This window comes from Rousettus aegyptiacus, unplaced genomic scaffold, assembly GCF_014176215.1.
Source record: "Rousettus aegyptiacus isolate mRouAeg1 unplaced genomic scaffold, mRouAeg1.p scaffold_m13_p_3, whole genome shotgun sequence".
Classification (NCBI taxonomy): domain Eukaryota; kingdom Metazoa; phylum Chordata; class Mammalia; order Chiroptera; family Pteropodidae; genus Rousettus; species Rousettus aegyptiacus.
Genome location: NW_023416306.1, coordinates 154,263,839 through 154,548,755, shown reverse-complemented (window position 1 = coordinate 154,548,755; position 284,917 = coordinate 154,263,839). Strand labels below are relative to the sequence as shown.

The 284,917-nt window shown below is 48.4% G+C and overlaps 4 protein-coding genes, 4 long non-coding RNA genes and 3 pseudogenes across 16 annotated transcripts; 5 read left to right on the top strand and 6 right to left on the bottom strand.

The window, feature by feature from the left end:
- Positions 1-4,737: 4,737 nt before the first annotated feature.
- On the bottom strand, positions 4,738-8,190 carry LOC118600381. 2 transcript variants are annotated; one of them, XR_004950003.1, is made up of 4 exons: positions 8,003-8,190; positions 6,164-6,340; positions 5,608-5,715; positions 4,738-5,442 (listed from the first exon to the last, which is right to left on the bottom strand). It is a non-coding gene; the product is annotated as an uncharacterized LOC118600381 (long non-coding RNA). The 2 variants fall into 2 exon arrangements; XR_004950002.1 differs by lacking the exon at positions 4,738-5,442 and having other exon boundaries at positions 5,506-5,715.
- A 12,683-nt stretch (positions 8,191-20,873) lies between these two features.
- On the top strand, positions 20,874-25,035 carry IRF2BPL (interferon regulatory factor 2 binding protein like). The gene has a single exon (XM_016156654.2). The coding sequence runs from the start codon at positions 21,853-21,855 to the stop codon at positions 24,208-24,210; it is 2,358 nt and encodes a 785-aa protein (XP_016012140.2). The 5' UTR covers positions 20,874-21,852; the 3' UTR covers positions 24,211-25,035.
- A 47,644-nt stretch (positions 25,036-72,679) lies between these two features.
- LOC118600594 lies at positions 72,680-72,798 on the bottom strand (annotated as a pseudogene).
- LOC107516686 lies at positions 72,787-94,610 on the top strand. 5 transcript variants are annotated; one of them, XR_001598355.2, is made up of 3 exons: positions 72,787-76,208; positions 88,770-88,927; positions 90,474-94,610. It is a non-coding gene; the product is annotated as an uncharacterized LOC107516686 (long non-coding RNA). The 5 variants fall into 5 exon arrangements; XR_004949992.1 differs by lacking the exon at positions 72,787-76,208 and adding an exon at positions 76,240-76,856; XR_001598356.2 differs by lacking the exon at positions 72,787-76,208 and adding an exon at positions 86,448-86,583.
- An 8,601-nt stretch (positions 94,611-103,211) lies between these two features.
- Positions 103,212-103,330, bottom strand: LOC118600745 (annotated as a pseudogene).
- A 10,211-nt stretch (positions 103,331-113,541) lies between these two features.
- LOC118600402 lies at positions 113,542-122,285 on the bottom strand. 2 transcript variants are annotated; one of them, XR_004950047.1, is made up of 3 exons: positions 121,780-122,264; positions 117,257-117,476; positions 113,542-116,432 (listed from the first exon to the last, which is right to left on the bottom strand). It is a non-coding gene; the product is annotated as an uncharacterized LOC118600402 (long non-coding RNA). The 2 variants fall into 2 exon arrangements; XR_004950046.1 differs by having other exon boundaries at positions 113,542-117,476; positions 121,780-122,285.
- Positions 122,286-125,530: 3,245 nt separating this feature from the next.
- On the bottom strand, positions 125,531-150,460 carry LRRC74A (leucine rich repeat containing 74A). Its single transcript, XM_016156655.2, is given in 13 exon segments — positions 125,531-126,106; positions 127,885-127,967; positions 128,131-128,238; positions 132,837-132,983; positions 135,418-135,513; positions 138,142-138,336; positions 138,826-138,911; positions 140,915-140,996; positions 141,381-141,430; positions 143,748-143,844; positions 144,839-144,946; positions 147,328-147,500; positions 150,229-150,460. Coding segments are annotated over 13 exon segments (1,473 nt in total). The 3' UTR covers positions 125,531-126,090.
- Positions 150,461-158,479: 8,019 nt separating this feature from the next.
- On the top strand, positions 158,480-177,565 carry ANGEL1 (angel homolog 1). 2 transcript variants are annotated; one of them, XM_016156633.2, is made up of 10 exons: positions 158,480-158,593; positions 161,238-161,813; positions 162,721-162,947; positions 163,413-163,482; positions 164,080-164,513; positions 166,759-166,885; positions 167,191-167,301; positions 173,944-174,013; positions 174,535-174,698; positions 175,460-177,565. In XM_016156633.2, exons 1-10 carry the CDS (start codon positions 158,530-158,532, stop codon positions 175,618-175,620), a joined length of 2,004 nt encoding a protein of 667 aa, XP_016012119.2. In that variant the 5' UTR covers positions 158,480-158,529; the 3' UTR covers positions 175,621-177,565. The 2 variants fall into 2 exon arrangements, with proteins under 2 accessions (XP_016012119.2, XP_036095063.1); XM_036239170.1 differs by lacking the exon at positions 158,480-158,593 and adding an exon at positions 158,715-158,972.
- A 3,425-nt stretch (positions 177,566-180,990) lies between these two features.
- On the bottom strand, positions 180,991-201,050 carry VASH1 (vasohibin 1). Its single transcript, XM_016156634.2, has 7 exons — positions 199,535-201,050; positions 193,769-193,857; positions 192,513-192,569; positions 190,857-190,931; positions 187,780-188,161; positions 186,052-186,164; positions 180,991-185,140 (listed from the first exon to the last, which is right to left on the bottom strand). The coding sequence occupies exons 1-7, from the start codon at positions 199,841-199,843 to the stop codon at positions 185,068-185,070; spliced, it is 1,098 nt and encodes a 365-aa protein (XP_016012120.1). The 5' UTR covers positions 199,844-201,050; the 3' UTR covers positions 180,991-185,067.
- On the top strand, positions 201,004-276,362 carry LOC107516679. Of its 2 annotated transcripts, XR_001598353.2 has the most exons (9): positions 201,043-201,404; positions 202,778-202,904; positions 204,347-204,448; positions 254,779-254,936; positions 260,329-260,487; positions 267,309-267,419; positions 273,551-273,650; positions 274,701-275,396; positions 275,950-276,362. It is a non-coding gene; the product is annotated as an uncharacterized LOC107516679 (long non-coding RNA). The 2 variants fall into 2 exon arrangements; XR_001598354.2 differs by lacking the exon at positions 267,309-267,419 and having other exon boundaries at positions 201,004-201,113; positions 273,500-273,650.
- LOC118601065 lies at positions 272,231-272,349 on the top strand (annotated as a pseudogene).
- Positions 276,363-284,917: the final 8,555 nt, after the last annotated feature.

Genomic DNA, 284,917 nt, shown 5'->3' with positions numbered 1-284,917 from the left:
TGCCTCAGGCCCTTTATATCTGCCGTTTCCTCTGCCTGGAACCCCTGCAAAAACACACATGTGCCACAGTCATCCTCGAAACATAAGCTGGGCCCAACTTGGGTTGTGTTTTGTGTGGGTGTTAAGGCCTTTCTCTAGCAGTGAGGGTTTCCAACCTTCCCCTTTGCTTTGTGTGTGTGTGTGTGTGTGTGTGTGTGTGCGCGCGCGTGTACATGTCTGTGTATGGACACATACATGTATGCAGTAAAGGCCACTAAGAATGGAAATTTGATTGTGGTAGTGGTGGTGGTGGATGTTAATAAAAATTCATTGAGAACATATTTCCCTATCTCCTTGAAGCTCTTAAAGCCATACCAAGTGACACCACCCAGTGGTCTGGCAGAGAACAGCGATCCAGGAAGGCAAATGGCCCCCAGCAGACTGACACTGTGATGCTAAGCAGTCCAATCAGTTCAAGGAGAACTAACCAGCTGTGGCCTGGGACATGCAGCGTGGGAACCTGCCACTGTGGACCGCCCCAGCACCGCCCGAAGAGCTCTTTCTGTTTGCACGATCCTCCCACGTCCACTCCGATGCTTTCTCATTAGAGGTTAGGACTCCATCGTTACCCTGGAGTAGAAGGGCCCAGGCCCAGGGTGGGTGGGAGAACCTGGGGACCCTGGCATGCCACTGGAGCATGACAGTATCCCTTCCAAATGAACCAAACAAATGACAGCTCAAGTGCCAAGGGATGAGGTTCCCCTTGAGAAGAATGACTGTCGATGGTGACTTTCAACTCACCCCAAGTGACAGAGTTCTTGAGATCTACATTCAGAGTCTCTATCTTCTGGTTTGGGGGGATGGAGTAGAGAACACCTCCCTGTTACAGATGAGGAAACTGAAGCTCAGAAGCATTACAGCTCCTGTCCAAGGTCACTCCACACACTGCAAATCCAAGACAAAGGAACTTTGCTCACTGCTGTGTCGGTCAGATGGTTTTGGGGGTGGTCTCTGGGCTTGAACCGATGCCTGGTTGACTCCAAAACTAATGTGCTCCAAAAACCTAGCTTCCATGTCACTCGTTTTTGCATCCCTTCCACAGTCTGGCACGTGGCCAGGTGAGTGACATCCGGTGGGCATCCTGTGATTACTGGGTCACTCTACCAGATAGCGGCAGGTTGTGCTAGCAAGGATCTCCCTGCGTCACCCCTGCCTCGCAAGCCCACAAGCTTGCTCTTTTGCTCCCAGCCAGCAGGGGGCGCGCACACATTGTTTCTGGTGGGCTTCTCACCAGCCTCCCCAGGCGCCTTTCACCATTCTCAGAATCCCCCTGCGGTTGAACCTGCGTTAGACAAACAGGGGCCCTACTTAAACCAGCCTGTTTAATGTCAGGAGCCTTCAAACTGTGCAGTCTTCCCCAGAAGGCAGCCCTCCGGCAAAGCACGCGGCCCAATGTTTACTAGGCGGTTCTCGCACCAGACACATGCTAGGCACTTCACATGCATTATCTCATTTCCTCATCTGAGGTACTAAAATGATCAATTTTACAACTGAGAGTACTGTTTTTGCCTCATTTTAAAAATGAAGATACAGAGGTTTCGGGCTAAGTGGCTTGTCACCCCTACCTTTAGGACTTCCCCAGTCTGCTCCCTGGTGGTGGGCATGGACAGGGGAGACTGGCTGAGGCCTGCGCCTCCGGAGAGAGCTAGATTGGAAAGAACCCTTCTTAGGAAAGGAATCGTTCCTGCCTGGCTTCTGCCCAGGCTCCTGCCTCCTCATGTTTTTCACTGTTCCCCAAAGCTCTGGGCAGGCGCCTGGAGCCTGCCAACTCTGTGCTCCTGTCCTGAGGCACGCAAGGCCACTTCCTCCTGGTGTGAATTCCAGCCACTTGGCGCACGCTGGGAAGTGTTCTGGATGTTGACGTTGGTGATGGTGGTAGGGAGGTGAGGGCCAGCTTCATGGGAGGAGAGAAGGCGTCACAGTATGTCACAGTAGAACCGGCTAGCACAACCTCTCTGTCATTTTACATGCGAGGAAACAAATGCAGACAGGGGAGGCCACTGGCCCAAGGTCACCTAGCTTGTATTGGCAGGGCCAGGGCTGGAATCCAGGACTCTGAGCTGCCAGTCTTTCTTCAGGCTTTAGCTGATCATGTTCTCCGGGGCCTGGGATTGTCTCCTTCCCATCACCCAATTCCCCACCACACCTCGGCCATATTCTATGTTGAATCTTGCCCATTCTGTTCTGGGCCCAGCCTCATGCCCCTCTCCCACCCTTTCTCTCCCCGAGTCCGAACCATTGGCTCTCTTTAACTAGTCGTGGCACACACATTCTATTCTGGGTTGATTTGCCTGAACTCTCCCAGCTGATCTGGGAAGCAAGTGCCAAGGGATAGTACTGTACAATGGATGGGGCCATGGACCACCTGTCTTTGAACCCGGCGGAGCCACTAACTTGCGGTGCGTCTCAGGGAGGGCACTTCACTTCTCCAGGCCTCAGTTTCCCCTCTGGTCTAGTCTGGTTTTTCAGACTCGGTCCATGGAGTCTGTCTCTCACCAGAGTGGATGAGGCCTGTCCCCTGTCCCCTGGATTCAACAGCAACAGTCTCATGTTTTTTCTTTCTTAAATATTTGGGATTTGGGGCATGGATGAAGGATAGGTTCTGAGGCTGAGAGAAATCTGAAAACCATTTTGAAGGCCTGTCCATTCTCATCTTGTTTTTTTGTTTTCTGGTTTTTTTTTTGTATCTCATCTCCCAGTTGCTAGCTGGAATAGGGCATCTTGCATATAAATATTTGGTGGACAGAATAGAATGTCGGTGCTGAATCTGGCTGGGCAGGGGAGGAGCACGCAGGAAGTAAACGGCCAGAAAGCAGGCACAAGGGAAAGGGGGCCTGAAACTGGCTTCTAAGATGAAGCGGGCCTTTGAAAAGGGGCTAGGCTGCCTTGAGTCTGCAGCTTCTGCTCCTCACCTCCTCCAGGGTCCCTCCTGGCTTGCCCTGGAAGTGAGACTGCCTCTCTCACAACCCTGCTGCGGGGGGACCACAATGTCCTTGTACAAACCCTGCCCCGTCCCCTGTTGCCAGGGCCGCCCACGCACTGGGCAGACAAGAGTCTGGCAGACACTGGTGTGGCTGAGCTCTCCTGGAACAAGTTTCAGAAGGGCTGTGGGGCTGGCAAGGAGGAAAACTCTGTGGCCTGGTCAGCTGGCCAAAAGCTAGGCAGTCCGCCAGGGCCCGGGGCCCCCCAATGCAAGCCTTTCTGAGCAGCAGATTTCTGCAGGGCTTGTCTGGGAGGGGACAGACTTTGTGCTTTTTTTGTCAGTTGCAGGCCCTGTTTTACGTTGTGTGGGTATGTTAGTTCTGCTTCCAAATCTTGGCTCCTCCTGGAGCTACAAATTACATTCTAGCCTTCATCCCTTAGCAAGGCTTCCATGCCCCAGGGTAATCAGGGACCACCCCGATTGTGGCTACCCACAATTAGAAAAGCCTGTGTCACGCAGTGTTTAACTCTGACCAGGGTAAGAAAAGCCCTGAGAACAAAGGAGAACCATTGTTACAGCCCCAAGAAGTTCCATCAGACACTTACTAACACAATGTTCGAATTTCATTGTCATCGTCATCTGCATTGTCATTCCGGCACCCGCCCACCTCTGAAGTGCTCTAAATTATACTTTATTACTATCTGCCACATTCTTTGGGTCACTCATTACAATCATTCATGCATTCATCTCACATTGTCTCAGCAGGAAAGTCTTTAATCTTTAAGAACCTCCTATGTGCCAGGTACAGTGTTGGGAAGTTTGCAAACTTCATTTTATTTAGTCATCACAACAACCTTGTGAAGTTAATCTGTTAGCAAGCTTTTGGCTGCATGTTACAGCAACCTCCGCTCTATTGGATTGAGCCAGTGGTCCCTCACTGAACAATGAAGGAATTGATGATCTCAGGAAATAGTTCAGAGCGGGGTGGCTTCAAGGCAGGATACCCCAGCTGCTGAATTATGCTACCAGGACCCAGGTTCTTGCCACATTTCCATTCTATACCTTTCACATGTGGGCTTGGTTCTCTGAGTAGTTGTCTTCATCACAGCAAAATGGCTGCCATGGCCCCAGCCATCACTCCAGACGTAATATCTGGCTGCAGGACAATTGTTTCTCTCATGTTTTAAGAGCAAGAGTATATTTCCTAGAACAACTCTCTGCACATGTGCCAAGAATATCCCTCCTTACATCTCATTGGCCAGAACTGGGTCATAGATCCATCCCAAAAGAACACTGACAAAGGAAAGGGAACATAGGATACCAAGATTAGTTTAGACTAATTAAGATTTCTCCCTTCCCTACTCCAGGCACATAAAGGAGGGAGTGGACTTCTGAGAAAAAATTCGGGGCACTAAGGAAGCAAGCAGTAGTGACTATTGGATGGCAATCAATAACGTCTGCCACATGGGTACTTATATTTCCATTTTACAAATGGGAAAACTGAGGCTAAGAGAGATGAAGTAATGATTTAAAGTCACAATCAGAGGCCAGGTTAGGATTCGAACCTAGAACTGTTTGACTCCAAAGCCCTGGTTCTTTCTACTATAGGATGTACCAAGCACTATTCTCTATCTGCTTATGATTTTTATGTCCACATCTACCTCAAATTCTTGCTGAAACAAAGGTGGATATAAATAATAGACACATATACTCTCACATACTGTTTTACTGCCAATAAAATTATGTTATAAGAATTTACATTCCAGTACGTTCATTTTACTAGCATTTATTTGGGGCCTTCTTGGTGACTTTGGGGATAGAAGGTAAGCCCTAACCTTGAACTTCAACAAGTTACCAGTGTGCACAGATAACTACAATTCTGTGATGTAAGCAGATTGCCAAAGGACTATAGAGCCAGAAATGTTGGAGACCAGTTTCATAGGAAAGGTAAAAATGAATTAGATTTTGAAAGGTGCACAGAGTTTGCTCAAAGAAGGAGAGGGAGAAAACCTTTTTAGGCAGAGGAAAGAGGTCTGCAAAGGTGCAGGCTTGAAAATTCATATGATGTTAGAGGAACAAAGAGAGATTTAATGTGGTCAGAAAGTAACTGACAGGCAGGAAGAGGCAGGAAGAGGGTTTGGAGGCAGTTTTCCAGAGGCCTTATATCCAAGCAAAGGAGTTCGTCTTGATTCAGTTAGGTGTCTGGAAGTTTTAAGCAGGACTGTAAAGTGATCAGATCTGAATGATTTTGAAAACTTAGAAGCTCAAATGAACCCAAGCAAACATGAGTGGGCAATGTAGAAGGGAGAAATCAATGGCTTGGACACAGATGTGTGCTCCAGATGTGTGGATTCCAGCACAAGTTAAGAGAAGTCACCAAGAAGGGATGAAAGGTGTTCTCCCCGGCATCAGCAGCATGGCGTCTTAATCACCTTCCCAACCTGTGGTGGGAGAGATGCTTTCTGGAGTCGGTGTGTCCCCTGGAAAGGAAACCATAATCAGTTCCAGTGTTACTGGTAAATAGTCTGCAAACTCACAAGGTGAGGAGAGCCGGGAACTGTGTCCTCTTGTTTCTGGCATTGTAGACCCCTGCTTGTTCCTTCCTCTCTTGAGGTCTTGGGTCCTCATGGCCATGGGGAATGTACCTGGTAGGGAGCAGCCTTCCCCATTGCAGAGCGGCTGGAGCAGCTCTGCTCTCGCTCAGGAATGTCTTTCTACAGAGCTGTTTCTGCTTCCTTCTCCCATGAACCAGCCTGAAAAAAATATATATATATATTTCCAGGAACCCCTGGCTGTTGAGAGCCTTGTCTATCAGTGAGGGGTCCTGCGAGTGTCTATTGCCCTCAGGGTTCATGTATGTGCTTTCTGTTTTTGTGTCCAGATGTTTCTGATACATGTGTGCATGCAGCTGTGTGTGTGTGTTTGTTTCTGAGCCCAAGCGGAGCCGTGCTGGCATGAGGTGGGGTTGGCATCACCCTTGGCAGCAACATCCCCAGGACACCTTAACATTCCATGCCTGGCGTGGGGCGGGGGCGGGCGCGGTGCCGCTAGGTGGGTATCGATTCTTTACACTTCTCCATCTAAATTTTGGAGTGTTCTTGAGGCAGAAATTACAAGTGCTGCTAACTTGAGAATAAAGTTAAAACCCTGGCCCCCAGCCGTTCTCAGCATTATCTCCTAGAGACGGGTCCTTTGACTCACAGGCTGACATCCAGGCAGCTGTACCAATAAAAAGCTGATAGAGGTCGAGAGCAGGCGGCCAGCTAAACCACACCTTCGTTTCAGTGCTTTTGGATGCGCACGGATCTTTCCAGCAGTCTGCCCTTTTGCTTGGCCGGACTCTTGCACAAGACCTGGCTGCCCTTAGCTCCAGTCTCTCTGAAAAACATGTTCAGCCCCCTCCAGAGAAACTCAAAACACAGACACTCCTCATGCATTTTCCTGGAAACATTCTATAGCTCCAGCCTGGGAAAGCTTCCAAAATTCGCCGAACCAAGAGAGGATGATAATAATAATAATAACAAATAAAAAAGATATGGGAAGGAGAGCAGCTTGGGCAAACGCTCCTGTTGGTTAACGTTCAAGGGAACAGACTTGGATTGTAAGGAAAGGAAAAAGGAAGGGCTTTCCAGGTCAATTTAAACATTTGTGCTGTTTGTTTTAAAGGCAATTTCAAAATAGTTGGCCTCCCCAAAGCGATTTTTTGGAATCAACCCAGAGGGCAAAAACTCACCCTTCCTTCCCCCATCTGGAAAGTTTTCACACTAGAGGCCCCTCTCATTCCTCAGCTCTGGCTTTAGAAAGAAGGACTTTCCCAACCTTCCAAGATTCCCTGCCTTCCCTCACCCTGCTGACCCATAAGGAGTTATTTTTGCTCCACCCTGAAGCAGCTGCCTTCCAGCTGTGGTGCTATTATGAAACATTTAGGAATCCTCTAGCTGGAAAGGTAAATGAGGAATGTGTCTTAATGACACCTGAATTCTGGCAAAAAAAAAAAAAAAAAAAAATCTGCAAACAGAAAAGCACAAGGAAGGAATTCTTGATTTAGGGTTCCCTTATAATTCTACTGTGCAGGAGAGCCAGCTGTTAGGTTACAGAAAAAGTTTTTAGTGGTCATCCAGGTAAAAGTGCTGACCAGCCTGACTCCCACCCCCCCCCCCACTGTGAAATGCAAGAAACGAAATTCAAAAATATCTGTGAAGAGTCAAAAATATTTTCACTTAACTCTGTGAGCTCTCACCTTTTTCATTAAGGTGCAGCAACTCGCTCAAAACAGGTCTTTGGAAAAAACAGGGTAAGCAGGACCTTAATTGTGGGATTTGCCAATTGATCTTGACTACTGTAACTGGATTATAGCAGCAGTTTAGAGGCAGACAAGGATTCAGGTGGAGAGAGGACCTCAGAGACCAACGAGGATCCTTTAAATACATAGAAGTTGGCCAGACAGGGGAGGCCGGAGCAAATGGCTTTTTAGGCAGCTGAAGCCCTCAGCAGCTGTCAGAACAACTGCCACCAAGTCTCCTGGTTGCAGGAGTGCTGCAGCATTAACTGCGGCCTTTCCCCTCAGTCTCTTCGCCATCACATTCTCTTCTGGGACTGCGTTGTAGACCTGAAGCTAATGAAAGCCCATCTCATTACCTGGTTTTAGAACGGCTGGCAGCAGCTGCCTAGCTACACACTATCTTATCCGAACTGCTTAATTCCCTGGCTCTTGAGATTCTGTACCTTTTCACCAGCATCATTGGCCACCCAGTCAGACAGGAACAATCAACGGCCCTAAGAATACTTGGAGAAGTCAGTATCTAGGGTGAAGAACTCCATGGAGTCCTCCATTAATTCCCAGCGCTGAAAGCGGATATGGAAATTTAGTGGGGAAAGCTGGTGGCCTGTGTCCCAGGGGCCTGCCCAGCTATTGTGAAAGCTTTCCTCTCTCCACTTCTTCCTGCCCCTGCTGTCCCACTTCAAACACTCCCTACCATTCACCTTTTAACACCTCCAATAGCCACCGCCCCCTCATTGGCCTAACAACCCGGTTCTCACCCAGGTCCTTGCAGAGTGAAGCCGGCATGGTTGTCATGGAGACCACCCCCAGGCCTCCACCTCCCACCCCCACTACCTTTTGGGGCTTTGAGACCCTAGAAGCAAAGCATCAGGAAAGCCCAAAGCATTCTCCCTCCTGGAAACAATGGCTTCCAGGGTCTGTGCCAGACACACTCACGGCACCCGAAATAGACCCATTGTCTTCTTGTGCAATATCCAGGAATTTGGTGAAACTCATCATTTTTCAGGTTACCGATAATGCAAGTTTGGAAACTGAAACAGGAAGGAACACAGGCTGAAAAAGCTTTTATCCAGCCCACAGCATTTCTCTCTCCAGATGCAAGATAGTTTTTTTTTTTTTTTTTCTGCAGTACTTTGGTGGGGTTAAAATTAGCTGGCAGCATTCTGGTCACATGCTAGACAGCAAAACAAAAGGGAGTTGTTCCGTGGCTGCTCCCAAGGCAGCCCTGACAGACCTTCCTAATCCATAGGCTTCTGAGAAGCTGGTTCTTCAAGGCCGAGTATAGAGGGGCCACATCACTGACACCCCTCTGTTGTCAGCCTGCTCTGACAGGGCAGAACGTGGGCATCTTTGGGGCTGTTTGGGATCTCGGGGCTTGCCTCTATCTAGGAAGGCACTCAAAGGCTCCAAAATGGCTTTTGCAAATCTTCCCATTTAGGAGAGGAAGGCTGAAAAAAGGAAGAACTTTTGAAGCCAGCAAATAAGCAAACACCACAGGACATGGAGAGAGAGAGGAAGGGTAGTGTCTGAAATGTGAATGTAGGCATCGCCTTTTGGGGAAATGGGCTCTTCTTGGCACAGTTAAAACGGAAAAATAATGCATCTGAACTATATGTAGCCAGCTCTGCAGATAGATTCTTTATCTCTGGATCCCGATAATAAGGGGCTCATCAAGATCTGCTTTGTTCTTCCAGCTTAAAACTGTCACCAGAAGCCCTGGATAAAAAATACAGCCTCTGATTCATACACGCAGTCAGGAAACATCCCTTGCTCAGTACAGAAACATGTCGGTGAACCTGGGAAAGGAATCACCACCACGAAATATGCTTTGGCTTGCCAAAGCTTAGCAGCTCCTAGAGCCAAAAACCCAGCTGCCTGGATTGTTTGAGGAAGGTGGGGGCTGGAGGCGGGGGCAGGGGAAGGGTGCTGAAGAAAGAGGGGCTTTTTGAATCACCTGATTTCTGCCCCCAATTCTGTTCTGTTTAATTCCAAGCCAAAACCCACCTTCAGAGGTCTCAAGGGCCAATTGATCCTAAAAATCGCACTGAACATTACCCCTTCCAGCGCTATGCCCGTTGGCAAGGTGAAGCAGATGGCTTTTATTGATAAATTTATTCGTTTGGAAGGGGCAACTCGAGTCTAGAAATTCCAGCAAGAAGAGTACATTGCCCAGGCCAGAATCGCCGTGACAATCATAAGCAGACACCCAGAAAGAGTCAGGTTAAAAGAAATTGCAGCTTAGCCCCAAGAACCTGGAGCATTTTCAGTCTTCCTCTGGTCGGGCTTCCATGTCAGCTGTGCACTTATGAAGAAATACCTCATTTGGTTCAACATTCTGTGGTATTCAAGGGTTTGTGTGAGCTATGTAGGGCCTGCTTTATCAAAAGGGCTTCATAAACCAAACAGGCCTCTAACTCGGATCTCATCCTGAAGCCCTCATTGTACAGACAGACCCAAACAGAAATTCTCACTGCCTTAATGCCCAGCACATAAAGTCCTCTTTAATAAACATACACCATTTTTCAGTGGAACAGCCTCAAGGCGTTAAAAGTACATAAAGGTCTGAAAGCTGAAACCCTAGGTAAACAGTGTGCAGAAATATATTTAGCAGAAAATATTGAAAACCACAGGAAAAATATGTTCTCTTCCAGGGATGTTAACAAAGGTTTAGGTTCAGGAAAGCTTCAGGAAATAGCGAGCTGGGTTGAGAAGGAATACTGCTCAATGTAAATAAATCACTAAACCTCTTTGGCCTCCATAGGCTTTGGCTGGAATGGAGTATTTCATTTTTTCCCCATTAAACAGGCCACCCTGAGAGTTGGCATTATAGACCTGAACATGTACCAAATCTGAATGTGCTATTTTGTTTCTGTACATTGATTCAGACTGTGTTTCAAACAGCAGCTTGTGCGAAATGGGGGGTCAGCCATCCAGACTGGTGCACCCTCACACTGAGCCTAAATGATATAGACCTGTTTCACCTTGGATCACCCAGTGTCTTGTCTCTGACAGACACACACCCTCTGTTGTTATTGCCCAGAGTGATGTCATGCTCATTCTAAAGCTCACAGTTCTAAGGGACTCAGTTGCCTCTACTGCAAGAAGATGCCTTCAGAAAGACCCAGATTTTCTGCGGTCTCAGGGTAGGAAGAGACAAGAAAAGGACAGGCAGTCACTCTCCCTAAGATGGATGCTGCATGATGTAAGTGGCTGGCTAAAATATCTGGCATCTTTGCAGTTCTAAGTTGCCAGCAAAATATTATTAAAAAGATAAAATACACGCAAACTGTGCAGAATGTAGGGCTGCTGTGTTTACATCCGGGTTTTGATGACTCAAAGACTTACACTTGGACTTGCTGAAAAGCTCTATTAAAAACACAGCTTTGTGAAAGCCCCCAGAGAGCAGGAAGCAGGGCTAGGGGGTGAGGGGGAAGGCGGGGTGTGATTGTTTGGGTGGTGGGTGGGGGTTTGGTGACCTGCCCAAGGATGGTGCTTAGTCCTGAGGTCCTGGCTGGCTCTTAAGACTCGGGAAATGCTTAGAGGTTAACCTCCTCTCGGCTTCAGAACCAGAGCGGGGAGGGTTAACCTTTTTCCAGAACATTTATTTCACCATCTCACTGACTAGAAGGAGGAGGGGAGGGAGGGAGAGCGAGAGCCTGCCGCGCTGAGAGGCTGCGGATCACAAGGCCATTCTGATAGCCTCCTGTCCCCATGGCAACTGCAACGGCATTTATCAGTTCCTTCTGCGCACAGGCACAGCAAATCTGCATTGCACATGGCAGGCTTCCAGCATTTCAAATGAAAGAGCACTTTGAACGGCTGCCAAGTTTGGAAGGAGCAGAACTGTCAGGGCTGCTTAAAGCTGGCAGTTTATACTGGGGAGGCTTTCGCTTCCCAGAATCCTCCGGGCCTGGCGAGCTGCCAAGTACTTAGCGGAAGCTAAAAAGTAACTCGCTCAGTTCCCTCCCTTCCCCTCCTCCCCTCCTCCCTTCCCCCGGCTCACGCAACTCCCCCCGCCCCGCGCCGCCCGCAACCACGCCATTCACCGCAGTGCTCTCAAAATTTTCCACATGTCCTGTGTCACCAGTGCAGACTGTACAATGAAAACCAGAACGCCGGCTGCCCACGAACGGGCTTTTATTAATAATGGGGTGGGGGGAGGGTACAGGTTGGGATCTGACAGTGACAGCTAGGGCACCGCGGGTCTCTGTACCTGCCATAACCACTGGGTGTGAACCTGTGGGGGGTGTGTGTGTGTGAGCGCGCGCGTGTGCCTTGCAGCCTTAAAAATACATTAATCAAAATAAAAATAAAAGGAGCTTCAGAACTGTAGACACTCGGCACTGGGGGCGGTTGGGGGGGCTGAGTTTCGGATGGGTGTTTTGGAACTTCATTTAGGGTGGAGAATGGAGGTCATGCAGACAGCGTGGTTCAGATCCAGGCTTTCCAAGAGCCCTGGGGAAGAGAGGGTTGTTATTGAGAACCGAGCCGGTTTCTGGAGCTTTTCTTGAATCGCTCGGGTGTCAGGGTGAAAGCTCTGAGGCCCCCGATGGGGGAGGGAGTCTGGAAATGGTTTTTAATGGAAAGTTTACCAGATAACTTCAGACCGTCACAAGGGCAAGCACAGCCTAGAGCACAGAGCTTCTACTGGCAGACTGGAAATTGGTATAGTTCACTGTGCTGAAATTTTTTTTAAAAAAAAATTATAATCTACACTGAGATCAAGGGCCTGGGCTTTATTTTCCAGCACAAATAGAACAAAATTGTCTGCCGCTTAGGCAGTTGGATAGAGTTCAGGAAAACTATGTCTGGCATTAATTCCAAAGTGGAGGTTTTGGTTCAAGCCAGGCCCATTAATTTCAGTAAACTGTTTTCACTAGTCCAGACCCTGCTGTGCAAGGACTATTTATTACTTTTTGCTAACCTGATGTCTGCAGAGTTGTAAAGCAAAGGAAAAAAAACCCAGGGTGAAGATATCTATATCTTGGATCAAATGGGTTTTGCACCTTTCCTTTGGGGGCCATGTTTTATGGGGCATTTTCTATCCCTGGTTCCTCTTTATCAGCCCCGTTTCTCTTTTTAATCCATCTTGCAGTGAATTGGGGTGGGGGGGGGGGATCTCGATGGAGAGGAATCTGGCTAGAGCAAATACCTATCTCCTGCCTCCTTCAGAAAGGTACCTCCCAGACACAGGGTTGTTTTGTGTGCCTGTCCCAGGCTTCCAGGCTGCAGGGCCAGTGCAAAGCCCTGACGTGATTCACCCTGACGATGGGGTCTAAAATACACCAAGACAGTCGGTTTTGGCACTTGTTCTCCCTAAGGAATTTTACTAGCCGCCTTAGAAAAGCACATAAATTGCCTCCCCCTCCCTCTCTTTTTTCCATGCCTCCTTCTCTTCATCCCACTCCCCCCTCCAGTCCATCTTGATGTCATTTCAAAGGAAAGGATGAAAAGGGGGGATTTGTCAGGCGGTCAGGTTTGTTAATGTGTCTTTCTAGCCCCCAACACACACACACACACACACACACGCATGCACGCACACATACACACGCACACACACCAGTTAAGAATGTTAATCAGAATTAAAAGCCAGTCAGTACTCTCAAAGCATCAAACATGAAGACAAGCGAGAGGAGAGGGAGTATGGGGGTGGGGTAGAGGCAGTGCGAATGAACTATAACTCAGTCCTACGCTTAACTTACTAAAATAAAGGAGGGGAAAGGTAACACCAATTTGGTCAGCTTGTCAAATGTCAAAATTATTGGTCTTTCCTTTTAACTACCCCTCCTTCCCCCCCCCTTCCGCCCCGCCCCAACACAGTCAAGTTTTGTGCCTTTCCCAAGTGTGATTAATCTCTGGCAGAGGCTAGAAACAGGAGTAGGTTTCTTGGCTGCCCGTTCTGATAAACAATCTGTTCTTGGGAAGAGTAGGTGAAGGGGGCGTTAGGGGGTGTGTGGTAATCTGCAGGCGTTATGGGGGTGGGGTGGGGTGCCTGAGACCAGCCCTGCGAACTCTAGCGGAGGCCCGCCCTCCGGGAAAATGCAAGTGCCCTTCCTTTGGAGCGCGTGGTTTGGGGTGGGTCAGGTTTCCTGCCCTTAAGAATGTGAGCAGACAGTGGATCCATTCTTGCTGCCAGTTCACAGTGTCCAGGAAACGTCAGAGGGACATCGAGAGCTTGGGGAGGGAGAGGAAAGGGGAGGGGAGAGGAGCCCGCGCGCTCCCACTGGCTTTGTACCTTTTTCGAACGCTATGGGCGTTGCAGGTCACCGGCTCCTATGCACCCAGACTGCTTGCCGGGGGAAACCGAGGCAGCCGCGGGAAAGGCTGGGCGGGGAGGCCCTGGTGGGAAGTATTGTCAAGCGGAACAGGGAAAGCCAGAAGATGTTCAAAACAAAAGAAGGGACTATTTTGCAGCGTCGGAGGTCGCTGATACCGAAACTCTGTCGGCAAGAAAGCTGGCTGCGAAGTGTGCAGAGGGTTTATTGTGTGGGCAGCCAGGCAGAAAGCGGCAATATGAAAAAGTGGGGAGGGGTAGAGTCTACGGTTGAGGGGAAATCAGTGCGGAGAAGGCTGCGCATGGCTGGGAAATGTCACCAAGGAGAGTGCAGCGGCACCAAATAAAAGATGAATAATCAGCTACCTTTTGGAAAAGAAATGTAAAGATATTAATAAAGGTGAGAACTCTCTTCTCAGCCTGAAAAGCAAATCCATTTCTCACCTGCTGCCTCTCCTTAACCCAACGCGCGCGTGTACACACACACACACACACACACACACACACACACACCCTTCTTTTCTACCTTGCATCCAAGAAGCCTAGGCCAGGCTCTCGCTTTCCCTTGGATTTAATTACATGAAAATGCTGAACAAAAACCTGTAATTACACCCTTAGTCCCTGCCACTCAGGCGCAGCACACTTCCTGCCTAGTTTTGTTTTTTAAGAAGAGGTCATTGCCTCTTTTCTTTCTAAATTGACCAAAACAAAAAAGTAAAAGCCCCAAATAAATCCAACTGCTCCAAGCTTTGGTACCACCAGGGATCAGGGGACAGGAAGTCCTTTCCCTCTAGAAGAGATGAGATGACACAGTAACCTCGCTATTGTCTCTCTAGCTCCTAGGTCTGGGGTAGTCACTGCTTCTTTGTTGCTCAGGCCAGAAGAACAGGGATGCTCCGCTACAACCCCAGGAGTAAAGTCACCAAGAGCATGATGAAGAGTGTGGACAGGCCTCAGCATCAGGCTTTGCTTTCCAGCTGTTTTACCTAGAAGGTTTTAGTGCTGGAAAAGAGATTTGTGACAATGGTTCGCCTTTCTAAAGCCCTAGGCATTAACATACAGAATTTCACAATGAGCCCCTGAAGTAAGGAGACTAGGTTTTAATATCAACACTGGACAGGTGAGGAAACTGAGGCCTAGAGAGAATAAGTAGATTGCTCTTGGTCATGTGGCTGGTGGAAGTGTTGAACAAGCACTGCCTCTAATGACTTCTGGGCCATTGCATCAGGAAACTAGGACACCTAGGAGGAAATGGAAACTTCCAGATTTAGGGCTGGAGCCAATCTAGCTTGGTTCATCATTAAATCCACAGGACTGAGAAAGAAATTGCTCTCTAAATAAACAGTTGAATGACTGAATGAATGGCAAATGGAAGGGCACAAGTTAAGGAGTAAATCCACCAGGCCATCTGGCAGCCAAGTTTCAGCTCTGAAACAAAATATAGGTGATGAGAAGAGTTTCACATCCACTAGGGACACATCAGACTTGGGTCCTTTGGGTCTGGCCAGTGAGGAAGATTCAGGTTAAAGCATAGTGGTTCTTTACATGGGTCAGGCTTGGGGGGCCACCTGCTCCCTTGATTTCTAGCCCCAATGATACCTAGACCAGATGTAACTCGGGGTTATAGGCCTCCCCTAGGCTAGCAATGCTTTGAGGGCAGCAGCCTGCCATAGTCATTAAGTGGCCTCCACCTCAAGCATAGGACAGTACACATTGGGTCAATGTGCACACAGTAGGGGTGACCTGAACTAGGTGAGAACAAAGGATTGTTAGTTGTGTGGTATGATCTGCTGGTTGAGAAGAGGCTCCTTCTACCATAAAATGTACCCTGTCCACTTTCTTCCTTCCATCATCTGGACTAGGGTCTTCCTTGGGTGTGGACATTTAAAATGCAGCCATCCGCAGTAAGAGCAACTCAGTAAAATTTCTAAATACTTCAGTGTGTTCTAGAGCTTCAGATTTCCCTCCATTACCTTTGTCTAGCGCCAGGGTACAGAAAACCCAGGAAGGGAGAGAGATCTCAGGGGATGCCAGGGAAGCATGACTACAGGATTTTGCCCAAAGCTGAATGGTGATTGATTTTAACCTCAAAATAACTGGTGCTAATTTGTGCGTAATCTTGCCTCTACTGGGATAGTACTGACATTCTTAACCTGAAAACTCCCATAGGGAGAGGCATTTGACTTTTGCCATTTCTTAGCGGCATCTGACCCCTGACTCTCCCTTACCCTCAGCCTCCCCCCACAAAAAGCTAGCAAATGGTGAGGGTAGAAAAAGGAATGTTGGGGTTAGAGCCAGATAACCTGGTTTTCAGTAATTGTGGACCAGCTCTGGACCCGCTTTCCTCACCTATACAGGAGGGTGATGAAAGTAACACCTACCTCACAAGGCTGCTGTAGAGATTGGTGAGATAATGTCTGGGAATGAACTTAGCAGCTCCAGACAAATGTTGGTCTTATATCATTCACCATCTCTTACATTTGATTAAGTACATTATAATACTGTATTTTTTACACAGACCAATGAGGCAGGCAAAGGAGGCAGTGCAATTATTCCCATTTTACAGACTAAGAAACCAAAGTTCAAGTGATTTGCTCAAGGTCACACACGCTATTTAGGGTCAGCCAAGTCCAACTCAAACAACGGATATACTCAGTCCTAAACGACCTGCCTTCCTCCTTGTCTCCTGAATTTTGGGAAGAACCACCCAGCTCCAGCAAGTTAAAATAGTTACAGATCCTGGCCCATTCACCCCAACCAGGGACAGCAGTGAGGCTGCCAGTCTGTACCAGACTTGACCCAGGGACAGCAAGGCGTGCAGGGAGCGCTTCCCACTCGGAGGTCCCTCTTCCCACTCGGAGGTCCCGCCTTCTGGCAGCCCCAGCAGGAAAGCGCCGGCGGCGATGGGTCTGTGAAGCTGGATCTTGGAAATCCCCAGCTCCAGTGCCGGGGCCAGTGGGAACCCACTGGCACTCCTGCTCCCTGCTGAGGCCGACAGGCATGAGGGGTGTGGTGGAGGGTTCAGGGAATATGCGCACCTGTAGCTTTGACGGCCCTTGCCGGGCTGTTGGCCCACTCTCGCCCTCCAAACCCTCCTTACCAGCTACCCCCTTCTTGGGGTATGGGTGTTCGTTTTAAACCCACCAGATCAGTGACTAGACCCTCGTCTGGCGCTTCCCCTTTTTTTTTCCCTCTAGGCCTGGTTCCTGGCAGGCACATTCCAGGGTTCCTTTATTTTTGGACCTAAAAAAACACACCAGCTTTTGGTGAGGACAGTGCTGGGCTCCCCCATGCCCTGGCAGGCTGGCAAGGAAAGGAAGCGGGGAGGAGGCAGGAACCAGACGCGACTCCCCGCCCTGCTCGCCTTTCTTCGCTTCCCTGCTCCCCGCCCCTTCAGGAAGAAAGCAGTCAGAGATCTGATCGCTCGCTCTGGGCTCTGGCCGCTGTGCCAGCGCCAACCACTCCGTCCGACTTTTCCTTCCACCCAATTTTGCACCGAGCGGCCGCCCGCTCGCGAGCCCCAGGCTGGGCAGGTCCTGGCTGGCAACGCAGTCTCCTCTCCCCCGGGGTTCTTAGCGAATCACGCTGTTCCTGGGATTTCACGCTCGAGTGGCTCTTGCGTAACCCTATGCCCTGGCCCAAACTAATACTTTTTTTTTTTTTTAGTACCAGAATTAATCCTTTAGGAAAAGGCAAATACTTCCGCCACGGAAGGGCCTGGGAGTAAATGTGTAAATTACCTGGCTGACTTGATTCCTCCACCCCCCACAGCCCTGGGGGGTTACTGACATGTGGGGGAAGGGGCTCTTGGAGAATCAGAGGAGCGCCCAACCCAGACGTTTGTTTTCATCTACTCAACAGGCGATGAGGCTCTAGCAGGCTGAAGAACCCGGTCTTGCTTACCGCGGGGCTGTTACCAAAAAAGGGCTTTCTCTTGCGCGAGTGCTTGGCCACTAGCGTTGCAGCGGGGTTATGTGAGGTTTAGCTTGGGCCTCCTCGAAGGTATCCCAGCTGGCTGCAGGGTTACCAGGCTGGAGTCCCCAGCCCGACCCATCACTGCCACGAAACTTAAGGGGCGGGAGGAGGGGGAGCAGGGGGTTGACTGCAGGGAGCTTCGAATTCCGTGGGCACTCTGCGACCGTCTTACCCCTAACATTGGGCTGTGGCCTCTGGAAAGGCCAAGTGGAGGGCTGACCTTGTGCTCCAGTTCAGGGCGGGGGTGTCTGAGGGTACCAGCTCAGGTGGCAAGCTGGGGTGAGACAACAACTGTAGAAAGGAACTTTAGGGAGGACTGCGGGCATCTCCCCATATGCCTGGTTGAGCCTGGGTCTGCTAGTCTGCAGACCTCACCACCAGAGTACTGCCGCGCTCTCCACCTGGTTTCGTAGATTGAGCCCCAACCACGCCTGTTCCTTTCCCCTGTGGACTCAGTACTGTCACATGGGATTCTCCTGCAAGGGAAAATCTGTCTCCAAAACATTTGTGTTCTTGCCTCTCACAGTACCAGAGACATCCCCAGACGACTATCTCAGACAAGCAGTTCAGATGAAATTTATCACCGTAAATGATGGTGATTTTTTGAGGGCAGGAAGAGTATCAAGAGAGCTATGCTTTTTAAATTAAAGGATTATGAGACTGTATGGAAGCTTGTTTAAATGCGTGTTTATTTCTAACTCAGTGTGGCTGAAGACACCCCACACTTGTCTTTATATATGTATATGTGTATGTGTATTTTATATATATATCTTCTTTTATCAGGGCAGAGACAGACAAGATGGAGACATATGTGTGCGTGCATACCAAACATAACACTATGACAGAATCCAACTTGCTTTCTCTAGCAGCCTGGCTAGAGGGTTGGGGCTAAGCTGCTAGTTCTCAGTATTTTTGGTTTAATAAAGGGATAAACTGAATAAATGTAAATGTAAAGAAGTGGGCAACTCAGCCTAGCCAAAGCTAATGAGCCCAAGCTTTGGGCTGATAGGGATGTCATTCCATTTCCCAGCCCTATGTTTTGACTCACTCCAGGGTAGCTGCGGTATGGGGAGAGCTGAAGTCTGGAAGGGTTAGGCAAGGCTCCTGGAGCAGCTCTTTACAGAGGAATCACTGCCCGGAGCCAGCCAGGCCAGGGAAAGTTTATTATTGTTGGGGAGTGCACAGTGAGCTCACTGTTTTGCAAAAACAGAAATATGGCTGCCTTGAGATGAAAGAGGGGCTCCCTAGGAGTCTTCCTTTCCCCTTTTCTTTTTATCCTTAAAAACTCCCCTTTCCTTTGCACTTAGGGGCCCACAATGAGTGGGAGATTGGGTGCTGGGGAATGCTGGAAGGGGGAACAGGCTCTGAAGGTCGTGTCAAAATAAAAATACATGTTTCTGGTTGCTTCAACTGAACTTTATTATACTTAGCAGTTAACAGTAGTAATAGTAAGATTACATTTAAAGCAATTTACAAAGTACATTCACGTGTTAACTTTGCAATAGTAGAAACCTTAATATCAATACTAATAATAACCAACACTTACTGACAGCTTCCTGTGAGCCTGACTCTGCTCTGCATCACATACGATGTATTTATGTTATAGTCTGTGGCAGGGGCAGATTCACAATTTCTGTATATGAAAGAACTCAGTAGCACAATCTGCTTGGAAGGGGAGGATGAGGGTTGGTTATGAAGGTGTATTTGGATTGGACTTTACAGGATATTGTATATAACGAAGAAGCAGTGGGCCAATGGAAATTTGGAGCACCCTAAACTACTTCGGAGAATCTAAGTTTGTTAAAGCCACATCTCAAATCAGATTTACTGGATTCAGATCCCAGCTCCATCTCAAATGGCTGTGTGACCTTGGGCAAGTTATTTAACATCTTTACATTCTGAACCCATAAAACAGAGTTAATAATAGAATTTACCTTGTAGATAATCTGAGGGTTTAATGGTGATGTAAGTAAACCACCCAGCAATGTCTGGCTCACAGCAAGTCTCAGTGATTTACGTCCTATTACGACACAAAATGAAATTTCAAACAGTTCTAATGATTTGAGAGCTATGATCCCATTTTGCAGATGGAAAAGAGATTATATAAGGGCAAGTAACTAGTTCAAGGTCACGAAGCCAGTACAGCAAGTCCTCTAATAATGGCATTTCTTTCAAGGTCATTTCATTACAATACAGATGTTGGTAGAATGCTGTAGGAACTTCTCATTTATATCAATTAGCCTATGGTAAAACTGGTTTCTGCTTAAGATCACAGAACCCATTGACCATGTTAAGTGAGGACTTACTATAACTGATGGGGAGGAAATTCCATTCTGACCTGCCAGACAGAACCTGAAATCCCAGTATATTGCCTCTCCTTCTCCAGCCTTACACAAGATTATCTCAATTTTCATGAGGGAAACAAAACAACAAAATTCCTAAACAGACCCAACACTTAGCAGAATTAGTTGAAATGCTCCCAACTAGAGCTATAACCAACATAACTATTCTGTAGCAAGCAATAATGATGAGCAATGATTTTGTAACAGAAATCATGGCCTTGCTCAGCCTTCTGGGTCACTATGGAATGAAATCACAGCACGTGAGAAAGAATTTTGTAAACTGCACCGTACTTTACAAAGAGATATCACTATCATTAAATGCTGCCCCTGCCTTCTTTTATCAAAGCCGGAAAAACCACTCACCTGTTTGGCCTCTCCAGCACCTCCCCTACCCGCAACTGCAGCTGTGCGCAGCTAGTTTTCCTTAAAGGCCTCAGGGTGCTCGTAGCTTCTTTAGACATTAAGCCAAAATTTTTAGACGGAGGCTGGGGGAAGGGGTAGCTCACCCCGAATTCATTTAGCTCCTTCATTGAAGCTCAGGTTCCTGGACCAGGACACAAAAACAAAAGGCAGTTTCTGGAAGACTGGAAAACAGCTAATTTTGCAGGTGCTTCAGCATTAGTGGTAGCAATGAATGCAACATCTATACCGGGGGTGGAGGGAAAGGTTTGATTGCAGACGAAAAGGGTAATGCCCTACATGAAATTCATAACAAAAATTTGAAACAGAACATTAAAATTCACTGCCGGGGTGGGGTGGGGAGCAGGATCGGAAACGACGCTTGTGGTTTTTAAATGCGTTTTTACTTGGGAAAGCCGGGCGGGGAAAGGAAAGGTCATCGTCTGTTTAATTTCCACCCCCAGCGCTGGACTTCCACCATTAGCTCGCCGGGCCTCAGCTGTTGTACACACACGGCGAAGGGGGAGGGGAGGGCGGAGGCGTGGAGGAGGGGCCGACAGGGAGGAATCTGGGCGTCCAGCCGCGCATGCGCCTTTCCCGAGCAACAAGTGGGCTCCACAGAGGAAGTGTAAGCGGGGGGAGAAGTGGTGCAGAGCATGGCGGTGACGTCAGCGCTCCGCCCGGGCGGCATCCCGCGCGGCCAAGCCGGGGACAGCGCGAGCTGCAGCGCGAGCGGGAGCGCCGAGACGCGCCTCCGGAACGTAGAGTAACAATCACAACCCCACATTCCGGGCGAGTGCGAGCGGGAAGGGATGCGACCCGGGCCCAGGCGCCGCGTGAGCGCCCTGCAGCCAACGTGAGAGCCGCCAGCCGCGGCGGCCGGGGCGCGGGCCAGGCCTGGGGGCGGCGGGAGCCTGCGTGCGTGCGCTCCTCTCCTGCTCTCGTGCGTCCTGGAAGCAGTGGCCGCAGCGGCTCCCTCCGGCCGTGCAAACCCAGCCGCCGCCAGCGGAACAGCCGACGCTGAGGAGGGGAGAAGCTCCTCTCTCGGCTCCCCCACCCTCCCCCGGCCCTCCGGGGAAGCAGCGACTTCAGCAAGATTGGACCCGGGCACCGGGTGACACTGAATCCTCTAGCCCTCGCCCCAGGGAGCCTGGCAGGTAGAGGACGAAGCTCGTAGGGGGACACCCCCCCTCAGGGGAGAGGAAGAGACAGCCCCTTTCGAGCTTTCACGCACCAGCCTCTCCGGGGAGGGGGCCAAGAGCCAACGGCGGCCAGCACCCGGCACCCTCGCCCCCTCCCCCCGGGCCTGAAGCTTCCAGCCAGGGTCCGCGGCACCAGGAAGAAGGCGCCTGAGCTCCCCTCCCGACGAGACAGCCGCAGTAGGAGGTGGGGGCGAGGAACGTGCTGAACTCCGCCGCTCGGCTGGTGGAGCCCCCGCGGAGAGGCGCTGCGCCGGCGGTGGAGACTCGCGCTCCCTCCAGCCCCTGGGGCAGAACTTTCTCGCCCCCCCCTTCTTCCCCCGCTGCCGGACTCCCTCCCCAGCCGGCCAGTCCTCTCGGAGGAGAAGGCGCCGCGGAGACAGCCCGGGCGGGGGCCTACCTTCTCCAGGGCTGGGATCATGTCGGCGGCGCAGGTGTCCTCGTCCCGGAGACAGTCCTGCTACCTGTGCGACCTGCCTCGTATGCCCTGGGCCATGATCTGGGACTTCTCGGAACCCGTATGCCGCGGTTGCGTCAACTACGAGGGTGCCGACCGCATCGAGTTCGTGATCGAGACCGCGCGCCAGCTGAAGCGGGCGCATGGCTGCTTCCAAGACGGCCGCTCCCCCGGGCCGCCGCCGCCCGTCGGGGTCAAGACGGTGGCCCTGTCGGCTAAGGAGGCGGCGGCGGCGGCGGCGGCAGCGGCGGCGGCGGCCGCCGCCGCGCAGCAGCAGCAACAGCAGCAGCCGCAGCCGCAGCCGCAGCCACAACAGCTTAACCACGTCGATGGTTCCAGCAAACCTGCGGTGCTGGCGGCCCCGTCCGGTCTGGAGCGCTACGGCCTGAGCGCAGCCGCCGCCGCCGCCGCCGCCGCCGCGGTGGAACAGCGTAGCCGCTTCGAGTACCCGCCACCGCCGGTGAGTCTGGGAGGCAGCAGTCACGCTGCGCGGCTGCCCAACGGCCTGGGGGGCCCCAACGGCTTCCCCAAGCCGGTACCAGAGGAGGGGCCCCCGGAGCTGAACCGCCAGAGCCCCAACTCGTCTTCGGCGGCGGCGTCGGTGGCGTCTCGGCGCGGGACGCACGGTGGGTTAGTGACGGGGCTGCCCAACCCGGGGGGTGGCGGAGGCCCCCAGCTCACCGTGCCCCCCAACTTGCTGCCGCAGACGCTGCTTAACGGTCCGGCCAGCGCCGCCGTACTGCCCCCACCGCCGCCCCATGGCCTGGGCAGCCGGGGGCCCCCGACGCCCGCGCCCCCAGGGGCCCCTGGGGGCCCCGCTTGTCTCGGGGGCGCGCCAGGCGTATCCGCCGCGTCTTCATCGGCGTCGTCTTCGACCTCGTCGTCTGTGGCCGACGTGGGCGTGGGTGCAGGTGGCAAAAGGCCCGGCTCAGTGTCGAGCACCGACCAGGAGCGCGAGCTGAAGGAGAAGCAGCGTAACGCCGAGGCCCTGGCCGAGCTTAGCGAGAGCCTGCGCAACCGCGCGGAGGAGTGGGCCAACAAGCCCAAGATGGTCCGCGACACGCTCCTCACGCTGGCTGGCTGCACGCCCTACGAGGTGCGTTTCAAGAAGGACCACTCGCTGCTGGGCCGCGTCTTCGCCTTCGACGCTGTCTCCAAGCCTGGCATGGACTACGAGTTGAAACTGTTCATTGAGTATCCCACGGGCTCGGGCAACGTGTACTCCAGCGCTTCTGGGGTGGCCAAGCAAATGTACCAGGACTGTATGAAGGACTTCGGCCGGGGTCTGTCCTCCGGCTTCAAGTATCTGGAGTACGAGAAGAAGCACGGCTCCGGAGACTGGCGCCTCCTTGGAGATTTGCTGCCCGAGGCCGTGCGCTTCTTCAAGGAGGGCGTGCCCGGCGCCGACATGCTGCCCCAGCCCTACCTGGACGCCAGCTGCCCCATGCTGCCCACGGCGCTGGTGAGTCTAAGTCGCGCCCCCAGCGCACCCCCGGGTACCGGAGCCCTGCCGCCCGCCGCCCCCTCGGGCCGAGGCGCAGCTGCAAGTCTGCGCAAGAGAAAGGCGTCCCCTGAGCCTCCGGACTCCGCCGAGGGCGCGCTGAAGCTGGGCGAGGAGCAGCAGAGGCAGCAGTGGATGGCGAACCAGAGCGAGGCACTAAAGCTCACCATGACTGCAGGGGGCTTTGCGGCGCCAGGGCATGCGGCCGGGGGCCCGCCCCCTCCGCCTCCAACCCTGGGACCCCATTCCAACCGGACCACTCCGCCTGAGTCGGCTCCTCAGAATGGCCCGTCCCCCATGGCGGCCCTCATGTCGGTGGCAGACACTCTCGGCACCGCGCACTCGCCCAAGGACGGCAGTTCCGTGCACTCCACCACTGCGTCCGCGCGGCGCAACAGCAGTAGCCCGGTGTCGCCGGCCTCTGTGCCTGGGCAGCGCCGCTTGGCTTCACGGAACGGGGACCTGAATTTGCAGGTGGCGCCCCCGCCGCCTAGCACTCACCCAGGCATGGACCAAGTGCACCCCCAAAACATTCCGGATTCCCCTATGGCCAATAGTGGGCCCCTGTGCTGTACCATTTGCCACGAACGTTTGGAGGACACGCATTTCGTTCAGTGCCCATCCGTTCCCAGCCACAAATTCTGCTTCCCTTGCTCTAGAGAGAGTATCAAGGCCCAGGGGGCCACCGGCGAGGTATACTGCCCCAGCGGAGAGAAATGCCCCTTAGTAGGGTCGAATGTACCTTGGGCCTTCATGCAGGGCGAAATTGCGACGATCTTAGCTGGGGATGTTAAAGTGAAAAAGGAGAGAGACCCTTGAACCACAAGACAGCCACCTTCTTTGCCCTAGACCATCTCCTCTCCAATCCAGAGGGCCCCTCCCCCCACCCACATCGACCCTCCCTTCCCTCACCCCCAAGATGTAGAATTGTGAATATAACAAACTGCAAAAAGTTAGTCTTATGTATAGACATTATTTTCGTCGTATGTTTCTATATTTTGAAACAAAGGTATGTAACTTCTTCATTTGAAGGATAAGCTGGTTTGTGTTAAGCAGTATAATATTGGTTGGGTCATTTGCATCATATTTGTTAGCATTTATTTGGTGGCAGAGTGTTTGCCTAGGTACAGAATTAATAGCCCTTAGCAACGACTGCTGCTGGTGTGTATTTTTGTAAATGTTATGCACTCTCTGAAAGGAAAAAAAAACACAAAAGAAAATGACTTTTTTTTTTTTGCCAAGGCCAGTGTTGCTGCCTAAAAAAACGATGCTATAAAATGGTGACAGCTTCTTTCTAAACAGCCCCAAGTGTTGAAGTCTTCACTTTATTTTTGTTCTGTTTTGTTTTGTTTTTGTTTCGTTGGCAAAATGGTAAGGGGGGTGTTGGGGGGGCGGGGTGTTTTTTGTTGCAAGTTTGTGAGGGAAAATGTTTGGGTTTGTTTCTACTGACCTGAATGTGTTGGATCTTCACGTGTTGTTTTGTTTTTGCTTTATCGATGCACGGATGCTTTTGAACAGTAGAGCGAAATGCTAGACATGGAGAATCTGCTCTGTTTGTCCTTTATACATTTCTGTAGTTAACAGAACACTGTAATGTGCCTTGGAGCTTAGTAACTTGTAATAAATTCAATTGATATTAATTCCGCCCTGAGTCAGCAAGTGTGTTTTTCTAAGGGTAAGACCACACAGCTCCAACACGGGGAAGCCCTACCTCCAACATAGAACATAAATGCTGGTGCCTTTGAAAGCCCCCAGAGATGGCATCTTGTAAGGCCCTGTGCTGGCTGACTACCCCTCCCCCTTGGTACCAGGCTATTTACATTCACCTCTGGGGCTGAGACAGTTGCTGACTAAGTGATTTCTATTTACTTTTCAGCATCTCTCTTTTCTTACAGATAGGCTGCCCCAGCTGCAAGTGGCATTGTCAGGAATGGATTTTGGTGCCTTGCCTTGTGGCCCTGAGTATATGCTAATACCCAGTGCAGCTGTCACTTCTGCAAGTGGGGGGAAAAAACTAGGGTGCTTCGCCTCTTAGATGTGGCAGAAATCACTGTGATTGCACATTTAAAGCAAAATGCCACAGAGTTAAGAGCTGTTAGTGGAGGCAGGAGGGGTGTGGGCAACTGGGAGACACGCATGTACTACACAGCCAGGAGAGTTCCCAGCAGCTTCTAGCTGATGCATTGGAAAAGCAGTTTCACCTCATTCATTACACGTTTTTTCTCTCCCTCCTTTTTGATATGCCTTTCTAAAGTCAGTACACTTAGAAGACAGTTATGAGGAATGGGGAAGAGAAAACAACCCGAACCCAGTTCCTGAGCAAAGGTCACTTATGACACCAAATAAAACCCATTCTCACTGGCGGCGAAATGCAATTATTCATCTAATCGACTTTTCTGGTGGCGTTTCTGCAGTACGGAAGGGTGGGGAAGGGGACTAGGGACAGGAATGTCCTATAATGCCCTGAGCCCCCTTGGTGGAGACCAGACTGGAGCCCTTCCAGAGCTCGGGGAAGGCAAACAACCCTGGTGTGAACCTTGTACTTTCCTGGGAGGCAAATGGAACAAGAGTAGAGAACAGGAGGGGAGAAGCAAAACAACTAGCGATCCAATCTATTTCTGGCCACTCCCCATTCCTGGTTGGGGCCAGCTGGGCCAGGACAGTCCTCACCAAGGCCAGAGGAATAAGCGAATAAGGGAAGAGACACGGTGTGCCCCCGTCAAAGAGGGAGGGGGAGGGTAGGGAGGTGGCATGGGTGCAGACATGTTTGGGGAAAAAACAAATCCCGGGTTAGCCTAGAACACCGGTGTGGAGGTTGGGTTAATGTTGGGACTTGCTGTTAATAACACCCTTTTAGTTTCTGTTCCTGCTTTGCCACCACCATCATCGAAGTAGTGGAAACCATGACAATGTATGTATGTGTGTTTGGGGGCGTGGATAAGTAGCAATTGATGGATCCGCTGCAGCCCCTTAATCCTGGTGCATGGAAGGTGCCCGTCTCACCTCTTTAAGAATCTCCCCACATATAAATAGATATTCGTGTCAGCTTCCTGCAAATGTGTCCTTGCATTTTCATCTGCTGCCAAGTGTTGGTGCTTATGAGTCATGAAACCTATTTTCATCCTCAGGGATAATTAACTTGGGGGTGACAATGCATAGCAGACTGTGGGAAGAGTTAATTCTAAAACCCATCCTCGCCTGGCTACCAGTCACACATTTCACTTAAAGGTCTGGGTTTGCTTTTCTATAAGCTCATTAATAAAAACCAAGCATGCTTCGCCTGGAAGATCCTCTCAGGTGTTCCCAACCCCCACTTCCAATACACACACTCTTAAAATGAGGAAAGCTCAGCAGCCCGAGAATACAGAGATAGAGTGTCACGGGTGTAATTTAACCACCATTGAATGAAGGAGTGGAGGGTGCAGCCACAGCATTGAACCGTGCATGTGAACTTAGATGTGTGGATAGCCTGTCCAGACTCATAAGCACCTGTGAGCGCTGTCCGGCGACTCCGAGTGGGATCAGCCCTCTTATCTGCCAATGCATGCATATCTGTTCCTGCCGGCCTGCCGCCGTCCCTTTATTGCTATGGTATTACGTTCCGGAACTTTTAGGATTACAAGACCCTTGATTTAGTGCATTGAGGTAGAAAAAGACCTGTCATTAGGTGCTGAGAACAGTGTAGTTTGCCCCACTTCTTGTTTCTGGGTGCATTATGAACAGGAAAGACAGCTGTAATAATGAGGCACCTAGCAAAGGCAGCCTGTGGGTTTCACTAAGGAAATCTGCCTCAATGAGACCTGGGGGAGAATAGGGTGGGAGCGGGAAGGAGAGAGTGGGTTGGGGTGGAACTCAGGCTGGAAGTGAATTATAATGGTGCAGTTAATTAAAGTTTACATAGCTAGGAGCCATTTGTTAAATGGCTTCACTCTCTTCTCCATTTTTGGAACTGAGTGACCTTTCTCTTTGCTCTGACCCATTCAGCGGCTAGTCTGGTTGCCTTAACCAGTCTAGCTTTGATCTCACAGCTAGATTCCTCCTTCCCTAAAGCCTTCCGCCCTGCAGACCTAGGAACCATTTTCCTCTCCAGCACCTGAGGATCTTTGTGGGTTTCAGAGACTGAGGCAGAGGTCTCTGGGTGAGCCTGAATTTCCTTCATCTCCAGTTCACCCTGATGTCCCTACCTCTTCCATTTCCCATCCTTCTCGCTCCCTTCCCTTTCAGAGCCAAAGTGGCCAACATTTAAAAATCCATATTGTATTTATTTATATGCATTGTTTGTACAGCTCACCCAAGCTGGTTGTTTCTGTAGGGCACTGGTGGGGGTGGGGAAGGGCAAGGAGGATTTCAAGGGAATAGGCTGATGGGAGTCATTATTTGACCTTTGTCTCTGAAGGCTGCACTATAGGAGATCCACCATGTCAAGTTCTGCATTCACATGTGAACCTGCTCAGCTCATGTGGGCATGCATGCCTATGTTATTAAATGTAAGATTTATGTACATCCAGCCTAAGCTGTTAATGTAATGAGTACTGGAATTCACTTTTGTTTTCTCTCATACTTTATCAAAACAAGGAAATTGGAGCTGGGAATGACTCTCGAGGTCATCTAGTGAAATACTTTCTAAACCTTTCTGAGTAAGAGACCCCTTAGAAAAATCTGATAAAAATTACAAATCCTTCCCCAGAAAGTACAGGTACACACATGGATTTGCATACATTTTCTTTCCTTTTCCTTTTCAAATAAATTTTATGTATTTATTTTTGAATAGATAATATAGTCTTCTGGTTCAAAATTCAAGAGATGCAAGGGGGAATACATATAATCATAAGGTCTCCTAAAATTGGCCCCTCTGCCACCCAGTTCCCTTCTGGGTTGCAACCAGTGTTAGCCAGTTTTTAAAGGGGTTCATGTTCATCTAAAGCCCATCCACGGGACTTGAGGTTAGAATTTAGGTCTCATCCATTCACCTCTTGGAGATGATAGCCCCAAGGCACAGAGAGGTACAGCAACTTGCTTAAGGTCACACAGTGGCAGAGTCTGGGCTAGATCCCTATTAGGAAACAGCTCTGATAGACATATTTTAAAAAATTAAGGACATTTGGCTTAATGAGCTGTATTTGAGAAAGAGTGATGATGAGGTGGGCGAAAGGAGAATGAGTACCTGGTGGGGTGGGGATCAGTATTTTTACTAACTGTTGGAGGACTGGGAACAAACATTTGTCTCCTGGTGTGTGGCAGCCAGACCTTTTGGGGGAAAGGAATGTTCAGGAGAAGTTTCCAGGTTTCTGACTGTAACTATCAGGTGGGCCTGAACTAGTGGAGTCTTTTTTCAACCTTTTAGCTGTGGACCTTCATACCACCTGCCTCTTTGCTGACTGAAAACTTCTGAAGGTTGAGAGACAGTCAGATAAGCAACCATCTGAGCATCGAAATAAGTAGGGAGAGAGAAAGAAAGATCAACCAGGACTCCTCTCACCTTCCCTTGAATTTGGGGCTTCTCTCCTCTCTCTCTGTTACCAACTTCTGCCTGGCCATCTCTCTCCACTGCTAAAGAGGGAACTGAAGGAGACAAGTGGCATGCCAGGTGCTATGTGACGTGCAGGGTAGACGCAGAGTACGCCAGCCAAGTATGAAGAGGGTGTGATCTCATCTATTTTACAGATATGCCATTTGAGCTCAAAGAGGTGAAATACCCAAGACCATCCTTGGTATTCAAGTCAAGCCCAAGGCAGCCTGGAGCCTGGACTCTCTCCAGGACTCCTATGTTGCTGCATGCAGAGGGCCTTAGACTTTTGACCTGCAGGACCCAGGAAACCCAGGCTCAGAGCTTGAACCCCATCCCTCAGCCTTCTCCTCGTCTCCCAGAGTCTCACAGTGAGCATGGCCAGTGCCAGAGAGTGAGGTTGTCCACAGGAGGGCCCATCAGGAAGCCCCTAGAAGGGGGCATTTCCTAGGCTCAGTGTTCTGGGGACACATGGTGTTGCTGACCAAGTGATTATGTCCAATCAGGGTTTCTAGAGCAAGGCTATTCTTCTGAAGTTGCCCTCAGCTGCCTGGTACCTCCAGCTTCGAGAGAACAGAGAGATAGGCAGAAAGCATATGGGGATTCTAATTCCTAAGGCATATTGTTCCCATGGGGAGCATCAGCCCTGTGAGCTCCTGTCTTCCCTGGTAGTCTTGCTTCTTTAAGAGAAAAAGAAGTGGCCGTTAACTCTTGGACCTAGCTTGGTTGTTCTGTCTCTTTTGGGGTAACTTAACTCTCTGTGGGTACCATATTATGGACCCACAAGTGATGGGTCCCTGGTTTAGGCTAGACTCGAGAAAAGTGTCCCAACCTCCCAACCTCCCAACTGTTCTGCTGGCTCCAGTCTCTGCCTACTCCAGACCATGATTCTGTAGCAGTCGAATCTTTCATACATCCTTGCTTAGAAACCTTCCTTGGCTCCTTGTTGCATGCAGGAGAACGTCCAAATATCTTAGCACAGCAAGCAAAGCCCTCCACCATTTCTCCATCCCAGGGGTAGAGTATTTTAATTTTTAAAAAGGTATTGCATATACACGATTAAAAAAAAAAGTCAAACAGCATGAAAATATACTCAGTGAAAAGTAAATCATTTTCCTTTCCATTCCAGGACTTCGGTTTCCCTCTGACGAGGAGAGTCGTGCTGGCAGTTATTTCGTGTACACTTTCAGCACTATTACATGCTCACAGAAGCTTTGATCTATTATATATATACCTCCTGGGGGTAGATCTTGGGACAAGCCAAAGACAGGAAGGGCAAGAAAATGGACTTGAGTAAGAGCCCCAATCTGGGTCTGCAGTACCCCCTATCCCATCAGTCAGGCATTAGCTATTATTCTTCATAGGCTCCTGGGCTAGGCGAGTGTGTGTGCGTGCGTGCGTGCGTGCGTGTGTGTGTGTGTGTGTCTCCTTGGCCCATACCCGGTGTGTTGGGCTCTGTAAGTGAGCCCCTGTGTGGCTTGGCGAGGTGTTCTTCGGAAGGAATGGAAGTGGGGAGAGGAGGGGTGGTGGCCAGGAAGGCCAGGCATCCCCTGCAGTGTCTAGTGCCTTTATCACCAAGAGCTGCAGTCCCCCCTCTCCCGCCACGCATGACAGGGTGGTGAAGCTGGCAGAACTGCTTTCTTAGGTAACAGACCTGGAAACTATGGCCAACAGAAAAGAGCAATGGAGAGTCATTAGCAAGTGTAACATTCCACCTGACAGTGGGCAAGGCATTGTCATATGCTAGTTCTCCTTTATTATGGCACTTTAATAATAAGGGCAACAAGTGACCTCCTTTATTTGAGGGCACTTGTTGCCCTTATTCTCTTTTGACAGGAAAATACCCATAGTAGGTACTATTATTACCCCCATCTCACAGACAAGGCAACCAAGGCACAAAGCAGGAAAGAACCTGTCCCTGCCTGGCCTCACTCCTTCTCTCACACCCTAGGGTCGTCCACAAGCTCCTCTAGCCCCACGCCCCCAACTCCACCAGCTCAAACCCTTCTGAGAGGCCTAGGTTTTTGTTGCAAGGAGGAATGAGCATTTAAAATCTGGAGCCACGGGTTAGTGACTCAGGAGCCGCACAGCTCCAGGAGGTCTGGCTGCCTCTGAGAACAGGTTTGGGTCGCTGGGGGCTGGCTGGGGGCGACCTAGCAGCCAGCACCCCCGGAGAGGCAGCTCTGGAATGCTGGGCCACGTGAACACGAAGGAATTAACTTTGTGCCCCTGGGTTTCGGCCCAGACGGTCATGTGACTACCTCCTACCAACTTCCCCCTCCACTCTTGTCTGCCTGGAGCAGTAGGCCTGCAAAGCTCTGTCCTGCTAGGGCCGGCAACTGATTCCTGACTCCAGGAGTGGCCAACATGCCCACTTAGGGGAGAGGAAGCCCTCTGGAATTAGGATCATTTTAGGGGACGGGGAGAGAAGGAAGTAGGAGATTCCCAGGGTAGGACACAAGGGGCCAGAGCAGGAGCAGCTGTGGGGTACTTCCCTTACCTGGGGTTAAACTACCTGGCAGGCCATTTGTCTGGAGGCAGCTTCTCAGGCTCCAGGCTGGTCCTGCCCCAGAAGGGCCTCCGTGCCACCTGGGTGAGTGGGGCAACCCACCTGGGGGTGGCAGGGGTGGCCCTAGAGCGTGGAACTGGCACCTGCAGCTCCTCTTCAGCCCCAGCCACAGCCCTTGCCTTGTAACTGACTCCTACCTGTCCTTAGCCTGTCCCTCCCCCAAGGAGGCAGACAGGGTCAGCAGGTGTCTGCCTTCCACACCCTGGGAACGGGGAGGGCCTCTGACAGCCTGTGCCTCTTTTTTTTAATCCCATATGGTCCAGGTCAAGGCCTTCTCCCTGGGAACCAGCTGAGTCAGAGCCTGGCCTCCTTATCCCTTCATCTCCTGCCCTACCTGCCAGTGGCTTCTTCCCAGGGTTCTCCCTCCTCCCCACTGAGGTCAAGTGCCTGCAGCAGGGTTTCTGCTGCCTCAGGATGGCAGAGGTGGCTGGAGGAGCCTAGAGCAGGCTGTTGCTTCTGTCTGCAATGTCGTTCCCCTGTCCTTCTATCCTCCCTTCACCCCTTCTTGTCCTTCGAATGATTGTCAAAGGTCCATCCTTCAGTGAAAACTTGGATTCGCCCAAGAAACATTGGCTGATTGATGTTTGGGTTCAAATCCTGGCTCTGCTGTTAGCGTCGGGCAAGTTGCTTGATCTCTCAGGGCTTCGCTGTCATATGAAATGGGAATACCCCTCCCGAGGTTGTTGGAAGAATTAAAACAGTGCGTATCAGAGTCAGCACCATTTTGGCTTGGTTCGTTGGCTCTCAATGAATGTTGGCTATTGTTGTCACCCTTATTCTTGCTTGGCCCTGGTGCCCCTTTCCTCCCCCCCTCCCCATACTCTCAGTGCTGGAAAGGGAAAGGGATAGGTAGGTGCTATGACCATGGGGCCACAGGAGCACAGATGGGGCATTGGGGAAAGACCCTTTCTAGAAGGTGGAGTCTGTAAAGGAAGGAGAGAGAGGAGAGAGGGGTGCTAAGAGGCAGGAGATCGAGATTCTGCCAGAGAAGGGCAGGGAGTTAGCTTGGTTTGGCTGGAATATAGGGAGAGGGGTGGCAGGACCAGCAAGCAAGACCTCCTGGGCTAAGCTGAGGGGCTAGGAATTAATCTTAAAGGGCCATTAAAAGATATGAGCAGAGAGACACCGTCTAATTTGCTACCTGAAAAGATCTTTCTGGCAGCAGTGCGAGGACCAGATTAGCGGAGAAAGGGAACCAAGTGTGAGAAACCAGCTAGTAGGTGATTGCAGTGATCCAGGCAGGGGGTGGTGAAGCCAAATTCAGAAGGGGCTGTGATTCAGGAAGGATCTGAGAGCTGTTGAAAGATGGCAGGCCCCGGTGCCCAGATGCATGAGGAAGAGGCTGAGAAAGGAGGGAGGCAGGGCTGGTCCTCATCCTGGGAGCCCAGGGAAGGCAGCACCAGAGCAGGTTTAGGGGAAGAGGTCTGTCTGGTTAGTTTTGGACACTGGCCTGAGGTGCTGTGGGCCAGCCGGTGGGTGGGGAGATGCCGGGTAAGCAGGTGGACATGCCAGTCTGGACTCTACAGACAGGTCTGAGCAGAAGCTGAGAGGCGTTGTCTTTTTGTGGGTAGCAGTGGGAAATACGGGTTTCGATGAGGTCCCGGAAGGAAAGGGGGCAGAATGAGAAGCCATGGAATGTTGGGAGAGGTTCGCCTTCCAGGATTGAAGGGATGAGCCCAGGGTGGAGAGAAGGAGAGATGGGAGGAAAGTCATAGGAAGTATTGTCCCGCCTTCCAAAGGAGATGCTACAGGATGGAGATAAAGCCTGGAAGGTGTCCCTTCATACTGGCAGCAGGGAGGTTCGCGGAGACTGGCCACAGCGGTACGTACAGGATGGAGATGGGCAGAAGCAAGGACGCAGGGTGGTGAGGTGACAGCTGGCAAAGTGTGAGGAGAGCAGAAGGCCCGGCTTGTCCCAGGGTCTTATATCTGAAGGGAAGGCAAGAACCTAGCAGCCAGGGGGAAGGTGGGGGTGATTTCTTTGATGCAAGTTGAGAGAGGCATAAGCATGTTTATTGGGGAAGACCTAGTTGGGAAGAAGTTAGGTATACCAGAAGGGGGACAGTAATTAATGAGTGACAACCTTGAAGAGGGGAGGAGACATCTAGGAGAGGCAGTACAGGGTGCCGAAAAGTCATATCAATAATGAGCAGTATTTATGTGGCACTTACTAGATTCCAGGCACTGTTCTAAGTGCTTTGCACATGCTAACCCGTCTAGTCCACACGACAACCCTACGAAACAGGTGCAGGTCACAGATGAAGGACCCAGACGTAGGAAGATTTAGTAGCTTGCCCAAGGGTACACAGCTAACATGCGGTGCTGTCGGTGTACTAGAATGTAAACCCAGGCAGATTGCCTCCAGAGGTTCCTCTGGAGGTACTGTTCAAACGCGTGGATTCTGGGGCTAGACAGCCCAAGTTACAATCCCACCTCTTCTGTTTATTTGCTTCGCTCCTCTGTCCCTTAGATTCTCCACCAGGAAAACGGGCATGAGAATTGTACCTATTTCATAGTGCTATTGGGTGGATTAAACGTGTAAATGCCCATAAAACACTCAGAGTAGAGCTTGGTACATAGAATGCACAGGTGGAGGGTCTTGTCTGGGACAGAACTGGGTGCCTCGTACACTGGGAACAGAGGAAGGAAGGAAGCCAGCACAGGGCTGACAGAAGGCCCTTTGTACGTCGTTTATCTATTTATGGGCCCTCTCCTGGGTCAGACTGGACTCTGCAGGCAGGTTTAGGAGCAGCTTGTGCTAGAATTGAAGAAACCTCTGGGACCAGATCCCCGACCCTTCACTAAAGTCAGTTGCTATGGGAGCTTCTGCGAGTTACTCTCAGAGTCTCAGCCCCATCCCAGGCCAAAAAGGGCATGATGTCCACCTGCTGGGCTGTGGGGAAGATTAAACAAAGTCACGTGTGTGAGTAGGCCTGCCCCGCACGATGTTGGGCACCCAGATGACGTTATGTAGACACTATCTCTCTCACTTCTGCAAACGTTATATAGACACTATCTCTCTCACTAGAGCAGGGGCTAGGCACTGCTCGAGAGTGAAATTATTCATGTTATTTTTGACTCATCAGCAGAGTCCCTCGATGTTCACTCAATGTTGGTCAGATGAGGAAAGAGCAAGGATTGAGGAATGGGTGAAAGGGGAGGTGCTAGGACCAGTTGGTCAAAAAGGAAGGCGGGGCTTGGCTCTATCACCTGTACCATCAGACATCCTCGGGGTCCATTCGTCTCACCTGGCTGAGACAGCACTCTTATGCATAGATTGGGATATAGATGGGCAGACCCTTCGTTACATGCAGACGTGACCTGGAGGATGAGAGTGCAGGGTCCTGAGCACCTGATGACGGTGGTGAGGCCTCTGGGCGAGGGGAGGATTTGCTTCCTAAGGCCCATACTCTTGGGGCCCTTGAAATCCAACCCACCTGCCTGGGCTATGTGATTTCCCAGGCAAGGAAGGAGATTGTTTTGGGGACGGTGTGGGTTCCCGGCAGGACTGGCATCATGGACGTGGACCCGTGCAGTCGCACTGGGACCCACATTCAAAAGGAAAGGTTTAATGCTGTGCTGTTGTCATCTTGAAATTCTTAATACTTTTGAACAAGGGAACCACATTTTCATTTTACCTCGGGCCTGCTAATTATATAGCCTGTCTTGTTCTGGGGCCTGGGGTGTTTGTTCGTCTCCTTGCCCATAACGCATATGAGAGGGCTCACATCTGGGCCTGGCCCCATAGAAGTTGAAAGGTACATGGTGGGGCCAGAGGAGGGTAAGGGAAGCAGCTCGTGGCTTTGTCTCTCAAGAAGCCTGGAGCAGGGGTGAGACCTGTGGTGCCAAGTCAAGCGTGCTGGACAGAATAGGACAACTGGGTTTGTGGGTTTATATCCTCACCCTGCCACGAGATAGCTGTGAGCTCTTCAGCAGGTGCCGGACATCTCTGAGCCTGTTTTCCCATTTGTAGGATGGGGATGGGGGAGCACAGGACAGGGCGGTCGAGGGTTCATGAGGTAATATACGGAAAGTGCCCGATTTGTAGAAGGTGCTTAGCAAATGTTTACTCTTGAGTCCTTGGTTGGGACAGAGAGGCAGTTGCCCCTACTCTAGAAGACCACAGGAGAAGGGGCAAGAGTCCCTGTGGTGCCCTGCAGGGGCCTCGGAGTGTCCGGTGCTATCCGTAGAGCTGTCATCCAGGAAACTGGCTGTCAGCTTCCCCTCCTAAGTGGCCACCATCTTTGGCCGCTTCTGGCCAAGAGCCTTGCCACTTTCAGAGTGAGCAGAGAGAGAAGAAATTCCAGCTCTGGTTCAGGGGTGGGAATTCCAGGCTGCTGGGCCTTATTCCAGGGCCCTGAGTGATCCCGCCCCCAACATTAGTCACACCTTAGTTTCCCAGGAGTCTCTCTACTCTAACACAGGCCTCACACCTTGCACACCTCACAGGGTGGCCGGGGTCAACTATATAATAGTGCAGTGCCCCCTTCTCTCCAGAAGGCCTCCCCCTCCTGGGCATAGAGCTTATGGCTGAGGTCACATGCTCCTTCCTCCTCACCAGCCCCCTGTCTCCACCCCCTTCTGATCCTTGACTTACACTGAGCTGGATTAAGACCTTTAGCAGCCCTGGGAACTGAGAGGCTAAGGCGCACCTCCCCCCACCCACTCACATAAAATTCAAAATAGAAGCCACCCTGAACCAGTGTGAAGAAGTCCCACAAAGTTCTGATTTTTTCCCAAAATGGCTCCTTCCCTGCTATTTTTGAAATACTAAGAACGAGACTTTTAAAAAACTCAAACCAAATCAAACATTTTGTTGATGTCCTTTTACTGCCAGTGCCCTAAGCACATGCTTAATCTGCCTGTTGGGTAACCTGGCCTCACTTGCCCTCTCTCCTGTGCCAGAGCGGGACAGAGGCCTGGCCTGCAATACAGGGCATTGGGCCACTTTGCCCAGACACTCCCCAGGGGAGAGGGAAGCCCTGGGCCAATCAGCCCTGGCCGGGGAGGTGACATCAGCAAAGCCCAGAAGGTTCCACTTCCTCTGCATGCCGTGGGCGCACCCTCTCTTCTCAAGCACACAACCAGGCACAGCCCAGGCGCCCTTCCAGCCCTCCAGATGGGTAGGGAAGGCTGGGCTGTGCCCGTCCCCAGGCCTGCTGCCCTTCGCTCCACACCTATGAGCAGGTCTCCCTGTCCCAAGTTACTCGCCCTCCCACTGTGGGGGAGGGAGGGAGCAAGCAAAAGCTGGAACTTCTTCTGCAGACTGGCTTTTCCAGATCCTGTTTGTAAACTCTGGTTAAAAATAAACCCTGCATGTCTGAGAACTAGAGGGTAGGAGGGTGCAGTGGTGGGAGACAAACAAGGCAGGCAGAAGAGCAGGAAGACCAGGCCCCCTTAGCACAATCAGGGACTATCCTGGAGAAAGAGGCTGATTTGGAGCTTCTAGAAAATTCCAAGTTGGAGGAATCTTTCAGAGCTCTTCATTTCGCACAAGGAAAACAGGCCTAGACAGGAAGTCACCCGCAAACAAGTGGCAGGTGGAACAGAGCCTTCTTGGCCTTGCCTCACTCCTCCCTTTTCCTGACTGAGTGAGCATGAGGACGAGCCTCCACCTCCTGAGCACTCCCCATACGGTCAGAGGCACCTCACACCCCCACCCATCCACCTCTGTGCGTGTCCCTCAGCTCAGCTTTTTCTCTCCTCCCCCAGTGCCCATGCAGCTTGTCCCCCTTTCACCTCTCCACGGGAACAGACATGTATTTAGTGTCTGGCGCAGTGCGTATGAAGCCATGTATTCCTCCTGATAATAAAGCAAAGTTGGAGGTTAGATGTTTTCCGAAGGAAATTTCACATTCCAGGGCTGCGGAGGAAAGGAATGAGTGGATTTGGAGCCCTTCACGAGTGCAAGGCATTTCCCCTACGTGACTTCCAAGCCTTAGGACAGCCCTGCTAAGTAAGCATTGTGAGTCCTTCCATCCTAGAGATGCGCCCAGGAGCTAGAGAGCTTTCAGGCACGGGCTCAAGGGCTCAGTGTAGCTGAACTGGGGCTGGAACCTGTCTCCTCACCTGCTCCCTCTCCCTGGCTCCTGCAGCACCTCAACGTCACAACCCAGCTCTAAGGATAGGTTCGGCCTGCAGGGAGACCTCTCTGTGCATGATCTCATTTCATCCTCACAGCACCCATGAGAGAGCTAGCTACTCCTTTCCTCCTTATTTGGGTGGGAATGGGGTGGGGGTGGTGGTTGAGGTGCAGGGATGGACTAGGACCCTCACCTAAGAAGTGGAGCTGAGATCTGAACCCGAGGCTTTCTGCTTCAGGCCTGTGTTCTCAACAGTGCATAACCTGAGCCCCTCACACACTTCCAGCCCCTCTCTCCTTCCTTAGCCTGCAGTCTGGGGCAGTGGGTCTCAGCCAACCTCCAGGAGCCTCCAGTGCGGGGGCTGGAGGTTCTCATTCAGAAGCTGATGTTGACCCATAGACACTCTGGTCAAAGGCTTGGGAAGGAGGAAGGTGAAAGGCTGAGACTGGAGTTTGAGATTTTTGTCTTTAATTCTCCAGTTGTTTTTGAGTTTTAGCTTTGCCCCCATTGCTTTGGGCGATTAGGGTTACATGTTTCTTTCCTCAGCAAGTGCTCCCCCAGAAAAGGCTGTAAAATCAGGGGTAGAGTGTTTGGAAAGAGTTCGCTTAGGCTCTGGGATTGGGCAGAAGTAGGTTCAAATTTCTTCTGTATTAGTGATCTCAGAGAAGTCACTCGGAGCTTTGGATTTTTTTTTTTTCTTTTTTCTGTCAAGCAGAAAGAATAGTGCCTCCTTCAGAGCATTGTTTGTGTTACCTGCCTTTGAGTCCATTCTGACTCCTGAGGACCCTATGAATGAGTGATGTCCACAATGTCCTGTACTCAACAGCCCTGCTCAGCATTATAAAGGAGATCAAATGAGACAATAGATTATTGTAAACTGTGAAGTCATCTATAGCTGTCAATTATGCTGCACTGATGCTATTATCTTCCTAAAGAAAAAAGCTGGTTTCAGAGTTAGTGAAGGCAGATGCGGGGGTGGACAAGCTGCAGGCAGGGAGGCTGTTGCCTCTAGAGCTCTAAGACCTCTGAGTTCTGGGAGAGGTGACAGATGGATCAGGTATTTGCTTCACCTGTGCCCTGCGGTTATCAAGAAACTGGCTATGCCTGGGCTGATGAGGGAGGAGCAGATGCTCACTTGGCCTCGGGGAGGAATGCACCCTTTAGCTCCTCTGGAGTCTAGGGCCTTGGGGCCTGTTTGTGGCAGGAGCATTGATGTTTCCTTCCCAGCTGATTCCACCCCACCAGGTCCCCCAAAGAGGAGGGGCTCCTAACCTGTCTGGAAAGCTGACCAGCTGCACCTGTCAGAGGTTCTCGTTTCTAATCAACCCAGTGCCTGTGGGGTGATAGAAGGCTGGGAGATGATATGAGGGACCTTCACCTAGATGGAGCCAGGGGTCCATGGCTATAGGAGGAAGAGGCCGCTACAGAATGACACAGACCCTCTGGATTATGTGATTGTGTCTCTCAGCTCCCTGCAGATTATGCACAAATGATAACTTGGAATAGATACCAATCTGGTGGAGGCAGGTTATCAAAACCTGGAACTGTCCCTGCCCAGCAGGAACCTCTTGTCCCCTTCGGCCGAGCAGACTCCTGGGTTATGTGATGAGGCTCTGAGTCAGGAAACATGGATTGTCCTTGCTTTGTTTGGTCATCTGGTCAATTATCATTTATTCAGCATTCTGAACGTGGTTATAAATAAGTCCGAAGTCCTTGTTGTTGATATGCTCACAGGCTAATGGGGAAAAGTTTCAGAAGCCCACAACTTGACTCATCCATAGATAGATGCACATAAATTCGACTGAGATCAAATTCATGCATGGCTCTGCATTCCCTGCTGTTTAAACAATAAAGGGCCGTGGCAAGCGAGAGTGGGACTTCGTCACCTATTTTAGGTCCTGCCTTCAGGAAGCTTACATTTCGGCGGCAGATCACAAACAAATACATATACCAAAACATGTCAGGTGGTGGTAAGTGCTGGAAAGGTAGATAAAGTAGGTGGAGGGAGAGCAACTGAGAGTGTTGTTATTTTACGCAAGTGGTTTTAGAAGGCCCTGCGGGTAAAGTGACGTCAGAAAAAAGTCCTGGTATGTACGCAAGGCAAGAGTGTTCCAGGCCTCTGTACAATATCATTGATATCATCATAATCACACTGTACTGCACTTACTTCTTTAAACTGTCTGCCTCTCCCGTTCCCTGTAGCTAGGCAGTAACTCTTTGAAAGAAGAAATGTCATTTACTCATTTTGGGGTCTTCGATTCTGATTATGGTCCAAATGTTGCTTCTGCCTCCCCCTCTACGAGGTCTTCCATGATGCCGAATGCCCAGTCTGGCAACAGTGCCTGGAACAGAGGGGAACCTTTATTGATTGACTACCTTGCAGACAGGATGCATGGTCAAGGCCTGCAGCTGGAGGTGGGGTACAGGCCAGGGACAGAAGCACATCCTAGAAGGGAGGCGGGATTGATCTCCAATGTCAGTCCCTGTGGTCGAATCTGTGACTTTGCGTTGGTTTTCTACAGAAAAATAAATATAAACATCTGTATTGTGCCAGCCGCTATTCTAACCACTTTATATACATGAATGCATTTAATCCTCATAAAAGCCCCATGTGATGGTGCTATTATTATGCTCATTTTACAGGCCAAGGTTCTGAAGCACAGAGAGGTTAAGTGATTTAGCTAAGGTCACACAGCTAATAATTGGTAAAGCCAGGATGTAAACCCAAGAGTTCTTGTTTTTATCCTCACCCCATAGATTCATACCCCATATCCTTACCCCATAGACCAGTTCCCCAGATCTTTCACTGGGGTGTTTGTACCCTCAGAGTTTCTGGGGTGAGCCAGGGAGTGTTTGAGACTCAGCTTCTAGGAAGGTCAATATTAAGAAAAGATTTCAGGAAAAAAATTGAATATTCGATTATAGGTAATTTAAGATATTTTTATACTGCGATGATGACAGATATGTTAAAGCAAATAACACTGAAGGCCAGATGAATTAAGATTAAAAAGAGAAGAGACTTTCAAGAAATGCTACCTGATGGTGGGTTGCAGGATTTCTGTCTCCAGGCCCCTTCTCTGGCCCCCGGATGAGAGTGAACTGTTATAATCCATTACTTCCCCGCATCCCAGCACATAGCCACACACACAGAGTCCCCAGTCACTGTGACTGGATGGAAGTGTCTTTGTCCATGTCGAGTTGGGCTTCAGTGGGCCTGGGCCTGGTGCAGAGTGGCTGAGGGGGACCAGCAAGGGAGAGGGCTGGGCCTTAGCTCTCCACGGGAGCTTGCACAGGGCTCCGAATTTCTGATTTGTGCCTGTGGGATGGTGTAACACAAGGCTGATTCTATGTATCTCCACTGAGACAGTAACGCAGGAGACAGGATGAGGAACCTCTTGTCTTCTGCACCATAAATACCCAGCCCAGCCTGGCATCTAATTTGCAGAGCATGTTCTTAGATGCTCCCTCTTGCAGGGAGAGAGAGACGTGTTCTGTGGCCTGTGTTTTCTGTGCGTCTGTGTATGTCAAGCCTGGGCACGCAGGTCTTCACCGCCATGTGCCATGCACTGGGTCTTTCTCGAGAGATAATGCCCACGGGAATTTTAAAGGCAGAGCAAGACAAATGTAAGCTGACAATTCCACCCACTATTGACAAGATGCTGACGGGCCTCGCAGAGGACAGGCCTGGTAATTAATCTGCCACCGTCTTCATTGACAGAGCAAAAAAGCAAACACACAAGTGAAGGGAGCGAGTCACACAGGGAGAGGGTGGTGGTGGAAGGAAAAGGGCAAGGATGTGTGGGGTGTGTCTGGAAGATAGGAAGGGCCTAGGCAGGGCGAGGTGAGAGGAAGAGAGAGGGAACAGAATCGTCCGTGCATCTGGGAAGAAACGAATGTGTGACAGAGAAAGAAAACGTGAGGGAATGTGTGTGGGAGAGAATGTAGGGTGAGGGGGAGTGTGTGTGTGTGTGTGTGTGTGTGTGTGTGTGACTGACAGAACGAGGGAGGGAGAGGGAGACAGGCAGGGGTGGAGGACTGCGGGCTTCTCTCTTCCCTCCTTCAGCCACAAGGGCTTCTGGAAAGCCTTGCAGATTGGAGTGAGGGACAAGCAGGAGAGGTGAGATTTCATTACCTTTTCCTTTGTGTGATGTTTCCGTGTTAGAAATGTAAGATTGGAGTTATAAATAATCCAGTCACAGCTGCAGCATCCTGGAGATTTATGGTGCAATGCCAGCCAGCTCCAGGCTGGGGGGGAGGTGGGGGTGGCGTCGTTTGCTTTAAAAAGCCAAGATGAAAGCTGATTCTTCTGTACTTTGTGCTCCCAGCCCCAGCCGGCCCAAGCCACCCAATCCCCCCGCCCTCCTGACCCACAGAGCCCAGGGGAGAGAGAAGCTCACAAATGCTTAGACCGCCCTCCCACTTTTGTCCTGGGCAGTCTGGAGCTGCTACAGGCTGCCGCAGCAGGAGCTGAGTTCCGAGTGAGCAGTTTGGGAAGGTTGGGGAGACCACTGGGGAAGGGGATCTGGGAGCAGGGGTGAATGCCCCGCCCTAGCGGTCCCACTTGGCTCAGCTGCCTCAGACCAGGGGCAGGCTGGTTGTGCATGGTAGGCCGACACGTGCGTGGACCAGACACAGGTGGGCTCAGGCCTGATGAAGGGGCTCCTCAAGCATGGGGCAGGGGCCTTCCTGTTCCTGTTCACTGCTGTGGGCTGGGGCCTTGTTCCACGCCTCCTTAGCAGAGATCGCCGTGCTGTATTTGGTGCAAGACTATGTGTGCGAGGGGGTTTCCTGGGAGAGGGTATACACCCAGTTACCCTGGGAAGGGGTCCTTTCTCATGAACTTGGGGGCTGCTGGCTGTGACACCTAGAGCAGAAGCAGCCAGTGTGTCCGGGGCATCGGTAGGGCAGGGAGGAGGTGTCCTAGGATCTGTCTCCCTGTTGTGAGAGCAGACGGACAAGGCATTTGGGAGCTCAGCCACAGGCTTGTCCTCAGGAGCCAGAGGAACTGGAGCAAAAGGAAGAGCTTTGGGGGTCCCAGAGAGATGAGCTGGCTCAAGGCATCCCTGCAACACGCCTGTGCCTTCCTGCAGTTTCCCACTAGAGCATGTATCCAGCTGTGTCCCTCACAAGCCCTAGGCCCTCTGCGGGCAGGGGATACACACACGTTCTCACTGCAGCCCAGTGACTACACGAGCCCTGGCCCCTAGTTGCTGTACATCAATATCGCAGAGGGTCAGACACTAGTGCTGATGTGTGCAAAGCCCCCTATGGCTGGAGCCCCTAGAGGGGGTGTGTGGAGAAGGAGGGGCAGACACACACCTCGGTTCCTTCCTATCTGTCCTCAGGTTGCCACTGGGCTGAGAGTCTCCAGGCCTCCTCGTCCTCTGCCCCTCCTGCCTGGGGCTGGTGTAGCCCAGTTACCTCAGGCACCAGCCTGTCACCTTGGTGGTTTCTGCTTTGCTTTTTTCCTAATTCCCTGAGCAAATATTGAACATCCAGAGAAACATCCAAATCCTGGGTCTTGGAGTGAGGATGGAGGTGCTAAAGCAGCTGGCTCTTCCTTAGGGCAGCTCAGGCAAGATAAACGCATGTCAGCTGCAGGCTTCTGGCAGAGGGAGGTTGCTCAGGAGGTGGGGGTGTCCACCCGGTGGATGTGGAGGGGCCCTTTGCTCAGAGGATTCCTCCAGGAGTGGCATCTGTTACGTGGCTGCGGACTTCCAGAGGAGCCAAACATGGACTGTGGCAGGGTCTTTTCTGGGGCTTCTTCAGTCTCCAAAAGCTAAACATGCCTGGGAGTAGGGCACGCACAGTAGGACTCACCTCCCTGGGGTGTCCCGGAGGCAGGTCAGTTGAAAACACAAACGACCTCAGAGCAAGCTTGCCTGACTTCATGGTTGGTGGAAACACGACATTCAGAAGGGGAACTGAGAAGGCTCCGAGGACCTCCCTGGTGTGCAGCTTATAGGCATCCTCCCCTGACACACTGCTGGTATACCTGTCAGGGGACCACCCACCACTATAGGCATCATCAATGTGTCCTGGGTGGTCGTGCCAGTCAGGATTCTTATTTCGAACAGCAGAATGGACTATGACATTCTTAAGTAGAGAAAAGATTTGTTGGAAGGATTTGGGGATGCTCATGGCATCAACGGGAAGTCTAAAGACCCAGCTTGGAAGTTGAGCAGGATCCAAAAGATGGTAGGCAGTCAGCATCATTGCCAAGGTCACGCCACAGGGCAGTCTTCTCAGGATGTCTTTGCTGTCACTACTCCTCTGCAATCCACAGTGTAATGATGGTTAATTTTACATGGCCTAACTTAACTGGGCTACAAGATGCCCAGATATTTAATCAAACATTATTCTGAGTGTGTCTGTGAAGGTGTTTTGAATAAGATTCATGTTTGAATCCACGGGCTGAGCAAAGCAGATCGACCTCCTCAATGTGGGTGGGCTTCATCTAATCAGTTGTGGGCCTAACTAGAACAAAAAGGTAGAGGAAGGGAGAATTTTCTCTCTCTGCCTGACTGCTGAGCAGGGACCTTGGTCTTCTTCTACCCTTGCACTAGGACTTACACTACTGGCTTTCCTGGTCCTCAGGCCCTTGGATTCAGACAGAAACTTACCCTGTTGGCCTGTATGTGCTCCTCTGGCAGGGTTGGGGGGGACTTCCGCCCTCAGGCCCAAATAGGAAAGGAGCATCTGGATGGCCTTCTTGGTTTGCTCCGCCATAGTTCCATCCTTCTAGTCTTTCCCTCCAACTCGGAAGTCCAGGAGGCTGACCTGTGTGGGCTGCATTAGCTGAACCCCATGCCTTCTGGCTTCCAGTTGGGATTCTCCTTAGGACACACTATGGAGGGGACTAGAGGTTGGGAGCAGAGAAATTGGAGGTATTTGTTCCTTTCGCTTCTTTCCTTCGCAGCTATGGCTCTTTCCAGCTTCCAGTCATCTCCTTCCCCCTCCTGCGCCCCCCGCCCCCACTCCATCCCATCAGATTTTTCACCTTTCCTTTTGGTTCCCCTTAGCACTGCCCACCCTCGGTAAACAATCCCTTTTTGAAAGGCTCCTCAATTGCCCATTGGCAATAACACTCATTTCCTTCAGGGACCGCAAATGAGGGAGTTTGGAGATTGGGAGGCAACAGAACCTCAACAAATGCCTACGACATGGTGATACAGATGCACGATGGAGGCAGGCAGCACGGTAAAGTGTGGACTTCGGAGACAATCTACTAGGGGCTGAATTCTCGGCCCAACTGTTATTTCCTGTATGAGCTTGGTCAAGTCCCCTAACCATGCTGACTCTTCTTTGCTCTTCATTGGGGAAATAAAAGTTATTTTTCTATCTCATGGATTTGTTATGAGAGCTGAATGAGAGATGAATCAAGCGCTTGGCACTTCGGGGAGAAGTGATGGCAAAAGGGATCCGCCTTACGTGCCAGCTCCAACTGATCAGTAACAACTCCTTCGAGCCTTGTGTTGAAAAGAATTATGATACCTCATCCGGGCCTGGAGGTGACAGGTGCACCCATTATTGATTAGTGATGTCTGTCACAGCGTGGACAGGGAAGTGGCAGTGGGATTGCTTGCCTTCTCTGTAATAGACACTCATTTAACAGTAACTATTGGTTTTCATATTTCTTTGTTCCTTAGGAAAGGAAGTAGGATGCCGCTGGGGTCAGAAAGGCTGGGATCCTGTTTGACCAGCGTCCGTTCCCAGCAGCACTGCTCAGGGTCCGAGTCGCTGAGCCACCTCTCCTGGCTCAGCACAGACACCTCGGCAGTGCAGATGCTCCAGCCAGCCCTTCCCTTTAATCAGCCAGCTGCTTTGTCTACCTAGGGTGCTCAAGGTCTTTCTCCTGGGACCTCCTCTTGCTCCTTTCAGTCCTCAGGTGTCCGACCTGCTCCTCTCTGCTGACAGATACAGTTCTCTCTCTCCCCCACGTTCACTACCTTCTCCCCATAGGAAGTCATGGGAGTTATATAGGTTAACTTGAATATCATCACGTCTGTCACCCAGTTTCCCGAATCTCCCCCATTATCTCCTGTCTCAACTCAGGGGCCCAACGTTATTCCAGCAACACACACCAGAGCTGGTCGAAGGTAGAAGAGGTAGAAGAGAAATCATGGCCACGGGTTCCTACAACACAAGCTGGAGACTTAGTGATCACCAAGTGGTGCCTGGGATAACAAAGAAGATAGAGGGAGGAACGAACCCTTTCCAAAAATAATCTCTTTCTAGTTTCAGTGGTACACAGGAGCAGCCTTCATTTACTCAAGAAATATTTATTGAGTACCTATTATGTCCCAGGCAGCAGTGCACAGAACAGATATGTTCTGTTCCCCGAAGGGGAGATGGACCAGGATAACCAACCCAGTGGGTGCTAGGCAGTGCAGTAAGTGCCAAGATGGAGATGAGCACAGGCGGGGCCTCTAAGTGGAGTGGTACAGTAGGACAATCAGGAGAGACTTCCCTGAGGAGGCAGCTCCGATGTGGAGTCTGGAAAGGTAAGGAAACTCTCCCAGCTGGCAGTGGAGGCAGCATATGTAAAAAGCTGAAGGTGTTTGTTTGAAGAGCTGCTAGTTGCTGGAAGGTCACTGTAGCTGGGGCTCAGAGCTGGAGGGGAGGAAGTGCGGAAGAGGAGCCAGCTGCGGGGGGGGGGGGGGGGGGGGGGGGGGGGGGGCGGGGGCAGGTCCTACAAGGCTTTGAAAAGGCCTTTCTGAGGCTTCCAGACTTACCCAAAGTATAAACTCATGCCCTGTGAGTCATTAGGAGTGTAGTGAGAGCCGATGAATGCGGGGGGTGGGGTGGGGGGGTGGGCAGATGGACAGCAGTGGCTGAGTGAGGAGGAACTACTGAGTGGGGGTGGGGGAGGCCCCAACCTGATGAATGAAGGCTTTAAAGCAGTCTCCTTAATAGCTGGCTGACCCAGCCATCAGGTGCAAATTAGAGTAAAGCAGGCATTTGTTTGGGCATTTTCTTTCTCCAGTGACTAAGTAGGTTTGCAATTACCAGCTCTTCTTATAAAGCCCCTGACACCTTTTTCCAGTCACCTCCCTTGCTCAGACATGCTTCTCTTTGGAAAATGGGAAATGATGTGTCCATGTAGCTGTGTAGAAATACGTGTAGCTGTGTGTGTGTGTGTGCATGAAAATATCTCATAATGTGTGAGGAAGTGTATAAACGGGAGTGTGTGCTTGCATGGGAATGAAAATATCTCTGCTGGTGCCATGTATGGGAGCATACATGCATGAGACTTGTATGCCTCTGTTCGTATTGTGGAATATGGATCCATGCATGTAAACCTGTGTTCAGGAGTGTTTAGAGGGTGGTTGAGAGGGTGGGGGGCTATGAGCTGTGTTTGCAGCATGCATGGGATTCTATGCAACTGGCCACCATGATTGTCTTTGCAGGAGAGAAGTTGTTGGGCTGGGATATTTATATTAACCAGAGCAATAAAATGCCAGACGGGTCTCCTTGCTTCCCCTTTTGCTCCCTTGTAATCCATTTTCCACCTAGCAGCCAGTGCAAGCTTTAAAAAATGCAAATCAAATCATGTTACTTCCAAGCTGAAAACCCTCCAGCGGCTTTCCACTGCATCTGGAATAAATCCAAGCTTCTGACTGTGGCCTACACGATGTGCCCCCATCCCAGTCTTTGAATCTTCGTGGCCTTATTTCCTTCAGCTCCGCTGGCACCCCTGCCTCAGCTACATGGGCGAGAGCCTTTGCACCCTATGTTCCTTTCCCTGGACCCCTTTGCTGCTAGTGCTGTCCTGGCTCCAGGTTTCAGCACAATGTGATGACATTATCAGTGGGGCCTCCTCTGACCTCCCAATTTAAATCATCATCCCCTATCTCTCTCTCTGTCCCATCGCTGACTTCTTTCCTCTCCAGCTCTAGGTCAATTGGGTCTGAAGCAGATACTGAAACAGAGTTACGTGTGCACAGGGATTAGCGGGGAACAGCCCCTGAGAAGAAATAGGAAGAATGACTATTGGGTGGGACCAGGTGGGGTTATCAGACCCCAGTGCAGATCTGATAAAGTCTCTGCCAGACGGCTGGGGTGTCCAGAGCAAAGACTGCCCCTCAGTGGAGTTCTGAACAGGGCGGAAATGGCTAGATCTTGGACGACAGCTGGCTCCAAGGGCTGGAACCATCAGTTCAAAAGCTGAGGTTCAAGAGAATGAGAAGACAAGTCACAAACTTGGGGAAAATATTTGCAAAAGGCACCTCTAATGAAAGACTATTGTCCAAAACAAACAAAGAGCTCTTAAACCTCAACAATAAGAAAACGGACAACCCAATTAAATAACGGGCGGAAGACCTGAACAGACACCTCACGAAAGAGGATATACAGGTAGAAAATAAGCATATGAAAAGATGCTTCACATCCTCTGTCACTAGGGAATCGCAAACTAAAATGACAACAAGATACTATAATACACCAATTCGAGAGGCTAAATTCCGAAGCACTGACAATAGCAAATGCTGGTGAGGATGTGTTGCAACAGGAACTCTCATTCGTTGCTGGTGGGAACGCAAAATGGTACAGCCAGTTTGGAAGACAGTTTGGCGGTTTCTTACAAAACTACATTCTTCCCATACAATCTAGCCACCACACTTCTCGTTGCTTACCTAAAGGGGTCGAAATTTATGTCCACATAAAAACCTGCACGCAGATGTTTATAACAGCTTTATTCACAATTCCCCAAACTTGAAAGCTACCAAGATGTCCTTCGGTAAGTGAATGGATCAACAAACCTTGGACAATGGAATGTCATTCAGCATTAAAAAAGAAATGAGCTATTAAACCATGGAAGGGCATGGAGGAATCTTAAAGATGAAAGAAGCCAATCTGAAAAGGCTACATACTGTATCTTTCTAACTATATGGTATTGTGAAAAAGGGAAAACTATGGAGACGGTAAAAAGATCAGTGGTTGCCCGGGCAGGTGAATAGTCAGAGCACAGAAGATTTTCAGGGCAGTGAAACTATTCTGTATGATATTATGATCATAGATATAGGTTGTTATACATTTGTTTAAATCCATAGAATGCGCAACATTAAAAGTGAACCCTAATGTAAACTAGGGACCTTGAGTAATAATGATGAGTCACGGCAGGTTCGTCAGTTGTAACGAACGTGCCACCCTAGTCTGGGGTTATTGGTGGGGGAGGCTGTGCATGTGTGTGTTTGGGGGGGGGCAAGGGTATATAGGAAATCTATGTACTTTCTGCTCAATTTTGCTGTGAACCTGAAAATGCTCTAAACAATGAAGTCTATTTAAAAAGGAAGAAAGGAAAGAAATCCTCAGACATTCTCGTTGGACTCCTTTCTCCTCTCTCCACATCCACATCCTTTCCATCTGCTGTCCAAGCATTTTCTTACTTCCTCACGGGGATGTGTTTGCTAGGAATGTCTGTCTGCCTGTCCTTTTCTTCTATGGTTTGGCTGGATCCTTTTTAAAAGATCTGTCAGCTTGGGGGCCGGCCTGGCTAGGAGCTTCTTTATCTCTGCAGCTCCTCTGCGGACCTCACAGGACCCCCACGCCCAGCCTCCTCCCAGCCCAATGACCTTCTACAAAGAATTTCACCAGCAAATGACAACTACAATCTATCTGCTCTGTAAGCCCTGTCCTGGTATAAATATGTACCCTGACACCCAGCCAAAAAGCAAGAAACTTAAGGTTGGAGAGAGAAGAAGAAAATTTTGGACAACTCATTGGTACCATATCCAACCAAGCTTAATCTCGCCTCCGTTGGTGTCAGACTGAATGAAACGAGAAGAAAACATCTTCCCTCTTTGTCCTCTAGGTATAGGCTGTTCGCCCCACTTCCATCTCCCAGGCCTTGATTAAGACTTCTAGAGGCACTAGCTCTGAAAAAAATGAGGCCATCTCCACCCTCATGAGCAGTACAAAATAAAATCAATACTAAGCCACAAAGTACTAAGTGCGAGGGAATCCTTTAACATTTTGAATTTTCCTATGATGACTACTTTGACGTTTTGTATTTTTTTGAAATATCAAATATGAAATTCTTAAACGTTTTTCCCCTTCTTCGGTGGTTGCCTGAGTGTGGGTTGGGTCTACATGTTGCTCTTATCTGTAATCAGTCTAGCTGACCTTCAGGTCCCCGCCCAGGCCTGCCACGTGCTAAGTCTACACAGCATGGTTCCAGGGCTGACCTGGAGGACCTCAGGGGTCCTTCCGTGAACACAGGCTCCTGTGAGGTAGCAAGGGCCACGCAGTCAGATTCTTGCTTCATATTGCCTGGGGCACGCCAGCGTGGGATTGGTGAGAGATTGCAGGGAACAGAGAGGGCAGAGTCCCAGACAGGCATTGGGAGGGAATGTTCTCCTTGGCTAAGGTAGCCGGGCTTAAACAATCAAACTGAATCAAATCAACAGATAGCTGCTGAGGTCCATATTGTAGGCAAAAAACTAGCTGGGTTGGAGTGGAAGGGCAGAATTAGGAGGCCAGGAGTGGAGTCTTATGCCTTGGGAAGTGGTCTTGGGCTCTTCTGTCCTGGGGGTGGCTTAGATGGTGTGACAAAATGGTCAAGTATCCACTGTGGTACTGTCCATCAGCTCAGGTACATTTCCTCCAGTAAGCGTTGGAGGATCTCCACATTACAAATGGGCAAAGTGAAGTCAAGGTCACATGTCTAGTGATAGAAGAGCCTGTATCTCTGAGTAAGTATTGAGAGTTTGCCTCACAGTGTCTCTTCAAGCCCAGAGCCTGGAGCTTCTCGTTTGTGGATTTTATCATTACCTGACTCCTTCTGAGCCTGGAGGGAACAGTGAACAGCCCACCAGCATTTATATCATAATTGCACAGTTAGCTTTACTATGTGCTGGGCATGCAGGTAAATGCTTCAAATATATTGTCTCATCCACATAGCATCTCTGCAAATGTGGGCATTATGGGCCCCATTCTGCAGATGAACTCAGAAAGGGAAAGGGACTTACCCACGGTGACACAGAAAGCGCAAGGCGGGGACTTCCGGCCCAGGGGACCGGCAGCTGCATGAGTGCAGAGCCTGCTGACTTTCAGCTACAACCCCAGGTCATAGCACTTAGCATTAGTGTATTATGGGCAAGCAATAAATATCTGGTAAAAGGATGAATAAATGAATGATCGATGAACTCTTTCTGGCCCCAGATCTGTGTTGCTTCCTGGTTCCACCTAGTGTGGGGATCTGGGAGCTGAAAGCAGAAGCCCTGGGTCTTCCTGGTAGCAAAGCCTCCCGGGCAGTTCTGGGGAGAGCACTCTGGGAGAGGAGCCACAGCAGGGCCAGAGCTGCCTGGCTCGGCACGCACGGGGAACTCTCGCCCTCACCCTTGCCCTGCACTCCCACTCCGGGTGGCCACATGCAGTTTCGGAGGAAGATGTTCACCATAGAATAAACATATGGGCTGTGTGTGCATCCAGTGATTCAGAAGATCATGCTGTGCTGGCCTCCCTCTCCCCAAAAGCCAAGCTGTTGCCATGACAACCAGCCTCACCAAACCAGAGCTTGCTGAGGGCATCCCAATTAACCCCTTCCTGGCATAGCAGGGCCCTCAGTTATGTTCAGCTCCTCTGACCGCATGGCCCGGCTGCTCATAATGCTGATGCCCACAGGCCACCAGAAGAGGCAGGGTGGTGTCGCAGGCAGAAATGTAGGCTTTAGGGGTCAGAGGGCCTGGGTTGAATCTTTGGGTCAGTTGTGTGAATTTGAACACTCCCATAGACCTTTCAGTGTGCTCTTCTGCAAAATGGACATAATGGTGTGTTCCGTCACAGGGTCGCTGTAAAGGACGGCTGAGGAATGCACATAATGCCCTAGAATACTTGGCACAGAGAGTGCTGTAGTGAATGCTCGTCACAGGAGGAGCTGCTTGGTGCACATAGCCAGTCCGCTGTTCTTACTGCAGGGCCCCAGGCATGACAGGGCGGGGGGTGGGGGGCAGGGAGGGTACACACAGTCACAGACAACAGAGCGGTGATTCATCTGGAAAAAAGGAAGCCCACAGCCACTCGAACTGTACCAAGCCTGGAGGTTGCCCTGAGAGATTCCCATCAAACAGCCCATTCATTCACCTTGAACTCAAACCTCTCCAGGCTTTGCTGAGCTCTGGGACTTCCAGAAGAGAAACCAATACAGACAGAAGGAAGTCGGTGGGTCTGTGTGCACAGAGAGCTGGGTTGAGAGGGAGAAGATGGGGTTGGGCTTGGAAGCCCTGGAGGTCAACCTGGCGGCCTGTGGGTACGGGGCCACCTGCTGTCAACTCCATTGAGCAAAAAGGTCCCTAGGGGAAGTGACAGCAGAGAGTCAGAGCAGACAAGGCATTATTAATGGCCACCGTTTATTGAGGGTCAGCCAAGGGCCAGAGTGATGAACACAAATAAGGCCACATTCCCTCCATCCACTGCTTAAAGCATTTTAACGGCTCCTCCCTGCTGTCATCACCAGGACCCAAACCCTCGACATGGCTTGGCCCCTGCCCACCTCTCAGTTCACTGCGCTCCGCTGCTTTGCCCCCAGGACTCAGGTTTTCTTTGGTTTCGGTTTTGGTTTTCAAATGAATATGCTTGTCGGGCATCAGGGCTTTGGCACTCATGAGTGTTTCTACCTGGAAGGCTCATTTACATCCTCCCCCAGTTCATTTACTGTATTTTTATCAATTTTAAGATATACACTTAAAAAAAAACAATTTTTTACTCTGAAATAATTTTAGACTACGTAAAAATTGCAAAAAAACAGTACAACTAATTCCCACGTTCTCTTGACTAAGGCTTCCCAAATGTTAGCTTTTTTACCATATTTACTTCTGACTGGTGTGCTGGATCCTAGAGCCATGCTCCGTCATCCTACTCAGAGTCCTTTACAGCAAATGAAGAACTTTTTCTGCTCAGTGTACTATGTAAGCATGTTGTTTCTTATCACCCACTCGTTGTGCATCTATTTATGATTCTCGCCTAAAACAATATTATGGTGATAAGCAAATGATTATTTTCCAGTTTCATCATTTTTCTACATTTGTTTCTTAGCATTCTTTGTTAAGGAAGAGTGTTTTTATCTTACCCAATCATTTGATTATTTGTGTATTTATTTATATCAGTTGGACTCATGGATTATTATTTTACTTTTGGGGTTGATAATCTATAGCTCTCATTATTTATTTTAGTACTCAAATTAGGCCAAATTTGTCCAGTAGAAACCTCTTTAAGCTGGCTCTCATTCTTACTGACAGGTCCCCATTATTTATTAACTTTTTTTTTAAGCACAATGTCACTCCCTGGCACAATAAGATGTTTCAGGGTCATCTTGTACTTTCCTGAGCCACCCCTGGAATTGGTTGTTTCCCCAAAGTGCCCTGGTTTCTTTTAGTGGAGAATGGCATTTAGAAACCAAAGTCTAGAAACTAGGGGTGCTCTGTGCTTCTGCGGAAGATGCATCTTTGACAACAGGGTGCATTTTACACACTACGGTAGTTAACATCCCCAGTCTGGCATTTGGCTCTTCCTTCTGGACACTTCCATTCACCCAAAATCTGAGCTCAGCAGTGAGCCCTCAGCCAGGACTCCTTCCCACCCTTCTTGCTCTTCTCTCTGCCTAATCCACATGGCCCTCTCGTCCTGTTTCCCCTTTTGTGGAACGAGAGCCTGGGAGCCCATCTGCTTCCAACTCAGGGGTTTAGTACCAGGCAAGCTTGCTGCAGGGCAAGGTGGATTTCTCTTGGATTTCACCCTATTCTGATTTCTGCCATTATAGACCCTTCTTTGTTTTAAATTAGGTGGGAGATAGAAAACTAAAGGAGTTTTAAGTCTAAAAGAGTTCTTTCAGTAAGGACAACATAAAACATTTCTAAGAGTTAGGAGGTGTGGTGTCATGGTTAATTGGCAGAGCTTTTCTTTCTCGGTATTATCTAAAATAATAGTGTGTTGACAATCAATAATGGTTTAGGTGCAATGAAGTATATCACACCTAGTTATCCTTCAAAACTGAGTTTACACAATTTCCTCATGAGCACTTTGCCTTCATAACACTCAACACAGTAGGTAACATAGATGTTGGGGTTACTATTGATTAATGTCTGTCTGAAGGCCTCACAAACACGCACCCCATCTGTCTCTCTTATATTCACAGCTGTGTCACCATTGCTTGGTGCATCATAGGTGCTCAGTAAAAGTTTGTTGAAAGCATGACTGAATTAATTTAATCTTCTCAAAAGCCTGCAAAACAGAGATGACTCTCTCTGCTTTACAGATGGGAAACTGAGGCTCTCAGAGCCAAGGTTTTTTTCTGTGTTGTTCCACCGGTAAGCAGTGCAATGGGGATTAAAACTTGGATTTGTTGGAATGCCATATCTGTGCAAAGTGTTTCGCTGGAGAAAATGGTTTTAGTGGAGAATCGCGTTTTTATTCCCATGAGAAATTTGGTCCCCAAAGGAGTGTCTAAATTCTTAGAAATTAGGGCAGCGCAAATATGATTCGGGATAAGGCACAGGATGAGGGATGGTGCTGTAAAACCAGCCTTCTACACAGCCACGGCCACTCAGCTCATCCTTTGCCATCCTCTCACTAGATAGGCCTGGGCTGCCCTTTCGCCTTATGGGAGGGCCAGGCAGAGGTAGGGGTCAGGAGCTTGATCCCAAGCATGGGCTCTGACCCCGAGCTCTGAGCTCCGGTCTGACTAGCCAGTGCCTTCTATTTCAGAGAGCACACTTGAGCTTTACCATCTCACCTTACAGTTAAGGACACCGAGGCCCAAGGAGGTTAAGCAACTTGCCCAAGGTCAAGATTGGGAATTTGAACTTCTTGAGCATACATTCATAACCACTGCACTTTACTATCTCGCACTATCTGAAATTCCACTCTGAGCTATCCTTCCTCTCTCTGGAATGCAAACACCGCAGAAGATAGCCTTGGGACAACCTCAGGTCAGTGTGAAGGTGAATGTGGCCAGCCAGGCTGCAGATTCACTTAGATGCTTTTAGGGATTTCAGGCCCCACCCAAACCTGCTGAGTCTGAATCTCTAGCAAAAGGTGGGGAGGGGTGAAGGAGCTGGATAGGTTTAAAAGGGTCATTCTCCTTAACAGGACTCCAACAGAGGGTGCCCAGGCAGGCCCTGTGTGGGACACTGGGACACAGTGGTGATCTGACAGGCAGGGACAGCCCCCTGTGGGAGGTGCCAGTGAGGTGGGTTGGGATAGGGGCTATTCAGAAATGAGGCAATGACCATGGCCCCTTGGAAATGGGCCTCGGCTCGGGCCCAGCTTTTCTTCTGAGGTGTATCTGGGGTCTATGATTTGAAGGCTACCCCTTAGGTAAGCAAAGATTGGAAGAATTAGCAGGAAAAGAACCTGCCCAGTAATGCCCTTCACCTGTCCTCACTCCTACATCTGCTCCTAGGAGAGCAAGTGTGGTGTCTCCTGGAAGTGGGGAGGGAGTTGTTCATGATGGGCAGAATTTGGCCCTGGGCAGGCAGAAGTTAACGCTAGCCTGCCTACTGGCCAACCGAAGGGCTCCAGGGACAGCCCTGGGCAGCCTTCAGCCTGCAACTCTCTGGCCTGTCCCCTCCCCTCCTCACCGCCCCAGGGCCAGACTTGAGCTCATCCACAGACCAGACACACACCCAGGCCTGCGACCAGATCTCACAGGTGAGTGGAGCTGCAGGGTGACTTTAAAGCACCTCCCAGTGCTCAGACAGTCCTGCGGTTCCAAGTAGGAAAAATGTCAAGGGCAGTGCCTCAGCCTGCAATTCCTGGAGGCCAAGGCCCTTGCTTCAGGTCTGGTGGGGAGTGGGCTCAAGTTCCCTATAATGAAGAGGCCAATGTACTCATTCAAAATGGCTTTAAAACGAACTCCTGGCCGAGGGCCTGGCACTCTGTGCTTCCTGCTTAGGACACACAAATACAGGTTAAAAAAGAGCTTGAATACATACTCACCTGTGACCTGGGGAATCTGTTTCCTGGCCTGCATCTGCAGGTACCACCTTCTCCGGAGGTTGTGTTGACCCCTGTGAGCACACCCAAGCCGTGTTCATATCTGCATTGGTATGCGCGCTTACACACATATAACTGGGCCCCCAGCTCACCTAGCATTCTAAATCAGGCATCCAGGGTGACAGAAGGAGCGTCATGTCCTTATCATGCAGTCATCTCTTATTTGGATGGAGACACCCAGGGAGGAGAAATAGCCCAGCGTTCCTCAAATGGAGAGTGATGCTTTCTTTTCCTCCCCACTTCCTTTCCACACATCCCTCACCCCATTCTGGAAGCCACTTGAATAGGGAGTGTGGCAGCTGGAGTTAGACTCCGGGAGCTCAGAGACCATGTCTGGGCCTTCCCTAGCCTGTCCCTTTTTCTCCGGACAGATCCAGCACCTTTCAGTCTGCTGGCAGCCTCCGCGTGCGCCTAGCAAACTCCTCTCTTCTCTGCTTGTTCATCTCCCACCTCACTCCGTCCTCCCCCTTTCTTCCCTCCTCCAACCTTCTGTTTTGGAAGGGCAGCTGTGGGCAGCCAACTGCACTTCCCTCCCTTCCATTCAGATTCCAAAATCCCAAGGAAGTGGAGGAAATGGAGTTGGTGGGAGGATGGGGCCACACAGCCTTCTCCCCTCTCTTTCCGAAGTTCTCTTGGCACCACCGTTTTAACCCCTGCTCTGTACAAGAAACCCGCAGACTGAGAAAATTGTGACAGTCCCGACAGAGGAAAAGTGTGGGCAAAGTTCATTCGGTCCTTTCATTCAACAGGTGTTTATTGAGTATCTGTTACGTGCCAGGCTCTAGGGAGACAGAGTGAACAAATGAGATAGTCTTTGCTCTCATGGAGGCACCTACTATGGAAAACAGGAGGCCCTGTTTGAGGGCCTTTGTGTCTTTCTACCTCTATTGATAGTGAACAGTTGTCCCTGGTTCCACTCCACGAGCCTGGGGAACAGAGGCAGGATTCATCGCTGATCAGTAAACATTCGTGTTCATTTTCTATAGAGCCCCTTCTCTGTTGGGCCTTGTCCTCCACCTGTCCCAGAGCCTCTGGGCTTTTTCCCTGGGCAGCTGTCACACCCTGCCCCCTCCCTCTGTCTTGTCTTCCTTCCTCTCTCCCCTACCTTTGGGCACTGGCCATGGCTCCCAGTCCTGGCTGGCCCTCCACAGCCCAGAAAGAACCTTCACGAAGCACAGACCCCACTCAGGAATGGTCAGATGCTATAGGTGCGGGGGTGCGGTCCCAGCCTCTGGCTATTTTTAAGCTATTCAGGCTTTCCTGAGGCAATTCCAGGTTGTGTCTTGCTTTGTTGGTGACCTCAGCGCACATATTGCTTTGTTTATTGGGAAATCCAGCTTTGCATGTTGTGTGTGTACGTAGGTTTCCACGCATGGGTTACATATGCACACAGCATGTGTACACACACAACATGACATGACATGACATAACATGACACGACATGACATGACATGACATTGACTAGTAGTTCTCAACCATGGCTGTACATTGGGAACAGGTGAGGAGTACCAAAATCTCGATGCTCAGGATGCTCCCCACCCCCGCCCGCCCAGTTAAAATTGAAAAGAATGTCCAAAGTAGGACCCAGTAGTCAGTAGCTTCGGATCTCCCTAGGTGATTCCAAGGTACCATCACAGCTGAGAACCACTGATAGCGATGGCGGCTTGCCTGATGGAATTTCTTTATTGCGTAGTTAACAAGAGTGAGTGTTCAGACTCTGACAGTTTTAAGGAAAGGCACTTGCAACGAGGCAGGTGGCAAAGGTTTGGCCTGGATGCAGTGTTCTCACCTGCACAGTGAGATCAGTGGACCACACTGTCTCTGGAGTCGCACCCGGCTCTTCGGAAACGCTCTGACTGCTGTGGACGTGTCCAGGAATATTGAAGTATACAGGAAGGAGAGGAGGAGATGTGCTCTCTGGGGAGCGGCCAGGCCCCCTCTGCTCGAGGCTGACACGTCCTGGAGTTCCAGGCATCCACAGGGCCACAGATGCTTCTTTTTTTATGATGGGTGTAAACCAAGGGGACTCCTGCCCACCTCCCACAGGAGCGGGCAGCTGCTGGTTTGAGCTGCTGGGGAGCCAGGATTAGGGATGGATTAGTGAACATGGTTCCAAGGGGCTCTGGAGTCTTACAACCAGCTCAGGGGCCTGAGGTCCAAAGATAGCAAACGGTAGAAGGAACAGACAAGACTGTGTGGAAGGCAGGGAGAGATGAGGGAGAGCGACAGTTGGCAAGCCGATGTTTGAGCCATGAAACATTCACTTATTAATTATTAATTTTTAAAAAGTTTAATTACAAACTATATCTTATGATTTAGACAATATCGAAGTATACAGATAAAAAAATGTAAAGTTTTTCCTCTCCTCCCATTTCCTTCCTAATTCTATCATCACTTGGGTAAATCATTGAACAATGTGGGGGTTAAGGAGGCCAACCCCAAGCCCATGCACTTGAAAATCTGCATATAACGTTCAACTTCCCCAAAACTTAACTACAGTCTCCTAACTGTTGTTTCCAGGATGCCCCACAGATACCAGAATGTAAGGATGCTCAAGTCCCTTACACAAAATGCTGTAGAACAATGCAAACAGTTGGCGCTGTGCATCTGCAGTTGGTTGAATTGGCCGATGTGAAACCCAGGCATGCAAGGCTTGGCTGTATATTTATTGAAAAAAAATCTCTGTATAAGTGGCACTATGCAGTTCAAACCATTTTGATCAAGGGCCAACAGTATATCCTTGCTGACTGACCATTTTCTATATACACATGTTTTCTATGTGCATTGTTTCTATTTATTTTTTAAAAACGCGGGTTATATTCCACACTTGTTTTTTCAAACAGTATACCACAGACATCCTCTGTGCCTGTTCGTAAGTCAGAGCTACTTTACTCCTTTTGACAGCTGCGTGGAATTCCATCACCTGTTAGAATTTATGGGAAAGCTGCGGTCAGCATGCTCGTTCACGTATTTCTGTGGGATACCATCTTAAAAGGGGAGTGGTTAGTTCTGAGAGTATGTGCATTCCTAAACAGGATGGCTTTTATCCAGTTGGCCCCTGAAAAGCATAGCACTGCATTCCCACCAGAGCACCCTCTTCCTCAGAACCTCATTCACACTCAGGATTATGAATCCTCTCTATATTCCCCCATGTAAGTGGGGCATGTAAATAGAGCTTAAACAGAGTGGAGTCCTGAGGGGCCCTATCAGCCTCCAGTTTCCTCTTTTCCAGGTAAGATAAAGTGTGGAGGAAAAAGGGAGTGGTTTCTGTCTTGCACATGCAAGGGAGAAACAGGCCGGGCTGCCCTGCCCGCCTTGAGATGGTGCTGGGAAAGGGGTCAGTGACAAGAGGGGCACAAAGGGGTTTTCTGCGCCAGCACATTGCCTGGGACCGAGCAGCCCCACCTAGGGAGTCAGAAAGGCAAGATAAGGTGGGTAAAAATGCAGCCTCCTCAGGCTAAATGCCTCAGTTCAAATCCCAGCTCTGTCACTCATTAACTGTTCCTTTCTGAGCAAGTTACACAACCCCTTTGGGTGTCCATTTCTCCATGCATTAAGTAAGGGTGATGGAGGTGACCTTCCTCAGCTCCTAGGGTAAGGACGAAATGAATCGATACTTGTAAAGTTTAGAAGAGTGTCTAAAATATAGTGTGAAATGACTTTTTAGTTGGTAAACCATTCCCTGCTGCCTACACACACACACACACACACACACACACACACACACACACACTCCAATTCCTCATCCTTGAGGTAAGGGCTATTAACAGTTTGGTGCCTATTATTCCAGACCTTTTGGAACATCTGAACACATGACATGTGCTTGCATGCGGGTGCATGTGACAGTTATAAATATTCCTGTGTGCATACACTATCATTTAGGACTCTTCATTTTAAATTAAAAAGGTTTTGTTAATTAATTTCATTTTTTTGAACAGGTGTTATATACACATGGTATAAAATTTAAAAAGTAAAAAAAGGGCATACAGTAAAAAATAAGCCTCCTTCTCGCCTCAGTTTCCTAGTGATTCAGGTCTCATTGTTACCAATTTCTTGAGTATCTTTCAAGAGATATTTTAAGCATGTTTAGAAACATGTACGTTATACATCTTATTTCCTTACACAAATGATAGCATACATTACACAGTCTTCTGCACTTCTTTTATTTTTCACTTATTGATATGTCTAGGATATATCTTTTCATGTCACCAGATAGAGTGTTTTTTGTTTTGTTTTGTTTTGTTTTGTTTTGTTTTTTGGCTGCTTAGTATATCGTGGTTAGAAGTACCATCACTTCTTTAATCCTTTAAAAAGGGAACTTGGATTTTCTAATATTTAACTTATTAACAAAGCTATGACAAATATCCTTATAATGAATCTTCTTTTTAAAGTGAAAGAAAACCTAGCAAAAATTGACTTAAACCAACAAACAAAATGGAATTTGAAGGCTCGGTAACTGTGGAGGTCCAGATACAATGCTGACTCAATGTCCCCACAGACCTGGTTCTCTGTCTCTTTTCTGTCTTTTGATGTGTGGTTTTTCTCTTTAGGCTCCATTTAGTGTTTGCTCCCCTTCCCCCTTCCTCAGCTCTAGGGCTCTTCCTCATGGAACAAAAAGGCTGCCACAGCTCTAGATCTCCATCCTCAAACCACACCATCCAAGGGAAGGGAGACAATGTCTCTGTAGCGTCTGCAGGAGAGGAAGTGACTTGTTCCCGGAAACCAAGCAAACCACAGTATCTTCTACACTGTCCTGCCACTTGTCTTTTTCATTTTAACATTTTACCAGGGACCTTGCTCCAGGTCAGGGTACATGCATCTATTTTATGTGCCTCACCAGCACCATGCATTAAGCTGGAGAGCCCAGGCCCACTGTTTTTAATCACTTGATTACATCTCTGTATCACTCAGGCCTCCAGAAGCTGTGTGTGCAGGAAGCTTGCCCTGTGCTATCACTGCATACTTGAAGCCTGGAACAAAAAGCCTTGGATAAATATTTGTTGACTGTCCTTGAATCGAGATCTAATTGGGTGTAGCCCACGGCTTCAGCAGTGACTTCCACCTTGAGAAAAGGCCTGGGCTCTGAGCTCCAGAGTAAGAAGCCGACAGAGAAGTGAGAGCGACTAGAAAGCGAAAGTAAAGTGAGAGGGGAGGAAAGAACCCCGAGGGTGCAGACTGGGGAGGAGGGGCTGGGCCAAGAGTTCATTCAAGCCAGTCTAGCGAGGGAGTCTAGTTCGGGGCTGGCCGCATCGGGATAGGCGGGGGCGCTGTGGGCGGGGCGGCAGCCCGAAAAGAGAGAAAATGTGTTTTGTAATTAGTCATTGCCCCCTGGAGTGATGCTGGGAGTTTTCGCCGGAGGTGGGTAGACCAGATTTGCAAAATGACAAACAGGGGCTAACCACCACCGGCTGGGGCCACAGAGGGGCTTCCGGCCCTGGTGGCACAAGTCGAGCTTTCTAGTTTTTTTCTCTGTTCCGCCCCAATGCAGTCAAGATTCTGCCAAATAGTGGAGATGGGAGGGGAGGGCCTCTGAGGATAGACTTCCCCAGGGGCCAAATCTGCCTTTCCTGGCATCCTTGGCTGGCCTCTGCCCTCTGCCTGTTTTTGGGATCGGAAATGGGGACACGGTGGTGCATGCCGCTTGGAAAAGGCTCAGATATGACTTTGTCTCCAAAAATCTTGACGGACTTGCTCTGAGGTTCTTGGGAAACACAAAAACATTCTGGGCGTGGAGAATCAGTAAAAGCCCCATCCCTCCCCTCCTGCTGAAGAAAGCCGCGAAGGGGTTGACGCACCTCCAGACCCAACAGGGGTGGCTCATTCCATGCTTAGGAAAGCTGAGGTTACTTGCTCCCCCACAGACACTCCTGGGGATGTTTGAATCGAATGTTAGGACAGAGACTCCTGCCCCTCACATGCGCACAGGGGCTTCTGGGCTTCACTTCTTTGTTTTCCAGAGCAAGAGGCTTTCAAACTTTTTAAAACCAGGACCCACAGTAAGAAGTGCATTTCACATCCCAACCTGTTACTCAGATGAGCCTTTACATACGCTGAAACAAAAGTTCTACCATCTGTAACTTATGCTTATGTTTTTCCATTCTATTCCTTTAAAAAAATATATACTGGGTGTAATCCACTAAATTGATTTCATAACCCACTAATGGGTCTCAGCCCACACCCAGAAAGAACATTCACTCTGCAGGGTCTTCAATCTCTAAATCCCAGTTTTCCTGATGAGCTCCTCCCTGTACGTTCTCCTTACTAGTACACCACAAACCAGACTTGTCCTTCATCAGGTTCCAATCAGACTTTCTCTGATCCCCTTGGACTCTCACGGTCCTCCAGGGTAGGTAGAGAGGCCTGTTCCTGGCAGGTTGTCTGAGATAAGATTAATCTCGCAGGAGGCCCACCAAGTTCATATCCGGTGGGCCACTTCGGGTTGCAAGAACCCTGCAAGAATAAAATATATAACTCAAGCAACTTAAACAATGAAGAGTTAATAAAATCACACACCAGAAAGCCCAGAGGAAGGTGGCTCCAGAGTTGGTCAATTCAGTGATCACATGGCCTTCTGTTTATTTCCCTGTTGTCATCCCGAACCTTTGGAAATGTCCTTCTCTACATCAGTCTCAGCGTGACAAGAATGCTATGTTAAGGGGCTTTTGTGGGTAGCAGAAGAAGGGAAGGGTGGAGCCTGGGTTTCAGCCGGCTGGGTGAGTGAGTGAGTCACTGAGTGGCTGGGCCCCTTCAGCCCCATGTAAGGACAGGCTGCAGCCGCCCACTGCCCGCCCGGACTATGTCTGGACAGAAATGGGCATGTCTGCTTTGCAACGGGCCTCACCTCGTGCTTGGATAACCCTGTGTATCAGGAAGGCGAAAGATGCTTATCACCCCTTTTCTCTCCACGAGTTACAGGCCCCCAAAACAGAAACGACTCCTGGCCTCACCTGTAGATCCAGGCCTAAGCTGAACAGAGAACCCAGTGTCCTGTTTCTGGCTTGGCGCTGGATTCCCTGGAGTAGGAAGGGCCAATCAGGAATGAAAGAAGCTCTCTGGTGCCTCTTTCTACTTTGGGCTTTTCTGAGTCTCATCTCCAGACCTCTCATTCTGTCCACATAACTGGTTGTCTGCTGGTTTTCCCAGGGAGAGCTGGGAGGTAGGGCTGGGATGGGTCCTGGTGGTGGCAGAGTCTCCCCTGGTGTCTTAGTCTTTGGTAGCATCTGATCGCATAGACCTAGACATGACTGAGGCCCAGAAGCATCTGGGACTGTGTGAGCTGGAAGGAACCCGAGAGCAATCTCCCTCATTTCATAGATGTGGACACACTCAGGCCCAGCGAAGGGTAGTGACTTGCCCAGGGCCACACAGCTGGCTACAGCAAAGTCATGAGCTAGGTCCATGGTTTGTCCTACAGCTGGCTCCACTCCCTACTCTCAGTCTAAAACTGAGACTAGGCAGCAACTCTGAAGTGCGGGACTGCTTGCCCCAGGCCCCCCTACCAGCAGGGGAAGGTCTTGTGTTCTTATCCCAAGCTGGTTTGCCTGACTCCTGCTAAACACAGCAAAAGGGTGGAGTAAGAAGTCATATTGTAGGACCCGAGATGATAGACGTTAACCCTTCTGAAGAAAGTCCTAACTTTAACAAAGGGGAGCAGGGCTTGGCAGAATCTGGGAAGAATTTGCTCCAAGAGATGGTGCTAGGGAGGGTGTGGTGCCAGTGTGCGTGGGACCCCTGCCTGTGGGCAGGGAGGGAGGGCCCACCAGAGTGCGTGCCGGTGCATATGTGTGTGTGCAGGCAGAGGGCAGGTGGTGTAGACGTGCGGGAAGTACTGGACAGGAAGTTGGAATGCCAGGGTTCTCTCTGCCACCTGACACCCCGTGACCTTGGAACTTAACCTTCTGGAGTCTCAGTTTTCCCAGCTGCAAAATGGGAATGCTAAGAATACCTTTCACAGGGTTGTTAAGAAGATCTAGACAGACGGATGGGAGTGGTCTCCCAGGGCAAAGCATGAGGGCTGTTCTGGGGGTGGTGCGTGTGAGCAGGAGTTGTGTTGCTCCCCTTGGGCCCTCGCTGGAGCTGGGGGTGTCAGGAAGCGCTTGGTCTGGGGAAGGGAATGACATGGAGAGCAGCTCCAACCCCTTGCCTGCAACTTCCTTCCTTGCTTCCTTGGCTGCTTAAGGCAGCACTAAATCAGGTCACCACTTGTCTGTACTTTGCAGTAGCTGTCATGCAAACAGCTTCTCTGCCCAGCTCCCAATCCAGGTCATCTCTCCCACACCCCTCCCTTCCCCAGCAGCCAAGGAGACTACAGCTCAGTGCTTTTGTTCTTGAGTGCTTGCTGTTCATTAGACCCTGGCTGTGTGCCTGACACTGGGCCTGTTGCTTTAAGGAGAAATAACAGGCACCCTTTGCACTACACCAGGCTCCATCACGAGATTATCTTTATTAGGGAGATATGATCACTTCTGTTTTATAAGTGAGGAAACTGAGGTTCAGAAAAGGTAAGTATCTCAATCAAGGCCACTCAGCTGGCAAGTGCAGAGCCAAGGCTGAAACCTAGATCTGCCTGATTCCCGAGCCTGTGCTTTTAATCCCCGAGGTCCTGTGTTTAGACTGGAGGCAGAAAGCATGGGCGAGAGCTGAGAGACCGGGGAGAGAAGGTGAGGGTCGCTCTGGGAGTAAGGTCTGCGGGGAGAATGTAAGATGGAGGGGACAGGCCTGCAATGCGGTGGGGAAACACACACTCTCTTACCTAGACACGCACATGCCACACACACACACACACACACACAAATGTGCCATAGACAGACATACAACATATGCAGATATACTACACACGCACGGATAGGCAGCACACAGATATACCACACACACAGGTACAGAAGCCAACACAGATACTGACTGACGTATACAGAGACCCACAGGACAGGCACACACATAAACACACACATAAAAGACGCACAGACCCAGAAATGCACACCATGTTGACACACATCAGAGGCACACACAGACCCAGTGACACTCAGACGCACATATGCATAGACACGCTCACATGACAGCACCCACACACTGACAGCCCCCGCACGCATCCCGGAGGGAAGGGAAGGAAGAGCCAGGGCCTCCTCCTTTCCCAGCCTCCCTCTCTAAGGCACAGGAAAATGCCTTCTCCACGAGTGCTGAGTCAGCAGCGGGTGACAAATGAGCCTCGGGGCGGGCGCTGGGCTCGGCACAAGCACTTAGCATTCAGAGCGGAGCGTTCGCCTTCGTGGTCTGTTGTGCCAGCGCCAGCCCCAGGCCCATGAGGAGGGGGCAGGGAGCAACGCCAGCTGCCGGCTCAGGGGGAGGCCCTGGGGAGGAAGTGACTCACTTTGACTTTGCAGCCCAAGGTCACGCAGGCGGCTTCGCCAGCCAGCCTTCTGCGGAGAGGCAGGGTGGGCTCTGGCTGGTGCTGGGCTAGCCAGCCTGGGAGGGGCTGGATACAGGTGGCCCTTCCTACTGACAAAAGAAACATGAGGAGAGGTCTCTGAGCTCTGAGGAACGTCCTCTCAGAAATGTCCAGGGCTGGCTCAGGAGCCTGAGTCTGGGGGTGGAAAGGGGTGGCCCTTGGGGTCCTTCACAAACGTTCCTCTCCACTCCTCATTGTCCCCACGGGAATCTAGTGCAAGGGGACATCCCAGAGCTCCTGGGTGGCTACAGTTGCCTGCCGGCCTGGCTCCTCTGCCCTCTTGCCCCCCTAATTTATTCTTTAGGAAACAGCCAGTGAGATCTTTGCAAGACAGCAGTCACATGATTTCTTCCAATGGCTTCCTGCCTTGGCGTCAGTAACATCTTCCGAACGGGCCACTCTTGGCCCGGAAGGGAGGAACTATTGAAAATGACACCAGGACAACACGTGCGGATAGGGGCTGTCCCCGGCACTCAGCCCTACGCTGGGCTTGTTCCCACCTCGGAGCCTTTGTGCCGCCCCCATCTTTGCACTGCTGACTCTGATCACAGCATAAATGTCACCTCCTCAGTGAGACTGTCCTACTGCCGGCCGCTCTCCACGTAGTCATTCTGCTTTATGTCCTTCGCAGCATTTACGGCTACCTGTGTTCATATATATATATATATATATATATATATATATATATATATATATAGTTGACTCTTTTTTGTCTGTCCACCCCCCTCCCTCCATAAAAGCTTGTTGACAGTGATGACTTTTTGTTTTGTATGATCCTGCTGTGTCCCCAGTACCTAGAATAAGGTCTAGGGCATCGTGGCACGTGGTAACATTTAGTATGTGACTGTACAAAGGAGGGCCAGGACTGGGAGGGAGCACGAGACTTCACAGGGCAGCCTTGGGGAGGCACAGCAAGGACAGACAGGGGCCAGCGCAGAGTGCGAGTGCTCGTGTGCAAGTCCGTGGACTTGCGATAGGGGAAGCCACGGCCCCCGCCACCAGCAGGAAGGCTTCGGAGTGATCCAGACCTGGCTGAGAAGTCCTGCTCTGTCCATTACTAGCTCTGTGTCTTTAGGCCAGTTATTTATCGAGAAAAAATGAGAAGGAGCACAACCTCTCTCCCAGGATGGCTCTGGGTCTCCTCCCAGATGTCACTCCCCCTCCATGCCAGCTCCTCAGACACACTTGGCTCTGTGGGAGAACCCAGAAAGAGAGAGTTCTTTTCCTTAAGGGTGTCTCGGAGGTGCCAGCCATATATCCGCGCCAGGTCCTGCCAGGCCCCGCGGCTGCTTCCTCCTAGGACAGAGATTGAGCAGGGCCACCCGGCTCAAAGGTGGGCCTCTGGAAACCGTGGGGGAAATCGGGCAAAATAGAAACACTTCAAAGTATTTGAATCCTGGCTCCATGGCTCTGGTCACCTCTGAGCTGGAGAGGTTTTAGTTTTCATTGAACTCCTGTCTTCTCCATGCCCTCTGTCCTAGAGTGAGGATCCAGTAAAATAACCAGGATGGGGCGTTGGTCCTTAGCTCTGCTGAGGGACTATGAAGAGGTATCATTAGTCGAAGGGTGGAGGGGAGCACAGAAAGCTGCTGAACCCCCTTTCTCCCCATGCCTAGAGCGTTCTCAGGCGCCGATCTTTCTGACACTGCCTCCCAACCCTCACCTCATTTCTGTGAGCTGATCCTGGAGCCCCTGGCCTGGTTGTTCCTGCTTCAGTGGAGGAAACAGAAAATGAAAGTGGCCCCGTGGAGGAGGTGGCCCGGAAGCGTGCAGTCTGCAGAGGGACCCCAGTAAGATAGGGCAGCACCTTGGCACCCAGGCCACCTGCCCTGAGCTGCCTGCATAGTGTCTGACCTTTGCCTGGGACTCCTTCCTGCCTCAGCCCTGGGCAGAGCAGCCTGACTGGGCAGTGAGAGGGTGACCTGAGGCCACTGTTCCCATGTTCTGTCCCGACTCGACCTCCCGCGTGGGTGAGAGGAGGGAAGGGATGGCCTGACAGCCAGGAATTGTCCCCGTGGGATGGGTCAGAAACTGGAGTGGCCGGCTCCCAGGTCAGGATGCTGCCTCAGCCGGGGCTTTCCTCTGTGGGCTCCCCACAGAGCTTCTCAAGGGCGTCCCTGGGAGGCCCAAGGTATGAGTGTGGGTGGAGGAAAGTGAAAGGAACAAGACAATAGCATCAGCCAACCTCAAGCGCTAACCGCGGGCCAGGCCCCATGCCAGGTGCTTTATCCACCTGGCAAAACACTGGGTGTCTCATAATCACACCCTGTGAAAGCTGCCTGTGCCATCGGCCTGTCCCCATTCATCCACTTATTCGACAAATATTTTTTGAGTGTCTTCTGCGTGACAGACACTGTTTTAGACACAAGGGACACAGCCATGGGAACAGAGTAAAAAAACGAAAACAAAAACAAAAACAAAACCCTGTCCTCACATTCTGGAGGGAAAATAGCCAACAACCAAAAGGAACTGGTGAACTGGTATATAAGATGCTGGTATGTGCTATGGAGGAAAAAATAAAGACGGGAAGGGGGCTGGGGGTGCGAGATAGGGGCTTGGGGTGCGAGGTGGGGGCTGGGGGTGCGAGGTGGGGACAGGTTTGTAATTTTAAGTAGAGAGGGCGGGTAAGGCCTTACGGAGAAGGTGGCACTGAATCTGATTCAGTAAGTCTCTTTAATTCGCAGAAAAGTCAAGGACATAGATATGATTATTATCATCCTGATGAAGGACAGGAAATCAAGCCCCAAGGATGAGTCCAAGGTCAAATGTCTGGGAAGTGGAAGAACTGAAATTTGAGCTCAGGCTCTGTTGCTCTGTCTGCGCTTGTAACCACCACATGATGTTGGGCAGAGAGAAAAGAGGATAGTACGGAAGGGAAAGGGGAAATAAAAGGCGTATGGGGGCTTCGCAGTGGTAGCCATCTGTTTTCCAAACTGAAAGCCAGGGCAAGATCTGAAAAGATTTTCCTGTTGCTCCTGATGAGAGTGGCCTTCTGGGAGAGGTGGTTTGGATGCTGGCCTGAAGGGTGGGATTTCGGAGACATTCCAGTGGCTTGTGGGGCCTGCAAGGCAGGCCTGAGGCAGGGCATCGCCATGGCAACCCCAGCCCTGCCTCAGGGCTAAGAGCCTGGTGTGGGGCCACATGGCAGGGAAGCTATGCTGAGCAAGGACAGAGACTCTGTGGGCCAAGGGGACAGCCAGGGCCCAGGAAACTGCATAAAAGGAAGAGAGGTATGGCCTGCAGCCCATGTTCTGGGCCAGTTGGGGGGGTGGGATGGCAGGAAGCCCCCTGGCAGGACTCTGAGAGTCAAGTGGGGCAAGAGCCCAGGTTTTCCTGTTAGACAAGTCTGGGTTTGAATCCTTTTGCTCTTTGGTTCTGGGCAAGTCAAACAACTTTGATAAGTTTGTTTCCCCATCTGTGAAATGGGGATAATAACTCACCTCACAGGATCTTTACAAAGATTATCACATTTTGAGATAAAGTATGAATTGTTCTCTGCGTACTGCAGACTCAGTAGTGATTACCGCTGTTTGCCTCCACCCAGCAGGTTGCTGGGGCCTTGCCAAGATGGCGAGCTGGGTGGAATGGGAAGAACTGCCGGGCTTGGGAAACGAATGACCCAGGCAACCCGGCCAGTTGTAGATTTCTAGCCAAGCTCTGCCCTTGGGCTGGGGCTTGGTCAGCAACAAAAGAACAATACCCTTCCTAAACAGCTAGGCCCACAGTGCAAGCCCTTCCCCCAGCTCCCAGGACTCTGCAGCCCCGGTCTACCCACACATCCCTGCTCTGGGATCCCCGGGGCGTCAGGATCCACAGCACCTTCTGCTCCGGTGGGCAGCGAGGTACCCTCATGTTGGAAAGGATGCACTCCCATTGTTCCTGCCAGGTGACGCCTTCCTCTCTGCTGGCTGCTTAAGCCTTCCAGTAAACTCATTGCTGCCCCCACTGCTGTGTCTGGAAAATTGTCATTCAAAAAGCAGAAGAAACTTCAAAGATTTTTGCATCCACCCGCACTTCCAAGGGCTGAGCTGGTCACTGCCCCACTGCAGAGTCAAGGACTGCTGGAATCCACCCCTCTTTAACCAATAGTTTACCATGTGACCTTGACCATCCTCTCTGGACCTCCTTTCCTTCCTTTGTAAAGTGAGAGTTTTAGGTTAGATCATCTCTAAAGTTTAGTGATGACATCTAAATGATTGCATTCATCAATTCTTTTATTTGTTTGTTCACTTATTCATAGTACTTAGCCCTTCCTGACATGGCATTGTTTCTGTTTTTTGTTTGTTTGTTTGTTTATCGTCTTTCTTACTCCAGGCCAGTTCCACGAGGGAGGGGTTTTTGTCTGCTATGTTCAGTACGATATCCCTGCCATCTATAAAAGGGCATGACATATAGTAGGAACTTGCATTTGTCCTTGAAGGGAACAGAAGATTGCATGCTTAAACAGGGCGATCGAGGGGAGTTCCACAAGAGCACTACTGTATTTTTGAAGTTGTAAACAAGCTAAGGAGAACTAACAATGAATAGTGAGGCATCCAGGGCTCACAACAGGATAGGGGGTGGGCCTAGCTGAGCTTTAGAAATGTAGGATGGGAACTGTGGCCTTTGGTAGAGCTGCTGCCAACCCGTGGTCCAGCAAGAAAGCGAGTGGTGAATACCCCACCTCATTCTCCTGCTGCCTCTAATTTCTTGCTGCAGCATCCCTTTGGCTGAATCCAGTCAGACGCCACAAAGCAAGTGAGCCCTGTGACACCATCCTTAGAGATCAGGCTCCAGGGCACAAGAGGGTGGCAAAGGGTGGACTGTGGATCTGGTGGGGGACGAGGTGAAGTATTCGGCACATGCACAGGAGCCCTTTGCTGAGCACCTGATCTGTGTCAGAGCTTGAACACTGGAGACAAACACGCGACATGAAGGTTTACAGAGTAAGGTCTCTGCCCTTCAGGCAGCACACGTGCCCTGGCTGGATCTGGAAGACGCCCTCTTCCCTCTGCCTGGCGGCGGGGCGGGGGGGGGGGGTGGGTGTGTGTTTGTCTCCCATCTATAACTTCTTTGGGGGCAGCAAGTAGATAAATTAGTCTGATTTGCAAAATTATACTGACAAATTAAATAAGGGAGGCTGAGAGGGGAGGGGAGGGACAGGGCAGGTGGAAGGTGTGGACGGTCTGGGTGATGGGAACTTGTTGTAGAGCTATGAACCAGCCCTCAAGAAGGTGACCTTGAACTTGTGGTTCAGGCTGAGTAGGAAGGGTTCATTTGCTGTGTGGTCTTGGGCTTGTTCCTTAAAACACCCGATTCTGTTTTAGCATCTATAAAAATTGGGGGATAAATAGGACATAAGAATTTCACGAAGATTTAACAGGAAGCTGTGCACAGGGCTTAGCACAGTGTCTGGGCACATGACAAACACTAGTATTATAATTAGAGACAAGGGCCACCCCCCAACACCATTCCGTTTCTCAGACAAGGGATCTCCACCCCCTCTCCAGCTCCATTTAGTTCTGAATGTTTTAGGTCATTCTATGCCTGGCGTACTGCCAAGGCTCTGACAAAGACAGGAGTTTCTGCTCATTCATCCTAATGCAAGTTCCTGCGTTTATGATAATAGGGAAAAAAATGCATGAAAGGGCTGGCTGCCTGTGGAGGGAAAATCTGCTTAGAATTGAAAATCCGAGTCCTTCCTTGGCCCAGCTTTCCCCTCCCAGCGCTTTGGCAAAGGCGGCAGAAGGGAGGGTGGCTGGAGGAAGAGGAGGGGAGGAAGGGGTAGCGAGGAAGAGCTCGCCAAAGAGGATAGAGGGCGGTGGGGGGGCAGGGGTGAGGCCCTGGCATGCCTGGGTGAATGGGTTTCAGGGTGGCTGAGGAAGTCTGCCAAAAAGGCAGAGTGAAAAGGCCAGGCCCGTGTGGCACTGCTCGCAGTTTCCATGACGACACCAGCTGCTGCCTGGCCCCTCCAATTGCCGGCTCCTTCTGCGGGGCCTCCACATGGTTACCCAGCTCTGTGAGGAGGAAAATTCTGACGGGTCTTCTTGGCCCGATGTGCCACCAGCTAGTGCCACTGTGTTCTAGACACCGTGCTGCACTCCACAGGGAAGACCGCGTCCAGGAAGGGGCTGTTGGAACCTCTGGAGGCACAGGCTTCATTCAGTCCAGAGTGGAGGGAGGGGCTACCAGGGGCCAGCCAGGCGGGACTGGGATGGGACAGGATCTCAGAGGTCTGTGGGCCTGTGGGAGGAAAGGGCGAGACCAGATGTGTTTGTTAAAGATGTCTGTGCCTACACAGGGCCTAGGGAGGGTAGAGGACGTGCTAGGATAGAGAGGCAAAGGGGAGCTACGCAGTAACCCGGGACAGGGACAGTGGCCTGGCCTAACACCTAGAGCTGTTTAAGAGGTAGAAGTGACTTCGCATTCGGTGCTTGGGCAGGAGAGGCTGCTAAAATGGAGGAGTCTAGATATCTCCTCCCAGGGCAGCAGGCAGGTGGGGCTGTGCTCCCCAAGACAGAAAATGGGGACTTGAGATATTTGAGAAGAGGACTCCCCTGTACCGTTCTTGTCTACTTTCTCCCCTACTCCAGAGACTACCGAGGACTTGGATCATGGTGGGGATGTCAAAGTTTGATGAATGAATGAGTAAATGAAAGGGAGAAAGGTAAGAAAGTATGTGAAACCGATGAGAGAGAGATGTGATCTACCGAAGTACACACCTGCCCCCGGATGCATACCGCCCCCGGGAGCATGAGGCTGCTGAGATGGGGCTGCCCTGGCCCCTCACATGCAGACACACATCGTGTTGAACTTTGTCGCCTAGATTTGTGATTGGTTTTGTTATTTTGGGTCATCTGAGCATCCAAATCAGGTATTGCACATTTACTGCAGTTTGATTTTCTTTTACTCACTGCAGAGTTGTGTCAGAGCGGAGCCCAGTTTCCTGCATCTACCCGTGAGGGTGGCGGCTTGCGGGTGCCCCCTCGTTTTAAGCAAGCAGATCCACTGGGTGGATATCTAACACAGAGGACCCAGCGGTGCTGACTTCATGCTCCAGAGAAGAAATTTCTGCAGCTGCCCTTTATGCAGCTGCCCGGCGCCGCTAAAGGGCTCAGTGGACACAGAGCTTCAAAGGGACACAGCTACCTGTGTCATTTTTAACGGGAACTAGCTGGCCAAGGGTATGCTTTATTGGATCCCTCTCACTCTTGCCTTCCTACCCATAACATCTTGATACTTGGTGATAAAATGGGCTGGGGCGAGGGGAGTTCAAGAATACCATGCCTTGGGCTCACAATCCGTGGCCCGCCCCTCTAATTGACTACCTCGCTCACACTCTGCTCCCAAGACCCAGTTTTAGTATTTGCCGCGCCCTTACTACCACCTGTAACTGTTTTGTTGTTTACTTGTTTATGACCAAATGTTCATTGTGTGAGTGTAAGGTCCTTGAAGCAAGGACTTCATCAATATTGTTCACCACTAAAATGTCAATCCCTAGGACAGTTTCTGGCTATCAGGAAGTGCTCGTTTTTGCAAAGGAGTTACTAAGTGGATGAATGGATGAATCATGAGAACTGGCCAGTTTTTCCTTTTTCCTTTCCTTTTCTTTTTTTTTTCTTTTTCTTTTTTCAGTTTAGGCAACCCTTCGTTGACCTCATAGATCGCAAGGAACTTGTCAATTTACAATCTCTTATTTTTTATTTTATTTTTTACACCTATATCACCCGGTCTTCCTAGGTGGTCTCCCATCCAAGTACTAACCAGGTCTGACCCTGCTTAGCTTCTGATCTCAGACCAGATCAGGCGTGTTCAGGGTGGCATGGCCATAGTAGTTTTCTTAAATGTATTTCTTCTCTGACAGAGTTCAGGACCCTTGGGTGGTTTTCATGTCCATCTGTTTCAGGGGAGGACTAGATTCCCAATACTGTAGACTGGATGAGGGCAAGGGTGTTATTTATATCCAAGTCTTCCCTGTGTGACTACAGGCGTCAGGCCCAATGTAAGATGAGTAAGAGTAGCAGTGGGCAAGAACAGGGTTCTTATTCTCATGGAGCATACATGGTAGTGTGGAAGACAGACAATAACAGAAATGAATGAGTGAGAAAATAACATTTTAAGTGGTATAGATGAAATGAAAAAAAGCTTATAACAGAGAATCTAATTTTGATAGGGCAGGCAGGGGAGATCTTCCTGAGAAGGTGACGCTCTGAGGCCTGAAGGTTCAGAAGGAGTTAGGCATGGGAAGAATTAATGGACTGAAGTTCTAGGGAAAAGGACCAGTAAGTGCAAAGGTCCTGAGGCAGGAAAAAGCTTGGCATGCTTCTTGAAGGCCAGCGGTCAGAGGTGGGGCAGAACCCAGTGTTGAGAGGCCTTATAGCCAATAGTAAGGAGTTTGTTTTTTGTTTGAAACGCATTGACAACCGTTGTAAGGTTAACGCAGGCGAATGGTGAATGACAGGATCTGACTTATGCTCTGACTTCCAGGTAAAGAATAAATAGGGGCTGGGGTGGAAAGCAGGACCTGGAAATGAGGATGACAAGCCCAGGGATATTAACTCAACACAACAAGAATCAGAAATCAGAGCTTTCTCACAGGGATGAGCCTCCCATCACTAGATATATTCAAGTAAAAGTTGTCAGGATGCACTTGGATGCACTTGGAACTAGTCAACCAGGAGACTGAATTCCTCCAGCTTCCCTGTACCTCAGGAGGACAGCAGCTGCCTCCCATGGCCTGCATGAAAACCCTTCTGCTGGCCAGCTGAGGACAGCAGCTAAGTCTCATTAAGCCTGCCCTGCTTGCTCTGGGTTTAACAATCTGTTTCCTCCCTGCCCATGGCTGGGAGAAGAGCAAACCCCAGCGTGGGCGGAGCAGTGGGGCCTGGCCGATGCTATCCAAGGCCTCCCAGCTTTTCAGGAAAGGGCATCTTTGTGTCTGTGAGATCTTGAAGCCAGTCATGGTTCCCTGAAACTCATCCACTCACAGTCTGGATTCCTGCAGGGACACTCCAAGGGCATCATGGGTGTGAGGAGGGGGTGCTCTTGATTAAGCCATCTGGGCAGCCCCAACTCCCTACCCCTGTTCCCAGCAGTACTCACCCGAAGAGCAGCAGTGCCCCTAGGTGGAGAGAACTCTACCCCTGGGAGTCGTCAGGGACCCGGGCCTGCCTGGCCAAGGCACAGGCTGCGGATGGGGAGTGGGCTACACTTCCACAAGGCTCTGAATTCTGGCAGGCGTGATTGCTTTGCCCCAGGCCTTGACCTCTCTAGCTGCTGGGGGTGGGGTGGGGGAGAATTGGCCTCTAGTGAGGGAGAACCAGCCCCGAGGGAGGCAGCCCCAGGGAACTGGGCCACCCCTCCTATCCGGGCTATCCCTGATGACTTTAGCTTTTTCTTTGCATCTCTGATCCTCTGTTTCCCTAACTGACAAATAGGGATATAAAAATACCTATTTTCTGTGAGAATAGAGTGAAATGATGGACAGGACAGCCTAGCACTATCCTGGCACAGGATAAGTGCTTAATAATGAGTTTTCTCCTGGAATTTTCTTTTATTCTCCACGCTCTTGCCCTCCCTTACCTCTGTAAGGCGAGAACTGCTCACCAATGGAGGGAGGGGTGTGCTCATAGGGAGAACAGATCCTTCCTGGTCTGTAGGAGCCCTGTCTCTGCTGATAGGGCTGCAAACTTGTATTTTGTCAAAAATACTAATCATAGAGAAGGCAGGAGGGAGGGGCAGCTGTTGAGGATGGGTCTGCTGCAGTGGCCATGGAGAGGGCGGGTTTTGCTGAGGTTCTCCCCCTACCCCTTGGCTGTGGCGCCCCAAGGGGTGGGGTCTGGGATGGACCCTGGGCCTGGAGACAGCAGATTAGCAACCAGACTTCTCTGATTGGATTGGAGGCTCAGTTCAGCACCGGGGGCCACCCTGCAGGGGTGGAGTGGGCGGGGACCAGGGGCCTCTAGCTCTTCCAGCCAGCTGACCCTGTTATTTTTAGCTCTGGAATGTTCCTTTCAAGCCCCCTTCAGTTCTGTTTATCTTGCTTTTGCTCCCTGTTCCTCTCCAGGAAATTCTGCAGCAGGAGTGGGATAAACCAAGACGGGAGGAGATTAGGGGTGGCAGAAACAATAGGAGGAATCCACTGGGGCTGGGCTGTGGGAAGAGTGGGTACTGCTCCCTTCCCTACCTTCAGGTGCAGAGGCCCCTGTTTCTTCCTTTCTGATTTCCTGGGTTTGGGGCTATGAGGTTATCCCCTCCTTCCTCTCCACCACAACTAATATGACCTCCATTGTGCTTGTCAGCCCAGGCTTGGGCAGCCCCACCCTTTTACCTTTCCTTCTGGAAACTCGGGTGAGGTCATACTTAGGGTGGGCTGGGCAGGAAGAGTCAGCCCTTGGCCCCCCGGGCCCTGGGTCCAGACACTCTGTGGACCCTTTGAAAGAACTCCTATGTGAAAACGAACAACAGAGCAGTGGGACTGGGGACAAAGGGTTGGTGTGAAGTCCAGAGGCTGATTCGGTCCCCTCTGCCTCCACGTTTTCCTTTATAAAATGAGAATGACAGTAGTTTCTGCAGGGACATTGCTGTTATGAGCACATGAAATGTGAATAGAAAGCACTATTGACACGGTGCCATCGTTAGTCCTGGACAGGTCGGTCACATACCCCAGAAGTGCTTATGGGGTACTGATGGGGCTTGAGTCTCCTGGAGTTTTTTTTTGGAAACAATTGGAGAAAGCCACACCTGTCCACAGAGCCGCCTGCAGGCCCTGCCAGGTGCTGAAGCTCTTGTTAAGGGGCGTGTCACTCACCTACTCCTCTCCCTCCTCCCCGCAACACAGGGGCTGGTCGGTCCTGATGCCGAAGGTAAGGGACACCTGGTGCAAGGGCAGCTTGAGGAGAGGGCTTCTAGATTACACGCCTCCTGCCAGCCCCAATCACAGACTCCAGAACTCGTGGCCAGCAGAGGAGAGCGGACAGTAGCTGGAGCGGGAAGGAGCGGGCAGGGGAGGGGAGTATAATTCTGAAGCTTACAGGATGATTTCCTGCCTGGGGTGGGCATGCTGTCTCTGGGTCCTTTCCTTTACGCCTCCTTATAGGAAAAGTCCATCAGTCCCCAGGAGGGCCTGGGATCACCCGGAGCTGGAACTCAGGCAGAGAGGCCTGGCTGGTCAGCAGTGAGCCTTGGTTGTCCTGGAGCTGAAGGAGCGAGCGGCAAGAGCATTCTGGCCACTGGCTGCAGTCGGTGAGTCAGTCAATAAACAGCTCAGCTCCAGGCTTGGGGCCATCTTGGAAAAGCGCGTGTAAAGGAGGAGGGGTTGGGCATGCCCAGGCCAATCTTGGGTGAAGGCAAGGGAGCGGGGGCGGCCATCTGGGGCAACCGCTTTCCCTGGGCATGGGACTAACACCACTTAGAGGTGGAGAAGAGGCAGCAGCTGCCACATCCCGGGAGGGCACTGACCTTTAGAATCAGAGACAGAAATAGCCTGGGAGAGGACGGAACTTGTGTGAGAGACGTCAGGGCTGGGCAGGGCAGGGCAGGCCCAAACAGGAGGAAGGGAGGAGCTCCATGACAACGCCAACAGCACCAGACACTGCTGGGCATTTCACGTGCTTTCTCTTACTTACATCCCTCCTCTAGCCTGTGGCGTGGGTATTATCATCTCCATTTCACAGAGGAGGAAATGGAGGCTCACAGAGGTGTGGCCAAGCTCGTGATGGGCAGAGCTGAGATTGAGCCAAGTCCAGCTGGTCTGACGGTTCACTTCCCACATTGCCCAGTTACCATTGCCATCATGGGGTGGAGCGGGGTTCTCACCAGAACCTGTCTTCATGGCTGGCCCGATGTGGGGGAAGAGGAAAACCCTTCACTGAGGCCTGGAGGCCTGGAGAGGTGAACCTCAATTACTCCTGTTTACTGAATGACTCCAGGGCCCCATACCTTGGCGGCCTGTGACCAACTTGCCTTCTTTTCCTTGCTCACAGAAAGAGGGAGGGTCAGTGTTCTCCCATTACTTCCCCCAAGTTGTGCTGGCTCAGGGCTAGGCTAAGTCCCAGGAGACCCCTCCCCTGAGGCAGTGGCAAGGACAAGCTTTCAGGAAAGGCCCTAGCTCAAGTTGAGGTTTGGGAAGGTGAGAATAACAGGCTCAAAATAACCGGCTGACTGGCTGGCTGGCTCCCCTTTCTTCCTCCCCACTGACAGCTTCCCAGCCTGCAGCTCCCAGCTGTTTCTGCTTATCTGAAGCCAGGGAGGCTGGTTGCCTGGTTACCAGTGCTTCTGATTAGCAGTTGGGTGCTTCTGGGGCAGGCAGAGCGTTGAATCCCCAGCAGGCTGAGCTGGGCGTGGCATGCCCAGGCCCTCCTGAACCAGCCCTTGGAAAGGTGGCACAGGAGGATTCGAAGGCGACATGGGCATGCTTACAAAAGGACTCTCACCTTGCCAGGAGTTGGCTCAAAAGGGTGCTTTGGAGCCAGAGAATCTGGGCGCTGCCTTGCTGGCTGTGTGGTCACATTAACTTCTGTGAGCCTGTTTCTTTATCTGTGAAGAAGAATAAGTACTTCCTGCTTCAAAGAGTAGTTTAAGAGTAAATGTGGTAATTAGATAAACGCTTGGAGCACAGTTACTCGATGAGTTTACCTCCCTGCCCCGACCACCACAGTTGGGCCCCTCTGGACCCTGCTGTGTGTGTGTGTGTGTCCTCCAGGGAAGCCGTGTGAGTCCCTGAGGCAGGCTGATGGGGGTCCTCAGAGGAGGTGACACACCTCCTTCCTCCTTGCTTCGGGAGGAGGCCCTGCCACGCCTTCTCGGTGTCCCTAGTGCTCAGCTGGGCCTGGGGAGGCAGCCTAGGGATGGCTAAGGGAAGACTGGACAACAGAGCAGCCACAGGGAGTGGGAGCAGCGCAAGGTGGCCTGTCACCAGCCCTGGGCCATGGGGGCAAAAACATGAAGAAGAGGACATGTTCTTCTGATTTCCTCAGGTCTAGTGGTCCCCAAAGGATCTCCTTCACTTGAAAGGCAGGCCCCAGGGCTGTGAGCCGGTCAGTCGGGAGAAACCTGAGTCCACTCTGCAGGAAGGGCTTCTCCCCGGCTCACCTCTCAGCTCTCCTGAAACCGGCGCAGAGCCCGGCCCAGGGAGCAGGCAGCAGGTCTGAAGGAGAAGCAGCAAATGGCAAAAGGGCCCCAGTGGCCCCGAGAGGCATGTGTGGTCATCACAGACCCTCTTCTTGACCCTTTTCACTTAAGAAAAGGGCAGAGGAGAAAAAGGAAGGTGGGAGGGGCAGGGAGGGGTCACCATTTCACCGGGGCCTTTACTTTTGTATTCTGGAGCATGGTCTCAGCCCGTGCCTGTCTGCAGCAGAGAGAGGGACCCATGAAAAATGCGGAAAGAAGCCCGGGCAGCTAGAAAATGCCTACTGTTTCATCACAGCCGGAGCGGGGCTTGAATACAAATGGGGAAGGTGAGAGCTCAGTGCTGCCCTTGGCGTCTGGGCTGAGGGACTCACTGTCTGTCTGCTGGGCCCAGGTCCTGACGCCAGCCTCTCATGACATCCACTGCAGACTGGGCCCAACTATTGGGCCTTGCCCCAGGCCTGGCCTTTCAGCTAGTTAATGCCCACCTGTCAGTAGCTTTCCAGAGGAGCTGGCCGGCAAGCAGGCGAAAGGCAGGCTTGGAGATGGACTTTCTTGGGGAAACTGAGAGAACTTCCAGAGTAGGGGGGATACACTTCCAGCAGCTTGAAATATGGGCCTTCTGAAGGAGGGGCTTAAGAATCAAAGAGGAGAGTCAATCCTGGGGTGGGAGGTCAGTTTAGAGTAGGTCTGGGTAGAAAATCACCCACCTCTCCACATAGGCAGAGACATCTTGCCTTAGGAGACCTCAAATTTACACCTCTGGACTTTTCCCCTGAGTTCAGTGGGAATCTATGGAGGATTTTAACAGCACAGACCCAAGTTCGGATCTGAGTGAGCAAATCTACTCGGGCTGCTAGGTGGAGACTGCAGGGTGGCCAGAAAATCTGGAAATGCGGATAGTATTGTATCACGTCTTGTCGTGGGAAATCAACACGCCATTTATCTTATACTTGGTTCTGTTTCCTGACTTGGTGGCTGTGTTGTGATTTGGGAAAGAGGGAATGCAAGAGTGAGTTAAGGGACCGGCAGAGCAGTCCAGTGTGAGGCCGGGGTGGCACAGGCCCGGGCAGCAGCTGCGGGTGGAAGGTAGAGGTAACTGCTCTGGGCAACCGACTCAGTGGGGGTGGGGGAGTGAGGCAGCAAAGGGGACCCCCCCTAATTTCTGGCTTGGGTGACTGGGTGCTGGGTGGATGGGGTTGGCTGTCATCCAGAAGAGCAGCACTGAGCCTTCGGAGCTGGGGGATGGAGGGAAGATCCTGTTTCTGAGATCCCCGTGAGACTACCAGTTGGCAGTTGAAAATCAGGTCAGGAGTTTGAGGATAGGCCCTGTGAATACAGATAAGCCTTTTTCGGGCTGCTTCCTGTTCTTGCCTCCCCCAGCCTATAAGAAGAAAGGGGCCAGGTGAGGCTCTCTTAAAGTACTTCCAGCTGGGCCTGGAGCTATGGGTAATTCTGTGACCTAGCACAGCCTCCCTGCCAGGAGGGGATTCACTGCCGCCTTTGCTCCTTTGACCTCTGAAGCCCAGGGCACCCGAGGCCTTTCTTCTCTGTGCCTGTAGCAGCCCCATAAGGTTCTCCTGTGGGCAAACCCCCAGGAGAAAGGCTTCCTCCTCCTCCTTCTCTGCCAGCAAAAAGCCCTGAGGGGCTCAAGTGCCCTGGCAAGCCCTGAGGGGTGCCCTGGGGGGTTGCCCCAGGTGATGGAGTTGAGCGCCTGTCCCTCAGGGTGAGTGTTTATGTTCTTTGTTGCCTCCCAGCCCCCAGGGGTTCCTGGGCCGCTCTCAGGCTGACACCCAGCTCCACACACCTGTACCACGGAACTGTTTCCCACAATTGTATCTCCAAACTGCATATGCATGAAAATAACCCAATTATAGGAGCAATTGCAGCCCAGAGAGAGGGAGAGCCCTGAGCAGCCCAAGGAGGGAAGGAAGGAAACAAGTTCAGCTGAGACTCGGGGGGAGGGAGAGAGCAGGCCGTCTGGAGAGGCCCAGAATGCAGGAAAAGGCCCAGAACAGTGCGGAGTCAGAGAGGCGGAGGCTCTGGGGCTGGCAGGCGGCAGTGTCCCAGGGACCTGGTGAAGACAGGTGCGTGTCAAGTCAAATGAGAAATAGAGGAATGTGGACCAAAGGAGTCTCTACAGGGTGCAGAAAATACAGTCTTGTTTATTCACACATGCTTTGTTTGTGTTCACACCTGTCGGGCTCCAGGGAATATTCTGCAGAGAAAGGACACAGCCCTGGTTCTAGAGCAGTTCACAGCTGTGAGGGGCAGAGAGAGGGCAGAATAGGAAGCCCTGCCCAGGTGAGAAAGTTGTAAGGGTTGGGGGTCAGTGTCCTGGAGGTGGAGGACCCAGATGAATCTATCTGGAGGGAGAAGTAGCAGATATCTGGGACAGGAGTGGTCGTGCAAAGGCTCAGAGGCAGGACCTGAGAGCCATGCTTAGGTCATAGTGTCGCGGCTTGAGACAGGTGCGTTTGTGTTTGTATGTGTATACACACGTGTGTGCATGGGCACCTGTGTGCACAGGAAGGCAAGAAATGAGATAAGGCTGTATAAATAGGTAAGAAGTCCCTGTGTTCTCCTCTGCAAACTGTTGGATCATAACTTGAATGCAGTGGGGCATGTTTGGACGGCATGGAGTGGCAATCTAAGATTTGTGTTTTGAGGACAGACTGGGATGCTGGTGACCAGAGTGGGAAAGCAGTTGGTCAGGAAGCCATTGCAGCAATCCATGCTTGAAAACGATAAAGGCCTGAAATGATGCTTCATACTTCTACTGCCTTGTCTGTGGCCGACATTGTTCTCTCTTTATAAAGAATATTTCACTTAGTCATCACAACGATCCTATAAAGTAGATACGACTGTTACCCCCACTTTGCAGACCAGGCAACTGAAGCCCAGGGGGGTAAAGTAACGTTCTCCAGTTCCCATGTTTAAGCAGGGAAACCAGGACTCAGTCTGGGCCCAGATTCTGCACCGAACAGAAAGACCTTGGCTGTCAGGATGGCGAAGACTGGCCAGATTGGCAGGATGTCAAGGAGAAGGAGTTAGGCTGACTTGAAAGCTTCCTGGGGGGTGTAGGGCTAAGGGAGAGGGAGAAATCACAGGTGAGGGTGAGGGAGTATCCCGGGTAGAAGAATGTCCCCCCAAAATTCATGCGCTCCAGGAACTTGTGAATGGGACCTTATTTGGAAACAGATGTGATCAGTTAAGATGAAGTCATACCAGAGTAGAATGGACTTTAAGTTCAAAGATCTGTATCCTTATAAGCAGAAGGAAATTTGGACACAGGCACAGAGAAACACACAAGGGGAAGCCATGCAACCATGGACACCGAGGTGGGAGGAACAGGTCTACAACGCCAAGGATTGCCGGCAAACATCAGAAGCTGAAGAGGAAGGGTCCTTCCCTAGAGCCTCCAGAGGCAGCTCGGCCCTGCTGACACCGTGCTCTCAGACTTCTAGGCTCCAGAACTGTGAAAGAATAAACGCCTGCTGTTTTAAGCCACCTGGTTTGTGGCAATTTGTTGGACAGCCTTAGGAAACTGATATACTCTCCCCACTTCAAAGAAACAGACACAGAGAGGAACATGGTAGCATTTCTGACTTGGTCAGGTGACATTCACAACACAGAGCGAAAAAGGCAGGCGTGATCCAATAGGGAAACCTTAAAAGAAGAATCTCGAAATGGTCTGGGAGCTCTTGAGAATGAAATTCTGATTGTGTAATCAGGAAAGGTCTTGATGAGGAGGAGGAGGGGAGGAGCCTGAGAGATGAAGTGCATCATCACAGAGCTGGCAGATGAGCTCAGGCTGGAGAAGGACACGGTCGAAGCTGGAGGAAGGGCGCAGGACCAAGGGCGAGAATAAAGGAGCCACAGAGAGGTTCCGCTGCACCTCACATGGGGCTGAGGCTCGCGGGAGCGGCCAAGAACAAAAGAATGTTCTGGAAGGTGGGAGAAGGAAAAATAGAGAGTTTTTGAAGTTTCGCTCAAATCAGGAAGATCTGTTTGGAGTGGGGGCTAAACTAGCTTTCATGGTTGACAGATAGCCTCAGATGCTGTTTGCCATTGATCTCTGTAAAGAAAATTGGGAAGCATGATTCTTTTTTCAAATTGAAAGCGGAGCACGAACATTGGCAAGAGGGCACTGAAACCCAGAATTGGGGAGGTTAGATAGCTGTAAGGGAGTAAGATCCCTGTCACAGGAAGCATTCAAGCAGAGGGTGAGGAACCTCTCATCAGGGGCGTTGTGGAGGTGATTCCTCCGAGACTTTATAGTGGACACAACCCACTGCTCGTTGTCTGCTGACCCTGGGTTCTCCTCCACCGCAGTGAAGAGGAGCCAGACAGGACCAGGGCGGCGCTCTTGCCTTGCTTAGGTGAGGAGGCCATAGGAGGACAGCATTGCTTCAGGGCCTCGGCTCAGGCTGGGTAAACAGGGCAAATCGAAGCCTTGTGATGTGGTGTTTTCTTGCTGTGAAGGTTTTGTGACCTTAAAAGAACAAAACTAATTTTTCAGCTTTTTAAAATTACCGAGCACTGAATGCAGCACCCCATCATCAAATCTCCCGACCCTCCCCCATTTCAGGCTCACCCACACATCTCTGGCCTCCCCCTTCCCCCTGACCTTTAGAGCCCCGCTGTCTGTTTACCTTGGCCTTACTGCAGAAGAGCTCAGGGGAGCAAAGCCCGCCCCTGGGTGGTGGTGGTGGCAGGAAGGGCAGTTTCCAGCTTTCTTCTCCTGTGACTTTACAGCTGGCAGGATTAGTTGGCTGGGGATGTGTGAGGGCGAGCCCTCACCTCCCCTGTCACCTGTCTGTCCATCAAATAGGGGGATAGTGGAAACGTTAGCCTGATCCCTCAGGCCTCTGCACCCCGCACAATCCAGTTGGCTTAGTGTCCCAGGTACCTGGATCCGCTCTCAGTGTGTTGACAGCAGGTGGAGGGAAAGAAACAGAGCAGCGTGCCCTTGACTGAGGACAAGACACTGCGTGACGTTTCCTTTGACCTTGAGCGTGCCTCCCGCCAGCCCTGCCTCTCAGGAGGGACAGGGAGCCGGAACTTGCCTCTTTGGCACTGTCGGCCCATAAGCAGCTTTCACACACTGTCTAGAACAATTAAGCCACATTCCCAGTCTGAATCCTGACAGACAGGGTCAGAGTTGGGGTGTGGGGAAAGGGACGCCAGCCCCCACCTGCGGGGGCATTGGGCTGAGGTACAAAGAGGGGAGAGGCCCTGTGCTGGTGTGTGTCCTTGGGCCTCTCAGCACCGTTGTCACTACGTCACTATCCAGCAGATGCCAGAGTCTCATTCTTGGCCTGCTTTACTTGCTTGGGCTGACAGCCTTTCCCTCCTGCTCTCACTTAAGATCCCTGGCACCTCTTTCATGCCACTCTTGAGAGTCACCTCAGCTCTCTGGGCCCCAGCATGTGACACGAGAGACCAGGTCAGACAGTCGCTCCGCCTGCTCCCAGTGTTGATGGAGAGGAGCTTCTGGCTTGCTCTGTTCTCTGCCCTCTTTTAAGTTTCTTTCCCTTTTTTTCCTCTAAGAGCAAACAAATAAACACAATGTTTATTCTCTTTATACATTTAATACATGTTTTCTGAAAAACAGAAGCAAAAAGGCTATAGTTAGGATCATCACCTAAGAAACAATCGCGATTATCACTTTGCTGTGTATTGTTTTTTCTCTCTCCCCCCAGACACTGAGGAGTCATCAGTGACACGTCAGGCAGGGTTCTGACCCTTTAGGTGCTTACATATCAGTGGGAAAAACTACGCATGATCTAAATAACATCTACTGACAAACAAAACAGAGCGATCTGTATGTTTCCTTTCTCTTCTGTCTCCATCTCTACTGCCATTGATTTCCTCCCCAAGAATCCTTCCTTTTCTTTTGCACATCCGCGCTGATCCATGCTGCAGCAGAAAAAGCCTTCCTATGTAATTCGAAGGAGCTGGGCACGTGTCTGGGGTGGGCTTTGTGCTGGGCGTTGGAGGGGTGGATGGAGAATTCGGTCTGCACCTGTCAGGGTCAGGGTTTGCTTAGGTCCTTGTGTAGAGTGCTCAAGGCTGCTTGTGCCCCATGCCTTGTATCAGAAAAGCCACATCCCAGTGTGTGGAAGGATGAGCGTCCTAGGCCAAGAGAAAGGTCTAGTCACAGGTGTTGGTCCACATAGCCGTGGCCTAGCCAGGGGCCAGGACTCAGTATGCTGTTGCCACGGTGCCCAAGGCCTCTCACTGGCCTTTCTTGCATCTCAAGTGAGGGGATGAAGAAGAAGGAGGGGGTAGTGAGATGGTGAGGAAGGAAGGAAAAGTGAGAGGGGAGGAGATCCAGCCTTGTTTCCATAGCAACCACACATGTGAGCCAGCTGCTGTTGCCATGGAAACAAGGGGAGGCTGCTCAGAGGCTGCACTGTCTCAGGGGAGACACAATTTTTTTTTTTTTTTTTTTTTTACAAAAAAAATACCCTTTGATAAAAATAAAGAAAAATAATGAAAGTCACCCTCTCTGGGACTCAAAGGCACTGCCATGTAAGGTGACAAAGGAGAGGAGGGGGCTGGGCTATGGGGAGGAGGCTGTGGGGCCAGCCACTTCTGCCTGCTGCAGAGAATTGCTGAGTCAGTGTTTTAGAGCCAAGGGACCTCGGAGATCACCCTGACTTGATGGATGAAAGAGGGAGGCCGCGGAGGGAGGCGGCTCACTCGGGGTTCCAGGGCATGTGGAAGCAGCTCAGGGAAACCCAAAGGCTCTTGGGAGAAGGGAAGGGACACACTGGTTCTATGGGGTGGTTGAGTGCAGCCTTTGGGGTCTTCATGAGCCAGTGCATGGGGATTGGGAGGGTAGTGAAAGAAAAATGGCCCAGTTCAAGCCCCTTTAACTGGAGCGGGGAGTGTGGCAGGCGCCTTGGCCTGTTTCTTCCTCTCTCTTTACCCCACGCCACTGCTGAGCTCGGCTTCCCAGGGGTTTGGCTCTTTCTCAGGGGACCAAGTCCAGATGAGCCCCCACCAACAGGGCTAGAGAAAACTTGTCAGCCAGTAACCATGAGAGAGCCTCCCAGTCTAAAGAAAGGAGAAGAGAAAGGGGTGGGAGACACCCAGAGGAAGCTATGCTGTCTTCTCTAGGGAAAGTCTCGCGGGCCTAATGCATCAGCATGGTGGGACAGAGAGGCACGTCCACGGCCATTATAGACTGATATTTGGCCCGAAGATGCTCTTGGTAGAGGTCAAGTCCAGGGGAGATCGATGAAGGCACAGTTCCCATAGAAAGATGAGGGCGTAAAGCAATCAGGGCTTTAATTATAGGGTTTCTGGACTGCAGGGTTCCATGCAGTATAGCTGGGGCCGTGGCCAGATGGGGAGGCCTCTGAGTGCCCTCCACTTTCACCAGGAGCATCTCTGCTTTTATCTCTTTCATGGGTTTATTCTTTCACAAAGTACTTTCCCAAATGGCGGCTCATTTGCTTTCCCATGGCAACACCGAGAAGCAGATGTGCCCATCCCCCGGTAAAGAGAGGACACAGTCTCAGAAAGGTTACACGGCTTGAAGCAGCAGAGCAAGAATTTGAACCCAGGCCCCAGAACCAGATGCCAACCCCACTGCACAGGGAGGAACGATGAGACACAGGAGAAGGTGTGGTCCTGCTCAGGATCTTCTCTGGCCTCTCCTTGAAGAGACCAGAGCACGACAAAATGCTGCCCCACGGGGCAGTAGCGCAGAATGACGCAGGTCAAGGATACATTTTGGGGAAGTGATCTTGCTGCCTTTGTCCCAGAGTCCCGTCTTTTCTTTCCTTGGGGACTTTGTGTGGCCTCCGCAGGGGACCCTGGAGGTGAGGGTGAAAGGCAGGAGGGACGACAGGGGACTGGGAGGGCGGGACTCTGGAGCGCCACGTACCTCCTGTCCGCTGCTCTCCTCCCTTCAGCCTCCAAGGCAGAGACCACGTGGGGGAGTTGCCATGGAAACTGCGGAGTTCTATTTGAAAGCAAGGCACGGTGTAAGATGAGCTGACTGGGGGAAGGGTGCTGGGGCTGGGACACAGAGGTGGGGCAACTACACCTGTTTGGCTCAGGTATGCCTAGCGCACCTCTTTCCTCCAGGGACCATCTATTTTAAGGCCTCGCCAGCCTTCTTTCCCGTAATTACCTGCCTCCCATGGTCCCAGGGTCACTGCCCTCTTCCCCCCCCCCCCCCGCACAGGTTCATTCCTAATTTCGGGCAACAGCCCCACAGGCCCCGCCCAGGTTCCCCAGGGAAGGAGAGATTATTCCTGGCATACAACGCAGGGCGGCAAAAAATCAAGAGAGATTATTTGTGCCATACAAGGGGCAGGACATGACCTCAGGGGTTATCAGGATTGCAGGGTGTGTTTAGGGGCAGGTATGGGGGTAGTGGTGGGGACATGGTGTTCCAGAGATGGAGCAGCAAGGATTCAGGCACGGCAGAGTGTTGACACAGGAACGGGAAGACTCCGAGTCGGGCTTGAAGGTGAGAGGTGGGTTTGCATTGACCTCAGTTAGATTCTCTATAGCTACGCCCAGGTCCTGGCCGTCACCTGCTCATGCCTGGTTTAGGCGGCGCTGTTCTTGATTTTGCCTGTGGTTACTCGTGCCCTGTTCCCCATTACCTTCTATCCCAAGTGATAGCAGAGGAGTTGAGAATGCTTCTCCACTTTGCTGTGCGACTTAGGGCAAATTGTCTAGCCTTGCTGAGCCTCTACTGCTTCCATGGAACAAGAATAATAAAACAACCGTCTCATAGGATTGGTGGGGGATTAAAAGAGACAATGCATTCAAAGTGCTTAGCACAGCGCTTGGTGTCAACAAAAACAAATTACTATTATTATCCATCCCCTCAAAACAAGCCCCGTCTCCTCTGCAAAAACTTCCTTTCTCTAAGGAGGGAGGAACTGGCGCTCAAGAGCATTCTCTCATTGCATTCTCGAAACAGCCTCGAGAGAGAGGTGCTGTTCTTATTACCCCCATTTACAGAGGTGGACACCGAGGTGCAGTGAGTGTCCTGCTCAAGGTCATTGGCTAATAAGCAGGGTCAAGATTCAAGCTCAGCCTGTCTGGTTTCAAAGGCTCGTGCCTTTTCTACCACAATGTGCACCTCGTGTATGTACAACCCTCCCCCCGCGCCGCCCCCCCCCCCCCCCCCGCCACTTTCGTTCCAGTTCAAAGCACGCTATTATTGCTCCTCGTTTCTTTCCTGCCTGTTCTCACTGGACTCCCTCTGCACCAGGGCAGAGAGTAAGGAGGTAAGCAGAACCAAGGAGGGTGGGGACTCAGACATTTCCAGTTCCACTGGGAGCTTTTATGCAGCAGGAAGCTGGAAGCCAGGCGGAGTGTTTGTAAGAAGCAGGTGACCTGACATAGAAATCCCCAGGTAGGGAGAGAGTTCCAGGTGCTGGGAGGGGTTCTCTGGGCACTGAGACCAAGTCTCCCCAGCCCACTTTGATTTTCTGCTCAGCTCTGACCTTGGTTTCCCAACCCCAACCTCCCAGACCCGGACTGGTGAAGGCTTCATGGATGACCTTGACTTGACTTTGTCTGTTAGAGGACTTGAAGTGTCTCCAGCAGGTGAAGAGGAGACAGAGAGAGAGAGAGAAGTCTGGGGAGAATGAGGGAGAGAAAGGAGAAACAGGAGGGAAGGAGGAGGAGGAGGGAGGAACTGGAGAGGGGGAGGGAAAGAGACTGCTGGAGGAGAGGGTGGAGGGAAGGACGAGGAGGAGGGAGGGCGGTGGGAGGGGAGGACTGCCAAGTGTGATTCTGAGCTCTGAGGAAGAAGAAAGGATGAGAAAGCAAGAAATCAGCTTCAAGGGAAGGATGAAAGGGGGGAGGAAACTGAGGTTGGTGGAAGAATGAGAGAAAGAGGAGGAGGGCGAGAAAGTGAATGAGGGAGAGAGTGAGCTGGGAGAAAGGAAATGAAAGCATGGGGAGAAGCCAGGAGAGAGACAGAGGAACAAAGAGAGATGGAGCAGCTGCGGTCCTCCCTCCTGCCAAGTGAAGGCCTCGGAGGGCCGCGCGCGGCTGAGTGAACTGGGAGCCAGCCATGACTCAGTCTCAGGTCGCTCCTGCCTGCCTTTCTGGCCAGTCGGTTCCACAGGGGAGGGGACTCATCGGCCACCATCTACCCCTTCTCTGAGCCCCCCAGGTCTTAGTGGCTGGTGCCTGTCCTCAGAGTTCTCCTAGGTGCACTGTCCTGGACAGCCCTTCTAGAACCTTCCAGAGAGGCAGAAACCAGTCATTGTGCTGAGGGAGGGCAGGCAGGCATGCGAGCCAAGGAATTCCCCCTCCTCTCACTGCCCAAGCCTGGCACCTTTCTGAGGAGGCAGTGCCCAGCAGCGGGCTCCACTTTAAGAACTAAAAGGCATTGAAAGCTTAGCAGGAGCTAAGAGGGTTATGTGTTTTATCTCATTCCATCCTCACAGCCACCCTAAGAGGTCCACACTATTATTGTTTCCATTTTCCAGAAGGGGAAGCAGAGCTGATTCTTTGCCCAGCTCACATAGCTAATATGAGAAGAGGCTGGCAATCTACCTGGTGTGGACAGAGGTCATGGCCCTCCTGGGGTTTAAACCCAGGGCAGAGACTGGGGCTGGAGGGCACAGGCAGGGGGTGGGCAGCTCTGAGGGGCCGTGGAGAGTTAATGGTCTATGATGGTTTGGGCAGGTCTCAGAATTCTGCGCCTCAATTTCTTCATCTGACATCACCGTTGCTGTGGAAATGTCCCAGGCGGGGAGCTGACCAGAGAAGCCGAGACACAAAGTCAGTGAGGCTTGCTTTGAGGCTGGAGGGAGGAAGAGCTGGGCACGTGGAAAGGGAGCCGGGTAAATAGTGTTCCCTTCCCGCCAGCCTCAGCAGCTTCTCCAGGGAAGGCCCGAGGGTCGGTAACACCGCCCTGCTCTCAGGGGCGTCTGTGAACCTTTCTCTAAATTGCTTCCCTATATGGGTGTAAACACATGTGTGCGCGCACACACACACGTACACACATGCACACACCGTTCTTATCTGCACAGCCACCTTCCATGGCACACAAAGTACTCCTGGCTTTATTTTAACACGGCAGGAGGGAGCCAAGGTCACACAGCTGGCAGCCGGGAGAGTGGATGTCACTTGGGTGCATGGGCAGTGAGATTAGGTTTCTGCCCTCGGACACCTTGTGGGCTCTCAGGGAAAGAACAGGCACTCAGCACCTACTCTGCACCCAGGCCCCAGCCCACCTCCCACACCCACGATACTCCGGGGGTCATCCCACAGACCCCATGGATGTCCTTGCTCCCTGGCAGCCTCTCCATATCCCGCTCCAGCCTGACTGAGGAGCCGGGCCTGCCCCCTGCCCGCTCCAGGGCCCTGGTGGGTTCCCTGTCACCTTTAATCGGAGTCCTTGTTAGAGCGGAGGTTTGGAAAGGGCTTCCCCTCCTCCCTCCAGCCCCCAGATGGCAGCTCTCCTTCCCAGGGGGCCCGGGATTCAGCAGCTCTGGTAGCCTGCGGTTGCCTTGACAACAGCTGTGCTTGGGTTTCCGAGGTGGGGGGGGGCATGTCAGGGAGGGAGGGTGTGTGTGTGTGTGTGTGTGTGTGTGTGTCCGTGTGTCCGTTTTCAGCCCCAGGTGACCAGGGCTCGGGGAGTGGGATCCCACCCTCCTCCCAGCTCAGTCCCAGCCAGCTCAGTGGCATGGTGGCATCACAGAGGCGGGAAAGATTGCCAGACAGACAGAGGGACATTGGGCTGAAGAACGAGGTCCCAGAAGGAAAACTGGAGGGGGAGGGTGGAGATGGGCGCCAGCGCTGCTGTCAAAGGAAGAAGGCCCGGATGTGGGGTGGGACCCGAGCAGGAAGGAGGGAGCCAGGACGCTGAGCTGGCACGCAGAGGATGCAGGGCTCAGAGCGGGAGACCGGGAAGGGGTGGGCCCCTGATTTCTGCCATCCCCCCCCAGGGGGTCTCCCGCTGCGCTTCCCCAGTAGAGAGAAGGCCCCTCTGCTCCTCCGACATGATCTGTAATTTCCGGCAGACATTTGAGGTCCCTGACATCTGCATAATGTGGGCTAGTCTCTTAGCAACGGGGAACAGCTGTCTGGCATTTCCAAGATTAAACTGTAACTATACACGGTCCTTGCCAGGGGGAGGGGGAGGGGGAAGGGGGGTAAACACTGCCTCCTGGCATTTTCAAACTCATTTAGCTTTTATTCATTTCCTGCCTCCAGTAAAGAGGCCAGGGATTCGGACTGGGCCAGGCTGTTACTGCCCCTGCCTCCACGGCTGCCGCTGCTGAGATTGCAGATGGCTCTTCACCCAGATCTGTTTGCTTGCTGGAGGGAGCGGGAGAGGGACAGCACTAGTCTTTTTTTGTTTTGATCGTATTTATTTTTTTGTAGGTGCAGTGATCCTGGCACGCACCGTGTAGCTGCAGCCCAGGAAGAAAGGCTGCGTGGTCCATTGGTTAAAGCCCCCAAGGTGGCTCCTGCTGGTTTAATTTCATGTAGTGACATTATTGATAGTTGTGTGACCTTGGGACAAATCCCTTTACCTGTCTACACCTCCATCTTCCCATCGGCAGAAGGAGATGATAACTCTTCCATAGGTTACTGTGAAGATGAAACACACACACACGAAGAGAGCAATAGAGCCGTGCCCCATCACTGACCCTCTCTGTTCCTCTGGCCACCCTCCTGCCCCATCCTCTGTGTTAGCGACCTCAGGTGCTGCTCTTGGGGCAGAGGCAGACACCCCCTTGACCTCCTATTCCCTGGAGCCCCAGGCAATGACACTTTTGTCCCATAGGACTTAAGCAGAGCTCAACAGTCCCTAGCAGGGGCCTCTCTACTGCCAGACAGGAGGTATCCTTGTCCCCTGGCCTGCTTGGGCCTGGGCAGCTCCTGTGTCCCAATCCCTCCGCTGCCAGCTCCTGCCATTTGGCTGTAGCTCCTGAACTCATGAATGCCGTGTTTTGGTTTTGCTGCGAGAAGGAAAAATAGAAGGGAGGGTGTGGGGAGGGACAGGGAGAGGGAGGAGGAGGGAAAAACCCTTTAGCTGCCTGTGCTGGCCAGTTCCAGGAATGTGTGCTGGGACATCGGTGCCAAAGCAGTGACCCGGGCGGCCGGGCCGGCCGGGAGAAGAGGGAGGCTGGCTCCAGGGCGAGAGCTTGCCTCCTCCCACAGCTGCCACTGCTGACTCATCGCGGCTCCAGCTGGCAGAAGCCCTTTCTGGGGATGGCTGTTGCTAAGATTCCTCAGAGATGACTGATTGCTTCTCCTTGAGCTTGCTGAAAACATGTTTGTAGACTGCACACAAACACACATACGCTTTTGCGGCTCACACGCCTCGCCCGATACCTGCACATGTGTGTTTGTGTGCGTGTGCACAGGGCACCAGCACAGGCTTCCTGTTCCTATCACCTTCATGACACTTAGGAACTAATACATGCACATATGTATGGACCAGCACCTCCCCCGACCCCCCAAAAGGAGCCAAGACGTGCTAGGTTGTCTGTCCTAGGCTGAGGAGCTCAGGCAGAGAGGAGCCGCCAGTGCCTGGGCCTGCCTCACTCCGGAGTTTTCAGGTTGCCTTGATGCATTCTTGGCCTGTGTCCCCCCCCCCCCCCCCCCCGTTTCCTTCATTCTGCCGTTGTGATCTAATCTTCCCTTCCCCCTTGGCCTGCCAGATTTTTGATGTCTGCTGTTCCAGGCACTCAGCTGGGAGCTAGAATCCTCTAGAGCTGGATTCTTGGCCTGGGCCTGATGCCCCCAGGGCACTCCCAGGGAGCCTCGGTGCCTCCGTTTTCCCTTGAGAGAAGGAACTGCTGTGAGGGCAGATGGAAAATGCTGGGCCATTCTCGGGCTTTGCTGCTGCTGCCAGGATTCAGGAAGTGTCTGTTTCTCCTCTGTGCCGGGCCTAGAGCCTTGGTTGGGGGTGAGCCTGCGTGCTCAGCGCTCAGCAGGCAGCCCTGGATGTCAGCCTCCATGGCCTGGTTGCCAGTGCCGTGTGCGACCTTGGTCACATTGGACTCTTGCTGCCTTGGTTTCCCCACCTGCTGGGCTGAAATTAGACTCCTTGCTGAGTCCGCCGGAGTTTTGATGCGACAGGGCTTGGCAGGCACTTGGGCACCAGGCAAGGTTGTTTGTCATGGGTTCTTAAAGAGGTGGAGGGGCAGGCGGGGCCGGTGCCAGCACGGGGCCCACACTACTCCTCTTACCAGCTCTGCTGGCTCAGGCTCGAGAGTGGCTGCTTCAGAGGGACCCACCTCGGAGGATCCCAGAAGGGCTCTCAGCTGTGATTCAATGACTGTTGCTAAGGAAGGCTTGGTACCTGGCCTCGAGGGATGAGCTGGATTCAGCAGGCTCGGCAAGGCTCACATCAGCTACAAGAAAAACATCTGTCTGTGCTCAGGGTCCTCAGTCCTAAAATAAAGACAAGCTCGGCTCCACGGTTCCTGCCGAAACGCAATGATGTGGGGCGGGGGTGGAAATTAAGAGAGCAAAGCAAATGAGAGAAATAAAAAAGGAGCTGCACAAAGAGAGAACGCTTTGTGTGGATGTCAACAGCCTCTTGTAAGCTCGGGATGGCAGGAGCTCGCTGCAGGATGTATATTTTGTATAGAATAAACAGTCCCAGGGCAGGAGAATACATAGCGCCCTGTTCTGAAGACACCAGCTTCCACGCTCGTGTCTGCTGCCCAGCGCTCCCAGCCCACCCTGTGCTCCAGCCCCAGCCATAGGACAAAGCTGGCACCAAGCAACTTGCCTGCTGTCCTTTTTTCCACCAGGAGGTGGCCAGAGCTTCTACGTGAGTTGCCTGCTGGTCAGGTTTGGGAATGATAAAGTAAACGAGAGAAAAAAGGGAAGCCTGTGAGCTGGAAGTCCAGGCGGGTGGGTTCTGGGCTCTTAGTAACGCTGTGTAGCTGAGGTGAGCAGGCTGGAACCCTGCTGGCCGGCACGCAGGCAGAGAATAATCGCAACGGCTCATCTCAAGTCAGCTTTACCTGCATGCCAGGCAGCTTTCTCAATTTGTCACATATATCCATTCATCTCATCTTCACATCAGCTAGGTTATCATCCTCGTTTTCCAGATAAGGAAACTGAGGCCTAGAGATGTTAAGAAACATCTAGTAAGTAAGTAGGGCCAGGATTCTAGCCAAAGAAGTTTGTCTCCAGGATCTAGGCCTAAACCACTTCCCTTCATTGTCTTCCGCGGTGCCAACGTGTGCTGACGTGCTCCAGGTTGGCGCGGCTGACACCAGGTGTCACCGCCTTCCTGCCTGTTGCCACAGGCAGAAGAAAGGACACATTTTCTGATATTCCGCTTCCACCTCCGCTTCTGCCTCCGAGCTCCCATATCAGCCGGGAAAGCCTCATGACCACTTTTGCTCACTTGTGCACGGCTCAGTGACCTGACGCACAGGATTCGATCCCGTGGACCTTTCTTCTCCCTTCTGTACAGCATGAGGCCTAAGGGACCCTCAGCTCCTTCGCTGCTCTGACGTGCAACGATTCTTACAAAGCGCTTTCTTCCAGGGCTCCCAAAACACAAACTTGCAGATGCTGCCGATGTGCCTGCTCATGTGCACACACGTGCGTGCACACACGCGTACGGGCACACATTTTTTTAATAGACTCACAGATGCCCTATGGAAATTGGGCAGAGCTTCCTGGAGCCTCGCAGGTTTGTTGTATTTTTTTTTTTATTTTTATTTTTTATGTTAGGAATGACCAAAGAGTAGCTACGAGCACACATTTAACAGTTGGGGCCTCACACATTTACACAGTTGTCAATGAGCTTTCACAGCCAGCATTATGTGCAATGCACACGCATGTGTGTTCTTGCTCACAGTCTTCTCTTCCCGCCTAGGCTAGACTGTCTGCCATACCTTTGAGAACAAGAGGCCTTCTGGTGGCTCTCCTATATCGCCTGGCGCAGCGCGGCCTGCAGTCAGTGATCTGTTCGTATCTGTGCGTTGATGGGTAGAGGACAGACACCGAGGGGATTTTTCGTTAGACGTATCTGCCGTCCTCGTGGTACCTTCGGTAGCCATCACCCAGACCAAATGCCACATGTCCTATCTAAGCCAGTTTCTCACTCCGTTGTCCCACTCTGACTCCCACTATCTGCGAAGGGTGCACCCCGCACCCCCTGCTTTTCCTGGGTCCCTGCCCATCCCCTACCTTCCTTTCCCACCTCACACACAGAGCGTTGAGAGAACTCACTCACCTACTGCCTCTCCCTCTCGCCCCCTTTGATTTTCCTTTCCAGTAAAGAGCTACAAGTGGCTTTGGAGAGGGAAGGGCTTGGAGCTGGAAGGGCTAGGCCCCAGGCCCAAGGGGCCCCGCCCCCAACTCACTTGCAACCCTGCTCTCCCGAGGTCCACCTGGGGCCCGAGAAGTGCCAGAACTGCAACTCAGCCTCTGGGGCCTCAGGTGGGATGGAGCCTGAGGAAAGGGAAACGTTCCCAGGCCTCCCACTGCCATGTCCGTGGTGTCCTGCTGGTGGAGCTTCGGGGTTCAGCAGCTGGAAGGGGTGAAGACAGAAAAGTGTGCTTCCTCCAGTCCCCCTCCTTGGGCCCAAGGAGAGTGGGAGGGAGGCCAGTGTTGGGGGCGTGGCCTGCTGGTTCCTGTGTGACAAGCCCTCAGGAGGTTTAAGCTAGAAATGACCAGTTAGAGCCTCCCAGCCCTGCCTGACTTTGAGGCAGCTTGGCTTGGGGGTAGGGGCTGGAGGCTCTGCTGTCTGGAGCTGACGAGAGGCAAACTGCCTCTCCAGTCACTACACTGGTGCAGTCTGCATGGCAGCTGACCCCTCTGTGGGGTGGGGACCGGGGATAGCTCCAGGCAGGGCCCTAGGAGGCTGAACAGAGCTCCTGGAGAGGACTGTGCTGAGGGTGGAGGGAGCCTCCAGTGCCACCCAGTGGCCTGCTGGGATGAGAAGGCAGGGCCTCGAACACCGGCTGAGAATCGTTCTTCCTCCTCACACTCATCTCATTTCAGGCCTTGGATGGAGACGTCTGTCCCCAGGCTAACGGACCATAACATGTGCCTAATCAAGGGTATTTCTGTTGGCCTCGAGGCTGGGGGACGGGGCCACCGCTCTGCTCCCCCTGGGGTCCTGCCTTTGCTTTCCAGTCCCCAGGGTCAGTGCCAGAGAAAAAGCTCCGCCATCACCCTTTATCCCACTGACAACATGGCGACACCTGGTGGGTCTCGGGTGCCATCACAGGGAGACCCCAGAAACCCTTGTGAGTGCCTCAGGGTATCTGGGCTGCTGGAGGGCCACAGGGACCAAAACCCACCATTTCCCCCCAACTTGAAGTCCCAGGCCCTGGAGACCATGGGAGACAAGATGAGCCTTGGAAAGGTTCAACGCCTTGTCACATAAGGACTTTTGGGGGCATAGCCAGGTTGGGGGCACTTGGCCACCTGGGTTGAACAAGGCTTCCAGAAAAGCCTGGGGAAGACTGAGCCTGGAATGAGCCCTCAGCTCCAGCACCCAGGGATGTTTGGGCAAAAAGCGGATTCTGCTGCCTTCCTTGGGGCCAAGTCAGAATCCATGCCAGGCCCTGAGGCAGGGTTACACACTTTGAGAGGGACACGTGGGGTGCACTGATCCCACACAGTTCCCCTGGCAGCACCGCCCACGCTGAGGGCCTGCGACTGCGTGTTTTTAGAACTACAGAATGAACGAGAAGGGTTTTGAGCAGGCTCGTCGTCCACCTCTTATTTTCATAGCACGACTTAGGCAAAGTCAAACAGACACTGAGTAGAAAACGTCCCCTAGGGGCACGTCCCCTGGAGGGCCACAGTGATAGGTCACTCTCCGTGGACTGCGTGGAGCCAGGGGACCCGAGTTCGTGCCACAGCACAGCGTTGCCTGGTGTCTCGATGCCAGGCTGGAAGGCTACAGCTTCCGCACCCACCGCTTCCCACGGGTGATCCTGGGCACACTTTTCCTTCTCTCTCAGCTTCTCAGAGTTGAGGAGTGCTGGATTTAGATCGCTGGGCTTGGAGTCCCGTTTTATAGTATTTCTTTTGACCTTGGCTCCTTAACCTCTCTGTGCTTCAGTTGCCTCGTCTGTATGATGGTTATAATGTTGCCTGCTTCACAGGGTTGTATTCAGATTCAGGGAACTAAGTCATGGAAAGGGCTTAGAACAGTGCCGGGCACATGGTAACAGCTGAAGACTCTTCGCTAGGAATTACTTCCCCACTCCCACAGAAGGGAGTATGTGGGGCCTTCCTGTGGGGGCAGAGGGGAGTGTGTTTGGGTTGGCTTGGGCTGTCATAACAAAATACCACAGGCTGAGTGGCTTAAACAACAGACATTTATTTTCTCGCAGTTCCGAAGGCTGCAAATCTGAGATCAGGGTGCCAGCATGGCGGGATTTTGGTGAGATTCCTCTTCCTGGTGTGCAGACAGCTGCCTTCTCACAGTGTGCTCACATAGTCTCTCCTCGGTGTCGTGTGCTCGGAGAAAGAGTTCTCTCTCTTTTCTTCTTCTTACAAGGACACAAAGGCTATTGGTTAGGGCCCCACACTTATGACCTCATTTAACCTTAAGTGCCTCCGGAAGGCCCTGTCTCCAAATACAGCCGCATTGGGAGTTAGGGATTTAACAAATGAATTTTGGGAGGACACAGTTCGGTCCACAGCAGGGTAGAACAGTGCTCTAAGAATCCAGATGCTGTGGGCACACCATCCAGGGACACAAAGACTCAGGTTCCTCTTAGCCCTGTGGCTGGGGCTGGTTTCCCAGTCAGCAGCTTGGGGCAGTGGGAAAGACAATTCCAACCTGCCAGGCATCGACCTGGCCTGGTGTGCCATTTTAAGTCCCAGATCTCTGCAATCCCAGTGTCAGGGAATGCGGACCTCCAACAAAGGGGGCAAGTATTGGGTGTAGAACCCATGCTCATGTGCACCGCACCCTGAGAAGCCCTGCTTCCCATCTCCAAGGAGAGCTTGCTGTAGGCTGCGCGTGACAGATCCCGCTTGCTTGTTTCCTGGGGTGTTATGTGGCTGGGGCCAAGAACATCCTTTTTCAAGGCTGCTATCAAATTTGAGCTTGGAAAATGTGCACAGTGGCACCGGGCCAGGGGTTAGGTTAGGAGAGAGCTCCCCCCCAACAGGCTGAAGCTGAAAGACGATCGAAGCACAGGGCAAGAGAAGAGCGCTGGGGTTAGAGGGTTTGCTGGCTCAGGCTGGAGGTGCACGCTGGCGTAGTCTACCCTTCCATGGGCTCAGTGCCCCCCTCACAGCCCTAGTGCTGAGGGATTGCATGAAGACTGTTTCCGTTGTAAGTTATAGGAACCCGAATCAAACAAGCTGAAACAAAAAGGGGATGTATTAATCTACAGCTAGGTATCACTTTCAGGCACTTTAATCCAGGGGTTTAAACAATGTCATCAGGGCTTTATCTCCCTCTTGGGCTCTCAACTTTGCCTCACTCTGTATATTGGCTTTATTCTGTAGAAGGGCTTTCATCCCGTGTCAGGAAGATGACAGCTGGTAGCCTTAGACTCACCTCTTTCCTGGCTAATAAGTCCTTGGCAACATCATTTTTATCTTTTCTATCTTAGGATCCTAGGGAAGAGTTTTACCTGGTGTGCTTGGGGAACATGTCCATTAATGAACCGCCCCGCATAGGGAGGGTCCTCTGACTGGGTGGCCTGGAACACTTGCCTACCCCTACTTTCTTGGAAGTGGGTGGGGCACCATGACTGACATTTGCATCAGAATCACCTGGAACTAAAAGACGCTCTGCTGGGAATCTAGAGGGAGGAGGAGGGGAAGTGAGTTGGTTGTGCAAAGCCATGGCTGCCACACTCTTCTCGGAGGAGCTTGCCCAGGAGGACTTTTATCTTCAAATCAGAATGCCAGCTCAGGAATGTTAAAACTTGTCAAGTCCACCTCAACTCACTTGACAAACGAGAGAGCTGAGGCCAAGGTAAGTGCCTCGCTCAAAGTCATCTTCTATTTTCCTGCAGAGGCATGACATCATTCCTGGCTCCATCTCTAATTATTCCAGTCAAGAGCCAAGTGCAGTGGCCAAGGGGCTGTCTGAGAATCCCCTCCTCCCCCAGAGAGGCTCAGTGGAGAGTCAGGAGGAAAGGAGGTGTCGCAGGGTCGCTTGCTGATCAGCCCAAGGCGCTGGTCTCCCCTGCTCCTCACCCTTCTCTGTGTTATAGGCCAGGAGACGCACTCCACCCCTCTCTGCCTGCTGAGGCCAAAGAGACTGAAAATGGCTGTCAGGACCTGAGAAAGTACAACTGGGAGACTGGCTAAGAATGAGGGGAGATTATAGAACAAGGAGGCAGACCTCACGTATGTCTGTGATTCCCCTGAGGGTCTGAAAGTCATCCTAGGGGGGTGAAATGGGCTTGGAACATCCTGGTAAATTCTGATCAATGTGGGATCCTCAACCAAAATCATTTTCAGGTGTCATCTTATTCAGGGGTCCTCACTCAGGGCAGGACGTGAAGTCAGGAGAGGAACTAGGAAGGAAGGCAGCTTCTCCCTCCTTCTTCCCATGTGATTTTAGCTTTTCTCTTTATCCCTGTGCACATGGCCACCCATACCCACTTTCACATGACCTCGTATGACCATGTACTTCCTACTGTACCCCTGTGGTTCATGTCCTTCTCCCTCAGAACACTGCCCATTGTATTTATTTATTTATTTATTTATTTTTAGTTCCAGAAACTACCCACATCTGAACCTGGTTCTGATCGTGCCTTCTCCAGAATTCTGCCTCGATTACTCTAACCCAGTGACTCTCAACTTCAGTTTTGCCCTCCAAGGGACATTTAATAGTGTCTGAGCCACTTTGGTTGTCACAAATGGAGGGGGTGCTGCTGGCATCTAATGGGTAGGGGTTATTAGCAGGGATACTGCTAACCATCCTACACTGCACAGGACAGCCCCCATAACAAAGAATTATCTCACCCAGAATATGAATAATGCTGAGGCTGAGACACAACACGGGTTAGGGTGCCTGGGACAGTGCTACTCAGCTCTGATCCAATTCCCTCAGCCTGAGCCTCCTCTCCAGCTTCCCTGCTTACTAGCTGTGTAACCTTGGACAAGTAACTCAACCTCTCTGGGCCTCTGTTTCTCATCTGTAAAATGGGGCTAATAAGAGTACCTACCTCATAGTGTTATAAAAATATATATATACACATGCATATAGATAGATGATTGATAGATAGATAGATAGATAGATAGATAGATAGATAGATAGAGTGTAGAAGGATCCCTGTCTCAGAGGAAGCACACATACAAGCCAGCTATTCTTCTAATCAATGGTTCTCAGGGTTACATCTCCCCTAGGAAGAGTTTTGGAAATTTCCATATGCTTTTGGTGATGGTGGGGGGTGGGTGTTGTCTAACTGCAGTCATGCTTGAGTGTTTACATGTTGGAATACATGTTGTTTTACTATACTCTAGTTTTTCCTTTATAATACAGTTAGGGCATCAGATTGTAGGTAGGTTGACAAATTTACTTTCGGGTTGTTGAATTGTTACAAAATGTTTTAAATAAGTCTGAAAAAGAGCATCGTTGGGTCTTATTGGAAGGAGAACCATAGTTCTAGATACCGAACTCATATCGCCATTCTTGTTATTTTTGAGTAAGGCACCCTGCCCCTAACCTGAAGACTCAGCACTAAGGCACACATTTAAGCAACTCTCCCCAGCTCTCTATACTCCTTCCTTGTGCACCCGGCATAAACCCAGTCCAACTCTGCCCTCTCCCCACTCTGCCTGTCCCTAGCTGGCCGGAGACCACAGCCATGAAAGTTTAGGCTCCAAAGAGTGGAACTCAATCGAGTGTGCACACACAGCTGGGCTGGAGGTAGGCACTCCACACTGGGCAGGCGCCCAGCCTTGCCCGCCTGCTGCCTGCTCCAGAAAGTCTGATCTGTTCCGAGGCAGGGAGCTGCTTCCCGCCCCATCCTCAGTTCTGTGCAGCCCCAGGATCCGGCACTGCAGTGTGGGTCTTGACTCCAGCTTCCTCCTCCAAAAGGAACACAGCCCGGGCTCTCTCTGTCGGGTTTGCCTTAGCTACAGAATGATCCTTGTGAGAAACAAATGGACGAAGTCACAGAAGAGAAGTCAAACCCACTCTTATTATCTGGGAATGATTGCTGCTTAATCTTTAGTTTTGTTGTTGTTTTCTTCCTTGGAAATCACATTTCTGTGTTTTATTTTATTTTTTTAGCAAGCCGTCTGCACATGCTGTTTTGTAACCTGCTTTTTTTCTCCCCACCCAAGTATGTATACTGAACATCTTTCCAGGTCATTAAATAGTCTTCTACCAAGAACTGTCAATGGCTGCCCAGTATTCCATAAATAAACCGTGACTTATTTAACCAGTCTATTGATTGCTAGACATTTTGTACCTCCTCCTTGACCTTGTTTGAATCTTGGCTCTCTGCTTAGTAGCTGTGTAATATCAGGAAAGTTGCCTCTTCTTTCTGAGCCATCTGTCCATTGAGTTGTCTAATGCCCCAGTGCCCTTGGGCATCGCTTCGAAGGTCCCAGAGTGGGGAGGGATGCGGCGCTTGGCACAGTGCCTGGGACCCATCCCCCAAAGTGTTTTCTCAATGTGACTCTTCGTCCCTTCTTCTGCGGCACCCTGTCCCGCCTGTCCAGGAGCTCCTGGTCCTCTCGGCCACCCTGAAAGTTCGCCCCCAGGGTCTTCCCATGACTGTCATTCTCAGTGTTCGAGTGTGCCTCCCCGCTGGCCATGCTCCCATCTGTCTCCCAGCTGCAGGAATGAGAACTTATCACGGACTCTGCACTGGAAATGAGCACCTAGTGGGGACTAGACGAAGGTGACCAGGCCAGCTGCTTCCATGGCTGAGTCTGGATCAGATCGGATCTCTTAGAGAAGAGCCTTTGGGAATCCCTGAAATATGAATTTCCCAGGCCAGCGGGAACGGCTGCCTCTCCCCTTCTCCTGAGGTGAGTGTAAGTCCCGCTCGGGTCCCTGGGCTCGTGACGGGCTATGTGTTGCCACCTTATGTCCAGAGATATGACCTTCCTGGTCAGTGGCCATGGTCCAGGAGCCTCACATACCTGCCATGGGCCATTCTTTCCAGGGCTGTCCCTGTGTGTGGGTCTGACCAGGCCCGTCCTGGACCGGACTGGGAAGCCTTGTTTCTCCAGCCAGGCCTTCCTATTGTCTAGCCACTGGCATCATGAATCCCAGCATCCATTTCCACTGCAGAATGGAATGCCCAGGCCCAAGGCCCTGGTTCTAAAAGAGGCCTCTCAGCCGAGGTATCTGCCCCCAGCAACCGAAATGCAGGCCCTAAATAACCCAAGGAGAAAACTCTCGTACAGGCCCTGTGTGCATGTGCATACCCACACTCACGTTTCCTCCCAGTCCTTCCACACTCACTCGCTCGCTCTCTCAAGCACGTCCACACTCACACATTCTCACACAAGTGTGCGTTTACACACAATCACCCTAGGCAGGTGCCAGACAGCAGTTAATCTAACTTGGCTTAGGTTTTTGGTCACAGCGATCTAGAGAGAGAGAGAGAGAGAGAGAGAGAGAGAGAGAGAGAGAGAGAGAGAGAGAGAGAGAGAGAGAGAGAAAGAACATGATTTGAGAGACCTCTGCTGCCAGTCTTTTCTAATTATGACTCTATGACTCTACAGGTCATCTCTCGATGTTTCGTGCCCCTTCAGGGCTGAGGGAGAGGCAGCCTGCCCTGCAAACAAGAAATGAGACAGTGGCCTGCCCACTGGGACCCTTGTTTGACTGCAGCATGTGCAGGGCTCTGAGTGGGATAGGACACTCTTACCTCCTCATGACCTATATGATGAGCGTCAGGGGTCACAGTGCTGGGAGAGGTGTGGAAGGGCCATGGGAGAGAGACCCCTGGAGGGGCGGCAGGCGTGGCCTCAGGAGGGAAGCAGGATGGCAGATGGGCCTTTGAGAGGATGTCATTAGACCAGGCAGGCATGAACATCTGTCCCCCAACAAGTCCTAAAACAGCACAGTGTGGAAACCTTTAAAATCACATTGCACCCAAGTTAGTGAGGGCCTACTGTGTGCTAGGCACTCTCAGAGGATGCTAAAGAGAGGGGGAAAAATCCCCCCCCACCATGTTCCATCCTCTCTGGAAGAGTGCTGTTACCCTTTGGGGGACATTTCCCCCTCCTTTCTGTCTGGGACAGGCCTTCTTATTGGGTGGCCAGCACCACTCTGCTGCCATGTGGGGTGTGTACAGGGGCGAGAGGGAAGCTCTGGGCCAGTGGCAAGCACAGTGTGACTGGGATTAGTGCTCTCTGCTACAAACAACTCACCCTCATGGGCCCGACAGATGTTGGGCTCTGTCCCTTACCTAAGTGGCCCAGGCTGTGGCCCTGCGAATATTTTTTAACTGTTTCTCACTCTCTTGTTGTAACACACTGGTTCTCCGTGGTTCTCCACCAAGGGTGAGTTTGTCTGCCAGGGACACGTGGCAATGTTTGCGACATTTTTGACCGACACGAATGGAGGGGGTGCCACTGGCACCTGGGGGTAGAGGTGCTAGTGAACACCCTGCAGTGTGCAGGCCAGCCCCCCACAACGAAGGACGAACTGGCCCTACTGTGCAGGGGTGGAGAGCTCCCGCTGTAGCGCATCGGCTCTGACTGCTGCTGTTGTGGTCCCTTTAACAGCACCGCTGCCCAGGTCTAACGTGGGGCTTCCAGTGCGGCGTGGGCCCGGAAACTGGTTCACCAAGTGTTCCAGGACTGATGCTTAGAGTGAGGAGGTGCGCATTCCAGCCCTTTGGGCTACGTATGAGTCAAGCGAATGACTGTGAGCCTGCCTGAGGCTGGACTGGGGCTCAGTGGCTCTAACAAAGGTGGGGAGGTGTCAGCCACAGAGTCCTGGGCCTTTGAGAGGGGCGTCCATACACAGGAAGAGATGGGCTCTGGACACTCCCGGCTGGACTCTGGCCTGCTTCTCTTCTTTTGTTTCTGCCTATTCCGTTTGGCCATTGGATCCTGGCATGCATATTTATTTATTCACTTATTTATTCATTCATTCATTCATTCATTTTCGAGGCAACCCTTGGTTGACCTCACAGATTACAAGGGCCTTGTCAGTTTACAAGCCCTTACTTTTTAAATTTTTTATGCCCACAGCACCTGGTCTTCCTAGGTAGTCTCCCATCCAAGTACTAAGCAGGCCCAACCCTGCTTAGCTTCTGAGGTCAGACAGGATTGGGCTTGTTCAGGGTAGCTTGGCCGTAGCCGGATCCTGGCATCTTTGGCTTCTGCTCCTCAGTATTACAATTCACAGCCACTCCTCTGTTTCACTCCTCTCCATTATTTGGCTCCTCCTGGCTCCCACTCTGCAGCCAGGCAGATGAAACAATAGGCCTCTTTCCTCCTCCCGAGTTTTCTACAGTGTTCTGAATTGGCAAGGGGGTCGTACTGGTGACCTCTGGGTCGCCAAGGCTTCACCATATATGGTTTGGGAATGCACTGTATATATGATGTGCCAACACTGTTTTTGGCTTGTACTTGCTCATTCCAAATTTTTCAGGACTTCTTTGGTTACAAGCGATGGAAATGAACTCTGGCTGAGCTAAGCAAAACAGGAAATCTATTTGTATTGGAAAGACCCCAGAGGTATCTTAAAAATTCCAGGACAGGCCTGCCACTGGACCTCAAGGATGCCCTGAAACCAGGGACAGGGTCTCCGTGGAGCGGAGTGTCCTTCCCTCTGCCCTCTGCTTCCTGCCTCTCCCTCCCCATCTGTATCCCTGCTTTCTTCGATGTAGAGAACTTGGGTAGAAAATATCCAATGAAAACAATAGCAGCTGATTTTACAAGTCCTCCATTTAAAGAAGCAACCAGCCTGGGCTGGAAGCTCTTGGTTTTGATTCAAAATTCCTGAGGAAGGACGTTGATTGTAGGTATGCAAATAAAACACTAGGTGTCCATGGTGACATTTATCTTGATGGCCAAGACAGCATACTGAAAGAGCTTGTCAAAGAGGCAGAGGGGGACTCCCATTCTGGGTGATGATCTGTGAACGCCTAGGCTGGGTTGAAGTGAAAAGCAGAGTCACTCAGTAGGGCAAGACTGGGACTGAGAGGGTCTGGCTAAATTCTCCTCAAAACATACATTTATGATAAATTACTATAGCTCCAATCCCCCAAGGGTTAGTTCCCCTTCTGATGAGGGAGTCAGGCAGACACACAGACAGAAAACTATAGTCTGAGTTGGGATGTCCGGAACTGTGGTATAGACAGAGTGGCCTGAGCTTGCCAGGGAGAGGGGTCAGCCAACCCTGCCAGGTCACGTGAGCTCAGTAAAAGCTATGTAATGGGATGATGTTGGAGTCGAGGTTTGAAGGGTGGAGGAAGCATCTGGTTGGCCAACCCAGGGAAGAAGGACATGCCTGAGTTTGGGGAAAGCCCTGGCCGTTCTGGGGGACCGCAAACGCAGCGTCCTTGAGAGAGTTTCTTCTTCCCCTTTCTCACAGTCCCCTCTCTTGCCAGTCTCTCTAGTAGTTTCCTATCGCTGCTGTAACAAATTACCACCAATTTAGTGCCTTAAAACAACACAGATTTATTCTCTTACTGCTCTGGGGGCCAGAAGTCTAAAATGGGTCTTATGCGGCTAAAATCAAGGGAGAGAATCCATTTGGCCGAAGGAGAGTCAGTTCCCCTGCCTCTTCCAGCTTCTGGGGGCCGCCTGCGTTCCGTGGCTCATGGCCCCTTCCGCCATCCTCAGGGCCAGCACTCCAGCCTCTGGTTCCATCATCACATCCCCTCTTCTGCCTTTGACCTTCTTGTCTCCCTCTCATAAGGAAACTTGTGATTATATAGGGCCTACCTGGATCATCCAGGATAATCTTTTCATCTCAAGATCTTTAATCATGTAAGTAAAGTCTTTTTTGGTGTGTAAGGTATTACGGTCACAGGTTCTGAAGATTAGGATATAGACAACTTTGGGGGCCATTCCTTGGCCTACCACAGCCTCCTTTACCACCCTTCTCACTTTGCTCCTTGTTGGAGGCAAAGCCACAATCTGATTGGCTAGCTCGAGGAGAGCACGTACTCCTGGGACGGGCACCTGTCAGCTGTGGTGGGGGGAGCAGCTGGTACTTCACTTTTGACTTCCCTGGATTAAGCAAACAGAGCAGGACTTCTCAGGCTGCCAGGTCCAGCCAGGCCTTTGATCTCTGGGTCCTAGTTTCTCCAGCTTTTCTTGAAGGATAAGCCACGTCAGGGTTGTGTTGGGTCTAGATTTGAGAAGGGAAGTTGGAGGCCCTGCCAATGCTGCATCCATCACCGTGTTAATAAAGCTGACCTTGTGTGCAGGTTCCTGCTCTGGTCTGTTCTTGATGGGCCAAGACCCCAAGGGGAGGAGATGTGAGTACAGAGTTCCCCATGCCTACAACAATCCTGGGCTCATGAGACCCCCAAGGTGGCTGGGTGGCAAGAGAAGAAGATACAGTGCCCAGAGTGAGGGAGGTAAGCAGCCCCATTGTCCTCCAAACTGCAGAGACGTGATGCAGTTTTGTGGTCCATCTGGGGCTACATTTTAAAAGGGACATTAAAGCAGATCTTGAGAGCATGTCCAGGAGGAAAAGAGACTAGAAACAAATCACATGATGAGCAGTTGTAAGAAGTAAGAGAAGAATTGACATTTGCATGGAGGTAGTCTAATCACTCCAGAAACTCTTGAGAAAAGTACATTCATCCTCTTTACACAAATGAGCAAACAAGAGCTAAAAGAGCTTAAGAATATCTCCTAAAGTCACACAGGTAAGAAAGAGGTGGGGCTGGATTTAGAGTTGGGGTCTATCTGACACTCCCCCAGCTCCTGCTGCTCCCAAATCAAGCCTCAGCCTTGCTTCAATGCTACTTATTTGTAAAATAACTTTGGCGAAAGTGTTTGAAGCAACCCAGTGCCCATTCTCCTTTTTTATTTTTCTTTACCAGTATGGCACCATTACTTTATCTGAGGCAGCAGTGAGTTTAGATGTAAACAAATAAACAAAAGGTATCCTATACTTCTTTGCAACTAGCAGAGGACTTGCAACACAATTCTGGACTATGTGACAAAAGGAAGTCTGCTGGGTGTTTCTTGGAAAGTTTTGTTTCCTTATTGCTTTCCTTTTTTTCTTCCTGCTTGGAGTATGGATTGGAGTCTGGTGTGGAGCAGCTACCTTGCAACTGTGAGGTAACCGCAAGGATAAAAGCTACCCATTAAGGATGGTGGAGCAGAAAGATAGAAAGGAATAGAGACAATGAAGACCCATAACATTTTTGCACCAACTCTGGGCTGCCTGGGCCAGGCCTACTGTAATGTGAAGAAATATCTATCTCTGCATTTGGTCACACTGCGGACGTCTGGTTTCTGTTTCATGCAGCTTAACTCAGTCTCCATTAGTAAAAAGGAACATGACAGCTCTCCTCAAAGGCCTGAAGGACTGTCTTTGGAAGCAGGTTTGGACTTTTTGTATGTTGCAAGGGACCGTGGATACTTCAGGGAAACAGAAACTGGCTCAGTCAGACGGAGGGAGAACCTCTTAGCTATGCTCTTGGTTCTCGGCTCAGTAGAAAAGTTGATGGAGAGCCAGAGTCCTCACCCATGGGAGAGTTTGAGCAGAAACTGGATGGTCCTAACTGGGGCTGGATGAAGACAATGTTTGGATCAGATAAGGGCTGAACTCGATGAGGCTTAGCTATGTCATCACATGACCCTCCTAATTATGAGTCTTCAGGATTGTGCGGTGGGCGTTTTTCCAGATGCACATGTAAGGGAATAAGCTACCCTGGATAAAACAACTACCAGCTCTAGGCTAGCCCTAGAAGGAGAATTCCAGAGGTTGGGAGATCATGGCTGGATTAGATAACCTAGTTATTCTGACTTTGTGTTTCCCACTTCTAATATGTCTCCAAGGAAGTGTGTCACTCAAAACCCTCTCAGTTATAAGTGAGATAAAATCCCCCAAAGGGAATTTATTGACTTGATTAACTAAAAGTCTTAGGGATTGTTGTTTTCAGGCGTGGCTGGATCTAGGCGCACAGATAATGTCACCAGAAACCTCTTTCCTTCCATGTCTCCATACTACTCGTCCCTGGATAGTCTTCCTTCTCAGCCATTTTTTCATTTATTGGTGGCCAGATGGCTATCAGTGACTTCAGAATTACATCACAGCAGCCTGGCAACCTCAGCAGTGAGATGATACTTTTTTTCCAATCACTTAGCAAAAACGCCCACTCCTGATCAATTGTGGTGGTCAAGGACACACAGCGCTCACATTGGTTAGGCCTGGGTCATATGATCCCCGTGGAGCCTGGTCGAGGGGTCAGCCCTATACAACCCCCTGGAATTTTTGAGCCTGGATAGTGCTAGTTCGACCCCGCAAGCACTGTGGAAACCTACCACAATCCAAACACCCCTGGTGGCTGTTGGTCACCCACTACCCTCTTTGTATCGCAGGCAGAGGCAGTCAGGTCATTCCCGCATGCTGGGGGTTCTTCCTCCGAGGGGGTATGAGCCACATGCTGCTCCTGCCAACTGGCTCCTGACCTAGCAGAGTTCCCTGTAGTACATAAGCCATCCCCGTCATAATAACTCTTCAAGATGCCTCCTCCCCTCCATTCCCACTGCCCCTGCCTTGGTTCAGGCCATGACATCTCTCTTCTGGAATATTCCTATGGTCTCCTAAATGGTCTCCCTGTCTATAGGCTAACCAACGACCTATGGTGGCTTCAAAACATGTCCACAAGTCTTTGACATTCCTCCTTCCAAAAGGTGGAGGCTAATTCCTCTCTCCTTGAGCGTAGGCAGGACTTACTGACTCACTTCCAACAAGCAGAATATGGTGGAAATGACTGTATGTGATGATGTCGTAAAACACTGTGACTTCCTTTTTGTTCTCTTGGATTTCTGGCTCTAATATTAGTGGCCATACTGGGAGTGGCCCTAAGGGGAGGCCCACATGGGGAGGAGCTGAAGCCTTCTGCCAACAGCACTGAATGAGCCATCTTGCAAGCAGATCCTCCAGCCCCAGTCAAGCCTCAGACAGACTCCTGTCTGTACTATAACCACAGGAGAGACCCTAACCCAGCACCACCCAGTGTGGCTGCACTCAGATTCCTGACACTCAGGAACCAGGTTGGGTCATCAATGTTCATTATTTTAAGCTGCTAAGTTTTAGAGTCATGTATTATGCAGCGACAAATAACATGCACTAATAACTAAGACCCTTCAAACCACTGACATAGTAATCTTTCTACAATGAAAATCTGATCAAGTAATTTTCTTTCTAAAATCCTTCTGTGTCTACGCACTGCATGTAGGCTACCTGACCTTCAAGGTGGAGTCCTAACTCCTCCCCTGAGCAGACAAAGACCCCCATGTTACCTGTGGTCTCTCTGCCAGGCTCTGGGGCTTTATCTCCAACAAGTGTCTTCACACTCCTGACGGAATTACTGGCACTTCCTTCACCAAACCATTCTCCCTTTGGCTTTTGTCTAAGTTATTCTTTCTGCCTGGATTATCCCCCAATTTCTCCTTCCTTTAAACTAACTAACTAACCAACCAACCAACCAATTAATTAACAAGAATGGCTTAGGCTCTGGCGGATCCTGAGCCCCGCCAATCCATGAGGTCTGTGGCAGACAGACTCTAGTTTAACTGTCGACCCTCTTCTGGTGGCATAGCCAAGAGAGTATGGCCAAGGTGGGGCAGTGGTAAGCGAAGGTACCTAGAAATGAATTTTTGCTCAGAAACCCTTTGTGACTTATCCCAGAGATAACCAAGAGACGCTGGTTGGTTTTGGCATGCCGACACATTGCCCTGTAATTTCTCTCAAGTTGGCTCACGTCTGTGCAGCTTTTTCCATGATACGAGCTCCATGGTGATATCTGTTTATTTTATCCCTTCGTCCTCTGCCACGCCCTCCCCACCTTCTACTCGTCGAGTGTGCCTGGTGCCCAAGACATGCTCGCTCCTCAAGGCAGAGGGAGGGATGAGTGAGGTGGAGGGCTGGGTAGCTTGCTGACTCAGGAAGGAGAGCCACCATCTCTGTTCCCCTCCCTGTCACGCAGGGTCTCGCTCCCCCACTAGATTAGGTCAGGTTGCCTGGATGCAGAGTCTGAGGGAGGAATCTTTGCGCAAATGAGCTTCTGAGAAGGGATCTCAGGTGAACTTGTAAGGGAGTGAGAGAAGCAGGAGGGGGCAGGGAAGAAGCTTGGCAAACAGGTGGGTTCAGCTGAGGTCCTGCCCCAGCCTTTTCCCCAGAGAGCTCTGGAGCATGAATAGCACCATTAAGTTTGTCGCCTCCAGAGAAAAGGAGACTGGCCTTTTGTGTCTTGGTATCAATCAGTGCCTCTGTCTGCAAATAACCAGCATTTCAGGCCAGGCAGCTCCACTGGTCCAGGGCAATTCTCAGAAGAAGGGGTTATAGCAGCTGGGGGTGAGGATGCCAACCTGGCACAGGGGATCTGGGTCAGTATGCCCAGCAGCTTGGATGTGCAGCTTCTGGCCTACAGCTGCCCCTCTCGGTCTGCTGGTGCTGAAGGCTTAAGGCTGCCAGGAGACTGGGGATGGGAAGCCCAGAACAGGCCTCCAGCCTGCCCCTGGCAGCCCCAACTCCCACCAATTTATGTCCACCTGGAATCTCAGAGTACGACCTTATTTGTAAATAGGGTCCTTGCGGATATAATAAATTAAGGATCTTGAGGTATAATTATCCTATATTTAAGGTGGGCCCTAAATCCAATGACTAGTGTCCTTGTAAGAAGATGAGAGGATGCATAGAGACTCACAGGATGATGGAGGCAGTTCAGAGTGATGCATCTACACGGCGAGGAGTGCCTGGTGCCACCAGAAGCAGGATGAGGCACAGAGAGATCCCCCGCCCCCTGGGGCCTTCAGAAGGAGTGTGGCCCTGCCAGCACCTTAATTTTGGACTTCTGGCTTCCTGAACTGTGAGAGCATAACTTCCGTTGATCTAAGCTGCCCGGTTTGTGGGAATTAGTTATGGCAGCCCTACAGAACTACTTCGGGCCTTAAGGCCTAGTGCAGTGGGACGCATACCACCTCAGGCTGGAGACCTCCCTGCCACTAACTTCTTGTGTGACCTGAGCAAGCACTTCCCCTCCCTGAGCCTCAATTTCCTCACTTGTGACTAGAGAGGCGTAGACAATCGGCCAGTTCTAAATGTGGCAGGGCACGAGGCTCACCCCAAGACTCCCAGGCTATGAAGGAACACCAATTCCGGGCGCCCTCCGCTAACCCTCGGCCAGGGACGTGGCCCCACATCTGTCAGAGGTGACCTGATGCGACAGTCAGGTGCCTGCACCTGAGGCCCCATTAGGGCATCCCTGGAAGAGCAGGTTTCAGAGGAACCTGCCAGCTCTAGATCTATGAGAAAGAAGGTTCTGAGAAGGGCACATGAGAACCGGTAGCTGGATATGTGGAAACAGAAAAGGCTCAGTGCAGAGGGGCGTGGGGCGCGTTCTCACTGGCATGCAACCCAGGGGACGGCTACGCGACAGTGCCCTGCCCATAGATGCGGACGACATCTCTGAGGGGAGGGTGGGAGTGAGTGCTTGCCTCCAAAAAGAGGTCCTGGCCTGGGGGGCTGCACGCTCCCTTTCCATTGTCCGCTCTCTGTCAGTTTCCAATGTTTTATCTTGTGCAGGCATGACTTAAAAAAACCCAATGCTTTCAAACAAAAAGAACAAAACTCTGGTGCTTAGAACTGAACGTGGCAGAAAGAGAGGTTTCTCTGCGCCTCCTTTTCCCCACCCGCTGCCAACCCCCTGGGCAGTTCCGCTGTTGGAGCTGTTTGCACACTTGTGTATCTGCCTCCTGCAGCTCCCCACCCCCCACCCCGTGTGCAGCGGGGTGGGTGCTGAGAAGGATGGGCAGTGGGCTCGGCACCCCCGGAGCCTCAAATCTAAGAGTGGAGGATCGCACACACAAGCAGTCATGTTGGCAACAAAGGCAGAAAAGTAGCCATGAGAGGCCAGGTCGAGGAGGTGCATGCCTAATTTCACAGCACAAAGCCTTGTGCGCAATTATTATTGTTTTCTAATTAGCTAAATTGCCAATTGAGTGGTGGAGACAGAAAGTCCTGTGCGTTCCAGGGGAGGACAGAGGGCTGTGAACTGGAGCTGGCCAGGCTCAGGGGCGTTTCTGGGGTGGAGGGTGGGGCATGGGGTGTTTTGCCTCCTCTGCACACCAACCTTCCAAGCGGCACATTTTAATATAATATGTTGACATAAAGGTTGCTAAGACCAAGATGAAAATACGTCTGGAGCAGAGCTTCTCCAGCTCTCTGTAGTCGAGGCCCAATTGTTTGCTTTTTAATTTCCCATCAATGACGGGCCATTTCTTTTGTAAAATATAACACAAAAGAATGGCTGGGGAAAAAATGACATGAACAAAGGGACATAGAAAAATACAAGCCAAAAAAAATTTCATTATTAGATTCAACCGACATAAAATGACTCCGCCAAATGGCTCTGGAAGGATGTAAATGCTTCCTGATGCTCTCTGAGCTTACCTCACCCTGGATCCGAGGGAGCAGTGTACAGAGGGCGGCAGACCCCACGCTGCCAGTGGCCTGGTTCCAGGACAGCCTCAGAGAGCAAGCTGTGAACTGTCCAGAGGGGATGGCCCAAGGGCGGGGCCTTACAAACCCTGCTTCCCAGCATCCGTCCCGCACCGCTTCTGGGCGTCTCCCCATCGTGGTACCTGACTACACTTCTGCTAGGAGAAGACCCTGCAGCAAGAAGGGCGCGCCTGGGGCGTGTGGTGTCCCGCCATGTTCGTAGTTCAGAGCGCTTTCACATCGTGTTCTTTAAGTCCCTGTTCAACATTTGTTTGGGGGAGAGGCTGCGACCTGCATGGAGGATGTGGGGTAGGAGGGGAGGCTGGCAGCAGCCTCAGTTTCTTTTTTACTCTCCTGGGCAGTTTTGCCCTGCCCCAAGTTGCTGACCCTGCTTGACCAACAAATGCCCTGCCAGGGACCACGCCAACCTCTTTGGAAGGCGATTCAGTGAATGGTTTTTGTACTGAACGTGCTCCTTGGCTAAGGTCTCTCCCCACTCCCAGGCAGCTTGTCAAAGGGGGTTCTCTTCTCAGAGAGATGCTGGAGAACATGGCTGCTTCCATCCCATTGCAGGACCAGTGATGTGTTAGTGGCCAGGGTTTAAACCATCCCCTGGGTTAGTATCTGCACAGCTGCCCTGCAGGCCTCCCTTAAATGGCTCTGTTAAGGGAGCAGTTTATTAACTTTTTCCCTGAGCTGATGGGGGACAATGATAATAAGAATAAAAATAACTCCCCTCTCTGAACTCTGAGCCAGCCACTTTACACACATTAATCTCGTCTAATTTTTACCGCCCTGAGAGGGAAGTGTGAGTACCGTTCCCATTTTACAGACAAGTAAACTCAGAGTTTTATGCAGCCTGTCGAGGTCACACAGGCCACCAGTGGTAGAGACAGGTGAAGCCAAGGCTATCCCACTCTATGCTCACATTCTGGACCAGGGTGCAGGGCCCTCGTGTAGGAAGGAAGAGCCCAGAGCAGGATCTAGGGGAGTTTCTCTGTAGGGAGCCGGCCGGGGGCCATACAGAAAGCCAGGCTGTGGGAGGGGGCAGAGCTGAGAGACCATCATCTTTTCCATTTCCTTGGCAGAAAAAGGAGGCAGCCCTCAGCCTCTCCCCTGTGCAGTTCACACCTTGGCTCTGGGCCCGAGCTCGCGGCAGGGGGTGGCGGGTTCCAACTCCTCTGTACTGGCTCCTGCGGGCGTTTTGCACTCGGCCCCTCTGGCTGGGGTTGTGTGATGACAGGCAAGTACTAGCTGATGATTTAACCTCCGGACACTCCTCAGCCATGGAGCCTCGAGAGGACGAATAAAGATGTCGAACCTGAGGCAGTTACATTTTTTAAAGAGTTAAAGATGGAGCGATTTGGGAGATATGAGCAGGCAAGACTAATTACCTCCTTTCTTTCCTTTTTTTCCCCACCAACCCTCAGGATAGAGATGGTCTCCAGGTCAGGGAGGAATAAAGCTGGGGGCGTGGTGGGGGAATTGTGCCTGGACCTTCTCGCCTCCCCATTAGCTGGGCTGAATCTTTTGGGGAGTGGACATGAGAAGCCCCAATGATGTTTGCATAAACGGGAGTAGAGGGACTGGTACCCTGCTTTCTGTCTGCGGCTCTGGGGGTTCAGTGACTGCTACGTGGGGGGCATGGGCAGCCCTATTGGGAGTCCCCAAAGTCCCATGGGATGTACCCCAAGATCTCTCAGCAAGAACAAGGTGAGGCTGAGGGCTGGAGGGTCCTGATTAGGGAGGCAAGCCAAGGGACAGGTCATGAACCCCCACACAGTAAACAAAGACTGAGCCCCGGGCCCCGATACACCAGCCCCAGGGAACTGCCTGGAACACGAAAGTAAGAATCAACCCCTGAGAGGAGGAGGCTAAGGAGAGACATTGTGATTTTAATCGAGTTTAAGCATAAAACAACTTAGAAATCATTGCAGTGACTAAGTTTATATGGAAGTTATCAAACTAAACTTTATATTATCTGAGGTAACACAGGGGCAAATTTGGCTTATAATCAAAATTAAGCTTAGTAATGGGAAAAAGAAAACTTACACATTTGCATGTCAGAGCGTGGGAATGTGGAATAAGGTCCCTGGAAAACTGGGTCCAGGCTTCCCCAGGAGGTTCGGCCGGGTGACTCCAGTGGGCTGAGGCCTCCTGCCCATCCCACGATGACCACTGGGATCCCCCGGATCTCTTAAAGCAAAGGGGCCTTGGGAGGTGACAAGCTAAGATTCACCCGCGCGGTTCTTCCCTGCAAAGTGCCGGGGTTCGTTCTGGGGGAAGGAGAGAGGGAGGGATGTGCCCCTGGGAGGTGCCGCCATCCTGCATTCTTGCGGCATCCCAGTGGGGAGGAACCTAACGCGTACCGAACACCGAACACCGGCCGTGTTTCGGAACCTCGTTACACGGGTACAAGGCGCCTACACAGAAAAGTTACGAAATGCAATTGACAGCTGACCATGCAGGAGGCCACTGTCTCGCTGGGGACCACACACGGCATTCACTCCTCATCACAATGGGCGAGGTAGGTGTGACTGCTCCCATCTTACAGATGAAGAAACGGAGACACACGGCGAGGTTAAGGTCATGGAAACCAGTCAGCGGCTGAGCCGGGATTTAGACCCCATGGGTCTGACGCCAAAGCCCATGCCCTCCGTCTTTCCTCAGCTCCTCACTGAGGGCCGAAGCCCCCTGCCCTGTCCCTCCGTGCTCCTATGGAGACACACACCTCCCAGGGTGTCTGCACCCCACTGAATCACAGAGCCTGGAGGGCCTCCGGATGCTGGGCTGGCTCCCTCCTCGCCCCAGCACCCTGCAGAGCCAGTGTGGCCTCACTCTCTACCCCTCAGCAGCCAAAGGAGGATCCTGTGGCTGCCAAGGGGCCGAGAACACCCATTTTCTCAGCCGTTTCCAAGCTTCACACACCAAGCCGCTGCTGCTGGCCACAGGCAAGGCAGGCCAGGGCCCTGATCGCCCGTTGTCTGGTGACCTGGCCAGGCAGCCAGAAGCTAAAGCCTGGACAGCAGGCTGTGTGACCTTTGACATGTAGTCCTTTCTCTCTCTGGACCTCAGTTTCTTTAACTGTAGAATGAGAGCCCAGGGCCAGGTAAGCCGTAGAGGCTTTGACATAACCCTATGATTCCATCCTCTTTCTCCAAAACAGGTGTGTTCCTGTGTACATGTCTGTGTGTACACGTGTGTACATGTGCCTCTGTTCATGTGTGTGCATTATGCCTGTATGCGCCTGTTTATGTGTGTGCCTCTGTGTGTGAGCGCGTGTCTCTGTGAGGGGGTAGTGAATCCCCAAATTCCTTGCCACTGAGCCTCATCTCCAAGAGTGACAAGATCTGCTACCTCCCACGCCTTCAGGCTATGAAGCAAGGTAACTCCTGGCTCAGGGCAAATGCCTAAGGGGCCCAAGACTATGGGGCCTGGAGCCTGCACCCTGAGCCCCTCTATGTCCCCACCCTGCTTCCACCCCGGGCCATGCACAGCGACAGGGACCTCAGACCCTCTGTCTGCCCAGGTTATGGCTGGAGGTTTGAGGCCAAGAGTTAGGCGGGAGCAGCTGGCAGGGCCGCCCTCCAGGGTGAACAGGAAGGACCGTCCTTCCCTTTCGGATCCCCCAAGGCCCTGCAGATGGAGAGGCCTGTCCCGGGAACCCTCTTCTTAACAGAGGTGGTGAATTAAGGTTTATGTCCTGCAGTTTTTTTTCAGATTTGGTAGACCTAGAGGTGAGTTCGGATTCTTTTGGACTTTTTAAAAAATGGAGGGCAACTCAAGTTGGGGCCTCCGGAGTTCAGACAGCTCACCTTTCACCCACATCTGTGGTAGCTGGAGAAGGGACGGAAGAAAAGCAAGAAAGACAAACGTTGCCCTTTCTGCTTTGGGGACCGGAGCTGCAGCTGGGAGCCTGGGGAGCTCCTCCGGGGCATGTTCCGATCCCATCCAGCCTGGCGGTGCCCTGAGTCCGAGAACCAGGCCTGAAATCGTCGCCGAGCCATGGGGATGCGGGGATGCGGCTCGGTTTAGGGGTGGGCAATATCAGCTAAGCGACCCCTTCCTTTGAGCCAGGTGCGGACCGAGTCCCTCAGAATCCCCAGCGGAGTTTGGGCTCACAGTGACCCTGGGAGGCGACTATCAGTTCTCCCCTTTACAGTGGGAAACTATTTCTGGGAGACGTCAGATATTTGGCCCAAGCCCCTGTGGCCAGTTAAGTGGCAAAGCTGGGACCCGACCCCAGAGCTCAGCTGCGCTTCGAGCCATCGCCACCGCCACCGTGTCCGGGAGGCAGGCTCTCCGTGCAGCTGGCGGCAGGAGCCGTGCCTTTCGGTGGTGACTCTGTGACTTAGCTGTTTACCTCGCCTGACATTTCCGGGCCTTGGTTTTCCCGTCTGTGACAATGGAAGGGTACGCAGAAGGAGAGCGGCAAACAAGAAGCCGCCTTGGCAAACCCTCTGAAGCTGCGAGAGGCCTCAGAAGCAGAAGGGGCCCGAGGGAGCCGCAGTGCTGGCTGAGCTGGGAGGAGGAGGAAGCGGAGGGTGGGGGGAGGAGGCGGAGGCTGACCTGCGGTTGGGAGCTGGGGCCACGGCAGGGAAGCCAGCCAGGGGCACGTTCTGAAACGGGCAAGTTCATCCTCCTTTTGCCGGCTTCCATCCTCCCTCACAGAAACAAGTCTTGGCTGCCAGTTTCACCGAATCTCCTCCCTCGCCCTTTTCTCTGGGTCTTACTCCAGGTCTGCTGGCCACAGACTTCCCACAAATCTGAAGAAGGAAAGCCTGAGTGGAGGCTGGCATGTGAGGCTCCCAGGAACGTTTGCATTTTAGCAGCGAGGGGATTAGCAGCCCAGGGTCTTCAGAGATGCTGAGGAAGGTGGCCCCGTTCTCAGCCTCAGGGACGGAAGGTGGGGATGTTGAGAAAGGTCCTGCCCCAGGGCTCCTGGCTTCTGCCTGGCCTGGCTGATCTTTCTGCCAGGGCAGGCAGACTCTGCTGGGCCTGGCTTCTGAGAGCCAGGCCAGGCTCCAGGCTGAGCCTCGGGCAGAGCCCCGAGGCCGAGTCTCACCTCTTTCACCTCCAACACACACAGGGCTAGGCTCCCTTGCCACCTTCTTCTATGAAGCCTGGATCCTCCCCAGGGACCTGGGGCCAGTTCCCCTCCTGCCAGCTCACTTCCCGGTACTGTCTGACCCTGGACCAGCTGTGAGTGAGGGGGAGGCCACCAGAGCAGCTGGCTGGCCTCTGGGAGGTAGAAACTGGGCCTGTATCCAGCCCATGCAGGCTGGCTCAGGCAGGGGGAGCCAGGCCAGCAGGCCCCAGCAGCAGTCTGAAGAAATTTCTGAATTACCTCCTGGCTAGAGACCAGAGGCCAGAGCGGGCCTGGGCTGGCCCTGCTGGCTGAGGCCTTTGAGGAGCCTCTTTCTGGCCTCTGAGGCCTCACGACCTCCGCCCCCCTCCTCCCACTCCACTCTGCCCACCTGCCTCGGAACTGCAGCCTCCTCCAGACAGTGCCCCCCACCACCCCATTTGAGGAAGAGGCAGCCCGGGGCCTGAGGAGGAGGAGCACGTCCTTCTTTCTTCCCGGCCTTACTTGCAACCTGTTGAAGTCAGGGCTGTTTTCTCTTCTCTCTTCCAGAAACACACATTTCATCTGGCCAAAGTCCAGAGGAGGCCTGTCTAATTTCTTCATCGGAGTTGTTGGGGGGAAAATGATGGCCTGGCGGCTCCAACCCCTCCATTTCTGTTTCCCAGACAGGAAGGCCCTTTGTGTGCAGAAGTCCACACCCGCAGACAGCACCAGCTACGTAGCTCTTTTAAAAATAATTAAGGATTTTAAGACAGTAACAAGAGAGCATGAAGCCAAGCCCGGAACCCTTCTAAGTATGGGGCCCTGTGTGACCCCATGGGTTGTACGCATGAACCAGCCCTGCTCCCAGAAACCTCCAGCCCTCCTCTGTCCCACCCCATGTCTCTCTTCTCCTGGACCATAGACTGTCTTTGAGATCTTGGCCAGAAAGTGGGTCCAGACAGACATGCATCTGTCTGTCTGGACTGACATGTCTTAACACCGTCCTCAGCGGCCAGTCTCTGATGCCTCACCTTGACCTTCCTCCCAGAGAAACTGAGGCAGCAGGGAGGCCTGAGGCCTCTCCATCTCATGCAATACCACCCATCCCAGATGTCCAGGGGAGGGTTGGGGTGGTGACTGGGTCCAGGGCTTCCCCGAGCTGCCCACGTTGTGCTGACCCCAGAGCTCTGGGTGGGGGGCTGGTGGCTGAGGAGTTCCTGCCCTGGCCTTCTATCCCTGTCCATGTTGTTATCCCCGTGGGGAAGGAGTGGGGACTTCAGAGCCGCTTTGCTCCCAACCGGGCCTCCACAAAGCCAAGCCTGACGGCTTCGTTCTTTGTCTCTGCTGCCTGGCAGCTGGCTCCGCCACCACCTGGTGGGGGGACTGCCCTTGGGGTTGTTCAGTCCCCTGAGCCAGGGGGCTGGTGGCAGCCGGGGTGCAGGCGTGACTCGGGAACTTTGCTCGACTCTGGCAGTGGCAGCTGGGCTGTGGGGCGGTGCAGGCCACAGGGAAGGTGGCCCCGACAGGGACCAGAGAGCAGCCACTTCTCGGCCTGGCAGACGCCTCAGGCCACAGCCTGTGCAATACGCTCCTTTCTGCAGCCTCGTGGCGGGCTCCAGCCTCCCGCCAGCCTCAGAGACAGCGGCGGCCACTCCCGCTCCTGGTCTGGGGCGCTTAGGGCCTGGCAGGGGCCGAGGTGGCTGTGTGCAATGTCCCATTGGTTCTCTCAGAGCCGTGGGCGGTGGGACCTATTATTACATAATGAGAATCAGATTAAGCGAGGAACTGGTTCCCAGCCACACCACTGCCACGCTGTCCCTTGTGTCATTGTGCCCTTTGGTCTCAGAAGTCATTACAATGGCAATGTTTGTGTGGGTTTTTGCTTAATGTGTGCCTTAAGGCTTAAGCTCCGCTGTTTGCATTCGTGTCTAGCCGGTTGTGACGCTAAATGCTGTAACCCTGGTGCCGCACGCAGTGCTCAAACATAGTAGGTCCCCCATAAATAATAAGGAATGAAGGAAGGGAGGGAGGGAGGGAGGGAGGGAGGAAGGAAGGAAGGAAGGAAGGAAGGAAGGAAGGAAGGATGGATGGAAGGAGGAAGGAAGGAAGGAAGGAAGGAAGGAAGGAGGGTAGGTAGGAAGGAGGAAGGTGGGAATGTAGGAAGGATGGAAGGAAGGAAGGAAGGAAGGAAGGAAGGAAGGAAGGAAGGAAGGAAGGAAGGAAGGAAGGAAGGAAGGAAGGAGGAAGGGAGGGAGGGAGGGAGAGAGGGAGGGAGGGAGGGAGGGAGAGAGGGAGGGAGGGAGGGAGGAAGGCGGGCAGGCAGGAGGTGGTTGGTCAGGATGCCAACACAGGGAAGCCTGACGCCAAGCCTGTGGCCCTAACCACTGGGATGTGCTGCCCCCCTCTCACCAGAGGTTCCCTTGGCGAACTTCTGCCAGGCTAGTGTAGGTCCCTGTAGCAACCCCCAAGGAGCTTTGCACCCAGCCCAAGCTGGAAAGGGGCAAGACCGACTTTAGCTTCATGGAAGGAGCTTGGGGAGAGGGGAAGGAGGCCCTGTCATTCTCCACACGCCCTTTCAGGGGTCCATACCAGGACCCTCCTTCAGGGAGACCCCACTGGTCTAACTGGGTCTTGGCTGACTTACTGCCTCCCCCAGCCGGTAAGGCAGGGATCCCTGACGGCAACTGGAGGAGTCTGTCTCTGTGAGGGTTGGGTAGCAGGAATGCGTCACCAAGGCGGCCTTTTCTAGAAGAAACACCTGTATTTACAGTGTGCCTTCATCCTGGCCCATGGAGCAATTCACGCCTCACCCTTCTTGGGACACTTGGAGCGTCTGCTGTCAGAGCTTTGCTGGAACTCCAGCCTCTGACATCTCAGGCATTGGTAGGCATCCCCCCCGGACGTGTCTACACCCGGGCACTGCCAGGCTGCTGGCGGGGGTCTGCCGGAGTGGCTCTCAGGAACCCCCCAACCTCACCCCGCAGCGGGGCTGCCGAGAGCAGGGTCCACCTCACCCCGCAGCAGGGCTGCCGAGAGCAGGGTCCACTCGCTCACGGTTCCATCCTTGACATCTATTCACCAGGTCTCTCCGAGCCCTGCTCCGCCCCAGGCATGGCGCTAAGCACGGGACCCACAGATGGGAACACAGCCCCAGGCGCGAAGGGACCCGCAGCCCCGTAGGGGAGGGCCACACGCCCCCAGACGGTGGACGCATGGGAAGGGCAGTCGGGTCCCTTAGGGTGCTCTGGGTTGCAAGTAACAGTGAGGCCATGACGAGAGATCTGATATTTAGGCCCTTTCCTGTCCCTTTCTTCCCCTGTCACCTGTGCCCCCATCTCACATGTCCTCTGCTCCCCTGGTACTGCCCACCTACCCACCCTGCTCCTGGGCAAGGCTCTTTTGCTTGCTCACTTCCTCCAACTGCCTTCCGGCACCCCACACTCTCCGGCCTCCTCCTCCTCCTCCTCCTCCTCCTCCTCCTCCTCCTCGGGGATCTCCCCACTTAGTCTTCTTCTCAGAGACCTCATTAAACGTTCCGGGGCTCCCCAGGCTCCGGCGTCGGTCCCTTCACTTCTCTGTCTACACTCAGACCGTCAGGGGCCCCACCTGGTCTCGTGGCACTAATTTCAAGGAGGGGCTGTTTCCTACCTCACATTCTCCTGGGAGTGACTTTCTGGGAGCTGTGGGTTTCTGTCTTCAAATAACTCAGAGTAGATCAAGGACCCACCATGGAGCCAGGACTCAGGAAAGGAGGATCCCAAGAACTGCCATGACTCCCCAAAGGAAGAGGGGTTGGAGGCAGCAGCCTCTCGGGGCGGCAGAGAGGGAGGGACGGCATCCCGCACACATTCACGGTGTGACTGCCGCGGGCTGCCCCTAGGACAGAGGTGACGAGAGAGGCGTGGAGAAAGACAAGCACCTCGCAAGACGGAACCCCTGGAAATCGTGTCCTTTCAGCCTGTTTTTGCGGCAGGATGGGCTCAGGAAGCAAATTGGATTCTGCGTTAGGAAGGCGTCTGCTCCCTGCTGGAGGAGATGCAGGCAGGGTGGCCTTACCGGGCACCCAAAAAGGCTCCGGCTGCCAGGACCCTCACTCCACCAGGCCCCTTCGGAGGCCCTGGGAGGATTTGAGGTTTATGCCATTGTCAAAAATTTTTAAATGAGTCGTTTGTTGTAATTTTTGCCCTCATTTTAAATGAACATCCACTTTTTGTACCTAACATTATATAGTTTTTAAAAGGCTCTCCAAATTGTGTAAGCTCAGCCCCCACAGAACCTAGTTCTGACCCTGAGTGGAGAAACTGGCTCCCCAGGCAGGTTGAGGGTTCTAGTTCTAGGGTCCTCGCCCACTGTGACCTGTGTCACTGAAGCCATTTGCATTGCTGCCTTTTTCAGGCGCCTAATAAGAATTTGACTTCCCAGAACCAGTCTGGGCTCTTATTTTCTTTTTCTGGAATTCACCCAACGCCTGAGCCGAAGCGCTGCGGAATTGAGGACTTGTGGGTTTGGAGCGCCCTCTGCTGGGAATATAGAGGTACAGGCTGGAGAGAGACAAGCAGGGAGTGGCTGCGGCAAAGCCCAGCCGTTAGGACGCCGGCAAGAGAGCAGGCAGGTTTGCAGGTTAGTGCACAGGTCAGACCCTCCTCCTGGGCACAGACACTCTCTTTCTTGGCATAGACGTATTCAAGTACACTTATCATGTCTCTACAATTCAAATTCGAGCATACTTTTGTGCACGGGTGTTCCATTTCCCCATGTGGTAAAGCCACCTGGAGTGCACGTACTGCATTTCAGTTCTGACACTAACCACCCAGAGTTAGTCTCAGACTCCACAGAGTAATGGCCCAGCCTCCCACAGCCTACCCCCACTTTATACACCAGCTGCAAGGGAGTCCCCAGGACACCTGCACTTCTGACCAGACAGCTCAAAATCTGAGTGCTCCCATGAACCCTCCCTCCCCCCCATTTTGATAATTTTCTAGAATGACTCACAGGACTCCGTGAAAATGCTATGCTTACGATGATCATTTTATTATAAAGGATACAACTCGGCAGCAGCCAAATGAAGAGACACACAGGGCAAGATCTGGGAGCGAGTCCAGAGCTTCTGTACCCCCTCCCTGTGGAGTCAGGGTACCACCCTCCCAACACATGGATGTGTTCACACCCCAGGAAGTGCCATGGAGCCTCGTCATCCAGAGTTTTCATTGGCGTTTCGCTGTGAGGCGTATTTAGTGAACGCTGGCTGCGTGCTTGAACTCCATCTCCAACCTCCTTTCCTTCTGTTGGCTGAAAGTCCCAACCTCCACTCACGTGGCTGGTCTTTCTGGTGACCAGCCCCATCCTGAAAGTATCTAGAGGCTCACCCTGAGTCACCTCATTAGCATCGCAGACACTCCTCTCACTCAGGAAATTCCAAGGGTATTTGAAGTTCTGGGGCATGGAACTGGAAAAAAAAAAATCCATTATGTTCTTGATTTTACCACAGCCCATGCGCACACTCACATTTGTGTCTCATTCATCCAGTCACCACAGCGGCCGCACGCCAGCTCGTCAAGAACTCCCTAAGGTGGTGGTAACACGAGAGCCCTCAGAAGGTCACACCACAGTCCCTCCTTAAAAGGTGCCACTGGGCCCCAAGTGCCCCCCCCACCCCAAGCTGCCCCCATTTTCCCTTCCTGTTCAGGGTGTCTGCTTCCTGAAGGAGAACTGTTTTCTCTTTCCTAGTTCAAGGTCACTGGTCGGCAGCCAGCACTTAGGACACAAGCTTGCCTTGCCAGTCATTGTTTTCTTTTGTTTAAAACAAAGCAAAACAAAATAAATCCCAAGCCTTCTGCTTGACAAGGCAGCCCGGTCCCCTGGGGACACCACGGCAGCCACCTCAGCCACACACCAGAGGCTGCAGCATTCCGGAGGGAATTCTCTGTGGACACCAGCTCCTGAATCTAGCCCAGAGAGTTGGTGTCTGGTTGTAGGCATGGTCTATGTCTCAGCTTCAAGTCACAGCCACCCTTCCTAAGGATTATAAGGTGGGGCATCCCCAGCCCAGGAAGGGGGGGTTCAGACCTCAGAAGCCAAGAAAGCCACCGTGTCCCCTGCATTGCCCACATATTGTTGCTAGTCCCCGGCCCTCCCTCTTCCAATTCTTAAGATTCTGGACAAATTCTTTTGATTTTATGTAAGCCTTAAACCAAAGCCTGAGATTGAAATGCTTCTCATGGTGTTCCAAAGACCACAGCACTTGGAGGTTTCAAAGATGGCTGCTCAGTTTGACTCCTAATGGGCCCTGCTGGACCTACAACTTCCTCTTAGGAATGGAGCTCCGCTGTAATAAGGTCATGCTTATATTAAGCACGTGTTGTGTGTAGGCCTCGGGCTCAGTGTTTCGCATGCATAATGTCATTGAATCTTCACTGTGCCACTATAGGAGAGGGGGTACCATCATAATTTCTATTTACAGATGAGGCAATTGAGGTTCAGAGAAAGGTTGAGTGACTCGCTCAAGGTTGCAGAGCTGGTAATTGGTGAAGCCAGGGATTGATGCAGAACTGTCAGGTGCCAGAATTTGCATACTTAACCACTTTACAATTCTGGCACACAGAAATAGTCCACATTTTTCCTTCTCTTCTCCCAACCTACCTCCCCTGGTACAATTTCTGAGCAATGCAGGAGGCAGGGAGGGCATATCAACCTGATCGTGAGAAATCGGCTACAATAGAGCATCACCATCTGCCTTTGCCTCCTACTCATTGGCCAGTCCAGCCTCATGTATACTTACCAATTTAGCTATTCCTCACTTTGCTGCGGAAGGGATGTAAACAGAGCAAGTGCATTTAAACTTCCCCATGTTGATAAGCTGCATGAAAGCCATAGAGGGCCGGGGCTGCACTGTGGTTAAGACCCCAGGGAGCCAGAGCCGCATTGCAAGGGTCTGAATCTCAGCCTTGCCACTCACTAGCGGGAGACCTTGGGTAAGATGCTTAACTTTTCCATGTCTCCATTTCCCCATCTGTAAAATGGGGATAACACCACCACACGGGGGCACTGTGAGGATACAAAGAGTTAGCGCATGAAGCCACTTTGAGTCGGGCATGGAAGGAGGGCCACGCCCAGGGTGCCACTTCCCCGGGCTGCAGCCTGGCCCCCTTCAGAGCTGGGCTTGTGGGCCGGCGCCTCTGAGCCGCCTTTGACCTGACGGCCTCTCCCAGCCCTGCAAGGCCCCTCGGCCTCACCTTGGTCTTGAGTTCCTGCGGGGCTCCACCTGCCTGTCAGCCTCCTGACTTGGCAAGCTGGTAAAGTGTGAGTCGGCCCTCCGGGCACATACCTTGTGCGGTCCCCCCAGGTGGAGCACACCTCCTCTTGTGGTGTTGCCCATCTCCAGGGTGGGCTGACGCGAGAGGGGACTGAATATTTATGGAGCTTTTACCAGTGCCTGATTTTCTTTCTCACAACAAGGTACTGTTGGTAACCTCGATGTACAATGAGGACATTGAGCCTTGGCAAGTTCTGCCCAGGTGTCAGGCTGCTGAACACTTCTGGGCTCATATTTAATGTCTGGGTCCTACCAGAGGAAGTTTGGAAGATCAGAGAAAGTTAAAGGAAAACGGTGCAAAGCTGAGGACTTTTGGAACTGACCTGACACCTAGTGGCCACAGGCAGGAATTACTACACCGTTGGGAAGGCTCCAGGGCTGTTGCAAGCAGGTTTCTGGCTCGCCGCCCTTCTCTTACTTGGCTGTGGCAGTGTCAAGGGCTGTTCTGGAGGGTCAGGGGTGGTGGGAGAGGAAATTTTAGCTTCTCTGTATCTCCATCAGTCCCCAATAGCTACCCAAGCAAAAAATAACATTTGATTAAAAAACTGTTGCTTCTTCATTTTTATGCAAAAGATGCATAAAAGCATCTTGAGAAAACTAACCTACAATCTATAACGAGCTTTTTGATACTTCATGGCCTCATTACCTGCAGGGTTCCACCCAGACACCAGCAGTGATTGGATGCTCACTTACAGCCAGAAGACTTGATGAAGAATTTTATGGATTACAATAGGCTTAAAAGACATGGTCCCTGACCTCAAGCAGATTTGATTTATTTGAAGAGTTGGAGCAAAGACATCTGACTACCCTGACGGGTGTGATAGACGTGAGTTTCAGCCCACGAACTCCTTATTGCATTTCTTTATTTTCTTTTCATCATCCTAATTTTGACTCCGAGCCCCTGTACTACCCAAATTCAACTTTAGGCGAAGACTTTGAATACGGACGGGAAAGGGGAATATGCTGTGGAGAGGGGGACGTAAATTATTCAAATAATGACTCTGCCTCACATGGAGAGAGGCCTTGGCCTCGCCGCCAGCCTCGGCGCAGCAAAGTGAGACCCAAGGTAGCGACTTGATTCCTAGATGCCATTCCAGCATGCCACTGGTGCTCTAAAGTGTCGCTTCCTGGAGACACCCCCCCCCCCCAAACATTTCCAGTTTTCCACCACTTGCCCAAAAGAATCACCAGGTGAATGTGTTCATTCGTTCCACAGGTATTTATTGAGCATCTTATGTGCCAGGCACCACACGGTGCTACAGAGACGCACCAGACAGTTCCTGCCCTTGCTCATCCACAAAGGGGACTGATAAGGTTAGTCACAACCCTCTAAGGTACCACGCCCTCCCCGACCTCCCCAGCTAGGTGTACGCTTTTCTCAACTATTCTTGCTCTTCTATGCTAAGCTCCTACTGCCTTCCCGTTTCCCAAGGACTTTTTTTTTTTTTTTTTAATGCAAAATGGTAGGTTCCTACAACAGATCGGGAAGCCTTTATTGTCTCACTTCTCAGGTGAAACCATGAGGTTCCAAGGTCAGGTTGCCAGGCAGTGCCCTGCCTGGACTAGAAGCCAGGTCCCTCTGTCTCCTGTCCTGGGCTCTCTCCATGTGACCCCTCAGCACTTGCTTCTAAAGGCCCCTATCCTCATTTCCTGAGCATCTGTTTCCTCTGTCACTGTCTCCGCATCTCAGAAATCTCTCCCCTTGACAGTTTACCATTACTATGATGATCGCTTTGTGCACTGACCTCCTTCCCTCTGCTCTTTTCCTGCCGCCTAGCAACCCTGTTGCACCCCCAATTTGTCTTCATGGCTGTTCAAGAGGCCTGCAAGGACGTGCTCCCTGGTAGTCGCTAAAACCAGAGGGTGCTCCCCTGGCGAAGGGCACACCAGCAGCAGCCCAGAGATGCCAAGACCGAGCCAGACTTTATTGGCTTGCTCACAGTCTTGGCCTCGGTGTTTGTCCATTGAGGTTTCAGCCAGCTCTCTGCCTCCTCTCTGTCACCATCCGACTTGCCAGAGACTTCTTTCCAGGCCAGACTTGTTGCTATAGCTTCAGTAAGCTGGTTTGAAAGGTAAGGGGATAATGCTGAGTGCCAATGCAGCCTCATGGCCGATCGATGAGACTGTTTGACAGGCTCAGCTTCAAGCGAAACCGTTTGTAAACCCATCTCTGAGCTTGGCAGAGCATTGAATGTGAGCTAGGTTTGGCGTTGGCACGAGGGTAGAGTGGAGAGAGCCAGTTTACCTCGTCGGCAAGGGTTTGGCAGTAATTTAAACTTAGAACGTGCACCCTCTTTGGCCCAACGATTTCACTGGGCCCGGTCCACCGAGCCCATGTTAGAGAAACACGTGTGTGCAAGCACTGTATACAAAAGGATGTTGGCGGCAGTAGGATTTGTAGTAGCAAAACATTGGAAGTGAATGTCCATAAAGAAGAGATTAAATTACAAGACTTCTATACTATGGTATACCACGTGGTAGCTAAAAAGACCAAGATGGCTCTAAATGTGGTAACATGGAAAGATCGATCACCAGACATACTATAAGGCAAAGTACGTTCAGAGGAATGCGATCGTATGATTCTACGGATGAAAAGAAACTGTGTGTGTGTGGAACATAACATATAATAAGACACATGTGTACCCTGAGTGGACCATGTGCCAGGTAATGTTCTAAATGCTTCATAGGCATTAATTCATTTAATCCTCAAAGACTGTTAAATGATGGGGAAACTGAGGCATGGGGAGATTAGGTAACTTGCCCAAGGTTCCACAGGAGTGGAGCTGGGATTGGAACCCAGGTGGTTTAGCCCTCTAGCTCATGCTTTTAACCATTATCTCTCTCTCTCACACACACACACACACATTGATCGCAAGTACATGGGGAAATATATGGAAATATGTGCCTGAAATAGTTCATGAGGGCACTGTGGAAGGCAGAGTGAAATGTGGGAGTGGGGTAAGATAAAAGAAGACCTTCATTTTCTCCTTGCTATACTTCCGTGGATTTAGAATTTTTACAAGTAGATATTTGGTCCAAAAAATGAGAATAAGAAGTTCATGCAACAATAAAAATTACAGCTTTGCTTCTGCAGTCAGAACTAACAGAACCAGAGCTGTAGGGCCCATGAGAGCCCCTCACTCCGTTCCCGAAACTCAGAGACACCGACCCCAGGACTGCCTCTTGATGGTCATGTGACCTCATCTGCAAAATTGGGTCAGGGGAGTTGCAGGACCTGGAAACTAATCTCTTGAGCTCTGCCTTGGGCACTTCCCACCAGGGTCCCGAGGAACAAGCAGATGGGAAAGTTAAGGACAGAGGCGAGGGGTGGGGGGTGGGAGGTTGGCATGCCAGCCTGAGCCTTCTTGGGGGAGGGGCCTTTGCTGGATGACATGCGCAGCTCCTTACATGCACTGTCCGCGTTTGATCCTCACAGAACTCTTTTGGGTGCTGTGGTTATCACCCCATTCTAAAGAATTGGAGCCTGGGAAGTCCTGCATATGGCCGTGCCTCTCTCATATGTTGGGGACTAATCATTTGCTCCCTTGTGTCACCTCCTATTGGCTGTGAGCACTGTGTCTCCAGAGACTGGCCCTAAAGCCAGCAGCATGCGGTTGAGACTGAAGCATGGCTGAGCCAATGGAAGATGAGAAGAAGGTAAACGGCGGGGCCAGCCTTGGGAACCAGGGTGAAGGTGGCCCGCTGTGCAGGGTGGGCGAGGCGGGGGAGGTCAGACCTAATGAAATGCGGACAGGGTGGTCCCTGGAGCTCAGGCGAATCCAGCCAGGGTGCCTTATGGAGAACCGAGGACCTTCCTGGATGGGGGCCAGCCACTGACCTGAAGTTCACCATGCCTGTCTTCTCATGCATCCTCTTTATCAGGTCCCTGAGTTGGTACCGGTTTATGGGGACCTTGTTTTGCTGAGGAGGTGGATAGAACATGTGAAGTTAATGGAGCTCTCTGCTTACCCACTCTCCAGATGTGTGCGCGCGCACACACACACACACACGCACATGCACACACATGTGCGCACACACACACACGCACACACACAGTGCCTGTGGCTACTAGGGATCAACGTACCTTTACCATGGCTTTCCGGAACTCACCCACAGGCATCGTGATCATTCCATTAGGGTTCAAGCTCTTGAAGAAGTCCAAGATCGTGATTTTGTTCTGGTCCGCGTAGTTCTGAGAGAAGCAGGAGACACACCAGGAGCAAACACTTGACCAGTTAACATCTATAGCAACCCTCGCTCCCCTCCCATCCCAGGGTGGCCCGGCTGCGGACCTAGGGGCAGAGCAGGAGCGTGAGAAGGCAGACCCAGGAGCTCGAGTCTCCCAGACGTTAGGGCTGCTGAAGATCAGCAGCCCTGCACGAACGAACCGAGGCACGGCAAACTGCACGCCACGCGGGTTCTCGTGCGTGTGCCCAGTTTCCAGGAGGCCCCGGCCCACTGAGCAGGATCCCCATGCCGTTCCAAGGGTGGAAAGACTGGTGTGGGTGCCGCGACGGCGCCACAGCACCGAGGGAGCAGGGCGGGTCGCCGCGTTGACAGGTGTGATTTAGGTTTGAAATTGCTTCTGCTGAGACCAGTGTAGATGGTGCACTGCGGAGGGCGGGTGGGCTGTTGTCAGCTCAGAGACCGGAAGACCAAACCACGGCCATGTCGTGCGACCGGCAGGACCGGCTCTCAGAATGCATAGAACTCATCGTCTCATGCAAAAGCTCGTATGCAGATGTACGGTGTTAGAGCATTTTAAAAATAACATTTCATTGTTTTCATTTCAAAAATGTTACCTACTCCTATTGTAGGGCAATATTAGATTAGTAGAAAGGAGAAAATGAAAAAATAACCCATAAATCTAATCCCACCATCCTATCTGTCTCTCTGTCTGTCTATCTGTCTACTCATCCATACATCACCTTTCTGCTACACATAATGTTTTATGAAATGCACTGTACTAATGTATCGATATTGATATATTAGTACAATGATATAATGATATTGCAATATCATTAAAATATTATTTTGAGGTCTTTTTCTTGGTATTTTTTTCTTTTGATTCTCTTCCCCTCACACTCTCAAAAGGCCCCAAGCAAGGCCCAGCTGTATCAATCTGTATTCCCACAGACATCCTGCTCACGGAGAAACTTCTCAGGGGTCAGTCCTTGGTCCCTGCTCGGCTTTCCCGACACTTCCCTCTCTGGTGTGCACGGCCTCACCACCGCCCTCTTGCCTGGGGTGACTCCCAAGCCTACATTTCCAGTTCTGCATCCTCAGCAGCTGCCCCCACATCCATGGTGACACCCCACTGGCACCTTAATCCAACACATCCAAAGCGAGCATCAATTCCGCAAACAGCTGCTGAACGCTGTGGCAGAGACCAAGGTGAGCCCTTGACGCCCACTCCAGTCCCTTCATAGTACGCCTCTCTATAAAGCTAAAAGCCGGCATTCCCCAAGCCCACTTGCAGCTAGGGGTCGGGATGGGATGGGCTTCGCCGAGCGCTTGGGTGAGACCTATGTGTGAGGGGTCTGATTCGCAGAGAGCAGGCCGTGGGCAGGTGTGGGGGCAGCTTTCTGATTCGGGGGCGATTCCCGGCTGGGCAGGTTCCTGATCGTGGCAGAAGCAGCCGCCGTCCTGGAAACCCAGTCGAGCCGTTTGGGAAGCCATTTCTGGAATCTCAACCAAGAGTCTGTTTCTTCAGCCCTCTCAGTGTTTCTGTGGTCTATCTCTGGTAATATATCCCTCCTTGCTGAACCTAGTTAGAATGGATTCTGTGGTCAGCGACTAAGAACCTTGACCTTAACAAGGGCCTGTTACTTTGATAGGTGCTATTGATAAGATCCAATGCAATGCAGTTTCTGTCCTGGAGGATTCACAGTGTGCGCTCAAAGGGTAAGGGGAAGCCTGCAAGAGTAAAGGCAGGAGTGTTTATATATTCTTGACTAGGGAATCTGAGAAGGGTTGCCCGAGGCTGTGACACTTTGGTAGAGACCTGGAGAATGAGTAGGAATGAGTGAGACAAAGAGGGCAGAGGGAGGGTGTTCCAGGCAGACAGATGTGCCGTGTGCACAGGCCCGGAGTAAAGAGAACTGATGAAAAAAAAAAAAAAAAAAAAAAACCCCAAAAACAAAACAAACAAACAAAACAAAAAACAAACAAACAAACAAAAACAAACAAATTCAGTGGGGCCGAAAAGTGGAGAGGAAAGGGGTAGAATGGGGAGGGCTGGGGCTAGAGCCAGAGGAAGGGCCCGGGGACGGCCCCTTTTCCTCGCGGGACTTCCCTACATCTGGCAATGATACATTCTCTTGTTAGTTTATTGGACTTGAACATTTGGGGTTATCTTTGGCTCTCTCCTATCACCATAGACCTCTTCCTCCCAACACACGTGCGTGCGCGCGCGCACACACACACACACACACGCGCGCGCGCGCCACTCAACCAACCATTTGGCAAGCGCCGGAGACGCTCCGTAGCGATATCTCCTGCATCTGTTCCCCCAACTTCCATCGTCATCCACCGCCATGTTGTCATCCCACATCCAGAATACTACAATAGCGTCCTCATTCATTTCCCCCGCTTCAGTTCATTTCCTTTTCTAATGCCTCATCCCTGCTGAGTTCACATCACACCCACGGCTCAACTCTGGCTGACTTCCTCCTCCCTATGGAATCAAACCTGCCTCCAAGCCTAAAATCCTAAAATCCGGAGTGTGCCACATTTAGCCCCAGCCTCCCTTTCCAGCTTGACTCCAAGCTTCGCTGTGAGCCTGGAGCCACGCAGTGCTTCTGGCGGAGCCACAGGGTCCTGTTCCCCTCCCCACAACAACCTGGGTGTGGCCCCACCTCTGTGCCTTTGCTGGTGGGGCTCCTCTTCCCAGAACCCTTCCCTTGGCCCCTGCTCACCTGACTCCTTCCTACTCTTCAAGGCCCTTCCCCAACCCCACTTCTGCCAGGAAGAATCCTTTTTAAAAAAATTTTTTTTCAATTACAGTTGACATGCAATTTTATTTTATATGAGTTTCAGGTGTACAGGAGATAGTGGTTAGATATTCATATAATTTACACACGGATTCCTCTGTAAGTCTAGTACCCACCTGGCACCATACATAGTTACTACAATATCATTGACTATACTCCTTATGCCGTACTTCAAATCCCCAATACTATTTTTTAACTACCAGTTGTACTTCTTACCCCCCTCACCTTTTCTCCCAGCCCCCCGACTACCCTCCCCTCTGGCGACCATCAATTTGTTCTCTGTATCTCTGAGTCTGTTTCTGTTTCATTTGTTTATTTATATTGTTCTTTAGACTTCACATATGAGTGAGATCACATGGTATTTGTCTTTCTGTTTGTCTGACTTATTTAGCATAATACCCTCTAGGTCCATCTATATTGTTGCAAATGATAAACTTTCATTCTTTTTATTTATGGCTGAGTAATATTCCACAGTATATATGTATCACATCTTCTTTATCTAATCATCTATTGTTGGGCATTTAGGTTGGGAAGCATCCCTTTCTGTTTGCCCAATCCTACTTGACCTCCAATTTAGATTCTGATTCTATTTGCTGCCTTAATCCCTTATTTATTATTTATCATGTGACACTTTCTATTAGAAGTTACTGTATCTGTCCCATCTTCCCAACCGGAACGTTGGCCCCCTGAGGGGAAGGACTGTGTTTCACATTGCGTGTCCGGTTTGGTCTCTACTTGGATATCCCTTCCCTGTGCTGTTTCATACAAAGGCCGAGCCTCCCACTTTGCATCCGATAACTTGATTCCTGTTCACTGGAGCATCTTACTTCCCTTGCAACAACGGATTCCCCCTTGGTTCCACCCGAGGTCATCTGAAGGTACTCGATGCCCCTTTGCCTTCTAGAACTTTTCACGCAAAAGTAATTTTCACGCAAGAGCTCTTGTGTTTTAGTCCTGGAAGCTAAGGAACAGGGCAACCAAGCAGGGGCAGGAAGCAGCCCTGGGGCACACACCCTGCAGAACCAACCTTGGCAGGTCATCATCCCTGTTCTCGCTTCCCCAGGTGGCAACAGGTCAGCAGGGCTGACGCCTCCACCTCGGGGTGACAGCCAATGGCGGAAACACCAGGCCTGGGGCTGGTGAGAACTCTAATATCCCTTCCAGCTCTAATAGTCTCTGATTTTTTATTTTCACTGTTACATCTGCCTCCCGTGATTGCCAGAAGTAATCTAAGACTTGAGCTAGGTTACCAGTAGATATAAAAGACTTGAGGTTCTCTCTTTAGCTGAAGCTGTCAAATAGCTGTCCTGATCACAGGGGTGTCTTGGCATCCTTACCAGTTATTGGAGAGAGCCCACATTTATTGGGTGGTTATTAGATGCCAGGCATTGTTCCAAGCACTTCATGCATATTATAGAATTTCATTTTCACAGCAGCCCTCCTGGGGTGGGCACTATTATTATACCCATTTTAAAGGTGAAGAGACTGAGGCACAGAAAACTTCAGTGACTTGCCTTTGATCCTACAACAGCAAGGGGACAAGCCTGGCTCATAGAAACCATCCTACTCCAAGCCCCTCCCCCTTCAGCTGGTTCTCGGCTGTCCCTTTCCTCTCAGGAAGCACTACTGAGGGATCCGAAATTCACAGGGAATATTCCGTGTTTGAGACATTCTTTGTCAGAGAGGATTGTGCAGACACTTCGGGGTGGGGGTCAGGGACTCTGGGGAGTGATTTGGAGTCAAAGAACAGCTTTCTCCGGGGTGCCACAGAGACTATGAGAGGAAATCAGGGGCTTACCTGGATCAGTTTTATGGCGTTTGTGCACTGGAAGATGGTTTTCTTGACAGAGAGGCCTTGTACTGCCTTGTATATCACATCCAGCTGTGGGTGGACGGCATATACTCCATCTAATGTTTTCACAAACTGCTCGGACACCAGCACATTCTGAGGCAGGGAGAAAGGGGACCCGGCATGGGGAGGGTGTCACCATCGTGCCATCTCCCTGTCCAGGCCAGCGGCGTTTCGTCTTTTCCAGTTTGTTCTGCGGTGCTGCTCCTAGCCTGGTATAGTTCCCTTTCCTTAGAGGCTGTGGTTTGACTTGTAAGTCTCCCACGTGATTGATCAGATGCTCTAGCTAAGAGCTGGGGGCTTGTCACATACCGTCATCCCAGCTCTGCTCCCAGATGGCGAGCATAAGTGTCTGTGTGTGACAGATGAGGCACGGCTATGGGGTTGAGAGACCCCATGTCCATTTCTACACCAGTGCTGGTCTTCAGAGCAGGTGCCCTGGAAAAGGCTCTGTCGTTCCAACTATCCAGTCACGGCTCAAAACGCATTGGGAACTCCCTGCATTGAGGGGCCCTCGGAGCTGGGCCAACAGGCCGCAGGAGAAAACGTGTTCCATGAAATAGCATTTGCTCAAACCTGGCCTCCATGGATTTGATCAACCTGCTTCATTCCTTAGGTGTGGTCCTGAGTATCTTTTGCCTTTCAAAAAAGTAAACCCATGCTTAAGGGCTAAAGGCTTACCCTCTTCCCTTTGTAGATATTCCAGAGAAATTTCTAGAAGCATCTACAATGAAGGAATTCTAACACAGTTTAGAGTTACAGGAGCATAGTTGACGAAAGGGAAGAAAAAAAGCTAATTCAGACCTATTTGTTCTGGTAGGCTTGTTAAGTGGCACCATGATCCCAGCTCGTGGGTTTCAATGCCATCTGGGGCCTAAACTGCACCATTTCTAACATCCCTGACACGCCAAGGTAGTGGCTCGGTCCATACCTTACAACCAGCTCTGCGGGAGCGGGGGCGAAAAAACACCCACAAAATCTGGGCCTGTGGCCGGGATTCAGGGGCGGGGCAGGATGGGGGCTAAGGCAGCATTGTAGGGTGCAAGGTCAGAGCTGTAGGTTGCGGGTGGAGAGAGGGCCTCCCAGAAGAAAGACCCACGAGCGCAAGAAGAATCCTGGGGCAGGGGAGCAGGGGCGAGGGAACCATGTGAAAAGAAAGCAGGTATGTGTTTATAATCAGGGGCAAACATGTCCAAAGTCTACTTATTATTCAGTTCCAAGGAGCTTGGGTTTCAATATTCAAAATATCATCACTGATATAGTTGCAAGGCATTAAGATCTTAGCAGATCATCATATTTGTGCAGCATTTAAAAAAAAAAAGACGTTAAAGGACTTTAACACTGTACCTTTTTAGAACGCTAGAGTAGGAGGCAGAAACCCTGCTCACTTGCTGTGTGGTCCTGGGCAAGTGACCTAACCTCTCTGTTTCAGTTTCCTTATATATAACATGGGAAAATGAAGAAAACTTCTTGTTATGAATTGAATTGTGTCCCCACCACAAAAGATGTTCAAGTGCCAACCGTCAGAACCTGTGAATGTGAACTTTTTTTGAAATAGGACCTTTGCAGATGTTCAAGTGGAGATGGGGGCATTAGGGTGGATCCTAATCCAGTGTGATTGGACACAAAGACAGACATCACACAAAGAAGACTGCCACGTGACACTGAAGGCAGAGACGGGGGTGATGCACCTACTAGCCAAGGAACGCCAACCATTGCCAAGGACCACCAGACGTTAGGAGAGAGGCATAGAACAGATTCTCCCTCACAGCCCTCAGAAGGAACCAACTCTGCCAACACCTTGATCTTGGACTTCTAACTTCTAGAACTGTGAGACAGTAAATTTCTATTGTTTAAGCCACCCGGTTTGTGGTACTTTGATACAGCAGCCCAGGGACACGAATACACTCTACCTCCCAGAGTAGGACCAAATGAGCTGACATATATAAAATCAATTTGTGGAGAAAAAGAGCATAAAATGGAAGCCAAAACTAGGATAGAGTTACGATCAGCTACCACCTTTAGACAGATTCAGGCAAGAGCACCTGGCAGAGTGAAATCACTTCTTCAGGCTTTTCTTGTCTATCAGGGCATCTTTACCCTCAAATACTACTCTGAAGGCCAAGTTATGAAAAGAAAAAAGTTTATCCATGTTTTATTATTCAGGTTCTAAAAATCCTGTGATTCTGGACCATTCTGACATCCAGGGCCATCATCGACAAAGCTGACAGTAAACCTCTTTTAGGGTCTTCCTGCCCCCTGTTTCTGGGGTTTCTGTATCTCTACTCTCAGGGCTGCTCTCACGTGCCCAGGTCCTGGGTTCCCAGGACCTGGAAATGATTTTACCTTGAGACATTACTGACTGAACAGCTACTAGTACTGAAAGGACCTCTGAAGAGGGCAGAGTTGCACTCCAAAGAGTGACCTTTTTGCGGGGCATACATATGAGCGCCCATGAGGGAGGGAGCTGTTGGTGACAGAGTGTCATGGGAACTGGCTTGCTCCCTGGTGCAAGTAACTGCCTACTCACGGAAATGTCCAGATTTTCCATCTTGGATTTGGGGTTCTTCTTGATAGACAGGATTAGTAAAACAGCACCTTCCATATTTATAGGGTTCAGGAAAAGCTATGGGAGGAGGGGAGAGACAAGAGGAGGCTGAGGTAGGGACAGGTGAGTACTGCTTCCGTTTCTCCCCATAAAATCACAATCACTGTCTTCTGCCTAGACTTCTCCATAAGCACCTGTCTCCCTGTCTGTCTGTCCAGGCATCCATCCATCTGCCCATCTCACTGCTCATCCATGCATTCAACCAACCATCCATCCATCCACCCACCCGTCCATCTAACACTTATTGGGGGCCTGCATTGTGCCACTTGCTGGGGTAAGCACTGAGATATACAGGCAGACATGACAAGGTCTCTGCCCTCAGGTAGCTTATGCTCTTGAAGGGGAGATAAGCAAACAATTGGCATCAGAAGTGTGATGATAACCGTGACAGAGGTACACACTGATACTGCAGGACCGAGGAAAGGGGCATCCAGTAGAGGGGAGAAGGGAGGGGGCAGTTGAGCAAAGCTTTGCAGGATGACTGGGGATTAGGGAGGTATGAGGAAGGGGAGGCAGGACCGGAGGCGGGAATAAGATGCAGCAAAGAAGTGCATATTTTGCGAGCAGAAGTGAATATTTTGCGAGCAAGAACAGAGAGAACAAGGTCACAGAGCTGGCCAGATCACACAAGGCCTTGTGGGCTTAGCTAAGTTCTCAGGGTGTTATCCCATCGGTGCTGGGAGCCACTGAAATGTGGCGTAGAGGCTAACGGCTGGGAACGTGGAGCACCGTGGCTCTGCTTACTAGCTTTCTGGTCTTGCATTAATTCCCTGACAACTCTGTACCTATCACCCAGGGCTGCTCTGAGGATTCAACAAGTCAATTCAAGCAAAGCATTCAAAATAATTTTTGGGATCTAGCAAGCGGCGAATGGCTGTTAGAGATCATTGTTGAAGGCTTTCAGCTGGATGGTTTCATGATGCGGCAGGCTGAAGCTTTTACTGTGTGCTGTGTGTCAGCCGTTTCCCAGGCTCTGATGCACTCCAAGGAGAAACGAGGTACTCGGGCCCTGCCCTGGTAGGGCTCGACTCACTTCCCAGGGAGAACTCTTTTTTTTCAAAATTAGAGAAAGGAAGGCTGGGGCTGGATGTAGAGAGTGATAACACCGTGGCAAAATTGTGGTCTTCGCCTGTGACCAAACTGAGAGTTATAGTCTAAGCTTTTTTATTTCTCGCTTTTAAACATTTTAAAAAATGAAAATATATTTATTATACTTGGTTACTGTAGAAGAAAAAAATGTGAAATTCACCTATGTCCTAAAAGAACAACCTTTGCTGCCATTTTGTTGAGGCAACTTTTTAGTCTTTAAAAATTCAGGTTCTCTGAACTTTCCTTCACTGGCCACTGGGGCTGAGTCATTTGCAGGCCGGGTCAATTTCTCTTCTCCGAGTTCCGCCTGGCCCACTCCAGCCAGGCCAGCCTCTCAGCTCTCCCAGTCACTAGCTGGCTGTCTGGTCTGGTCTGCAGTCACCTTGTGCTCGCTGCACATCGGCATATGGCTTCCTCTTGTCTCCTTAGCAGTTCTAAGGTGGTTGTCCTCTCGGATGCCAGCTGTGGTCCCCACATCTTGCAGAAGTTGGAGTCGGAGTGGAAAGCCAGGGAGGTGGAGCTGACTCTCCTCTGCCTCCTGTTAGCTGTGCGGCCTGAGTGGGTCACGTAGCCTCGGTTTTCTCATCTGATGAGTGGATCTCACGAGCCCTCTTTGGTGGGTTGAGCTGTGAGTAAGGAGGCGATCGCCTGATACAGAGCTGGCCCATGGCAGGAGCCCCAGAAAGGGAGCCTCATCTTTCATCTGTTTTCCAATTGCCCAGAATCTTCTATGTCATGAATTAGTACTCATAAGCAAGTTAATTTAAAATGAAATATGTATTCATTCACTCGTTTAATAAATATTCCTTGGGCATCTACTGCATGTCCAGGGCTATGCCAGGTACGAGGGCTGTAACGATGGGTAACACCAAACACAGTCTTTTTTCTCATGAAGCTCTCACACTAGTTGGGGACAATCATTCAGGTGAGAAACTCTGGCAAGTTCTGCGTGAAGGAGTGAACAGGGTTCTGAGGCTTTGGCAGAATTCCTTGAGGAATTGCTGCTGGAGCTGTGCTCTGAGGCAGGAAGTAATTTAGGCAAGCGGAGGAGAGCAGCGGGGGAGGGAGCCCTGCAGGCCAGGGATGCAGTGTGAGCGAGGCCCTGGCAGGAGGAAGGAGAATGGAGACCCTGAGGCCTTGGGTGGGAGCAAGGGAAAGCATGGGGGAAACTGAGGCCGGAGAGGCACACAGGAATGAGAGAACTGCTTTGGAGCAGCAGGAGGTTATGGGGGATCTGAGCTGAAGGAAAGTAGATAGAAGGTTGTGGGTGGAAGTCGGGTTTATGCTCAAGGGCCTGAAGGAGACCCAGTTGGAAGGAAGACCAGTTAGGAGGTGACTACCACACGTGCACCAGGTGAGAGCAGAGAGTGTCATTGGGTTTACAACTGAGAGCCGAGAATACATGCACATGCGAAAGACAAAGTAGATTTTCTCAATGATTCTCTTCAGCAATATCCAGCCCCATCACCCGACTGCCCCCATCCTAACACATATGGACACGCACATACACACACGGATGCACACACACGAAACGGCCCCTTCCCAGCTAGGCTTTACCTTCAGAACTTTGAGGCTCTCGTTAACCTCCAGTCCTTTGCTGATTTTGGAGATCCCTTCGGTGCCGATGTTGTTGCTGCTAACATCTAGATGGGCCAGAAAGCTATTGAGTCTGAGGACGTCTCCTAGAGCAGCAGCACCCTCGTTCCCAAAGCCGTTCATGGAGAGATCCAGTGTCTTCAGGGTCACATTAGTCTCCAGGGAGAGGGCAGAGGAGTGCCAGCATCAAGGTTGCATTCAAGGTTGCATGCGACAGCTCCAACCAAATGCACCCCAATTTCTAACCCCTGCTGGCATTCAGACTAGAAGCTCGGTGGTCCCCAGGAGAAAGAGATCTCTGCCAGATCTTTCCAGATCCCTCCCAGTTGAGCTCAGAGTTTTAAGTTTTCTCGAGACTCATCCTTTTTGGGTTCTGGGCCTTCCATACCCCATAATTAAAATGCTCTCTCGAAGTACCCTCAAACATGCCACTTAGGCCCAGGTAGAATTTATACTAAAGAATAACATGCATCGAGAAATTGTGGGAGGGAGGCCAACAATGTGGAGAGCACTTGATAAGAGCACAGTATCCCCACCCCTACCACCATCAGGGGTCACCATGAGGAAGAGGTTTGAGATGGTGGAACCAGAGGGCCTGGCTGTTCTCACCTGGGCTTAACACACCACTCCCAGGGAGCGCCTTACCCGGAGACCACTGCACAAGGCCACAGCTCCCGGTGAGCAGAAGTGATTCCAGCTCAGATTCAGCGACAAGAGCCCTACATTGAGGGCTGGAGGAGAGAGGGAGTCAACTTAGCATCCCCAACATCCCAGAGAACTCACTCTCAGAGTTGGCAGGTAGCCATGCCATTGGGGGTAAGGATTGCTCAGAGAGCGCACAAAGTAAAACACCAAGGTAACATTTTTTTTTTTTTTTTAGTTATCCATTTAAACACAAAATCATGATTCCCAATGCTGGCAGTGATGAAGTAGAATAACTATACTCATATGTTGCGGGCGGTAAGCAAATTTATGCAATTAATTTGGCAAATATCATCTAGTTAGAAATATTTTCCCATTAAAATTGGTATACCTCATCACACAGCAGTATCACCTCTGAGAATCTTCCTGAGGAGACGGGATGTGAGAAGAGCTACATGCTTGTAGATGCTTGCCATGGCAGCACTTATACAAGTAAGGCCCGTGACTCACAGGGGAAGGGTAAAGATGTCCATTTGGGGGACTATTATGCAACCATTAAAGTAGATGGAGATAGCCTGGAAAACGGGGGTTGTGTTTACATAGGGAGGCTGTGGCGGGCACGGCGCATTACATCACATGATGTCTTTTTCACGGGGACGTTTGGGAGCAGTGGTAGCTCCAGAATTTCTATCCGGAGAGCTTCAGGGACACAACCAGTTGCTGAGAAAATTAACCCTCGGTCTATCTTCATCTCTCCCTTTCCCTCATTCTTCACGTCAGCAAGTCTCTTTGGCGTTACTTTCAAAATATACTCTGAACCCATCCACTCTGTTCTATCGCCACCTGCTCCTTTAGTCCAAGCTATTCTCCTGTCTTGCCTAGACCACCGTACCAGCATCCTAACTTGCCTCCCTTCTTCCATTCTCGCTCTCAGTTGTATTCTTCACACAGCAGTTCTTAACTTGCAAATCAGACCACGTCACTATCCCCTCCCTCTCGCATCCTTCAATGACTTCTCATCACACGTAGAATAAAATCCCGACTTGGTGCATATCCAAGCCCACAAAGACGGACCTGAGGGGCTGCAGGCCACCTCGATGACCACTTATCCTTCCATTCTCCTGTCCTGCCCACTCCGCTGCAACCACACTGGCCTCTCATGTTCCCCAAACATGCCAAGCTCTGTTCTGTCTGCCTGGAATGCTGAGCGTCCAGAACCTCGCAAGGCTGTTTCTTTTTTGAAGAAACTAACAGTGCCTTCCCCTAAATGATATTTAGGTTATTTTTATATTTTTCTTTTATAGCAATTTTGCAGTGAACCTCCTCAGATAGCTCTCTGTATATGTTCGAGAGCTTCTCTGAGATATGTGCAGCAGATTGTTGCATCCTAGAATATATACATTTTCAATTTTACTGAATACTGCCAAATTGCTCTCCAAAGTGCCTTTACTTAGCAGTTTCTGAGTGTTGTTATTTCTTATTTCTCCCTTGCGTTTACTGCACTGGATAGTCTCTGATTTGAAAATTTTGCAGCTTTGGTAGATGACAAAGGTGATCTTTTTGTTGTTTTATTAATTGAATTTCTCTAATTACTAAAGAGATTAGGCATTTGGCTCTCTTTTTCCATTGTCCATGTGCTTTGATCATTGTTTTATTTGGACTACTTATCGTTGTCTAATTGATCTGTAGGATCTAAACACTAATCTTTTATATTATGTAAATGCTGCAAATATCTACTCCCAGTGGTTGCTTGTCCTTTAACATTGCCCCACAATGTCTTTTATCATACACAAGGTTTAAACCTATTATTGTCAAATATAGGAATCATTTTTGTTACATTTTATACTCATCATGCATATTTAATAACCCTTAGCCTCCCTGAGGTCAGCAAGTTATTTGCTAAATGTTATCCTAAACACTTTAAAGTTTTACTTCCCGCATTTAAGACATATTTCGTATTTCGGGTGTGGTTTACATCACTTTTGTAACTAGAACACTCAGTAACATTAAAAAACAAGAGATGCAGCTCCAACAAGTGATTGTCTACCAAGTCCCTCTCCTTTGCTGCCCGCCCCCCTCCGTGGGGACTCACCCAGCATCTGTCCCAGGGATTCCCCACCCTTATCAGAGAATTGGTTGTGACTGAGATCCACTGCCTTAATTCGGTAATTGGCCTAGAGGGGGGAACAAAAAATTAGTGGAGAGAGAGGTAATTTGGGTCTTCCATGTGGCTGCAAACACTTCACTTATCTTGGGGCAGTGCGATGGAGGGGTCGCCTATACCCAAAATTAGGTGGGCTGGGGTTCTTACACTGAAGACGATTTCTTGTTCATTTTCGGTTTAACTGTTGGGGATAGCTGGGAGAGTTTAGTGCCATCCAGAATGACCCTACAACTTGCTCTTGCTTTTGTCAGGATCATCAGAGTCTAAACACTCACCAGCTCCCTAAACCGTGCAAGTGGCCTCATTTCCCTATGCCCAGAGCCACCCCCACATACCCCAGATCTCCAGGGATATCTCCCACATGGCTCGGCTGTATCCACCCCCTGCCTCTTACCGACAGGGCCTGGGAGAACAGCTCTGCGGCTTCATCCTTGAAGTTATTTCCTGTAGTGAAGGTGGGCGTTGGCAATGCTCTCCAGACTAGGGCTCCCTTACCCTCCCATATCCTAATTCTGCCAGTCCCTTTCATTTGGGACAATCAGATGTATAAAAAGTGGTAAGTACTTAAAGTAAATATGTGGGCATTGAAGAAAACCGGAGGCGGTGGGGAGGCAACTATTTACCATGCCCTTCTCTCTCTAGTATGACTGTCCAGGGAGTCCCAGGAGTTGGTACACCATTCCCTGTGCATCATCGGCAGCGTCAGCCCTTAGCCTAGTGCCTAAAGTCGGTAACATATAAAATGCTAATCTAGTCTAAGCAGCAAGGTAGGACCGGATGGGAACAAATGAGACACTTGCCTTCTGTGCAAAATCTCAGGGGTGCTGAAAAGCTCAGTCATCACGATGAATAATATTTTAATATTTTTTTTAAAAAAATCAAAGTCAATGCAAAAACATCTATGATGAACAAAATTTTTAAATTTTCAATAAAGGCAGGATCTGACCCTGCCCTTGTATGGCAGGCAAAGCCTTACTCATCTCACCCCAATCTGTTCCTTTTGGATCCTGTTTTTTATTCAAAGTATCGATATTGTGTTCATCCAGATTTTTTTTTTTGCTTTAATTTAGATTTTAAAAAATACTGATCGAGATATTATTTACTTAGTTGCTGAGCTTTTTGGTGCCTCTTAAATGGTGCAACTGAGATGAGTGCCTGCGTTTTCGTGCCCTACCCCTGTCCTGCTAAGCGGTCTAGATGATTTCTGGGAAATAAATGACACAGAGACTTATTCCTAACTTTCCCCTTTGAACTTTTAATAATCTTCGTATCTCTAGCACCTAAATAGTGCTTGGCACATAACAGGTGCACAATAACATTCTGAATGAATGAAGGAATGCATTCACTGAAACACAAATACTTCTTTGACTGCATCTGGTACCAGTGTAATAAAATGACATAATGAGCCACTCGACGTATAAAATTCAGTAATTTTAGAATTCAGCAATTCAGGAAACATGTCAGCTATTATTTGTTCAAATATTGTTACTCATCTGTTCACTTCTCCTTCTGGAACTCCTGTTAGCTATATTGGGTCTATTCATTCCTTTATATAGTTTTATTTTTTATATTCTCTATATCTTTTTCATACTGCAAAGATAAATAAAATATTCTTTTATCTGTCTTCCAGGTCACTAATTTTATTCACCTGTATCTAATTTGCTCTTGAATTTATCCATCGAGTCTTTAATTTTAATTATTACATATTTTTCATTTCTAGGAGTTCTACTTTGGGGGCAGTGATATTTTAAAAAACGATAATTTGTACTTATATGCTTTTATTTTTGTTTTTTAATCATATTAAACATAGTTTATAGTTGGGCACAAGATATCTGTTTACTTGCTGTTAATTAATAATACTCCTATAATGTTTAGAGTATAAATTATATGATCACTTAATATATAGTGTATATCTAATAATTCTATTTTCTGAAGTTCTTGAGAGCCTGATGTGGCCATTTGTTGAATCCAATAACTTTCCTGGTATTTTGTTTCCTTGTTTTGCAATTTTGGATTGTAAGCCCATTTTTAGGGGAGCTTTATCTGTGGGAATCCCAACCAACATGAAACTTGGGTCAAGGGGTTATTCCTTCAAAGAGTTTTTATGTTTATTTCTGTTGCATGCTGAAAGGTATTATCAGCATAGGAGAACTTTTTATGTTAATTATAAGACGTTCTATTCTTGCCTTAGGGATTCCAGAACCCTGCAGATAGTATAAATTCAATCCACATCCTGAGTTAGGGAAGGTTTATAGGTACTAGAATACTCAAATGACTTTTTTCTGTGAGATGGATAACAAACTCAATAAAAATAAGTGTATAATTGGGTCAGGTAGTAATATATGCCATTAAAGAAAGCCGAGAAGAGAAGCAGGATAGAGAGTAATGGTGGCAGAGAGCTGCTTTGTCAGGGTGGTCAGAGAAGATGACATCCCTCAGGAGATGATATTGGAGCAGAGACTGAATGCAGTGAGGGTGAGTCATGCAGAGATATTTGGAGGAAGAGACTTTAAAACAGAGGAAGGAATGTTACAAGGTGATTCAGAAGTCACTTTTGCAGGACAGCTGAAAGCCAGGGCAGCCATGGAGAAGGGGAAAGGATGACTGGAAGGGTTTAGCAGAGTGTAGACCTGGTGTTCTGGTCTCTGAAATCAGAAGGGCCTGGTCTGGTTCAGTTAGACCCTGATCCTCTCTGCCCTTCCCCTTCTTCTTCTCTCTTTTTCATTCCCAACGTCCTCTCCCTCCTCTCCCATGGGCTCACCTGAAAGCTGAAGAGTCACAAGTGATGAGGTATTTCTCTGGAGAAACTCTGAGATAATTCTGGCCCCCTCCAAACCAAGAGCATTGTCGGAAATATTCTAAAAGGCAAAGAAACACTTATGTATGTACAAATCCCACCAAAGGACCCTCATTAACAAGCGACATCAAAGTGCAGCTGAGTTGGGGTATATATACGGAGGGAGAAGGGTCCGGGTGGGGAGGGGGTCTGGGGTGAAAGGACAGGAAGGATTAGGGTGGTGCACAGGAGAGAAGCAAGACAGGAACCCTATCTTTCCAATGCCTAGTTGGGAGGCTCTCAGGCTAGTCTCAGCTTCGATGCCATCCCATTTCCCCAATTTAGCCCTGGGCCTAGTACTTTAGATAAGCACATTGTGATTTTTTTTTTTTTTTTTAAAGCCAAGACAGCTTTATTTGAAGTTTGGCATAAAACAATTGGAAAATGAGTTTAGAGTAAATCATCATTATAAATTCTATTCGTTGATTCATGAAGCATGAATCGCTGTGTTAGGAAGAAGTAGAGATATAAATGGACATAGTCCTTTCAGGCTAGTGAGAGGGAATTTATATAAACCAGCCATTGCTATCTTAATTGTATCTCAGTTTTTTTAAATTGTGGCAACTACAGACATAACACAACGTTTACCAGCATAACTATTTTTCAGTGTACAGTTCAATGGTCTTAGGTATATTCATATTGTATGTAACTATTACCATCATCTCTTTCCAGGTACATTGTACTTTATAAAACTTTTTCACATCTTTTTAAATTTTAATTTCACTTTAAGGGAACTATAAAGAAGTAAGTTCATCTATTTAGGAGCTCATGAGGTCCAGACAGAGAGTTTCTTAGGGTTACCTACAGCCACAGGGAACACAGTCCCCTTGGCCAGCATCTGGTGTGTGGCCTCACTGAGAAGTCACTTTTAGAGGAGACGTGCCCCCTGACGCATTGCAGAAAGCCTTTAGGTCGGCCTTGACTCAGGCAGGGGCCTCTGGCTTATCTCGAGTGGGTCCTGAGCCCCCAGGTGTGGTGGCAGGAATGAGCAGAGCGGGGTGGGGAGGGGGCAGTACCATCTCCTGGAGGTAGTAGTTCTCTTGTAGCATCTCCACCAGACTCAGGGTGCCCTCATCCATAATGCAATTGTCCGCCAGCTCCAGGGTGATCACTGCTGTGTTGGACTTCAGCCGCAAGGAGAGGAAGAGAGAGACAGAGGTGGTTGGCGACCTAGTTAGTTTCTTGCCCTTGCCCAGACCTGTCCCCTCTCTTGAACATCCAAGCCATGTCAGAGGCTAGCAGTTCTGGAGTAGATAGGAACAGGGGAGGAGTGCAGGAGATGAGCCGTCTCACTGACGGCTAGGACAATATGCTTATATTTTATATTTATATTTTATATGCATATTTATATGCTTATTAATTTATATTTTAATATGCATATAAAATGTAAATGTAAGATATAAGCATATTGCTAGGATAATACGCTTATTCTGGACACCTCCATGGAAAGGGGCTCTACAGGGGAGTTTAGAAGGGGAACATAAAAATAAAGCCCTGAAAAGTAAGAGGTACAGGATGAGCAGAACAGATTTTAACTATTTAGTCTGGAGGAGAGAGGCCTGTGACCTAGATTAAAGAGAACTGGATACATTTAATAAGAGTATTTAAGCATAAGGCTTTACGCATCAAGCGTTTGCTGTGCCTGCTTCCCTTAAAAGCCTTTCTTCTAATTTAGGCTTCAAGCTTATCTGGTACCCTCTCAGTTAGGATGTTGCCTCAAGGCTGTTTGGAGACACGGGAACTAAAATAATCTATATCTAAATTAGTCTGCATTCCCACAGGGAGGAAATGACTGGTATTGTAGCACGAGGACTGGGGATAGCTGTAACCAGAACTTTTATTCTTCCCTTCCCCACCTCATTTCCAGTACAGAACGGCACAGAGAACAGACACATCTTTAAACGTGAGCATTTTCAAAGCACACCAAGCAGTGAGTAAAGCAAGCGGTAAGGAGCTCTAGTTCCAGGAAAAGGGAAAATGTAATAGTTCCAGCTACTGCAATACTGGATGGTCCTCCCAGGGCCTTCATGAGATGAAGCCAGACCTGCCTTCTGGCCTCAGCTCTCTGGGGTGGGCAAAATTCTATCATGCTAGAGGCAAGCAAGGTAGTTCAGGTGGCCTCTTAGTTTAGATGTCCTTTAGCAGGGCCCAGAAGCAGGAGTGAAATGCCCACTTCCAGAGTCATCCTACAGACCACATAGTGTGCGATACAGCAGGCGGCCCCTTCCCCAACTCCATCAACATTCACCTCACACAGGCCAGTAGCTACTGGTCACCCTCTGTGCTGACTGCTGGGGAAACAAGATGAACAGAGAATATCACTGGTCTCTCGGACCCGCAGTCCACCAGGTGCAAGAGCATGGAGACAGGATGAGGAATAGACGTGAAGAAATGTGAAATATGGTCCTACTATCAGGGTGCTTTTCATCTAAGTCAGAGAAACACAGCACGTGAAAAGTTAAGCAGTGCAAAAGAGAAATAAAACTTCAGTCCACCAGAATGTCACAGGGATTGTCTAATGAGTGATACAGAAAACCGAGGAAGAAGAAACTGCCCCCAAGCAGAAACTGATGTCACTGAGAAACACGTGGCCCAGGTCTGGAGAAGATTTTATTTCTATCCTTTTTTTTTTTTTTCGTGAACCTCAGGAGGTAATGGTGCATTCCTAACACTTCATTAATCAGTCTTTCAACGCTCAATAAACTTCGAGATGGCTTTGTTCTTTCTCTGCTCTTCCTTTCCTTTCCTCCCCCCTCCCAGAAAGCAGCACAATTTCACATTTTATGTAACTTCGTAATGAGCGTGTGCTAAATGAGCTACATTTACAAAAATGAGTACTTAAAAAAAAAAAATCGAACTTTCTTTTCCCTGTCCTAAGTAAACAAACAACATAGTGCTGACATAACAGTTGTTAAATTTCCTCTTTTCTTGGGATGAGAGTCAGTTCTGTATATAATAATTATAATTATATAAAGCTATGATGAATTCAAGGTCAAGTCCTTGTTCGCTTATGCCAGGACAAAGGGGGGGGGGGAGAGAGAGAGAGAGAGAGAGAGAACATTATTCCTGTGGGAAAACATGATCCACTCTACAGTATGATCCTTAGGAATTATAGCATTACGAAAGGCAGACATTAAATGGAATGGCTCAGTAGTGGACCTACTTATAGCAAGGGTGAGTTTTGGAATTGAGGCCCAGGCTGACATTTTGCATTGTGCCCTCACATTAGCACACAGCTCAGTCACTTTTGGGGGGTTCATAGGCTGGTTGGTGCCTTTGTTTCCTGAATAGGAAAGGGCATAGACTTCCAAGGCCCAGGTCTCTAGCAGCCTCCTTCCCAGGACCTACTGGGGAAATCCACTGGCAGTCAAGCAGAGCCTAGGTAGGGCAGGGTGGGCATAAAGGATGCAATTTAGGGTCCCTAGGGGTCTCTCTGATGCTTGGGTCCACCACCTGTCAACTCCCCACCTCTGCCAGGCCTGTGTGCCCCCACTGGCATGCTCACCACCAGGGCTATTGCAATAGCCTTGGTACCGTTCGGTCCCAGCCCGTGGTGGTTGAGGTTCACATAGGACTCCTCCATGTTCCGGAGGAAGTAGGAGACAGGCACTACGCCCACTAGTTTGCAGGCCTCCAGGTACAGTTCGTTTTGTCCGGTGGTGAAAAATTTCTCGGTATCTGCAGAAAAAGATACAGATGAAATGGGGTTTCTCTTCTGTCTTTGCCTTATCATCCCAGGCTACATTTGCTTCTGAGGATCTGTCCCTATGGGTGTATGCCCTAGAGGGCAGTGCCAACTGGGAAGTCAGCCAGCGGTGGGAGAGGAGACCCTGACTCCAGAAAGCTTCAAGGAGATCTTGCCTTTTGGGTAAGACATAAGACCCCTGGCTTTAGGCCCCACGCTTTCCTTGGAGAAGGAATAGTGTACTCCACCCCCACTCTCCTGGGCTGGCTGTGTCCAGCGACTGGTCACCAAGGATGTGTGAAGGCCTAGGTCTCCTGCTCACTTGGGGACAGCTCTGAGAGTCTGAATAGACAGAAAGCTGGCGATCCGTAATGGCTGAAGGAGTCTCCGTTTCAGTTTCAGTTTTGCTACCACCGTTAAAACGATAGCCCAAAGTAAAGCATTGCTAACGATTTAGAGATGTACCAACTTTAATAAGCCTGAGTAAGACAGAGTGGACTCCTCAAGTCGGCACGTCAGAGCAAGATGGAGAGACCCTCAAATCTGCTAGAGACCACCATGTGAGTGGGCTTTCCTCTTTCAAAGGCCTGCTTGTCATTTTTTCTCCAAAAAGGACTGTCATCCCTATTTTACCAATGACAAATCTAGCCCGAAATCACACACAGCTGATCAGTGCTAAAGCCAGCTATTGGGGACTTCACTTCTCCATTTCAACCTCTTGGGGCCTTTGTCATAGGCTTGAGACCAGCCTGGCTCATGGGCAGTGGGCAGTTGGCCTGCCTGGATCCTGGGTGTCCCACAGCCATGCCCTCATTAGGCAAGCCCCGTTGATGGCAGAGCTTCCCATGGCCAGCTGGAGAGGAAGCCCACATCTGTTTTTCTTTCAGATCCCAGGTCCTTTGACCAACCCGCCCAAACATTTCTGAGGTGGACAGTGAGCGCTTTGTTGGTGATAGGACAACCTGACAAGCAAGTTGATTTTGCAGGCACGGTTACAAATTGGTCTTGTCTTTGTGATAGCTGTAGAGCAGTGTTTCTCAAACTCACGCTATTGATTGGATAATTCTCTGTTGCGAGGGGCTGTCCTGTGCAGACTAGGAGATTAAGCAGGATTCCTGGCCTCTACTGATGAGATGGCAGTAGCGTCCCTCCACCCCAGTTTGCCAAATGTCCCCAGAGGTGCAAAATCACCTCTGAGTGACGACCATATTCGTATAGGAGAAACAGCATGAGGAGGACGAGCTACTTCTCTCTTCTCTCCCTCTTTCGTAGCCTCGCCATCAGCATGCTGTTCCTTTCCAGGCTTATGTCTCAGGCGGTCCCAGAAAGCCCCTCCTGCCACATTCCCAGCATCTCAGCACCAGCTGCAGGGGCACCAGGAGTGGAGCAGCTGAGCCTGAGCTTCTGTCCCAGCACAGAGTCGTTGGTATCAAGTTCAAACATCAGGGGTTCCCCTTTGCCAAAGCAGCGTAGGTAACCCCCAGCTTTGTCCTTGGCACGATTTCGGCTCTCTTTGATTCTGCTGACCCCTTCTTGCTGTATTCACTATGCTTATATTTTAGAGGCAGCTTGTAACAGTGTTATCACTTGCAGAGCGTGAGGGATGAGGAAGGAAGGGATCAAGTAGAAGCAGAAGTCTGGGACAAAATGTTCAATGTTTCTACCTGTCACCAGTTCCAACTAGGTAAAATTCAGTGTTGAAAGCAACATTAGAAGCAGACTTAAAGTGGAAAAGAAGTCAAAATAAGAGCAACGAGATGCCCAGGGGGTGGGGGCGGGGTGGCAGGAGGGGCGCCTGTGTGGAGGGTAAGTTGCATGTTCACTACAGGTGGGGAAGTTATGAGCTGATAGCGTCTAGGAACGTCACAGCTGAATTTGGCAGAACAGCCTCCCCTGCGTCTCTAGGTCCTCTGATCACTGCCTATCACCCAGCTGTCAGAACGCAGGAGAGGAAGGGGCACTGGACTAGCCTCAGCCTGGGAAGTTTGAGGTTGGCCCACCAGATGGGGCCGGCATTGTTCTCCTCTGGCTTCACAAGTATTCTTGGTGATACTCTCCTCTTTGGGGAAACTAGGAGGGAGAAGAGGGCAGGAGTGTCTCTTGCAGTAAGCGAGTCTTTGCTGTAGCTAAGCCAGCCCCCACCCCCTCCCTCCATGTGGCTCTCAAGCAGGGAAACGAGAACTCTAATGTGAGTAGAGGAAAGTCACCGGGATGCAGGATGGGCCACAGATATTCCAGGGACCCGTGGAATATGGAACACAGGAGGCGGATTGGCAGAGCTGGGCAACATGGGATCAGCAAACACTGGTGAGCTCTCCTGGGCCTTCGGAAACTCCTACAATCTCCTTAAGCCTCAGTTTCCTCCTCTGTCACGGCAGGTGATAATGCCTACTTCCCGGGATTATGGCAAAGATGAAGTAAGATGCTACATGTAGGAACATTTAGAGTACCAGAAATCCCTGTTCATTTACTGGTTCAGCTTTCAACCAGCTGATGTGACCACTCTGCTCATGAGCCAGACCACGAGCATGGGGCAGCTGCAGCTGCTGCCATCGGGCCAGACTTGAGGAGGATGTGGCACGAAATTGAGCCCCGGTGTTTCTGCCACCTTCTTCCAGCAGGACAACCTGTCAGGAAGAGCCACGGGCAACCGGGGAGACCAGATCTCTCCCGCTTGAGGAAGGAGGTAGGTAAGCCTCCCTCTCACCCCTTCAATCTCACCTTCAATCTCGAGATCTGTTTCTGAACTCTCCCGGGCTGCTTTCTCTTTCTCGACAGCCGAGGGGGCTTCGGCCTCACAGTAGAGCATTTCATCACTGCTCTGTGGTAGAGGCTGGGTTTCCGTCTCATCTGGAAGGAAAACTCATCTCCTTGAGCCTGGAAATGAAGCCTGCCTGCCTTTCCAGCAGAGCCACCACTGGCGTCCCTCTACCTCTGTTCCCCTCCTCTGCATCTCGGCCTGTGTCCGGTTTCTTGCTCCCTCTTTTCTTTCTTACTGGCACGGGTGGGGTTCAGAGTCTGCTTTACTCTTTCGGGGAAAGGGTGTGTGCCAATGCCTCGGCTCCCCTCATTGGCAGGCCCGAGCGGAGCGAGGCTGGGGAGGACAAGGGGCGGGGCAGGCAACTCGGGTCAAATGTAAAATATGCTGGAACAGGAACAACCCCAAGAGGTGAGAGGAATACCCAGATTTGACCTCGCTTCTCCTCCTCCCAACCTAACATTTATTTTATGGCCATGAAGAAGGAAGGGCTTATAAAATCTCCCCGGGGTTGAAATTCACTGCCTGAGCTTCCCTCCCACCAGTCCCCTGCACTTGTTAGGCATGTTTTTTCCTGCTGCTGGACCACTGATCAGGGACCAGCTGTGGGTGCCTGAAAGCCACACACAAAGGTCCAGAGCTTATCCCCCCATATCAACAGGAAGCCATGCTATACCACCAGGTGGGCTGTCAGATCTTGGCCAACCCACTCTTTAGGTGGGCTACTCATGGCAGAAGTACAAGTTTTGACCACCCAGGTGCTAAGACAGTAGGGTTCCTAATGAGTCCACACAGATCTGTGTTTTTATTAGTTTTCGTCCATAGACCCTAGCCCCGACATGCATTTCCCAGTCTGTAGGACAAAGTCTGTGTGATAAGTGGTGGAACTGGCTAGCAGCCTGACAGTTACAAGACATACAGCAGCTTAGCCAGGAAGCTTAGTCATCGAGAAGCGATAACTTTCTGAGTCTTAATTTCTTCATTAGTCAAACAATTTTAGGATTCCATCCAACCAGTGGAATGCTAGTAAGTGTTTAACTGGCCCTCCAGAAAAAAAAGAAATCCCGATGTGTAGTGTTAGCCAATTTCGGTGGTGTAAATGTTCACACATTGCTGATTTCAAACCACCTCTGTGACACTGACCAGCTCAAAAAATAAACTTTAAAGTCAACTAGAGCTGGTAGCAGCCAGTTCCAGCACAACATTGCATTCATTCAGCTCTCTTACTCCCTGTTTGGCAAGCCCTGAAGTCAAGTCAATGTAACATGTCATCCCAAGTCTAGAGAGTCCCGGGTGAGGAGGGAAGGGGATTTTGGGTTCATGTGATCACTGGGTATTATATTGAGGAGGCCCGATAGGGCCAGAGTGGTGAGAGATGGGATGCCTTTTCACCTGTCGTCTCAGGCTCAAGAGGTTCATCATCGTCCATGGTGCCAAGGCCCTCTTGGGGGCCGCTGCCAGCTTCTTGCCACCTTTTTGCTGTTTCACTAAGAAGCACACCTGTCCATTCACCTCTGTCTCAAACTTTGTGCACTCTGCCCTCATAAAGACAAATCCCAGGGAAGGCCTGTAGTTACCCTTCCATCCTGGAAAGCCCTGGGGAGAGTGAGCTTTGGTGGGAACTGGCTATGCATGAATTTGACCCCAGCTCTGTCTGGGAGAGGTAGCCACTTCCCGGGATCAGGGAGAATGGTACAGCTCTATTCTTGGGAGCTTTGTTGAAAGGATGCCCACCCGCCTGCAACTTTGTGACTTAGGAGCCACTTTCATTTCATCTTCAACATTCCATGACCTCATGCAGCCATTGTGATCCATGTGAGTGGACCTGGCAACAGCAAGCCTGCCACCCTCTTGGTGGCTCTGGCAGTCATCTTTTCTCATATGTACACTGGGGCCAAGCCCAGGCTTGGCTGTGAGTGTGCAGGTGCTGTGGGGGGGCCTCTCAGTGGTGTCATATTTTCCTCTGAGTCAGGACCAAACCAAAGCCCCTTAATCAGGTGACTGTGAAGAGCCACCACCATGTTCTTCTCTCAGGGTGGTTGTGCTTCGGGTATAAAATATTTCAGTAATGGGTGAAGTCTGTTTTCTTCTACCCAGTTCTTACTTTTTTCTTTCCCCCTTGGGAGAGCATCCTCATCCTTGGAGCAGAAGATCAGAAGCAAAGCACGACAAATATATGTTCTATCACTACAGTTTGTTGCAGCCAAATTATTGTCCCATCCTAACTACTGGGCTGCTTAACTTGAAACCACTCAGCTGTCATTTCCAAGCGTGGCTGTTTTTATATGACTTGGAGTTGAAGTTTACGTGCAGTTTACCATCAAGAGAATCTGGAGGCGTGTGTGTTCCTTCTTGATAAGCTTTCAGCACGTCAACGGCCAGGTCAGTGACTGGAGGGCAAGGGGACATCAAAGTCCCTCTTTGCCACTCAGAACCATGATGAAGATCTAGGAATTTGTGTAAGGAAAGCATAGAACCTTGGATCAAAAGAAATGTGTAAATCTGAGATGCTACTCATTCCTTCAGGCATTCATTCTGAAAAATATTTATGGAGCATCTACTATGTACAAGGCACTAAGATTGTGGGAGGGGATGCAGACATGATTAAGACATGGACCTTTCAGGGCATGTCATAGATACAAGATAGAAATTGACAGGGTCACCCCTAGAGGATGAGAGCCCTGGGGAAATATTTTTGGCAGAGCTTCTGTTCAGATAAACAATTTGAGTTACCCTAAATCAGCATGATAACACCATTCTAGTGGTCCAGTCTCATGTGGCTCCTTGAAAGAAATATTAAACAGGCTGCAGAGTGATCAACTCTTGGAATAACTGAGTAGGCACAAGTCCTGGATCATCTGGCCAGCCCCACACTGGTGCAGAGGATAAGAAAGTGACCTTAAAGGAGAGAAATGGTGACTGGAGAACATGTAGGTGTTGGTCTAAATTCTAGGTGCTTCACCTGGACAGGACCATGTGGTCTCAGGTATAAAAGGCGAATTAGAAAATTTGGAGGAAGGCGCTATAAAGAGCCACTGGACAAGGTGCCACTTGCCTGGGTTAAGGACAGTACTGAAATTGATAAGGGTCGTGAGGGAGAGTCTCTGGGAGTTCAAGGGAGGGTAAGGTTTCTTCATGCTGGGGAGCATTCCTGGGCTCTTGACAGGTGGAGTCTAGAGAAAAGGCAGGAGAAAGGCAGGCGGCAGAGCCCAGTCTGTGGTGTAGCCTCTTACTCTTCATAGTGTCTTTCACAGAGCACTTTAAATTTTGATGAAGTCAAATTTTATCAAAATTATAATTTTTTTCTTCTATGAGAATAGCCTTCATGGTGCTAGGATGTGGGCCTAAGGCACTTAGTGGGTGGGAGGTGAATTTACTCTATAGTTAGTCCACAGAGCAGTGGCAAAAGACAGTCCCAGGGAAGGGGGGAGCTGTGACTTGAAATGGTCAAAAAATATGTCGCCTGGGGCAAGGTATGGTCAAACACGAAGAGGATAATAATTTCCTTCTTGATTGCCAATATTCTTGCTACAACATTTTCACTAGGGCAGAGGGACCCTTCACTATCTTATAAGTTACCATTTATACAGCACTTGTACATACAGGCACTGTTCTACAGACTTTACATGTATAAACACATTAAAATTGTCTAACGACTATTTTTACTCTATTATGAGACAATATTTTTATTCCCATTTAACAGAAGAGGAAACCGAGCACAGAGAAGTTACGTAATTGGCCCAAGGTCACACAGCTAGTAAGTGACAGAGCTAGGATATAAGTAAAGCTCATGCTACTGCTCTACATTGACCCCCTTGCTGTTCATTGAACATGGCAAGGTTGTTTCTACATAGGGCAACTGTTGGCCATGGCTCCGAAGGGTCTGGGCTCAGGTGATGTATTTCAGGAGTTGGCAAACTACAGTGCGAGGAGCAAATTTGGTCCATTGCTTGTTTTTATAAATAAAGTTTTGTTGAAACACAGTCATAATCTCTTATTTAGGTATTTCTGTGGCTGCTTTTATGCTACAATGGCAAAATCAAGCAATTGCTACAGAGACTTAGGGCCTGCAAAGTCAAAACTATTTTTTATCTGTCCTTTTAAGAAAAAGTTTGCCATCGTATTTGATGGCCATTAGCGTAAGGTAGTTGGTTACTGAGGGTCTGAGTTCTCAAGGAAAAATGGACAGAAGAATCAAAGAAAGTTGGCATGGAGAGAAAAATCGAAGAAAGAGAGTTGGCATGAACTCTATTAGGCAGGATGAGGAAGCACAACAAAGAAACAGAAGACATTATTATTAGATGTAATAATATCCAATTCTATGCAAGGGCTTTTATTTTTTTAATGATAGCTGTAAATTGAGTCAGATTTCAAATATGGGGGGGTGGTCTTCGAAAGAAAGGCACTTGCAGAATTATTTTGTAAAACAAAAGTTCTTTGGAAAATGCAAAGAAATTCCCCCATTATGTGTCCACTTTTGCAAGTTTGGATTTTATTGTTTAGTGTCCTTATGAAACTGAAGCTCTTCAGAAAGAAGGATTTTTCTTTCTTTCTTTCTTTCTTTCTTTCTTTCTTTCTTTCTTTCTTTCTTTCTTTCTTTCTTTCTTTCTTTCTTTCTTTCTTTCTTTCATTCAATGTATTGAATGACCCGGTGCTGGGCTAGGCAATAAGGATAGAATGGTGGACCTCATGAAGTACACAGTTTACTGAGGGGTTCTGATGAGTAAACTGACAGTAACAGTGTTGAACCCAGAGTTAGCAATGGTAATTCAGAAACACATAGAAGGAGGCTTCTGGTTCAGACCATGGGCAGTGGTATGTCTGTGTGTTTGTGGGTTTTGGAGATCTTGGAAGGCTTCCTTGAGGAAGGAATGCCTAGGTTGAGACATGAAGGTCCATCAGGGAGTAAGCCGGGTACAGGCAGAGGGATGGGGTAGACCCAGTGAGGGAGGAAAGGTATTTGAGGTTGAGAAATTCTTGGAATACTATCATTGAAAAGGCAGTGCTCTGAAATGAAACATACTGGGACAAAAACGTCCATGGAATTAGAAGGAAAACAAGAGTGTCACAGAAACCAAGGGAAGAGAATCTTACAAGAGGGGAGGAGTCATGCAAAATTACAGAATAGTCAAGAAGTAATAAAGCCTGGAGAGTGTCCATTTAATTTAACAACAAGGAAGGCTTTGGAAGCTTGGGTTGTGGAGTTTCGGTGGAGTGATGAGAGTAGAAGCTTTATTTCAGTGAAATAAAGATGAATGAGAGGTGAGGAAGTATATACGGCTGGAACAGGCAACTCTTTTCAAGAAGCCTGGCTGTGAAGGAGAGGTGAGAAGATGGAGGGATGGCTGGAGGAGGACCTGAGCCAAGGGAGGGTTTCATAATATAGGAGCAATCAGAGCACGTTTAAATGTTAATGGAAAGGAGTCAAGGAAAAAGAGAAGAGGGGCGATCAGAAAGAGCACAATCTCTGAGGAGGCAGGAGGAAGAAGACTCCAAGCCTGGTGTAGAGGTTCACCGCTGGGTTGGGAGGAAAGGAGAAAGAAGTGGTTATGCATGCTGGTCAGTGTGTTGGTATGGTAACAGGGAGTAGAGAATTTTCACTTGGCAGTTCTATTTTTTTCTCTAAAGTTGGCAGGGAGATGATCTCCAGAGAGTAGGAAAGAAGGCAATAGGATAGCAAATTTGAGAAGAATGGTTATTGTAGAAATGGGAGAGAAAGCTAATTAAGAACACAGGATTTCTGGGGAGGATTGAGGGCTGAAGTGAGGTTGGAGACCAGCACACTAATAGCTCCAACCCATGTGGCTGGTAATTTTATGCACCGGTGCTCAACAGCCTGGATGTAAGAGCCATGAAGGAGAATGGTTTTACTGAATCCAGGTAGGTGTAATCAAAGAACAGTGGGCAAGAGAGTTGATATTAAGAAGTGAGTGATTTAAAATATGGTTCATAGGGATTCCATGTTGGGTAGAGAAAGAAATGATGACTGGAGAAGCTTGAGGGTAGACAGAGAACTCAAGGGTCTAGTGGAGTTAAAGAACAAATAGTGTAGGAGTGAAAGTAGGAGAGGCAGCCACAGGGTGATCCATTAGAGTGAGTGTGTGAATTTATGGTTTCAGAGGTAGAGTAGTACCCAATAATGACATATCAAGGGTGTCTGAAGTACAGTGGGAATGTGGTCAGTGAGGAGTTAGTGACAATTAGCTTCTAGGGTCTGGGCTGGCTCATCCACATTGGTGAAGGGAAGATCTGAGGTAGGGAATATTGTGAGTCCAGGGCTAGAGCCTTCAATGAGTGAGGAGGAGCGGGCCTGAGGTCAAGAAAAGACAAGGGTGAGTTTGGGGTAAACATTGGTGAGTGCTTGCTAATCACTAATGAATACATGAATGCATGAATCAGTGGAAAAGTGAGTGAATGAATGCACCAACTCAAATTTGTCTGGCACATTCCGGAAAAATCTGGCCATAAATCCTGAGATCCTAGAGGAAGTTACTAGGTTCAGAGAGGCTGAGAGAGGGCAAGTTACTAGGAGTGCACAGGTTTCAGGTTATCATAAGAGTTAAACATGGATAATTTTTTTCAGCCTATCCTATCCGAGAGGCTCTCTGAGACCTCTAGACCTGCACAGATTGTAGCTACTGAGCACTTGAAATGTGGCTTGTTTGAATTGAGAAGTGCTGTCTATGTAAAACACATGCTGGATTTCAAAGACTTGGCACAAAAATTTTTTTAAAGAACTTAAAGTATTTCATTTAAAAATATTGATGTCATGTTGGAATGCTATTTTTTTTTTTAAATAGGTCCTTAGCACAAGTTCCCAAACTGTTTATTAGAATAACTTGGTCAGTGTTTAAGGATCCCATCCCAGACCCGCTGATTCAAAACCTAGGGAGTAGGAGATAGGAATTTGTATTTGTAAGACATTCTCCCGGTGGATAAAGAAACCCTAATTTCACAAAATGATAAGAAGTCTCTAGCTAAGTACCTTAATTTAGGATCCGATTTGGAACATGGACTTCTGGGTAACTATTGGGACAAAATGGAAGAAAAATACATAGAAGGTTTGCTTAAGCCACATCAAAGGAGAGGGCCTGACTTGGGGACTCCTTAGGTAACATTTGTGCACTAGCTTCCAAAAGGTTTCTCAACCTTCAGGTTAATCGCTGGGGTCTCTGTTTTATCTCAAGCCAAGGCATGAGTTTGGTTGCCTGAAGGCAGACACTTCTCTAGAGCTAAGGAAAAACAGTGGAAAAACCACAGTACTGACTCTCCTTCCTTTTAGCCTTTCAGTGTTATGATGTACCCAGCTGGTCCAGGATCTGGTGACTCCCCAGAAGGCTTCCCTGAACAACCGAGGCTCCAGCCACAAATTGGAAATTGCACAGCTCAGACACTGGGTACTGAAATTGGTAGTATTATACAGTCCTTCCTTCTTCGGAGTGTGGTTGGAACAGAAGATTTGGGTGGGGATAGGGAAGAGAGACTCAAAGAGGTCTTTGGGTAGCATAGAATTAATAGAAGACCTGGTCTTCATTCAGTGACATATGCTTTGTTTAATCTCTCAACAAAGATTTATGTGCCTGATACTGTTGTAGGCACTAGAGATACCTCAATGAAAACCAACCAACCAACCAGCCAACAAACCAACCAGACTTGGTCCCTGCCTTTGTGGAAATTCCCCGCCCCCACCCCCTTTCTCGACTCCCTTACCAAGTGGACACCCTTTTCTTTTATTTCCAGATTAGGTAAAAAGAGGGCCCCTTTGGAACAGGATGAGGAAGGAGAACAAAATTTGTGACCTAGTATCTGAGCTGGGGAAGACAGTAGAGTTAGGAAAAAAAGAAAAATGGGGAAGAATTTACTCTCTCTTATGGACTGGGAAGGGTGAGATTATAGAAGTTAGGGCTTGGTGACACCTTAGAGAAAGTTCAGCCCTTTATTTTACATATAAGGAAAGTGAGGGGTGAAGAAATTACATGGTGGAAACCTAGTAAGGCGCTTGATTTCAAACCAAGGCGCCTGGATGGCCTCTGGGGTCAAGCCACGCCAGTTGCCATGGGAACAGGGCTCCCCCGCCCGCGCGGGAAGTCGTGGAGCCCTAGGCTCCTAATAAAGTTGTTGTTGAAGCTCTGCGGTACCACGTGAGCCAGCCCGGAGGTGGAGCCGGGGGCGGGGCGAGTCCGGGGCGGGGCGGAGCTCACCGAAGAACAGGCGGGCTGCGGCGAGGAGGGGAGGTGGGCGCAGGCGCGGCCGGCAGGCCGGCCATGATCGCGTCTTGCTTGTGTTACCTGCTGCTGCCGGCCGCGCGCCTCTTCCGTGCCCTCTCAGGTACTGGCCCCGCGTCCTGACAGGCGGGAGCCAGGTCCGGGCCGGCCCCGCGGGGCCTGAGGCAGCGTGCGGCGCGTCGGGCCTCAAGACCACCTTCCCCCGGCAGCGCCCAGGTGTGAGGAGGTGGCCTTCGGCCCCGGTACCAGTCCTGGATTCCATGGGGCTCGGGCCTGGCCGACGACCTCAAGGGAAGCGCCTGAACACGCCTGTGGCCTGGTGTCGTTGGGCCACAGTTAACGCGGAGGGGTGCTGGGGAAGAGGCAGAAGCCGCCTCTCTTTAGACCCTGGGGTGCAGAGAGGCTTTTGAGGTCCGCTAAGTCATGGGAGTGTCGCAGAGGGTTGGTGACTCGGGGCTAAGGCGAATGCCCGAATTCTCTGGGTAAGGCCTATCGGCCCTCGGGTGTGTGTGGGCTAAAGACCGGACCACCCTGTCCTCTACCTGGGGTAACTCCACGCTCACCTTTCACAGCTGCCTCTCATTCTCCTCTCTTGGAGGAGTCTGGTTGCAAAACAGATGCTCAGAGCCTCATTTAAACCTCATCTCTAAAAGCAGTCTCCTGTGCTTTTAGAGATGAGGGGTGGAAGGAGTTATTTCACTTTTTCTGGATCTGCCCGCACTTTTCAGTCTTGGTCTTTAAACACCTGAGGCTCTTCAGAGACCTTAAGTTAGTTTCTCCCAAAGATCCCACAGAACTCCCATACTTTGCTCTGGCAATTCAGGTAGTCACGACAGGCCCAAGAAGTAGTTTCTTAGAAATAAGGGGTGCAACTATGCCTTCTGTACTTTGTAATTTATGTTACTTAATATATGTATGTTTCACAAAAAAATATATATTTCTGTCTGCTACTAGAATACAAGCTCCAGGAGGGCAGGGTCATGTCTGTTTTGCCCAATGTGTCTCTACTGCTAACACTGCTCAGAATATAGTGGGCCCTCATGTAGGCATGGCTTGTGTGTACATACTTCTGAGGAATGAGAAGCTCTACAGAAGTAATTGTTTTCAGAGAACTAAAGCATATTCCTGCTGTCATTTCTGGAGCTTTCCCATTGTCCAACCTTAGTGACATATACTAGTCCAGAGGTTTCTAGGCTATTAGAGTTTTATGGATCTCAGAGAAGGGGCCGCCTCCTCCTATCTTACCCGCTCCCTGCCACACACACACCCATTAAAATAGTCCTACTTGTATTAACTTTATGTATTTGGTTTCTACAGATTTTCTTTTCTTTCTTTTGTTTAATAAAAGCATTCTGCTGCTGAAAAACAAGCCACCACCACACATGTAAACTAAAGAACCTCTGCCATCTGGTATACATAGACTATGTTTCAAGGAGCAGGGAATCAGCAAGTCCCTGAGACTAAAGCTAGCACCGAGTCCATGGGTTTAAAGCAGGGTTTCTCAGTCTCAGCACTATTGACATTTGGGTCTGGATAATTTGTCGTGTGGGTGTCCTTTGCACTGTAGGATGTTCAGCAGTATCTATATTCTCTAACCACTAGATGCCAGTAGTATCCCTACAGTTGGGACAACCACAATGTCTCCAGACAATGCCAAATGTCTCCTAAAAGCAAAATCACCCCAGGTTTAGAGGGACATAAATCCATATAGGCTATAAATAAGATAGTGTCTTTCAACATTTAAGCCATTCTGATGTTTTTCTTGCCTTTAAAAAAATAGAGCTGATAAATAAGTGATTGGAGGTCAGCATCATGCATGTCACTTGCCCTGTGCCGTAAATCAGTGATTTAGTGTGTAGGGGGTGTTTGCTTGCACCAAAATACTGTGCTTGGATTTTGGGGGTTCTAATTTGAGAATTTTTCCCACCTTTCTTGTCTGTTGGCTGTCATTTGTGGCTGCTGTAGCAGAGATGACAGCTGTCTCTTCCTATCAGTTGTTGGCACCCTTCGATTTACAGCCTCTGTTGTGTTATGGAATGGGAAAGCTAATAATGAAGTTTATGACTTATGAGCAGAATAAATTGCTTTGAGAAGAGCATCAAGGTCCTTTGTTAATTAAATTGTATAGATTTTGAGACACCTTTTGTCCACTTTAGAACTTTTTCTTTTGCAGTCATAGATTAGGGGATTTAAGAACTAGAAAAGCTCTTGGAGACTATCTAATTCAAACTTCCCTTGTTCCCATTTTATAATCAAGAGTGAGTCCATCTCACTAGGGGCACTGTCCAAGGTCACAGTTTTGTTAATTTCAGTGCTAGGCCATAACCCACAGTTCTGATTCATGGTCAAGTTCTGGTTCCAGTGTAATGTGGTTCTCAGAACAGAGAGTTAATGTTTAATAGTAGTTTTAACCTCTAGCTGAAGAGGTGCAGTTATATATGAGTATCTCCATCCTAGATTATGTGGGATAGCCGTTCCTTCATTCCTGCACTGAACATATATCATATCATATCCCTACCATATAAATTAGGTAATTGTAAAGTACTTAAAACAGTGCCTGGCACATGGTAAGCAGTTTGCTCTGATGATGATGTTCCAGGCACTAAAATGGGCAGGCTCAGTGATGGATCAATGATAAGCAAGGAGCAGATGATTCTTGCTTATATGGGATTCAAATTCTACTTGAGAGAAGAGTGTGGGGTGGGGTGATGCTGTCTTATAATGTGCTATTTTGGCTTTCTTCTTAGATGCTTTCTTCCCTTGTCGAAAAAATGCCCTTTTGGCGAAGAGCTCGTCCTCCCAGGTAGAGGGTGACTTTGCCATGGCACCTCGGGGCCCGGACCAAGAAGAGTGTGAGGGCCTGCTGCAGCAGTGGCAAGAAGAAGGGTCGAGCCAGGTGCTCTCAACTGTATGCGAGGGTCCCCTAGTAGATAAGGGACTAGCCCAGAGCAGCCTGGCACTTCTGATGGATAATCCCGGAGAACAGGATGCTACTTCAGAGGACAAGTGGTCAAGCAGGCAGCTGAGTGACCTGCGGGCAGTAGAGAACCTGGAGGAGCCTTGCCCTGAGGTGCTAGGAGAGGAGGCACTGCCGGAGGTCGAGGGCCCAATGTGGGCAGCTGTCCCCATGCAGTCTGGCCCCCAGTATGCAGACTGCGCTGTCCTCTCAATGGGTGCCCTGGCTGCAGAGCAGTGGGAAGAAGACCCTGCAGTGGTGGCCTGGAGCATAGCACCTGAGCCTATGCCCCAGGAAGAGGCTCCCATCTGGCCCTTTGAGGGCCTGGGGCAGTTGCAGCCACCCCCAATGGAAATTCCTTATCATGGTGAGTCTGACAGCTAAGCAAACCAAGGTAGCAGGTTGTTGTGGGTGTGGGCAGAGCCATCACTAAAGAAGATTTTCGATGGGGAGCTCTGCCGCTGCATTCTGTTTTCCGAGAATCTTGCAGTGTCAGATCTAGAGGGGCCTTAGAGATCATCTTATCCAGCACTGTGGTCTTTCAGATGAAATAACCCCAGTGCAGAGAGGTAGCAGGACATGCCTAAAGTCATGTTGCTTTGTAGTGGCAGAGCAGAAAGCAGACCCTAGTTCTGATTCTCCATGCTATTGTTTCTCTGGAGGTGACCCAAGGGCTTTCTGGGGGGAGGGATGGAGAGCTCTTGGGCCTCCACTCTCTGCCTCAACCGGAATAACTCCATTTTTATCTGTGGTACATATAGGGCTTCCATTAAAATTTGCAGAATGAGTTCTGTGGCTCAAATTGGTTTGAAATTTACTCTCCAGCTCTGTGCCTGGGAGATGGGGGATACATTGTGGTTGCTACCCAGACTCTTCCAGGTTTAGAGGTTAGAAAACACCCAAGACCGAGATTGCTCTAGAAATGGCTTTAACCTCAGGTGACTATCATGCACATTCATCGGAATGATTTCCCCAGAGACCCATGGATTTGTCAAAAGTGAGAAATTACCAGCCTGTATTTATTGAACATGTATTAGGTGCCAGGTACTGGAGATACAGCAGTGGACATAGCAAGATTATCTCTGGCTTTGTGGAGCTTACTGTCTCATCTGAGAATGTCCTTAGAATGCTGCTTAAATCACCACAGAGAGGGATGGGTGACATGGAATATGAAAAATGGAACTTTAGACACTACTACTGAGTCAGGAGTGGGGATGGCAGGGGCCTGTGGGTTGCATGTACTTGTGGACCTTTTCTTCCTGACCCCTTTGCAGAAATCTTGTGGCGAGAATGGGAGGATTTCTCTACTCAGCCAGATGCTCAGGGCCTGGAGGCAGGGGATGGGCCTCAGTTCCAGTTCACGCTGATGTCCTATAACATCCTGGCCCAGGACTTGATGCAGCAGAGCTCTGAGCTCTATCTGCATTGCCACCCGGACATCCTCAATTGGAACTATCGCTTTGCGAATCTCATGCAGGAATTCCAGCACTGGGACCCTGATGTGAGTGAAGAGAGGGAGAAGTGCCATATTGCATTTGCCCTACAAGCTGGGGTGTTTTCCCAGTCCTCTTAGAAAAGAAATTCCCATTGTTGTTCTGGAGTCTCCATGTAACGAGTCTTGCCTAGGGCTGGAGTTTCCCGCCTGAAGTAATTGAGTTTTTGGCAGATGCTGAGAATACTCTCCCTAGGTGCACTCTCTAGCATCTTTATGCAGAGAAGGAGACTTGAGGGATTTAAGGAGCAGGAAAATCCAGTGCATGTGTCTGGTCTCCTTAGCTTAACTCTGGGCCTATTCTTGCTGGGGGTGGCTGGCTGGGAAGAGTCCACTCTGTAGGAAGTTTCAGTATGACCCTGTCTAAGACCCACAGCAGCTTCCCACCTGGCCTCAGTGCCTACTCTTAGGGTGGGAGTCACATTCAGCACTCTGGGTATTCTGGAGTGATTGGTTTTCTTGTCAATTTCCCAGATCCTGTGTCTGCAGGAAGTCCAGGAAGATCATTACTGGGAGCAGCTGGAGCCCTCTCTGCGAATGATGGGTAATATAGCTCCCTGGCATGTTTGTGAGTCTTTCTTCCTACAGCTCTTTGTACTCTCTCCTGAAGACACCATCTTTTTTCTTTTGTCACAGTAAACCGGCAGTCTCTCCTGTGAGCTAGCTCCTCCTTTGTGGCTGAGAAAGAAAGTAGAGTTCTGCAGTTTTAAAGCAATTGTGACACATATTACCATTTAGTCCTCGAATTAACCAACCCTATGAGACTGAGTATTATCCCCATTTTGCAGTAAGGAAACAGGTTCTCAAAAGTTTTGTGACTTGCTCAAGGTTACAAAGCTACAAAGCTAGGTTGTGGAGCTAGGAGTCCAGCTTGTCTGACTTTAGATTCCATGCTTTTCTTACGAACTTATATAGCTTCATACCCTTCTGTCCTTCCCCTTAGAGCCTCTTAGTCTTCTGGTTAGAACTGTAAGGGAACCTCTTTAGAACCAAGGAATTGGCAAAGGCAAGGATTCCCCTTATTGAGCAGCAGAAGCAGTGTATTTATTATGCACACACACACCTGGGTTACTGCCACTGGTTGGAGGGATTCAGGCTTCCAGGACTCTGATCCATCTCCTTGGCTGGGTGTTCCTTGCAGGCTTTACCTGTTTCTACAAGAGGAGGACTGGGTGTAAGACGGATGGCTGTGCTGTCTGCTACAAGCCCACGAGATTTCGTCTGCTCTGCGCCAGCCCTGTGGAGTACTTCCGGCCTGGCTTGGAGCTCCTCAATCGGGATAATGTGGGCTTAGTGTTGCTGCTGCAGCCACTAGTCCCAGAAGGCCTGGGGCAAGTTTCAGTGGCCCCACTATGTGTGGCAAATACTCACGTTCTGTACAACCCACGTCGGGGTGATGTCAAGCTGGCCCAGATGGCCATTCTGTTGGCTGAAGTGGACAAGGTGGCCAGGTTGTCAGATGGCAGCCACTGCCCCATCATCTTGTGTGGGGACCTGAATTCCGTCCCTGATTCACCTCTCTACAACTTCATCAGGGACGGAGAGCTCCAATATCATGGGATGCCAGCCTGGAAGGTGAAATGGGAGAGGCTGCTGTGGGGGTGGGAACGTGGCCTAGGGAGAGATTCGGGTGTAGGCGAATGAGGAAGGCCACTGTGGGGGTGGGAATGTGGCCTAGGGAGAGATTCGGGTGTAGGCGTCCAGTGCTGCTTCTGTGTTGCTTCTCTGTTGTACCTGTTCTGGCTCCTACCTGCTTTCTTGTCCCCAAAGCCTAGAAGTTAGGAACTCTTGAGAGCCTTTGGCATATTGGAATCCTTTAAGTTTTTGTTTATAAGTAATACATAAGGACATTCTTGCAAGAATTCAAACATAAATAAGGCCAAAGCTCCTTATTACTTACATTCTCTACATTTCCCTTTAAAGTCAAGTAATAACTGAAGTTTGGTGGTGTTCTTCCAGGTCATTTTCTCTGCATTTACAGTGATAATCTATGGCCCTGTGATAATGTAATCTTATAATTTACATTTATTAAGCACTAACTGTGTGACAGCTGCTATTTTAAGCACCTTACAGCTGCTATTTTAAGCACCTGTCATTAATATTGACAGTTTCTATTGCTTTCTTTCTGTAAATGAGGAAACTAAGGCACAGAGAAATTAGGTAATTTTCTTACTCTAGATTATGCAGGTCATTAGTGGTGGAGCCAGGATTTGTAACCAGGTGGTCTGGCCCCAGAGCTCTTGCCCTCCAATACTATGCAGTGATTGCTTCTAACAGGTGATACATGATCTTATTGTGTGTGTTTATAAACATATATTACTATTTAATTTTGCAGCTTGGTTTATTTTCATTCAACAGTGCATATATGGATCTATCTCATTCCTTTTAACTGCTGAATATTGATAGCACATAGTTTATCAGTTTATTTAGCCACGCTGATGGGCAGTCAGGCTCCGCTAATTTTTTATAAGCTACTTAATATTCTTGTTCCTTTGTTTTGTCCCTCCTGAACCAACTTAATGCTTAATTTTTGGCATAGTGGAGAAAGGACACAGAATGACTGAATTATTGTTGAGCACTTCAGGTTTTTATTTTAATGAGGTTACTCAGGTGCCAGCAATGTCCTGATTGCCACGTGTGCAGAGAAAGGCATTATCCTGCCAGGAAGTTGCTATAATCAAGGAGCTCGGGGAATAGGCAATAGGTGTAGTGATTAATAGCACTCATTTGGAAGCCAGACCATCCTGAGTTCAAATCCCTGATTTGCTACCTTGGGCAAGTTGCTTAACTTCCTCAAGCCCCATTTGCCTTATCTATACGCTGGGAATATAATGGTACCTCAGAGGATTTTTTGTTTGTTTGTTTGGTAGGTTAAATAAAATAATCCACAGAAAGTATTTTCCAGTTTCTGCTTCAAAGGAAGCAGTCAATAATTTGGTAGTGGTTAATATTATCAAGATTCTTAATTATATGTGGTATTTTCCCATTTTGTGGTAGAGGATATTGAACCCAAGAAAGTTAACTAACTTGACCAATGTCACACAACTAGTAAATGGCCATTAAATTCCAGATCTGTTTTACTTTCGAGGGCATATTGGAAATATGTCCTATAAGGGCAGAGAGATTGTATCTATTAATGCTCTCTCCCCAGCACTTAGCTAGTGTCTTGCACATTCAAATATTTGTTGTTGTCAAATTAAATGAAGGGAATTTTGCTGCACATGTCGGAGATATACAGATGACTGATGTTGCCGAATGTTTCCCCTACTACATTCTGTCCGTTCCCAGGCTGCTCATTGGCTTTGACTGAGGATGGTGACATAGTTACAGTAAAGTGCTTTGGTGCATTTCCCATTTGGTTTGACCCTGTGGTTTCCCAATAATAGGAGGCTTGAGATGCTAGACCTTGATCCAGAAGATCCAAAGATCAGGGTAAACCTTTTCCCATTGCACATTAAGCCCCTGAAAATTGATATTCCCTGTGGAGAGTCATGAAGAGTTTTTCTGAGGTGAAACTTAGAGGGCCACATGCTCATATTGTCCTGTTCTCTTTGATTCACACCCCTCACTCTCTTATCCCTCATTCTTGTCTCATGGACATTTCAGTGTTTTTAGTAAAAACATAATGGTTTTAATTAGCTCCTCATTTTTAACCTTCCCTTAAGACATGTGTTTTGCTTAAATTATATATGTATGTATTGCTTATATTATGTATGTAGTGTGTGATTTGTATGTGTGTTTATGTCCGTGTGTCTCAAAACATGGGCTATTTCCCTTTTCCATCTCAGTTTCCTCATTCCCACCTGCTCTTCCCTTGTAGGTGTCTGGACAGGAAGACTTCTCCCATCAACTTTACCAGAGGAAGCTACAGGCCCCACTATGGCCCAGCTCCCTGGGCATCACAGATTGCTGTCAGTATGTTACCTCCTGTCACCCTAAGAGATCAGGTGAGCATGTGTCACATTCTTGGTTGGCTGTGCCTCCTTGCCCATTTTGGGAGAAAGCTGGCACCTCAATGAAGAAAAAGTATAATCCCCTCAATTCTCTTATCAAGTTCTTTTGTTTTCCTCACTATCCTCCACATAGTCACCCAATGAAATGGACAACTTTAAATCATAGCTATTGGAAAATCTCCTTGTCTTCAGAGCCAGACTTCTTGTGTCCCTACGCTGGAAGTGTCTTGATATTAAGGCGGTCTCAGCATGTGGCTCCTCTTCCTTTCTTTCACTGTGTGTCTTTTCCTGGTTTACAGAGAGACGAAAGTATAGCCGAGACTTCCTGCTACGTTTCCACTTCTGCAACATCGCCTGTCAGCGACCAGCAGGGCTGGTTCTTATGGAAGGAGTGACAGATGCTAAGCCAGGTAATGGGAACTAAGCTTGTTTTCTTGGCCTTCTTTCCTCTGCACCGTTGATATTTATGTAGTCAATTATGTAGTTTCTTAGTCTTTCCTGGGTATAATTATGAGAGATCAGCCTCCGGTAATAAGTATGCTTAAAGGGAAGGTCAGTGGCTATATTCATGCATGAATGTGTAGTATGGTGAGAACACAAACCAGGAATCAAGACTTGGGTTCTAACCAGCTCTGAGACCTTGAATAAGCCACTTAACTTTTTTAGGCTTAAGCTGCTAATAACTAGCATGTGTACAACATATGTATGAGACAAGATACAGCTTTCAAAATCATAAGGTGACAGTGGTCCTGGTTGTACTAAAAAGTTACTCCCGCTGAGAAGTTCTGCGTTAAACGCAGCAGAGTTTACTTGACATTCTACCCTTATCTCTGAAACTCCAAAGCAACAAGGAGGATTTTAAAAAATGTAAATGCCATCTTTGAGAAAACTAGGAGATCTGAGGATTTCTGAAACCATGAACCACAACACAAATGGAATGGCTACAGGAAGCGCTGGAGAGCATGCCGGAGGAAGTATGGAGGGAGTTATATGTGGGGTATGTGGATCTCAGAAAGAACCTGCAGAGTACGTTTCTCTAAGGTGAGGAGTGTACCTTGAGAAACAAAATCAAATCCTTATTTTGTCAACAAGAGAAAGATGCACAGGTCGTGATAGTAGATTATCTGAATCTATTTTAGTCCTAAGAGGAAGTGGAGGAAAGACTGATCAAAGGATCAAGCCATATTTACATTAAGCAGTCTGTTTCAGTTGTAGGGGTGGGGAGTTGGGGGTGGGGAGATGGGATACTTACAGAGCTGTATATCTCTTTTGGCTGGGGAGAAGTAAAGATTAAAAGGACTCAGCAAGACCCTGCGTCATAAGGAAAATTCCTGTTACTTGGAATGTATACTCAGTTCTTCTTTATGTAAACTTCATACAAATAGCTCTGGTAGAGAAACCTCAACTAATTCAAAGCTGGGCTACCCAATAGGAACCAGCATAAAATACTACAAGAAACCATACTAAAATACTACAAGAAAAAAAGGTGAAAGAAACAAGAAAATTAAAAGGCAGATAAAAAATGCTTATTTCAAAGATAAAAATTCTTGCCACGCATGTAAAAATTATGATTACTTTCCTATGAATTAAAAAAAATGAAGCAATTGCCTTTATAAAATGAGAGCACAAAAATAAAATAATTGTCTTTTTGAAATAAGTTCAGGCACATGGCAAGACATTAGAAGATGAAATGTAAGCTACAGAGCTGAGGAAAGAAGTGAAATAAAAAATTTTAAATTCACATAAAATGAAGACAAAATCGAATGCAGCACAAAACACAATAAATATTGCTGAAAACGAGAGGTAGGGGTAGGGGCAGCAAAATAAAAAGGAGGTAAAAGGACAGGACTAGAGAGAAAATGATTAGTGGAAGAGAAGGTGATTCAACATACGCATAACTGGAGTTGACAAAGAAGAAAACCAGTACAGTGTCACAAAAAGAATATTTAAAGGCATGATTCAAGGAAGATTTTCCGAAGATGAAAAGATCTGAATCTTCAGATTGAGAGGATATACCATGTCTCAGTAAAATACGACATAGAAGAATCGTCAACACTAAGCTCTCCTAGTGAAGTTACTAGACGTCAAAGACAAAAGACTCATTTGGGCAGTTGAACCAAAAAGATAGGGCTACTTTTAAGGATAAAAATTATCAGGTTGATGTCAGACTTCTTAACATTAACATTCAACAGAAGAAAGATGAACAAGGCTTCAAGGAAAGAAGGTTTGGCTCAAGAATTTTATAGTCAACCAAAAACCTTTCTTGAAGAGATGCTAGAAGACCGACTGACTAATGACAAGCAATGACTGGAAAAAACTATAGTAAAAGGACTGGTGGTAAGCAGTGAATTTATTTTTTTCTTGTAGGAATTTAATTTGAATTGGCATTTTGCGCAGAGTAGTAAACATTTCCGTGGCTCAGTTTTTTTTTTAATTGCGAAGGTAAAATATTATTCTAACTGTGGCAATAGCGGTAATAATGATGATAGCTACCATGCATGGAGTGACTGGCATGTAACCGGAAACTGGGATAAGTGCTTGTGTCAGTTGGGGTCAGATAGGGAAGCAGTGGCTCAGTGTTTAAAGTCCTAAAGTTAAACAGTAGTAGGATCCTACATAGGTAATTTCTTGTTAAGAATAGGTTATTTTCTTTTTAAGTGCTGTACTTGAAACATAAAAGAAACATTTCAATTTAATAACAAAATTAAACTAAGAACCTTTAAAATATGTACTGACAGTCACTTTGCAAGTAGAATCATTATGTAGGGGGTAAATACCCAGTTCACTAACAATGCAAAATAATAGCAGTAGTTTAAAAATGTAGATTAAATTTGGGTAATAACACCCATTTACCACATACTGCGATCATGCCGTTCCATTTGTTCAGTACCCCCACCCAGGGCTGAGCAGGCTCCTGATGAATCTCTCTTAAATATTCCAAATCTAAAAAGCTACCACCATTTTTAGACCATGAATAGAAAGTCTTAAGTGCAGCACAAAGAATGCGATCTTTTTTTCTAGAGGGTATGTTTAGATGTCCTAACAAATATTTCCAGTCACATACCAGACTCATCCAACCCAACTGTGCACACTAAAACTTGCCAACTTGACTTTGACACGACTTTAATGGGAAGCATCTGAGTTGCAGAACGGAGCTGCAGTGCTAGGTAGTGATGGTCTAACTTTCCTGCAAGCTGCCATTGCATTGCACTGGAATGTTCTTTATCACCCAAGTTGAATAATAATAAACATTGTAATTCACATTCTCCCCAACTCCCTTTGTGAGAGTGTCAGTCATAGGAAGGAATCTAAATTTTAAGCCCCCCTCTTATAAATGTTTTCAATTATTAATGATTTCTTTCCAATATGATTCATAAACACACTGAAATGGGTTATGTTTTCTTTCTCATGAGCCTTGCATGTTTACATTGTACTTTGGAGTTTCAGGTCTTTTAACACTTAACAAGAAACCATGTGCCCAATTAAGTTCATGATAGAAAAAAAACAATTGCTAATAGATGGTTTTTGTAAACCACTCTTTACAAACTGACCGGACAGCCATAGAGCAAAGGCTGTCTGATCAGTTTTCTAACCGGGAAAGTTTGAATCCAGCTTCTCTTCTGGCCCAAGCATGCTGCAACTCATTATTCCCTTTCCTAATACCTGCAGAAGAACTTGCTTGGCTGCCAGGAAGATGTTGCAGCTCAAGTAGAGGGAGCCCTGGCTCCTGTGGTTTCATGGACACATGAGATCTGTGTAATTGCCAGAGCAGTGCTGTCTGTACACAGTGCTGCGTGGCCAAAACCTGGGGTTGAGGGAAACCATTTTCAATATCCTTTTGGTCACTGTTATCTTTCTGGCATATCATAACAACGGTAAAGGATGTGAGTCAAAATGAAGATATTAGTGTTGTAACTATTTATGCTCCGAAGAACGTCACATCAACAATCACAAAGTGAAACCACATGATTTAAAAAGGAATAATAGCCAGATAATAGTTAATGGTAAAAGGTTTTAATTCCTCTTTCTCACTCTACAACAGATAACTAAGAGTGTAGAAGATTTAATAATATGTTGCATGGTAAATCTAATTGATACGTATCAAACTCTGAACACTGAAAACAGAGCAATGACATCTTTTTAAGTATCCACAGGAAATTCTTAAGAATTGACCATATATTAGATCATCTAAAAACCTCAATACAGTTCAAACAGTGTAATAGTATTGTCAACTTTCTCTGACCATACATGCAGTAAAAATAGAAATTAAAAACAAAAAGAAAATACTATCATCTGGACATTTAAAGAATTTCAAACAACTTTTGAGCCAAAGGTGAAATTTAAACTGAAACTGTAGAGTATCTGGAAAATAACAATAATGAAAATACCATATATTTGTGAGATTATAGCTAAAACAGTGTTCAGTAAAAAAAAAATCATAGAATTATATAGGATATTTAGAATCATAGAATTACATTAATAAGAAAAGATGAAAGTGAGTAAATAAGGCATCCAACTCAAGAAGTTAGACAAAAATGAACTGAAAACAGAAGGAAAAATAAAAATGAAAATAATTTAGAAAACAGGAAAATGGTAGAACTAATAAACTCCAAGATTTGGTGGGTTGGGTGAAAAACAGCTGTCAATTAGATATAAGCCCACTACCTACCTATTTTATTAAGTGGAGAGGAGTAAGCAGAAGTATCCAGATACAGGAGAATGAATAGGATTATAAGGCAGTTCTTTGTTTCACTAAGTGCAAAAAAAATTGAAACTTAATTGTATATATTAATTTTAGAAAATGTAATTTACTAAAAATGATTACAGGAGAGATCATCAAAATAGACTACCACAGTGGGAAAGAAATTAAAACAGTTCTTAGAAATGCAGTCCTACACAAACACCAGACTGATTGATAGGAGAATGTCATCAAACCTTTTAAAGAACCTGTAATTCCACTATTTAAATTGTTACAGAACACAGAAGAAGAAAGGCGCCAAGTTATTTTTATAAAGCAAGTATTTTGACATCAACACCTGACAACAATTGCACAGAAAAAACTACAAGCTAATATTCTCTCCTATGAAAATTGATACAAAAAAATTAAATAGAAGATCAAGAAACAATCTAGCAGCACATTGAAAGAGCAATATAACATGACCAAATGGAGTTGATCAGAACTATACATAGTTCTCTATTGCAACATCTATTTATATAATTTACCATGCTAATATATGTATGAAATCTAGTTAAATATATTAAAAGCATCTAGATGTCAAAGAGACATTTGTTAAAATTCAATATCTATCTATCCTAGATTCTTTAAAAAGAGCCCTCTTAAATTAAGGGTAAAATAGGTGATCCCTTACATCATTCAAATGCATTTATCTTAGTCAGAGCACATGGTGGTGGCATTGAACCCTGGAGCTAAGTCACTGAGGCTGCTAGGAGTGGGAGAAGGGCATAGATCTGCCTTGGGCTGGGAAAAAAAGTTTATCTCAGCTCCAAAAATGAGCATCTTGCTTAAAGGTACAAGGCAAGGATAACCTGACCATTATCATTATTCTTCTGAGTTTAGAGGTAACAGCCAACATAATTAGAAGATAGAAACATAGGTAAGAAAATAGAAGTGAAAAATGGAAAGGAGATAAATTATTACTTGCTACTGATATCATTAAACAACAGGTGATCCAAGGGAATCAACTAACAGCTATTATAAGCATTAAGATAATTAGGGAAAGTAGCTGGGTACAGCATTAATATATAGAAATGCATAGCATTCATATATAAAAATAATGATATTTGTTAAAAGGTATGAAAAAACTATAATAGAAACAAAAAAGAAACAAGTTAACAGGGAAAATGTAAAGCATATAAAGGAATATTTCATTTTATTTAAATTATAAAATTTATTGCCATGAAATTGTCTATAACAATCCCTTATCTTTTTTTAAAAAAAGGACTTTATTGAAATTAAATTCACATATCATAAAATTCACCCGTTTATAGAGCAAAAGTCATTGGCTTCTAGTATATGTGCAACTACCACCAGGATCATCACCCCTAAAAGGAAACCCACATCCGTTAGCAGTCATTTTCCATCCATCTTTCCCCTTATGAAAAATCAGTTGACCAAGGATGATGGGTTTCTGGACTCTCAATTATACTCCATTCATCTACATGTCTAGCCTTATACCAGTATCACACTGTCTTGATTATTTTAGCTTTGTATAAGTTGGAAGTAGAGAAGTGTAAGACCTGTAACTTTGTTGTTGTTTTCACCATTAAGTATGATGTTAGCTCCCTGGGACCCCTTTCATAGGGCACTAACCCCATTCTGGTGGACTCCACCCTCATGACCTAATCACCCCCAAAGGCCCCACCTCACATTTGGGGTTAGGATTTCATCATAATTTGGAGAGACACAAACATTCAGTTCATAACACCCATTAATGTCAGTAGAATCTGTAATATCCCCTCACTTTCCTGATATTGGTAATGTGTGTCTTTTTTCTTTGTGTGTGTATATACATGTGTGTGTAAGTATGTATGCATATAGCGTATGCATACATGTGTGAATGTGCGCGTGCGTGCACGCGCGCGCGCGCACACACACACACACACACACACACACACAATGGATGGTGTGTGATAGAAAATCTCTGGAGAAATACACCAGAAATTAGGTCATACCGGTCGCCTCCAGGGAGGAGAATTCTATGGCAGGGGTCCTGGAGTGGGAGACTTTTCACAGGTGTTTTTCTTTACATTTTGATGTTTGTACCATGTGACTGTATTACCTATTAAAAATAAATTTCCATTTTAAAAAATGATGTTGAGGAAGATAATGTCTATGTTAGAGGCCTCCGTCTGCTTTCCTGAGGTTCTTGACTCTGGTCCCTTGTTTTCTTTCTCTCCTTACCTTGTCTCTTTCCCTTTTCCCTTCTGGAGCAATTGAATCAAGGAACTCAGAGGGATTTTAGGGTGCAAGGTTCCTACACTGCTTTGCTGTCTGCCAGTGATAAAACCTCTTTCTCTCCGGTCTTCTACAGAGCGACCTGCTGGCTGGGCCGAGTCTCTCCTTGAGGAAGGCACATCTGAGCCTGAGCCTGTCTTCCCCAGGTAGTCTTCCTTCCTTTAGCTTCCATTCCAGCCCTTCTAGATATATGAGAGAGATTCCCACTGGCTTTCCTGAGGCTAATTTGGGGGAGTACTTTTTGCTGAGCTCTCTCCTCTCCCCTAATACCTGCTACACGTATGGAGGGACATACAGGTGTGTAGAGTCCAGAGGTGACCTACCCAGGTTCTCGCAGATGAAGAACTTACATTTCACTGTGTAGGGAGGAACACCTCACAGAGCTTGCTGACCCACGGAAAGGGGTATATTAGGTATACTTTACCAGGTAGCAAGAAGAGAGTGAAGGTCGAAGAACGTCAGGGGGTCTGAGTATAAATGTGTCTGTTTCTAGGCTAATTATAGCTGGGATTATCAGCCTCTTATTAGCATGAAAAAGAATTTTTGCTGAGACCGAGTTATTTGGGGTCATTCATTTAAAAAAACTTCAAAAAATCCACAGAGAAAGTAAGCTCGAGAAAAAGTTCGGTAATGTTTTTTGACTGACACCTCCCCTCCCACCCTGAAGGACCATAGGCACCATCCAGCACTGCCTCCACCTGACCTCGGCCTATACGCATTTCCTGCCCCAGCATGGCCTCCCAGAGGTCACCACAATGCCCTTGGGTCTTGGAACGACGGTGGATTACATCTTCTTCTCAGCTGATTCCTGTGAGAATGGGAACGGAACTGGTAAGCCTAGTGGATCCTGGGTTTCTAGAATCCTTGCCCAAGAGTCCCTGGAACAGCTCAGGCATTTGGTCAGGCATTTTGTGGCATGGCATGGGCTGCTAGGACTTGACCAGCTGAGGAGCGGATTTCATTCCTGCCTGGCCCTGGTCATGTTCATCATACTTTCCTTAGACTACTTGTCTGTCTTCTCTTTTTATCCTTGTAGCATAAGAGAGAAGTGGGCAGAACAATCACTCTCCATCCCTATTTTAGAGATAAAAATAGAGCACTAAGAGTTTATTGGATTTATTCAGTAGTAGCTGGTTAGTGAAGAACTTAGATTAGAGACTCTATTTCCTATCTTCTTACCCTACACCAATAGTCACAGTGTAGTAGTCAACCAGTCCCATGTCTAATTTGTTAAAAGCAAGTCTTTTAAAATGTTTAAAATGATCACCTGTGTTTAAAAATCAGATTTTGTATAAAAAAATCTGGATTTCCAGTTTTTCTTGGAATATCAGAAGATCTGTACGTAGTGCTGGGCCAGGGCATACCCTCTCCATGTTGCCGCAGTTCCCTAAAACCCACTCTGCTTCATTCACTGATATGTCGCGGAGTATCTGAGAAAATGCAGCCTCAGCCAGAGGCAGCAGGAGGAGGTGAGGGAGGCTGGACAGCCAGGGGGATGCAGCCTTCAGAAGGCGTACCTTCCACAAGCCCTGCCTGCCACATGCGCTGTGACTGTGGCTGCTTTACCCATTGGCTTCCACTTTGTGCTTCAGATCACAGGCTGTATCAGGACGGAACTCTCAAGCTCCTGGGCCGTCTCTCCCTCCTCTCTGAAGAGATTCTCTGGGCTGCCAATGGCTTACCCAACCCATTCTGCTCTTCAGACCACCTCTGCCTGCTGGCCAGCTTCGGGATGGAAGTCACTGCCCCATGATAGGGCTCCCAGGGGAAGAGAGCTTCTCTTCCAGAAGAGCTCACTGGATCAGAGACTGTGGAAATATCCCATGCTTCTGGAAACTTAGATCCGAGAAACTTACGTTCCCTCCCCTCCCCTCCCCTCCCCCTCCTTGTTCCCTTTTTCCCATGGTTAGATTTTCTCCAGGCCTGTCCACGTTCTCTGCCTGTGGTCCCTGCCCTGCCCCAACTTCTTGCTAATTCTGTGCCACATACTTGGTGGCCCTGTGAGATGCAGAAGGGGGTTCCCCCTTTCTTCCATGTATCCAGTGCTCCCCCTTGATTTTTAATTACCAGGGTTGTGGGAGCTATTGATCTCCTTGGTTATTTGCTTTGAGGCTGTTTCTTGGTGGTACCATCTGAACTGACCTCCTCCCTCCTTTCACCACCTCTGGGCCCAGCCCTCTTGCCAGGCGCACATGTGAGAGTGTGCAGTGTGTGCCCTCTCAAGGTGGGCCAGCTCTGTGTGGCCATGCCTGCCTCTGATTAGCCAGCTCCCCACATGGGGGCTCTAGACCAAGGGGCAGGTCGAGAGCATGACCTGGTGGTTGTGTGCTGCCAGGCAGGAGCAGGGCATGGGCCCTTCTCTTCCTATCCTCTGAGTTTCATCAGGGGTCCATCATGCCAGCCAGGGCATACTCATTATCTGGGCTCTGGAAATGAAAGGGGCCCCCAGCCTGGAGGAGCAGATTCCGGAATGCTCTCCCTGCCCGAGAGGCCTCTGAGCCTCTAACCCAGAGCTCCCCACAGGCCTGGGATGCTCTCTCTAGGGCTAGCCCCTGTCCCCAGGCTGCCCTGAGAGGGGCAAGAGGTTAGACCTCTGTGTGTGGTTCAGTGGTTTAAGATTTAAAACTCTTTAAGGATGAGGAGAAAGAACCTTTAGGAAATTCTTGTCTCACTGGACTCTGCAGCCCACAGAACTGGGGTGAGGGTGGGAGTCCTACAGGTGGAAGGAGCAGGCAGGCTCTGCAGCTGCTCCAGCCGGGGCTCAAGACCTCAGGAACTCGTTCCCTTTCCTCTGCACACCTAACAAGCAGGTGTCTTTCCTCTCTTTCCACCACTTTTCACTTTTTGCTGCCTCCCCTGTGACCTCCCATTTTCTCCCTAGAAAAGCCTGCTATTTTAGCTCAGGCCAAACCTCACCAGGAAGGTCGCCTTGGGCAAAACTGATTCAAGAACTTGAGGTCGCAGTGCTTGAGGATTTGCTTGGACCAGCAAGGCCTCAGCTGCTCATTGCCTCTGCTTTCCCTCTCAGCACGGGGATACCATGGCCCCGTTCAGGGGGCTCCTATACCCACTCTTTACCTGCATGCCTTAACCTTTTGATGCTGTGGTGTGGCCCGGGGTGTTCCTGGGCAAGGTCCTCCACTTTATTCAGAGTAGCTGCTGGCCCAAGCAGATTTGATGTGCTGTTGCCCTACTCGGCCACCAGAAAGGGGGTGAAGGAATAGCTAACAGGCTAGAGTTAGCGTCATTTAGCCAGAGGTTAATTTCTCTCTCTTTTTTTTTTTTAAAGCCAAAGACCTAGCTTCAATTCTGCTGCTGCGTTCATGGTTATAAGCTGTCCACACCTAGGTTCTGGGAAATTTATCTATGCTTGTATATTTTTAAACATTTGTCTCCTGGGTACCGGGTATGTGCCTGTCTGAGCCCCAGGCCTGTCTGTCCATACCCCACAGTTCACTCTGTTTGTCTCTCCCTGGGCATCTCCTGAGATGAGACAGTGCCCTGTTGGATTCTAGGACTGTGGCCCATCACTGTTCTCCTCTGCCAGGAAATGCAGTTTAAAAATGGCTGTAGATGGCAGGGGGCACGTAGCTTGATAGATGACCTTTTGTTTTTGTTTTTGTTTTCTTACTTGTTTATGTTTTAGAAATGATCATTTAAATTCTCTTTTCCAAATAAAGGTTTACCTTTTTCCCCTACTGTTGGTCATTCTATTAGGATCCTGAAGGGCATGGGGGAGAGAAGGCCTGGAGAACGAGGTGGGCAGAGAGGAAGAGACCAATCCTGGGATGAAATTTTAAGTCCTAAATCTAGACCAGAAGACGGTGTTGGAATCTCCCTCTGGTCACTGAGGCAAGTTCCCACTGCTCTGAGGCCTGTGGGGAATAGGGCTTGAGCGAAGCCTCCTGCCCTGACTTTTGTTGGGGGTGGAGCCCTCTATCCATGCCACGCTAGAGAATAGATTTCTGCTGCTTTCATTCCTGTTCTAGCTGCTGCTCCCGTACCTCCGCAGCCTCTGACCCCTCCACCCCACTACCACCCCAAGTCCACACTGCATTTCAGGAGGGTCTGTGCAGAAAGTGGGATGAGAAGTGTTTTCCTGGTCAAAGCTGTGGCAGTTCCATGAGGTGTGATGCGTGTGGCAGATGCCTCTTGCTGAGCATCTATTTCTGATAATCTCTTTTGCATTCTGGAGCCAAGGCTGAGCCGTAGGCCATCTGTTGCTAGAAAGGTTTCTTTTCACTCCTAGGCCTCATTCTGCTAGTACTTTTGTCTTCTTCCATCTTCCTTAAGCAGTAAGTCCACCAAGTCCATACGCTCAGGGGAAGCCCTGTAACCAGGGGTGGTTTTCTGCCTTAACAGAGCAGAATCCCAGACCCGCACCTCTGTATCAGTCTCCGAGAACCTGGTTGTTTAAAGCTACCTGGGTGCTTCTGTTGAACCACCTCAGCTGGGATACAAATGGAAATTAAAGTAATAATTTTTTCCATTTGTAAGGAATTTTCAGATCTGAAATTGCATTGTTTCTGCTTTGGCAAGCAAAGGATGCTAAAAATTCCAGAGTATTATCAGTGGCAGTTGGTGGGTAGTTCTCCCCAGCCAGGCTGAGTGATTGGCCTATGAACTGAGATTAATTTTTAAAGCTCCTAAGCTTTGAGGTGTATCCTCAGAGGCCCCTTTCCTGGCCTGGAGGTTTTCGCCCTGGTTGCCTGGGTCACGTAACATTCGCACAGCACTCTATCAACCATTTACACAGTGCTTCCACGTCCATTATGCATAGACATAGCACTGCGATGTGACAGTTCAGGTGTTCATATATTACCTTTACATCTGAGGAAACAGAAATCCTAAAGAGGTAGATTGAGGAGCTCCTCTGCTTTATATCTTACCGCCCCAAGCTCCTTAGAACATAGCCTTTCCAGGAGTAGGGGAGGCAGACACACGGGGGTGGGCCTGGGAGAAGGGAAATGGCCAACTAGGATGCTGCTGCTGGTGTGTTTCTGTTTTTGAATGAACTGTATGTTTTTCTCTCCAGTTCTTGCCCTGGCGTAGCTACTAACTAGAGGATTGTTTTTTGATTGGTTACATAATGCAAAGTATGGCTTCTCTTGTGCAAATGAGGGCTGGGAAAGAGCTGGGGGTGAGAGCTGACCTTACGCTTCCAGACTCAGACTCATCCAAGTCACCTCTTCCCTCCTGTGCAAATGGGGGAGGCGGGGAGGAAAGAAGAAAGAGAGAGAGAGAAAAAAACCCACAAAAAACAAATTGTTCCCGGCAAGGGCCAGCCAGATGAGAGACTGGTAGGGTGCAGCTCTTGTCCAGTTTAGGAGAATGTGAACTTAATGTGTTTTGAAGGGAACTCGACCTTCTGGAAGTCTCCCTAGTCAGTTCTTGTGCTCCTAATTAAGGCCCGAGGCTTCACGCAGCTGTGAAGAGGAGTGGTGTCTACACTTAAATTCTTGGGGGTATTGTTTTTCCCACATCCACATCCTTTCTGGCTGCAGGTTCAAGGGAGGACACATTGCCAAGTGGGCTGCCCTCAGAGGACTGCCCCTCCAGCCGACCTGAAGTGGCCCATCTCTACCACCTGCCAGGCCTCAGCAGCTGGTCCTCTTACCCCCTTGGCAAATGCTAAGGATTACCAGGCAGCCTGCATCTGGGCCAGTCTTTGGTATGACCACTTCTGTCACCACTGCCTTCTACATGGGGGCACGATGTCAGATCCTGGCAGATGGGGTGGCAGAGCTTCAACCTCTTCATGTTCAGGGCTCTGAGAAGTGCTACCTTCATCCAAAGGTTTAACCTAAATCAATCATGTGCCTAAATTAGGCAGGCACATGCTGTGAGCCTGAAGAAAAGAGGCGGCAGGAAATCAGGTAACCCCCAGTAAGTCGGGTTCCGATCCTCCTGGAGTCCATGATATTTACCTCATACCGATTATAAGTGGTCAGGCATTACTACGGTGGGCCTGCTTGACTGATGACAGACTCACGCCCAGCTCTTTCCCAGCCCTCATTTGCACAAGAGAGCAACCCAGGGGCCCACTGTCCGCCTCACTGAAGCCCACCCACAAGACCCTTTATTGGATATTTTAGCTGGACTTGACTGTGTAAATTACAACACTGCCTTTGCGTAAAAGTATATAATCCAAGTTAGTCCCAAATTCTGGTTACCTTTACTGAAAGGCCTTTTTTTGGTGATAAACTGCATTTAAATGAGCCTATACATAACAAAACTGCCTCTATTTAATGGTGTGCAGTCCTAGACACTCCTGGATTCCGATGGACCACCTCTCTTCACCCGAGCTGCCACACCTCGCCACCACGGTACTGAAAATGGGGGTCTTGCTGTGCTAAACTGCACTTCTAGTTAGGGCTTTGTGGGGATTCGCTGGGATAAGAACTAGGCAATATCCTATCTCTTCTTTTAAATCTAGATTTTGCTCTCAAGCTGAATGAAAGAGCAGGGGAGTGGGGAGGAAAGGTTAAGGGTGAAAAATGCTATGGGGTCTAAAAGATATTTCTGTGCAAGTTACTTGCAACTGTTTGGGCTTGTTTTAAAGTGTGGGAAGAGGTCCAGGGCTGGAGGAATGATGCAGAGCGAGGGGTGATGGATGAAACCAGACATGTTTTCCAAAACTGTGGCTTTAACTACCACAGATTCTGCACTGGCAACTGTGATGAGAAGGGACTTCAGATCCCTGTTGCTATGGTTTCCTGAAATAACTTCGTCTCCCAGGAGAACATTTACCCTTCCTCTTCTGTTCCCGATGGACTGCTAGGGACTAGGATAGGAGGAGGGCGGCTCTGGAACGCATCCTGGGAGCAGACTCTGTCCTCTGGGGACCAAGCTGGCTATGTGAGACAGAAGGGTGAGTTCATTTACAGCCAGCAGGAAAAGATCTCCCAGATTAGGATTACCAAGAGCTGCATGGTTTATAGCAGGACAGTCTGGGAGCCCAGAAGTTTCATCATGACTGCAGGGGCTGCGAGGTTTCCTGCTGGCTGGTTTGGGGCTCCTCTCACCTCTGGTCAGGCTGTTCCTGGAGCTGCTGAGGTTGACGGTGTTGGCTGGGGCAGACTCCAGCCCCAGCTTCCAGAGGAAAGGAGACGAGGCTTACATGTCATGGTTTCTGCCCAGCCCATAGAACCAGAGCTGGGGAGGCTTTATTCATTTCAGAGGAAAAGTGAGAACAAGAATGAGACAAAGTGTAAAAGTGAAAGGGGAGGCGCAATACTGATATGAGAAGAGGAGAAAGAACACAATCTAGTACAACACATAGTCCAACACAGACTCAAGGGAGGGGGCAGTCAGCCATCACCAGGCCCAGGGCCAAGCACACCCAGTCTCCTCTTTCCTCGAATTTGAAGAAAGAGGGATACTGGGGACTCTGAAGCGCTGAGATGGGGCGACAGGGGTCAGTGCAGATGGACCTACAGCTAGCACCACTGCAGCCAGGCCTGGCCTGGGGCAGACCTCCCCGCTCCCACCCCGTACTCCTCCTAGGACCTCCCTGCCCTTCACACAGCATTCTCACCGGGAACAAGGGAAGTGGGGACGTCAACACTGGAGCTCTGACACGAAGAATGCAGTCAGTATGCTGGCCCCGCTCACACCACCCTGCACTCTGAGGCCAGGGAGGGCCTGGGGATGCTGCTGCAGCTAAGCTGGAGGAGGAGACCCAGGCGCACACAGGCCTCTGGGCAGGCTACCAGCCAGAATTAGACCTGTTCCAGAGCCAGGAAGTCAAGTCCCAGCTGGAAGGGGTGGGGCATGAGATGACAGAGAGGGCCAGAAAGCGGACACGGCCCCTCTGGGCCCTCTGCTCCTCAGAACCCTGGCCTTAGGCTTCATCATTGCACCTGGGGCTGTGGAAACTGCTCTCCCCACTTGGCCAGGCCCATGAAGGATGGGGTGGCTGGCACGATGGTTGAGGGTGACTATGAGTTGAGGCCATGGGAAGGAGAGGCCCGGCAGGTGGGTGGGTGGGCAGGCTCTCTAAACCCAGTTTCCCAGCACTCTGACCCAGCACCAAGTGCAAGGAATCAGGCTTTGGGAAGCAGCCACTCCCCATCCTGACCCACCTTCATCCAGCAGCTTTCTCTGACCTCACCTTGACCCCTCCTCAGCTAGCAGCCCCCACCCTAGGGGGCAGAGGAGCCCAGGCTGAGAGGTGGAAGGTAGTCCTGAGTGAGGAGGAGCCAGACCCCTGTCCCTCACAGGAAATGAGATGAGGTGATACTGAGGATGGTGACTAAGGCCCCAAAATCCCTGCCTCTCTGCCTCCCCAGAAACTCTGCAGCCAGGCCAGCCCAGGGAGCAGAGCCTGTGTAAACACGCCCAGGAGGGGAGGAGGGGTTGCTACATATGAGAAACAGTTAAAAATAAATTAAAAAGCACCACTGTAGCCTGTGGTGGTCTCCACAGGCCCAAGGTCTCAGCTAGGATGGGGAGCGCTTGGGGATTATCAGCTTGAGGTGATCAGCTCCCTCCCTCACAGACAGTAGTGAGGACTGGGACTTCATTCTGCTTCTTTCTCCAGAGGGTTTTGGGGAAGGAACCTGTGTGTTGGAGCATACTTCTAGGCTCCTGCAGCAAGAGCAGCTTCCCCATGTTTTCCTGACCCAAGCTCCCAGCTCCTTTTCACATCTCTTCCCCTCAAGCCCGGTGGTCCACAGGGGCGCCTGGGTCCACATCTCTGATGATGAGTGGCCTGTATGAGGCACCCTTATCTAGATCCACAAAAGCCCTCCCTTTCAGCCTCATGCCTCCCAAAAGTGAGCCATCTCTGCCTCAGGTGAATGTGCGAACATGGGTACCACCATCCACTCCCTGAAAACTGGGATGGGATGGGATGGGATGGTGAGTCAGGAGTCACAATGAGCCTTGGATTGGTCTGGTCGAGTGTAGCCCAGGGGGCAGGTAAAACACCTCCCCAGGGGGAACCCAAGGGACAGACCAACTGGTCACCCTGCTGGGCCTTGCTCTGGGCCAAGAGCTGCTGGTTTGAAGAGCTGCCAGACCCCGGTGCTTTCACCGATGGGCATCAGCAAAGGCACCTTGTCTCCCTCCCCCTTTCCTTGCTTCCCAGGCACCATCCATCTCCCTGGCAGGCTGAGAACATACTCTCTCCACTCCACTCCACCCCGCCCCCTCTGGTGACGGGACAAGCCCAGGGCGTCTCGGGTGTGTCTCTGGTCTGCAGGGAGGATGAGGATGGACATGAGGCCACTGCCCACTCTGGGAGCCTCAGCAGTGAGGCCCCTGTTGTGGCCCAGCCTGCTCTGGGAAGCCTAGAACTTTCCATAGTTCCTACCTCATAGAGTATCAGTGGGCTTGGCTTCTTCCCAACACAAGTTCTCTCTACTTCAGAGATTACAAACTGGCATTCTCTCTTCATGTTGTCTTTTTTGAATTTCCTGAACTGATTGCCAACATTTAAAAATCAGGATATTTCACATAAAAAAAATTCAGAGTTCTGGCCTCTGAAAAAATCAGACAATCTGGCAATGCAGAGCTTATACTCTGAGAGCAGCTGAGCAGCAGTGGCTCCTTTAATGGGGTATATGCCCCCTTAGTTTGCTACAGTCCCTACCCAGCCCTGCAGTGCTCCTTTTAATCATCTGCCTGGCCCTGTAATGCATTTGAGTTTACAACTCCAGTTCTGATCCTCCCTTTCCCAAGCTCCCAGCCCCTCTGCAGTCTTACTGATAGCTGCCCCTGGCTGAATCTTAACCTCTCAGTAAATAAAAAGCTTAATGGGCTTCCCATTCAGCTACCCTTCCATAACCTGTATCCTCTCAACAGCTTCCTGACAAGTAGCCATCTAGTCTTTGCTTGATTACCTCCTGCAACAGGAAACTCACTACTCTCCAAGGCAGCCTGATTCTAAACTCTCCCCCGCATCCTTTTCTCACTTACGCTCCCCAGTTCTTGGGCTCTGCCCCTCTTCAGGGGCCACAGTGCACCCTTTCCTTACACCTCCTCGTTGCCTGAACCTCCAGAACCTTCCTTCAGTCCCGCCAACCTCTCTACAACCTGTCACCTGCCCTCCAGGTCTCTCATGTGTGATGGGCAGGCTGCGCAGACTCCAGCTGCTCATGTTCTTCCCTGATGAGCCACATGCAACAGCCTGATCGTCACTGGGACCCCCCCCCAAACCTAAACAGGCTACTAAATGAGGGGAGGTGAGCCTGGGACACAAACCTCCCTGGTCTGATCTTCGTTTCCCCAGCTAGGGCTGAGGTGATGGAAAAGGGGGCGGAGTAGTGCCTACCCCCGAGGACTGCCTGGGAACAGACCCAGGCACGAGTGTCCCACCCTGTCCCCAGCCACAGTTCCTGGACATGCCAGCTCTGCTCAACCCCCACAGTCACGCTAAGCCCAGTATAAAGTCTGGGCCCTCGCAAAGCCGAGTCCCTCTGCAGGAAGCCCCAGTTTCAGCAACAGGCAGAGCTGGGCTAAGCAAGATGAGGTAGGGGCCTGGGAACTCACCCCCCAGTGGTCCTCTCCTGGGCTCCCCTACAGCCCCCCACACAGGGCGTGCCAGTGGGTAGTATCAGTCCACACCACTGTTTGTCCATGGGGCCGCAAGGGCATGAGAGCTCTCCTGGGCCATGAGGGCCTGCTCTTGAGTAGATGTAGCCCGTGTCAAGCTCCTGACATGGGCCACACAGACCTCTCCCAGGATGCTTCATACCACGCTTCCTTTTCCCTGGGTCAAGATGCTGCCGGGGCAGGCGGACGTGAAGAAATACCTCCACCCCTCTCCCGTCCTGCCCCAGGCCTGGTGGGCTGGGAGACTTCTCATACGTAGGATGGACCCAAATCCGAGATGCCAGGGCCAGGGGCACCAGCAGAACCAGCAACTCCTCCTCACCCAGCCCCATGGCAGGCATATCTTCTAAGCACTGGCCTGCCAGTCACTGGCAGATCCAACAGTTTTCAAAATCTCATAAACTTTAGTTGCCAAGTTACAAACTCCAAATAAAATACTAACTGCTTCTCAGCCCAAAGTTAGGGAGCTTGGTTCAGTGGGAGGGGCAATAGCTTGGGTAGCTGAGCTGGAACACACTCTTCCTGCTGCCCCTCTCCCTGGCCTCTCACCGGCCCCTCCTTCCCCGAGAGCCAGGCTGGTTCTGGCAGGCAGATCCTGGCCCCCAGAAGTGGGTGAGGCTGGGGTGCTGCTGCCCGCCTCGCCTCATACCCGGATCTGGTACCCGTTGAGGTCTGGCATGGCTTTGGGCTCAGAAGGCTTCTTCTCACCCGAAGGCCTGCAGGGGGGAGAGAGCAGAGGAAGGGAAGGATGAGTGGTCCCTCGAGGAGTGGGGGGGGGGGGGTCAGCAGTAGTCGCCCCTGATGGCTTCCCCCCTCTGTTCTGCAAGACGCCGCAGGCACAGCAGTAGCATCCCTGTGGAAGCGTGTTTCTGGAATCCTGGCCTGCCTGGGCCGTCCTGAGTGTGCTCCCTGCGATCTCTCAGATGTTCCTGCCCTTTGGGGGAGGTCAGCAAATCCAGCTACAATTGGCTGTGACAGCCTAATGTGTAAACCTCTGTGCAGGGACTCTGTTCTCTTATGAAAAGCCTCCTAGATCAGAGTGAATGATGCTGGATATTGGGGGCCTGCTTAGTGCCCTTGAACTGCACCAGGGAGGTGGCTCCTGTATGAGAATGTTACTGAAAGTAACAGCTGGACTGACATGTAGGACAACTCAGAGGCACAGCCTGGGATTTTAATGGGATTTCTGCACTCGAGATAGAGGCAAAAACCACAGACTCGCGGGGGCAAAAGTCATGTGCAAAGCCTTCTACCAGCTACCATCTGACGTTCATACCTTCCCCGGCAATGTGGGAGAACTCACTGTGTGGCAGGGGCCCACCCCTCCTGCCCTCCCTTTGCTTCAGACCCTCTGTCTGGGCCTCCTGCTCAGCACCAGGGCCCCACACGGTGGACCAGTGAGTGTGGTCTTCTCTGGGCGAAATAGGACTCAATTGCTGCCGGGAGGTGTCAACACATAAATACACAAACCCACCATCACAAATCGCCTCCCTCGGGTGGGGGCAAAAGAAGAGGGTGGAAATGAGAAGAGTAGGGAGAAGAAAAAGCAGGGAGCGAGGAGAAAGGAAAAGAGCGAGCCTTTTCCCAGCCCCGCCCCCCCCCACCCCAGGCTTGCCCCACCCCTCACCTCCTTTCACTGCGGCTGTTCCTGCGGTGGGGGCTGGACTGGCCCCGCTGAGGGGAGGACACATCCTTCTTTCTGTCCTTGGTGGGGGAGGGAGGGCCGGTCCCTTTGCCAATCTTAGTGAGGAAGAAGAAGCAAAGACTCACTCCAGGGCCGCCCCAGAGCCTGTCCTGCCCCGGGCACGACCCAGGAAGCTCAAGCAACTGCCCTGCCTCATCTCCCAAACCTGTTTCTAGGCACTAATGCTGCCAGGGCAGGGGTTCCACAGCAGGGCTGCCCAGTCCCAGGGGGCCCCTGAAACAGCATGGCTGCGTGGGGAAGCCGCTGAGCTTTTGTGGTAGTGTAAGAGGCCCTCAAGAAAAGGGCTTTTGGCTCACAGCAGGCAGATGTGCCAGCTGGGGAAGCAGCCCATGTCTGAACTTTAGGCCAGCCCTAAGGGTGACGCTGGTTATCTCAAGCCAATCAGAATCTCAGACTGGTCGCTATGTCTCTGATGAAGATAAAAGGAGAAAAGCAAATGAATAATCATTTACGCAGCATGGTCAGCTTACTTTTGAAAAGATGGGGTACATGTTTTTATGTGGGGGTGCTGGAGAGGGGCAAATACCATGGGGATACCTTAGCACCAGATTGGGAATTGCAGTGTTAAAGACTAGGTCACCTGGCTCCAACTCTGGGTCCAACCTGCTCCCCTGAAGATGTAATAATCGTCCAGCAGCAGGAGCTGGGGAGCTGGTCAACCAGAGCTGCATGGGGACGGCCAGCTAGGAGCCGAGGAGAGCAGCGCCGAAAAGTGGCAGGTTGGCTGCAGCCTACTTCCGCCCTGGGGGAAGGTGCTGCCACCCCATAAGGTCCTGGCCTGGGGGCTGGCAGGGCAGGGCCTCCCAGGGCAGGGCTGTGGGGAGCATCAGTGGATGTGAATGTGCCAAGGTGTGGTTGTGGCCAGGAGGGGCAGTCACAGCACAGCAGTGACTAAGCAGTAAGAAGGGGCTGAACACTCAGGAGGGGTCCTGGCAGGCCCCAGGGAAGGCACCTCCCCCAGTCCAGGGGATCCCAGGGAGAGGCCAAGATCCTGTCCACTGTAAGGCTTGGGGGCAAACTTCCCATCAGCTTAGCCTACCTGCTCAGAGGACAGCACTCCCTCCCCCTCCTGCTCACTGGGGGTGGGAAAGAGGGAGAAAGAACAACCATCTCGTTGTCTTCCCATGGTCTGACTTCCTTTTTCTGACTTCTTCCTGTCCTCCTTTATTGGGTTGGGCGGGGGAGGGCTAGGGGTCGAGGCTCTATACACAGGGGTAAGGGGGGCTACTTCCATTCTTTCCAGACTAGTCACAATTCCCCACCAGTGGATCTTTACTCACAGTCCCCGCACCTGGAGTGTCGCATCTCTGCCTTCACGTGTCCAAGGCCTGCCCTCTCCCCAAAGCAGCTAGCCTGCCGCCGCCTTCCAGAGCTCCCTGGTCTACCCACCTGAGGACTGTCTAAACTGCACAGACCTTCGAGCAATGAGTGTTGAAACGTCCCACCTGTCATTTCCCCTGATCCTCGCACCACCTTGGCTCAGGGGCTGGGCGGTGAGGAACGGGGTCAGGGGGCGGTGGCACTCCCCAGAAGAACGTCCCCCCCGGGAAGCAGCAGCCCTTCCATTTCCGCACCCGGGCAGAGGGCCTGGATGCACGTGGGCCGGCCTGGGGCCTGGATGCACGTGGGCCGGCCGGGGCCCACACTGACCTTGAGCCTCATGTCGCGGGCGTGCCGCTCCAGCTCCTTGCGGAAGTCCTCGCGGCCCAGCCTGTCCACGTCCAAAATGGAGTGCTTCCACTCGATCTGCTCCACACTGTGCGGGTCGTGGGACACGCACTGGCCCAGCTTCACCTTCTTCAGCACGTGCCAGCAGCGGCTGTAGGCTGCCTCATAGTCCAGCACGAGCTCGCTAAGTGTGCGGAAGGCCGGCGGCTTGTACATCAGGTCCTCCCGCCGGCTCATGCCCAGGGCCCCATAGCGGCCCCCAAAGTTCACCCCCAGCACAATATGGCGGAAGTAGTTCCCTGAGAAGTAGGTCTTGAAGCTGATGGGGAAGCGTTCCAGGGTGGGCATGCTGTTGGTGAGGTAACTGGCCACATCAGCCCAGCTAAGGAACCATCCAGGGAGAGGCACTGGGCCAGCGGCAGGGGCAGCCTGGGATGCCCCACCCCAGGGAGAGGCTGTGCAATGGACTCCTAGACTGAGGCTCCTGAATGCAGGCACTGAGTCTGGCTCACTTCCATGTCCTGCAGTCTAGTGTTGAGCCTGGAGTACAGTGAATGCTCAGTAAACTGAGTCTCTAGGAGGCAGGACTCAGTGTCAGCGGTTGCCGCCATGATGTCGAGCAAGGCTACAAAATGATAGCTAACAGTGAGTCCCTCGCCCCAAACTGCAAGGCTCCCCGGAGTCCTCAGGGCTGAAGGAAGGATGAGAGGCCTGCTGTCTGCCACCACCCCACTTCTCCCTCTCTCCTTCTTCCTTCCTGTCACATACGCACATTCCTCCTCACCCCTATAATCTCCCAGACGTGTTCTCACATTTTCTTTCTCTCTTATACATACATTTCCTCGTCCCCCCCCCCCCCATACACATATATACTGCCCATGGCCTTGAAAATAAAACCAAGCTCGTTTATGGCCTCAGCTGCCCCCTCCGACCTCTGACCTGGCTCGCCCCACTTGCTCCACCTCTCTATCTACCAGGATTTCCCACCTGAGGACCTTCTGCACTAGCTCTCCCCTTTGTCCCCCACCACTCTTGGCTGCCTCCTTCTCATGACTTAGGCTTGGCCATCATCACCGACTTCCCTTTCTAAGGTAAGTCTGCTTTATTTCCTCCATGGCATACTCACACAATCTGTAATTATTTTACATATTTCTTTGTTTACTTGCTTATTTTCTGTCTCCCCAGCTAGAATGTCAAATTCTAAAAACAAAGACCTTGTCTGTCATGTTCCTTGCTGTACCTCTGGCGCCCAGCACAGAGGCAAGCACATAATAGTTACTCGATAAAACTCTTCTTGAGCAAACAGGTAGAAGGGGATAAACAGGATACAAGCTTGGAGTAAACACCACGTAAGGACAATGCACCAAGTGTCCTACATGCGCCCTCTCATTCAATTGTCCCAGCAACCTTGTGAGACAGGCTAAAATCATCTCCTTTTGCAGAGGAAGCCACCGAGGCTCAGAGGCGTTCGGGAACTTGCTTGGGGTCGTACAGTAAGTACACGGCAGAGCTAGGATTCAGGACCCTGAAGTCTATGCTTTCAGTCATTACAATGCTAACTGAACCTGACTCCTTGCAATTAAGTGACTGAGGACAGAGATGATCAAGGCACCAGCTCAGAGTGCAGATACTGAGGCATGGGAACAAACTTAGCACAAGTGGCCACCAAATGTACAGTGACCGGGGAGCTGTGGCAGTGCTGTGGGGTCACTGGGGAGGTCCCTCTCCCAGATGGGAGCTATCCCACTCACAAGCCACAAGGTAAACCCTGAAAGGCCTCTGAGATGAAGTGATCCTGCCTGGACCGGCGTCTATGGGTGTCTGGGGACAGGGGAGCATCCTCCCTCCTTTAATGTGTGTGGGGGCCCCACTTTGGTGTGTGACTCCCATGTGGGGTCATGAAGCAATGTGGGGTCGTGAAGGAGGTACTGGCAGTGGCCTGACGTTCTCGGGCTGGCCTCATGCTCATCCCAGCAAAGAACCTTTTAGACATGGCAATGCTTGTCAGGCTCTTAGAAATGGGAAACTAATTGCCATAAAAGAGGTAGCTCCTGGGACCTCTCGGGGAGAGGACTAGAGACCCCCTGCAGTCTCTTGGTGGAATTTAAGGCGGCTATGTGTAAGGGGAAGGGGGCAGTGGCCGCTTGGATCACAGTCCTCCTTGGAGAAGCTGTGCTCCTTGCCTTTGACCGCCATCTTCTCCTCCCGACCTGTTGTAGCAGGTGGACTCCTTGTTGTTAGGCACCCTCCTCCCTGCCTTCTCTACGCACTGAGCCAGGTGCCTGCACCAGAGGTGGTAGATGCAATTATTTAAAAGCCTATGTTACTATGGGAAAGGTGGAGCTATGAGGGGTGGGCAGAGATGAATCAAGTTTGGCCTTGAACGGGTAAAATTCGAGAGCTGGGCATATAGGATTTATTATATTTTTATACGTTTACAAAAACTTAAAATTTTCTATAATAAAACAACAAAAATTGGCAGGGCTCAGCAATGGACCAATTAGGACAGAGAACTGGCCATAAATACCTACCTCCCCACCCTGCCCTAGCTGAGGGTTTGTCTGCCCACCTTGCTACCCTGATGGCCCAGCTGTAGGCCTCAGTGCTGCCCTTTGGGTGAGAGTGACTGAAAAACCATTTGCTTTCATTAAAAAGGCAATTCTGTTTCAAAGATCCCATCCATCATCTCTACAAATCAACATGTCCTGGAAATGCCAACATTTGGGCATTCAACCTGCTTCTCCCAGACTGTTCAGTTCTTGGAAAAGGCACAACAGCCTTACTGAGACAATGTGCCCTAATTTGGGGTTCAGAGAACAGGGTCACTCTGTCCACAAGACTCAAAAAAGAGCTTCCCAGTAAGCCCAGGAAATTGGCAACTGAGGCACATGGGACTGAGCCCCCCTTAAGCCCCTTCACTTTAGGGCTAAGTTCATGACTGAGAGAGAGAGCTGGGAGAGCCCACTCAGTTTTCTCCTTCCAGAGGAGGAAGCGGGGGCCCAGAAGGGCCGAGTGTATGCCTGCCCCCTCCCAGGCCTCCCAGGGCTGAGGAAGGATACATTCCCAGGATCACAGCTTCCAGGCATTTGATTGGCAGAGCCTCTTTGGTCATTTCCTTGGCCAGGTCCATCAGCCTGAGGGGAAGAGAGGCAGAACCTTGAGGATAGTCTCCATCCACTTCCCATAGGGGACTGTCAGGAAAGGGTGGGTGAACTAGAAATGCTAGAAAGAAAGAGACAACCGCTCCGCCTCCCCACCCCCACTCCAAGCTGCCTAAGCTCAGGTCCCCTCCCCCACATCCATCCTGGGCCAGAGAGGGTGGGAGAAGAGGCAGCCACTGAGGATGGGAGGCCCCTTCCTTTCCCTTTCACTTCCTAATCTCACCCCAGGCTCCTGCCTGCAAAACCTCTGGGGGCAAGGAGCATTGAATGGAGGGCATGCAGTCACACACAGCTCTTTGACAGCTACTGTACTGGGGGGCCTTCTGCAAATAGTGGTGTAGGGGCTGGTGGGAAAGCATGCCAAAGATGCTGGGGACCTTGGCATTGATCTCATCCCTTCCAGAGCATGGTAGACACCCCCAATCCAAACATGACTCGTACAGAGCTTGTAATGTGCTTACGATTGATTGCGACTGCTCCCCCACAGCTGGCCAGCTGCTTGAGGTCTGGACATGGCATCTCAGGCAGTTAGCCTGGTGACTCCCCAGCCTGCCCTTGAACTTGGAATTCAGGCCACTTTAAGACAGCCTATTCCTGAGGCCTGGCTCATCCCTTCTCACTGAAAGCTGCCTCCACGTCTGGGAATGCAGCCTGGCCACTGGCTTCGCCCAGGAGGGTGCTGGACTTCTCCATTCCGCTGAGGCTGCAGCTGGGCTCCCAGCACACAGCAGCCACAGGACAGGAGCAAAGTTTCTGGGGTGAGGGAGGCTGGATTCCACCCAGGTGCTTGGAAAGGGGGCAATTAAGTAATTTAGTGAATAAAAGCATTTACTGCATTTTTCGGAAAAAAGCAAACATGGACAGATTATGTGTGGAGTAAGATGTAAAATTCACATTAATTTTTAAAACATGGGGTTTTAGGCCTGTGGACAGCTTCAGGCTGAGCGCCCAGACCGGTATTCACGCCTTGCTTCCTCTGCCCTCAGGGCTTCTGCGGGGAGAATCCAGCCAGGGGTCTACACGTTAGATGGTGGAGTAGCAAGTGAGAGATGCAGCTGGGTCTCCCCTCCCCGGTGGGACCACTAGTACAAGCTCCCTGCAATGGGGAGTCCACAGGCAGCTGCAGGGAAAGAAATGGGGAGAACCCTCTCCTGCTAGGCCCACTTCTCATTAAAAAAAAAACCAAAAAAACAAAAGGCTCATACATAGACATTCACTTGGGACCACCCTCTGTCATCATCGAGGTGAGACGGGGGGCTGTCCATCACCCCCCAGCTCAGCATGGATGTTAGGGTTCCCTTTTCATCAAGGGAGCCCTGGCTACTCATCTTGGTCAGAGTCCCCTCTTTAGGACCTCCTTAGGGCCCCATGGTGTGCAGCGGGGAAGCTGTGGCCTCGCAGTGAGGACACTTGCCCTGCTAGCACGCTCCCCTGGGGAGAGGCCCTGCCTGCCTCACGAGCTTCCACCCAAAGGCCTCCCCCTAAGGGGCTCCAGACCAGTGGGGGCACCATCAGCCTCCTTGGTGCAGAAGGGCAGGGCGTGCTCACACTTACCCTGTGAGGGGTCTGCTCTTCTTAATTTCAAAGAACTGGGTCCCTGTGTGATTGTACCTGTGGTGCTGGTTAAGGGCTTCCTGGCTCCGTCTGGAAGAGGCGTGTCCCACTCCCCCCACCCATCCCCCAGGCCCTGGGGGATTGCAGGCTAGGTATGGACGCATAAAGTGATTCTTGAGAAGCGTTTTGGAGGATGCTTAAGACCCTATCGTCTGCAGGGGAGAGAAGGGTGCTGCTTCTTCCCCACACGGCCCTTCTCTGTCATCCTCTCTGGCTCCTACCCTTGCTCTCCCTGGCCTTCCCTTCCAGGAAGAGAGCAGTGGAGCAGGCGGCCAGGCTGGCCAGGGCCGGGAGAACGGCTGAGCTCTGGACCGCTCTCTCTGGCACTTCGTTTTCCAACCAGCTGAGAAGCAACAGGAACTGAGAGGAGAAAGCTGGAATCAGGGGTCTGTGGCTAAATTGCTGAGTACTGTTCCTGAGCTGTCTCCTCCCCTTTCCAGGCTGCAAGGTCCCACTGGCAAGGGAAGGCCAGTAACCAGCCTGGCTCTTCTCCTGCTCAGGATCTGGTCCTTCCATCTCTGCCTCACCTGCAGCTAGAAGGGCTGGGGGAGAGAAGACAGGACACAGAGCTCTGGGCTGGGCGCAGGGAGTCGAGGGGCCCAGAGCAGGCACACCACTGAATGTGGGGCTCAGGAAGTCCAGCTCTTTTCATGCTGGGCAACTGGCCTCCTGCCAGGGAAGAAACAGGTGAAGAACCAGGGAAACATTCCAGGATGTGGACGTTACCTCCTGGAGTATGAAGTCTGTTTCCTCCTCTGTCTGCATCCCACATACACACTGCCTTTAACACTACTAGTTTTTAAACTGCCCCAAGGGAGCTTCCCCCCTCTCTCTCTCTCTCTCTCTCTCTCTCTCTCTCTCTCTCTCTCTCTCTCTCTCTCCTGGGCTCGTGGACCTAGACTTGGCCACCCACCAGCAGGCCACTCGGGAGACATTTTCCCCATCAGGTGGAGGAGGAAGTGGGTGGCAGAGAGGGGGTCAGGCATTCATCAGGGCCCTCTGAAACCCAGGCAGACTCCGGCTGGGCTTGTCTCACGCCGGGGGCATGGAGACGCTATGCGAACGGCACCCATGGAGCTGTGGAATGAGGGTGCTCTGCTGATACCTCTCCAGCCCAGGCCGCAAACAAGCCCCACTCAGCTTTTGGACTAGCAAGCCAGCCAGAGATGGCCATGACCCTGGACCCAGGAGGATACTGCAGCTCCCTGATGTAGCGCTGCACGGCTTCCAGGCGCTCAGGGACAGGGGTGGAGGGCTGGAACGTAGGCACAGTCGGTATGGGGACCTGGGGACGAAGAAAGAGCCCTGGTCAAGGAGGGAGGCTCACCCTGGAATTCCAGCCCGTCTGACATGCTGAATAGCCCCCAGAGACGCCACACCCCCAGGGGGCCTCCCCACTTCCCTCCTCCCCTGAGCTGTTCTCCCTGGCGACCCTTCCAGGCCACTTCTCTCCCTCCTGACTTTTGACAGCACTCCCAATTTGGAGTTTACATTGATGTTCCAATTTTATATTTCTTTAATAATTTTAGAAAAACACAGGTTGACTCGTGGACTGTTTTGAATTTAAAATATTCATTCACTTCAAAGCTTAACGAGAATTCTGATATTGGGATTAAGTGCATTTGGGTGTGGGGTTTGTTTGGTTCAAGCACTGGTTTACTTGGTGTGCCATCCTCTCAGGACCCTGCCTGGGCTGGGCAGAGAGGGGTGAGCACACGCTCGGCAGCAGGTACTACCCACACCTCTATCACGGCACACTGACCAGGCCTTCAGCGCTCACCTGAACTGTTGAGGAGTAAGCCAGTGGTAGCAGGACAAGGGACATGTTCTGGGACATGTGGGCTCTGCTGTGGCTCTACTTGCCACAGCCTGGTCACTTTGGAGGTATTTCGCAGAGGCACAGGAGCCCTGGGTCCCCTTCCAAACCTCCCTTCCCTGCCAGCTCCACACCTGTAAGCAGCAAGGGGAACCAGGTAACCGGGCAGTCCTCTCCAACAGAAGGGACCTTCTAGTGCCTGCTCCAGGAAGGTGTCAGGCAGGCACCTTCTGGCGGCTGGAAACTGGCAGGCCACAGGCTGCCAGGGGTTAGGTCAGAAGCTGCAGACCTCTAAGGCTGTCCCCTGAACAAGGCGGTCTCCACCGTGCAGGTGTAGGTCCCTGAGGCCCAGGTCCCCTCTCTGGCCAGGTCAGCCCGAATCCTGGCAGTTTGCTGCAACAAGTCGGCGAGGCCAAGGAGGCCAAGAGAAGCATCAGCTCGGGTCCTCTGGGTTACAGATTACACTTTGTCGGGCAGAAGCACCTGACCAGGGACAAGTCTCATTTTTCTGGGCTCCTCCTTGGCCAACAGCACTGCCAGCTGTGAGGTGGCCTTAGGCTTCTCATGGAGAGATCCCACCCTTTCCCTTGAGGCCCCTGCCTAGCCCCCTGCCCACATAAAGCTTACCCTGCAGTCTGGTGGTTAGGGGTGTGTGTGAAGGGAAGGAGTAAAGCAGGGGCCCCATGCAAACTCAGGGTAGGGCTGGGGTGGGGGAGACTCTCCCTGTAGTGAGATACTAAGCCCACAGAGCACAGTGGCTTTTAAATAATGTGGCTGCTGTGGCTGGGGCTCTGACACAGAGGGAAGGGACACACAGCAATCACTGCACACTACTGTCTGGGGTGCTGCTGATGGCCAGGGGGAAGGACGGTCTCTGACATACCCCTACTCACTCCAAAGGGCTGAGACGCAGGAAGGAAGGCCTGGGAGTGAGAGCTCTATGTCAACTTCCTCTCCCCATCTGACTAGTCCCCTCCTTTCTGTCTGGGCAGTCCTCCAGGCTGACACCTCTGTCTGGAAGAAGCTATTTCCCCTTTCACATCATACAGCCGTCCAAACTGGTGCCATCACTTATAGCCGCCATGGAAATAAAAGCCCAGGGATGGAGAGGCGGGGTTCCCTCTTTCTGCCTGACCACCTTGTGCCAGATGGACCTGGCCTGGCCTCCCCTGTGTCAGGATGTGGGGTAGGAGGTGGGAGAAGAAATACTTCGCAATTTCCTTCAAAGAGCATGGCCCCCGATCTCCTCAGGTCGAAGCTCCCTGAGGCAGGCAGATCATCTCCACTTCTTAAGTGAAGGTGTCCAGCGACTTCCCAGGGCTTTGGCTGCAGACTGTAAGTGTGCCCACCCTTGAGGCACTCCAGACAAGGAGGGAGCTGCAGTCCAAGGGTCCTTTGCCTAAGCTCGCCACAACCAGTCCTGGGCCAGGGCCGGACGGCATCCATGAAGGCATCCCTGGCCATTCAGGTAGAGGACCCAGCTACTGGCTGGTCTTGGAGAAACGACTCTAAAAGAGTCAAGAGAGACCTAGGATTCAGAAGCAGGGCCTCAGAAGTCACCACTGAAGCTTAGCTGGAAGAAGCTGTCTGGCCAGCGCCTGGTTACCTCTGTAGGCAACGTCCCTCTGAATGTTCATGCATAAATACATACGGCCACTCACTCAAACACAAATAAGCAAATTTCTGTACATCTAAATGACCAGGATCAATTTAGAACTGGATTTACCACAACTCCCACCTCTAAACCAGGAACCAGAAAATGCTTCCTTACTGTCAAAAGTCGGGGTACAGCAGGGGTCAGTGACATCAGCTACCCAGACTTCTTCGGGGACAATTCCTCCTCCCCTACAAAGGCCAAGGGTGACCCTTGCTCCAGGAACCCCTAAAGTTCTGAGTTCTTTTCGAAGATCTCCCTGGTGGAGTTCGTTTCAGTCCAGCACACTAGAAGGCTTGGGGGGAGGCGGGACAGCCCACAGCTGAATGTGTGTGCAGGAGGCAGGACCGCACAGAGGCTGACAGAACTGGCTCCGGAACCAGACCGGTACTACCTAAATCCCAGCGCTGCTGCCTACTGGCTGGTATCGAGCTCCTTAATGTCTCTGGGCCTCAGATGCCTCACTTGTAAAACAAGCACCATAACAGAACCAACCTTGCAGTGTAAATGAGACGCTCACGTCAAGGCTTTAGAACAGGCTCAGGCACAAAGCGGAGCTCAGCTCCTGCTCACGTGTGCTAAAGCTGCTGGTCAGCATGTGCTGACCCCAAACTCCAAATCTATATTTTGCAGGAGCTCTGTGGTCAGACCCATGGGCAGATGACCTTTAGCAGCTGGGTCTGGAATGAGCGACCACTGAGTTTTTAGGTGGTGGCAGATTGGAACATCAAGGTGAGATTCTTATGAAGGATCTGAGATCCTTTCAGACACTCTGCCCCTCAACATACTGGCGCCATCCTTTTAAAGGATGTTTCCTCAAAGCACCTGTGAGGTGGCTGCATGCTCCGTCCTTGTTCCATTTGCCAGGTACGAATTTCACGCTCACCTGTTTCACACGCTTTTACTTCACCAATTCCTCCCAATATCCTTGGAAACGGGTATTGTTAGGATCCTCATTTTACAGCTGAGGAAACTAAGGCACAAGGAGGCTGCATGCCTTCCTCACATAAGCCGTTGTGGGAGAACCAGAATTTGAACATGGTGGATCTGACTGCAAAGCTCTCTCTTCTAGTCACACTACATTGCAGGGACCCCAGACTCAGCCACCAGCACAGACCAACAGGTGACATAAGTGGGGAAGGCAGGCTGGGACTGCGTGGGGGAGACTGGGTGAGGAGGAACCACTCCTCAGCTCCAGCTGCCACTGCCACGTGGGATCACACGTTCTCTGTTCCCAGATCTTCTCATTTTCCGAAAAGATGCCAAACATCTTTATCTTTATGTGATCCCAATTACAAATTTTAAATCTCCCACCTAAAAATTTTGGCTCAAGGGGTCTTCTAAAACATTGTGCTGTCTCAACAGAACATCCTTGGGCCCACTATGCTGTGACCTCTGCAAAAAATGACTCTGTGTCACTCGGGGAGGGGCCAGCCCAGGGGTTGGTTGGCTCTGCTGCTGGTACTCTGGGATCCAACCACTGACGCCTCCCAGACTGTAGCACTGCTCTCTACTGTGGGCCAAGGTCAAGGAGGAACCCCACACAGACTTGGTGGATTTTCTATCTGCAACGCTTTTATCGTGGTTTGAGGAGGGAAAGTTTCGAATTTTCCCAAACCTCCCACAAAATTCCTTCTATACTATCATACTCTAGTCGGTCATGACATACATACACCCCCCACAGACAATAGCTCTGTTCTTACATCAGTGTCTTTCCTATAAATTTAGGTTGAGGATGACAAGATGACATTACAGACCAGTCACAAATGAGCATATTTATTTCTTTTTCAGTCTCTAGGAGTGGTGACAGTCCCGCAGGGAACCATTCACACTCTTCCATAGCCTGACTCAGACATAAACAAGATGGCTGGAGAGCCATCCGCTAAACACCAACTTGCTCATGTGGTGGGAGAAGTGTGTGGCTCTGGCCTCAACAGCACAAATGCTCTGGGCGAAATCTAGCTTCCCCTCCTGACGAAGACGTGTAAAACGTAAGGAACATCCAATAACCACTATAGGTGTGATGCTTTGTCAAATGTTTTAACACATATCTTCTCATCTTAATCTTCACTACAATCGACCCCACACGACACATGAGAAAACTTTGGCTCAAACAGGTTGAAGGGGCCTGCTCAAGCTCATACAGGTAGGCAGGCGGTCTGGACCAATGGTCATATCCTTTGACTCAATATTTTCTCTTCCAGGAATTTATCAAGGAAATAACCAGAGAGAGATCCCCAAATTTACATTTTAGAGTGTTTACCACAGTGTTTGTTTTAAGAGTAAATTATTGGAAACAACGTCCAACCACAGTGGATTAGCTAAATAAATTATTCGAAGTTAGTACAGAGGGCAGCTGTGTAGCCCTTCGAAATCAACCCACGTTTTATTTCTTTTAGAAATATCGGGCAGTTGCTCAACCTTCAACCTCCGAATTCCCTTTTCCCAGAAGACAATTTCTGATGGCTGTATCAATAATAAAACATCAAAAATATCAAAAACAAAACAGGCCACTCGTCTCTGTCTACACCACATTAACTGCTACTCTTCTTGGCCCCGTTCTTTGTCACCTGAGTAGTTAGGACTAAACACGGGGCTCTGACTTCTGTCCAAAGAGCTTTTCTTTGGGGATTTCAGGCCTCTGCATTTGGTTCATTTAACCATAAATGTTAGAGAATTTAACCATAAATATTAAAGAAAAAAAAAAGTCAGGTGTGTATTTCCACATAGCACTGTACAGCACAGAAAGTCTTAAGCATCCTTTCATTGAGCAAACGCACATAAGCACCTGCTCTGTACTGGGCACACACGAGGCCTTGGAAAGACAAAGATGAATGAGACATAGCCTCAGCCTTCACGGGTGATATAACCGAAGGTGGCTGACATGGAGGAGTTCCAGTTGTGCACAGATAATTTATTTAACTTTACCCCTCTTCACAGGCCCTTTCTAACTACCCTGATCTGGTGCCCAGCAGAGCATGGACCTGGAACCCAAACACTGGCAGTGGAACCCTGAGTTCCAACTTGAGTTTTCATCTTGCCCATCTGGAAAATGGGGCCACAAACTGCGCTTACTTCATGAGGCTATTAGAGAATTCAGTGAGATAACATATGACATTTTCTCAACATATGAAGCTCTGATTTTCCCTAGCCATTCATTATCTCTCTGCCCACAGTTCTCCACCTTAGCAAATAGGATGTCAAGCCACATTAGTGTATTCATCAATCTGCTGCCCTGCCCACAAAACATGGGCATTTAAAAAAAGATGGAAGAGGGCCTCCTGGAAACAGGGCACGTGGACCTCAAAGAACAACTTCAATGGAAGCTGAGAGAAAGTTCTTCTGGACAGGTACAGCCCGTCTATATTTTTAAAATCTTACCATGCCAGTGGACCCTTACCCCACCAAGGGAAGTGTGGCTTTGCTCTCCCAGCCCAAAGTCATGAAAACTCTAGATCCCCCCCGCCCCCAAATCAACACACAAACCCTCACCTTGGGCAGATCCATGACCCCACGGATCCTCTGGGCCACCTTCTCTCCATCTGGGTGGATCTTGGCCACATGTTTCCACATTCTTTCCCAGGTGGCCTCGTCCACAGGCAGACCACCCCGGTTGACAAAGAAGGGGACGCCTCCATCTCGTAGGTCCTCTTCCCCTTCCTCCTCTGGCTCATCATCTCTCTGGGCTGAGGCTCCTTCGCTGGTCTCCAAACGTCTGACCCCAGAAGGGACGGCAGCGGCGACCGTGGTGGCAGCAGCATTGGCGCTGCCACCCCCCACTACCTTCTTCCCTCCTGGCATCCCCAAATCCTTGATAGGGGTTGAAGAATGTATCAGGAGGCAGGAAAAAAATAGGTGGTTCACAGGAGGCCTCCCACACGCCAGCTGTAGATATAACACATGGCTAAACAGTGTGCAAGGCGCCTTTAAGAAACCAGGGCGTGGCTCCGGTACAATAAAATACTACTCAAAGAAAAAAAATCAGTGCCTCAATATGAGTGTGGGGGGCGGGGGGAGGGGTGAAGGGGGTTGCTTGTCTCGGGTCAGCCTTAGAGGTCTTGCTCTGTTTGGAAAACGGCATAAAGAGAACACACCCCAACTTGGCAGCCTTCAGAAAGCACCCGCATTTGACAGCGAGAACAATGACAGGCAGCAGTCTGGGCTTGCAGAGAGAAAAGTCGGAGGGAAACTGAGGCCAGACAGCTCAGACCTGTGGCCACAGAGAGGGTCAAGGCACAGGTGCCGACGCCGATCGGGCTCCCCAGGTCCCAGTTTTGGACAGAACAACTTCCTTTACAAAATATCGCACGCTGACACCTGCGCGCGCTCCGGGGGGAGACCGAGGCTACTTCCAGCCGCATCAGCTCTCAGCTGGGATCCCCGGACTGGAAGGCGGCGAGGGGGCGCGATTTCTTCGCCGCGACGAGTTGGGGAGCCAAAACTCGCAGCTGGCGGGGCGCGGGGAGGGGGCACGCGCCGACCTGCACATTCCACGCCCGCGGCCACTCCTAGCACAAAGTGGGCTTTGTCTCAGCCCCCTGGTCCCTCGCTATCGGGAAGCTGCGGCGGAGCCCCCAGAACGGGGACGGGAGCGGCGAGGAGCCCCAAAGCTCAGCCGGTCCCCAGCCAGGCGCGTCTCAGCGGGCAGAAGTCGGTCGCCGGGCGCAGCGCTGCGCCAGCCGAGCCATCGCGGGGCGCGGGTCCCGCTCCGGGGCCCGGGGCTCAGCGGGGTTGCCGTGAGAGGCGCGCAGGGGCCAGGCTGCGGTCACTGAGCGACGGGCTCCCGCTGCAGGGCTGCTGTCCGGAACCGGCTGTAGCAGGGGCGGTGGCGCGGCCAGGGCGGGCGAAGGATGCTCCGCAGCTGTTCGCTCGGGCTCCTGGGGCCCAGGCTAAGGGGGTGGAGGAAGGATCTGCGGGGCGGGGAAGGCAAGTCCAGAGGCTCGCGCAGCCCCAGCTCGCGGATGGAACTGGATGAGAGTGATAAGGGCTCGGCGCGCGCAAGCTACGCTAGTCCGCGGAGAGCAGCCCGCAGAGCGCGGGGTGCACGCGCAGGTCGCGACTCCGCGACTAGGTAAAGCTCGGGACGCCGCTGTCGCGGTCGCCCCAGGCCCCAGCTGCCTCCATCCGTGGTCCCTGCCTGCCCACCGCCCACCCAGCTCGGCTCCGGCCCGCGACGCGCATGCGCTCCGTCCCCCCCTTAAAGGGCCAGTGCACTCCCGCCGGGTCCTACGCCTCCCGCGGCCATCACTCCGCTCCAGGTTACCTCTAGGATGGGGTTGGGCGTTCGCTTGGCTCTCACCGGTCTCTACCAGTGGCGCGAAGCGGCTGCAGGGCTGCGGAGGAAGTTTACTACATGCCAGCGGTGCGCAAACTCCAGGGAGATTCCGGGCTCGGAAGGCCCGCGGTTGGGAATTTCTTGAGGGGTGTACCTTGAAGGGCCCTCAGGGTGTAGAAACGAGAGTATCTCCTGGAAGACCGGGGTTCTAGACCGGGTTCACTTTCTATTTTTCTGTGGGACATCTAGCAGGTCACTTCCCTCTGCGGGCCTCAGTTTCCCCACCTATCAGCCAATGTCCTCACACTGGGTGCTCGTAGAGCCATCCCGGCGCGTGGGTTCCCTAAAGGTAGATATCTAGGGGTTAGGGTCACTACTTCTGGAAGTGAAAGGGTTAAAAGTCATTCTGTTCCTCTTCAAGACCTGCATCAGTGACAGCGGGGTGCGCAAGGTCAGCAGCTAGTCTGCCTCCCTGGAAGCGGCTCTGGGCGCCCCTAGTCAGCACCTGGCAGTGGTGATGCTGCGCCCTAGGGTCTTCGGACCGCAGCACATGGGAAAGGAAGGCTATGGTTGGGGACTGTTAGCCGACCCAGAAAGTGAAAGTACCGCCCATTGTGTGCGGGCCCAAGACAGCGGAGACCCCAACACCACCCCGACCCCCCCTCCCCGCTCCTCAGAGATGTAACGCCGAAAAGGCGAACACGGAGCATAAAGGAAGAACGTCACTGAAGTGGGGTAGCCCTGTATGAGTTATGACTCCTCCCCACTCTTCCACCAAGAGTTGGTGTCTCTCCATGGGTAAATGCAGATTCCTGGGCCCCGGGGTGGGACAGAGTTTCCTCACCATTCCCTTCTCTGACAAGTTGAGGTTTCCACGCTTGGGCTGGGACAAGGAAGGTCTTGGAGAATCCGAGGTCCTCAGTGGTTCCCTGTATTATTTCTCAAATTTCTCTCTGGTGTCTGAACTTTCTAGGTCTCTTGAGTTCCAAAGGCAACCTCTTGCTGCTTTCAGGGTCAGAAGCCAATAGCGATCTGTGATAGGAAGGGTCACAGGATTTCTAGAAAGCTAGTTAAGAGGGGATCCTCTTCAGCTCACTGAGGCAAAAAGACTCCAAGCATGTCAAAACTACCAGGAATCAACAACGGCAACCTGCTCGTTGTATAAATGGGGAAACTGAGTCTCAGAGAGGGATTTCCCCTAGATCACACAGCTGATAATTTGAAGGAAATCCTGCTTCTTCACTTAGCTTTCACCCTGTACGTTGCCTCTTGTGCTAGCGAAATGTTCGCGAGTTCTTTATCACTTATTTTAAAAGATGGAGTCTAGTTCCCTTCTCCTTGAATGTGGGCTGGACTGAGTGACTGGCTTCTAATAGAATGTGGTGGAAGTGGTGCAATATACCCCGTAAGCCTAGGTCATAAAATGGAGACATTCCTCTGTCACTTACTTAATTCCTCAGAACACGACCCTGGGAACCCAGCCGCCATGTTGTGAGGAAGCCTAAGCCACATGGAGAGGAGACAATGGGGTGTTCTGGCTGACATCTCCAGCTAGGCTCTCAGCGCACAGCTAGCATCACTCACTAGGTAGGTGGGGAACTGGGATGATTCCAGCCTCCATCTCTGAGTCCTCCAGCTGAGGTCCTGGCCAGGGAGCAGAGACAAGTCAACCTCACTGTGTCCTGTCAATTTCTCTCCCATGGAAATTGAGAGATAAGAAGTGATCGTTGTTGTTTCAAGCCAGTAAGTTTTGGGATACTTTTTTATAGTTTTAGATAACTAATACTGTGCATTTCCAGAAAAGACAAATAACAAAATAGATTTGGAGTATTCATTCAAACAGTAAGTACTTATCCAGTGCTGGGCTTTGTACTAGGAACTGGGGATACTGTGGTGAATAAGAGGGTCTTTGCCCTCCTAGAGCTTATGGTCGGGTAGCAGAAGAAATGTTTAAACATGATTCTAGCTTAGTGCTTTGCCAGAGGCTTAGTGCATGAAGTTACAGGAAGTGATTCCCTGGTGAGTGGGAGAAGAAGAAAGGAGTTAAGTTCAAGGCCAGCATAGTCTAGTCTAGAGAATTTTCTTTAATGTATTCATAGAACTAGAAGTGGATAAGTATCAGGCGAGGTGAGACGGGCATGCAAATAGATTAGAAAATGGACTGGAAAGGGATGTGTCTAACCTACTCTCATTTAAGCCAAAACCCAGAGAGGGAAAGTGTCTTGCCTGGTGTCCCATAGTTTGTGAACTGGGCCCAGATACTGGGTTCTGTATCAAACCTTCCCATGATTCTTCTACCCCTACACCCAGAGAACAACACCTCTCACAGACACTTGGGTAACTCCTTATTTGGGCTTAAAGCTCTTGTGACCATTATCTGTCTTCACAAAGACTCTGGAAAAAGTTAGGATGAGTCAATTTCCTTTTCACAGATGAAGAAGTGATACACAGGGAAGCTAGGCAACTTAAGCATCTAGTTCAGGATCTGGCACATCACAGCTATTAAGTACAGGTGGCTTTGATGATGATGGGGATGATAATGAAAACTATCACTGTTGTTATCACACTCTGGACTAACATTCAGTGTCTGAGGGAATCAACATTGATATGAATCTCTAATTTTCTATTCTTGCGAATAGAAAGCTAGAGTCAAGTTCCCTGAGAGGAGAGTCTGGTTGACTTATTTTGGGTCCTGGGTCCACCCCTTGGCTGGTGAAGGGCAAGGCAACTTCTTTGGCTGCCCCCCAAAGACTAAAGGCAGTGAGAGCAAGGTGCTGCCTTAAGTGAAAATGGGGCACTGTTAGTAAAAGAGGAACATGGGGGTGCACAGATATAGATATGTTTATAAAAGGTAAACATTTTATATGAGACTGCATTGTCTAATATGGCAGCCAGAAGTCATACATGGCTATTTAACTTTAATTAACATTAAATGAAATTTAAAACTTAGTTCTTTAGTCAATAGTCACACACAGCTTATGGCTACTGTGTTGAACAGCATAGGTTATAGAACATTTCTATCATTGCAGAAATTTCTGTTGGACAGCACTACTCTGGGATTCTTACTTGGAATTCAGCCCTTTCTTTTCTTCTTTTACCTCATACATTGTGATATGGAAATAGCAAAAGAGGTGAGTCAGAATCTTTATTCATTTATTCAACATACATAAACTGTCTACTCTGAATCATACATTGTTGTAGGCACCAGGATACCTAGAAGGGATCTTGGAGAGTTTCTGTCCAATGCATCTCACATTAGAATTATCCAGGGAGCTCTTGAAAGTACTGATACATAGGCTCCACCTAGCAAAGTTTCTGGTGAAATTGATTTGGGGTGGGGCTTGCACACCCATAGGTTGGAAAAGCTCCCAGGAGATGCTAATGTGAGATGGGCTTGCGAACCACTGTGAGCTAGTCTGAACGGTGAAGTGATTTGCTTTAGATAACCTGAAAACCTGAATCTGCATGGGTCTGACCTCTACTCTGGGGTTCTGAGGACAAAATCAGAGTTCTCCATGGATTCAGCGTCTGTCTGAATTGAATGCAAAATTCTTAGAGGAGAATAATTCTACTTTTCCTTAATCCAAAGGGAATTCAATCCACTAAGAACAAAGTACTATAAAAACTTCTAGTTGTAAATTGCTTCTTTCTCAACCTGTTTGTGTATTTCATGCCTGGAGCTGCATTAATCAGCCAAGTGGGTTAAATGCCTACAAAATTGCACCCTTTTCTGAGCACCTAGTGTAGGTTGGACACTTCACATACAGTTTCATTTAACCCCCAGGTCACTCTGACAAGGTGAGTTTTACTGACATGAGTTTACAGATGAACAAACTGATATGTACAGAGATTAAGGATTATGACTTACCCACGTTGGCACATCTGGGATCCTGACTGCAGAGTCTGTGTTCTTTCCTCTTCACCACCTTGTGCCTCCCCCTTAGCTGAGAGTCCAAGACAGCTGGCAGACAGCGGTGTTGTGCTCTAGATCACATAGGAAAGAAAGCTCTGCGAAGGCGAGATGCAGTCCTTTGAGTGTCAGGGGAAGCCTTGGAGCTGATGTGATCTGGACATTGCTCAGTGAGAGTGTGGGGGGTGGGGCTGGAGGGAAGGGGAATTCAGGTGAGGGAATTTGGAGTGTTCTTTTAGTTAATGGTTTTGCCCGGATTCCTTTTATTAAGACATTTAATAAAAGGAAGCAGCTGAGAGCAATGTTGTACCTGGAGCAGTTAGCTCTCAGATACCTAGCAATTATGGTGCACGCTTGGTATAAGTATTATCTATTCTTGGCCTGGATTCCTGTGGGCTGGCAGAGTGTCTCTGTCACCTTGTATCTTTACAATCTGAGTCCTTTCCTGATACTTCCTGGGCAGCCTGACCTGGACTCTGAGGGCTGAGAAGAGGCAGGACTCATTGTGTTCATTACAGAGAACTTTAACAGTTGGGGAGATATCTTTGCCCTGCCATCTTCTGCGGGCCACCTTGTACAGTAAGGGCTGGATTTGGAATAGATCAGAGCTTGTCTGTATGGTATTCAGAAGGTTTATATGGGAGCGAAGCCACAACTGGCCATAGAAAGAACATGGAATATCTCAACCCAAAGGGACCTTCTTGTCAAGGTTTCAGATGGAAAACTAAGACTCAGGGAGATGATGAGACTTGCTTAAAATTGCACAGCCAATTAGAGGTAGGGATCCCATTTCCATTCAGGGTTCCGTCCTCGCCCAGTGTGTCTTCCCTGATGTCTTCTCTAGCATGGGAGGAGCTGGTAGTCGATGAACCCCTGAATGCTTTGCAGTGGCAAGGAGCAGAGATAGTCTCCCCATAGTTTCAGGGTGTGGCTGAGCTGTGCGTGTCAGTGGGTGGTTGTGGACAGGGTATTTATTTAGGAAGGCTCTGTTCAATCTGGATGACTAGGTGATGTCCTCTCTCATTTTCCAGGCAAATCATATTCATGCAGACTTGCATCCCTCCTGTTAGGAAACTGGCATTTCTTTGGCTTTCCTTCTCCATGCACTTTAGCAGATGTTTGGCTAGTGGCAGGTGATCAGGCCAGTCAGTCAGGAATAGCCGGGCTGCAGTAGTTGCTCCGAAGCAGTGGCCAAGGCTCTGGCAGTCCCGGCAGGAATCGACAGGTCAATCTCAGCCTCCCTGCTCACCAGAAGGGCCCAAGACTTGGTGACAGGGAAAAATAGGCTGAGATGTTGGGGCCTCCTAAAGACTAGATCAAAACCATTTAAATTTGCAGGACTATATGTCCATGAGGTGGGTTAGGTTTATTTCTCCAGACTTGGCTTCCCTGAAAGACTGCACTTTAGTTTCTTCTGAGTTCCTACTATGTGCATGGCATAGCCTACAATGCTGCAGGAGATGCGAAGATATGCAAGACGCCACTGTGGCCTTTGGGCTTTATCTAGTAAGACATGTCCCTGTAACTTATTGAGTACTTATCATGTGCCAGGTGCTCTGCACAGAGTATTTTATGTAATCCTTACCATAATCTTGTGAGCAGGGATTCTAATTTCCATTTTTCAGAAGAGGAAATGGTCTCAGAGAAACGAAATGTTTCTGAGTCCTAGCTAGTGGGCGGCTGAGCCAGGATTCTGAGAGAGCCTGTGTCCTTTCTGCTGTACCAGGAGGCCACCAGCTAACTACAACACCCGGCAGAGTCAGGCCAGTGCCCCAACGCAGGCTCAAACAAGGTGCCTGACGAGCAGACAGGAAGGAGAGATTTGTTCTAATCAATGTTGGGCCCTAGGCACTATTGGTATTTAAGGCCACGCAATTCTTTGTTGTGGGGGCATGTACTGTGCACTGTAGGATGTTTAGCAGCATCCAAGGCCTCTACCCACTAGATGCTAATAGCAAGTCCCCTGTTGTGATGATCACTCCCAGTTGGGAACCACTGGTTTTAAGTAGGAAGTGGTCTTTCGCCTGGGCCTATGAAAATCTTGTAGATAAGGCAAGGATTTTTGGCAATTGAGGAAAGGATGAAGAAATTCATTTGGTTAGTGTTTTTCCACTTGACAAAGAGCTTGCACTTAGTTTTTCCAAACCGGTCTTCCCATTGGCTGTGGCTTGCTGTGTCCTCACGCAAGGCCAATGGTAGCTACATGAAATTACTGCGCGGCTGCAGTGCCAGCTGCGGACTTCATTTTGATTGTGAGGTTCCTCTGTAACCAGCTCCTTCCTGATCTGTTACTTCAGCCTCCACTTGATGCTTGTTTTTGGCTTCTGGCTCTGTTCCTCTTCCAGGGGGCCTTTAGGGACTCTATTTCACGATCAACCACCACCAACAAATATAAACACCCAGCACTTATTGGGGGAGTGGCTCTGTGTTAAGGGCTGTAATTATATCATCAACTCATTTAGTCCTTACAGCACCCCTAGAAAAATGTGTTGTCATCACCCACATTTTACTGGAACAATAGGAGCTGGAAGAGGGGGAAGCAATACACCTAAGTTCACTCCTCTGCTAAGTGGTAGAGGCAGAATTTGAACCCATACCTCACTGAGTCTCATCTCTTAATCTACCGTGCTCTATTGCTTCCCAAGGATGCCCTTCCTCCATTGTGCTTCCCAGTGGGCTTTATGTACCCCCTTCAATGAGTTCCCAGGAGAGCAATGGGAAGCAGCCAGCTTGGAAAGGCAGAGTGGGCTGGGGTAAGGGGTGTTAGGGCTGTGGGAATGAGGAGTAGCTAGAATGCCCTGCCTGTCCTATCAACTGTGTGGAGGAAGGGAAGGCAGTGTTTATGGTGGATCTTCCATGGTGAAGGGCAATTATCGGGCTTGTATGGCGTTCTATCAGGGAGAGCTTTCTGTGAACAGGGCAGTGCGCCCAGTCAGGCTGCAAGACAAATGGGTGACATATGTGTTTCAGATCGGTGCTCAATGGGCTTGTTATTTTGCATCTGCTAGCAATGAAATAACACTCTATTATTGCAGGAGGCAGAGAATAAATAAACACAACATTTGGGGCTGAATTCTGAGATCATTTTTTCTCCGTCCTCCTCCCTTCTCTTTGGGGTCATGGCCCCTTTGGGACTATTTAGTTCTGAAGCTTGGGGGTTTTAGCTGCCACAGACTCATACCAGCAGGTGCGAACAAGCCCTGGACGAAGCCCCTCAAGACTATCTTGACATTCATGTTCCGTCTGGCTCACAAAGGACCCTTGTTCTATCCCTTTGTGCTGCAGGGAGAGGCAGGGAGCGGGAGATGGGACAGCTGAGGCATCCGATGAGATGAGAGAAAAGGGTGGCCTGGCCTGTTCTCATCTGTCACAGACAGGCTGTTTTAGAGACCACATAGATGGTCAGGTCCCAGGGTTTTAACAGAGTCAAATAATAAAGCAGCATCTCGAAAGCATTTGATGGATGTGCTCCAGCAATTCTCACACTCGAGTGTGTGTCAGAAGCTGGGGGTTTCCTCACGGCATGAGTGGCTGGGCCCCACCTACCCCCAGAGTTTCTGATTCTGCAGGTCTGGATGAGTCTGGGAATTTGTATCTCTAGGTTCCCAGGTGATGCTGTAGCTGCTTGGGACTTCACTTTGAGGATCGCTATGCTAAAGCATACTTTTCGAAAAGGTAAAATATGGCTCTCATACACATATAAAATGAATTTGTGTTAATAATTGCATTTATTTAGCTTCTTAATTAGTGAGGGAACCAGGAAGTTATTAAAACCAATTAAGGGGAAAATTCGAACAGACATATATAATCAGAAATACTGCAGTGAATTTGCCAATGGATATAAAGCTGGTTAAAATTCTATAGAGCAATGAACTGGAATGGGGTTGTCTTTTTTTTAAAAACCAGTGCATCATTTTTTGGACAAAATTCATTTGCATTTCTATAGAGAAGAAAAACTTGCATTATTATCAGTTTTTCTACAACTAAACGTTTGTCTATCCTTATAGGGTTGTAAAATAGCCTAGTCCATACAACCAGAAGTGCACATGCCTCTGGAATCAGGTAATCCCCAGAAAGGCCCCTTGGCCATTTGGAGGGCTTGTAAAACAGATTCCTGGGCCCCATCCCCCCTAGTTACTGCCAAGGTCGAGGGGGGATTTGGAGCTCTAATTTCCTAAAAAGACTTTCAGCCAATCTTCCTGTTTTTTGCCTCACCCTCACCCTCACTTCCAGAGGTGTCTGGTGCCTAATGTTTGGGGCAAGCTACATTCCTTCTTGGCTGTCCCCAGTATTATTTAGAATTTAACTTTCTCTTCTAGCTAAGCTATTTGCTAATTGGCCATCTACTTTCCAGCTTCCACCATTTTGTTGCTTTAATTTCCTCTCCTGCTGCTTTGTCATCATGGGTTTAAGACGCCCCCTTTAAAAACCCACATTCCTTTATTGCCATTTTAGTAGAGTTTCACAAGGACTGGAGCACACTACATCTATTATCTTGCTTCTTGAGCCTCAGAATGGCACCCTGAGACATGTTGTGGCCTGATTATCATTGTGCCTGTTTTATAAGAGAGGAAACAGGCTCAGAGAATTTACTTGACCAAGAATCTACTTTTTTTCAGATCTCATTTTATATTCCGGGCTCTTTCCACAAGAAAATAAGGTTTAGCATGTTCTGGTGTTCCAAAGCACGTTCACAGTGTTTCATTGACTCTCCATCACACTCCAATGAGGCAGGCAAGGCAGGCATTAGAGTCTCCATTTATGGCTATGAAGACAGAGATCAGGACAGGGAAAGGGTTTGCCCAAGACCACGCAACTTACTGTGCTTTGAACCCATTATTTCCAAGTCCAAGTTCAAGGCCCTTTTCCCCGCTGACTCTGGGATAGCTTTAAAGACATATCTAGATGCTAAGACATCCAATTACTCAACAAATATTATTGAGTGCCTACTATATACCTGAAACCTTAGTAGGTACTGGGCATATAAAAGGGAACATGATGATTGGGAGTAGCAGATGCTGCCAGTGTCCCAAACATCCCCGTAACCCATCCTGGAGGTCACCAGCAGACAGTTCTTGCATATGCTCGTGGCCTCCTGCTGTCTCTGCCTGAGGTGCCAGGGAGTGAAGACCCTAGGAGTGACCCTCTCCTAATGAGAGGTGGGAGTTGGTGGGTAAATCCCCAAGCTTCCTTGCCCTTCACTGGGATACTTTTGAAGCACATTCTATACCTTTTCCACGAGGTTCCCTTAAGGACTGAAACTCAGTTGCCCACAGGGGTAACCCTCTCTATGATTTTTCTCCTTCCCCTGTCACCTTTCCACCTGCTCACCTCTGCTTCTTGGAATCCCTTCCTCAATCAGCAGCTTACTCTCAAATTCTTCTCTTAGGGTCTGCTTTTGGCAGAACCCAAACTAAGACCCTGGGCTTATAAAATTTTTTATCTTGCAACTGATGACCCTGTTCCCTGCCCCTCTCTGCTTTCCCAGGGGGCATGACCACCTCTCCCTGCAACAATGTAAGCTGCAAGAAGGAAGGGACTTTGTTTGCTGTTCACTGGTGTATCTTGGGTGTTTAAAGTGCTGCTTGGCATGCATTTTAAGACATGGTAGATGTTCAGTAAATATTTGTTGATTCAGCGAATAATGATTATTGCCACACTGATAAAGAGGTGATCCAAGAGACTTGAATGGAGTTTTGTGGGGGTAACAATAAAGTCATTCTCCTTTTTGTGTATTTTCTAAGTTATCTTAATGTCCCAAAGACTTCATTCTTGGCCTTTTCCTCATCCAGACTGGTGGAAAGAAGAAAGAGGTGAGAACTAGAGCTGTGTCTTGGCAGGCAGGGCTTGGCAGGTGGAGGAAGCTGCCTGTGAGGCTGGGCTCAGAGAAGGGAGTGTGAGTCACTGGTTCAGACTCAGACAGCTGAAAGTGAGAGCATCAGCATTGCCAGAGACTGTTCCCAGGAAGAAGCCAGGTCTGGGCTAAGTCTGTTCTGCAGATAAGAATTCCTATGAAGATGAGAGGAAGGCAGAGAAGCTGGAGTGGGACCTCAGCTCTTACTGAGGGCTAGTCTAGGCTAATTTTTAGCAACAGTTTCAGGAGCCCATGGATTGAATGAGGCAATTGTATCAAGTGTATCAAGTCCCAGAGTTTTGATTGAATGCTGTGCTTTTTGAGATATTTTCCCCCCTGAGGCCATCTGGTGGCTGTTGGGTAAAATTCAAACTCAGCTTGAGAACTTGTTTTTGTCTTTAGAGTTTATTCCAGGCCAGTAATTCTCTCCTTGGCCTCTGATGTCACTTTTTTTGGCTGTCCTGGTTGCGAAGCATCAGCATCTTGGTTAATTAGTAGCTATTGAGAAAGATGCCTTAAGAATGTGGAGCCTGGCTTTTCAAAATAATGTGTTCACTGGTGTGGGTGAGAAAGAATATCTTAAAATTGTGTAAAGTTTTATATATTGCAAAGCACTTTCCCCAGGTTTTATTTGATTTAAGTAATATCTTTAATATTTGCCTATCATAATCACCTAAAAACATCACATATCTGGGAATAAATTTAACAAAACGTGCAAAACTTCTTTGCTGAAAACAGTTTATCATCATTGTTGAAAGAAATGATGGAAAGCTAAATAAATGGAGGGCTAAAGCACATTCATAGATTGGAAGATTCATTACTGCGAAGGTGGCAGTTCTCTTCAAATTAATCTTTAGATTCAGTGTAATCCGAGTCAAAATAGAAGCAGATTTCATTTTGTGCAAATTGACAAGCAGATTCTAAAATTCATATGGAAATTCCAAGAGTCAAGAAAAGTGAAGATAATCTGGAAGAAGGAAAAAAAAAAAAAGCCGGAAGATGTATGCCAGAAGAATCAAGACGTATTATAAATCTGACGGTATTCCTCCCTCATCCCTATTTTAAGTTTTACTTGTTTGTATGGTTCTGAGGGCTGGGGCGGCGAGTGTGAGAAGCATAGAGGTCTCAGTGCACAGTGTCTGCCTTCTTTCAGTTGTCTAGACAAGGCTGAGATAAGTCTTATCATAGGGTTTATGCTACATGACAGCCATCGCCAGTGGCTTCCAGGGCTACTACTGGAGTTTCAGGCAATCCGTTCTGCACGCAGGAACAAAGCAGCCATTTGCTTAAAACTCTGTGATGGCTTCCCATTGGAGAAAAGACAGTAGTCCTAGACCCCTAACTGGACTGATAGCCCTTCTCATTCTGGCCCCGCCCTGCCTTTCTAGCCTTACCACACTCACCAAGCCTTTCTTTCGGGCGTCTTCAGTTCTTAGTGACTCACTGACTCTAGTCTTAGGTTCTGGGCATTAGCACATTCTTCTGGCTGGTACATTCTTCTTCCTCTTGGTCCTCCCCCTTCTATGCTTGGCCCAGTTCTACTTACCTTTCACGTCTGCATGTAAACTTCCATTCCTTGGGGAGACTGGATCCTTGACCGGGCGTAGTCCCCTTGTCACGCACACCGAATGCACCCTTCGCTTCTCCCTTTTCAAAGCACTCCGCACTCTTGTACAGTATCTCCCCTTCCAGGGACATGAGAGCAGGGACTGTGTCTGCCTTGTTCACTACTGTGTCTCCTACCCCTAAGAGAGTGATAGACACAGGGTAGTTAATCAATATTTGTTAAGCACACAAATGAATGAACATATAAATTGAAACTCTGTACTTGAAGGGCTGACTTTGTAAAACCAAACCTATTAAGTCTTGACAAACTTCACAGTTTGGAAGAGATCACCAGTTTATGGTACCTGGGTGCCATGAGTGAAACTCTAGAAAGGTTAGTTGGTGCCTTTCCATAATTATCGAAGCCCGCCCTTCTTGTCTAAATGCTTGTTAGACTGAGTCAGAGAGCGTGCTGGAATTTGGCAAACCATCTCCACCCCTGGAGAAATAAAGCCAGTGTGGGTTGGTAGTGTATGTCTTCGTGAAGGACAGGGCATGGACCCATTCTCTTCGGTAAGCCGGAGAGCTACTTTGTTCCGAAAGCCAGAAGTTTTGTTTTGCTGGCTGGTTATAGTAGGAAGTCATCTGATGGGCTAGAGCAGTGGCCACATGGATGCCAAGCTGGATCCAGTGGGGATGCTTTAAGTCCCTGGAAGCTGTTACTCTCAGAGGCTGCATTTGCTCTCAGTTTTCTGTGTCGGCATTGTGTAAAATGGGCCATTTATTTATGTTTGCCAATTCCTTTGTTCACATAGTCTTTCATTGTAACAAAAGAATAAATCTTTGGTATTTAAAAATTTAAAAATGCAAAAAAAAAAATAAAAAATAAAAATTAAATAATCTTATCATTCAGAAATCAGGGTTAACTTATTAAAAGGCCCAAGAAGCACAGAGCCCGGGCTCCACAAATGTTTTAATTTCTCTTAAAATAAGTTAAAAAATGAATATAATTATTATGAACATATAACAATAAATCTAGTCTGGATGGTATTCCTCTTTATACCAAAGCCATCATAAAACATAATTTTCAACAAAGACAAAAGCTTCTAAGGCCCATGGAAGTTGTAATGAAATCCTGGCAGAAATAACCACTTTTAATATTTTGTTGCGTGTCCTCCTGTTCCCCTTGTATCCTGTATACACAACGTGTGTATACATATACATGTACATGTTTATATCATTTTTATAATAATGTGATCCTATTTGCTCAGTTTTATAGTTTTTTAAATAATATATTATTAACATCTTTACATGTTATCATATAGTCTAAAGTATTTTTGTTTAATGTTTTATTTTTAATTATGACATCATTCTTAATGCCTGCATAGTGTTCCAATGAGTGGATATATTGTAATATATTTTACTAACCCATAATAGCAAAGGTTTTGCTATTATAAATGACAGTAAGGTGACTATTCTTCCAGCAAAATCATTGCATTCATCCATGATTATTTCCTTGCAATAAGTTCCAAATGTATAACTTTGAAATTTGATACATTGTACATAATTTAACAGTGGAAGAGTATGAGTGCAACGTGAGTCATTTATGATGACACCTGTGGATGTTCTGGGGCCTTGTCTTTACATTGGCAACTCTGCAGCAGCCTGTCCTGGGTTTAGGATGGACATTTCTGAGTGTGTGATCACTGTCAGCCTGCGGAACCCCTGTGTCCTTAGGTCCTGTCTCAGTGTATGGCTCATGATGGAAACTCAGTAACTATTTGTCAGATGAACAAATGGATTAATGTACAGTTGGTGTGAATGTTAGTCCACAAATTCAGATATTTAAGAATGCTATATTTCTTTGTATTCTTTAAATCATCTTGGGTTTATCCTGAAGAGGTATTTGCACTCGAAAAGCTAATCAGTTCTTTGTTCTGTTTCTATAGATATGCTTGCTGGTGTAGGCCTTATTAAAAAGTAACTAAAAAAACTCATCCTCCCTTTGGCTTGCTCTGCCTAAGCAACAAATGTAACTACCTGCAACCCATAGCAACTCCTTCTGCTTTATAACAGTCTGAGGACAAATTAACCAATCAGCCCATGACAAATCAGTTCCATATAAGGAATGGTGCAACTGAGCTTGGGGCCCAGATCTTCAGAGCGCTAGCTCCTCTGGGACCGCCAGCATAATAAACCCGAGTTCTCCAACTCTCCGAGTGCTGTTGGTTTCTTGCCGGTCTGATCTTTGCGTCTTTTCTGCAACAATCCCACCTGTTGAATTGGTGGGGAGTTAAATTTCAGTGATTTTTGGGTCTCCCACACAGCACACCACTTTCTCCAGGTTATACAGAGATCTTAAAACCTTAAGCACTAATGCCTTATCTGAACTACTCTACCAGTCCCGAGTCCCACTGGCCACTTCGAGATTCCTGTGTCTCAGTTCCATGTTCCTTGTAGGCCCCCACTGCATCCATGCCACACATTTGGGAAAGGGACTCTTGAGAAGACTTAAAGCCTTAGTTTCTGGGACTCAGCACCCTTTTGGGTGCTAGAGAGACATCTGTCCCTTCAGATCTTTCCAGAAAAAGATGGATGGCTCCCTACTGCAGGAGAGGGATTCTCTCTTCTGCCCTTTGCTTTACTCCCCTATGAGGACACATTTCTTCCCTAGATTTCTTTAGTTCTTGTGTCTCCCCCTCAACAAAAACAAAAGGGTCATTTACTTGAAGCTCTTTTGCTTTCTGTTCTACAAAATCCAGAAGGTAAGCAATTCCAAAGGGCCAGGCTACCTGCTAGAAATCATAGGAAGAATGAATATGGCAGAAAGCAAACCCAATTATAATCTCAAATGATTCTGCTGTAGATGGAATTATGAAATGTTAATGTTAGCAATGATACTTTAAAAAAGAGAATCCTCATTGTAGTAACTGATCTCCTTCGTGACACACTTAATAGTGCTGTGTCAGAGAAATGGGGCTTGAAGGTCATTTAAGTAACTCCTGTATTTTGGTCACAAGTACACATGCCTCACACGTACGCGGGCAAAAAAAAAAAAGTGTTTTTTCTTGTTCAGTTTTTTCCTATTTGTCTCATGCTTTGGGATTAATATTCTCTAAAGCAAAGCAGATCAAAGCACATATATTCTTGCAGATTTTATTTGGCTTGAGTTACGTGGGAGTGAGACCATCGGAAGCAGAGTATGGCTTCTGAAAGGAAGCTAGTTTTTTCTGAAACCTTTGTTTTGGGTGTGCCTCAACTGCACCTGCATTTCTTGCAATTTCTTACAAAGAAATTTCCTTTTGAGTGTCAACATGTTTCAGCTACAGTTATTTTCAACTAGAGGGAAGTGTTTGAAAGCTCAGCCTTTGTTAGTCCAAAGAACATTGTTTCATCAACAGTGATTGAAACAGTAATTTCCTTTGCGAAGCCTTTGGCCACTGAAGCAAACTGATTTTGGAAGCAAATGTTTTGGCTTTAAAGATGGCATCCAAGTGCTACAACCTTTTCTTATAGCTCCCCAGTCATTTACTGTCATGCTATGATAGTAAGGTTTTTAGGTTTTGAACCTTAAGAAAGAGGAAACCTGCTCTGGTAGCTTGGTGAATATTAAAAGGCAGTATTGTTCAGTGGTAAGGAATATATCCTTCACAGCTGAGGGCTGGGCTTGCAATCCTCACTCTGCCACTTGCAAGCTGGAATCTTTGGCAAGTTATGTAGCTATTCTGTATCTCGGTTTCTGCATCTATAAGATGGGGGTCATGATAGTATTTATTCCTATAACTGTTATAATTGCTAAATAATTCGTGAAGTAAAAAAAAAAACACTTAGAGAAATCTATTAAGGGCCACAGCTTAGTTAATAGTATTATCTTCATGGTTTTGATAATCGTACTGTGATTGTGTAGGATATTATCATTGAAGGAAGTTGGGCAAAGGGTACACAGGAATTCTGTAGTATTTCTCTGTGAATCTAAAGTTGTCAAAATAAAAAGTTAAGAAAAAGCACTTAGCGGAGCTGTGTTTAATTGTGTGAATCTTTGAATAAGATTTGTGTTTTCATAAGACCGTAAGCTCTCTGAAATTTGAAACTGCTTTCCCACTAGCACCTAGCACAGTGCCTGCCACATAGTAGGCCTTTAATAAATATTTATTGACTGAATGAATAAAGAAGTTGAGGTGCTGAAGGCACTGGCCAGCAGGTGCCTAAGGAATACAAGAGAGATAAACCAGCTCCCGCATTTGGAAAATGAGGGTAAGAGGAAAGAGGCTGTAGGGCCGTGTGCTATAGAGCCTTCAACACGCACGCACACACACACGCATACATGCACACACGTGCATACCTGCCCCTCTGCAAATTGGGGAAGTGGTTGAGGCCAGTGGCTGGGTTGATGGTATGTGGAGCTGTGTCTACATGAGGGGATGGCGAGATGATTTATAAAGTTAAGTAATTTAGCAAAAACTCAGAGCTGGAAGTGATCATAAGAACATGAGATCAATCAACATTATCCAGATCTGGGGTGGCTCACTAAGCCCAGCCAACACTTTCAGTACATAGATGTAGAGTATTGTAAGGGAGGCATACAGTCTACCCTCTTAGGGTTTCTGGCTGGTCCTGAGAATTAAACTGACATAAGACAGATTAGCAGGAGAAAAGTGCAGATTTTTATATGTACATGGGAGCTGCCACAGGAAAATGAAGACCCAAAATACAGATGGGCCGAAGTGCTTACATACTAGGTTGAACAAAGAGTAGCAATTGTGGAAACATAACTTAGAATATATAGGAGTGAAGGAAGACAAGTGTTATCTTAACAAGATGTGTTTTATCTTGGCCTCAACTCCTTGTCATTGGTGGTAATAATGTTTCTTTCCTCCTGGTTTAGGGAGAGCATCTTACACATGGGAGTATTAACTCCCACTTTCAGGAAAGAAAGGGGAGGTCAGAATGACATTCTTGCATCTGCTTCTTCAGATGTCTGTAGCTCAAAATAGTCCGTATGCCAAGGTGGCATATTTTGGGATCACACATTCTGGCCTCCTTCACTATCTTTTTCTGTACTCAAATGTTAAATGTAATCACAATATTTTTAGTACCGTCTAGTCTAAGAAATGTTGGAATGCTACCGATTTTACTAGAATATACTGGGAAACAGAGAAAGAGGCTCAAACTCAGGAATTAAGCTGTGCTGCTGGCAGCATTAAAGTCATACCAAGTAAGGGATAAGCCTATCAGACTATCACAGAGTTTAAGCTGATAACACTATTATTGATTTGGAAATATTCTAGAAATTGAGAGATCCTTCGACGTGTTTATGCCTCTAAAAAATATCAAGGGCTTTGGTGTGAATTAAGCTTCTATGTTGTAGACAGGGTGTCAAAGCAGACTTTTCAAACAATTCCTAGGCAAAACTTAAAAGGCCTGAAAGCATTTTCTAGAAGCTATTGACAATGCCTGGTTTATGTATTCTGTCTATACCACACACACTACAAAAAGTTATGTTTAGAGTTTTTTTTTTCATGATGGCCAAACACTTACAATCCAGTGTTTTGTTCCGATATATATCATAGCATTGGAGAGGACGGGATATGCGACGAGTATTCTATGGCTCGCCGGACTGACGGAACCGATTCCCCTGTCCGTCTGAGCTCCCCGAGTAGGCTCTTGGTTCTTTGAAGCCATAGACTGTGTGTGGGACCACGAATCTATTTTTGGTATTCGCCACCCCTACCCCTCCATACTATGTTGTTCTGCAAATGACAGGTTTTTTTTAAAGCTCTTTACTTCATTAGCATATACAGTCTTACTGATTAGTTGCATCTCTAACTGTTCTTAGTGGAACTATTGTAAAAATGTATGTGTTAATTGCAACAAATGCAAAAGGTACAGAAAAGAGTAAAGAAAATTTAAAAATTAGTTATAATTAGTGCATATAACAATAATCACTGCCGACAGCTTCACCTTTAACCTAGACTCAGAGATGTTTTTCTGCCTAACAGTGGATTTATATAGTACACAATTAATAACCTGGTTTTTTTTTCCTGATTATTGTCTAGAGAATTCCTATCCAGTATAGACCAACATCAGCATCTTAATGACTTCATAGTATCTATGTATGGGCTGTAATTTCAAACCCTGTTGTTGAACATTTGGGGTATGTCCACATTTTCTCTTTGGCTTTCTTTGAACACACTTTTGGGGGGTTGAAATTCCTGGGAGCAGAATTGTCATTATTTTTAGTTTAAACCTTGATTGTATTCCAAGTTGTTTAATTTTGAAGGACATATGTGTAGGTTCCCCTACCTTAACTGTAAACTCCTAGACTAGGAGGAAGCAATGAAGGCTTGGATGTCTCTTTATAATTTACAAATCCTAGCATAGCCCTGGGGATTAGAAATGGTTTAGGCTGCAAGTTATAGATCATCCACATAAATGTAGCTTAAACCAAAAGCCACTTGATTATCTCACATAGTTAGGGAGTTCAGGTGTGGACAGTTCAGGGGTTGATGCAACAGCTCAGCAATGTCACCAAGGACCCAGGGTCCGTCTCTCCTTCCGTCTTCAGCGTACTTCCTGTCCTTGGGCTTGCTATCTATCTCATAGTGACGGAATGACCAAGGCATGCTATCTTCCTGCTTCCTCACCCAGAGAGGAAATCAGTTCCTAAAAGTCACTCAGGAGAACTTTGTCTCTCAATTGGTGGCAGGAACTGAGTCACAAGGCTGCTTCTGGATGCAAAGGAGGCTGTGAAGATGAGCCTGGCATTTTTACCTCCCATGAGAAACAAGCTCGTGGGAGGAGGGAGTCAGGGAAAGGCTGCTGGGTCAGTTCCCAACACCAGGAGGTGCAGTGCCAGGGCTACGAATATTCCCTGGGTAGGTATCCAGATGGTCTCCTCTCTCCCCTCCTCTTAGTCTCTCATGAAAAACGTGAATTCCTGTGGTGTCACAATAGCTGCAGGGCCTTCTGGGATAAAGTGGCTGTGACTGACGAGGACTCTCACCTTGACCAAACTTGAGTCAGGCTTCTCTGAGCCTTTTTCTTGACTATGCCTCAGCCTTGGCCACCTCCTTGCCGGGCCTGCGTAGGCAGTTACAGAGAGAATCCTGTGAAGTCAGTTTAGCGAGAATCCCCCTCGCCCTTGATATCTGGTCACCTGGCTGCCTTCAGCAGCCATCCCGTTACATCAATTTAAAAAGAGCCCCCCTCCCTTTGGCGTATCGTCTCGGAAATCTTCCACTGCTGACCCCCACCCCAAACCCGCTCGTTGGCTATAAGTCCCCATTTGTTCTTGTTGTATTTGGAGGTGAACCCCATCTCTCTCCTCTGTTGCAATAGTCTTAATAACTATAGTGACAATCCTCAATGAAGGCTTCCTTGCCATTTTAATAAGTGCCAGAATAATTTTTTCTTTAACAGTTATGGCACTGTGACCACTTCCTTCCAGAGCGTTTGGTGGGGATTTTCTTTGTGTGGGAAAACCGAGGCCTCATAGAAGCCTTAGGCTGTGGGAGGTGGCATCAGGGCCTCTTCAGGGTGGAGGGAGACTTGGGGCCCCTCTAATTTTAAAGGTTCCCTGTAAATTAAAAACAAACGGGACCCTTGCAGCACTATAAAATTTGGGATTTATTTTAAATGTTTGCCTTCAGCAAATTAGCCTATTAAATGTCAAGGAAACATCGTAGTACGACTGGACACGTGACCACTGAATTTATGAACAAACTGACTTAGAGCGCACTGCCGCGGGTGTGACCTGGGGTGGAGACAGCCTTAAGAGGGAGGTGGAGCATCGTCTTCTTAAATGCAGGCCTGTGCCTCTCAGTATTTCATTTAGAGGTCTTTGCAAATCTAAATTTGACGTTCTTCATGAATGTGAGGCTCAGCACACAGTTCCCTGAGCACTCCGTGATAGGTTTCCAGGCAAGAGTTGAACAAAAGGGCCCGAGGAGTCAGGCCCCACAATTTCACAATGACTTACTCACTTGTTTCTCTTCCTGTCTGATTTCACTTCCCTGACAATACCCCCAGCCCTTTCCTCCTAACCTCTCCATTCTCTTATGATGCCTTCTTTCCCGCCCTTTCTTTTCTTCCTCCCTTCCTTCCTTCCCCCTTTTGAAAGTCTGATCCTCTAGGGCAGTAGAAAAGACTGGAATCTGAGATTTGGCTGGTAGCCAGCAGGGGAGGGGGACACCTGTGGGGTCACGCCAGGGTCATATCCACTGCCCAGAGAGAGGAAGTGAGGCTGCGTGTCCGGCCTGTTTCTGCAGACTTTCCCCCACTCGCCCCCCTCTGGCTCCTGTTCCTGGGCTGAGGTTAACACTCAGAAAACACTGAGGTCAGGGCTTATTTTGAAAGCCACCCCAGCATTTGTCACCCTAGCATCATTTTTCTCAGGATTGCTCTTTGTGGAGGAGTTCCTTATAACATCAAAGCAGGAATCATTTTATTCTTTCTCCTATGAAGTCCCCCCGCCACCAGTGCTGGTCAGTTTGATTGGCATGGGTCTAAAGGGAAGAGACACTGCCTCTTGACCCAGTTTTGGGGAGGAATCCTGCAAACTCCTTGGCTCTGAGTGTCTGCCCCTCTACCTGCAGCACCAACTCCGCAGGACTTTTTTTAAGTTTTAGGGTTGTATGATGCCAAGACACTTATGGTACCAGGGCATTTGGTCCTGGCTTTCTGTCCCAGAGGTCACTCCTGAGCTGTCCCTCGGTTTCATCAACATGACCCTGGAGGGGTTGAGTCTCTCTGCTGTTTCGTGACACAAATATCTGGGAGCCTCTCTGGCCTGTCCATTCAGATGCTCCCTCTCTGGGGTCTGCTATAAGCACCCCTAGGACTTTGCAGAGCAGGGCACAGGCTGCTTCTCTTGAGGCCCATGCCTTGTTCTGTTCTCATCCTCTCCCCTCCAGGACCAGCCCAGGGAAAGCCCTTTCTAGACTTTTTGGTCTTCACCTATATGTAGCATTCTCTTCTTCCCAAGTGTTTAGACTTCAGGAAGCAGAAGCTGGGAGTTCTTGCAGACTGTTCTCAGCTTTCTGCCCTTTCACTACTGTCTAGAAGAAAAATAGACCTGCTTTAAAAATTTTCTAGAGGAAAAGAATATGGATCTGCTTTAAAAAGGGAAAGGGGCAAAGGAGGCAAATATTTCAAAAACGTCCCCCCCCCCCCAACATTCCTTCTGCGATACGGTGCCCATGGTGCAGTCAGTGGTTGTTGAAAATGAATGAGCAAGTGCGAGAAGGGTCGAATGAAGGACACCTGGCCCAGAGCTGCAGGCCCCGCGTTCAAATCCCAGCCCCCTGCTGACCTGCCGCTGTGGGTCCCAGTGACTTCATCCATAAAGGAGGGAAGGGGTTAGATCATCTCCTGGATTCCTTCCAGCCCTCAGGCTCCAGATTTTTGTATCCACATAGAAAAAAAGAAGGAATATTTGTGCCACGATCCTACCGAATTTGAGCAGGGAAGAAAACTTCTGAATAATTCAGGCTCACATACACAGTCGCCTCCAAATTCTTTTCCCCTCTGTGGAATATCATCTCCCCCAAATTACCAAACAATGTGTTGAAAAGGAAGGCTGAATTTATCACTCACTGTGATAGGGGGGAACCGTTCCATGGGGTCCTAGTACCTCTCACAGCAGGAAGGCAAAGTTGGAGTATTTATTGAGACTTTACAGCCTGGTTTAAGATGGCTCGTTCGGTGTGGAGGTGGCATGTCTAAGATTGGGAACAATCATGATAAAATACTAATGTGTTTTCAAAATAAAGTAATTTTCAAAGAAAGCTAAAATCATGACTCTCGTACAGTTGTAAATGAACATATGTTAAAGGCTTGACTTAGCTCATTATAAATAAGAGCTGGTAAGATGTTACAAGCAGTTCAAATGAAAAAGTCAAAGAAGTATAAATTTGTATGAGGTAAAGGAATGGTGAAATCGATTTCCATGTAGAAGGAAACTGGCTCTTCCCCTGGTGGGGAGGGAGGGACTTCAATGGAGGCTCCACTGAGACAGAATTTATTTGTATGTCGATAAACAGGAAGTGTTTGCATTGCAATCAGCTATCTTCAATTTATAAAGTTGTAAAATAGCTCAAAGGCAATGAAAGGATGCCCATAACATCACAGTCACGTAACCCAGTAGAGCGCGCTCTAAATGATGCATAGTTTTCCATTGAAACACACATTTTTTTCTGCATGATGTTTATAAGACGCTTGATATTTGCAGAGAGAGTGATCCAGTACATTGGAATTGATAGTCTACTTGGGGGTTTAAGACACAAAGAGCTGAACCGTTGCCCTCCATCAGTCTGATCGGTGGCGTGTTGATAACATTTTCTCCAAGTGACATAAGATATTTACAGATTGGGATCCATTGTAAAGTTTTTATTTGGGGAAAAACAAAAAGGTTCCACTACTTTAAAAAAAGTCTAAACACGTGGATCCATGTCTTACTGCTGCATTTTATGGAAGAGAAAATTAAGGCTCAGAGGGGAAAGTGACCTGCTCTAGGGACACATAGCTTGTTAACTGATCTCTGGCTGCAAGGGGTTTTGAGGGCCAAGGAGTTCCTTTTGCGTTATTAGGTGACACAAAGAGCTCCCCTGGAAGGAAGGACGCAGGAAGCAGGCTGTGACAGATGGTTTTCATCTCCCGTGCTCTGGGAAATCTACCATCCCTTTAATTGGATATTGGGAACTTCCAGAAAACTTGCCATGTACATTCTATCATTTTTCAGGATCTCTAATTATACCTTGGAATTTGGCTTAAGTGCAGCTAGAGGAGGATGTTCATTAATAGTGTCGACAGGGACACTCAGCATGTATAAAGTTTTCTACAGTCCCAACATTGTTCTGATGCGTTAAGGAAGCGCATTTGCTCCCAGCTGATAGATGACTTAAGTTCAGGGGATGGAGGTCGGCTGGCTATGAGTTGTTTTTCTAACGTCCCAGTTTGAATTCAAAGCTCTGCGATCCCTGTTTTCATCGGCTCAAGGAAGCTCCTTGCTGAATTACATTTGGGGCACAATTCACCAAAGTTGGAGCGATGTGCCCTTGGTATTTCATAACCAATCTCAGTTTCCTATCTCTAGGCCATCATGTCGTCCAGAATCTCATATTCTTGTGTTTGCACCACCAGTTTCAAGAGAAGCTTTGTCTCTACAGACAGATCGTGGTTCCATCTGGCCCTGCCACCAAGAGCCTTGTGATTCCAGATGGAAAAATCCCCAACCCTCCCCCCATTTCCAAAGCAGCCCCCGCCCCCATTGTTTAATCTTCAGCCAGCACCACAAATCTTCCACAAACAGTCTCTGCAAGGGGTGGAAAGAGCCGCTAATGGGGGAAACAGCTCATCTTTTCTTCCATCCTTAAACCCTGTGCTATGGAAAAAATTCACACATCTGCCTGGATTAGTTTGAAAGGAGGGTGCTGGGGCAAAGGAGCTGGCGAGGGCTGGCCTTTATCAAAGAAGACGTTAGGAAAAAGGCTATTCTTGCTGCCGGGGAACATCACAATTTTCCATTGTGACTATAGCTATTCAACCATCTAAACTTTTTTTTTTCCTCTTCAAAAGACATCTTTAAGGAACCCCAGTATTTGGCTGGAATCTTCTGGTGGTCTGTTTCCTGCGTGTGTTTGTGTGTGTGAGGGGGCAGAATAAAAGGAATGAACCGGTTTTCTTTAAACAATATCCTCACCCACCTGCCATTTGAGAAGAGGGAGAAGATACCATGGGAGAAGGTTTCCGAATCTGAGGAGTAAAATTTCAGTTGCCAAAAAAAGCACCTGGAGAAGCGTCTGCTCCTCCTGCCCTTCCTTCTCCTGCCTAGGATCCCCGATCCCCTCGCCAGCTCCCCTGAGGCACCAGGGACCTCGCTCTCCCCACCCAGCTACAAGGGAGTTCAGAGTCTGGGTACCAGTGGACTGCGATAAAGTTTATCTGAGCCCCGTGCTCCCAGAGAGCTGGAGAGGCCGGAAGGTAGAGAAACTGCAAAGGACCACTTTGCCTTCACATATTCACATTGCCTTCACATATTCAGCATATTTTCATCCCTAACCCTCCTCAAACAAAATCTATTCTACCCTTCGAAGTAGACTTGTCCACTCTCCTCCCTGCTCTCTTGCCTCTGGAAAACCCCAGGGCCTCCTTCCTTTTCTCTGAGGTGCTTCTCCGCATTAATGAATGTCCTCCCTCTTGTAGTAGCCCGAATAAAAACGTTTCCTCAATTATCCGGTACATTTCTCACGCTGGATGTCTGAAATAGTATCCTAAGCACATTTAGAGTGAAGAAGGGGATCACCCTAGATGGTCTGGGGAAAGATGTGAACAGGACTGGTTAATGGACTGACAGTAAGGAGTCCTTGAAGCATGCATCCTCCATCTGGCCATGTTTTTCTCTTTAAAACCTCAGAAGCAGTAAGCCTAAGAGGGAGTTTATTATATGTGAAGCAAAACATAAATTCACACCGTGTGTGGATGTGTGGGCAGCAGGCCGTGCCGGAGAGGAGGGAGTGCTGGAGACCCTCTTGGCGAGGGGGAGGTGAAGTTTTGTTCCCTTCACAAAGACCCCTTGTTGCTTGCCGACAGGCTGAAAGCGCTGACCACTTCCGTTCAGCGTCTGCTCCCCTAAGTGCTGCTGCGGCCAGGGCAGTTGTGTGTTTATACAGATTTGCCATTTGTCAGAGATTGTTCCGGGAGGCCTGGGAGACAGTGACTTCTGGTGGGGTCTGCTGGAGGAAGTTGACTTTTCAAAATAGGAAAGCTTTTTGGCTTGTGAAATGGAAAAAGACAGTTTGGCCTCTTTGCCCTTAGCGGGAGAGACCTGGGGGGAGCCAGATCTTAAAACGCTAACTTTAAAATGTTCCTGGAAAGAATGTGTAGTGAAATGGTAATAGCCGCTGGTTTAATTAAAGAAAAATACCCCCCATAAGCTCAGCATCCAACCATAATACGATAGATATTTAATGTTTTTATTTTTATATATTAGTTCCCAGTCTCACATTTTTATAATTAGTGGCAGTACTGATTTATATATTTTCCCTAACATTATATTGTATAGTCATTTTATTATTATATAATACTATAATATACGATTCTATTGGATTAGTGGAGCACATTTATTATTATTAAACCTTTCTTCTGATATTAGACATTCAACTTGTCTCTTTTTTCCTCATTTTTTCCTTTGCTATTGTAGATAATGCTGAAATTAATATCATTGGCTATATAGCTTTTTGCTTCTGAAGAATGAAAGATAAATAACAGAGAGCTAAGAAAAGGATTGATTAAGCTCCAAACTTTTTAGGTCAAGACCCCTTTACACTCTAAGAAGCAATGAAGAACCTCAAAGAGCTTTGGGTTATGTGAGATATTTGACATTTGCCTTATTGCATTAGACATTATAACTGAAAAAATTTTAAATACGTATTTATTAATATATTCAAAATAACTATAAATCCCCATCATGCGTTAACGTAAATTACATATTTTATGAACAATTACTGTTTTCCAAAACAAAGACAATTACGAGAATGGTATTGTTTTACATTTTTGCAAATCTCTTTATCTTTACAGATTTTCATATCCACTTCTGTATTCAATCTCTTGTGATATTGTTGTTTTGATTGAAATATGATAAGAAAACCTGTCCTCACACAGATATTTGGTGAGAAAAGGGAAAAGGAACCCTTAGGCATCCTCGGACCACACTTTGAGAACCATTATTCTGCAACATTCCTGCACTCTACGAGGCACTTCTCTTACATCTTTTGGACTTAGAGATTTAGGTGATAGTGTAAATTCAGCATCCTCTTTTCTGAAATCGACACCCTGAGAAGCAAGTCCCTTGGCTAACATCCCTCAGCCAGTTAGTTATAGGGACTTCACTTTAATTTACTTCAACCAACTCTGATGCCTCATCTGTCCTTTGCCAGGCCTTGTGTAAGGCTTGGGGGAGCACAGAGCAGAATAAGGGATCCCAGACTGCAAGTTGCTCACCAGCCAATGACTAGTCAAGCTTACGAAATCATTATAAGACCAAAACTAAGTAAACATCCCACACCCGTATCATATCTCTTTTTAAGATTTTGGGTGGCTAGCAATCTGGCCTGGGAGAACCCAGGTCTCTTGACCTCTTGGGCTCTTTCTTTTGTAAATGTAAGATTTGGCCACCGAATTTTTGTCCACCTGTAACAATCCATGAGTCTTAAAGTGTTCGGGTACTCATAAGGATTAGTTTTTTGGAGTTGGGGATTATTTCTAGATTTAAAGTTGATCCAGCAGGGAACAAAGCAGGGAGCCTGCCATCTAGTGGTGAATAGATAGTATTGCCCTTTTGCTCAACTCCTTGGGCAGAGCTTTCTGAAGTCTTTTTCTCCTCACTGCCACCTTCCTTAATTACAAGGGTTTTAATTGTGCCACCGTTACAATACTTCATTGTCTTAGCTACATCATAATGAGTGAAGGGAATACACTTGTGATTTGGCTGACCGTATGAGAGGGGAGGAATTTTGCATTCATAGTTAATTGCTTGAAAACTGCCTGCAGACTGTGCCATGCCCTCAAGGCGCACTTTGGGCAGACTATAACAGGAAGGCTAAAATGATAAGTATCGTAAGATGCTGTCTCTGCCTCAAGACTGCAGGCTCCAGGGAGGGATGCCAGCTGGAGTTCTGTCTTACAGCATATCTTTAAAAGGGGGATTGTTGGAGCTCTCCCCTTATCCCGTTGATTTCTGAGTGTTTATTCATGGGATACAGTAAGAGACAAAACCCTGGGCAGAGGCTCTGGGCATGGAAGGGGTCAGGGCTGGGGAGCAGTACTGAGGGCTGGGTTTCAATGTGAGAAGTAGCTAGGCTGCTGGAGGTTAGCATGTGCAGAGCCTGGGGCACCAACATGGACATTCTGTGTGTTCCTGAGAGTTCTATCTCCCTCACGTGTACCTACTCAAAGCCTTGTGGTGAATCAGGGAGGGGTGAAAATCCCAACAGATAACCTATTCCTGGTTGGTAAAGAGCACAGGAAGCTGCATGACATGATCAAGGCATGGCAGGCGAAACTTAAGAATTGTAATGCCCAGCCTTGATATTCAAAAAAACCAACCTATAATAATCTTTGGCTATTTTATATATATATATATATATATATATATATGAATAAAAGGCACTTTTGCGTCCCACTTCTTAGGAAAATAAAACAGAAAATGGTGAGTTATAAAATATGATAACCACTGGTCTACTAACTAATTATTAATTTAAAATAATGATCGAATATTTCCTAGGGTCCAGGTCCTGTGCTGGGTGCTGGGGTTAAGGGTGTACAGTTGCCTGGTAGAATTTAAAGTCTAGAGATGAAGACCTTGAACAAGCAATTATATAGTATGTACCTGATTTGAAGTGACTTCTGATGAAAGCGAAAGAAGCAAGTACCAAGGCAGGACTGTGTTTGAATATCAAGACAAAAATCATGGCTACAGAAGAAATATGCACCTTTAACGTAGACAATGAAGACAATGACGCTGTTAGAGATTTTGCTTACCTGAATTTCATCATTAGTTCAAATGGAAACTGCAGCCAAGAAATCAAGGGAGTGCTGAAACTCAGCAGGCCAGCAATGGAAGAATTTGGAAAGATCACCAAGAGCCAACATGTGTCATCAGAGACCAAGGCTAAGATCATTCACACCCTCGTATTCCCAGTTACCATGTATGGTTGCTGGATAGTGAAGAAAGCTGATAGGGGGAAAAAAAATGGATTCTTTTGAAATATGTTGTTGGAGGAGAGCTCTGTGGATACCCTGGACCACAAACAAGAAAGACAGACAAGTGGGTTCTAGTGCAAATTAAGCATGAAACATTGCTGGAGGCAAAAACGACAAAAATGAAGTTGCCTTACTTCGGGCGCAACATGAGAAGACAGGGTTCTTTGGAAAAGACAATAATGCTGGGAAAAATAGAAGGCAGCAGGAAAAGAGGAAGATCGAACATGAAATAAATTGACTCCATCAAAGGAGCCATAGGCAGGAATCTACAGGAGCTGAGCAGGGCTGTGGCGGACAGGACACTATGGACATCACTCATTCATAGGGTCGCCAGGAATCCGAGCGGACTCAGCAGCATGTAACAACAGATATACCTGCGGAGTCTGTGACATTGCGGATACCTTTGAGTTAGGGAGAGTGTGTGTGTGTGTGTGTGTGTGTGTGTGTGTGTGTGTATGCGCGCGTGCGTGTGCATGTGTGGGCTGTTCCAGGCAGAAATAAAAGTGGGTATAAAAATACCGAGACAGGAAGGAGCAGGGTACATCCAGGGAACTGAAAGATGCTCAGTTCTTCCTGAGAGAGTAGGAGAGTGGATAAGATGGAGCTGGGGAGTAGGTAGGGGCCGGCTCTTTAGGGATCCTACCTTCATCCGCAGAAGGGTGGACCTAAAGAAGAGAACGATCAGATTTACATTTTGAAAGCTCGCACTGGCTGCAGTGTGCTCCGACAGATTGCAGAGGGGCACAAGATGGGCCAGGAGGAGATGAAGGGAAGCCAGTTGGGAAGCCACGGTCATAACTCCGGAGTAAGGTGGTGGTGGCCTGAACTAGGGAGACAGAGAGAAGTGAAAGGCGTGGAGAGAGAACTGGGATTGCCGGGCCTGCCCAGGGACCACAGCTCCAGGGGTTTGCAGGCTCCTCTAGCGAAGAACTATGATGATTGTCAGGACCTTGGTAACTTTCTGGGTGTGGAACTGTAGGCAAAGTGATTGTAATAGCTACATTTGGCAGTAGGCTAGCTTGGACCTTGTTAGAAGTGACATTCAATTGGCACATGTTTGTGGATTTGGTACAGTTATTGTAAGCTGGTTCTTCTTATGACCATCCGAGAGCCATGTCCTCGAATTAACAGACCTGTAAAGATGACAGCACTGAGCTCTTTTAACTTGGTGTAGTCTTTGTAGATAGAATGGCTAAGGATGATGGGGAAGAATATACGATGCTCTAATACAATGCCTTCTGGCCTGGTTTCAGGATCCTTCCACCAACCTCCATTTTTTGATGGGTTGGTGTGGAAAACAAAAGGCCGGCTGGTGCCTCTTGGCACAGAGCCCTGAGGGGTGTGAAAGGAATGGCCTTAGGATTCATAGACACGATGTATAGCTGCAGATATGGTGCTGGTCCATAGCAGGCATTCTCAAGGTACCGGGGAAAAACTAACAGAAGAAAGGAAGCTGACGAGTGACAACTCTATCTTGGATGGAGAAAACTTTGAAAGGGGGGAGCTCGAAACTTTATTTTAGGGGTACCCAATCTTTAGCAGCGTTCCCCAACCTTTTTGGCACCAGGGACTGGTGCTCCTATGAGAATCTAATGCCTGATGATCTGAAGTGGAGCTGAGGCGGTGATGCTAGCGCTGGGGAGCGGCTGCAAATACAGAGGACACTTCACTTGCTTGCCCTCCGCTCACCTCCTGCTGTGTGGCCCAGTCCTGGTCTGCGGCCTGGGGGTTGGGGACCCCTGCTCCGGGGTCTCTGAACCTTGAGTTCCTCTTGGGTCATTGTACTAATCTGCGTGGACAACTGTAATGAAACACCACAGCCTTGGGTGGCTTAAACAAGAGAAATTTATTTTTTCACAGTTCTGGATGCTAGAAGTCCAAGATACAGGTGTCAGGTTTGGTTTCTCTCAGGCCTCTCTCCTTGGCTTGCAGATGACTGCCTTCCAGCTGTGTCCTCACAAGGCTTTTCTTCTGTGTGTGTATATCCTCGGTGTCTCTTCCTCTTCTTATAAGGACACCAGTCGGATTAAGGCCCACCTGTATAAACTCATTTAATATTAATTACCTCTTAAAGGCCCTTTGTCCAGATACAGACATATTCTAAGGTTTTGAGAGTTAGGACTTACACATATGAATTTTGGAGGACACAATTCAGTCCCTAAATGTCATCTGTTGAGCAGATGATTCGACTAGATGTTTTGACTGTTGGAGAAATGAAGAACAGCCATAACTCAGAGTCCCCAGGGAGCCAGATTTCTAGGTGACTTGGGTTAGGGTGTTCATGACCTTGAGTCCTGGTTCTGGGATTTATGAACAAACATGCTGATAGTATGTGTTGAGTGGGACCTAAGGGGCAGAGGTGTAGGAACAACCCTCTGCAGAGAGTTTCTGTCCCACCCAAGTTAGATCTTGCTGTACATGCTATAGAATTTGGACTTGAACTTACTGGAGACTCAGAATATGTCAACATCAGGTGAACTATGATAAACATGATGATGAAAAGGCATCTAGCTACTCTGTGTCACAGATTTCCTGGGATCGTGAGATATTGTCTCTTAGGAGTTTAATCTTTGCTCACCGTATCCCCAAGTTTCACATCTGTGGATTCAGCCAACCACAGATCAAAATTAGTATTTTTGATGGCTGGCTGGGGATCCTTGGATGTGGAGGTCTGACTCTATGCATTGTTCTATTCCATTGTACATCAGAGGTTTGAGCACCTGCAGGGGTCCTGGAACCAATTCCTCTGTAGAAACCAAGAGATGACTGTAGTTAAGTTTTTGGGGAGCCGGTGGGCTTTCTAACTCTTTTGAGCATGGCACACAATGAAAAATAATTTTAACAGGACTGCCCACTATGCATATATAACTGAAATACGAGCGTCGACAAACATGTGATGCACATCGATATTTTCAATTCTGTTCCTTTTCGTACTATTCCAAGTCTAGATGCACCAGATTGATCTTAACTGAGGTAAGGACCCTGTACTACTCGAGGAAGGCTCCGCACTGCCTTAGACTACTATTCGGAACTACGAAGCTGCATATCCAAAAATGGTCACCAGGGTCCAAGTCCACAGTGCTCTCCCTGCATCATCCTGGGAGGCCTTTATGTGGGTCTTGGCATCTGTGGGATAACCTCTTCCCAGGAGGTCACAGAAACAGGGTATTGAGGGCCCCCTTGCCTCGCTGAAGACCACATGCAGGATGCCAGCCGTTCTCCACAGTGCCTTGCTCGGGGTCAGGCCCAGGTGCTGCAGCACCATCAGCTCGGCCCTGCAGTCTGGAGTTCTCATCGGGGAGGGCGTCTGGCTTCATTTCAAGCTCATCCACATGCTTGGTTAGGCTAGTGATCTTTTGCACATATTGAACAATTATTTTCTCATCACTTTCCAGCTGTTAGAAAAACGTGCATTAGACAGATGGGTTGGGGAAGGTGCTCTGAGTCAGCCAACCTCAATCCCAGGTCTTTGCTTGGAGGCTGTCAGTCTCGTGGATTCATGCTCTGTGCTCGTTGCCAGGCTTCTCCCCTCCTCCATTCTTCGAAGTCCACTTCCGACATAATTTCTTCCCTGCCCACTCTGCCCTCACTAATCCTTCCCTTCTTTGAAGAATTTATTATCCCTACTATGCACGTAACATGTCTCAGAAACTGTTTTGCTCTGTTACATTGTATATCATGAATGTAGAGACCTGGGCTTGCATTCAGCAGCCACCACTTCTTAACTGTTCGTCTTGAGCAAGTCACTTAACCTCTCTGTTCCTGTTAGTAAATTGCCACGTTTTAGGGCTATTATGAGGACTGCAGTAGATAATGTCTGTAAATGTCCAACATATTTTATGATCTTTATTAGCCACTCAACAAAAACGTTCAAGTCCTCACCATGTGCAGATACTATGCTTTCCTAATTAAAAAGTTAAGGATGCCTGAAGAAGCCTGATCCTATCTGACCTCAGAAGCTAAACAGAGTCAGGCCTGGTTGGTACTTGGATGGGAGACCACCAAGGAAGATCCGGTGCTGTAGGCATAAAAAATAAAAAAGGGATTGTAAACTGACAAAATCCTTGCAATCTGTGAGGCCGACCAAGGGTTGCCTTGCCTGAAAAAAAAAAGAAAAGAAAAAAAGTTAAGGATGCTTAGATTTGTTTTAAGGACTGTGTAATACAGTAGAAGAAATCCTGGTCTCTGCCCCTGGGGTTTATAATCAAGTTGGCAGGCCAGTTAAACTCATGTGATACCAAGCAGTGCATGATTACGTGCAGAAAGGGGACCGATCTGAAACAGAGCTTCAAGGAAGTCGGAGTTGTGGGGGTGTGAGGAGTGCAAGCGCCAAGAAAACCAGGATTTTGCTTTGTTCAGTGCCGTTCCCAGTGTCTGGAGCTGTGTCTGACACCTGTGGGTGCTCAGGAAGGAAAAGTTGTGAATGACTTTTAGGAATGGAAAGGAATGACTTGGAGAGACTGTTGACATGTCTGGGCCACACTCCTCATTTTGAGTCTAGGGAAGGATGGGGACTTGACGCCCTACAAAGTCCCGGGGAACTGGGGGGACAGCTGGAATGAGAGCTTCTTGGGAAATGTTAGTCCATTTGAAAGTAGTTTAAGAATTTTAGAAGCAGTTTTTTCAAAGCAGTCAACTTGCTAATTATAAATTATCTATTTTATCACGATTAATTAATTGACAGCTACAATAGTTTAATAAGTTTCACATGGCTTTCTTTATAAACACATTTAATACTCACCTTTGAGACTTTAAAAATATTCTAAGTTAACAGTGGTGTTTTCCTGAATTGGGAATTTGAGAAAAAGACACCTTCCCTTCAATTTCCCCTTACTGCAGCATACACAGAGAAAATCCGGAAAATGTAAAAAGATAAAAATAGCCCACCTTCCCATATCACCACATTACCCACAATCCTACTTTACTGAGACTGCTATTGTTAACGTTTTGATCTAATTCCTTATAGTCTTTCTCTTTTTTTTTTTCGACAATTTTCTAAAATGTATTTTTCAATTACAGTTGACGCACAATATGTCAGTTTCCAATGTTCAATATAGTGATGAGACACGGCGTATTTTATGAAGCAAGCACCCTGATAAGTCTAGACCTGCCTGACACCATACATCGCCATTACAATATTATTGACTATACTCCCTTTGCTGCATTTTACATCTCTGTGACTGTTTTTATAACCATCAATTTATTCTTCTTAACCCCTTTCACGTTTTTCACCCATCCCCCCAGACGCCCTCCCACCTGGCAAACATCGGTTTGTTCTCTGTGTCTATAAGGTTGTTTCTGCTTTGTTTGTTCACCTTGTTTTTTAGGTGCCACATATAAGTGAAATCATGCGGTGTTTGTCTTTCTCTGATTTACTTGACTTAGCACAATATCTTTTAGGTCTATCCATGTTGTTGCAAATGGCAAGATTTCATTCTTTTTTATGAAAGAGTAATATTCTAGATATGGCATATGTACCATATCTAGAAGTGGAATTGCTGGGTCATATGGTAGTTCTAATTTTTGATTTTTTTAAAGGCCCCTCCATACTGTTTTCCGTAGTGGCTGCACCAATTTGCAGTCTCACCAGTAGTGCATGAGAGCTGGAATAGAGTTTCATTTATTTGCGTCTATGTCTTCTAGTTTTCTGAGCACAGGTTTTTTACCTCCGTGGTCAAATTTATACCTAGGTATTTTATTCTTTTTGATGCAATTGTAAATGGGATTGTTTTCTTAATTTCTCTTTCTGATAGTATATTATTGGTATATAAAAATGCAACTGAATATTAAATTTTGTATACTGCTATATTACTGAATTCATTTATTAGTTATTTTTGGTGAAATCTTTAGTGCTTCTATATACAGTATCATGTCACTTGCAAATAATGACAATTTTACTTCTTCTTTGCCAATTTGTATGCCTTTTAGTTCTGTTTCTTGTGTGATTGCTGTGGCTAGGACTTTCAATATCATGTCAAATAAAAAAGGTGAGAGTGAGCAACCTTGTTTTTTTTCCCCAATCTTAAAGAAAAAGCTTTCAGCTTTTCATCATTCTGATGTTAACTGTGGGTTTATCATATATGGCCTTTATTATGTTAAAGTACATTCCCTTCATCCCCACTTTACTCAGAGTTTTTATCATGAATGGATGTTGGATTTTGTCAGATGCTTTTTTTTGCATCCATTGATATGATCATATGATTTTTATCCTTTGTTTTGTTTTCGTGGTGTATCACTTTAATTGATTTATTGATATTGAACTAACTTTGCATCCTTAGAATAAACCTCCTTTGATCATAGGGTATAATCTTTTTAATGAATTTCTGAATTCGGTTTGCCAATTTTTTGAGGATTTTTGCATAGATATTCATCAAGGATATTGGCCTGTAATAGTATCTTTGTCTGGTTTTGTTATCAGAGTAATGCTGGCCTCATAAAATGAGTTTGGGAGCTTTCTCTCCTCTTGGAACAGTTTGGAAAGAATATGTATTAATTCTTCCTTGAATGTTTGGTAGAATTCACCTGCGAAGCCATCTAATTCAGGACTTTTGTTCGTTGGGAGTTTCCACCCAGTAACAGTCATACTGAATAATGGTCACCCACAGATGTCAGCTCCTAATCCCTGGAACCTGTAAGTGTTACCTCACTTGGGAAAAGGGCCTTTGTAGATGTGATTAAATTAAGGATCCTGTAATGGGGAGATTTTCCTGGATTATCCAGGTGAGCCCTAAATGTCATCACAAGGTGTCCTTCTACAAGAGAGGCAGGGGAAGGTCAGAAGCAGACAGAAGAGAGGGCAGTGTGAGCACAGAGGCGGAGGTTGGAGTGATGCAAATGCCAGCGAGGAACGTTTCCCCTCCCCCTGGAGCCTCTGGAGGGAGCATTGCCCTGTTGATACCTTGATTTTGGCCCAGCGATACTGATTTTAGACTTCTAGCCTTCAAAACCATAAGAGAATAAATTTCTGTTACTTTAAACCACCGATTTTGTGGTAATTTGTTACAATAGCTACAATAGTCATAGAAAATTAATACTGTCCTCCCAAACATGTGGAATTTGGGGTTTATATGCTAAGAAACCTTGAACGGAGCTGATGTCTGAGGTGCTGAAGCAATATGGTCTCAGAGCACCTTTCCTTCCTTCTTCCTGATATCTCTTGCCTTTGCTTCTCTCTTTTACACTATATAAGCTTCCTCAGCAAGGTAAAAAAGTGAGGAAATACCTATACGGAAGGGTGGTGGTGGTAGGGATGAGGGTGGGGAGAGGATATTTCCAGGTGTATATTAGTCCTACGGCCCCAAAGTGAGTATCTTCTCCTTGTATTCACATATACCCATTCAAGGAAAGATTCTGATTGGTTTTCTTGGGTCAGGTACCCAACGTTTGGGCCAATCGCTATGTCCAGGAGTGGGGCTTAGTACTGTGATTGACAGACTCATTGGAATCCTGTGGAATGTGAGTAGGAAAGACAGGGAGGTGGGCGCAGGATGTTATCCTCAGAAAGAGGATGAAAGGGATGTAGGGCCTGAGGCTGGTTCTCCAGGAGTCTTTGTGTTTCTCTCCATCCCTCCGTCTCCACACCTAAGGTGCCTATGAGAAGGATGCACCAGTACTGGGCATTTTAGCCCCAACTATGTCACTCTCGTCATGTGACTTTTGCCCCCCTCCTGGTTTCTTTACATGTGGATTAAGGATAAGAATTTTTACTGGAAAGCACTGTTGTGAGGATAAAGTGGGATGTGTCTGAAATCACCAGCACTGTGAAAATAATAATATTCCATGCATGTTTGTCAAGTTTCCAATTGCTGGCAGTGACTTTGCTTAGTTTCCTAAGATCCCTGTCTGTAGGACCTCATCTCATTTAAATGAATTTTCTTTGTTTCTTACCTAGTTCTGAGCTGCCTACAACTTTGTCCTTCCTTTTTCCATGTCGGTGTGTTAACTAGACTTTTCTGCACCTTATCATTTTTTTTGATATTGATCAAGATCAAACCAGATCAAAATGCTTTTTTATATTTTGTTCTATCATCTGCTACTCATTTCTCTCCGTCCCCATCTAATAAAGAAGTGGCATTTTTATTTATTCTCCTCTCTTTTTTCAGTATCTTTGAAGACTGTTTTTCTATGCCTTTTATGTACTCGGTTCATAAATTATGTTTCATTTTTTTGGCTTTGGTTTTCTGGTTTTTGTCTCCCTAAGCCTTCACCCATGTACCTTTCATTTCTTCTGAAAAAGAAGGTTACACTTTAAAAAATTAATCATTTCTGGGGTATTTCATTGCCTACAACAATGCACAGTTTATGAAAAACAACCATTAATTGGTGATGATGACAGTTAGTTTAGGGTTTTTGGTTCTTGTGAGTTTACTTGCTCAACCTTGAATTTACATTGAAGTTTTGTTGGTCTGATTTAAGGAAGGAATGTATTCTCGTGCAAGGTTTTAGTTGTAAGTTACAGAAAGTAGGTGTTTTGGAATAAATGTTGGGTAGTGTCCAGCTGTCTGGGAAGGCTGGGGTGTCAGTCCGGGCAGATATGGAGACCGGGCACCTAAAAGTGGACCAGCCCGATGATGACAGAGCTGCTGCCACTGCTGTTAAGCGCTGGACATTCCGTTTGCCTGGCCTCGTTGTCAGACACGGGCATGGAGCTGCAGCCACGGCCATTCTGCTGGCCCCGGGGATTCCACCAAGGCAGCATGTCCACAGTCTCCACCTCTCTGCATCTTTATGGGTCCGAAGATTAGGTCGTGTGTTCTTGCCCCAGCTTCCATGGTGGGAGGTGGGCCCTGTGACTCCAAGAATAGCCATCAGGTATCTGGCAGACGCCCCATTCGGCACTGAGGAGTGTTATGTTTGCATGTCTGTGTGTGGGGTGAGAGCTGTGGATGTGTAAATTGGGCATCTGGGAGAAGTGCCAATTAAAACTTTCTGCTCTGTGACTGAGATGGTGGCTCAATGCAAACATTGTAAGTAAGACCCAATAGGAACACTTCTAACATTTTTTAAAATTTTTTTGAAATTGGGGAACCGACCTCTAAAATTTGCTAGCTGTTTTCTGTCTCTGGAGGGCAGCTATCAGTTCACCTTGGGATGGAACCTTCTTGTTCTGGAAAAATCAAGTTTAGATTTTCAAGATGCACAAATGTAAAGCAAGTAATCATTGCTCTGTGGGAGTAGGATAGCCAAACATCTTACTAAACCAGGGCCTGAGGTCCAGTTGTGCAAAGCGTGGGTCCTATTGAACTAAAACTGCTCTAAAAATAACAATCTATTTAGAAGGGAAAAAAATATGCCCAATACTCATGGACTTAAGGAAAACATGAGTATAATGGTGGGAGTAATTAACGATATGAAAATGGAATCGAATGGAATTTCTCCAGGTGAAAAACACATCAGGTTGTCCCCCCTGAGGCTGTCTTCGTTCATGTGCATCATGTATGGGAGTTGCTGAGGCTCCCTCTCAGCTTCACAAAATGTAGGCGAGAGGAGGAAGTTCTGAGAAAGTACATCCAGAGAGCTTCAAGCCCGGCAAGAAACTCTTACTGCTGCTTTTAAGGGGACTTTTTTTTTTTTTTTTTAAATTTATTTTCCTATTTCTTTTAAATCTCCAGCGATTCAATAATCGCTGTAGACTGTGTTGAAAAGGACCATAGAGTAGTGCTTGCTGGTGTGGTGATGAGGATAAAGATGTTGATGAGCATGATGACGATACCTTCTTCTGAGATGTACCTACATCCAGAGTCAGGCTCTGTGATGTGCACGTTAAATGCTTCCTCTCTAGTCATTTGAACAAGCCTACGAATTAGGTGGACTTGTTACCATTTTACAGATGAGAAAACTGAGGATCTAAGGGGTTAAGTACTTGACAAGATCCCACACTCAGGTGGTCTCTAGACTTTTATAGTCACATACCCTATCAGTAAGAATTTTTTAAAACATGACTGCACCTCCTTTATGTTTATTTATTTTTCCATAAAGCATAAATTTGACCCATGATCGTTAGTTAATATCTCAAGTCACAGAATATGCCTAGGGCAAAGTTTACTGTGAACAATAGTGAATGTAAATCTACATTTCAAATAGTCTTCTTGATAATTTTTCATACCTTTTTTGAGGGGACAAGTGCTTGTCAGATGCGATTAGATCAACATTATTTTTACTTCGTAACATGGTTGACAAAGAGCTTGTACTAGGACTGGGAGAGGTTTCAGTGCTGTCATTTTTCATGTCAACTTTAGGTTTAAGCTACGATTTCTAATTGTGCTTTTTCGTGAGAGTAATTCAGTTCAACCTAGATAATAATACCTGCAAATTCACTGGACAAGGCAAAGGTAAGCTGCTACGGGACAACGCGCAGAAAGTGACCGAGCCAGAGTGGGCACACTGCTGATGTTCCGGCCTCCTTATGACGACCCCCTGACCCCTTCCTCTGAGCCACGATGGCCCTTGGACACGCACACCAAGGCAGAGTGAGGGAGGCAAGTTTTCATTACACGTTAGCAAAGCTTAGTTTCCCTCTTCGTGTTTAGATTTTAGAGGTGTGCAAATAGTTCTAAAAAGCGTCCCGCATTCCAGCGCTAAAGCTTGTGCCCGCTCCTTCAAACCCCGTGGCAGGGGTTGGTTGAGCAGTGGTGCTAAGAGCCAAACAGGGCGATGGTGTCCCCTCTGTCTGTCTGTCTGTCTGTCTGTCTCCCAAGCCTGTGCTCCTTCCATGGGAGACCACCCTGGTGTCACTTTTGCTTTTCACTTGATTTCAGAGCAAAAATCAGGAGTCGAGGCCCATCTGAACTATTCGTTTTTGTTTCTTTTCTCTCCCGTATTTTATTCCCTGCCCAAACAGAAACAATGTCCTTGAAGTTGTGAGAAAAAGCCTGTTAGTGGGATAGAGAGTGAGAAGCATTTGTGTCTTTTTCTAGAAAGTACCCGTGTCTTGTATGACTTCATCTCAACCTATTTCTCTGATTCTGAGTGGCTCGATAAATGTTTGTTGAATAAATGAAGGAAGGAATGAAGGAAGAAATGAATGAGTGTTTTGAGGGTGGCTGAGATGGTTGGAAGAAAGAGGCAAGTTGAGAAATGATGGGCAGGCAGGGCTTGGATACAGAACCGGGGCCTCAGAAGTCCTCGAGCACCCACCTTTGAGAATTAAATGACATCTAACCTTGGTCAGCGTTTGGAAGGACACTTTTTGTTCAGAAAAGAAAAACGTTACAGTACACTGTGATAAGACCATTTCCTTTCTCACAGCGTCTCCTTTAATGTCAGGTCTGAAATATGAAGTCATTAGGGGATATTAAAACAGTGCTGACAAACTAATTAACAAAAGACATTACGCCGGATGGGCTCAATTTATCCTTTTTAATGGTTCTTATAAATGGGTGCCGCCAATTAAAATTAATAAAGATTTACCAGCGATTGCCCGGTGTACATTGCTAAGAAGCGCTGCTGAAGGTCGGCTTAAAGTCAGCTTTGTTGGAGCTGCAAGTTCAGCTCTGGAGCAGCAAGTCCCACGGAGTCCTCCTGATTTTCTGTTTCCTCCTGGCTGGTTCTCCTTCAGCTCCATTCTCTGGCCTTTCTACCTTTTGCTCTGAGCCGTTAGTCCATCTCCTCCCCTCCACGGTCAGCTCTGTCGTGGGCTGACTGAGATGCTCCCAAATTAAATACATAAAAAGAAGAATACACTGACCCTAGTCTTATATTAGCTGATCTGATTTGTCACAGTTTTCATCATGGTATTTCTGCCATTGCTTCTGGAAGGTGGCTTCTGGGTTTGTTTAGCAGAGCCCGTGTCCTGGGATCTACCCAGCCTGGCTTGCCCAGAAGCCTTCATGATGTCCTCAGATTTCTGGGAGACTCAGCAGTATGGGTCCAACGTTACCACAGGGACGGGCCTGGAAACGATGCCCAGAAAGCTGACCCCAAACTCAAGTGTGCTTTCACTGGGTGCAGGTCCAGAAAGAGTGGGTGTGGTCACTATTCCAAGAATCCTATGGTCACTCTTTTATTTTATATCAAATGCCGGTTCCCTTTATTATGCATAAGATAGCCCCTAATTTATGTCTCAAAACCAGGGAGACTTGTGATGTCCAAGGGGGACTGTGTCTCTGTTCTGAAGCCTTGCCCGTCCTTCTGAACATTTCACCAGCCTAGGGCTCGGCAACTGCTCTGCTGGAACTCTTTTTACCACCGATCCAAACCTCGTCCATCCCACAGGATGGCCTCGTCTCCACTCAGCATCAGCCCTCCTCAGAGATGGACCCCTTTACAACCCAGCATTCAAGGATTGGGGCCAAATGAGCTCCTGAAGGAGATCTTCCTTGGCCAGGAGGGCAGGAGGGTGAGCAGGGTTGAGTTTTCACACCCCCGCGCCCCCAGGGCTAGCTTTGGTGAGAGTAGCAAGGGCTGGGGATGAGATAAAAGGGGAGACTCCAAAAAAGAGACAAAGTCGTGCAGACGATTGTCCCAGGACTGTGCACAGCTGTGACTGGCTGCATGGAGGAGGCAGAGATACCAGCCCTCTGTTCTAACCTCAGAGGACCCTGTCTTGGAGGGTGGGAGACGGTAAAGGGACACTTTTAGGGCATAAGCCGACAGGTTAGAGTCACAGGAACCTGAAGTGTGGTTCGTTACGCTGCCAGGATGTGGTATGAAGGATGCCAAATGGCTCCTTCTCCCGATGGGCTGGTTTCCATGCCCCTTGAAGTTCCCAGGGTAGGAGTCAAAGAGGGTTGCATGACAGCTCCAGAAGGCCTTACTTAATGCCACTTCCCTGGCTTTCTTGCTGACCTCCAGGGATGCAGGTAACATTAAAAGATAGACCATGTAATATCTGGTGTCTTGAGGAACAAGACAGACGTTTCACAAGGGTACACGCAGAGCAGGAAGGAGCATGACACTCCCAGGCTCTAGAGAAGAAATTAAAAATCAACGCTTCGACTTTGTCATTACCTGGTACCTGCTTTTTCCTTGTGTGCCCTTCCCGTGGGATTCTGCGTATGGGTTCCCCCAAGAGTGGGGTCAAGGACAACTGGGCAGCTACTTGAATGCAGCTTCTTGAGTGAGATCTTATTTCTCTGTTATGGTTCCCAGCAGGGCTGTGCCACACACTCCTATTACAAATGCGTTGAACTTTCTCTTACCCGATGGATTTCCTGAGAGAAGGCCACGTTTAGAATCATATGAGGAAGACGCTGCCTTAGAGTCAGCCACACTAGGAATCTACCACATCTGGCTGTGTGAGGTTGGGGGCAGTCATGTAAATGTCCAGCACGTGATGACATGCAATGCATGTTGGTTCCCTTTGTGTAGCTCCTTCCTGGATCTCTGCCACTCCCATCTGTCGACAGCATGAGGGTAACATTGCGGTTGGAGGGGAGTGACTTCGTTGTCAAGCCGATCGGTTTCCCAAGGAAGGCTCTAATCCATCAGTCTCTCTACAAAGGAGAGAGCCAGGAAGACTGGGACTTTCTTTTAAAAAATGGAAAAATAATAGCACGAGAGGATCTGTTTGGTCTAGGCCATTCGAGTCGGAAAAGCCAGAGCTGAACAGGCTCTTTGAAGCAAAGCTTGAGTTCAAGGGTGAGGGGAGACAACTCCCACAGAAAGGGGGAGGCGGGTGCATTCTCGGCTGGGAGGGTCACTGCGGGGAGTGGGCTCTGGCTGCCTGCTGTGTCTCACCCCCTCCAACTCCACGTGGAAAAGCAGGAAAAGGGCAAGCGAGGCTCCCACTGCAGAGCCCCTTCGAAGGCCGCGGGCACACTGTCCGTGACAATGAATTCATGGGGAGATGTGACCTCCAGAGAGCCTGACTCCCTGGAGGCGTTAGCTACACTCTTAATAGTGCATGTTACTGTTTCCTTTCTGGCGCTGCACGCCAAGTCATTTGTGTGACAGTGCGATAGAGGCAACAGAGCAAGTTAGAATATATAGATGCTGTCCGCTCACAGCAACCCCTCTCACAGAAATCGGGACCCAAATGCCTTCCAAAGGCCAGAGGGGCAAAGAGTCCATGAAACAGACTTGACGAGAAGATTTCGAGAGAGTTCCCAGGAGTACCTTCGGCCCGACCAGTCTTAAGCAGCATGTAGATGGAAGGGATTGAAAATTCAAATGCTTCCAGTTATAATCGATAATAAATGTAAGGGACAAATTTAATTTTAGCTGTGACCCCGCCCCACTTCCGAGCTACATCAAAGGTGATTTGGGGGTTCGATATGACAGTGCCTTCTTCCGGAGGAGGCAGTTAGGAGCAGTTGAAAGGCCACTGGACTTGGAACCTTTGGATCTTACAGTGGCTCTATGTCTCGGTATCCTGTATTCTTTCTCAACCATCTGTCAATTAGGAATCAGAACCCCCATCTACTGCATAAGAGGCAGCACATTCTCAAGATCCAAATGGGACTGTGAACCTGAGAGCAGGTAATATAAACGTGAGAGGTGATTAGATCCCGCTTAAGTGTTTCAGATCAGGTGGGCAAAGGCAACAGGGACCGGTGGCTGTGTCCTTACCTGGAGAAATTAGTTAGCACTCACTTTACTTTAGTAGCCAACAATCTTGCGCGTTGGGCACTCTGCCCTCTTTTTACAAAGGAGAACATAAAAACTCAGTAAAAGTATAAATTCCATGTGGTCATACCACCAGGGAGTTCCAGTGCTCAGACTTGAACACATGTATTCAGACCCCATAGCTCCTACCCTTCCTACCACACCAAACTGGCTTTGGTCAGTGGCCAAGAATTTTCTTGGCAGCATCCAGAGCTCAGTGACCCTTCCCAGGAAAGGTGGTCAGGAGACAATAGTGACAAATAAGTTCAGGGCCCCAGTTTCTCTTCCCCATCCACAGCCTGTGGACCTAGGTAGGGAAATTGTCATTTGTTTCGTTTGTCCATCTATTTCTTCTTTTCTTCCTTCTTTCCTTCCTTCCTGGGGACAGAAAAAAGAGCAGAATTTGGAGTCAGGGGAAGTGGGTTTCAGTCTCTGAAGTAGAATTCCTTTCGCCTGTGCCAGAAACATATGTTAAATATGTGGTTCTAAGACCTACTGAATCTCTGGGACCTCAGCTCATAAGCCGTGTATTTAACAAGCTCTCTTGGTGACACTGGCATACACGTAAGTTTGAGAATTGCTGCTTTCAAGCATCATCCCAACTCCCAATATGTCCCAAGCTGCTCGGAGAATAGCAAATCAAGCGGTACTCTGGTTTGTTGTGGGAACTACGCTATGGGCTCTGTCCCGGAGGTAGGAGTGTCCCTGACGCCCTGTGAAGTGAGCTCTCTGCTGTGCCCTCTTCAGTCATCCCTGTTTCCCCCGTCATGTATTTTTCCCTCAGCAAAGGAACAATCCTCCTTGATTTGGTGACACTCAGAATTGAATCTGCTCTGGGGTACTCTCTCTCCCTACACTGAGAGCTGACACATTCTAGAATCTGAGCGGCGGGGGAGCCTTAGAGATTCAGACCTGGCCCTTCTGACAGCGGAGTCAATGCTCTTTGTGCTACAAAGAGCTTCCTTGCATACAGCTGCAGCTAAATAAATGCTCGCACAATGAGTCGGTGACTGAAAATTTCTCCTAAACTATTCTAGGTCCAAAAGATTTGCTTAAAACAAGCTCTTCATGGTCATGGGGAAACCAGACGTGGATAATGGGCATTATAAGAATCTTTGTTGGTTATAATAGTAACTACTGCTAAAGCATCATTTACTGAACACCTATGTGCCTGGTGCTATATTAGATGCTTTACAAACATTATCTCACAACCGTCTAGGAAAGTCTGTTATATCTTTATTGTGTAGATAAGAAATTGAGGCTCACAAAACCAAAAATGACTTGTTCAAGGTCATAGCTATGAAGTGTCAGAGCCAGGATTTAAAGCCATATCTTTTAGTCTCTGAAGCCCATATTCTTTGCAATACTCCAGAGAGTCCCTCTTTATGGCTTAATAAGTGTTAATCTGTCAGCTCTCCCAGGAATTGTGCGGACAGCTTGGCCTCCCCACACACTGAAGCTGCCTGGTCTTAGTAAGTCTACGAGGCAGCCTTGGGAAACAGTGACAAGGAACCTGCCCATGCAGGAGTTCTGGGTGCAGCTGCCATCGTTTCAGTGTGAATGTGCTCTACCCTAACAACAAAACACATAGAGTGAAAAGAAATAAAACCTTATATTTATCTAGCACCTAATATATTACAAAACACACATACATGCTCCAATAATCCTTGTAACGGTCTGGAGAGGAGCATTATAATTGTTCTTAGTTGTTTAGATGAGGATAGTGAGGCTCAGACATGGTAAGTAAAATTTCCAAGATGATGCAGCTAGTGAGTAGCTGAACCAGGACGCAGACCTAGTTTTTCAGACCTCAGACTTACCTCTATATCTGTTATAGCAATGCTTCTCAAAACTTTAAAGGGTAAACAGGTCAACTGGCCATCTTGTTAAAAGGCAGATTCTGATTCAGTAGGTCTGGAGTAGGGCCTGAGATTTTGCATTTCTAATGAGCTCTCGGATGATGCTCAAGCAGCTGGGCCATGGGCCACACTTTGAACAGTGAAGCTCTTCTTGACCATGGTCCCTTGGCGTAGGCTCACCATCCCTATAAGGCTGTGAATCCTTAGCAGGTCACACCCCTCCATAGCCCCTCTTTGCTTCTTCATCTGTCATCTTGCATGGGGGCTTCTTTTTTAGTACCATGGAGACGAGAACTCAGGGGAAAAGAATGATGAAAGATAAAGAGGACTGCTTCTCGTTTCGATGCCATTTCCTAACCTGCCATACCGCCTTGCAAGCTTCTTCCAGGGACACTGTCAAAAAAGAAATAAAAATCAGGAAAGCACTTCAAAAGTGTCCAGCTCAGGACAGTCCAGGCACAGTTCTGGCCTATACCCTCCTGTGACTTTTCTGGTAGGGAAGTATGGATGTCGAAAAAAATGAAAATACTCTAGGAACCTGAGTGGAGAGGAGGTCCCATCTCTTCCTCAGGACACTTCGTGGATAAACTTAAATTCAATTAGCATTTATTGAGAACCTACTATAAAAAGAACAAGTTAGCAGCTAATGAGGGTTTCCTATGTGTGTGGCACTGCTTCAAACACTTTCATCTATCAAGTGATTTAATCTTCCCAACAACCCTTAGAAGTATTTGGTATTTTCATTCCCTTTATACGGAGGAGGAGGCCACATAGTGATGAATTCACTGGCCCAGAGTCACACAGTTAGTGAGTGACAGAGCACGGATTCAAATCCAGCCTCCCTGACTCTAGTATCTTAACCCATTAGCTGTATAACTTCACTCCTGGGCTGGACTGGGAATGTTCGAAGGGGCATGTGACACAGAATGGGAAAGCACGTTATTTGATTGACCACCATAAGACTGATGCTTTGTAAGCAACATCCCCCTAATCCTTACAACAACTCTTTGAGATAGGAGGGGTCTCCCCACTTTAGAGATGAGGGAATGCAAGAGAGATATAGTAACTTTTTCCAGGTCTCACAGTTAGCAAGCAACAGAGCCAAGGTTCAAATTCAGGAGTGTCTGACTCCACAACTCACGCTCCTCCCCTAACTCCTAAGGACTTCATGGTACCAGCTGGACACACCCAGCAGTGTGATGTTTTGATGGGGATGGGGTCTCCATAGGCCCATGACTCAGATGAACTAAATGTGTGCACCTGTATGAGGGAGGGACTATGCGGTCTTCCTGGTAGCTGATGAGAGGCCAGATGTTTGCACAAGGACTCAAGTTTCTGGATGGTGAGAGAGGCAGTGATAGCAGTTACATCATTCTATTTTCCATCCCCCAGCAGCGAAAATATGTATGTGAATTGCAAACTCTAAGTGCTGTATGTGTGTCCATTGCTTATCATTTTTAGTGAACGGTGTCGATACATGTGTGGTCAGTGGCAGTGGGATTGTGCTCCTGGCATGTCTGTCATCGAGAGTGAGGACGGGCCCAAGTGGACCTCTGACTTTTGTAATCTGCTGCTACTGTGTACAGCTCTCCACAATTTGTTCAATCCTTCTGCAAAAGAACAAATAGAGACTGTAGATTAAGGCTGTTGCTTATTGAAGATGCTAAAGTAAGCCCATGGCAAACGGGGCTATTTTATCCTTTGGGCAGGAGTAATGTTCAAAGGCTTAGCATTTGGAGGGCATGGGCGTTGGCCAATTAGGAGAGGTACCAGAGGTAAATAACAGGTACAGCTGTGCTGGAGTGCAACAGCTGAATATCTGCCCTGCCTTTGTGTTGTGAGTTTTACAAGGTTCTGTGAAAATGCTTGAGACTTAACAACGATGACAACAACAATTCAAATACTGAAGTTAATAATGTTTTAATTAAATGTTTATAAATCATAACATTATGTCGATAGCAAATTGCAAATCAACTCTTAAATAGTTAGGTATAAATTGTATTAAAGGTAGGCGATGGGACTCTTTGAATATGTTTGATAAGCAGTGGGATGCGGGTCTCTAGAAATGACAGTACCTAGGTTTTGCAGAGACCTAACAATGCCCACAGAGGATGGAGGAATGATTAGAACTAATGGTCTAGTTGAACTCTCAAGTCAAATTCTCCTTTCAAATCCTGTTGTATTTATGTTTTTCTCCTACGTTGTTTCCTTTTGGTCACCAACAGAGTAAATGAATTTCCCCATTTCACGAAGAGGGGTGAGGATAGGATTTCAGTGGGGGTAGCAGTAGAGACACTGGCCTGTGCGGCTGGAGACCTGCATTCCTTCCCTGGATCGATTGTTCACTCATTTATGTATTTACGTATTTACAGACCCAAGCTCTGTACTAGACTCTGGTAATATTACTAAGCAGCCATGTGACTAGGTAAGTCACTTAACTCATCTGAACTCATCTGTAAGATAAGGGATTGGACTAGATGGCATTTTCAGATCCTTTTAATTGAATATATCCAGGACCGGTGGAAACTACTGCATGGTCTTCATGTATCCTTGGGGACATGGGAGCATCACTCTTTGCATGGCCAGCTGGGTCCAGGAGCTGTAGACCCCAGAACCTGAGCCTGAGGATTTCTATCTGAGGCTGGTGGATGGATTTCTATCTGAGGCTGGTGGATGGGTGAGAAGTGCAAAAACTTGCCCTAGGGAGTTTCTCATGCTGAGAGGTCCCTGGCCACACAGGAAGGTCAGTGTTCTGTCCCTGCCAAGAGGCAGCAACATTCTCCTAGAGCCTGACCAGAGGTCTTCCCTAGGAAGGTCCCTCTGTGGCCCCAAAAGGAAAGGGGCAGGGGTATGTCATAGGGAGCCCTCCTAGCACAGCCACCTCGAAGACATCAGGAAATGGGGCAGTGAGGAATATGGTGGGGCAGGAGCTAAAGCAAATATTTGTAATTTGGAAATCCAGGGTCCTCAGGCTTGTGAAACAGGTGAAATTGATTTTAATAATATGTTTTATTTAACTAAATATATCTAAATATTATTCTTTTAACTTGTAATCATATAAAAATTATTGAGATAGTTTATATTCTTTTGCTCATAGTAAATCTTTGAAATCCAGCATGTATTTTGCACTGACAGCATATCTCAGTTCTGACGAGCCACATTGCAAGGTCTTAGTAGCCACATGCGGCTTGTGGCTACCCTCTTGGACAGTACCACTCTGAAGCATCCAAGGGTAAGCGTTAGGGAGATTGTGAACCCCCTAAAATTGGTTGCAAAGGTTTGTTTCCGTGTACATTGTACATTTTTATGAGGGGGTGTGTATCTTTATAAGATTTTCAAAAGCATTAGCGATCCCCCAAGGTTTAACAGAAAATGACAAATTTCTCAGAGCTGAATCCTGTGATATCTAAAAGTTGGCATTACAGAGCTGGGTGGGGTACTTTGCCCATGGGCTTCCATCATTCTGGCTGGCTCTGATTCTGGATTGTTTATCCCAGTGAATATGGGTCAAGAAATGTGGTTGCCAAATGGATGAGGGGGGCTACCCAGGGCTTGCCAAAAGGCAAGGAAAACCATCATGGGAATGAGGGGACATTACTTGCGATTTGCAGACCAGTGTTTTCCTAGATTTATGTTTTATGATGAACTTTCAGGTCACCAAAGAAATAGAAATACTGTTATATTCTCCTGATAGCAAGGCAAATGTAAAGAAAATAAAGTCGCTAGCTGGTTGAGAATTGTGTGCAAACGTGTTTTAAATGCCACCCCCCCATCACACACACACTTCCTCCCTCCTAAGGTATCAGCTTTTGAATCACATGAGATGATCTGAAAATGAAGTGACTACTGAATGACCTTGACCCTCTCCTCAGCCCTCAAAGCTGATTTATTCCTGGAACAAGTCTAATCAGAGGATTCACTCTCTATACCAGGGATTGTTAACCTAGTGACCATGAATGGGCTTTATATGTTAGCTACTTGCACATCCAGCAGATTTTTTCTGGGGAGAGCATGCTAAGATTAAATCAAACTTTTAAAGAGGTCCATGACTCTCCATAAGGGTCAGACCATTGGTCCACAGCCTCCAATCAGTGACTGTCAGAGCTGAGTCGGGGTCTCCCTCCAGTCCTGGAGTGTCTCATGAAATTCCTTGTGAGGATTTAGCAGAACCATAAGGATTTGGTTGTCCTCAGAACCCAGGCTGAACTTAAGTGAATGGCCTGCAGGGCCATGTCCAACCCCTCATCCCAGTCTCTTGGACTATGTGACGGCTAACTCATAATATAATCCTAATCAAGGGTTCTCTGGCCCACTGTCTCCACTGTTTTCAGTTTAGGGAGATCCCGTGAACCCCTGCCCCTTAAAAAGGTGTGAAGATAATGGAGTTTTTATTTCAGCCCTTCATTCCAGATGAAAAGAATGCAAAATTTAGACGGGGATTGTGAGTTCATCTGGCCTCATCCCCTCATGTAACAGATGGGGAAACTGAGGCTGGAGTGGTAAAGCGAATTACCCAAGGACACATAGACTATAAGCAGAGCAATCAGGACCAGAACGCAGCTCTTCCCACTGCTCACTTCTGCCTCTTCCTCCATCTTGTTCTCAGACGACTCAGACTCACACAGGGTCATGACTGCTTAACACGAGAGTGTGACAGACCTGGGTTTGAATGTTAGCACGGCCATTATGTAGGTGTAAGACACTAAACAAATCATGTTAGCTCTGAGCCTCAGTTTTCTCAGTCTGTAAAATGGGAATAATCAGACCTACATCCTGGGCTTATTGTAAGGACTAGATTAGATAATGTATTAAAACATTTGTCACAGGGTCCAATGTATAATAAGTGCTGAGTAGATTGAGTTCTCATTGTGGCTCCCCCTCTTTTTCTTCCACCTTTCAAAATCAGTCCTCCAGACCTGTCAAAATTGACCTGTCCTAGGTTCTATTCAGGCAGGACCTCACTAGGTGACTGACTAGCTGATTAACACTGCAGGTCTGTGAGCTCACTGGTTGTGCTATATCTCTCACTGGAGTGTGGGTTTGAGAACACACATCAGCCTTGTTTTCCACCGTGTACCTCTACAGACCACCTCAGTGCCTAGCATAGTGCAGATGCTTAGAGAATGTTTGTTGAATGAATAAATATTTAGCTGGTGGCTTTCAATGTTGTCATAGGCTGAATAATGGCCCCCAAAGATATCAAGTCCTAATCTCTGGAACCTGTCAATGTTACCTCATAAAGGAAAAGGCCCTTTGCAGATGTGATCTTGAGATGGGGTGATTTTCCTGGGTTATCTGGGTGGGCCCTAAATGAATCATGTGTATATCCTTACAAGAAAGAGGCAAAGGGAGATATGACTGCACACAGAGGGGAAAAGGTGATATGAAGACAGAGCTGAGAAAGACTGAAGATGCTTGCCTTCAGGCGATGGAGTGATGTGACTACAAACTAAGGAATGCCGGCAGCCACCGGAAGCCGGATTCTCCTCTAGAATCTCTGGAGGGAGCATGGCACTGTTGGCATCTTGGTTGTGGATTTCTGGTCTCCACTCACTGGCTACTTAATCTTGTGCAAATTAATCACTTTGTTCCTCAGTTTCTATCTTTGAAAATGGATGTAATAACAGTACCTATCTCATAGGGTCCTATAGTGAGATTTAATTTATACAAGTAATACAATTAAAACAATGCCTGACACATAATATTATTGCTAGCCACTAATTAAAATAAGTATAATAATAAGATAATATGTGATATATGATAAAGCATGAATAACGAAGCCATCTTTAATGGATGGGCAACATTGGGGTTCTCAGATGGGGACACTTGAGCAGACGCCTGAACAATCCGAGAGAGCTAAACAAAGATCTGAGAAGAGTGTTCTGTCTGAGGAACACTCAGGACCCCAGCGCAGGAACCAACTTTGCGCCATTGTAAGAAGAGTAAGCAAAGGGCAGAGAAGCAGGAGGCGAGATTAACCCTGAGGGAACAGATCTAACAGCTTGGCTTTCTGTGGCACGGGGAATGGGATTTCACTCAGTCATATGGTGCTTAAGTTAATACTACAAACTTGATGGACCAATTTAACCAAATGACATTCTGGAATGAGCATTAGACTGAGAATCCAGAGATTGAGAATTAGTCTGGCTCAGCTACTTGTTTGTTGTGTGACCTTAGACGAGTCCCTTAACTTGTCCGTGCCTTAATTCCTCATCTAAAATATTAGAAATGTAGGGTCCTCTTCAGTTCTGAGTCCTTGGTGTTTACATGATGGTTCAGATATAGAATTGTTATTTGAGAGAGAAGTAGAAGGAAGAGCATGAAGAGGGAGAGGAAATTGAGGGGAGGAGGTAGAGTTAGTTCCAGACTCTAAAGTTTTTGCTTCTGTAGACACACAGTGGAATAGGAGCATGTGAGAAGGAGAGATGTCATGGGAAAGAAATGAGGGCATGTTCTGCTCCTGCTCACGGTGTCACATGACAGTGTCAGCAAGTCATTTGAAAAATGAATGGACTTGAGACCTAGGTCATCATGAGAGCATCCAGGAATAAGTGAAGGAAATAATAAAAGAGCTAACCAGGAGAAACTCGAATGTGCTTATGAAGAAATATCTTGAGATTACAGTGCTTGGGGTAGTTTTGCTAAATGATGGAAGAAAAAGAAAATATGAACATGCGTGAAGCTCTCAAGAGTGAGACAAAAGCTACAGGCAAGGCCCAGCCCAGCCGATGAGCAGAGCCAAAGGAGATGAGGATTGTCAAGGCCTTGCTTGGGAAGCATGTCTGACTGTCCAGGTCGTGGTCTCCTGAGGAGACAACCCCAGTGGTTCTCTTTGTCCTCTTTGCATGGGGCTAAAGATGTATTCCAGTTTGGGCACAGAAACTTCCCAGGGAGAGGCACGGCAAAGGTAAGAGCCATTCTTTGGAGTCAAAAAAACATCTGAATCTAAATCCTAGTCCATTCGTGCCACCTTGGGCAAGTCACTTAACCCCTCTATGCTAAAAAATAAAATAAAACAAAATGAAAAGAAGATAGCATTTACCTACATCTACAGCATGGGTTGGTGCAGGGATTATGTTAAGACTGAATAAGAAGTCAAAAAATAGTGCTGCCTTTCTCCACCTGGGCCTAAGCCAGCTCCTCAGTAAAACAAGAGTCTACTCATGGAGGCCCAGCATCACCTTTATGACTGACAGGTCATAACATGTAGCCTGGACAGGCCAGAGGATCTCCTGACACGAGCCCCTGGACGGATAGACTGCCCTGGCCAGTGGCAGCCAGGACCTGCACAGCCCCAGTTAAACTCTAGGAAGGGCGAGCACAGCAGTTAGCTCCCAAATAAAGGAGCTGCTGGGACGAGGATTAGCTGCACGTGCCCAGTTTCTCCTTCCAGCTCACGTGATTTAGTGATCACGTGATTACTGAAGGGGCGAGGGGGTGGAGAGAGCCGGTAAGTTTGCCTCAAGTGGAAGGAAACCTCAGAAGTAGGAAATAATCTAAACAGATAAAATTAAGAAATTTGTATGACCTGCTCAGTGTGAGAACTGGTATTTGATAAATGCTCAGTAAATAGCAGATTTACATAATATCTTCAGGCCGGCTTGGTTTACTCATTCTTTCACATGAATATTTCTTGAGCATGCACCATGAGCACAGTTTTGTGCAGCTGGAGAGGATATAAGAAAGCATTCGACCCCAAGCCCTTTGTTAGGCCTACTGTTCTGCTGCTGCTATAACTACTATTTCTTACTCCTGGCTATTATTTATTATTTGGATACTACACACCTGAAACTCATGTCAGCTTCTTATTTAGTCCTCAAAACTCTGATGCAAAGTGCTTATTATAAGTCTACTTTGCAGTGGTGGGCTCTGAGGCAGATACATGACATGCCTTGCTCCTGGGCACTTAGAAGGTAAGTGCAGAGCAGGACTCCGATGGTTAAAGAACACAGCATATCGATGTGGGGTGACCAGTTTTGTCCCTCAGCAACCACCTTCAGTGGTCCATTCCACAACAAGGCAATAAGGGCGAGAGGCCTTGCCATCAGCATGAGAGAAATGCAGGCGAGGGGGCAAATTAAGTCAGTCTTTGTGATATTTCCCGAAACGTTTGGGTGTGATTTCACGTCCCCGTTAGGGACATACACTTGGAAGAAATAGAATTGTCCTGGGGTGGGAATGAAAGCAGATCAGGCACAAATCCAAGGGCAAAGGACCAGCTTGGACACCAGTCCTTCCTTAATGCAGCTTGCGCATTAAGTTAGGAATTCACGAGAGTTGGTGGGCCTTGGAGCGGTGTCCCTTTACTGGGAGCTTCGGCTCCTTTCTCAAAGGCAGGGCCACTCACCGTCCTCTGATGTTTCCCCTTAGTCAGCCTCTAGCACTGCGGTGCTCAGGAGGGACCATTAGGCCAACGCAATTCCAACTCCGTTGTTTACGTGAATGGAGACAGTGGATGCCTCCCCATGCCGCACAGCCCTGCTGGCTGCCTGGGGCCTACAGCGTCTCTTACTGTTGCCCCACAAGGGCCCACTCTTCTCCTTGGCTGGGTGTGTGTGCGTGCGTGTGTGTGTGTGTGTGTGTGTGTGTATGTGTGTCCCCTTCAGCCCCAAAGCAGAAATGGTAGTGCTTACATTGTCTGGGAAAGAATTATTTTCAGTTTGTGGGTTTAATGGGCCGCCCTCCCCACCCAATTTTTAATAATGTTGCTAACGAGCCAGAGAGAAGAACTAACATAATTCACAGGACACAGTTATTAAAATGAGCAGCACTGTGTAGGAAGATACACACCCTTTTATGATGGCAGTTTTAGACTGAAAAAACATACAAACCAACAAGGGCACAGAGGAAAACAGACTAACCATAAACTATTTACTGTCTTAGATTGGATTTCCTAAGAAACAATCCAGAGACAAGGATTTGAGAGCAAAGTGTTTACTTGGGAGGGGATCCCAAGAAGCTTAAGGAGAGGGGGCAGTGAGACAGAGGAGAAGCTGGTTATCACTGTAGGACTCTGGAGGTTGTCGGTCCTACTGGAGAACTCTGGAAACTGTTTAGTACGCGAGCCTCCGATTTCTTCCTCTAAGGAGTGAGGCAGCGGATATTGATTTTTGGTTGAGGACCTGGCATGCCTCGAGCTCGCCTTGTCATAGAGGGTACAGTGTGCTTTTGTGGCTAGAGAAGCTCTCAGAAAAAGAGATGCAGATGTGGCAGGTGGAGGGGAAGCCAGCCTGTTTGGAAGAGGTACAAGCCCAAGGGTTTGGGTGGGGCTCTAACAGGGTCTGCTGCACTTAGAGAGCTGGTGCCTTCCAGATGATGTGTCATTTACTTCTCATTGTAACCTGATAATGCAGGCAATATGGTCTACACTGTAGAGGTGAGGTTGCTGAGAGTCAGAAAGTTCTAGTTTCTCAACCAGCGTGTTGTTCTTCACAACATAGGATGTGTTTAGCATCTGTGGCTTCCCCAACTCACTACCAGTGGTGTCCCCCTTCCCCCGGTCATTGTGACAAGTCATGCAAATGGAAGAAAAAAGTGTGTCCCCCTCCCCCACCACACACACACACACACACACACAAGTGCAGGATGGGGAAGCTCTTCCTTTTAAGCCACTTCACATCTTATCCCAAGGTCACAGTCATTGGTTAGCCTGGGAATGAGCTGATCTAAGGCAACAAAATTCTTGGAGCACACTTTACTTGACTTCTGTAAAATGAGCATCCTTAAACTGAATTCACAGGAGAGTTGGGAGATTAAATGATGAACACGAAGGTAGGACAGTGCCTGGTATAAAGTAAGTGCTCAGAAAATTTTAGCTATTATTCATTGAAGAGCTCTGTCCTTTCTCTATTTCTCACCTATTCCTATTTCTTCCCCTCTTCCTCTTTTTCCATAGTCCCTAACCCCCCACACCTGGCTCCTACCTATTCATCAGTGACCTAGCCAGGTGAGCATATTTTTATCCTTTTTCTTTTTTTTTTTTTTTTATAGAAGCTGAGGATCAAAGAAGTCAAGTGCTTTGTCCACGGCCACACAACCACTACAGGTTAAAACTTACCTATATCTTCTGATTGCAAACTTTGCATTATGAACAAATTGTTTCATGTAAAAAATCTTGTCTCTGCACCTGCTTCAGGAGCTCCTAGAAGGTGAGGACCATGGCTTATGACATGTCTAGATCTCGTACAGAGTCTAGCACTTGTGTTAACTAGAACTGGAGTTATTTGAAGACCAGAGTTGCAAGGATGTATCCCAGACGGTGTCCTAAAAGTTAATACTCTGAAAAGTCCACCAGATGGCAATGTGTTTCCCATGAAGCCAAAGCTTGTGAGGACTAGGTTTAACCGGCCACAGAATTTCAATCTGAAGTGGTTTCTCCAATCTCTCTCCGTCTCTCTCCCTCTGTCTGTCTCTCTCACTCTCTCTCCCCACCCCCCAACACACACACACACACGTGTGCACGCACACATGATGTTTACAATCTCGCAGAGTGATCAAACACTGTTGAAATCTCGAGTTTTGTTACTCAGGTGCTGGTATAGCAGAAACATGATTTGGGTACTTATTTTGACCTTTGGTGTTTCCTAGCTATATGACCCTGAAGAAATCTCTTAATCTCTATTAGCTTTTATTTTTTCTCACCGCAAAGTGGGTATAAGAATATCTGCTTGGTCTCCCTCACAGACAGGGCGATTATGAGACTGAAATTGGACATGTATGAAACTATAGATGACCTTACAGATATATGCTTTTGTAATTATAGATGTTATGAAGTTAATTTAACTGTTAATTTAGTAAATAATTTTATGGAAAAGCATTGTCTAAAACCCTGCTGCTCAAAGTGTGGCTCACAGACCAGCAGAACTGGCATCACCTGTGTTTGTTAGAAATCTACACTGTAGCTCATCCTAGATCTGCTGAATTTTAATACTGTGCATTTTAACAAGGTCCTGAGGTGATTTGTATGCATAGCAAATTTTGATACTGGATAGAAAATCACTATTTTTAGTAAATTAAGAAAACAACACGAAAAACAAGTCCTGGAGTTTGGGAGTTAATACTGTCGGTTCAGTTCAGTGTTCTCTTTAATATGAAAAGTGTTTGCTATGATGAGCCTAAGGAATGGTAAACAAATCATTCCCAAAGTTCCAAAAATGTTTCTTTATCCAAGTTATGCCTTAGGGAGGGTGACTGGAAGTTGAAATAAAACTTTAAAATTAGTCAGGATAGGCCAGATTGTGCTGCAGTAACAATCTAACATTTTAGCGGCTTTCAAACCCCAGGGCTACATGGCATCGCAGGGGGGTGGGAGGCTCTGCTCAGTCACTCAGTGGCCCAGGCTGACGGAGCTGCCACCATCCCAAACACTGCAGGAAAAGAGCTACTGAGGGTCTCCCACTCGCGATTAATATGCGGCCTGGCAGTGACGCATTGCACCTTACTCACAATTCCTTTGGCCCCGGCTAGTCGTTTGACCCCAGCTGACCACAGGTTGCAGGGCAGACATGTAATCTTACCCTGCGCTTGAAATATAATGAGGTAGAAATATTCAGTGAACAACACTGATAACTTCCGTAAAGTTTACCCCTGAGTTCTTCAGAGCAGCAGCTCCCAGACCCGATTGTGCAGGAAAATCCACTAGGGACAGCTTATTAAATGTGGAGATTCCACGGCCCCCAGGAACTCTAATCCAGAATCAGGAATTCGTTTTCACAAGCACCCAGGTGATTTGGAGGCACTCTCTCTGTAGACCACCAGCATTCGGAGACCACTGGCTTTGAGCTTTTCTTATCCCTCAACCCCATCTGGAATATAAAAGACGCTGTATTCATCGCCTGGGGATGCCTTAACAGATTACCCCAACCTCGGCGGTGGCTTCGAATGATGAAATTTATTCTCTCCCAGTTTTAGAAGCCAGAAGTCCAAAATCAAGGTGCCGTTAGCAGGGTTGGTTCTTTCTGGAGGTTCTGAGGGCTGAAGCGTTCCGTGCCTCTCTTAGCTTCGGGTGGCTGCCAGCAGTCCTTGGCGTTCTTTGGCTTGTAGCTGTGTAACTCCAGTTTCTGCTTCCGTCTTCACATGGCCTTAGCTGTGCGTTTGCACCTTCCCCTTGTCATTGAATTTAGGACCCACCAGGCAGTCCAAGATGATTTCATTTTAAAATGTGTAATTCAATCCATCTGCAAAGACCCTTTTTACAAATAGGGTCACGATGCGAGAACATGTTTTTGGAGGTCCACTATTCAACCCACTTTCACACTGCACCCAGCCTCTTGCCTGTCCTATCTGCACAGCCAAGAGCAGGCTTTGAGAGCCAGGCACCACAAGGGGTCAGGCAAACCTTATTTTTCTGCAGCTAGTTCCCTACAGCACCAAGGAATCCTTTCAATGTTGGGAAACGCTCTGTGCTCCACTGTGAGGGTGGCCAGGGCAAACTGCTGGGCTGGGATTTCAGACCCCACAGCCATTTTCTCCTCATTGTCCCATGCAAAATAGGGGGCTTGCACGCCAATAGGGCATGTGATGAGCAGCATCTCTGTACAACTCACTCTGCCAAACCATTGGAGAAAGTTTCACTAGCCTCAGACCTAATAGGAACCTGGATGTGGATGGCATTCTCCTCAGTTCTGAGAGCTATGTTCTTGAAAACTCCCAAGGTTGGAGAATTCCAGGTGGATGGTCATAAGATATTACGAGAAAAATAGGTATGGGCATTCAGGTCATCAGATGAATGCTTATTTTTATATTCTCTAAAAGATGATAGTAATGACGGTACATTAAATGGAACACTTCAATGTCATTTGACACATCTTGAATTAGTAATAATGGCTCCTCAACAATTATTTTTCATTTAAGCAACTCTTTTGCTCTCCAGAAACATTTTTAGCATATTCAGTGAGATATTATGCATTAATCTAGCTTGGTTTTTGAGGTTATGCCTAGAAATGGTTTTCCATTCAGGACCGATATATTTGAAATTTGACAACACCGGCCCACGTCACTCTCCCTAAGTCATAACCTGGAGAGACCTGCAGTTTCTTACTTGGGTAGTTGCTGAGAGGCTGGGGGTGGGGGGACTAGACTTGATCTCAGGAGGATTCACAACAAAAGGACGGGATTACTAGGAGCTCCGAATGCCTGGTCCTGGCCTTCCCGTCATGGTCATGCCGGCCCCAGTGCCTCCAGCTGTCAGCTGTGTGGTCACCTCCTCAGAGCTCGGCCCAGCAGTCAGCCACGGCCTGCCTTCCCGTCATTGCATTTACTGTGATTTCAATCTGTGGCCACTTGGTTTTTTCATTGTTTAGTCGATTTCGTCTTTGGTATTTCCCTCCTGGAATGTAAGCTCCTTGAAGGCAGGGGCCTTACTTGTCTTCTCCTCTGCTCTTGCCTTGGCTCCTGGCACATACCGGAGTTGGTCTTTGATAAATGTTCTTTGAAAGATTGAGTGTCCACTTGGATGTGCCTGGAGCTGACCTTCAGGGGGACCTGCTTGTAGGACCTGTTGACTGGCCTTGTGCAAAAATGTTTCCCTCTAGGAAAAGAAAATCTGCTTATTGTTAACCATTTCTTTTCGACCTGGGGACTTTTCAGAGTCTTCTTCAGTCTCTAGATGTGAACTGTAATCTCCAAGAGGAAAATTTAGTGTGGAATGCTGACTTTCTGTCTTGATTGCCTAGAACTATTGTTCCAGAAAGGGCCTAAGGCAGGCCTGGGTTCCATCACCCCTGTCTGTGCTGACAAGCTGCCTCCTCCCCTGGCTGGGGGGCCCTCGTCACTGCCCTGCCTAGGAGAATTTGGGTAGAATCCCAAATTCTGTGTTCTGAGCCCAGTGCAGCCATATTCAAACTGTTCCACTGTGAGCAAGCCACTTCTGTTCTTTGGGCCTTGGGTTCCTCACTTCATTCATTCAACAGATGTTCATCGAATGTCTATCAGGTGCCCAGCATACCGCTAGGTATTAGGGATAAAATAGCAACCAAGACAGTCCTGTTTTTCTGGAGCTTGTAGTAGAGTCAAGAAGAAGGATGTTAACAAACAACCCACAGACAGATATAAAAACAAAACTGTGAGAGCGCTGTAAAGGGGAAGCCCCAGATGGTGTACGAGAGCCTACAAAGGGGGTCTGCCCTAGTGAGGGTGTGAGCCGAAGACGGACTGGAGTGAGGACCTGAGGGATGAGAAGGAAGGAAGGATTGTTCCAAGCGCAGGAATCTTCTCAGGCTCGGGCCCTTTGGTGGGAGGGACTGTAGCAGGTGGGTATAGCTGAAGGGAGACCCGTAGGGATGGAGCAGGGAGAGAGAGGATGACCGGAAACATAGAGGCCGGAGGAGGCAGGAGCAAACCACACAACGCCCTTGTGGGCGTTGGATTTTATCCCAAGCTGTGGGGAGCCTTTACTGTATCTCATGTCTGTGAGTGTGGGTGTGAGCAGCAGAGAGCAGACAGATCAGCTTTGCCTTTTGAGAAGACACCACCATTGGGGGATGGATTGGACATGGACCAGAGTGGGTGTCAGCAGGCCAGACAGGAAGCTAGTGTAGTCACTCAGACAGGAAAGGGTAGTCATGGAGAATCAGTCCATGAATATTTCTGAGCACCTACTATGTGCCAGGTACTTTTCAGTCAAAAAATCAGGTGAAGATCCCTACCCTCATAGAGCTGACATTTTAGTGACGGGGGAGACAGTGCACGTAGTAAATAAGTAAGCTAGTGTGTTGGGAAGCATTATGTGCTATGGAAAAAGAAATTGAACAGAGCAAGCGAGGTTGGGAAGGGGAGTAGCTGATGGCAGAGATCTTTAGGAGGTGAAAGTGAGGGCGCCCTGTGATGGAAGATCAGGTTGAGGAGGATTAAGGGAAGGAGAGGAGTCAAGGTCAACCCCTAGGTTTCTGGTTTGTGCAACCGAAGAATGGTTTTAAAAGTGTATGAGCCTAAACATTACTCGAGTCTTTCTGATTCTGTAGCCCTGTGAGCTCTATGAGTGTCACCTCAGGAGCTGCAGGCAGGCCTGTAATCCGGTCTTCTCATCCCCAGAGGTTTCCTGCTGCAGGAAACCCCTATCTCGGATTTGTCACATGACAGCGTATCACATGGCATGACAGGTTCACACTGTGAGCAGCTGAGGTACCTGCTACATCTCCGTCTAACCTGCTCCCTGGGGTTAGTGGCATCTGTCCACCACGCGTGCTTATTGATGGGTACTCAAAGAACATGCAGCATTGCCTGGGTGGGGATGCTGCCAATATCTTCCATGTGCCCCAGCCCTGGCCACTTACAGGGCCTGCTGAGTGTCCTCTGTCTGAAACAACTCTGCTTTAACCCTCCAGGGAATAGGATGTTTGTGGGTAGATTTCATGAGTTGGGCTGGGAGCTGTGGTTCTTGAGCTTTAGGAGGTCCAGGGTTCTGCATATTTTTAGGGTACTTGGTCACTTGTTAGGGCTTCCCCTGGGGGGTGGTTTCCCATGGGATTCCAATGACAAGAGGGATGACATTGGCTGACGCTGAGACTCAAGTCTGAACAGCTCCCACTGTTCCCTCCCTAGAGAAAGGCTGAGGCTTCCTATCAGGGTCCCCTTGGGAAAATGCCTGCTTTGGACAAAGGAAGATGACGGAATAACAACCATAATTAACAGGGATCGAACGCTTCCTCTGAAGAGCTTTTCGTGGATTATTTCATTTCAGCCTGAGAGCAACTCTATGAGGTAAGTGCTATTAGTATCATCTTTCTCATTTTAGAGATGATGTAATGAGTCTCAGAGAGTTTGTACAAGTCGCCCAAGGTCACTGAACTGGCAAAGATACAGGACTGAATTCACACTCAGATCAGCCTTTGCTCTGAACTGCTCTCGCTAGCAGCTGATGGCTAGGCATGAAGGTCACTCAACCTGGGGTCTGGTGCTTGGACTTTAGTACTGACTTTGCTCTGTGTCATGTGGCAATTTGGAGCAAGTCCATCTGTTCATTCATTGATTCATAGAATATTGATCAAGTGCCTTCTCTGCAAGGGCTGGGTACACAGTGAAGTGATGTCTTACATGAAGAGCTCACATGTGGCTACTGAAACAGACATATCAGCACAGCATCTGGGTTGTAGAGGGACAGGTGCTTTATGGAGCAGGAGAGAGGAAGGGGTGACAATGCTTGTCCGGTAGGGGTGGGGGCCTGGGAAGAAGATATAGCCTTTGTGCCGAGCCTTGAAAGAGAAAGGCATTTGCCAAGGTTCTCCAGGCAGAAAGACTGTGAGAGCAAAGGCATGAGATGTCCAGAGTGTCTCAGGAATTTCAGGTTGTCTCTATAGTGAGAATAAAATTCCCTAAGACGTGAGCCTTGGACCACCTACATGAGAACCAGTAGGGTGTATGCAATGGAGTGTTTGTTGGAATGCAGATTCTAGGCTCCATTTCAGACCCACTGAACCAGAATCTTTAGCTGTTGGGGCCCAGAAATCTGCATTTCAACCAGTGCCTCGGGGGACTCTGATGCGCCCTGAAGTTTGGTATAGGTGAGGAGAAGCAGGGCAGCAACCAGTTCTGGGTTTATAACAGGTTGGCAAATTTTCTGGAGAGGAGAAGGTATTTAAGGCTCCGAGAGTAAGTATTTAAGGTTCTGTGGGCTAAGAGGTAAGTTGAGGATACTATGTAGGTGCTTATATAACCATTTAAAAATGTAGAAGCAGGTGGTGGGTGGCCTTGGCCCACCTTCGTTTGAACTTATTCTGCTGGTTCCTGTTTTAGAAAGTTAACCAGCTACAGGAAGAAGGACTAGAGTGGGTGGAAGTGAGGAAAGGGCTAATGCCATGTCCAGAAAGGGCAATAAGGTCTAAGTTAGAGCCAGGGAGCGCCCAGAGGGACAGAGAATGTTCAGAGAGATGTCATTGGCAGAGAGGACAAGACTGGCCTAGAGCTCAGACAGGAAGGGTGGGCAGAGCATGGAGTCAAGGATAACTGAACTGTTTGGTTCATGCTCTCGGGTAGATGGAGATGTCATTAGCTTACCTTTTTTAATAACGCATATGTAAACATGGCCAGATGCTGAGCAGAAGTCCCATTGATTGAGGACTGAAAAGGGTCACTACATTTTGTCATTTGAAGGTAATTAGTGACCTTTGTGGGAATAGTTTTAGGAAAGAAGTGGGAGCCAGATGTCAGTGGGCTCCAGAACAATGGGAAGACAGGAAATGGAATAGGTCAACCCATTGTGTCCCCAAGTTATGGCCTGGCAAGTCCACTGAGTGCTTTTCTCAAGGACAGAGCTTGGGGAATACATAGTCTCACTCCAGCCCTGGGGCGCCAGCCCCTGCAATTCTGTCCAGGTCTAGGACAACTCACACAGGGGCTCCTTGGTGTTTGTGAGGACCATGTAGGTCCTCAGCTCCTTCAAGACTTGTGATGATTCATGCATATCTGTGGAGGGGGGGTGAACCGTTCTTTCTCAGGAAGTGTATCCTTCCTGTACCTTGGAGACAGACAAATGACTATACCCCACACTTAGAAGCAGATGACTTCATAGATAGAGATTAGCAAGCAGCCTTTCTGTAGTTTCTGTACTCCAGCAGATACCAGTGATGTCGTGGAAAGTGCACTGGTTGGGAGGAAAGAGACAGTCATTAGGGTCTTGGCTCTGCACCTGGCAGCTTTGTGCTTCTGTCATTTTAATCTGTCTGAGACTGAATTTCCTTCTTAGGAATGTGAGGGATCGGATGGGATGATCTCTCAGGTACATTCTAGGTGTGAAATCGTATTTCTCAGGATGCCTGGGCAGATGTCTTAAGTGGGTACAAGCATCTGACATCTCTAACATCTTGTTCAGAGGTCTCCCGAGGCTCTGTCCTGGGTGCTGGCCCCGGTGTGTTCTGGGGCTCTGCACAGCAGGCGTTCCTTCCTGCGCCCCGTTCCCTGCCCCCGAGGCTTTGCCCTCCTGAGTTCACCTCTCTGTAACCGCCACAAGGGCTCCCTAAACTCATCCTCCCCTCTTTCATGTCAAAATTTTCTTTGATAGCCGGGAGAATGAGAAAATTAAGGACACTGTGATGGTTTCTTTTAAAGCTAAAAAAAAATTTTTTTTCTTTTAATGTAAAGAACTATTCTTTATTCAGAGGGCATTTTTCTCTCCACGATATTTTAATTGTTAAAATGCCTTTTCTTCTATGAAATAATGGTGATGGTACATGGTAATTTTTCCTACTGACCTTAATTTGGCAACACCTGTATGGGTGCCCTCCCTGATTTGGGGGCATATCTTCTTGATCCATAAAACTAAAAGTCTCTAGGCTGGAGTTTCATCATCAAATGGGTATAAATAACAGGACGTACTTGAGCAGGATTGTTATGTAGATTAATAGAGATACTGCAGGCAGGCTCGATGTCTGAGATGTACTAAACACCCTTAGTATTCATTAGCCTCCTACTTTGACCCCTACCTTTTCTACCTTCCTCATACAATCAGCAGACCTTCTCTTGAGCATTCAGAGGACAGGCAGCCAGAACCTCACAAATATCCTCTCCTCAAGATCATCTGGGTCTGTTGTTACCCTTTCTCCTACCTGCTCTCTGGAATCCCTCCTATGTAGTTGTTAAAAAGCTTAGGAAATACACACGACCATTCATGCGTCCTTCCATCCTTTCATTCCTTTGTTAATTTCACACCCCTTTCTGTGTATCTAGGATGAGCTAGAATTGGGATGTGATATAAAGCTTGCATTTCGCTTAGAAGGAAGACATGTGAGCCAACAGAAACTACCTGGTGAGGTCAGTGCTCTATTAAAGACAGATGCAAAGCAGTAGAATGAGATAGATTACAGCACCCTGGATTTTACTGCCTATGGGCACTAGCTTTAATCCTGAGCTTCCCAGCAACCATGATGACAAAGAAAACACATTGCTCCTGTCTAATATGGTGTTTCCCAAACTTCTGTTATTCCTGAACAACTGCCATGTTGCCTTTTCTATGGATCTACCCAAATTGTTACCTATTCGATATTTAAAAAAAAAACCAATACCATGATTTTATTTAATTAAATTCAAAAGAAAGCTTGATATTTTCACAAACAGAAAACTGCCATTGCTAACCACTGTCCAAGGGTAAACACATATGTAAATGCATAATCATTAAAAGAAAGAAGCGTCTATTAACATCATTTAAAACAATCCAAAATTATTCTATGCCATGTACAATATGCCAGCTACACTGGGGTAATAAAACGATATGCATCAGGTCACTTGAAGTCAACTTCTTTTCTGACACAAAATTCAAGAAAATATTTTTTGCAAAAAACACAGGAATTCATTCGAATGGATGTTTCTTATGAGCCTTATGAAAGTTAAGGGCATAACATTAAAGTTCAGTACACTGAATACTTTTCTGTGGGGAGCCAAGTGAATAGCAAGACAAGCATACTGTTTCTGATGCTCTAACTCAGGAGCCCGCAAAAGTTTTTTGTTAAAGGGCTATGTGATGAAGAGTTTAGGCTTTGCGGACCATGTGATCTCGGTTGCAACTACTTTATTGTTACTTTATCACAAGAAGCCACAGACGTGTAAACAAGTGGGAGTGGCTATATTTCAATAAAACTTATTAATGGACAATGAAATTTGAATTTAATGTAACTTTCTCACCTTACAAAATATTCCTTTTCGGATTTTTCTGCAACCATTTAAAAATATAAAAACCACTTTTAGCTTGTGGGCTTTACAAAAACAGGGAGTGAGCTGGATTTAGCCCATGGGTGACAGTTTGCTGACCCTGATCTGATCGAACCCTCAACCAGGGCATTGTTTTCCTGCTCTAGACCCATTGCAGAAGGGCTTCACAGACCAGCAGCAAGGTCATGTAAGGGGATGATGGCAGAGTTAGGACTAGACCCCAAATTTTCCGGTTTCAAATTTTGGTCTCTTCTTTCTAAATGCTGCCTCCTTGGATGGCAAAAGCAGTTACTCTGTGCCAGGCCTGATGTGGGTTTCTTTGTAAATAGAGCCTCACTGAATCTTCCCAACAGCCGTTGTGTGATATTATGATTCCATTTCTCAGAGACAGAGGTTTAGAAAGGTTGGAAATTAACTGCTTGGTCATGGAACCAGAATTCACACCCAGGTCTGTCTGATTCCAAGAACTTGTGCTCTGCATTATAATTTTGTAGTTCCTTCCTGTATCTTTGAGCATGTTTGAACAGTGGCTTTGGCAAGGATTGCCTTGACTTTAATAAAAAATCTTTTACCCATCTTTTTTCCACACACCCAAGCGTAATCCCCCACAAGACTGTTCTTTAATTATAAGTGACTGGTTCGTGGGGTCAGAAAACATGGCCCCCACTTTTCAGTAGCAAATAAACTCTATGATGGATGGGGAGGGTAAGAGAGAACACACAGGGGAGTTTTGTTTTCTTTTTCTGAATTCTTTTTAAAAACAACTTTATGGAGATATAATTAGCATACGAAAATGGCTAAAATTTTAAGTATACAATTTGATGTTTCACCATATTTACACCCATAAAATGATCACCACAATCAAGATAATGAACATATCCATTGTCCCCTTCACCAAAGTTTCCTTATGCCCTTTTGTAATCACTCCCTCCCATCCCTCTCCTCCTTACCCCATCTCCGGGCATCCACTGATTGCTTTTTGTCACTATAGTTTGCATTTTCTAGAATTCTATATAAATTGAATCATGCAGTACATGTATTATTTTTTGTCTTACTCTTTTACTCAGGATGATTGTCTTGTGATTCATTGTATTTTATATAAAAAGTCCATTCCTTTTCACTGCTGAGTAGTATTCCATTGCATGGATATACCAGTTTGTTTATCCATTAACCTGTTGATGACATTTGGGTTATTTCTAGTCTTTGGTTATTTTAAATAAAGCTACTATGATCATTCATGAACAAGTCTTTGTATGAACATATGTTTTCATTTCTCTTGTGTAAATATCTAAGAATAGAATGGTTAGATCATATGTTAGCTAGATGGTTTTTTGTTTGGTTGGCTTTTATTTTAGAAACTGCCAAACTGTTTTCTAACCTGGTTGAGAGTTACATTTGCTCCACATTTTTGCCATTTGATATGGTCATTCCTTTAAAATTAGATATTCTAATAGGCGTATGGCGTTTTAACTCATGTTTCCCTAATAACTAGTGATAGCTTAGGCTTTGGATTTTCCTAATGACAACTAATAGTTAGGCTTCATTAATTATCATTAGTGACTAATGATAGTTTGGTTTTCCACTAAAGATAGTCGAACAACTTTTCATGTGCTTAATTTTTCATTTGTATATCTTTTTAAAATTAATTAATTCATTTTTAATTCTTCAATGTCACCACATGTTTGACCCCTCTTACCCCATCTACCTCCCTCCACCCCACCCACCCTACCCTCTGGTAACCACTAGTTTATTGTCCATCTCCATGAGTCTCTGTTTGTTTGTCTTGTTTGTTTGTTACTTTTAGGTTTATATCCCACATATAAGTGATATTATGTGGTTTTCAACTTTTCCTGTCTGGCTTATTTCACTTAGCATGATTATCTTGAGGTCCATCCATGTTGTCGCAAATGGCAGTATTTCATCTCTTCTTATGGCTGAGTAATATTCCATTGTATACATGTACCACAGTTTATTTATTCAATTGTATATCTTCTTTGCTTAAGTGTCTGTTCAAAACTTCTGCTCATTTGGGGGGGGGCTTTTTTTTTAAATTATTGTATTCTGAAAGATCTTTATTCTGGATACATGTTCTTTATCAGATATATGATTACAAATATTTTCTCCTTATTGATGGCTTGCCTTTTCATTCCCTTAACAATGTCTTTCAAAGACCAGACGTTTTTAATTTTGACAAAGTCAGACTTATTTTTATTATTTTTCTGGATCATGCTTTTAGTGACTTATCAAAAAAAAAAAATCTTTGCCAACCTAAGATCACATATATTTTCCTTTAGGAATTTTATAGATAGGTTTTATATTTAGGTCTCTGATCTATTTTGAGTTAATTTTTTTACATGATGTGAGGTATGGATTGGAGGTCAATTTTTCCCATACGAATATTCAATTGTTCCAGCACCAATTGTTGAAAAGACTATATTCTCTCCACTAAATTGCATTTACACCTTTTTTTAAAAATCAGCTGTTTACATGTGTGGATCTATTTATGGATTTTTTATTCTGTTTCATTGACCTATTTGTCTGTATTAATGCCAATATCGCACTGTCTTGATTAATGTAGCTTTATGATGAGTCTTGAAATCAGATAATGTTAGTCCTCCAACTTTGTTCTTCTGAAAGATTTTCCTTCTCTCTCATCAGAAAACAAAGCTAGAGTGGGTGTGGAGAGTTCTGGTTCCCGTTCTTTGCCTGGTCAATGACTTAGAGAATCTCACCACAGATGCCTTGCTCTGCGTCATCCTCCAGTCTCAGGGTAATGCCAGCAAGGCTTCCTCTAGGCGTATCGAAGCCCTGCTTTGTTCTTTCCCTTTCTAAAATGCCCATCATACTTGTGAATACTTCATCAGTGTTGTCTTACTTTCCAGATGGGAAAGAGACCCTGTCTTTGTTATTCAACTTTTTAATTCCTGGAGCTGGGCACTTACCACATAGAAGATATTTAATGAATGCGTGAATGAACGAATCGAAGATGTAAGGTATTTACATAACAAATTATACCAAGGAGATGAGGAAGGAAGGAAGGAAGGAAGGAAGGAAGGAAGGAAGGAAGGAAGGAAGGAAGGAAAGAAGAAAGAAAGGAGGAAGAAGGGAAGGCAAGCAGGCTTCTGTACTCTGTAGCTTTGGGAGCTCTAAGACTCAAAATAATGATGTGGCCACACAGATACCAACCACTGCCCTCTATGCCCTCTATGTTCATGAACTCCCATTCCAAACAGCACTGAGCCCTAAACTTGGCCAGACATCCCAACTACTAAGGGAGATTTAAAGACAACTTCCCAGGTTCTATTTCTGGTCTACAATAATCAGAATATGTGAGTTTGGAGCAAACGTGGAAATTTAGATTAAAAAAGAAAAATCCAGGTCATTCTGATGCAACCCAACCTCGTAGGGCTTTTGAAAACTTCACATTTACAGTGGCCTGGGTGTACACATTCCTTGTGAAGCAATAGCCATATGTGGCTAGTGACTTCCACATTGGACAGTGTAGAATTCTAGGCCTTCCCCCTCCTACAGCTGTACTGTCCAAAGACAGTAGACACTAGCTACATATGACTATTTAAATTTAAATCTAAATTAATTAAAATTAAGTAAAGTTAAAAATTCAGTTCTTTAACCATACTAGCCACATTTAAAGTGTTCAATAGCCACATGTGGTTAATGGGTGCTATACTGGGCAACATAGACATAAGTATTTTCATCACCCAAGAAAGTTCCATTGGGGAGTGTTATTTTAGAGGGAATTACTCCTTTCCTATTCTCAGTCTACATGCATTGGTGGAATTGGCTCTAACCACAGCTCCATTGGTGACATGTCACCTAGAACTGGCCCTTCATGGTATTGCATGTGACTCAAGTCATAATCAGAACAAATGTTGGGACCTTTATTTAAATGAACACCAAAGGCATTCTCTTTCCCACTGATGCGAGCCTGAGTGTAGAGCAGTTTAGGCCGGAGCTGTTGGCAGTCATTTTGTTCTGCCACAGAACCAAAGATGAAGCCAACAGAGAGAAAGCAGAGCTGAAAAATTGGATCTTGATACTTTTTGAATTCTTAGACAGAAGTTGTGCTTAAAGAGAGAGTTTTCAATTCGTTGAGCCAAAAAATTCCCTCCCTTTTTTGTTTAAGCCATTTTTTTTCTACTTGCAGCAAAAGAATGCTTATTAAATACATAGCATGACCATTGTAAGTTACTTCTTTTCTAGCCCTCAGTTTCCCCAACTGTAAAGTGAAGAGGCTGAAATAATTTCTTCAGTTTAATTCTCCAAACATATATTGAGCTTGTATTGCCAAGTGTTTGTGCTTAGTACAGAATAATGATCATATATATATATATATATATATATATATATATATATATATATATCTTGCATAAATCTATCTATAATATACTCTGAAAAAGGCTTATGACTGATATGGATTGAGTGCTCTTCGGCCACAGAGAATGTGGTTAATTTGGTCCTGGAGAAAACTTCACTGAGGAGGTGACATGGGGGCTGGGTCTTGAAAAATGGGTGGAATTTTTCCTAGTGGAAAAATCAGAAGAGGGCATTTTAGTTTAAAAAAAAAAATAAGTATGAGCAATACTCCGAATTAAGAAATCTCATGGTATGTTTGGGAAATAGTAGTTCACTATGCCCAGAGCTTAAAATATGGAAAGGGATGGCTACAGACTAAGAGAGGTTGATGGGACCTAATTGCCATGGCCTTAAATGGCATGCTAGGAATATTGGGCTTTCTCTTGCAGGAGAAGTAGAAACAGGGAATATAATGATCAGACTTGCATTCGGGAAGATCACACCTGTGAGGAGGGAAGACAGATTGCTGAGGGGGAGATGCTGGAGGCAGAAAGACCATTTGGGAAATTATTGCAGTTGTGAAGGTGAAAAATGATAAGGCTAACCCATACACTCAAGAGTAACTTGCAAAGTATACTGAATTGGTAGGTGCTCAAAAAACATTTGTGGACTAAATATTGCTGAGTGCTGGGGAACATATTGGAAAGATGGACTGATTGATCATCTGAAAGTTATGAGTCGGGTGATGTTCAAGTGAAAGAGAGTAAAGAAGGGAGTTGGTAGAGGTGTCAAGCCAGTAGAGAGATCAAATTATGACACTAGAGAGCTTTGTAAGAGCGATCTTAATAGAGTGGCAGGGTTGGAAACTGAATTGCACTGCACCGAATAGTGAAAAAAGGCAAATATGTAATTGATTCTCAAAGGAGATTAGGAGCTGAGAAAAGTTGGGAGCAGTGGCTGGGAGCGGGGAAAGTGGAAGAATGAACGGCCGGCTGGCTTCCAAGCTTCCGTCGCCTCACTTCTTGCTGCCTCACAGAACCCCAATTTTGTTAAGGTTTCCACCCTACCCTGATGAAACCCTTTGACTCAGAGTCCCAGGGATGGACACTGATTAATCTAAACCAAATGGTAATCCCATTTCTCTTTGTCATTGATTGGCACAAGAACATAAGCTTAAGTCCATCGGTGCAGGGCATTCCTTTGGTAATGGCTATTTATTATCCAGGGATGGGCACTTAACTTTGTGGCCCAATAGAACTGATCAAGGTGTGGCCATGGCTGCTGGTGGCAACCATATAACCACCATGAGAGAAATCATTCCGAAGACAGGAAAACTGAAACCTGAGTATAATGGCACCTGGAGACTTCCCAATGTCCAGGCTTCTCATTAATGTTGAGACAATGCATTTAATGATTGTTTAAACCATCTTAGTTAGGTTTTCTGTTACATGCAGTTGAAAGCATCATTGATGGATATTAGTGGATTTTATTTTATTTTAGGAGTGGAAGATAGTGCAGGGTTAAGAGAGGAAGTTCAGAGAAGAGAAAGAAATTAAAGACACAAGACAGAAAGGAATGAATTGATAGATCAAATTCCCAGGAGAAGTAGGAATAATTGTGTTCAAGACCATTGGTGAAAGAGTTGGCTTGGAAAGAAATAAGCGAACTTCTTCCTCATGTACAGAAGGGAAAGAAGTATAAGAATAGTAATAAATTCGGAGGTGAAGGCAAATTGGCAGAGTGATCTCTAAGGACCCTTGGAACTCTCTTGCCTACAACTACTTCCCCTCTAGTCAAAGAGGTGAGTGCCATCACGTGTTAAAATAAGACACACTAGGTGGTACGTGCAGAGAAGTATCACTTCCCGCTTGAGTAATCAGAAGCATCTCCATAGAGAAAAAGGAATCTGAGTCAGCCTTGAAGGATGGATTTAGTTGGGGTAGAGAGTAAAGAAGTAGAGGGTAAGCACCATACTTCCATTCCTGTTACCTCCTTTAAATGCCGCATCCCTAAGAAATGTATTGAAAAGGACAGGGAGAGACCAGTTTGGCTGCATTAGGGAATGAAGATGGGAAGAGTTAGGTCGGGATCAGATTCTAGAGGGCCTTACATGCCAGGCTGGGATTATTAACTTTAGATGGGCTTGGATCTGTGTTTCTTGAATCCGGGTGAAAAAAAAAAAAAACAAAAACCTTGCTAACACCTACTTTTGACTTAAAATTATTATCGCTATAATAACAGCTAAATATAAACAGATATAAAACCAAGTATACACGCCTTATGCTTATATCTCTTACATGAATCACAAAACCAAACCCAATTAAATATAAAAAGGCATAAAACTAATAAAATTCCACATTAAGTTACTGGACTAGATGATGATGTTTACTGAAACTAAATTGCCACTCATAAGGCAAATATGACATTGACTGTTACTGAGAGTGATGGGCTGATAAATAGGCTCTCCAGGAAAAAAAAAAAAGAAAGAAAGAAAGCCTATTTCATAGCGTTTGTGGATTTCCATGGTGTAAATATTCTTTGCATGGCTCCCTTCATAATTGCTGTGCCTAATAACTGGCTCTCAGAGCACCTGAAAATTTAACAATAGGCTTGCATGAGCTAGAACAAGCTGGCTCCAGCATAACTATTGCTTTGAAGGTTCTTCTGAACTTATGGAGCCTATTTTTCTGTGTGTTGTAACTCCGTTGTCCCTTCCCTTTTCTATTGCGGTTTCTATGAAGCTTATGTTTGTTTGGGCCCAGGACGGAAATTTAATTTGACCTTTACGTAGACGAACACATCATTTACATATTAAATTAGTCACTATTCTTTCTTCATCACCCTGAGACAGAATGTAGAATTCCTCACTATCCAAACCTACCCAGTTCTCAAATCCATAGAGTGAGATTTTACATGGTAAGGGGTGCTGAATTATCCAAAGCTAATTGGTGTCTGTGTTTTGGATAACAAATACCAAGCATTCGGATAGTAAGGGATATTAACTCTTTTTAAATTTTTGTTCTGGATTTTATTCAATTCCTGAGTTCAAATAGCAAGTATTTTGGTAGCACAGAACCCCGTAATACTATTTGGCACCACAATGATTGTTTCACTGGAATAAGAAATTCCAATGCTGAGCCCAAATCATCTGTCAGATGTCAGATATCCTGCACTGGTGAGCCATTGTTCTCTTTTGAATGGACTTCCTGCCATGCAACTGGGAGCCGCAGGCCTGTGGTGGACTCTGCAGCAGCATGGGACTACGAGGAGAAAAAGGAGCTCCTGGGGGCATTGTGGGTATTCCTTGTTACTTGGAGTTAGGGGCAGTGAAACTCTCATTGGCCTAGGGGTTAGGAGACCTGGTTCTAAAAGTCCCAGATAAGTCACTTTACCTTGTTGGATATGGGTGACCTTGCATAGGGGCCAACAACCAAAGGGTGCTCAAGTAATCCTGGCAAAACCTCACTGATCTTTAAAATCATACCTGATGATCTGCAGCCATGCCACCCTGGACGTGCCTGATCTCGTCTTGTCTCAGAAGCTAAGCAGGGTTGGGCCTGGTTAGTACTTGGATGGGAGACCACCTAGGAAGACCAGGTGCTATAGGCATTTAAAAAAAAAAAATCATACCTGATCTATAAAATCACATGGTTGGTAGGACCACATATGTGAAAATATGATTAGAATTAAAAAACACTTCGGAATCTCAAGGTATCATCATAGTCACAGCAGGGGAAGAAGGAAGGACTTCTACTGGGGTCTGCGGTGGACCTGGCACCTCACTAGGCATTTTCGCATAGCCTCTTTCCGAATTCTTATACAATTAAAATTCCTACTCAGGAGTATTATTCCCATTTTTATACATAGGTTCATTGGGTCTTGGAGAGGTAAAATGACTCCCCCCATTCTCATACTCTGTGAGGGGCAGAGCTGGCGTGTGAGTCCTTCTGCCTTAGGAAAAGCAGCTATTTCTAAGAGCCTGGCCTCAGGAGGCAGAGGATGTAGAAAGCAGGGAGAGCTAACCCCCAGGTGGGGCCACCAAGAATTCTGCAGCTGGGGAGGCTGAGAAGCAGCTGGATAGGCCCCAGGAAAGTATGGAGACTAGTTAGAATTACCTGAGAAGGGCACAAACACTAAACTTGTTCCCCAATACAATTTCTCCAAGCCACCTTATCCTCTCCTCAGGCCAAGGCCGGACTGGGCTGGACCGGGCTGGACTGGGTGGGACCAGGCGGGCCGCAGGCTCCCTGCCTCCCGCACCTCTGGACTCACCCCACACCTTGGTGCTTATGATGCCTCCTCTTGCTTTTACTTCTGCCGAGTTCTGCCATTTAAACCCCCCTAATTTAATAGGTTTGTCTCATTATTTTGATTAATCATATTAACTCATGTTAATTAAGAGAGAGATTTAAGCAATGACAGAGGTTAATGGAATCGGTCTGTGTTCTTCCCTGGCTTTTGTTGGGGGCCCTGACAGGCATGAGGGAAGAAGAGGGGAGAATGGGATACGGAACATCAGCAAGGCCAAGCCCGGGACAAGCCAGGGAGTCTCAAAGAGAGGAGAAAGCTATCGAGGAAACGATCAGTTACCAATCAGAGTTTCCTGCTAATTGAATGTCTGATTTTATTAATGATGGAATTTATAAAGGTTCTTAAGAAAAGAAAAGAATTTAGTCAGTTCAGCAGTTAACTGTGAAAATTAATGCAGAGGATATAAGTTAAAATGGCCATTTTATTTGTCTTCCTTTCTTCCCCCTAGTGCTGGCGATGAAATTGGGCACATCGCCTCAAAGGTCTTTTCTATTTCTAGGCTCCTTAGTTGGTGCCGAAGAAACAGATGGATGGGCGCAGTGCCTCAACTTGATGCTGTTAGGAACAATACATGCACCTACTTTATTCCAGTCTCTGTGGTAAGCAACTTAAATGCACCTTTCCATTTATTCCTTGTGACAGCGCTGTGAGGTCCCCTTTTACAGAGGAGAAAGCTGAGGCTCAGAGATGTTCGGTCACTTGCCCAACGTTTCACAGCTTGAGAGTCATGGATTTAGGATTCCGGCCAGGCCTCTGACTCCCATGCCAGTCAGGTTCAGAGGAGCATAAACCATTTTCCTCACAATTTAATGGTACAGCTACAGGGAGGAAGCTTTGGGATCAGGGGTCACCTCTGTCTGATCGCCATGACTATAGTTACAGGGAGGGGCTGTGACATCCTGGCACTGGCCCCACTGGAAAGGATCTTCACGAGGAGAAAACGGAAGGGAGTAGAGGCAGAGGTAGGGTGCACAGTTCTCCGCAGGGAGAGGTTTCCCAAGAGAGCTTCATCTCAGCGGACAGGCGCGTCTCTTCTCATCTTCCAAGATGTCACAGGGATGAGAAGGCCCGGTATTGTGGGTCGAAGTGTGTCCCCCAGAAAGTTATGTGGAAGTCTTAACCCCTGGAACCTGTGAATATGACCTCATTCGGAGGCTGGGTCTTTGTGGATGCAATTAAGTTAAGTCGAGGTCGTACTGAATTAGGTTGAGCCCTAATGTGACTGATGTCTTTATAAGAAGAGGAAAAGCATAGAGACGTGGGGAAGAAGGCCAGGTGAAGCCGGAGGCAGAGGTTGGAGGGATACTGCTGCAGGCCGAGGAATGCCTGGAGCCACAAAAAGCTGGAAGGGACAAGGAAAGATTCTCCCCTAGAGGTTTCAGAGGCAGCACGGCCCTGCCGACCCCTTGATTTTGGACTTCTCGACTCCAGAGCAGTGAGAAAATCAATTTCTGATGTTCTAAGCCACTTGGTTTGTTGTAGTTTGGTATGGCGGCCCTGGGAAACTAATATACCTGCAAAGGTTTGAGTGGGTCTAAATGTCTTTTACTTGCTGGCTGATGCTTCTTCAGCTTAGTATTTTGATTCCTGTTAAAATACAGGTTTTCTTTTTTTTTCTTTCTTTTTTTTTCTTTTTCTTTTTTTTTTAGGCTGCCACCTGTCCTTTACAGATAACTGGAAGGAGGATGTGATGTGTGGCACTTCTTGGGGTCACACAGGGCAAATCCAACTTGTGCCGAGTATAACCTTGATTCAGGCTTGCGTGGGGCAGCCCTCATCACAACTGCTGGAACAGCTGGTTCACATACCTGAGTGTTTCCTGGGCCAGTAAGCCCAGGGTACCTGTCCTGTGGGCTTTTCTCTCAGACTCTTGGGATGTAACGAGCTCTTCATGGCTAATAAACTAATTTTTGCTAGGGGAGTCACTGGGTCCCTGAGTTTATTATATATAAGAAGCTGCAGATCCTGGTATAGAGATTTCAGTCCTTCCCCGCAACATGAATGCCTCTTATTTAACCTCCTGACTTCCTAAAGCTGTCTTAACTCATCCCTGTGTCTTCTCTAGCTCCATCTCTTGAAGGATTAGAAGTGAGAGATGGGCAACATGGCAGAAATCCCTGTAGTTTTCATGAGGATCTGTGAAAACCTAGCTTGAGGACGCAATGCAGAAATGTCTCCAGATTCTTCAGGGCCTGTACTACTTTAGTTATCATGAGATTGCGTGGCTCATGTGGCTACTTTATCCAGATTTCCAGTCACTGCTGAAGGAGCTTAAAAGGAGAGACGGGAAGAAAGGCACTGTTCCTATGAAGTGCCACGGTATCATCTGTGCCAGAATCAGAAGTGTAGGTACTATCATTTCCTAGTCCTTGCTGCTTTCGGGGACCAATCTATCTGGAAGACCCTCCTGGTTCACTGGCAGCCTCCAAGACAGTATTTGAGAATTATTGCTCTATATGGTGTGTTCTGGGGCCCATATCCAGGCTCTTCCTCCCATCATTATGCCTGATCCCTAGTAAAGGCTTAGAAAATGCATATTGAATTATTTTCTGTATCTCTCCCAAAGATCCCACTCTTGTGTAATTTTTTTTACTATGTTCTAAAAATTTTCCCCCAAATCATAGCCTTTTATAGATTATATGACAATTCTCCACAGTGTGGGTTGGGGGTGGGAGGTTAACGGGGAACTAGCATCAATGCATGGTGAAGAGCACGTGAGCAGCTAGGGCAGAGGAAAGGAGCCGATGAGGTTCTCAGCGACTTCAGAAGTGCCCGCTGGGTTAAGGTAGTGGCTCAGGTGCTGCAGTCTGGTTGAATGGGTAGAAGTTAGAACGAAGAGGAGAGTTGAAAGTGGTCCTGTTGCCGTCACTCATGATGCTCTTCGCTTTTCCTTCACAGCACTTGGATGGTACTTGTCGCAGGATGGTGTTCTCTGCCTCTTTCCTTCTTCATCCCTGCCCATCCTCACCTGCCAGGATTCGCAAGAGAAAGCCCTTTCTGTCATACAGCTGGCTCACACTGAGGACTCTAAAGGGTGAATTGATTTCCTTCTGTGAGGATCTACTTTAGTCTCCTAGGATGGAGCCAGGAACTCTGGTGGGAAGCAGTGAGTTGGGGTGGGTAAGAGAAGAGAGCAAAGACACACGCCAGAAAGAAGAGACTCCCAGAAGACCTTCTAGGGCGGAATTTGTATGGAACAAAAGACATGCTAATGGAGAAAGTGAAGAAATGTTCGGCAGCATCTTCTGGGTCTTATTTGTGTTTGGGGTTGGTTAAATCAGTAGTTCTTGGCCCTCACTATACATTAAATTCAGCTGGATGGCTTTTGTGAAACACTGATGCCCCCAGATATTCTGATTTATTGGTCTGAGATGGAGGCTGAGCGTCAATAGTTTATAAAGCACCCCAGGTGATTCTAAGTGAAGCCACTGCTAAGAACCACTCCACTAAAGAGCAATGTGGTTTCTTTTTGGTCACTGTGGGTTCTGAAAATCAGCCACGGCTGAACCCCAGTGGCAAAACATGGGTTCATGAGTGGAGCAGAGTGACTTGCAAATCAAGCATGAGTGGAGAGATGGCATCTTTATGGCCGGTCCTCCCTGAAGAACTCGATACTCTTGGGTTTGCATTCTTGTCAAGAGCTTAGCATGAGAGGACCTCGGTTGAAGTCAGGTTTTTCATTTGTCAGCTGTGTAGCCTGGTCAAGTCACTTAATCTCTCTAAGCCTTATTTTCAGCATCAAATGAAGAATCATCACAATTATCTAGCCTAATAGGTGAGACTGTGCGTGGATCCCGGAATCAGGTTGTTCTGCCACTTACAAGCACATAACCAGGCAAGTCCCTTAGCCACTCTGAGACTAGGCTTTCTCACCTGTGAAATGGGAATAATAAAACCCAAAGGACTGTTGTGAGGATTAAGTAGATTACTGCATGTAGGGCGCTTAGAATGATAACTGGCATGTAGCAACTGTTAGCCAGTCAGTCATAATTTCCCTAATTCCTGCTGGAATTGCCTGGGTTCATCTCCCTCCCTCTATGTCCCAACATGCTCAGATAAAGAGCGTTTTCTTTCTCTGGCCTCCAATGTTTTATGTGCGCAATTGTTCAAATAGGCAATAAATATATATTTACAAACAAAAATTTATGGTTAAGGAAATATTTGCTCAGTTGGCCTTGGAAGATCACATATGCTCATAATATTGGCCTTTTTGCCTTGACAGTGAAGTAGTAGATTAACAGCCTGCCAGCTGAGGCATGGGCGCTGCCAGTCCTGGAGGTGTTTTATAGATCCCCCTTCACTCCCCAGCAAACGCGCCTTTTCACCTCCCCTTTTATGTAAGTGATGTCGGAGAGGGTTCCATTGGAGAAGATAAGCAGGAATTACCTAAAAGATGCTTGGGGCAGGGTGGGGGGGGGTGGGGGGGGGTGGGGGGGGGGGCAGCTCTAATGAGCCCCATGTTATTAAAGATAGGTACACGAGCAACAGAAAAGGGCATGGTTGTAGGATCGTTTGCATTTGTCTGTCCTGCAAACTCCCTCCATTCTTCTGGTAACAGCACTGTATTTCCCTCTGGGAAACCACCCCTCCTCACCCCAGCTCCAGTGGAAGGAGAGGGGAATGAATTGCAATTACTAACCAGCGCATCTCCATCTTGCCATGTGACCAACAGCGACTCCTCAGGGATGGGCATGTGACTTAAGTTCATCCAAGAGACTGGGTTTTGTTTGTTTAGTTTAATTTGGTTTGTAGAAACCTCTTTTTTATTTTTTTATTTTTATTTTTATTTTTAAAAAGGGCCTCCCTTGTATTCTGAATGTTATGTTCTATAGTCCTCGCAGCCATTTTGTCATACATGATTAGCCCCATTATATAGATTATTGAGGTGAGGTTTTTGTGCTTTGGAGGGTAGCTTCTATATAAATAGTTATTTAGGGTTTTAACCATTAACATGCAATAAACTAAAATTATACAGTAAAACCCCCAATTCCTTCATAGGCTTTTTCTTCCATTGTTTTTACTGTGATAAAAATAGCACATAACATAAAATCTACTCTTAACCATTTAATAAAATGCACAGTTCGTTAGTATTAAGTAGATTGACATTGTTGGAAATCAGATCTCCAGACTTTTTTATCATGCAAATCTGAAACTCTGCACTCATTAAATAACTCCCCTTTCCCACATCCCCCAGCCCCTGGTAACCACCATTCTACTTACTGTTTCTATGAATTTGACTGCTCTAGGTACCTGGTATAAGAGGAATCATACGATTTTTGCCTTTTTTTGTGACTGGCTTATTTCACATCACATAATGTCCTCAAGGTTCATCCATATTGTAGCATGTGACAGGATTTCTCCCTTGGCTTGTAAGATCAGCTTACACATCTTATAATTCTGTTTATGTCAGTTGACAAATCATATTATTCTTACTTTAGTAATCATTTTAAGGATCCTTTGAATTCCATTTTGCCCCATTTTAAAACTTACTTCATTGAATACTTTCCAGTATTTTATACTGCATTTGTAAATGTAAAATATTTTATTCCTTTCTTAAATACTTCCATTTCCTGACTTAATAATAAAACTTTCCCAAGTACTCAAATAATTCTTTAAAAATCTATGAAATTAAACTAATAAAGTGAGTACGTTTCTCTTAAATGTTCCCAATACCATACCATGTGAAATCCCAGGTCTTAAATCAGTTATGTAAATATATATTTTAAATTGGACTAGAAAGTTGTTATTCTAAAGGCCAAAATTCCTTAAACTTTGCAAGTGTATATATCAAATATTATATTGAAATATAATTTTGATTTTTTTGAACATTTATCTACTAAATTACCAATTTTCCCAGAGTTGAATAATGTATGTCCTTTGGAAAGTAATGACATCCAGTTAGCTGAGGTTACTGATTGAGATTTCTCCAGGATTCTGCTTGGATCCCAGTCAATGCCCCTTTCTGGGCATACTAAATCTTATTTATGTTGCTATAATGTTGATGCTCCAGAATTCAAAAACGGGTGATGGTGAAGTCTGGTACCCACATATCCATGTTACATGTCTTCTAGAAAGCCAGCAACTTTCAATTAGGTGTTACAGGATTAGATCTTCCTTTCTTTTTTTTTCCTCAAGTTTTGTATCTCTTATTTTCTAGGCAAGAACTTAATGAAATTCCGCATTCTTTTTTATATCCTTTCTATCTCTTTAATGTACATACAACTGTTATGTATATTAATATAATATTGGATTTAATATTGGGTATTTGGATATTTCACTTGGTTTCCTCTGCCTTGCAGTTACATTATGTCAGGTCATTGTATTGACACAGAAAAAGAAACTGAGGCACAGAAAGCTTAAATGAACTCCTCCAGATCCCACTAAGAATCAGGGACATGCCCAGGATTGGGTCTGTGGACTAAGATGCTGGTAGTCTCTCTGCTGCCACATTACAAATGATGTAAGTTAGGCATTCACAAGTTAGGCTAGAAAGTGTATATATACCACCTTTTAAAAATAATGACACTGTCAGTCAATAATCAACAAGTGTTTGTTGAGCTTGTACTATGAGCCAGGCTTATAGCCTGGGAGAAATCCATGTTGGCTGTTGGCAAAGAGTAATGAAGGACACTCTGGGAAGTCATAGTGAGGTGACTTAACCCACTCTGAGGGATCAAGGGGGCTTCCCAGAGTGGACCTGAAGGGAGGTGAAAATTCACTAGGCCAAAGTGTGGGGGTCACAGCATCCCAGGAATAGGAGTGGGGAGAGGTCTATGGAAGCTTTGTTCTCAGTGACACTTTTTTTCTTTTTAGGTAATATGTTGATATGACAGTTAATATAAAGAAAAGTTAGAAGAAAGGATGTGAAAACCAGAGACACAGAGAGAAGCTCGTCAAATGGTGAGTCCTTTTTAATGTGCTTATTCCCTTGCCGAAGACTGGCCAGGCCCTGCTCCCCCTTCCTCACTCCACCTTCAGACTCACCTTCCCAGGTGTTAAAATGCTGAAACCCATCTCCTGCCTCTGGTTGGCAGGCGCAGCCAGACTTCCCTACAGAGGAGAAGCAAAATATCATTTCTGGCCCCTTCCTTTCTTTCTTCTTTCTGTCTCTTGGGCATCTCCTTTCTTGAGTTTCTACTAAGTGTACTACGTTAAGGGCTAGGTTACAATGATGAGCAAAAACGAAATTAATCTTTGTCCACCGGGAGCCTATGGCCAGGCTTTGATGAGGTGATCATTCAAAAGATTTCAGTATGGGAGGTGGGGGCGGGGGGAGGTGGTTGTTTGTTGTTTTATTGTAGACTCTCCTAGCAAACTTAAATATGCATAAAACTTGTACTTATTTTCTGCATCAAATATGAATCTTTGACCTAAAATATTCCTTAAGAAGTTTCTTCTTATAAAGTTCCCATGTATTTTACCTTTGGGTTTTAAGGCCTCATTCGTCAGATAGATAAACACACACACGCACAAGAGCATGCATGTGTATTAAAAAAGGCCTCTGCATGGAAAATAAATGAGGAAGAAATGTCAAGAGACCCTTATCAATTGGGGTATCTGAGTATCTATAGAGAGAATCCCAACCACTGACTGCAAACAGATAAGGGAGGAGAGAAGCAATGATAAAATAGGAAACCTTGTAATATTTTACTCTGTGTAAAGCCGGGTGGTGAGTGTGTGTCTACAGTACTTTCTGGGTTGGAATTCCGTTTTTCCATTTACAAGCCCTCCCCACCCTGACACGTATGTATGTATGTTTGCCCAGTATTGTGTGTGCTGTCCTTGGTCCCTGGTGAGCGTGCGGCCAGGCCTCTCGGCATGCAGCCTGCTGTTGATGTGGGCAGCATCCATGATCTTCTGAGCCCATCCATATGCATGTGTGTCTATATCCCAGCAGCGGCCAGCATCATTCATTTCCAAAACCAGCATGCATTCATTTTCATAACTTTTTGTTCCATTACAATATTAATGGGACTATCAATGGGAAAGGACAAGAGAAGCATTTTTAATGTTTATCTGACAGTTGCAAATTTCACTTGAGGTTGTTTACTGGGATCTGATTGTTGGCAGAGAGGAGCAGGAGAGGCGGCAAGATTAATGGGATCACAGGAAGAGGAGATGTATTTATGGGCCTTCTGAACACCATCTAAGAGTAATAAAAAGTCCTGCCGCACCCTTCCCCAAGTGAGACTTAAGAAGTTTTAAACGTGGAAAAATGAAGGATTGTTTTAATTAACTTCCATCTAATCCAGGTGGCCTGTTCAAAGTGAATCATGTTGCATTTATGTCTCAGTCTATTAAAAATTAGATGGCCCTCTCCCATCCTCCACCTCTCATCTCTCTCTCTCTCTCTCTCTCTCTCCCCTCCTTCCTCTCCCTCTCTCCCTCTTTCTGCCCCCATTCCCCCTACTCCCCTCTGGCCCTGGACCGCTACCACTCTGGCTTGCCTTATTTTTCCCTCTTTCTTAAACTCCTGTGCAATCTCAAGGAGAAAAGGCCTTTGACCAGGAGGATGGCAGAAAGGAGAGGAAGATGCCAGAGGATGCTAAGAGAAGGGAGGTAGACACTTGGCTCTGGACTGGGGAGAGGAGCTTCCTACTTTCCCCTGAGCTTTTCTCTCCCCTCTTCGGGGACCATGGCAGTGGGCCTCAGGATCCCTCCCACCCCACCCCTAGAGAACCGTATGGAAGTCATCTAGTCATCTTTTGAAGGGATTGAGATGCATAGAAGGACCCACCCCTGAGCCTTTCAGGAAGAGATGGGCAGCGGGAAGAGACCTTCCCAGGAATAGGCCCTGGGGACCCTGGCTTTGTCCAGGGCCTGCTGTGACCACTTGTCTGGCTGAGCTATCCTTCTTCCTAGGGTCCTTGGTGGGATTGCCAGTTGAACAGAGAATGCCAAGTTAAATCAGAATTTCAGATAGACAATGGATAGTTTTAAGTATAGTATATCCCAAATATCTCATGGAACATAGTTATACTAAAAATTTTATTTGTTGTTTATCTAAAGTTCAAATTTAACTGGTGTCCTGTATTTTTATTTGTTAAGTTTGGCAACTGTATCAGGGAAAGAATTTCTACCCAGTGGAGCTGGGATGATCCCAGATTCTGCATCTGCATAGATTTGAATTGCTGGTTATTTTGCCTCTCTGACCTTAGGTTTTTTGTTTTTTTTTTTTTTTTTAATCTATTAAATGGGGACAGCATTATCACTTATTTCTAGGAACATATAAGGATTATATTAAATTAAGTGTGCCAAGTACTTAGAACAGCAGTTGGCAAACTTTTTCTGTGAAGGGCCGGATCATAAATGTTTTATTTAGGGTTTGTAGGCCAAACAGTCTCTGTAGCAGCTGCTGAACTCTGCCAATGCAGTGGGAAAGCCATTGTAGACAGTTTGTAAACAAATGAGAGTGTCTGTATTCCAGTAAGACTTGAATTACAAAAATAGGTAAGAGGCCTTGTTTGCCCATGAGCTGAAGCTGGCTGAGCCTTGACTTGAACAGTGACTGGCAGATAGGATGTGCTTCCTAAATGCTGCCCATTGTTATTATACCTAGTTACCAGCCAGGGCTGGTATGAAATGAGCACCACCAAAAATCTCTCTTTGCCTCTTTATTTTTATTTTTCAATCAGAGCTGACATTTGATATTATTTTAAATTAGTTTCAGGTGTACAACATAGTGCTTAGACATTTATATAATTTACAGAGTGATCCACCAATTAGTCTAGTACTCACCTGGCACTGTACACATTTATTACAATATTATCGACTACATTCCTTATGCTGTACTCTGTATCCCCGTGACTGTTTTGTAGCTACCAATTTATACTTCTTAATCCCTTTCACCTTTTTCACCCAGCGCCCCCCCAACCTGCTCCCATCTGGTAACCATGGGTTTGTTCTGCGTATCTATGAGTTGTTTCTGTTTTGTTCATTTGTTTCTTTTGTTCTTTAGATCCCATGGATAAGCAAGATCACATGGTATTTGTTTCTCTCTGTCTGGCTGATTTCACTTGTTATACTACCCTCTAGGTCCATCCATGTCATTGCAAATAGTAAGATTTCATTCTTTTTTATGGCCAAGTAATATTCTATTGTATATCTGTACCACATTTCTTTATCCAATTGTCTGTTGATGGGCATTTAGGTTGATTCCATATCTTGGCTATTGTAAATAATGCCACAGTGAATATAGGGGTGCATATATCTTTTCAAATTAGTGTTTTGGATTCCTATGGATAAATACCCAGAAGTAGAATTGCTGGGTCCCATTTTTAACCCATTTCCATTGCCACGAGAATTCTCACCAGCGGTGCTTGTAGCTGCAGCGTCTTCTCTGAGATGACTTGCAGATTACAGTCCTAACCTTCCCCCCAAAGTTTGCCCTGAAATATCTCACTTTTATTATTATTTTTGCATCGGTCTAGTATACCGATAGTCTTTGGAAACAAATGACGCCATTCTACTTATAGCATTCTGTTTTTAGTAGTGGCATTTCCATTTACAAAATATAATGATTTTCAATTGCTGAAAATGTCAAATCCCAGATCTTCCACTTTGTGCTGTTCTAAGCTTTGAAATTTACCATGAGAAAAAAGTATTAAATACTGATCATCATATACTTTTCTATTACGTTAGGATTAGAGACAAGTTCTGTTTAGAAATATCTCCAAGAACAGTTTTTATATTTTATTTTCACATTGAAAACCAATCAGATTTGCTTCAACCTCCAAGAGTATGTTTATGTAAAATTAAATGAATGCTTGCAGTGAGCTGTACATTTTTTTCTAAAAGGGAAATGGGTTAATTTTTTTGAGGAACCTCCATACTGTTTTCCATAGTGACTGCACCAATTTGCAATCCCACCAGCAGTGCACAAGGATTCCTTCTAATCCACATCCTTGCCAACACTTGTTTGTGACTTTTTGATGATAGCCGTTCTGACACGTGTGAAGTGATATCTCATTGTGGTTTTAATTTGCATTTCTCTGATGATTAGTGACACTGAGCATCATTTCATATGTCTATTGGATATCTGTATGTCCTTTTTGGAGAAATGTCTATTCAGGTCCTCTGCCCATTTTTTAATTGTATTGTATTGTTTGTTCGTTTGGTGTTAATCGCCTTGCCTCTTACTTGCGAGCCTACTGATGCCTGAAATTCTACAGTTGAGATTTTGTCTTTCTGTCTAAATAGCTCTGGAAGAAGTCACTCCTTGGGCTTCACACCCCTTCGAGTGAGGGCTCTTTCTAGCACCGAGCAGCATTCAGAGAGCACTTAGGCTCTGCCAGCCCTGGGCGAGCAGGTGACGTCTTGTATGTCATTCACCCTCTTACTTGCTCACAGAAAAAAGTGCTATTAGTATCTACATTTTATACCTAGCTAGCCTGAGCTTAAGAGTGCAAGAAACTAACTCATCCTGGGTCACACAGCCAGGCAGGGTGTTTGGACCTAGGCCTCTGGCTCCTGCCTACAGTTCCTGGGCTGAGACAGAGAATATCAGACCCAGCCAGGGTCCAAACCCCCTCATTGTACCAATATGAAGATTAAAACATCATTTTCCAGAACAAGGCTGAGATGACTGGAGTAGGATAAAGCTGAGGTTGGCATGAAGGAATGAGAGAGATAGGGCAAGAAAAAGAAAACGAGCCTAGAAACAGAGATAGAAAAGTTGGAGGAAAATATTCAGAGAACTCAGTTTTGCCCAGAGTGCTATGCTACGTCCCAAACTCTTTCCCTCGTCCAGTAGCACCCAGAGCAGTCATCTCATCGCTTACCTGGGGAGCCCAGGACAGCAGAGGGTATGCTGCCAGATTTTTCTCAGGTCAACAATGCAGGATTGGGTTGTGTGAACCCAGATGCT

Coding starts and splice junctions, on each gene's coding strand:
- VASH1 (XM_016156634.2), bottom strand. CDS start 199,843: ATGCCAGGAGGGAAGAAGGTAGTGGGGGGTGGCAGCGCCAATGCTGCT. Junction 190,932..192,512: donor AAGAGCAGACCCCTCACAGG/GTAAGTGTGAGC, acceptor TCTTCCCCTCAG/GCTGATGGACCTGGCCAAGG. Junction 185,141..186,051: donor AACAGCCGCAGTGAAAGGAG/GTGAGGGGTGGG, acceptor TCCCCCCTGCAG/GCCTTCGGGTGAGAAGAAGC.
- ANGEL1 (XM_016156633.2), top strand. CDS start 158,530: ATGATCGCGTCTTGCTTGTGTTACCTGCTGCTGCCGGCCGCGCGCCTC. Junction 158,594..161,237: donor CCTCTTCCGTGCCCTCTCAG/GTACTGGCCCCG, acceptor CTTTCTTCTTAG/ATGCTTTCTTCCCTTGTCGA. Junction 174,014..174,534: donor CCTGAGCCTGTCTTCCCCAG/GTAGTCTTCCTT, acceptor CCCACCCTGAAG/GACCATAGGCACCATCCAGC.
- IRF2BPL (XM_016156654.2), top strand. CDS start 21,853: ATGTCGGCGGCGCAGGTGTCCTCGTCCCGGAGACAGTCCTGCTACCTG.